General features: G+C 39.6%; 8 protein-coding genes, 1 long non-coding RNA gene, 1 other non-coding gene and 2 pseudogenes across 12 annotated transcripts; 3 read left to right on the top strand and 9 right to left on the bottom strand.

Annotated features, from left to right (window-relative positions):
• Positions 1–29,646: 29,646 nt before the first annotated feature.
• Positions 29,647–32,026, bottom strand: mid1ip1l (MID1 interacting protein 1, like). Its single transcript, XM_088344513.1, has 2 exons — positions 31,794–32,026; positions 29,647–30,700 (listed from the first exon to the last, which is right to left on the bottom strand). The coding sequence occupies exon 2, from the start codon at positions 30,639–30,641 to the stop codon at positions 30,129–30,131; it is 513 nt and encodes a 170-aa protein (XP_088200639.1). The 5' UTR covers positions 30,642–30,700; positions 31,794–32,026; the 3' UTR covers positions 29,647–30,128.
• A 6,330-nt stretch (positions 32,027–38,356) lies between these two features.
• Positions 38,357–51,560, bottom strand: tspan6 (tetraspanin 6). Its single transcript, XM_088344512.1, has 8 exons — positions 51,337–51,560; positions 46,357–46,545; positions 46,204–46,278; positions 46,024–46,119; positions 42,799–42,954; positions 40,765–40,848; positions 40,073–40,162; positions 38,357–38,875 (listed from the first exon to the last, which is right to left on the bottom strand). The coding sequence occupies exons 1-7, from the start codon at positions 51,421–51,423 to the stop codon at positions 40,094–40,096; spliced, it is 756 nt and encodes a 251-aa protein (XP_088200638.1). The 5' UTR covers positions 51,424–51,560; the 3' UTR covers positions 38,357–38,875; positions 40,073–40,093.
• A 375-nt stretch (positions 51,561–51,935) lies between these two features.
• srpx2 (sushi-repeat containing protein X-linked 2) lies at positions 51,936–71,956 on the top strand. Its single transcript, XM_088344511.1, has 11 exons — positions 51,936–51,995; positions 52,491–52,934; positions 55,755–55,835; positions 59,652–59,843; positions 60,743–60,919; positions 61,713–61,836; positions 61,911–62,032; positions 66,741–66,920; positions 70,214–70,347; positions 70,433–70,542; positions 71,738–71,956. The coding sequence occupies exons 2-11, from the start codon at positions 52,883–52,885 to the stop codon at positions 71,931–71,933; spliced, it is 1,368 nt and encodes a 455-aa protein (XP_088200637.1). The 5' UTR covers positions 51,936–51,995; positions 52,491–52,882; the 3' UTR covers positions 71,934–71,956.
• On the bottom strand, positions 54,358–54,517 carry LOC148359304 (U2 spliceosomal RNA; annotated as a pseudogene).
• Positions 71,957–72,967: 1,011 nt separating the features above from the next.
• Positions 72,968–94,482, bottom strand: LOC148359301 (uncharacterized). Its single transcript, XM_088344510.1, has 35 exons — positions 94,184–94,482; positions 90,644–90,833; positions 88,719–88,934; positions 88,511–88,620; positions 88,255–88,360; positions 87,682–87,939; positions 87,469–87,571; positions 87,298–87,388; positions 87,132–87,229; positions 85,070–85,292; positions 84,889–84,986; positions 83,586–83,676; positions 83,403–83,500; positions 83,122–83,212; positions 82,944–83,041; positions 82,335–82,425; positions 82,164–82,258; positions 81,502–81,592; positions 81,339–81,433; positions 80,239–80,329; positions 80,075–80,172; positions 79,809–79,896; positions 79,635–79,732; positions 79,194–79,281; positions 79,031–79,128; positions 78,408–78,498; positions 78,251–78,336; positions 78,104–78,181; positions 76,999–77,171; positions 76,678–76,780; positions 74,572–74,733; positions 74,398–74,503; positions 74,209–74,320; positions 73,663–73,871; positions 72,968–73,463 (listed from the first exon to the last, which is right to left on the bottom strand). Exons 2-35 carry the CDS (start codon positions 90,760–90,762, stop codon positions 73,315–73,317), a joined length of 4,002 nt encoding a protein of 1,333 aa, XP_088200636.1. The 5' UTR covers positions 90,763–90,833; positions 94,184–94,482; the 3' UTR covers positions 72,968–73,314.
• LOC148359302 (uncharacterized) lies at positions 74,598–77,172 on the top strand. The gene is made up of 2 exons (XR_015851399.1): positions 74,598–74,867; positions 76,862–77,172. It is a non-coding gene; the product is annotated as an uncharacterized LOC148359302 (long non-coding RNA).
• A 3,872-nt stretch (positions 94,483–98,354) lies between the features above and the next one.
• tyw2 (tRNA wybutosine-synthesizing protein 2) lies at positions 98,355–106,547 on the bottom strand. Of its 2 annotated transcripts, none has more exons than XM_088343986.1 (7): positions 106,384–106,547; positions 106,107–106,248; positions 105,022–105,217; positions 104,785–104,935; positions 101,611–101,720; positions 101,298–101,455; positions 98,355–98,756 (listed from the first exon to the last, which is right to left on the bottom strand). In XM_088343986.1, exons 1-7 carry the CDS (start codon positions 106,434–106,436, stop codon positions 98,367–98,369), a joined length of 1,200 nt encoding a protein of 399 aa, XP_088200112.1. In that variant the 5' UTR covers positions 106,437–106,547; the 3' UTR covers positions 98,355–98,366. The 2 variants fall into 2 exon arrangements, with proteins under 2 accessions (XP_088200112.1, XP_088200113.1); XM_088343987.1 differs by having other exon boundaries at positions 98,586–98,756; positions 101,396–101,455.
• A 7,402-nt stretch (positions 106,548–113,949) lies between these two features.
• On the top strand, positions 113,950–163,143 carry zdhhc9 (zDHHC palmitoyltransferase 9). Its single transcript, XM_088344509.1, has 9 exons — positions 113,950–114,637; positions 131,623–131,783; positions 135,756–135,914; positions 140,495–140,632; positions 142,634–142,682; positions 145,429–145,531; positions 152,933–153,036; positions 155,186–155,300; positions 159,150–163,143. The coding sequence occupies exons 1-9, from the start codon at positions 114,474–114,476 to the stop codon at positions 159,330–159,332; spliced, it is 1,176 nt and encodes a 391-aa protein (XP_088200635.1). The 5' UTR covers positions 113,950–114,473; the 3' UTR covers positions 159,333–163,143.
• A 3,753-nt stretch (positions 163,144–166,896) lies between these two features.
• sash3 (SAM and SH3 domain containing 3) lies at positions 166,897–183,489 on the bottom strand. 2 transcript variants are annotated; one of them, XM_088343995.1, is made up of 8 exons: positions 183,338–183,489; positions 180,806–180,901; positions 179,442–179,570; positions 178,116–178,239; positions 177,899–178,056; positions 175,507–175,719; positions 175,244–175,388; positions 166,898–167,227 (listed from the first exon to the last, which is right to left on the bottom strand). In XM_088343995.1, the coding sequence occupies exons 1-8, from the start codon at positions 183,392–183,394 to the stop codon at positions 166,980–166,982; spliced, it is 1,170 nt and encodes a 389-aa protein (XP_088200121.1). In that variant the 5' UTR covers positions 183,395–183,489; the 3' UTR covers positions 166,898–166,979. The 2 variants fall into 2 exon arrangements, with proteins under 2 accessions (XP_088200122.1, XP_088200121.1); XM_088343996.1 differs by lacking the exons at positions 180,806–180,901; positions 183,338–183,489 and adding an exon at positions 180,005–180,127 and having other exon boundaries at positions 166,897–167,227.
• A 6,462-nt stretch (positions 183,490–189,951) lies between these two features.
• Positions 189,952–211,751, bottom strand: xpnpep2 (X-prolyl aminopeptidase (aminopeptidase P) 2, membrane-bound). Its single transcript, XM_088343984.1, has 21 exons — positions 211,619–211,751; positions 211,290–211,351; positions 209,934–210,044; positions 209,790–209,853; positions 209,366–209,470; positions 206,120–206,206; positions 205,903–206,046; positions 204,450–204,551; positions 204,298–204,379; positions 202,493–202,697; positions 201,000–201,089; positions 200,708–200,817; positions 197,809–197,886; positions 197,571–197,642; positions 197,443–197,503; positions 195,160–195,229; positions 194,968–195,072; positions 192,855–192,914; positions 192,693–192,769; positions 192,519–192,608; positions 189,952–190,539 (listed from the first exon to the last, which is right to left on the bottom strand). Exons 1-21 carry the CDS (start codon positions 211,656–211,658, stop codon positions 190,336–190,338), a joined length of 2,019 nt encoding a protein of 672 aa, XP_088200110.1. The 5' UTR covers positions 211,659–211,751; the 3' UTR covers positions 189,952–190,335.
• A 16,911-nt stretch (positions 211,752–228,662) lies between these two features.
• trnat-agu (transfer RNA threonine (anticodon AGU)) lies at positions 228,663–228,735 on the bottom strand. Its single transcript has one exon. It is a non-coding gene; the product is annotated as a tRNA-Thr (tRNA).
• Positions 228,736–240,095: 11,360 nt separating this feature from the next.
• Positions 240,096–241,185, bottom strand: LOC148359295 (cyclin-G1 pseudogene; annotated as a pseudogene).
• Positions 241,186–266,787: the final 25,602 nt, after the last annotated feature.

The raw sequence follows: 266,787 nt of genomic DNA, 5'->3' as shown, positions 1-266,787 counted from the left end.
AATGTCTGACAATCACTTTAATACTAGGAAGGAAAGTCAGAACAAAACCTAGGTAAATACGAAACATTTTAATGGAAAATTCCTCTGCATATCGGCTTTTTGTCTAAAATAGTTAATACTAGGGCTGATATGGTGTTTTAACTCTATAAACAAGACAACACTGGAATAGTGGGGAAAAGCTGAATACAAAAATGATAATAATTAGATGAATAGATATGTCAAATAGTGAAATAATGATAACTGAATTCAGAATACATACATATAAATGACTGAAATAATAAAGATGTTATGAACGAAAAAAAAATCATGACTATTCTAGATGCATTATCGGCAGAAAAAAATCCAATTAAACAATATTTTTCCTTGTGAGCCGGCCCTCTGCCAAAAATTTAAACCCAATGCGGTCCCTCAATCAAAACTTTTGCCTACCTCTGCTGTATAGACACATTACAACAATATTGTTATAAATCCTTTACCATTAGAATTTTCAAATCCCACGAGAAACCGAAAAGGGTGAAAGGTGATGTGACAGAGTGATGTTCCCATACTCCAGTTCTCAACAACTCAGCATTCTGAGAAAAAAAAACACAAAAACAAGACGAAGCATAAACACTATGGAGAATGGTTGTCACTAGTGTGTAGGCTCCGGCAGATAAGCTCTTCCGTCAGAGTTGTAAATCCTTGTTCCTTCAGCAGAATTAGCGTCACGTCTTTATTCAGAAACTGATAAAGATAGAAGCTTACAGAAAAGGGTGCGGGGATGTCGTCCATGACGTCAAAGCAACCTCCGACCTATCATGTATGACATAAACAAACCTGTACAGGTCAGAATGTGTCTGCATGCGGCTCCATCAAATTCACTCAAATCGCATTACAGCCCATTGAGACACAATTTGACCTGATATTATCTGGTCTGGGCAGCACGACGGCGCAGTGGCTAGCGCGTGTGCGGCACAGTTCTAAGGTCTTGGGAACCTCCTGTGTGGATTCAAATCCAGCTAGGGGACTTACTGTGCGAAGTGTGTATGTTCTCCCCGTGCTTGCGTGGGTTTCCTCCGTGCACTCCGGTTTCCTCCCACATTCCAAAGACATGCATTTCAGGTGGATTGGCCGGTCCAAATTGTCCCTAGGTGTGAATGAGCAAGCGAGGTGTCTGTCCCTGTGTGCCCTGCGATTGGCTGGCAACCAGTTTGGGGTGTCCCCTGCCCACTGCCCGATGATTGCTGGGATGGGCTCCAGCACCCCCGTGACCCTACTGAGGATAAGCGGTGCAGCTGATGAGATGAGATTATCTGGTCTAACGCCTCACCTCAAAGAGATATTAACGCTGTATTTTCACGACTACGAGGCGCATCGGGTTATAAGGTGCCCCCCCAAAACATTTTTATGTCCTATATTTCCCATACATAAGGCGCACCGGACTATAAGGCACTACATTGGGAACGTCAACAAAATAGCCAGATAGTTCACTCAAACTTATTAACCCCTTAATATTCTCAGACATGTACGGAAACGGTGTCTGTACAATGTCACCAATCACTCAAATGCGTCATTCCACATATCGTTAGGAAAGTTAAACTCTTGGGATTCAAGAAATGCCAACCATTTCTTAGTTTCTATTTTTTTTCGCTGGCAACTGTGTGAAGGCGCACTGTATTATAAGGCGCATGGTCAGCTTTTGAAAGTTAAACTCTTGGGATTCAAGAAATGCCAACCATTTCTTAGTTTCTATTGTTTTTCGCTGGCAACTGTGTGAAGGCGCACTGTATTATAAGGCGCATGGTCAGCTTTTGAAAAAGATAAAGGCTTTTAGGTGCGCCTTATACTCGTGAAAATACGGTAGTTGGATGAGAATTTCCGGGAGGATTTGGCCAAAATGACTCCTTACCAAAAACGCAAGCGACGTCGTGTTTTGCCCCAATCACAGTTCAGTGAGAATTTCTTGCGCTTCCACAAGCAATCCTTTTTGATCATTTTGTTCACAAACCCGTTGCTGAGCTTCACTGTGAGTTTGTTTTCCAAGAGATTGTTTTTGTGCCATGAGACCTTGTCTAGTGGGCCGGATCAGTAAAAAATTCTCAATGCCGAATATTTATCTTTGTTTTTCAGTACTATGCTCTAACACCCAGCCTTCATTTGTTGTCCACCCTGCAAAAGATAATCCCAGATGATAAGGGATCTTTTCTAAGCGCAACACATTTATTCAGAAACAAATAGTAAAAAATGATTTTCACTTTGGCATTGAATGTATTTAAAATCTGTTGATTTTAACATTTGAGTAAATTTTGCTTTTTGCTCATCTGAACCATCTTGCCACAAACATAAACGGCTATGAATAGGAGCTATGACTACAAATATGCTTGCTTAAACTGTCATACTGCTTTGAAATAAATACAGAAATACAAAATAAGAGTTTTAGCAGAAAATGGGAAATAACATCAGATCAAACTACTTGGTTGGGCTGTAGCTGAGAAAATAATATATGCAAAATATAGTCTTTAATGGGACTGTGTCATATTTGGTTCCTCCTAGCGGTACCAAAAAAACCTTCATTCACTAAAAAATGATTTGGATAATAGGCAAAAATACATATACATCATACCAATGTGATTTTTCATATATATTTATAGGTCGAGAATTTTTTATTTATTTCACATCCCTACCTAGTGGTCGTTGCCATGTTTAGCCATTAGTCTGTGCTCAGTTGTCGATGGACTACGTTCGCATTAGTAAATACAGTGCCATCTAGTGGTCAAATATCACACATTGTATACACGCTCCCCTACTGTCAACCATACGCAAAACGGCAGATACGAAAAAAATTTCGGGATGACGAAAAATATCTGGACATTGCTGTAAGTTAGATTTTGTATTGTGTGCACCTTTTTCCGAGTACAGGACATTACTGTCGTGCTTCTTTCCGCCGCTACTTGCGTGTGGCGCTGTGAGAGCTCACCAAGCATCCACCCCAAAGAAGAAATGCAGCTTCTACTTCCTAGTTTGTGTGTAAACATACTGTACTGAATCATGAGCGCGCTAAGAACTTTGAAGTTTTTATTGTTCAATATCTCGTGCATCCATTCAATATGGTGTAAAGTGTAAAGACGAGGCGAGCCGTTTCTTTTTAAATTAAAGTAGAATAAGGAAGATTGATGCAGTTAAGAGAATGGTTGGATCGCTTTTTTTTGGCCTCTCTCTACCTCTCGACCTCTTGAAACTCATCTTCCAAAAGTAAGTTGAACTCAACTTTATCTTTTTAGAACATATTATTTTAGGAAAACATTATTACAATACCGATTACTTATACAAGCCTTAAACATATTCATATAAACCTTAAACATATAAAATATAGCACTGAAGCAACTTACGAACAAATTCAACTTACGAATGATTGTTCGGAACCTATCTTGTTTGTACGTAGGGCAGCGTCCGTATCTCCAACATGACATTGAACTGGTTGGCAGCTCATTTACACCTTTGCGGCGGGAAGATTGCATTTTTTTTAATCCTTACTTTTGATAGAAATGAGCTGGAGACCTGCTTTTTTTGACATACTCTGAAATTTTAGCAGGCCTAAGTCATCCAATGGGCCAAATCCAGCCCACAGCCTGTATGTTTGAAATTCTTAAGCTATCAGAATAGGCGTGGCCGTTACGTCAGAGGTTAAATATTATCCGAATAATGCCTATAGTTAGCTGGAAACGAGTTTACGATCGAAAGATAATCTAAAAACGAATTCAACAACAAATATTTGCCCTAACACAAAATCTGGGATGTGGTATTATGTCATGTTTTAAATGCTTATCTAAGAAAAGCGTACCCCAAATATCAGACTTTCCTTCTTAGTGGAATTGAAATGCAATCTATGTTTGAGCAGCAAACTCCAAATGGGTGTGCTTCATTCAACAATTCCTCTGACAAAACAGGCTTTGGCATTCATGCACATGCCTGCTCAAACACACGCGCACGAACAAAGTCGTTCTATTGTTTCCTTGTTTTAGCGGAGATTAGATTAAAGTACGCAGCTGCCACGGAGAGGAAGAAGCCATTGTTCGTTCGTGAACTTTGTCATCTTCCTCATATGATAACCATAAACGCAATACAATCCAAACCGCATACGTGCGTGAGTGAGTGAGTGTATTATCCAAAAACTTCCCCGCAAATCCGACCCCCTTCCAGGGGGACACAACGCCTTACATAAGCATATACATTCTTTCTTCAATGGAACTAAATGCCTTGTACGGTTCGTATCACCGCTGTGCCACTTGATGCTAACAACGAATGCAAACAAGCCTGAGGCTGCCTTGAATTTTCAGCGCATTCTGAGAGAGGGGCTTATTAGCGACCCGGACGGACAGATTTGGTTTATCCTGACAGAAAAACTGAACGGACGATCCATCCGATGTGTCTGAATAGGAGCAAGAGGGGCGGTGTGGTTGGGATTTGCTGGTATGGGGGAGAACACAATGTTCCAGCATTCTCCAGCTGCTGTGAGATGTGCACTCACAATATGTTATTCTGGGCAAAGTAAGGACAATTACACAGCATTCAACGCTTTTCTTTTAGAAGGGTCAAAATGTATGGCTTTAAAAAAGATAACGATGTTGAATTTGTGGTGCAGATTTATTCCGGTTTACTTTCTGCCCGTGTGTCTATTTCCATCAGGGCACTCAATTGAGTTGGGGGCCGCTGAAGCTAAACCAAAATAGGGTTTTCCACAAAAACAGCGCCAAAGAAAATGTTCTGCTGTTCTTAAAGCGACAGTGTTTTGTATTTGTGCTGCTGAAAGAAAAATTAGTCCAAGGAAGAATGCAAACTATGGAGACTGAAAGTAAGCATAAAGCATCCTTTTTCTTAACATTTTTACCCAGCATTTCACAGAAAAAACACAAAAAGGAAGGAAAACGATTCTTAAAATAAAAGGAATAAAAAGTACGAAGGACAAAATAAGAAAAACAGGAACACAAGGAAAATGGAAATAAAAAAGGAAAGTATGGTAAAAGAAAGAAAAAGAGGAAAGAAAGGAATTAAAGAGGAAAAAAACGGGGAAAATGCAATTTTCTCTCTTTTTATTTTCATTTTTTTCTTTTATTTTTTCACTTTTCTTAATTTTCTTCTTGAGTTTTAATTTGTGTTGTATTTCTCCTTTTTTCCTTTTCACCTTTCTTTTTTTCTTCTTTTTTTGTCCTTTCCTTTGTACTGTTATTTTTTTCCTTTTTCCTTTTCATTTTTTTCTCAAGTGTTACCTTTTGTATTATTTATTTTCATTTTCACAGAGTAAAATGACATCTAGGGGGAAAATAAAACACACTGTCCCTTCAACTTTCACAATAGGGATCTATCATCATGGGGGCCGCAATTGGCTCCCCGGCTGTGAGTTTGGGACCCCTGTTTACCAAAGACTATTCAAGCTAATATGGGTCAGTATCATTTTAATGTTCCATTGGCATGCTTATCAGCCATTTGTCTATTATCATCACCACTTACCCTCAAACACCATGGTAAATAAGGAGCTTATACAGTATAATATCTTATCATATCTCTATCATGTTCATGCTGCTGCCAATATTTCTGGCGTGTCCACGTCCAGTCTTTGGAGCACCAGGCTTATTTCTTGTTCAGGTACTTTGTTTCGCGCATACATTTGTTTTAGTATTTGAATGACAGCTGTTTTTTTGTTTAGCTACTTTGTTCTTATCATACATTTGTTCCTACCTGCCTACCTACCTACCAACCTACCTACCTACCTACTGTACCTACCAACCAAGATACCTACCTACTGTACCTACCTACCTACCTACCGAACTACCCACCCACCCGAAACAGTCACTGCCTTCCTGCGTTCCTGACTACCTACCCACCTACCTATCTTTCTACCTACCCACCTACCAATCTATCTACCTAATGTACCTACCTACCTACCTACCTACCTACCTACCTAACTACCTACCCACCTAAAACCGAGTCTGCCTGCCTTCCTGACTACCTACCCACCTACCCACCTACCTACCTACCTACCTACCTACCTACCTACCTACCTACCTACCTACCCACCCAAAAACTGACTCTGCCTGCCTGCCTTCCTACCCACCTACTTACCTATCTTTCTACCTACGTACCTACCTACCTAGCTACCTACCTAGCTAGCTACCTACCTACCTACCTACCTACCTACCTACCTACCTACCTACCTACCTAAATAAACACCCCGCCTGCCTGCCCACCTACTTATCCATCTATCTATCTAGCTATCTACAGTGCATCCGGAAAGTATTCACACGCTTCACTTTTTCCACATTTTGTTATGTTACAGCCTCATTCCAAATTGTATTATTTTAATCTCTTATCTCAAAATTCTACACAAAATATTCCATTATGACAATGTGAAAACGTTTTTGTTTTTTTTACTTTTTTTGAATTTATAAAAAAACAAAACTAAGAAATCAAATTTACATAAGTATTCACAGCCTTTGCTTAATACTTTGTTGATCCACCTTTGGCAGCAAATACAGCCTCAAGTCTTTTTGAATATGATCCCACAAGTTTAGCACACCTATCTTTAGGCAGTTTTGCCCATTCTTCTTTGCAATAACTCAATCAGGTTGGATGGGAGACGTTTGTGCACAGCCATTTTCAGATCTCTCCAGAGATGTTCGATCGGATTCAAGTCTGGACTCTGGCTGGGCCACTCCAGGACATTCACGGAGTGGTTCTGAAGCCAATCTTTTGAGATCTTGCCTGTGTGCTTTGGGTCGTTGTCCTGCTGAAAAATGAACCTTCGCCCCAGCCTGAGGTCAAGAGCGCTCTGGAACAGGTTTTCATCCAGGATATCTCTATATATTGCTGCATTCATTTTTCCTTCTATCCTGACTAGTCTGCCAGTTCCTGCTACTGAAAAACATTCCCACAGGATGATGCTGCCACCACCATGCTTCACTGTAGGGATGGTATTGGCCTGGTGATGAGCAGTGCCTGGTTTCCTCCAAACATGGCGCCTGGCATTCACACCAAAGAGTTCAATCTTTGTCTCATCATCTCTTTTTGGCAAATTCCAGACGGGCTTCCATGTTCCTTTTACTATGGAATGGCTTTCGTCTGGCCACTCTACCATACAGGCCTGATTGGTGGAATGCTGCAGAGATGGTTGTCCTTCTGGAAGGCTCACCTCTCTCCACAGAGGAACGCTGGAGCTCTGACAGAGTGACCATCGGGTTCTTGGTCACCTCCCTGACTAAGGCCCTTCTTCCCCGATCGCTCAGTTTAGAAGGCCGGCCAGCTCTAGGAAGAGTCCTGGTGGTTCCAAATGTCTTCCATTTACAAATAATGGAGGCCACTGTGCTCATTGGGACCTTCAAAGCAGCAGAAATTTTTCTGTATCCTTCCCCAGATTTGTGCCTCAAGACAATCCTGTCTCGCAGGTCTACAGACAGTTCTTTTGACTTCATGCTCGGTGTTTGTGCTCGGACATGCACACTCAACTGTGGGACCTTATATAGACAGGTGTGTGCCTTTCCAAATCATGTCCAATCAACTGAATTTACTGCAGGCGGACTCCAATTAAGCTGTAGAAAGATCTCAAGGATGATCAGTGGAAAAAAGATGCACCTGAGCTCAAGTTTGAGCTTCATGGCAAAAGCTGTGAATACTTACGTAAATTTGATTTCTTAGTTTTCTATTTTTAATCAATTCAAAAAAAGTAAAAAAACAAAAAAAAACTTTTTCACATTGTCATAATGTATTTTGTGTAGAATTTTGAAATAAGAGATTAAATTAATACAATTTGGAATGAGGCTGTAACATAACAAAATGTGGAAAAAGTGAAGGGCTGTGAATACTTTCCGGATGCACTGTATCTACCTATCCGTCTGTCTGTCTGTCCGTCCGTCCGTCCGTCCGTCCGTCCGTCCGTCCGTCCGTCCGTCCGTCCGTCCGTCCGTCCGTCCGTCCGTCCGTCCGTCCGTCCGTCCGTCTGTCTGTCTGTCTGTCTGTCTACCCACCTACCCAAAATATTGATAAACGCGTACCTTGTCTATTGCTGAAGTTGAGTTATAGGGTATAAAATCAATTTACGCTGCCATAATGCATAACAAAATAGTAGCATGTGTTTAGAGTAGGGAGAGTCAGCAGGCTAATGGTTGACTGATGCAACATCAGCTGTGGTGAGCATCAGGCTGAGTGTGAATACAGTATACGGTATTTTGTGTGTGCATGCATGCACGTGTTTCGTTACTTGTGTTCAATACACTGACCGCATGCCACCGGCTATGCCTATCCTTGACGAAGGGTAGAAAAATTCGATTGATGACATTTCCTTTCCATCAGTCTGCTGTGGAACTTGTAGTTTAGATTACCACACGAAATGTTTCAAATACAAATAAGTAAAATAACACTTAAAATGGGCTGAATGATCTGCCGTCGGTTTTATCAGACACATGTGTGTCATTTTTTGTGGCGCTATTATTTTGAACATGATCTGCTCAACTGGTACGACAAGTAAACAATTTCCATAATTGATATTTTTTAAAAGATGAGGATGAAGTTTGAACTTATACGTCGATATCGATGCAAAAATAAATACATCTATAAATCATTCAATTAATGAATAATGTTCCATTGGTAAATAATATGAAAGAATGAATCAATGAACGAACCAACGAACGAACGAATGAATGAATGTACTATTCCCGAAGTCCAAAATCAAGAGCCTGCAGCTGGTACAAAATGCTGCAGTGAGGTTTTTAATTAAGACGAGAAAGTTTGATAACAATACCCTGATTTTAGCTAACCTGCATCAGCTCCCTGTTAGCTTAAGATGTGATTTTGAGGTTCTGTCGGTATTATACAAAATCATGCATGGATTTGCTCACTCACATCTTTCAGATTGAATTCCCTCCTATGTTTCAGTCCGGAGCCTTCGCTCTGAAAATGCTGGTCTGCGAGAGATCCCAAGAGCCAAGAAGAGATCCGCAGGTTCGAGAGCGTTCTCCATTTGTGCTCTGGTGCTGTGGAATGCTCTGCCCCCAGATAATTGATCGGCAACCTCAGTGGAACTGTTTAAATCTCGTCTTAAAATGCAATTCTATTCTATAGCTTATGAATGACCTATATTTCACGTTGACAAGATCTGTTTATTATTTGTTATTGCAATATCCGTGGCAGGCTGGTCTTCATAGTGTTGGGGAAATTGCAGGTTCGATAATCGAGAGAAAAGTCTTCTCATATGTGGATAAGGAAAATGGACAGAAGCCAGCTTCGTAGGAGGGAGATACAACTTTATTGATGCGTCAATGAAGGTCTCAGAGAGCTCGGGACATGACAATGTTTTTAAAGCTTCAATTGAGTACAACCCAAAAGGCGGCCCTAGTCCACAGTAACAACAGGAAGATGCTGTCGTATCCTTATTAGGACATGTTGTTCGCCTCAGTTTGCTCAGAGGGACCTTGCATAGCGAGACCTTGCAGGTCCCATGCCCTTTTAGGGAAACTCAACTGTCTTGTCAAGGATCTTCTCGAATGATGTCAACATTCCCTCACTACTGTAAGCAATGTAAGCAAGTCTTTCTACATTTCTAAATGTATGCAACTCTATTCTACAAATGCAAGTCTATTTTCCACAACAATAGAAGAGGGATTAGCTCATGTGCGGTCACTTCTCAAGGTTCCTTCATTTACCTTATGTTGAGGTTTTGAGTTTTTCTTTGCCCTCATGTAGGTTTTAGATCAGGGGATAGTGTAATGTGTAGTGTCAGTCTGTGGTTTACGATCATCTGCGGTCTGTGCAGCCCTTTGAGACTCCTTGTGATTAAGGGCTATACAAATAAACATGACTTGACTTGAATGAATGAATGGCCTTTATTGGGCTGTGGTAGCTGGACTTGAACCCTGAATTGTGCGCTAACCCCCCAGCCGCCGTGCCGCCGATATAAGCGATGCAGATAATGGATATTGGATGGATATTTCAATGTATTGATATTGATTTAATTTGATACGTTCAAAATATATATTTAAAAACATTATAAGGGCACTGTGCCTCAAGATTCATTCAATGGAAAAAATGTACTTTGGCTCAAAATATCGAATTGAATATGAATAAATATAATAAAAATAAATAAACAAAAACAACAGCAACAACAGTGATGTAAATAATTAAATTACTCTTGCTTTTGTGCAGTGCAATCAAGAACCAGATCAAGAATTGGAACTTTCACATGAGACTTCCATAATCTTAAAGGGACATTGAGTATTGTTTATCACTTCCTATTGGTAAAAAAACATAATTTAGTAAAAAAAACAACAACATTGATTTAAATGATAAAATACATGAACTATCATATAAACTCAAATTTTCTTTTAAATACTCGTAGGGGCTAAAGTTTGTATTTATTTTGATTAACATTAGGCTCACATGACGTGATTGTCTGACATCTTGCTACTAAAACCAAAGACCTTGTGATAGGCTGGGCGAAAAAAATGAGAATGAAAATGCTACAATTGGGTCACTTTGAGTCTCTGTAATTTATATTCTTCCTTTTTCTTTTTAGCACTTGCTTCAGGTGTACCACACAATACAGCAACATCTAGTGTTCGAATATTAAACAGTGACCCCTTACCAAGTAAGACTCCAACTGTTACGATTCGGCAGAAGTCGACCCTGAGGAAAATGTTTTGACACACAGACGTCATTTGATTGCGTGTGGAATTAAATATGCGCAAGAAGCTCGTAGGTTCTTCGAAATATTCGATTCGGGTGTATTTTCTACTTGACTGTGGAGTTGCGTGATAAGTTGTGTGTGGTTGCATAGCGGTTGTTAACGATATCAGTGCTGGTCTTCATTAGGTCTTTGGCACAAGGCGGCGCATTGTGAGGCTCGGGGCGTGTACAACAACGCGTTCTTCATCTCCACTATGAGACCATTCGGGGCCTGGCCTGAGAGATACACATTTAAGTCCACTTATGGTCAGAATGTGAGCTACTGTTGGTTTAACTGGAAATCGGTTCAACTAGGGGTGTCCCGATCCAATATTGATATCAGATATTGGTGATATTGGAATTCAGCCCAAAAAACAGTATCATATTTTACCAAAGTTCATCTCGAATCGCAGATTTTTGCTTTAATGTACTGTACAATCAGTTCATTCCATTACTGTTCATACTAGCTGCATTTGGATGTAGCACGCAAAGGATAAGTGACTGTTTTGTCTGAAGCAGTTACCTTATTTATTCCTTTATAATTAACTTTTTTTTAAACTAAAATTGGTATAAAATGTTGTTTCACTTTTTTATTTATTGACAAATGTTAATGTACTTTATTCATACAGCCCTTTACAACAACCCTTTCAGTGTACCAAAGTGCTTTAGAGTGATAACAGAGAAACAATTAGCAAAAACCAAACAAAATAGGTAAATAAACAAAAACAAAAACAATACAATAAATACAACAGTATCAAATAAGATAAACGAAAATAAAAGTGTACTCGAACTACTGAGTATTAAAATCCACCCTGAAGAAGTGCAGTTTTAGCCTGCAGTTAAATAGGCATGGTTCAGAAATAAGACGCAACTGGACAGGGAGCTGATTCCAGAGCCTGGGTGCGGCAACAGAAGAGGCTCGGTCACCCAAACGTTTATATTTGGATCTGGGTACTTCCAGCACAGCTTGGTCCATGGACCTTAAAACTGTTCTAGGATTGCGAATAGTTAAAAGCTCAGTGAAATAACAAAAAACATTAAAAGTTTCAAATCAACTCTAAAATGGACGTAAAGCCAATGAAGGGATTTAGGAATAGGAGAGCTATGACTGCCGGTTTTGGTTAAAAGACGGGAAGCGGCATTCTGCACGAGTTGAAGGCAACCGACAGACGAATCAGAGACGCCAAAATAAAGTGCACAACTATGAACGACTATGAACACATTCATGACATCAAATTTAAAATCTATTTATTTGATGTCCTTCAAAGTCCGATTCATCATCACACACACACCAAAGAGTTGTTTCCCTTGTTGTGATTTGTTTAGTTTTTTAAAAAATCTTTCAGGACAGCTTTCTGTTTTCTCCATTCTCTAACACTAGTCTCTGATACGTGAACAAAAATAGTGTGATAATGAGATAAAATTGAATGCCTTTTCATGTGTGATCTATATCACTGGTGGTCTAGTGGTTAGGATTTAGCACTGTCACTGCTGTGACCTAAGTTCAACACTCCAAAGTTTTACGTTTGTGGTAAGCGCCATTTTTCGACCGACCAATCATTGCACAAAAACGGTAATACAGACGCTCCCCTACTTACGACCATTCAACTTACGAAAAACGGTAGATACGAACATTCTTTTCGGGATGTTGAAAAACATCCGGACATTGCTGTAGGTTAGATTTTGTATTGTGTGCACCTTTATCCGAGTACAGGACGTTACTGTAGTGCTTCTTTTCGCCGCTACCGGCGTGTGGTGCTGTGAGAGGTCACCCACCATCCACCTCGAAGAAAAATAATTTGCTTCCTCTACCTGTGTAAACATTCTATACTGTATCTCCAGCGTGCTAGGAACTTTGACGTTTTTATTGTTTAAAATTATGTGCATCCATTCAAGGTTGGTGTAAAGAAGAGGCGAGCTGTTTATTTTTTTTTTAGATGAAAGTGGGATAAGAAAACTTGATGCGGTTAAGAAAAAGTTGGATAACTTTTTTTTTGGCCACTCTTTAACACGGAGGAGGAGGGCCTCTTGAAGCCCATCTTCCAAAAGTAAGTTAAACTTAACCTTATTTTTATTTATAGAGCATATTATTTTATGAAATCTTTATTTTTTTAGTACAAAACAATACAGGTTACTTAGACAACCCTTAAACATACTTATATAAACCTTAAACATACAAAATATAGCACTGAAGCAACTTACGAACAAAAAAAAAAAGCGCGTTATACACAAATAAATAGCTTTTTTCTTGGGCGAGGTTAATGAAATTAAGATTACCTTAGCTAACCTGAATCAACAAAAGGAACAACAGATGTCCAAATTCAAATCGAGTAGTGCCCCATTCTGTCATGTGGTGTGTCTTGGTCAAGAACCGCCTGTACCCTCTCCAAGAACTTTTCTGCAGACAAAAATTGTAGAGGTATGGTCACGTCACTAGATCATTGGGACTGGCCAAGATCATTCTCCTGGGAACTGTCCAAGGGGGCAGAAGGAGAGGAAGCCATAAAATGAACTGGGCCAACAACCTAATGGGATGGACTGGTGCCAACTAATGCCCGGAACCGCGAGTAGTGGTGTGGCCTGTCCAGAGTTGCGTCCTCTGTGGTGGCTTGCCGACCCAGGCATTAAAAGGTCCTTGAATCATGAAGAGCCCAATTTAGACAAAAAAAAAACACGCACTTCAGACAACCGAATATTACATTTCTGCTGGTGTCAAATCTGTAAACACTAGTACTGGACAATACTCTAGGCTGAAATATTGGCATCGTATCAGGACTCCCCCCGTCAGAACACGTTTTTGGTTGTTGTTTACTCAAGAAGCAGAGCTTTTTGGAGAAGACGAGTCTGATAAATAGTAAAAGATAGAATGACCGCTGCCTGAACCCGGACTGCTCCCAAGCCATTGATCTGTTTTTGCACGTGCAACAGGTTAAACTGACCTTAGTCATAAAGATAGCATGTCTGGATCAGTCTAGAATGCTATCACGTTGATACCAATGACATTTGACGGTGGGGACTTTGATCTTGAAATTACTTTCTGCAGTCAAGATTGGACAAGATCACTTTCGGGGACTATAATTAATGTGAATGTTCTATCTATCTATCTATCTATCTATCTATCTATCTATCTATCTATCCATCTATCTAATTATGACTCACAAAATGCAACAGAAACAAAATGAAAATAAATCCAAACAGCTTGCCAACATCATTTTTGCTGTTCCGTGTATTCCGTTACTCCCCAAGCCTGCACAAAATTTAGGAATTTTATTCATATTTACTTTATTTTGTCTTTTATTAGCATATTTGGTATTGGAGTAATCCAAAAGTAATTGAAAGTCATCAAGTTAAAGTAACCCTAACCAACCCTGACCAGAACTATTTGTTTTATGTCGGGGAGCAAACCCATACCAATAAAATGGCCTGCAAAGAGAAAGGCACCACCAGGTTTTACTTGCCCCAGACATACCACAGGAAGTGGTTCCCAGACAACCCAGGTTGTTAAGGGATTTGTGAACCGTGAATCAAACACTTTAAAAATTGAAAATGTGTTCAGCCATTTAGACTAGGTGAATTGCTACAATCCCTGGATCTGCCCCAATTGTATTTACAGCCAAGTTAAGCAAAGGGTTTTGCGTTTTTGTAGTTTGCTATCTCATTTGTTAACTCGAAACCTTTAAAAAAGACTTTTAAAAAAGCCCCCTGACAGTCTGGAAAGGGGCACCAGACAGTCAAATCGCTTGCCAAGTGTGCAATCATGCAGAATTATGCAGGACACGGGCAACATTTAACCCAAAAACATTGCAACAGGACCATTATGGTTTCATATGAGTATAGCTACAGAGACATTATGAAACAAGTCTTCTTTACCAGATCTGGCTGTTGATGATTGCTTTCAGTTTCTCAAAAGATGACAACCGTTTTGTTCGGGCATGCTAGATCATAAATGTGCATTCTCAGGAAATGAGAGAGGTGTTTTGACAAGTCAAATAACGGTGATGGGCAAACAACAGTACAAATCTATATGAAATCATCTGAATCACATATATCAATGGGTTTAACAATTGTTAAACTCACCGCCAAATTCCAGGGCCAGCTGTCTTCAGACGGGTTGACCCACTTAACCCCAACAAGGGGGCTTGACTGGCGCGGCCATTTTGCCAAGCTGCAATTTCTGCAGTAGGGAAAAAAAGTAGTGCTAGCTCACTATAATGAAGCAATCGCAGGTCAAAAAGGGAGCACACATATTCGTCTTGCCATACTTCTTGGATGTCCTTCAACAGATTGCCGTCATTTAGGAGGGGGTAAAGGACCTCTGGGCGATGGGATTGGCTCTTGGGGTGAAGCTGTTGCTAAGGGATGCAGTAGGCCTGTGCAGTGTTTGGACTAACATGTTACAACTGAAAGCCTTCCTGGAACACAATTACTTTCCTCTGTAACGAGTACTGTTATGTTTTATGAATAAAATGTAATTCTACTGCCGTTACAAGATGGTGCGTTACAGTATTGTGTTCTTCCGCAATTCATTATTTGCAAATTATGTATTTAGAATGTCCTCTCACAGCTGATCTCGCCCGCATCACTCACATTGTCTCATATAGTACAACCTCGATGCAACAGCAAAATTGAAAAAAGGTGGGCTGTTTATACTTAGATACAAAATATAAGTGAAAACAGTTGCGGTGGCGCCGTGTCAAGCACTAAATATGAGAGATCTGAATTTCTTCTCATGGAGATATTCTACCTACCGTATATACTTGCATCCATTCCAAATTTACAAACATCAATTAAAATACTCAAATCAGTGGGTCAGCTTATATGCGCATATTTGGTTCTGTGTTACCAGTAGAAAACGGTAGGCAGCGCGTGGGAGAGAGGCCGCGTGTTGTACAGAAACAACAGGTAATCAAGGGGGCAAACTTAAGCACTGAATTTATGTGAAAAGTGTGATGATATTTTGTGTTTTTATTTGAAAAATTATTTTTGCAATATGCTTTGCTTTTATAAAACAAAGAACACATTTTTGACTGTACCCAGAATACGATAAAACATTTTTTTTGAGTGATTTGAAGCCCAGCGACAAAATAGATATGGAGTGTCTTGGCTAAGTGTTCATTTGCAAGCTCTCAAGATTGCACAAGCCAAGAAATATGACTGCTTCGATAAATTGGCGTTCTCATTTTTTATCTTGCTAGTTTTAGGAGGTCTCTTCTATGCGAGTTCATACGGTGATTTGGAACTAGACAATTACTTTCAGGGTAACAGATTAACTAGTAACTGTAACTGTTTACTATTTTTCAGGTTTGCACCCAACGCTGCGCCTGTGATAGGAATTTTGGCACCGTCCCATTTCATCAATTTAACTTGTCATGTTTTATGAAATGGTGGGTGGAGGTTTTTATGCTTATGCTGATAAAGTTACAGACCTTAGTGATTCAAAACTACCAAATGTCACGTCACCCTTAACCGGTATTAAAGGTCGAGTTTATGCTTTCACATGCGTACCATTTGTAAATTAACTTCACTGTCAATTTAAAGATTAATATGTGCGCCAAAATTAAAACCTTAACAGTTCTGATGTGTGGGTGCATTCAGTCTCCATGACAAGCTTGTTGGATCAAGGCAGGGGAAAAAGTGAGAAACGGATATTTGACATAGTGCTTAGAAATGTGTTCTGTTTCAATGGATCAATAACCCTGGGGTGAATGTACTGACATGACAGCATCAATTCCTTCATGGTAATAGTAGTACAAACCTATATATTACATAAAGTATGTATGCGTTTTTCTTTTTGCATAGTTTGCTCATTTAATATTTCAGGAAGATCATCAAACAAATGTATGTGTAGAGTATATGAGAAATTCCAAGTACTTTAAATATCAAGTTAGTTTTGTGTTTATGTGATGAGTAGAATAGTAGATAAGTGAAAATACCTACTTCAGATAATGAATGCATTGTCGGAGAAAATAAGATCAGATTTGTGGACCTCAGTGCCTTCCTTGTTAACACATAAGTAAGGACATTTCTCGACAAGCAATGTTCATAGTCATTGACCAAACCCCCAAACAATTACTAAACAAAATCTAATGATGGATGTCCGGAGGGGGTTCCAAAGAAATTCTAAAATGCTTCCTTTGAAATAAATCAATTCCCCAACTCTTTATTTTAAAAAGAATAAGATGTATAATCGTACATAAATTTCTCCCCCAAAAAGTTTGTTCTCCATTGGATTTAATTTTTAATTGTTTTAGGTATCTCGGAGACAGTTTCTTCCCCAGGGCCATCACCACCCTAAACAAGTGCACAGGACTGTGAAATAATTGTATATCTAGCCTATCTATAGAAAAATTAGTATTATTTCTTAATTCTCTACTAGTTTCTAAATTATTTTGCTGCTCAACATCATTGCACTATTTTCTGATTTCAAGGTTGTTCTGATCCACGTACAACCAGTCTCCAAGCACTACCTATTTTTGCTCATTCACCCAGACATTCTTTTTATTTTATTTTTTTTCTATTGTCTTTAACACATGTTTATCCTCGAGTGCCGGGTCTAATCTTGTTGTAAACAATGAGCACTACGTTGTTATCAATGACAGGAAAGCCAATTCTAATACTAGTCCTATTCTCATTTTACTTGTAATGTTTTTTTTGGAAAAGAAAAGATAAAATCTTACTTAAAACAAGAAGGGAGGAAAATTTTGTAATAAGCTGTACACTGTTTTTATGAGTAGAAAATACATTTTTTACTGTATGTTGTGTGCTAAAAATAAATCTTCTGGCCACAGACAGCCTTCATATCTTTTTTGGATAGCCCTGTCCTAAATGTGTGTTTGCATATTTATCCTGTGCTGCAATTTGTGGGGTACGCTCTTTTTTCTTTACGCATATACTTGTCGTCAAAAAAAAAAAACAACAAAGTACAATATATGTTCAATTATAATTGTATGCATCCTGTTGTAATTTTAAAAAAGTCCTTTTTGATATATTTTCCATTCACAGTATATAATGTGCACAGGACAATAAGGTGCATCAAAGAAAACTACTGTGATGGCAGAATTTGTTTTATAAAATAATAAAAAGGTATTTTATAGAACATAAACTATTTATATAAAATCTTGTTTGAGCACGAAAAAAGATTAAATTCATAAATGATTACTGTGTTAAGTAGCAATTCACTGAATTTCCAATTTTCAATTTTACATCTGGTATGTTCTAGCCTAAAAGCCCCACTGGATTATAAGGCGCTCGTGTGCATTTCTGGTGACTTTTCTGGTATTTAGGTGCGTCATAAAGTCTGGAAAGATCCAGGATTCTCAAATGTAAACAATCAACTGATCTTCAAATGTGACCGGCTTTGAAGATGAGCTCAAATAGGTCTGATGAATAAGAAAGTAGCAAAATCCTGCACTACCAAAGGGCCTATTGAGTTGTGTTAAATCCCCATGCTAATTTAAGAGGCGTCCTTTTCCTGTCTATAAAGCTCCGGTAAATCCTAGATGAACGTCACGCAAAGCTGCTATACCTGCCCTATATAACACGGTTTGTGAGCGCTTTACACAACTAGTTAAGTTGTCTAAAGCTGTGGTTTGCAAACTTCAACAACACTATCGACACACAATGTCTCTTTATATGAACTCATTTACTGCCAGTGAAAGTTAAATACAACAATGCTACATTATTTGTAACTGTGCTAGCTGCTAATGGGTTGAACACTTAGTCATGTTCTTCCTACTGAGCCTGAATGTGCATTAATTACTTTTACATACCTTATACTGATAACAGGCCTTGATTTTACTCACACTGTCTCTAATTTCAATAATATATTAGGACTGTTGTTTTTTGATTGAGTACTCTTATATAGAATGTCCTAACATGTTGTTCTGATTCTTCAATTTATTTAAACCCTCCAGGACTGTTCTAGTTTGTAACTGTATATTTTGTTTTAGGATTTTATAGAAAACACACCATAATTGAGGTATTAATGCATTATGAGGTTTTGTAAACCAGTTAAGATTAAGGAGTCAACCTAAAAGAGTCACATAGAGTTTCAGATTCAGATTCAGATTCAGATCTACTTTATTGTCATTCTAGTACACGTGTATACAGAACGAAATGTCGATACATCTGACCCGCACAGTTTCCTAGAATGTACAGATATAAATAAAATGTTGTATTGAGTTGTAGTATTGAGTGCTAATAATATACTAAATAATTATGGCTATGTATAGTATTTTACAGTAGCACAAATAGTGCAAGAGGAGTAGCCAACCAGATGTGCAAAATGGGCAGTCAGGTAAACAAGTCAGGTAAACAGAACAATAACACTGTAACAATAACGCTGTAAGTACAATAGTGCAGAGAAACAGATGTGTGTAGCGACCCTCGTTCATGCACGACACAAGGTTTCACAATCTCTGGTTTATTGCCTGCATTCAATAAACAAAACAATACAAAAGTCAGGGGCTTCTGTTCACGACTGCAATTATCTTCAACGCTTACAAACTTATTTAAGCAACGGCAAGCAGACAACATGCGAGCACATTAATAATGAAACTTCGATAATAACAATGAACATAACTTTCACACGTACCTGCATTCAATAAACAAAACAATACAAAAGTCAGGGGCTTCTGTTCACGACTGCAATTATCTAAAATATTAAAGATACAAAAGAACGGGTCATCACTCAACAGGCCGCACCTCGTGGCGTGTTTGCATCAAAACACGTTGCATCTTCATTTCAAGCTGTATTGCTTAACCTCTTATTTAGTGCTTTTTTAATATACATCATTTAGAACAACTTATATATCTTTATATACAAAAATAATTTCGAAAGCAGCTCAAATGTCTAGCAAAATATGCATTTTTTTTTTATCCAACTGATATTGGGCACATCTTACCTTCAACGCTTACAAACTTATTTAAGCTACGGCAAGCGCTGAAGCCCATAAAGTGCCAAACGAAAAGAACAGTCGCAGACGCCCATGACTTAACAACTGAATGAGGTACCGGAATATTAACAGTAATACAACAAAAACACAGATTTTGTGAGAATTCAAAAAAACATTCAAAACAATCAAATTTCAACTCTGTTACACCCACCCCCACAGAATTCTGGACAAAATCTGACACTTGGTTATAAAATCAAAATCAATATATAACAGTAGTCATTGGGTCACACATATTAGGACCGACTTGAGAAGTATCCTTTAAGGATGCAGTGGACAGAGAAAATTCTCTGAACCAGCCACCGGCTATAGAATGCCTTACACATTCCACATTCACCCAAGACATATACAGTATAAGACATAAATGAGCACAAAACATTATCTCCAAAACCAAGTTATTTCAGAAGAATTTTAAAGGGAAAAAATGTCATGCCCCAAGAGCTCGAACTACTGTGTTACGCATAGTCTAAACATTACACTGTAGGTGTCTGGTGACATCTTGTCTAGCCATAGTGTGAAGAAGCCTGTTGACTGGTCGTATAACACGACCCAGGCGTGTAGTGCGGTGTGGTGCAGACTCTGGTTGATCAGTGTGGCTAACGTTACCTCCAGAGACAGCAGCCACTACAGATTGAACATGATCATGCTCACTAAGAGTCGAAATGTCATCCCTAACAGCAGTGTCGTGAGTATGAGTGGTCAAGGAATGACCAGAGTGATCAGAACTTTCAGAGTTCAGCCCATGCACCCACTCTCTGGTTCTCTCCCCAGACGCAGGCGTGAGATCTGTGTAGTTGTCAGGGCCTGAGATGCTTACAAGACTCTGCGCATCATCTGCCGTACATCCAGACCGGTTTAGCTGAGCAGGCACTCGAGCGTGAGATTCTTCGGAGACAGTGGGACTGGTCATTGAAGAACAAACAGAGGCAGATGATTGTGCAGAGGACAAAGACAAATCAGACTGGAGAGAGGGCTGGTCTTGAACTGGGAGAAAGTTAACCAACATCAGCAGGTTACGGTGAACAACCTTCTCATTCCCTGTGATGGTGTCTTGAATTTTGAATGTGTGTGTTTGAGGGTTCATCTCAATAACAGTGTAGATGGTAGACTCCCACCTATCAGCCAATTTTCGCTTGCCCCTCTCATTTTTGTTCGCCACAAGGACTCTATCTCCAACTCCAATTGACGGCCCTTTTGCTGCCCTGTTATAGAGTCGAGTCTGTCTGCCCTGTTCCTTTTTTGCATGTTCCTGAGCAATTGACATAGCCTCCCTCAGGTCTTCAGACAGTTTTGCAACATATCTGCCGTAGGTGGTAATGTCAGGGTCAGACAAAATGTTCCCAAACAGAGTGTCGACTGGGAGGCGAGGAACTCTCCCAAACATCAAGTAAAATGGTGCATATCCAGTAGTTTCATGAGCAGTGCAATTGTACATGAATGTGAGTGTTTGTAAACGTCTTGGCCAGTCCTGCTTTGATTCAGGGGGCAGAGCTCTGATCATATTGCCCAAAGTACGATTAAAACGCTCAACACTTCCATTTCCCATCGGATGGTACGGGGTAGTATGTGACTTACGCACCCCAGACAATTGTAAAAGTTCTGCGACCAAATTGCTCTCAAAGCTTGGGCCTTGATCACTGTGGATCCTCTCCGGAAAGCCATAAACACAAAAATACTTTTCCCATAGAACTTTAGCTACTTGCCTGGCTGACTGGTCTCTACATGGAAAAGCTTGTGCCAATCTGGTGAAATGGTCTGTTATCACTAATACGTCAACAGATTTGTTGTGTGAATCTTCAGCGGACCAGAAATCAATACAAACAAGTTGCAATGGGCGGGAAGTGGCAATGCTTTCCAGAGGGGCCCTCCCTGCAGGCTCAGTGACTTTGCTGACTATGCAACGCTGACATTGACGAACATGCATCCTCACATCTCTGTCCATATGCAACCAAAAGAATCTCTGTCTGGCGATGCTCAGGGTTCTTGACTGGCCTTGATGGCCCGCACTGTCATGCACCCCTTTTAAAACTTCGGCCTTCAGGCAATCAGGGACCACTAACTGATGGCGTTTTGCATTTGAAATCTGATTACGGGATACTCTGTACAAAACATCATCACTCAGAACAAACTTCTCCCAGTGCTTCAGGAGGCCCAGAACTTGACTTGTCTCGTGTGCCCTTTCACGTCTAGACGGTCTTCGAGACCGTTCCACATAAAACCGAAGACGAGACAAAACTCTGTCCCTGGACTGAGCCTCTCGCAGGTCATCCATAGAGAAGGCAGGCAGACTGGGTAGTGTATCTGGAATAAGGTGGGGCATGTGGCTTATCAGTTGAGCTGCACGAGTTCTCGCACCGGAGGCCCATTCAGTGTGTGACTGGACAACAGCAGCAACTTCTTGATTGGATACAGTCTGGGCCGACACGAGTAATGACTGGACATTTGTAGCTATAGAATGGGACAGCTTCTCTGCCATGACAGGCTGATCTGTAGAGTCTCTGAGAGTCTGTTGGACGGCTGTATCAGACAAAACCGCAGCTTCCGCAGTGAGATCATGAAGAGGTTCACTGACTAGTCTGTGGCCAACATTCTGACAAAAAGGGACACGGCTGAGAGCGTCAGCAACCGTGTTTTTGGGACCAGGCACATATTTGATTTCAAAATTGTAACTGGCCAGCTTTGACACCCATCTTTGCTCACAACAGTCCAATTTGGGTTTAGTCATAATGTGTGTAAGTGGATTATTGTCAGTCCAGACGGTAAACTCATGGCCTTTCAACCAATGGCTAAACTTCTCACACACAGCCCACTTCAGTGCAAGAAATTCCAAACGGTGAGCTGGGTAGTTCTTCTGTGACCGGGTCAAAGACTTGCTAGCGAACGCAATTGGCCTAGCCACTGTGTCACCTTCACGTACCTGGGACAAAACGGCTCCAAGGCCATCCAGTGAGGCGTCAGTCGACAGCAAAAATGGACGACTAAAGTCTGGATGAGCCAAAACCACAGAATGGATAAGGGCCTTTTTGAGGTCTGTAAATGCCTGGTCGTGGTCAGCAGTCCAGTCACCTGATTTCAGTTTGCGGCCCACTACAGTGCATTTGGGCTTTCTGCCTGTCTTCCGTTTCTGGCCAGCCAGCAGATAAAACAAGGGCTTTGCGAGTGTTGAATACCCCGGAATGAAGTGTTGATAAAAATTTAACATGCCCAAGAAAGACCGTACACGTTTCTCAGAAGGTGTCGCTCCATCCGACTCCATCAAGTCCGCCACAGTCATTTTGCTTATACTTTCAACTTTTTCTGGATCGGTTGACACTCCATGTTCATCAATAATGTGGCCCAAGAATTTTACAGATTTCCTTAAAAAGTGACATTTCCTGGGGGCCAGTTTCAGATTGTGGGCACGGAGTCTGCTGAACACCATTTCAAGACGTCTGAGTGCAGAACTTTCATCAGGGGCAAAAACTAAAATGTCGTCCAAGTAGCACAACAGACTTAAATAGTTTTGGTCCCCGAAAATGGAAGTCATCATCCTCATGAAACTCCCTGGGCTATTACAGAGCCCTTGTGGCAACCTGTTGTACTCATAAAGCCCCATAGGCGTAGTGAACGCTGAGTACTTCCTATCATCTTCGTGTAAAGGCATGTTGTAAAACCCAGACGTCAAGTCCATCGTACTGAAGAAGGAGTTGCCACCAAGTGCTGCTAAGCAATCAGCCTGATGTGGCAGAGGATGAGCGTCTTTCAGAGTCCTCTTGTTCAACCACCTAAAGTCAGTGCACACACGCATATCACCATTCTTCTTCCAGATGAGAACTAAAGGTGAAGCATATTCACTTGTTGACTTTCGAATGATCTCTTTCTCTTCCATTTCATTCAAAACTTGGCGTAATTTTTGATACTGACTCGGTGGCACACGTCTAAAAGGGAGTCTGAACGGCTTTTGGTCAACCAGATGGATTCTGTGAACAAAGTCCTTCGCCTTTCCGCAGTCAAGGTGATTACGCGAGAAGATGTCTTGGTAGTGAATGATCAGCTCTGATAACTTGTCTTTACACTCAGACGATGCATCACAACAGCCAACATCTAGTTCACCCAGGCCAATAGACTGTAGCTTCTCCTCAGCATTACTTACATCAGAGCAGACAGGGGGCAATTGCACAACGGAAGTACTCTGATGGCCACTGACCAGGTCTAGATCCTCCAAAGCAACACAAGGCACCAAGTCAGCCAGCTTTGCATTGCGTCTCAAAAACAGCGGATATTCTGTGACATTCATGACTTTCAGTGGAACCCATCCATCTGCCCACAGAGGTGTGACGATTCTGGCGACCATTAGACCCTTGGGGGCAGATCGTGCCGACGTAGGTTCTGTCATCGCTGCGCTCCCAGGAGATACTCGTGCAGTTTTTGACAGCTTCCCCCACAAGAGGTACTCACGGCCAGGCTCAAGGCATGTGGCTGAATTGCAGAGCACTGTGCCTATCTTCTCGGGCATTTCACCACCACTCCATCTATGCAAGCCAGCTAGCAATGAAAGAAATTGCTCAGTTTCAGCATTAGTGGATGATGGAGCAGAGATTGCTGTCCAGTACGCACCAAACTTCTTTGACTCATGCAATATGTTTCTGATAACATTAGTTCCAATGATTAGGTCATCAGGTTGCCCCTCAACAACAATTGTTGGCACAATCATTTTACAATTATTGATTTCCATTTCGATGTTGAAAGCTGACTTTGGGCACACTCGTCGACCCCCAACACCAATGAGTGTCACGTTGGTGGAAAATTCGTCTTCTGTACGTACTGCTCCAACAGAGAGCATCTTACGCAGAGCAGTCTCACTCACGGTACAGGCCATGGAGCCACTATCCAACATCCCCCCCAAAGTCATACTGCTCCCCACTCTAACTGGTACATAAAACAAACTATCGCGGCCCCCTACAGTATGTGTGTTTTGATAAACAATATTAGGCAACTGAGATTGTGTGAACGTGTCAGAATTAAAAACTGAATTGAAATTGAGATCAAATGGGTGGGAGAACTCATTTTGACCTGTACGGCCTCCCTCTGAATACAGGTCAGCTAGTTTCCCGAAACTGAACTGATTTGGGGAGAAACTTTGTCGGGGCAATGCTGCTTAGAGTGACCAGGGGCTAGGCACTTGAAACACAGATTATTCAATTTGCAATGATATAAAGTGGAGTGATCAGCGCCACCACACACCTTACATGGAGGAGAGTTGAAAGGACTTAGGCGCCTCTGAATACGCTCAGGATTCCGTGGCTCCACTCTAGACAAAACTCTCTCTAGCATGCTCATCATTCGGCCAAGGACATCACTGTCATCTTTCTGAGCAGGCTGTGGGACATGCTGTGGTAGGACATGCTGTGGTGGGACATGCTGTGGTGGGACACGGACAGGCGGTGAGACATGCTGTGGGCGCTGGGCATGCTGTCGAACACACGAAAAATCTGTATATGGATCGGGGTTAACATGGTGGGGACAAATGGACTGGAGACCCGTCTCTATAGAGCCAGAGTAGGAACAACAAGAAGATTCACTGTCAAGCACTGCAGTCGGGTAATTCTTCAGTGGAGGGACACTGCAAGACCTAGTTGACGCCCCTGATTCCCTTTGATACTCATCTATCCTGAGTTGAACGTCCTTAGAGGTCCACTCATTAACAGGCTTGCATCTGAAAATGTTCGATAGCTGTGGATCAGGACAGTACTTTGCAAACATTTGTGCCACTTCCCCACCAAGGTTTTCCATTTTTCTGCCCAAGCGACGCAAACCCTCATCAGCTGTGTCTGCTGCTTTGTTTAGTCTGATCCAGTAGTCAACTGGATTTTCCTTTGGCGTGGGTAGCGTGGTGTAAAAATCTTGCAACGGGAGAGTTGACGAGGAATGACTAAAGTATCGTATTAGAATGTCATAAATGATATCTGGGTCTTGCCTCACATCAAGTGCCTCATCACTCCTGAGAGCTACTCTGACAACGTCTCTTGCCCTCCCTAAAAGCCTGCTTAGTATCTCATCTGCTTTTTCAGCTGTTGTATAAGACTGTTTCCGAAGCTGGGCTTTAGTCATGGTGATCCATTCTTGAATTGAAAACTTGTCAGAACCATTTCCCCTGAAAGTCACAATTTCACGTTCAGTCTTGACATGGACAATTACCGGTGTAGTGTTTACCTGCGTTGTGTTATGTGGTCTGGGGTCGTCTTTAGTCATAGCAGTCGCTGCTTTGCCAGTCATTGGTGTGTCATGTGCATGTGTGCGATCAATGAAACCAGAAGAGAGCAGACTAGCCAATACTGAGTTGCCTATCTGCTCTCCAATTCGGCCTACCATGTCAGTCAGGTGTTGCAGGGCAATGTTATCACTCATTGGGATTGAAGTCTGTGCACTCTCCCTCAAGAACTGTTCACTTGGAGACCAGTTTGGGCTCATACCACGCCCCCTGTCCCTCCCATCACTAACATGTTCTTGGAGACCACCTACACCTTCACTTCCATACCCACTAGTAAGTATGTTTGCATTCAAACCATTAAAATGGACACCCCTGCCCCTGCCAATAGAAAAGCCCTGAAAATCGTCATTTTGACTACTATATCCTTCAGCCATTATACTTTCAGTAGTACAAAGAATAGAAAATAAAACAGGAAAAAAATAAAAACCAGAAATTAACGAATAATTTACGTATTGATAGCAAATGCACAGTGGCACAAATACATAAGACGAAATCAACGCGCCAATGCAGTGCAACAGTACCCTCTAGTGGACACAAGAAGAATATGCAGCAACGCCGGGATCTGCTCAGAGGCTGATCAAAGTGATCCAGTCGTGTAGTCACGGCACCAGTGTAGCGACCCTCGTTCATGCACGACACAAGGTTTCACAATCTCTGGTTTATTGCCTGCATTCAATAAACAAAACAATACAAAAGTCAGGGGCTTCTGTTCACGACTGCAATTATCTTCAACGCTTACAAACTTATTTAAGCAACGGCAAGCAGACAACATGCGAGCACATTAATAATGAAACTTCGATAATAACAATGAACATAACTTTCACACGTACCTGCATTCAATAAACAAAACAATACAAAAGTCAGGGGCTTCTGTTCACGACTGCAATTATCTAAAATATTAAAGATACAAAAGAACGGGTCATCACTCAACAGGCCGCACCTCGTGGCGTGTTTGCATCAAAACACGTTGCATCTTCATTTCAAGCTGTATTGCTTAACCTCTTATTTAGTGCTTTTTTAATATACATCATTTAGAACAACTTATATATCTTTATATACAAAAATAATTTCGAAAGCAGCTCAAATGTCTAGCAAAATATGCATTTTTTTTTTATCCAACTGATATTGGGCACATCTTACCTTCAACGCTTACAAACTTATTTAAGCTACGGCAAGCGCTGAAGCCCATAAAGTGCCAAACGAAAAGAACAGTCGCAGACGCCCATGACTTAACAACTGAATGAGGTACCGGAATATTAACAGTAATACAACAAAAACACAGATTTTGTGAGAATTCAAAAAAACATTCAAAACAATCAAATTTCAACTCTGTTACATGTGCAAGGAGTGGCTAGCTATAAAGAACTGCCAGTAGTGCAAAAAGTCAAACAGAACCCACAGATGTACAGATTAGCAGCAGTTTAGATTTACTATGTGTTTGATTGACCATTTAACAGTCTAATGGCCAGGGGGACAAGACTATTGTGGAACCTGGTGGTCCTGCACCGCACACTGCAGTACCTCTTCCCAGAGGCTAGCAGAGTGAACAGTCCATGATGGGGGTGAGAGGGATCCCTGATAATGTTCTTAGCTTGGGATAGGCAGCGCTTCTGGCCAATGTCCTGAATGGAGGGAAGAGAAGTCCCGATGATTTTCTCTGCTGTCCTCGTCACCCTCCTCACACTACCCCAGTCGGTAGCGCTGCAGCCTCCACACCACACAGAGATACAGCTGGTCAGGATACTCTCTATGGTGCCCCTGTAGAATGTGATGAGGGAGGGTGGGGGCAGGCGGGCTCTCCTCATCCTCCGCAGGAAGTACAGGCGCTGCTGTGCCCTCTTAACCAGTGATGCAGTGTTCACGGACCAGGTGAGTTTGTTTGTGATGTGCACCCCTAGATACTTGATGCTGCTGACAACCTCCACAGCCTTGTTGTTGATGAAAAGTGGGGCATGGTTGGGCTGGTTTTTTCTGAAGTCGACAATGATTTCTTTAGTTTTGTCAACATTCAGGACCAGGCTGTTGTCCCTGCACCAGCCCACCAACTGCTCCACCTCCTCTCTCTAGGCCAGGTCGTTGTTGTCCCTGATGAGGCCCACCACTGTTGTGTCGTCCGCAAACTTCACGATGTGGTTTGTGGCGGACCTAGGGACGCAGTCGTGTGTCATCAGGGTGAACAGCAAGGGGCTCAGGACACAGCCTTGGGGGGAGCCCGTGCTGAGGTTGATGACATCGGAGATGTTCTGACCAATCCGCACTGACTGGGGTCTGTCAGTGAGGAAGTCCAGCAGCCAGTTCCGCAGGGGGGTGTTGAAACCCAGGAGTCTCATTTTGTCTACCAGGTGTTGTGGGATGATGGTGTTGAATACTGAACTGAAGTCCAGGAACAGCATCTGCACATGGGTGTTCTTCTCCTCTAGGTGTGTCAGGCTCAGGTGAAGTTTAATATATGGTCTAATCTTCTAAGCAATATATTACCGTAGACATAATGTACCAGTATTTAACCATCATAAGGGATGCCCATTTTGCTATACAGTACACTTAAAGTATATTGAATTTGCCAGGATTTCGATTTTAAGCCCCCCAAAATGTGCCTGTTTTCTGGAGCACAGCAGTAATTGGTTGTTTACAAGGTCCTATGATGGAATCTTTGCTGAACAGAAGCTTGTTAAAAGGCCAGCCCATGATTGGACAAAACAAGATCATTTTGTTGATTCATTCTCATTTCAGAAATAAGATAATTATTATAGAACATTAGGATGAGGTCTAAACTGTAATTTCAAGGACACTGTGTAACATTTGAACACTACATGTTGCTGTATCATGTAGTGAAATAAAAAACGAGTGCTACAATGCTCAAGGAAGATTACAAACTATGCAGACTAAAAGTGAACAAACCACACCACTTTTCTTCTCATTATTTGCTGAGCCTTTTACAAGGTTTTTGATTTATCTGGCTAGCTGTAGCAGCAAGATGGCGGACAATAGAGTCAGGTCATTTTTGGTGAGCCTCATGTTGTGTAGAATAAAAAATTCTGGCCTACCGCTGCCAGTCAATGCCCAAGTCTCGCTCATCTCTGAAGAGTGGGATGACGATTTACACAGGAAAACAACAGGATCCTCCTGCTTCTGGTAACAACTGAAACCAGTCCTATGTTTCGTGTGGGGGAGAACACGCTCTACCCAAGATAACAGCCTGGAGAGGGATAAGATGTGCTTGCGTGGGTTTCCTCTGAGATCTCCAGTTTTCTCCCACATTCGGAAAACATGCACGTCAGGTTAATTGTCTGGTCCAAATTGTGCCTAGGTGTAAATGAGCCAGTGAGTTGTCTGTCCCCATGTGCCCTGCCACTAGCTATCAACCAGGCCCAGGTGTCCCCTGTCCACTGCCCGAACATGGCAGGGAAGGTCTCCAGCACTCCCACGACCCTACTGAGGATAAGCAAGGAAGGTCTCCGGTTGATTACAGAGTGGAAACATATGTTGGCCTGGAGACTGATGGGCATCACGAGGCTTTACTTTCCCAAGACACACCACAGGAATTGGTGCCTGTGCGATACTATGCATACATTATTTTCCTCTCGTGTGGTACAGAAGTATCCGAATAAAGATTATGGACAGATAGCTACTCATTTGTTTACCCTGCCCCTTTAGCCAAAAGTCTTTACCCAATTTAGCTCTTAAGTCAAATTGTTTTCCCAACCCGGCACTAAGTTATATACAACCCCCCTTTATATTTCATTAATAGAAGTAAAACAGGTTTCAATTATTTATTCAATTAGACAATACAAAACACACTTGAGATGAGCCATACGACTTTGAAGCATTTGAGCAACAGGATACAAATGAACAGGGCCAAAAGAGTCAAGGCACACAAAGTTACAGTAGAACTCTTGAGCTCAGCATTAAAACAACATTTTAAGTTAAAAAGAAAAAAAATGGAAAGTGGGAAGGAGGGACAGAATAACCAGCATTCCAATTTCTCCTACAGCCGAGCTTTTTATTGACACCAAACAATTCACGAGCTGCTGTGCTTTCATCAGGACCACAAAACCTCCACCGAGCATTCAAAACATTGGGAATCCTGCTCAAGCAGGCCAAAAACGTGCCTTCGGCATCACTGGTCTACGTCAAGAGGGTAGGGAGGACGTGGAGTGCAAGATGGCCCCGCTCCATTGCCAAGAGGATCCCTGTCGAGCAGTACCAAGGAAGAAGAGTGAGGAAGAAAAGTTATTTTTTTATCTCATGAAGTTTCCCCCTCCGATCTCCCGCTTGTATCGGTTGGTGAGATGGTCTGCCTGCATGGTGAGCTTTGACAGAACCCCAAAGAGTCCGCGGAGGTGAAAGTGAAACTGCCGCTCTAAGTCGGGGTTGTCTTCCATGGGGATCTCACCGGTGATGCTGGCCTTCTGCTGCTCTTCCTGCTTGACGGCAATCTCCAGGAAGCTAGCTCCACTGCTCATCTCCCGCTTTAGCAGACCCCATTCCATGTCGTTCTTGATCGATTTGAGGAGCAGGTAGTGCTCGTACATGTCCCTTTGCTGCTTGTTGGGACACTCGTCACTGCAGAGGTGATTGTTGTTTGCCTCCATCTGCGTGGCGGCTTGCTCCTCCAGTGGCATGTCTCTTAAAAGGCTAGGCACCATGATGGTCTCGTCCATGTTGTTGGTGGCCGCGATGAAGCGATGCATGACGTTGATGAGGGAATGCTTGTTGCTGGCAGAGTCACTGCTGCTGATTTGCATCATCATGGCTTCAGGTTTTCAAGGCTTTGTTACGGTGAAACTGGCAGGTGGCTTTAAGGCTTGAGCTGCAAAGAGAACAAGAAGGATCAGACTGTGTGCGCGCCCGTTTAACTGCTTTAATCCATACCGGTCAACCTCAGCCCATTGCTCCCCTTATTTAAGATTGTAGTTGCACTTGTTAAGCGATAATAATCCTTACAAAACGCGGTACCTACTTATTCACAAAGACAGACTATGTAGAATAAAAAGAAACAGTATTTTCTAGACTAAAAGGCACACCTAAAAACCCCAAATAAGTCAGAGATTTTAATCTACTACTTATAACGGGGTACGCCTTGAATACGGTGGACATGATTGGAAATGCATAAAGTCATTATAGGCGTGCGTTCACAAGGTTTAAAGGTAAACTACCGCATTGTGCTATCATGGAGAGGGATGGTCACCATCAGGATGTACTTTCCTAAGATACACCATAGGAAATATGGCCCCTACGACCCTAGTGGTTGAGGGATTCAACGCAACCCAACCAAACAAGTTTGTGCAACGTCGCTGACCAAAATCGCAAAACATATTCAACAGGATTTGAATCTGTGTTGTTGCTGTGACACTTTACCACTCTGGGAAAGTAATCTGATAAGGAGAAAATCAAATGCCTTTTCGTAGGTCATCTATATCACTGTTGATTTAATGACTTTTGTGTTTGCGCGCTCACCGCCACAACCCGGGTTAAATTACAATTTTTGGGTGTGAACGTTAAAATTCGGTGCGCCTTATACAGTACAGATATTAGGACAATTTGTGAAAACGTCAAGAATTATTTTTCTAGTGCACCTTGGCATTATTATTAAACTACGATGGCGTTGTCGCCTGCAACAGTGACCGATACCATCCGAATTAGACACACAATGTAAAAGACGAGGCCGGGTCTCACAGATTTTTTAATACAACAACAAAAAATCATGACTTAAATGTTTTCCCGTACATAAACTGTTATACGGCGTACACAATTTGATATAATATGTAAAAAAAAAAACTATAACATAAGGGGAAAACGTATATATTATCAGGTATGCTTCTATCTCCTTTCAGTATTTAGCTGTAGCATGACCTTGACTTCCTGCATCAAACCAACACGATAGATATCAAAATGGAACTTACCTAAATTACGAGGTAGATCAATGAAATGTTTATGTTGGGGTGCCAAGGGGATAATTTCCCTTTCTTTTTGGGGGAGTGGGGGGGATCTCCGGTGTCCACCGGCCGTGAGGGAAACGTCCAAATTTCCTTGTTTGACAAACGGATGAATCCCGTTTATATACCGCTCAGCCGGCGGCTGGTTGTGATGGCAGCCAAATCCTGCCCTACTGTCCTTTCCTCGTGATTTCATTGGTTGTAAGACCACAAAAGGCGGGACTTGAGAGCGTATGATCTTATTTGAGCCAATTGCGGGTCACCGGTACGGGCGTCAATCGAAATGTCTTTAATACGCACAAAATGCCGTCAGAATCTATTAACATTGAACAACAAAGCCAACAACTGTTTTTGCTTCAATTATAGTATTTCGTATTGTATAAAACGCTGCCTTTGTTACAAAGTGTTTCAAAAAAGTCACCGGGAATGGCTTTCATCCATGGACTCATCATGGCTACTTTTTAGCCTGCTAGCGCCACCCTGTGTTTATTTAGTCAATTATCATTTTAACGTTTCGTAGCGCAGTCTGCCCACGTTAAACTTGTATTTCCCCAGATAAGTAATTAATAATGTACAATGAAATTGTGTGTTTAATTGCTGTTAAAAATGTCGGAAATATAACGAAATTGTGAATATGCTTAATTGCTGTTAAGATTGTCGAGAAAAAATGTTCAAACCTCACATTATTTATTTGCTGTTAATAGTGTCAATAAAAGTGTTCAAACCAAAAAAAATCTTACCACCAAATGGTACCGTTTTCTTCAAGTATAAAGTGCATTTCAGCCGTTGTCGCTGGCAAAACTGACAACTATATCTCCCGATGGAGGAATCTGCCACACTAAACTGTGCAAATTTGGAGGCCTGCCTCACTGAGATAAAAGAGTGGATGTCACTCAATTTCTTGCATCTTAACTCTGAAAAGATTTGTCCTTTCAAACACATGTGAAGAAAATTACTAGAACCGCTTTCTTCCATCTTCGTAACATTGCTAAAATTCGTCCTATTCTGTCTCAGTCGGATGCGGAGATTATAATTCACGCGTTTGTTACCTCCCGTCTTGATTACTGTAATGCGCTACTCTCCGGTCTTCCGATGACCAGACTCAAGAGTCTTCAGCTGGTACAAAATGCCGCAGCGAGGCTTTTATCTAGGACAAAAAAGTCAGATCACATCACATCACCCCAATTTTGGCTAACCTGCATTGGCTCCCTGTTAGCCTAAGATGTGATTTCAAGGTTCTCTTATTATTATACAAAATCATACATGGACTTTCCCCCTCATATCTTTCAGATCTGATCTCCCCCTATGTTCCGGTGTTGTGCCGGCCCGAAGCCTTAGCTCTGAGAGCGCCGGTCTTCTGGGGATCCCAAGAGCCAAGAAGTGTTCCGCTGGTTCGAGAGCGTTCTCCATCCGGGCACCGGTGTTGTGGAATGCTCTTCCCCCTGAGATCCGATCTGCAACCTCAGTGGAAACGTTTAAATCTAAGCTTAAAACTCACTTCTACTCTATAGCATATGAATAACCCAAACTGCTCATGTGTAATAACCTGTGAAGCCCTTTGAGACTCTTTGTGATTAAGGGCTATACAAATAAAAATTACTTGACTTGACTTGACTGACTTTCAAACGTGACGGTGGATAATGACGTCATTCAAAAGTAGTTGGACTAACAATAGTAAAAATCATTTCAAAGTAATAGTAATAATAGTAATAATATAAATAAAAACGATATTCAATTACAGACATACATTGAGTATGTACTGTTTAGCATGATGCAAAACCTTTCAAACAAGTTCCCCAATGGTCTGCAATAGTTTTTTTACTGCATGTAAATTACTTATGTAATGTATAATTGAAATCAAAATATATTCTATTTGCTGACGACAACACAGTAATAGGTTTTGGTACAAATTCACAGGAAATAAAGGCACAGAAAATAACATAAGAAATATAATAATAGTAATGATAATAACAGTAATAATGTTTGATGACAGCCAAATATAAAATTATAACTATTTAGCATGACGCTAAACTCTGGCATCATCAGGATCAATCAGTAATTAAAGTACAATTAAAAGCAGCTATTGTAACGGTCAAAAATGAAAAAGCCTTATTGGATTCAGTTAGCGGCTCAAGTTGCGGTCCATGCCATGTGATACTAAAAATCAGGAAGTTGGGATATTAAATTACACTGATTACTTTATCTCATAGCTTGAAAAGCGCAATTGAAATGAAGTCATCAGAAACTTTATATGGCAACAGTGTAAAGGTTGTATTCAAATATTTTTTTCCTGTACAGAGATCAACTAATTATCATATTTCATTGGTATTCATGAACATGTAACTGTGTTGAGATTAAACATTTCAATTGACGCAGTGTTTTTATTGGAAGTCATTCTATTTTCCTGTACATTTAATTACCAAAGGGAGTGTATTTTTAGTATAGCATTCAAATCCAGCTCCAGACTTCCTGTGCGGAGTTTGTATGTTCTCCCCGTGCTTGCGTGGGTTTCCTCCGGGCACTCCGGTTTCCTCCCACATTCCAAAAACATGCATTTCAGGTGAATTGGCCGGTCCAAATTGTCCCTAGGTGTGAATGACCGAGTGAGTTGTCTGTCCCCGTGTGCCCTGCGATTGGCTGGCAACCAGTTTAGGGTGTCCCCCGCCCACTGCCCGATGATTGCTGGGATGGGCTCCAGCACCCCCGCGACCCTACTGAGGATAGGCGGTGCAGCTAATGAGATGAGATTATTTAGCGCCTCCTGGTGGTAAAAAAAAACATTCAAGCGTAAACAACACTGATCTAAGCAATAAGCAAAAATAAATTAACTATCATATGAAAGTGATTTGTTTTTCAAAATACTCATGGGTTGAGAATTTAGAATTTACTTTACATACCAGACTTTCTGTGCGGAGTTTGTATGTTCTCCCCGTGCTTGCGTAGGTTTCCTCCGGGCACTCCGGTTTCCTCCCACATTCCAAAGACATGCATTTCAGGTGAATTGGCCGGTCCAAATTGTCCCTAGGTGTGAATGAGCGAATGAGTTGTCTGTCCCTGTGTGCCCTGCGATTGGCTGGCAACCAGTTCAGGGTGTCCCCTGCCAACTGCCCGATGATTGCTGGGATGGGCTACAGCCCCCCCGCGACCCTACTGAGGATAAGCAGTACGGCTAATGAGATGAGATGAGACCTTGAGCCTAACCTAGAGAAAGCCAACATCATTGTCTGTCATCTTGCTGCTACAGGTACACAAAAACCTCCAAAAGGCACGGCAAGTACAGGTGCATTCCGACATGCATTTCAGGTGGATTGGCCGGTCCAAATTGCCCATAGGTGTGAATGAGCGAGTGAGTTGTCTGTCCCTGTGTGCCCTGCGACTGGCTGGCAACCAGTTCAGGGTGTCCCCTGCCCACTGCCCGAATATAGCTGGGATGGGCTCCAGCACCCCCGCGACCCTACTGAGGATAAGCTGTGCAGCTAATGAGATGAGATGGGTGCATTTTGAACACTAAAGGGTCTCCGTAGTTTTTATTTTTCCTTGTGCTTTGTAGCACTTGTTTTTAGTTGCACCATAACATATTCAAAATCAAGTCGTCAATTAATATGCACCGTCCCTTTAACATACCCCTTATCTTAGCAATAGAAGTTTACCACTGAACATTGCGATTTAACCAAGTAGAAAATAGTGTTAACTGGTTACTGTACCACAGGGGTCTTTAACATTGTGCTTGCTGACAAGGGAACCTTTTTCTTAGTAGCCCAAGGACTGGTTTTGATAAGCCATAGTCAAGTCAAATTTATTTGTATAGCCCTTAATCCCAAGGAGCCTCAAAGGGCTGCACAGACCACAGATTATTGCAAACCACAGACTATTATGACACCATCCCCTGATCTAAAACCGACATGAGGGCAAGGAAAAACTCAAAAACCACAACATGAGGAAAATGAAGAAATGTCACACCAAAAGTTAACAAAACCCCATTTTTACTTTAAATGTACATCACAGGTTGCTGACATGGTTGTTATAATTAATATATTAATGTGAGGGCCTAGACTCATTGAGACAACAGCAGGTTTTTGATGTTTGCTGTGATGACAGGCGTCACAGCAGCCTCGCGAGTCAAAGACGTGAGAAGACGCGTCCATAGTGATTTTTTTTCTTTAGGACATTCGATTTCTAACTGCCATGAGAATTATTTGACAAGATCAGTGTCTTCAATGTTTAAGTGGTCAACTGTGCCGATTTTAACCCTACTTCTATTACACCCTTGTAAAAACATTAAATTGTGACAACATAGTACCGTACTTCCGCACTATAAGGCGCACCTAAAATCTTTTTTTTTTTTTTTTTAAAAGCTGACCATGCGCCTTATAATCCGGTGCCTTATATATGGATCAATATTGAGCCGCGACAGGTCTCGCAACTTACGGTAAGCAGCCACAGACTCCATTTTTAGTGTAGAAGAAGTGCGCTGTGCATACTGGGAAATATTAAACAACGATTCTCTTTTATTTGTGCGTTTGTATAAAGACCCTGAAATGGCTCCTATTGAGAGACACGCTTATAACGCAGAGTTTACACTCAAGGCGATCAGTCAAGCAGTAGAACACGGAAATAGAGCAGCAGCAATTCGAACACTGCAGAAGAAGAATTCGAGGGATTCGTAGATGAGGAGCTGATAGAGTGAGCTTTATGTTTTTCTTTTGTGTGTTTATGTTTGACATTTTACAGTTATTATGTTATTGATTTATTGTTATTGTTTTGCACTTGTTATTGTTTTTGCACATTACGAGTGTCACTATATTGTGATTGCAGTAACGTTTAATTTACCATAACAGTATCAGACGTTTTTTTGCGTGTTGACTAAATGGAGGAAAAGTAAAATGTTAAGCCTTGCTGTTATTCAAAGATGTTAAAGATGTGTCACGAAAATGCTTTACCGCAGGGAAAATAATAAAACAGCTGTTTATTCATTTTGGGAGTGAATGGAGTTGTGGAAAGCTTGTTTGTTATCTATTAATAAAGTTTGACTGGCCTATCTGACTGTTTTATTGACATTCCCTTTAGCGCGGCACCATCTATTGGTTGCATAACGTAACTACAGCCTCTACTGTAGCGCCTTATAATGCAGTGCGCCTTATGGAAAAAGTTTTAAAATATATCATTCATTGAAGGTGCGCCTTATAACACGGTGCGCCGTATAGTGCGGAAAATACGGTAATTAGTTGCTTATTTAGAAATTCATTTAAACTGGTACTACTCTTCTCGTCGGCTGAAAAATAGTCTGTGTAATATAGTGTAATAATCTGTGAAGCCCTTTGAGACTCTTCGTGATTTAGGGTTATACAAATAAAAATGACTTGACTTGGTAGCCCTCGCATTGTTCAGTAACAAAGAACTAGCTCTCGGGTTAAAAGGGTTGGCGAACCCTGCTCTATCATAAACACAATTTCCAAAATTTGTATTCTATTCATTGATAAAAATGGTTAAATCATTTTACTGTAAGTAATTTGCCTATCAGCGGCACAGTAGAGGGTGGTTAGCGTGCAGCCCCACACTGCGTAGGTCCAGGGTTCAATACCAGATATAGCATTCTCCCGGTGCCTGCGTGGGTTTTCTCCTTGCAATCCGGTTTCTTCCCACATTCCAAAAATATGCATATCAGTTTAATTCGACGGTCCAAATTGTCCCTAGGTGTGAATGAGCAAGTAAGTTGTCTGGCTCTGTGTGACCTGCAAATGGATGCCAACCAGTTCAGGGTGTCCCCTGCCCACTGCCCGAGGACAGCTGGGATGGGACTTAGATAGATAGATAGATACTTTATTCATCCCCGAAGGGAAATTCACATTTCCAGCAGCATCCCTGAGCTGAGAACAATCGAAAATAACACGGGAGCTGCTGGAGTGGCTGCCATTCGTGACGGCACCGGAAGAAACGATTCAATTTGAATCATGTACAAACAAACAAACAAACTCGCGACCCTACTGAGAATAAGTGGGTGCATAGCCTGAATTCAAAGTCCACACACCCTATGTTGAAATCCCATTTTATGGGTGCCCTCGAGGACCAGAATCTGCGACCTACATCTTCAGGCTCATGCATCTTGTGAAGAAAAGTTAACAAAAAGACAATAAAGGGCTGTTAGGTTAACAAATACATGCAGCCTGGTAATCTCTGAAGGGGGAATTATCTCATGTGTGGCTTTTTTCTCTCATTCTGAAGTTTCTGAGTTTTCCTTGCCTTCATGGAGGTTTCAGATCATGGGATGTTGTAATTATGGTCTGTGCAGCCCTTTCAGACTTTTTATGAATGAGGGCTATTCCAATAAACATGACTTGACTAGGTGGGGAATTTCAAGCAAAGTTAAAAATTAATTATAATAAAAAAACTATAGGTAAATACAGCTGCAAAAACTATTGGTGATGCTTCAGAAGCAGCAACATACATTTCTCAAAATATATGTGTTATGAGTACGCAAGGTCAGTTTTTTAAGACAATCTTATCAAAAATGTAGAGGGCAAACACGTTGAGTGAATTAACCTTTTATTTTTTTTTATCCCTTTTAATATTTCACATGCATCACATACAGATGAAAATCAATTAAATACTGATATAAAAATGTGAGTCATTGAACTTGGCACTTAACACACAGTACGCCACGCCCATCAAAAATAACCTCATGCACAATCCCTTGTCAGTTTGTCATTCTACTTGTACACATTTCAGCAAAATTACAAAATAGGCAGCAAAACTATTTAAAAACTGAAAGCCTGGACACAATGACGTGTACTTAAACACAAAAGAAAACAAATAACGTCAACGAAATGACCTCTAGCCTAAACATCAATTCCCTTTTTTTCCTAGTATAACAAGTTGAAACAACTGGATCAAAGTACACTTTCAAAGTCCCTTTGAAATGTTCCCTTCCGTTTATCTATCATGCCATCTTATAAAAAAATACAGAGTCAAATTTGGGCTCTCACTTGATAAAATTTTTAAAAATCAAATTAGCTTCAGTCATTCAGATCAGGAGAGGCACTCAACATCACCTGGAAACACATGATAAGAAAGCGCTTAAACATTTTAGGCTATACAGTGGCTTGCGAAACTATTTCCACCCTTGAACTTTGTGACCTTTTGCCACATTTCAGACTTCAAACATCAAGATATTAAACTGTAATTTTTTTGTGAATCATCAACAATAAGTGGGACAAAATCATGAACTGGAACACACTTTATTGGATATTTGAAACTTTTTTTAACAAATAAAAAAATGAAAAATTGGGTGTGCAAAATGATTCAACCCATTTTTAGTGCAGCAAACTGTCCAGAAGTTCAGTCAGGATCTCTAAATGATTCAATGTTGATCTAAATGACTAACGACGATAAATGGAATCCACCTGTGTGTAATCAAGTCTCTGTATAAATGCACCTGGAATGTGATAGTCTCAGAGGTCTGTTTGAAGCACAGAGAGCATCATGAAGAACGGGGAACACACCAGGCAGGTCCGAGATACTGTTGTGGAGAAGATTAAAGCTTGATTTGGATACAAAAAGATTTCCCAAGCTTTAAACATCCCAAAGAGCATGTGGAAGCAATAATATTGAAACGGAAGGAGTATCAGACCACTGCAAATCGACCAAGATCGGGCCATTCCCCTAAACTTTCAGCTCATACAAGGATAACATTGATCAGCCAAGAGGCCCATGATCACTCTGGATGAACTGCAGAGGTCTACAGCTGAGGTGGGAGAATCTGTCCATTGGACAACAATCAGTTGTATACTGCACAAATTTGGCCTTTATGGAAGAGTGGTAAGATGGAAGCCATTTCTTAAAAGATGTCCATAAAAAGTTTAAAGTTTGCCACAATCCACCTGGGAGACACACCAAACATGTGGAAAAAAATATCAGTTTCTCGATGTGCAAAACTGATAAAGACATACCCCAAGCGACTTGCAGCTGTAATCGCAGCAAAAGGTGGCGCTACAAAGTATTAACTCAATGGGGCTGAATTGTTTTGCAACCCACTTTTTCGTTTTTTATTTGTTGAAAAAGTTTAAAATATCCAATAAAGTGTGTTCCACTTCATGATTGTGTCCTACTTATTGTTGATTCTTCGATACAGTTTTAGATCTTTGTTTGAAGTCTGAAATTTTGCAAAAGATCACAAAGTTGAAGGGGGCCAAATAGTTTTGCAAGCCACTGTATCTGCTTAACATGAATGCAACCGAGTTTTGTTTTACCTTGGTGAAGGAGAGGCACTTTTACACCATCTCGTATTGGTTGTTGGTAATGTATCGAGACAAGCAGCAGGCCAGGAATATCCCAATGAGCTGAGTAAAATGGTAGAAATTAACAAGCAGATTAAGTAAGAGCGTTTGTCTTTTGATGTTTTTTTTAGCATGTTCCTTTGCAAACATTATTCAATGATATCTTGGATTACAAGTAATTGAAATACTATTTAACAGTACCTTCCTGACTGCTCCACATTATTCTTTTGACAGGTGGTACACGTTTAGCTTCCATTTAAGGAAAATAAGATCCCAGTGAGCAACATATGAAGATAAAAGCATAAAAACAAATACAATTTGTAGGCCGGCAAACTTTTAAGTTAAGGCAGTGTTTACCAAGCTTTTTTTGGAGTCAGTTCACAATTATTTATTTGAAAAATATCAAGGCATGCATTCCATCAAAAATGTTTTAAAAGTTCATTCCTGGCACCGGATCATGTTTTTTTCAAGCTTAAACAATTCCTAAATTGATAATGTAATTTTTGTCGCATTTGTGGTCACAGTGGCTCAGGAGGTTATAGAATTTATTAATTCTGGTTGTATTTTTTTATTTGACAATATTTTAAACCTATTTTTCAAGTTTTGCTATATTAATATTATATTTTTTATAATGGGGATCACTATGACATATCATGTGCAAGTACCTGGAAGAAGGCAATTCCGAAGGAGATTCCAGCAATGATACCCAGGTTGGACTCCATCACGTTAGTCACCAATGAGAAGCAACCCTGCAGGCAAGACAAAGGAATCCTGGTTGTGATCAACTTTCTAATTATCCAATGCTGTCAATAAATTATCATTATTATTATTATTTATAATATGTGTATCAAGTGTTTTGAAACTGCATCAAAATTTGTTTTGATGTAAGTCAATATGACAAAATAAAATCTGTGAATGTCTAAGAATGTCATGGATTAATTGTAGGATTATCACAGTGGATATCCAGAAACCTATTCAAGAAGATTTGGGCTGAGAAGTAGAGGAAGTAAAAGACTGGATGGAGACAAGCTAGCATTTGTGTTCACATTCAGCCCAATAAACTACAAGAGTTTCATAAATATTTTTGGAATGTAGAAGAAAGCCTAAGTTCTTTGAAGACAATACACGGGAGCATTGAGAGATATTAAAAACTACCCAGGAAGATCTAAGTGGATATTTAACACTAATTATAAGAAATTCGCGGTGGAGAAGCGAATTCACTAGCTCATAACACCAGTAGAGGTAAGTAAAGGACCATGCTTGATAGAATGTGGGACCCTACATCTTTTAAGAGGATTCTCAAGACCCACTTTTCGAACAGTTCATTTTTATTTAGCATTGATTTGTTCAACTTCTAATGCTTTACTGTCTTATACTTATTTTTACTTCACAGCTTTAGGTTTTGTCCTGCAGTTGTTTTTATTTATACTTTTATATTACAATGTTTCCTTACTTTGGACGCCCACACTGGTATGGTGTTGTTAAATTGCTGAAATCCCGAGGCCACCTGCTGCCATTCCTATCAGTGTAAGTAACCCTCCCTTTCAGGTCAATTTCCTTACACGGTTAAATTGTGCCTTGTCATAATCACATTTTAAATCCTATTACTGTTTATTTGGTTTGTATTGTATGTTAACCATTGAATATGTCTGTGTTACGTGTTTCAGGTTTTTGCACTGGGATAATGGATAGGATTTTATTTTCTTATTGTACACTGCATGTTTCATACAGCACTTTGAATGGCAATTTATTGCCTGAAAAATGCTTCACAAATTAATTAGATTTGAAATAAGTTTTCCAATGTCGATATTCTTTTACCTGTATTAATCTTTTCCCTTGAGTGGGCCAGTCTAAGATATGGCTTTCTCTCACTGACTTAAAAGAGAGCATCTTGGAGTCGCCTCTTCATTGTAGACGTTGACAACTGTGTTTTGCAGGTACTTTTTAACCAAGCTGTGAGCTAAAGACATGTATGGCGCCTATTTCTAGAACTAGAAACTCTAACTTTGTCTTGCCACTTCTTTTTCCACTGGGGTTAGAGCCTGTTTGCACTGTTCTCTGAAAGGAGGAGTAACCAATCTTGTAGATTTTTAGTTTCTTGGTAGTTTCTCGCATGTAGTAACCTTAATTTTTTAAAACAAGAATAGACGGTCGAGTTTCTCATGAAAGTGCTCTTTTTCTGGCCATTATGAACCTTTATTCACACCCACAAATGTGATGCTCCAGATACCCAAGTAGCTGAAAGGAAAGTCAGTTTTATAGCTTCTCTAACCAGCTAAACTGTTTACTGCTGTGCTAAGATTTTTGCACAAAGGTTTTCTAATCACCTGTTAGCCTTCTAATGCAATTAGCAAACACAATGTGCTATAAGAACCCTGGAGTCCTGGTTGTTGGAATTTGGCCTCTGTAAACCTATGTAGATATTGCATTAAAACCAGAAATTTGCATCTAAAATAGTTATTTGCCACGTAAAAATGTATGGGGTGTATTTCTGATTAGTTTAATGTTATTTCCATTGAAAAACAGTGACTTACCTTCAAAAATAAGGACATCTCTAAGTGACCCCATACCTTTGTATAATAGTGTACAAAAATTAAATGATAAAAAAAAAATCTGCATTGGCTGCGTCGGAAAACATTACCCCGCAACTTCGGTGTGTTTTCTCAGTGCTATGTAACCTCACGGAATTTTGAACTCACAGTGTTGTACACTTCACTCTGAGCCTTGTCCATGTCTTTCAGGGTCTCTGGAGAGCAATTGGTGTTGACTTTGCAGCAACTAGAGGGGATGCCTTCCTCTTTAAAATAGTCAGTTTCGGCCCAGTCCGTGTAGTTTTTCACGCCGCAGCACTGCAACTACAAGTAAACAAGAAGACACCTTTGCTTGCAGGTTGAAAGGCACAATGATGGCCGTGAAGCAAAATCAGAAAGCATGTTTGTTAACCAGCAAATCAATTAAATGTGATTCGCTTTTTATAAAAATGTACTCAATTTCCAAACCACTTAAAACATCCATTTATTCTATAGAAAGTGATGAAAAAGAAGTAAAAATCACTTTGCAAAAAAAAAAAAAAAACCTCTATATATCCTCTGTTAGTTATTTTTATTGGTTATTCATGTTGTCAAATGTATGTGAAAAGAGCAGCAAAAATAAACAGCGAGTTGAACATTGAACCAAAAAAAAAGTGCTTGTCTGAATTGACTCAAGCAATTTTTCTCAACCAGAGTGCTGTGAACCCATCTCCAGGGTATACATCGCCCAATTTCATCTATTCAGTGAAAATATAATGCAAATATTTGCAAAAAGTTTTGAAATGCAAAATATTTGTGGATTCCCAGTGATCAGCAGAGTAACTATGGTAATATTCTTCCAAAACAGTAATTGGCATCAGAGTGCTCTTATTTTATACTTATCTATTCAGAAAGCAGTACAGGTAAATTGTCATTGTAACAAATTGTTGGGGGAGATGACAATTGTACGTACATTTCAAATATAAAAATAATGTCTCACTGGAAATTACTTTTGCAAATTTTAAGCATTGTCGTTCTCATTTTGAAAAGAAACAGTTTAAATGAATGAACATCTGCAACCTCAGTGGAAATGTGTAAATCTAAGCTTAAAACACATTTCTATTCTATACCATATGAATAACCTATAATTTACGTTGACAATATAACGGGATAGTGTCATAATAGTCTGTAGTTTGCATAAGTCTTTGATCTGTGCAGCCCTTTAAGACTCTTTGTGATTAAGGGCTATACAAATAAACATGACTTGACTTGTGTTTAATATTCTGTGTATATATTCTATAGTTTCCTTTCAAACTTGCAAGTATTTTTTCTATTTTCAGGTGTATTCTTTCTCTTTGAATTTTAAACATGTATCTAAACAACAATAATTATTTAAATGCGTAGATAATAAAGAGTACCATATTTTCCGCACTATAGGGCGCACCGGGTTATAGGGCGCACCCCCCAAAAATAGTTTTTGGTCCTATATCTTCCATAGATAAGGCGCACCGGATTATAAGGTGCTACAATGGGAACGTCGACAAAAAAGTCAGATGATTCAGTCAAACTTATTACAAATACAGAATAGTAAAAAAATGCTTTCTGTGTGCCGTCAAACCACGTGCTATACGCATTCATCTTTTTCGGCCAAATGCAGGCTTTGTTTTGCCGCTTTAGCCAATGCCAGCCTGTAAATAATAAAAAGGATCGGCCCCTTGACCTCCGAATAACTTTAGCCAATAGTGATCGATTCAACTGATGATTGACACATCTTTTTCGGCCAATTGCAGGCTTTGTTTTACAGTTTAAGCCAATGCCAGCCAGTAAATGATAAAAAGGATCCGCCCCTTGACCTCCGAATAACTTTAGCCAATAGTGATCGATTCAACTGATGATTGACACATCTTTTTCGGCCAAATGCAGGCTTTGTTTTACAGTTTAAGCCAATGCCAGCCTGAAAATGATAAAAAAGATCCGCCCCTTGACCTCCGAATAACTTAGTGATCGATTCAAATGATGATTGACACATTGGTTAGCCAATGAAACGCCGGTAAATAAATCCCAGCATACACTGCGGACTACTTGGCGTCCGGAGGAAAATCTAGTCGGCGGCTGCAAGTTATGTTGAAGACTTTGCGATTTAATATTGATCCATAAATAAGGCGCACTGTATTATAAGGCGCATGGTCAGCTTTTGAAAAAAATTAAGACTTTTAGGTGCGCCTTATAGTGCGGAAAATACGGTAATACAGTAATCCCTGGGCAGCACGGTGCCGCAGTGGTTAGCGCGTGTGCGGCACAGTTCTAAGGTCTTGGGAACCTCCTGTGTGGGTACCGGACTTACTGTGCGGAGTTTGTATGTTCTCCCCGCGCTTGCGTGGGTTTCCTCCGGGCACTCCGGTTTCCTCCCACATTCCAAAGACATGCATTTCAGGTGGATTGGCCGGTCCAAATTGTCCCTAGGTGTGAATGAGCGAGCGAGTTGTCTGTCCCTGTGTGCCCTGCGATTGGCTGGCAACCAGTTCAGGGTGTCCCCTGCCCACTGCCCGATGATTGCTGGGATGGACTCAAGCACCCCTGCGACCCTACTGAGGATAAGCGGTGCAGCTAATGAGATGAGACAATAATCCCTCTGTTAACGCGGTTAATGGGGACCAAAACCACCCGCGAAAAGTGAAAATCCGCGAAGTAGCAACGCCCCTTCAAAAATGCTAAAAAAAAAACATTAAAAAAATAGATATATATTTCATTTTATTATTATTTTTTAGACCTGTGAAGCTCTGAACCCGCGAACGTGGAACCGCGAAGTAGCAAGGTCCCACTGTACACTCAAAATCAAGAGAAAAAATAAATTTTAAACAAACGATGGAGCGGACTCACACATTATTTTCCTATTTTGTAATCATTTTTCTTGTCATTGTTTTCCATCCCCTTATCACAAACCTTTTTGGGACTCACTGTTATAGGCAAAAAAGCAATAAAACACACTAAATCACAATAAAATGAAATGTTGTTCCTCCCAAACAGAATCGGACAGAACTGATTGACTGAATTGGAGAAAGAAGAGGGGCATGAGGACATGACAGTTGCAGGCCATTGTGGATACAAGACGGAGGCTGAAATAAGGAGGCCAAAGGATGCAAAATATAGTCTGACTTACAAGGACTGGCTCGATGGAGCCAAAACGACAAAAGAGTTCCTGACTTGATTGTCTCTACCTGTATCACGGCCCTTGTGCTCATTTTGTTTTACGCGCATGAGCCAAACCCCTGATTTCAGTACGGTATTTTAGTTCTAAAATTGGCTTCTATGTGAGTATACATATATGGCAGTTACCCAAGTGATTTAGTCATACTGTGCGTTGGATCCCAAAAAGTTAAGAAATATGTACTCGCAAGTGGCAGTCCAACTTACAGTCCTCTGAATGGCGTCCACTGCATTTCTGCTGCTTTCTGTGCTGTTGTAGGACTTGACAGCATTTTTGTATGCCAAGCCTAATTTTGCTTTTATCTGCGTGGGGAAAAAAAACAAAAACAAAACAATAAGAATCATGTCTTAGACATCACACTGAACTTTTGATCTCTAACAACTCGCCTCGTGCCTAAAGATGAAGCCAGATATTCCGGCCACCAGCTCAGCAAGGAAAACCACAGTCAAAAACATGGCGTACTGTACGAAGAGAAAAACATATCAAAAGTTGTGTGGGGCTCTTGTTTGGAATTAGAGGGAAGCAACTTCTCTCCTGACCAGTTTGAGCATCCATGGGCTGCCGCGGCATGTGGCGAAGCAGCCGAAAAGACCGAATATGATGATGGCTGCGCCAGTGCCGATGAGGACGTACGGTGCGTTTGTGGTCTCGTCGGACGCCAACGCGATGTACGCCTCCAGGTTTACTTTTCCCCATACGCCCACCGCCAGCAGGATCATGCCTGTGAACTAAGCAGCCAATCAGCATCGCCGTATCATCAAGTACATGATTATGATGAATTGACAGTACTTTTCAACAAGTACTTACAATTGGCCGACAAAAAACATGGTATCTTAGTAGTAGTAGGGGTGCAAGGATTAGAGGACAAAAATCGATTAAAAAAAAAAATTAGTTGACTATGAATTCCATTGTCGACTACTGTCATCAGACTCGTTTTTTTCGACAGTGTGAAGCATCATCCATGATTAGAATCTCTGCTCGGAGTCAAAAACATGTACCTAAACTTCCAAAATTTGGGTAAAGTTTAGCCTGGATACGGCGAATAAAAAGACTAATTGCAATTTTGCAAAGCAGACCTTTCCTATCAAGGCAGTACCTCTGTGATGCACGAACATTTAAGGACAAAGCACGTGGGACAATTCCAAAAATGGGAGTTTGACTTGCCTCGATGACATTTAAGTAACATTCAAGCAAAAAGGTTTTGATGACATGCATTGCACATTTCTACGTGTATATTTTGCTATAAAAAGAGCTAAAGCAATATGCCAGACTGAGCCTGGCAAACAATTAAAATAAATGCATCCAGTTTGAAGAATAAATGGCAGTTGTTAAAATTTTGTTACAGAGTTTGCAGTTAACAACTGAATGTAATTCACAAAATGCAAATAAAATTTGTTTTAATCAAGTATTATCAGATTATTTGACTAAATGTTTCGAATGCTCATGACAAGTAGACAATTGAAATAGTTGTTAGTTGCAGCCCTAATCAGCATTTTACAGAGGGACAGACAGAAATAAAAAAAAAAAACATTTCTGCAGAACTGCAACTGCGTTGGACATTTGACCAGATTCCACTGGTTAAAAGGTACACATCTAAAACACCAGCAAGTGTACATTTTAAATGACTTTTTTGAAGGTTTATTAAGAAAAATCTTTTGTTGAGCAAAAACAGCATATGGTAGAGTTGTCTTGAGCCCACTTGTTTTTTCTATTCAATACTGAAACAGATCTGATGACATCGATCCCATTTAATTTTTCCTCAACTGAAAAGTTAATAGTCAAATGTGGATGTAATGTGCTCGTTTTGGACAGTATTTTTTAGTAGTTTAAATTTAACCAAGGTAATCTACCGTATTGTTTGTGTGTAGATGCATGTCGTTTCTTAACATGATTAGAAAATTGAAAGTTCAAAGAAAATATATTGCAAATTGCAACCCCACCTCAATTGGATCAGAATCAACTTTTTTTTCTGACACAATCGATGCAAATGGGTGGTCCCTACCAAATACTCCTAATACGTATCTGTACAAGACCTCATTTTGAGATACATACTGTATGGGTACCGACAATCCTCCTCTATAATGAATTTAATTTAATTGTTTCTTCTTGAGTAATAATTGTGGCCATTATACAATCAGGAAGTAAAAATTAAATTAATAAGGAATTAGTCTTGATTTCATCATCCCATGATGGGGTGTAAATTGAGGTTATATTTAAAAAAAACAAAAAAAAACTAACAATATTCAAACCTACATGATTTCAGATTGATACTAATACTAAGCTCTTAAGTATTCTTCCAAACAGATACCAGGTACCAATACCATTAGTATATGGAATTATCTTGACTGTATTCAGTAAAAAAGTGACATTTTTAGCCTTAACTACTAGTATAATATTCCCTTTAATATTATTTCCTAATGGCAAAAATCCATGGCAACACATAATGGTCTAGGCAACTGTCATGAGCATTGATACCTTAAAAATGCCTGCTATTGACATAAATACCTGCTATTTTTGCTCAAACATCCTTATTTTAAATACAATATGATTTTGTTAGAATGCAATTAGTTTTGTAAATCCAGAAGCATTGATATCTACTCTGAATTTAAGTAGAGGCACAAATAAGTGTTTGAAAAGATGTATGGAAACCTACGAGTCAAAATAGATTTATAATGAGTTAAGAAAAGCTGTTTGTACAATTTTAGTCATGTTTTCATCAGTTTCTATATATCAAGTGTGTGGTGGCACTGTTACAATTATACACTTTTACTGGTGTCTGTAGCTCGGAAATATTGTTCTGAAGCATACCCCTTGCAGCAAAAAGAGTATTTGTATGGAAACACATTTCCAGAGTGATTCAATTTTGACTATTATTCCCTTTGAAACTCAGTTTGGGACTGCGGTGACATGGTTTACTTGTCCATATCGCCTGAAGTGGGGGGCAGGGTGACATGCTATTGGCTCCAGAAGCTATAAAGGCAACCGATAAAAGCATTAGTGTGAACTTTGTGTTGGTTGCAGATGGCCGTTTACAGCATGTACTCATCGTTATCTTTGGTGGGATTGTGTGCAAAGCGGTTGAGAGGAGCGCTGATTATTATATACAGTTATTTACGGTTAACTTTGTTTTTTGTTCTTTTACATTTTAGTATCATCAGAAAGAGTACCATGCCACTTTCAATTCCTGTTTATTGTTCTGCTAGTATTGTAAAGATTTTGCCTTTTCGATTTTGGACATATAGTTTAGGCATTAGAACAAATAAGTCATTTGTTGTACTATCTTGGTTTGTAAAAATTGTTAATAAAGGGCCAGAGAAAATATACACACAAGTTATTTTTTATTTCAATGTCAACGTAAATGATGAAATGAAATCACTGCACAAGTTTAAACAAACAGATATGCATGACGCATTGGTAGTGCTTTATCTTCAAATTGTATGTCCCCACCTATGACGATAATGAGGTAACTGCCCTGGCGACATTGACACAGATTGTTTTCCTGATTAAAGGTGGCTATGAACAAACAGCACTAAACTAATGTATGCATGAATAAGATTATATATACTTTAAGTTATTTACTGTATTTCCTGCACTATATGGTGCAGTGGATTAGAAGGCGTACACCCCAAAATTAGTATTTTTTCATATATTAATTGATGGAATTAAGACAAAATTAACAGCTATTGTTGCACTTTATACACTTACGGTATATAGTAGTGCAGTCAATTTCTGCTGACCACAATCGCAAAACATTGTATGCAACGGGAATTAACCCCTGGTTGAGGCAGTGAGAGTGAGGAAACCTGACCGTTAGTGAAACAAATGACATACGAAAAGGCATTAGATGTAATCTAATTTTCACATGAACAGTATACTATGAAAAAAACGGAAAGCCATCCGAAAAGATATAAATAAAGGCTAAAAAGCATGACGAAGGAAACAACTTGTGTATCTGATGATGAATCGGACGTTACGTTCATTTATATCAAGACGACTTTCTTTTTTTCTCCATTCTTCAACATCTGTTTCTTGCATAGAGCAAAAATGGTCCGATGATGAGAGAAAATATAATGCCTTCTCATATGCCATACGAGTAGTCTAGTGGTTTTATCGGCAATTTCACTGCACTGACCCGGATTTGATTCCCATTACATATATATTGTAAATTTGGTCAGCGATTTTTTTGATTGATGGGCAGCACAGTGGCGCAGTGGTTAATGCGCGTGCAGCACAGTTCTGAGGTCATGAGATTGAACTTCCTGTGTGGAGTTTGCATGTTCTCCCCGTGCTTGCGTGGGTTTCCTCCCACATTCCAAAAATATGCATGTTAGGCTAATTGACCGGTCCAAATTGTCCCTAGGTGGGAATAAGCGAGTGAGTTGTCTGTCCCTGTGTGCCCTGCGACTAGCTGGCAACCACTTCAGGGTGTCCCCTGCCCACTGCCCAAATATAGCTGGGATGGGCTCCAGCATCCCTGTGACCCTACTGAGGATAAGCGGTCCAGATAATGGATGGATGGATGTTTTTGATTGATCAAGCATTGCATAGATAAGGTAGCATACCGTAAAACCGTGTGTAGTACCGCACACAAATAACTTCTGTATGCAGTTCCAATCTTTTTCACTGTAATTTGTGGTATGTAAGGCCCAACTGGTTATAAGGGACGCTTGCAAATTTCTAGCCAATTTGGAGTCTTCAAACACGCCTTATAGTCCAGAAAATACGGTAATTGCATAGGCTAAATGTGTAACAATCAATTGTCATATTAGTTTCCAACTGATTTTGCATAACAATTTACCAAATCCACAGAATTTGAGCTCCCAAACAAAACATATTTACTATTTTTTTTAATCAAAATAAAACTTTTCAACAAAATTGGAAAGCAACTTCATTGGTCACGATTTATTGATTTCCTCCACCTAAAGGCTCTATAATTGGTTAGGTAGGTGGTTGTTATTTTTACAAATTATCAGGCAATCATAAGAGTGAAAACCTAATGATATTACAGCACAAAATAGTATTTTCAAATATAAGTGAACTGTTTGGGGGCTAGACTTGTTCAACCTGACAGTGCTTTTATTTTGGAAGGACAATTTTCTATACTGTATTTTATGACATATTCGCTAAAGACTTTGGTTTTTGGAGCTTGTCTAAAATATAGTTCTGCATATGAATAATATTTGTAAAATTACTCAAACGTCAAGAAAATACTTTGTTGCAATCCTAATAGCGTTTGAAATATATTAAATAAAATACCCCCCCAAAACACTATCCAAAGTACTTTAAAGGGTGACGTCATCACAACTTAAATCCAACAATTAAACGCCGCCAGCTGTCGACGACGAGGTTTATGGACATTTTTTTCCTGGGAAAACTTGATTTTATATCATCATAACTTTACTCCTTTAGTTTAATTTATATTGGCTGGCCAGTTAGTAGCCAATTGTTGCTCTTAGCTTGTTGTCCTAAAGCAGTCCACCCCCTCCCCCTTCCTCCACATCGACATGGTCGCAACTCACCCAGAAAATGAGACTGTAAGAGATGAGGAACGTCTTCAAACAGGTGATGACGGGCTTCGTCTGGAGCCGACGTGAAGGTGGCGACATGCTTGACTTTTGTTGTTTGTAAATAGAAAGAAAGAAAACAAAAGCTCCGTTCGAAGCAGCCCCCAGAGAAGAAAAGTTGGTGAGGGGTTATGTCCTTAGCAAACTGAAGGGGAAGTGACGTCATTCGCCACTGCGACCTTACTTTTCCCAAGGAAAAAAGTGGAGTAATAAAAAGTCAAGTTACCTGTCTTATTGTAAGAAGTTCCTCCTCAGCATTGCCTCCAAAACAAAGGAAAAATGCTAAACATTGAAATTCTGATTCACTTAAATGTAGTTTACTATAAGGATCTAAACAGCCATTTGGTATTTTATCTAGAGATAAAAGTGAGAAAATTTAAATGAACTTAGACAAGGGAGTGGGTATGGTCTTGGCATTGTTGGGGACCAGTGCATTTAAAAAAAAGAAATACTAAATTTTGTGCAGGCTTGGGGAGTAACGGAATACATGGAACGGCAAAAGTGATGTTGGCAAGCTGTTTGGATTTATTTTCCTTTTTTTTCTGTCGCACTTTATGTTAGTTTTGCCGGAGATCAAAGAGATCAAAGCCAGGAGAGAAACCTTACCACGTGTTGTGAGTCATAATTGTATTCATATTTAGTTTCTTTTGTCTTTTATTAGCATATTTGGTATTGGAGTAATCCAAAAGTAATTGAAAGTAAACAAGTTAAAGTAACCCTACCCAACCCTGCCTTCATGTTTGCTAAAACTACGCTCTTGAACTTAGTTACATATTCACTTGTTTAGTTTTATGCCAAAGGTGCAAATAAATCTGTTTAGTAGTAAGACATATTTTACTTTAGGAGTGACAAGTAAGCTGTAGTCTTTTGACATGTTTATCTGTTGCTGTCAAAATAAATATATTTACCTGAATTGCGCCTTAATTGCACGCTTGTTATATTCGTGTGTTGTATGTAATATGTTGAATAGTTATTTAAAATCTTCGTATTATCTTTTTAATTCAGACAATGAAAAAACACAGGACAGCCTTTTTACTAATAATTTATTTTGAAAGATAAGTACTACCTTTTCAGTGTGCTCTTCTTTCCGTGCTTCTTCACACTTTCAGGTCCTCCATGGACAAAGACGCTCAATAATTATGCTGACTACCACTGAATATGCATGAATAAAGTTAAAGTTAAAACCTCAAAAAATTGTGTTAGAGTGTTAAAATATAAATTTTCACACAAGTTTATAGTTAAGTGAACAGCGCCCTCCAGTGGATTTTTACTTGCCACTGAAGCAAAGAGGATCTTTTGGATTGAGCGGCGCTCCTGCACACAAAACAAAAAAAGCTCTTCTTTTTCGAAGGCAAAGTGGTGGACATTTTAAAAACTAGATTTAGTGTTATTTGTTAAAGTTTAGAGCAAGTTGACTTAGTTGGAGGTCCGATTTGGAGAGGCAAGAAACTGCGCAAGACTTTTCCTTCGAGAAGTGTCATCCTTTTTTCTCGAACAGACGATGACCTTGAGCCGTATCCTAGTGCTCTTTTCGTTCCTGTTGTATTTCACAGGTGAGTCAGTAAACTTCTTATCTTATTTACGTTTTTGTTTGTGAATATGGTCGTTCTCATTTAAGTCAGTCAAATAACTTGGCATTCTTCCCTTGAGTAGTAACATCTGCATTAGATACAGATGTGGTGCATATTTTTATAGTCACTACCACTCAAAGAAAACAGCATTTAGGATTTGTCAGCATGTTACAGAGAGTAATAACTAACAGATGACAATTATTTTAGTTTGTTTCTTTAATTAGCAGCACTTCTTAGCTTAGTGGCTATTGATTAACATGAAACTCTGCTGTACTTTGATAGACACTCGAGAAGTTGCTGAAAATGGGGTTATTATACACCTCATTAGTACTAAATTTTTTTGAAAACGCTGATTTTGTTAATTATTTGCAATAACGCGTAGACGTGGTTGGCAACCACCGGGCGGCCGTGGGTCGTTTAGTACCAGGCTTCTCAGAAACAGAGAGTAAAACTACCTTATTTTTTGTCAATAGTCAGGTCAAGTCAAGTCATGTTTATTTGTATAGCCCTTGATCACAAAGAGTGTCAAAGGGCTGCACTGACCACAGATTATTGCAAACCACAGACTATTATTACACCATCCCCTTATCTAAAACCTACATGAGGGCAAGGAAAAACTCAAAAACCTCAACTTGAGGAAAATGAAGAAACCTTGAGAAGGGACCGCACATGAGGTAATCCCCCTTCTAGGATGACCAGACTGCAACGGACATTGCAATAACAAATAATATACCGATATTGTCAACATGAAATATAGGTCATTCATAAACTATAGAAAAGAAGTATGTTTTAAGCTTAGATTTAAACAGTTCCACTGAGGTTGCAGATTGAATCTCAGTGGGCAGAGCATTCCACAGCATCTGGGACCGAATGGAGAACGCTCTCAAACCTGTGGATCTCTTATTGGCTCTTGGGATCACCAGTAGATCACCAAAAGAACCTTAAAATCTCATCTTAAGCTAACAGCTAGCCAATGCAGGTTAGCTAAGCTAAAATCAGGGTAATGTGATCAAACTTTCTTGTCTTAGCTAAAAGCCTCGCTGCAGTATTTTGTATCAGCTGCAGGCTCTTGATTTTGGACTTTGTGAGACTGGAGAGTAGTACAGTGTCCACATGCAGTTATTTTCACCCCCTAAAAACCTCAAAAGTTTGGTTGCGTGCGATATACCAAGGTTTTACGGTGCTACATCACTGTAATCAAGTATCCCTGATCTCCTTTGCTCGCATTACTGTAGTTTAATCAGGAGGGGGGTTTTTAAGGGTTATTGATCTATCTTCGTTATTCATTATCCATTATCCGTTATCGGTCAGTTCATAATACGCTACAAAGCCTAGGAGCCGGGACACTTACTCTCAGCCAAAAGGCCAAGCTAAGGTCCTAGCCCTAAAGCCTTGCTGCGATCATTGCGAATGCACCGTTCCCGGAGGTACTGCAATACCGGGCCGATGCGTGGAGTGGACAGAGCAAGCTCATATTTCATCTCCGAAATGCAAAAATCAAAGAGGCCAAGCTAAGGACCTAGCATCAAAAGGCCAAGCAAGGCCAAGAAGGCCAAGCTAAGGACCTAGCATCAAGGCCAAGCTAAGGACTTGGCATTATACCAGCACATGTTGACACTTTTAAAAGCTCAACCAGATTGCGAGTTACTAAGATTGTAGTTGTCAAAGGAAAAGGCATTAGATTTTATCGCCTCATCACACTATTTTTAATCACGGTGCTACGTTTTACAATGTTGTAATTGAGCATAATTGGAAATAGTTCAGCCTTAGTCATAGCTGGTCTAATGATTTCACAGTTGGTTTTGATTTTTTTTTTCTATTATTGTTACTGTAATTGCTGGTATTGGTTGGTTGGTTGGTTGGATCCCCTTTAACCACACAGGTCATATGGGCACCATTTCCTGTGGTGTGTCTTGGGCAAGTACATCCTGTTAGCGCCAATCCCTCCCCAAGCCAACATCCACACCATGATGTTCTTGTGGTTCGAGTACATGGGCCAGACATGCTGGTATTAATAATACTATTTTCAGGCCGGGCCGTGAGAATATTGTCAGATATCAAACTGGTCCATCCATCCATTAATTATCTGCACCAATTATCCTCAGCAGGGTCGCGGGGGTGCTGGAGCCCATCCCAGCTATCTACGGGCAGTGGGCAGGGGACACCCTGAACTGGTTTCCAGCCAATCACAGGGCACACAGGGACAGACAATTCGCTCGCTCATTCACACCTAGGGACAATTTGGACCGGCCAATTAACCTAACATGCATGTTTTTGGAATGTGGGAGGAAACCGGAGTGCCCAGAGGAAACCCACGCAAGCACGGGGAGAACATGCAAACTCCACACAGGAGGTTTGATCTCATGACCTCAGAACTGTGCCGCACACACGCTAACCACTGCGTCGCCGTGCTGCCCCATCAAACCGGTCCTAAAGGTCATAAAATCCCTGGGAAATTACAATGTTGCATTATTGGGCGTTACTTTTAGAAGAGATGATTGAAGTGTCCCTTCTTTCGGATATTCATCAAAGCGACACTGTAATATTTGACCACTAGATGTCGCTGTATTGTATAATGCAACTGAAACCGAGTGCTACAACGCACTTGGAAAAAAAAATATTACAAGCTACGTAGACCACACCATTTTACCTTTTTTCAAGATTGTGCTTTCTGAATAAACCAAGTTTTTAGTAACCACTAGGAGGCACCAAATAACACAAACTGTCCTCTGAACATTGTTCCATGGACATTTTGCCCACTCCAATAGGAGTTTCCAATGTCTTCCTTTCACCATATTTCAGCTGTGTGCGGAACCACAGAAGATCACGCAGCCTACGAGGATGTTACCCATGAAGAAGAGGACCTGTACTTGGACTACACCAGTAAGTATGCAAATAATACTTGGATACGCATGCAAGGACCACAAAAGCACACAAACATAAACATTAATCTCTGATGATTGTGATTATGATAAACAAAAGTCCTAACTAAGTTTTTGTGTGTTCAAATAATTTGCTGTTTTTAATCAGCATACTTTGAGCAATTCAAATAAGAAAATCATTGCAACACAAAGGAGAATCTAAAATAGTTTGGTTTTATCTAAAAAACTAAATCAAATATTTCCCATGACTGTCCAAGGGGCCGGAGCAGCTTTGATGTTGCTGTACACATTTTCCAGTGTTTTATTTACCCTGGTTACCCGTGTTGGGCACGTTACTTTAAAAAAGTAATTAGTTATGGTTACCCAATTCTTCCAAAAAGTAACTGAGTTAGGAACTGAATTATTCTACAGTCAAAGTAACTTGTTTCCAGGAAAAGTAGCTATTTCTATTTCCTTAAAAGTAAGTTGATTTATGTGAAAGAATTTGAACATTTTCTGAGCAGTAGTTGTGTTATAGAACCTTGTAATATTTATCGCACCTCCCCAGCAACAGATCTATCCTACACTTGAAGTGCAACAAAAATAAACTGGAAACATTATTTTAAAACAACAATCAGCAGTAAACAATCTAAAGTGAGTTTGATAAATTAAATCTAACTCTCTCAACCTGAGACAACTGGTCAAGTAGACATATGCTGCTGTACTTCAAGCATTTTGTTCACAACAAAAAAAGTGAGTTTCACAAGCTCTTGTCAGACAACTGCTCAAGTAAACATATGCCGCTGCACATCAAGTATTTTCACACAACAAAAGTAAACAGTTCAACTATATAAAGTGCGTTTAATTCTGCAGTGCACAGTAAATAAATCAAACTCTCACATCCTGAAACACTGGTCAATTAGAAATAGGCGACTGCTCTTCAAATATTTTGTTCACAACAAACGTAAACAGTAAAACAATAATAAGTGATTGTCCAATCCCTCTCTCTATGTGATTGTATTTGCTTGATAAAATAAGAGGTGAATATCCCATAATGTTACATTGTTACTGAGCATGTCTCCTAATGTTTACAGTTGTATGTTATGGTTAACTTGCGAGTGACACGAAAGTAAACACGTGTCCACGCCAAGATGCCTTTTCTCAATTTATTTAAAGTAACGCACAGCTTTTGGAGGTCAGTGACAGTAACGGCGTTGTAACAGAGGAAAAAGATAATTAGTTACTTTTTGAATTACTAGTTATTAGTTACTTATTTAGTTAATTACAGAAAACAAAACGCTTTTACATAACGGGGTTATTAATAACTGCGCTATTCCCACTACTACTAGTTACAGTTAGGGTTTAGGGTATGCCAATGGAAAAAGACAATTTGACTTTGAAAGATGATTATTTCAGATTTATTTAAACTAGATTTGCACGGAATTTTCTAACTGGACTTTTGGAGGTTTTTAATGCCAAAACGTAATTCATTCCTTGGGCCTTACCTGTAATAGTTAATCAATGCTACAAAATCATTGCATTATGTTTGAAGAATTCAAATTCATCCATCCATCAATTATCTGCATCGCTTATCCTCAGTAGGGTAGCGGGGGTGCTGGAGCCCATCCCAGCTATCTCCAGGCAGTGGCCAGGGGACACCCTGAACTGGTTGCCAGCCATTCGCGGGGCACACAGAGACAGACGACTCACTCGCTCATTCACACCTAGGGACAATTTGGACCGGCCAATTAACCTGACATGCATGTATTTGGAATGTGGGAGGAAACCGGAGTTCTCAGAGAAAACCCACACAAGCACGGGGAGAACATGCAAACTCCAGACAGGAAGGTTTGATCCCATGACCTCAGAACCGTGCCGCACCCGCGCTAACCACTGCGCCGCCGTGCTGCAAAAAGACAATTGAAAGAAAAGACAATTTAGAGCTGACAGACGAAACGTCTCTATGAGCCGGCTCTTGGAAGTAAATGAAGGGAGGCGGCTTCTCACCAATCAACAGCTAGTTTCTTCCGAGACACCTTTTTTCTATTGTGATTGATAAATATAGCCTAGATGGTAGGGCACCCGCTCCGAGACTGGGAGGTCGCTGGTTCAAGCCTCGGCCGAGTCATACCTAAGACTTACAACATTGGTACTCCCTGCTTGGCGCTCGGCAATAAGGGTTGGAATTGGGGGGTTTGGTCACCTACACAGCAGTTGGTGCCCTGTTTGGCTGCGGCATCCGCTCGCTACAGTTTAAACTGTACGGGTCAGGTGTATCGACATTTCGTTCTATGTGCATGGTTACAAAGAATGACAATAAAAGTAATCTCTATTCTATTCTTCTATCCTAATATGCATTATTTGGGGCTTCTGTGTTGTTGACTTTTAATTTGTTGTGCATGAAAAGGTTATGATTGTTTTGTATTTTATATTTTTTGTTGTTGTAAATTTATGAATAGTTTGTAATATTTTCTGGGTTTTTCAGTGTTAATGTGTTTCAATAAAAATGTACAGTTTATTCTAGCTCAGTAGCCTAGATGGTAGTGTGCCCGCTTTGAGGCTGGGAGGTCGCTGGTTCGCGCCTCGGCCGAGTCATACCTAATTGGTAAAATGGCGGCGCCCTCTGTTGGCTGCGGCTGCATCGGCTCGCTACAACGGGTCAGGTGTATCGACATTTCGTTCAGTGTACATTGTTACAAAGAATGACAATACAAAGGAAATTATTATTATTATTATTTTTCTTTTTACTTTTGTTATTGTGTTTTTCCTTTTGTTTCTTTTTTTCTTTATTTTTTCCCCTTTTTAGGTATTCTGTGCAGAAGGTGACACATTATGTGGTAATAAAGGGATTAAAACATCAAAAACAGCTCAAGAGCCATTTGGGACCTAAAAACACCTGGCTCTTTATGGTGAGCCGAGCCCAAAAAGCCTGTTCTCTTAAAATAGTCGGAATTCCCATCTCTACAAGTAAACGCGGTGTTTCATATTTGCTCAAAAAATGTCAAATCCTTTGACATTTAACTTCTTTTAAAAGCTCCGAAAATAGTTACTGTGCCTCGTTGTCATGAACCGGAACAGGATCAGGACCCAAATGCGTGACGTTTCTCACACAAGCTTCTATTTTACGGGAAATGGGGAGTCGTGCATGTTAGTTAGCGGTCTGGCGTGGAAAGACAGGAAGCCAGAGACCAACAAGATCGATACCAATCGCCCGAGCAGATATCGGACAGACAAGATTAATATTGAAACAGGATATCGAAATTAAACAGGACAAACTAGACGGGAACAAAAACTGGAAACCGATATTAAACAGGACAAAATAAACGGGAACAATACCGGACCGAAAATACCAACAGGAAACAGGACCGAGTCAGAAACCACATCTTGCGGGGCAGAGGTTCGTTGACGGACTGACAAAGGGAGAGTGAGGGCACAGCGCTTAAATAGAAGGAAAGCCTATCCGCCAACGAGCCTCAACTGGCGCCACACAACCGTGACACTCAAAACTAGTTACTTTAGCTATAGGGTAATTCAGTTACTAGCTCAGTTACTTTTTGGGAGAAGTAGTGAATAACTATAACTAATTCTTTTTTTTTTAAAGTAACGTGCCTAACACTGCTATTGGTAACCTCTGGGACTGCATGTGAACTGGGTTTTCCTTCGATTTTTGTTACCAAAAAAGTATTGAAATACTCATGATGTGTATAGATAGGTGCTTGTTTCCAGAAATTCCACTGTACAATCGGTCCGTCAATGAAAATGAGAAAAACTGAGATTTCTTTTCCTTCAAATGACAGTGCCGATTTCCACCTTACAAATGTCTTCCCTCGCTCTTCAGAACTTCACTGGTGTCACTCTCCACGGCTTGCTAATGGCGAGCTGACCTGCCACTCCCCCCGCGGTCGAGCGTACAGGACCACCCAAGGCACCCGCTGCAGCCTGAGATGCGACAGAGGCTACCGCCTTGTTGGCCGTAGCTCCATCCAATGCCTGGACAACCGCCGCTGGTCGGGAACCGCCATCTGCCGCAGTGAGCGCTAGTTGCTGTTGATGATTAGAAAACTCGGGGGCAAACATGCGGCTCGCAGGCCGGATCGGGCCCACCGACAGATTGAATCCCGACAACTCTGAGAGAAGCAGATGAGGAAAATGGGATGCAGTTTCAAATAGGTCCACCTGATGTTGCCAAAACCAGGAAACACTCACAAGAACACTGTGACAGTATTTCTTTTGCTATCCCTCTCGCTCTTTCTCTATTTTTTTGCTATCTCGCTTTTTCTTTCTTTCTCTCTTCTTTTTCCCTCTCTCTCACTCTTACTCTCTCCCTTTCTCAATACCTCTCATGTTAGTATATTTCTCTATCCCCTTTTTCTACTCTTTCCCTTTTCTCTTTTGTTCTCTCTTTATTCTTCCTCTCTCTGTCTCCTTTCCATTTTGTATCTCCTTCTCCCTCTCTTTGGGTCTATGTCCCTTTATCTTACTCTTTTTCAGTTTCTCTCTGCTTTGCTCTATCCTTTTCTCTCTTTCATCTGTGTCTTTCTCTTCTCTCATACTCTTTTTTTCTCTCTCTTTTATTATCGACCTTTCTTTCTACCTTTCTGTCTCTATTTATTTCTGCGTCTGTCATTCATTCTCTTTTTCTCGTATCTCTTTATTTTTTCGCTCTCGCTGTTTTTCTCACTCCCTCTATCTCTTTTTCTATTTCTTATTTTCTCCCTCCTTCTTGCTCTTTTCTTTCTCTAATTCTTTCTCCCTCTTTCCCTCTCTATTTTTTTGTTTCTCTCTCAATTTCTCCCGCCTCTTTCTCCCCCCGCAGCTCCTTAATCTAATAGTCCAGCTCCTGTGAGATTTTGTTTCTACCATTTGGCCCACGTTCTCAAATGAGTTCTGCAGCCTTAATGCAATTATTCTATTTCCCGTTTTCCGCAGAGATCCGGTGTGGTGTGTTGCCTCTCATCCCGCACGGCAAATACACCTGCACTCAGGGATTCGTGGTGGACTCCAGGTGCGATTTTACCTGTGCTCCAGGCTATCGCATTGAGGGGGAGCACTCACGCACGTGTCAGCACGGGGGGAAATGGAGCGGGGCGCAGCCTATTTGTTCAGGTATTCTCTATAACCCAGATTTTCGCACCTCAGTATAGTATAAAGTTGTACTTTAAATTATACATTCATTCATTTTTTTCATCTGCTTACCCTCACTAGGGTCACTGGGGTGCCTGAGCCCACTATAGGCAATGGGCAGGGGACACCTCGTGCTGTTTTCAACACAGAGACAGACAACCATTCACTCACACACTCAATCCTCCTGACAAATCATTCCATTTAATCGCTCAAGTCTGCAGCTGTAAAATGGAGCTAAACTCCGTACATCTGTTTTGCTGACTTGTGTTTTTCCCTCTTTTTCCCCTCCGGGGGCTCCCTTGCACCAAAGTAAACATCTTTTATTCACTGCTCCTAATGGAATCCAAAGCTGCACTGACTCAGTCTTTATGTTTCCTTGAAACTGGGGCCCTTATTGTTCCAACTAAATAAAGAACTAATAAAGTTCCTCTTTTTTATTCATATGTAAACTGTATCCTTGCTAGATTTCGTATAATTTTCCCCTACAAGTTTCCCATCAAATATATTTGAACGCGGGGCGGCAGTGGCTCAGGAGGTAGAACGCTCCTCTTGGGATCAAGAGATCGCAGTTCGAATCCCGGCTCCTCCGTGTTACATGTCGAAGTGTCCTTGGGTAAGACACTGAACCCCTAATACCCCCAATAAGCAGGTTAGCGCCTTATATGGCTGCACGGCCGCTATTGGGAAATGTGAAGCACACTGTGAAGCGCTCTGGGAAGTCTTGACTTGAAAAGCGCTATAGAAATGCAGATAATTTCATTTCAACTGATTTCAGATATGGAACCTCCAAAAATCAGGTGCCCACTCTCCAGAGTCAAGGTGGCAGAACCCGGAAAACTGACTGCTAAAGTGACCTGGGATACACCAGTTGCCACGGACACAGCTGATAAAATACTCGAGTAATCCCTGTTCAGCTTAAGAGTCATTTCCTGTATCCAATTGCAGCACAAGTTTACCCTTGTTGTCTTTGCAGCGTGATCCTGGTGGGCCAAGGGCCCGGAACTGACTTCAAGGAGGGAGCAAACGTTGTTCGCTATAAAGTGTATGATCAAGCCAGAAACAGAGCCGCTTGCAAATTTGTAGTCCGTGTTGAAGGTGAGCACGTACATTTTAGCTGTCCAGGTGAACAGTTGAATTCAATACAACTCAAGCTATTCAGTCATTTTTTTCTTGTTGCGTTATTTTTTCATGATGGAGGATGCTTTCATCTAAAAGGATCAAAGCACAGACCTCATTTATGAGTTGTGCATTTTTCTCTATGCTACAGTTTATATACTGCTTTCTTAGTCATGTTTATCTGTGTAGCCCTTAATCACAAGAACTCTCAAAGTGTGTACAGACTACATACGTTTCAGGAGTTAAGTAGAAATTTTAAACCCTTTTGTCAGAACCTAGAACACAGGACCCAATCGCGTGACGTTCTCACACAAGCCTTTTATTTTACGGGAAATGAGGAGTCCTCTACGTTAGGAAACCGGTCTGGCGTGGAAGGACAGGTTTCCAAAGACCGACGAGACCGATTTCAATTGCCCGAGTTGATATCGGACAGATGGGTCGATATTGGACAGGAAGTGACAGACAGGATAGATAACGGATCAGGATATGGAAAATTAACAGGAGAAACTAAACGGGAACGAAAACTGGATAAAAAATAATAAACAGGACAAAAACATACGGAAACTAAACTGGAACCCGAAATTAAACAGGACAACAATAAACAGGAACAATACCAGATTGGAGATATCACAGGAAAACAGGACCAAGTCAGGGCCCACGTCATGTGGGGCAGAAGTTCGTTTGACGGGCTGACTCTCAAGCAAGAGAGCGCTGAGTTTGATATAAACAAAAAGTCAATCTCTTAACGAGCCGCAGCTGGCACCACACGGGCGGGGCTTATTGGGCACCATGGCAACCGTGACACACACAGGCGGGGACAACTGGGCACCACGGCAACCATTGACACACACGGGCGCGGGCAATTGGGCGCCATGGCAACCACGACACCTTTACAATGTTCCGTCGCTTTCAGGGGTGTCAGTCAATTGCACAGAGGGCCAAAACTCAAACCACACATTTGGTCCCAGGCTGAAAAGGATAAATATTCATTGAATTAATTAAAACATTTTTTTAAACAAATATGAATTTAACACAGACAGGATCATTTTTCCAGAATAAACAAACTTAAACAATAAACAACTTCAAAATATCTCCTGTCAAAGTTAGTCCACAGCAACAGAAACGTCACCCTGCTTTTCTCCATTTAGCCTTCCGTTACATCGTGATAGATAGAAGTTTTTCGCCGCTTCATGACTCTAGGACCCACAGTTAATGCACTTGTCAGTCTTGTTTTTCAAGTGGCTGGTTGTTTGTAAGTAGATGGTTTTAAAAGTGGCTGCGCTCATCAGGCTACAGCTAACTCGATTGATGCGGGAACATTTCCAGGAGGTCTTGTGGCGGCAGCAGAAGCTCTGCATTTTTGGTTCTGTAGTTTGAGAGTTATCAGCCTTTCATAGACCAAGGCCATTATAGTAGATGTATATCAAATGAATTCACAGGCCGGATACAATGGTACGCCGGGCCGGATGTGGCCAGCGGGTTGAGAGTTTGACACCGAAGCTTTGCATGGTTTACGATCTTAAATTTGAGTCTTTACCGCTTAGCAGACTTGCAGAAATTCAGGTGGTAGCTTGCTTCTTTCAGCCATGTTGACTAGCTCCAAAGGTAAAAGACCTGCAGGTTTCCTGGGTTGTTTTACTTGGTCTGGCAATGTTAGGATGTAAGTTAATTTATTTGTAAATTTGACTGCCTCATCAGACACAAATCTTAACAATTTCACATATCTTTTTACCCGTTAAGGTATTGTCATTTAGCGGCTGCGCCGCGCAGCCCCACGGTGCAGAGGTTCAGGCTTCAAGTCCAGCTACCGTGTGGAGTTTGCATGTACTCCCGTGCTTGCTTGAATTTCCTCCGGGCAACTCCGGTTTCCTCCCACATTCCAAAAACATGCATGTTAGGGTAATTGGCCGGTGCAAATTGTCCCTAAGTGTGAATGTGCAAGTGAGTTGTCTGTCTTTGTGCTCTGCGATTGGCTGGCGACCACCTCAGGGTGTCCCTTGCCCACTGCCCAAAGATGGCTGGGATGTGCCCCAGCATCCCAACGACCCTACTAAGGATAAGATAATGGATGGATGAATATTTTAAAATGACAATATCCATCCATGTATTTAGAATATATTCCTCAACAATTATAAACATTCTGAAAAAATGTAAAAATTGATAAAAAAAAACAGAAAAAAACATTACTAAAGACAAACTAATAACACAATAGAAATTCTTTTAAAATATCTCAAAAAACAATGTCGCCCGGAAAAAGGTACAGACGCTGCCGTATTTACGATCGTTCATAAGTTGACTTTGTTCGTAAGTTGCTTCAGTGCTATATTTTGTATGTTTATGATTTATATAAGAATGTTTAGGGCTTGTATAAGTAACCTGTATTGTTTTGTCCTAAAAAAACACACATTTCATAAAATAATATGCTCTATAAAGATAAATAAAGTTGAAGTTTTCTCAACCGCATCAAGCTTTCTTATTCCACTTTAATTTCAAAAGAAACAGCTCGCCTCTTCTTTACATTTTACACCAACCATGTCGAATGGATGCACGAGATATTAAACATTAAAATTGTCAAAGTTCTTAGCGCACTGGAGATACAGTATAGAATGTTTACACACAAACTAGGAAGAGGAAGCGGATTTCTTCTTCGGGGTGGATGCTGGGTGAGCTCTCACAGCGCCACATGCCGGTAGCGGCGGAAAGAAACACTACAGTACTGCCCTATACCTGTACTTGCCGTCACGAATGGCAGCCACTCCAGCAGCTCCCGTGTTATTTTCGATTGTTCTCGATTGTTCTCAGCTCAGGGATGCTGCTGGAAATGTGAATTTCCCTTCGGGGATGAACAAAGTATCTATCTATCTATCTATCTATCTATCTATCTATCTATCTATCTATCTATCTATCTACTTGGAAAAAGGTGCACAATACAAAATCCAACTTACTGCAATGATATTTTTTGACATCCCGAAAAAAGTGTATGTATCTACAGTTTTTCGTAAGTTGAATGGTCGTAAGTAGGGGAGCGTCTCTATTCAGGAAAATAAGGAGTGTTTTATTTCCAAGTGAATGCAATACACCTATGATACTCTGCTTAGATGTATGAGTAGAAACTTCAACAACAAATGCTGTAGTTTTGCAGATGATTCAATGGTTCAATTGATAAAACGTGTGAATTAATCATGTATAATTATTAAACATGGTGACTTTCAAGCTAATCATAAAACATAGAGTCTTACCTGTGAAAGCAACCAGATATAGTGTAGTGTAGTAGTGTTGTTATGCAGCCGATGTTGTACTATTTTAAGGTATTGTATCAGCGAGTAAACCGACCAAATCCCCAATATTAGTTACAATACCCATATCAGGGATTCGGTAAATTACAGTATCAAAAGGTGGTGTCCGTAACTTCAAGATATTGTCCTTGCTGACGCCATCTTCTGGCTGTAATCATCATTGCAACCTCTGTAAAGCTTCTTCCACAGTGTTGCACGAGCGTTTCTTATATGTACTCAAAAAAAAAAAAAAATCATCTTTTTGGAGGTTTGGGTTGGCATTTGGACTGTATTTGAAACAGTCTTTTTCTTACTTTCAACATTTTCATTCTACTATTAAAGAAAACCTCGAGCACGCGCACTGAATCAATCATCCCCCCGCCTCCATCCACCAGCCTAATGCACTCCAGGACTGGAACGCACATGATAAAAGTAAGCTAAGAGCCGATGGGCGTGGTGGGAAAAAATATATAAAGGCTCTTAAAACTCAGTTGGGTATTGTTAACTCATACTTAATTGACAAAATATGTAATTTCAAACTTTTTAAGGACCCCTCAAACTACGCATCCCACCTTTTAGTATCAGTACTATTGCTTTTGTGATTGCTACTATGACAGGATGTCGGTTCTTCTTCAAAGGTTTACAGGTTATTGTAATGCGCAACTTATGGGGTACACTTAGGGCCCGTGTCTATCAAAAGCGTTTTCCTACTCTGAAAGAATTTTTCTGCATCCTAGCAATGGCAGCCCTACATTTTACGCACTGTTCTAAATGCTGGCAATGCAGGTTTTTTGCGCAGAATCCTGTGGGCGAGACTTTTTTTATGGTTGCTGAGAGTGAAACATTTTCAACTTGAGGAAAACCTGACCCTTGTCAATGTCACATTTTACACAGTTATCCAATCATAGTGCAGGCAGGCAGGGACAAAAATCGCAAAAACAAAAAGAGTGTGCACTTCAGCACGATAGGACGGGGTGAGTGACCAACATTACTTCTTACTAAAAGAGATATGTAGCACAAATAAACAACTTGACGTTTTTGATCAGTTATATGATGAGAAATCGCAGCCTGGTCATCCTGGAAGGGGGATTACCTCATGTGCGGTCCCTTCTCAAGGTTTATTTATTTTCCTCATGTTGAGGTTTTTGAATTTTACCTTGCCCTCATGTGGGTTTAAGATCAGGGGATGGTGTCATAATAGTCTGTGGTTTGCAATAATCTGTGGTCTGTGCAGCCCTTTGAGAGTCTTTGTGATTAAGGGCTATACAGATAAACATGATTTGATTTTGATAACGTCGCAATTGTCTATATTTAAAAATGATATGTTTTTCAATAAGGCCCTGGCAGGCTTGCCAGAATCTTCTTATCTATGAGAAACACGGGAATCATTGTCTTGTTTGCTTCCCATCAAGTGATGAGATGCCCTGCCCTGTCCCCACCCATGCACGGCTCCCTCACATGCTCTTCTGACGTCACAAACTACGGCGCCACGTGCGATTATCACTGCGATGGTGGATATAAGCGCAGCGGCGTGGCCAGTCGGGTTTGCCAGTTTGACCGGAACTGGAGTGACGGGCCTGCGGAGTGCATTCGTGAGTACCAAATACACATTATTACGTTCATACATATTGTGCTGTTATTGTTTACATTAGGATTCTGGGTCGGATGGCGTCGATTTCAGATGTTTTATGGGCTGCATTGCATACCTGTCAACCTCCACGGCTCCATACCATTACAAACTGTCGTATTTTTCCTTACAAAATACAAAAAATCTTACACCATATTTTTTTTTCAAACGTGTTCATTTATGTAGTTTAACATGTTATATTGTACATGTGTTTCGTTGTATCATTCTGTACATATTCTTAATAATTAAAAAAATAAAATACATTAAAAAAAAAAAAAAAGGAACAATTGTTATCAGCATAACTAAAATATCCATTAATAACAACTTTAAATTCAAATTTGTAAATAAAGATATTTTTGGGAAGAAAAAATTATTTGGCATTTCTATTTCAATATCAACCATTGATGCTTGTATTTTAAATTTCAAACAGACTAATAACAGGGACAGAAAATACAACCCTTTGCAGCCTTGTGAATGTGACTGTGAAGTGATCGGCAACTGTTGGAGGTATGGTGTACTCTGCGATGAAATGGCAAAACGTCACTTCTGCAGCTGCTGAGGAGTCTTCAGGTGTAGTGCCTAATTTCGACTCCTCTGCAAAAATCCTCCCCCCCTCGCGTGAACACGCATTCTGCTGCGCTTCCGACATTAGGCACTACAGCGGCAGACGCATGCGCACAGTAGCATCAAACGCTCGCTTCGTTTGCAACGAAAAAAAGGGTACCGGGATAGAGGCTACCGCGGCGAACTCGTTTAACTTGATTGATTTGCCATTTTGTTATAGTCGGTGTACACCGGATGGTACCCATCATTGAGAAATTTGCGTTTTTCCGTACAGATTTTCTTGTAAGTCGTACACTTCTTAAAATGCATAATAAACTTACTTTGTACAGCAAAAACGTACAGGTTGACAAGTATGGCATTGCCTATGCTGTAATACAATTTTTTCAGGTTAAACAATAGGATAATCACATTGTCTTGTAAATGAACCATTTAAACATATGTTATAGCCTAGTAGACACTTAAAATAAGGAGAAAATATATCAACGAATTTTGAGATTTTAAGTAAAACAGAAGGACTGTACAAACCCCTCAAGATGCAAAAATTACAAACCCTTTTAAACGACCTCCAATGGATGTTACAATAACAAACAAAAATGAAAGACAAAATAGTTTTTTAAAAAAAATAAATATTTTCTGTCTTTTTTCCACCGGTATCTAACTTTGCAAATTTCAAGCAGTAACTGATTTAGTTAATAAAGCTACAAAAAGGTAAAAATATAGTGAAATACAAAATTGCAAATTAATAAGTTGAGAAATGTATAATCGTACTTCTTTATATTTTCATCTTGACGTCAACTTAAGCAACATTATAGGCTGTCCTAATGATTTGAACACAAGAAATTGAAACTAGGTATGGAAATGACATTTTCTTTACAATTTTAACAGGCGATATTTGATGAAAGTATACCTTCCACAAAAAAATTATAAATTACTGCAAAGCCCAAAAGCGAGTGCTACTAACCTATGTCTGCCTTTTAGTGGGAAGTGATAGAATTACAACAGAGGTGTTTTTAAATATCTTTTTATTTTTAATCCATATTGACCTTTTATGCACATGTGACCTAACCACGTGACGACACCATGACGAAAGGTAGTAAACCGTAGTAAGCAGTGGACAAGGCCTATAAACAGTTACAACAACAACAAAAACAGCTTTACTATTCAATACTATTGGCTATGACTAGTGAAACAGATATTGTGCAGCTGTCGGATGAGATGGCTCACCTTGTCGGAAAAAATAAAGGGGGCTATTTAGAGAAACTTAGGATAGCATTAGCAATGCTAGCAACCGACCCATAGTTTTCCTCCTGACATTTTCACACATTGGACCAAATCTTCCAGTCTGTCTGATCTGTACCACTATATTTTAAATGAAGTATCCTCACACTCAGGTGCTAATTCTAAAAGCTTATAAAAGCCTAGATGCTTACCAGTTCTTCGGAGCTAGTACGAGTTGCTGGGCTTTGTTGTGCCAAAAATTTGGTGTGATATCTCCCCTTGTGCAAACTTTACTGAAATGACATCTAAATTTTGGAGGATTTTAATAGAACTGTAAAGCACAGGCACCTTGTATGGTAATCGCTTTTGAGCATGTTAAAATATTTACTTTGGCAAAATGAAGTTTTATCTTCTGAACATTCATCTCCTGTTTTATCCGTTGATACTTTGGCAGTTCATTTATGCGTAAATTATTTTTATGGTAGAGTGCATAACAGTTATCAATACATGTGCCATTCGGGAGATTACCGTTTTGAATCGCTGGTTGATTGCAATAACAGCTGGTTTACGTCGTAAGAAATTGCAATGGTGAGTCACTAACGTTAGTTTGTTAATAGATAACTTATTGTATTGAGCGTCTTTAACGAGACTTGTATCCATCCATCCATCCATTATCTGCACTGCTTATCCTCGGTAGGGTCGCAGGGGTGCTAGAGCCCATCCCAGCCCTTTTTGGGCAGTTGGCAGGCGACACCCTGAACTGGTTGCCAGCCAGTTGCAGGGCACACTGAGACAGACAACGACTTGTACCTACTTAACATAAATTTGCTATGAATTACAAAAATAAAATGTAAAAATGGTAGATGCAAATCTTGGAATAATTTGAGGGCTGCGAGTACCTCAATCTGATTAGCAGAAAAAAATCTCCGTCTTTTGTCTTCATCAAAAGAGATACGATCAAATTCCAAATCAGGCTCAGAACCTTGATGGCCGGCACAGCAATAAATCATCCTAGTGAAAAGTCGTGGTTATATTCTTCTGTCGTGGTAATTGCTATTTTTTTCCAACTCAAATGCTAATTGCCGCCAGTCATGGCTCTCATTTTGCCAGGGAAGGCAATGTGACCATCGCTCCTGCCTCTGTGCTATTCTTCGCCTCACCGCGCACCCTGAAGGATTTTACACAAATTTGTGTCTATGATGTGTGATGGAAAAGTCAAGGTACATTCAATGGTTGCTTCCATCTCGTGGGTAATGCCAAGGGTGTAGGACAATTGAGAAGCTAGGGCACTGCGGACCAGACTTGGTGAAATGGAGGTTATGTCGCTAACTCTTCCACTTTGTTATACACTTTTCTGGAGGTTGGAACTTTGCCTCTTCATTAACATACTTTGCTAGAGTAAGTAGTGAAATTAAGGGGGTTAATAATGCGATTGGTATAAATTAGGAAAGTAAATTTAGGCATCTTGTGTTTCAGCCATGGAAATAGAGTCCGATGTGAAAACGGCATCCGCTCTGCTTCGTCAGTTTTTCCAGAAAAGGCGACTCCTCATCCTTTCAGCACCCGACATGGCCGACCCAGAGTACCAGCTGCAGAACATCATGATACAAGTGAGCGCAAGCTTGTACGAACTGTAACTCCCAAGCCCTTTGCAACGACACGTACCCATTTCCCGGCTTTCTTGCCGCCCCACAGAAAGCAGATTGTGGGTTACAACTGCGGCACGTGACGCTTATTGAGCTGCTGGAGGAGAGGGGACGCATCAAGGAGAACAACTTGACCTCGCTGGTCGTTGATGAACTGAGGTCAATTCCAAATGACGTTCATGGAGAAACTGCGCTCATAAAATCTTATACATGTGATTGCTCTCGAACATTATCCCACTCGCTTTCATACAATCTTAAACCAACATATGTATTTGTATAAATCAACTGACTCTAAGATCAAGTCACATTTATCTGTATAACCCTTTAGCAAGTGCTGCACAGACCACCAGGGTTGGGGAGGGTTACTTTACCTTGATTACTTTCAATTACTTTTGGATTACTCCAATACCAAATATGCTAATAAAAGACAAAAGAAACTAAAGATGAATAAAATTCCTAAATTTTGTGCAGGCTTGGGGAGTAACGGAAAACATGGAACGGCAAAAATGATGTTGGCAAGCTGTTTGGATTTATTTTCATTTTGTTTCTGTCGCATTTTATGTTATCTTTGATCTCCGGCAAAACTATCAAAGCCAGGAGAGAAAGCTTCCCACGTGTTGTGAGTCATAATTTTATTCATATTTAGTTTATTTTGTCTTTTATTAGCATGTTTGGTATTGGAGTAATCCAAAAGTAATTGAAAGTAATCAAGTTAAAGTAACCCTACCCAACCCTGCAAACCACCATTACAAAATTCCCTTGATCTGAAACCTACCTGTGGGTGAGGAAAAATGCATTTAAATTTTCTGTGAAGCAGCTCCAAGCAGGAACCAAGGGCACAATCAAATCCCATAGATACCAGGGGCCAGGTTCATGCAAATGCTTGTATGCTGCCCACCTTAAAATCACATCTTAAATCAACAAAGGGCCAGAGCAAGTCAGCTAAAATCGTGGTAAGATGAAAAAAAATTTGATTACGTCATGCATAATACTTTCTCAACCTCACAAATGAAAACCGACTCAGTCTCAGGCATGCTAATATTCCAAATGTGCTCATACTCATACCCCAACTTTCAGACAATGATTCCGTCTGACACTCAAACTTCACTGATAAGATCACACACATATATATGTAGTCAAGTATTAAAAGTTAAACGAAAGACACCAATTCATCCAAATAGGCAGTATATAAAGCAGATTTTCCACCGAGTAGTCCCAATTTGTGCCGACTTTGCTCAATTTCCTAGACTGGAAAATGCTTAGATTCCCCTTCATGACACACACGTCCCTCGTCTGACTCTGCATACTGGCACCTAATAAAAGACTAACTGGGTTTTCACGATTTTCCCCACAGGCTCACATTCAGAATCTCCAAGCAATACTTTAGCATGGTGCTGGTGGACAAGGACGGGATGGATCGAGAGCGCTTCGTCACCCCAGTAGCATCGGAGGAGCTTTTCTCTTACATTGATAGCTTTGTGCTGGACGAAGAGGAGAGGGAGAAGCTGGAGCTCCACAGGGATTTTTGCACTTCAGAACATGAAAAATAAATAAAGCGGAAGAGTGACATGTTCATAGGGTCATCTAATTTTGCTGATGGACAACAAATGGACTTTGTACTAAATTTACTCGTCAAAACTTTGCATACCAAGTTCTGTTGTATATAACCAAGTAGACGCGTACAAAACCCGTCTCTACTTTTTTGGGCACAAAAGAAATGGTTGCTTGCACATTTACATTAAGATTTTTGGCCATGAATTATAATTTTCAGATTAGGTTTGAGGCAACCAAAAAAATGCTATAAATAGCTCAACACACGTTTGTTATTCCATCAGCATATTTTATATTAAGTTATATTATCGGAAAATCTGCACCTTTGTCATTTTGAGACAACAAACATTTTTTGTTGTGTTGCAAGTAATATAGAGATGGTTTACACTTGTAATATGAACCACAAGGTACAAGGAATATTAAGATGTGGAAAGAAGATTCTTAAAATTAAAAAAAAAACAACAATACGTTTTCGTACATCACAACAATGACAAAGAATACACTTGGCCTAGTTGTCTTATGATTTATTAGCTAAAAGGTGCAAAGCATCATGGTAAATGTGATTCACACTGTTGTATTTGGATGAAGCAGGTGAATTTATATTTGCTGGTACGACTGATTTATGAGAATCATAAGTGCCTGAGTGACCAAAACATGCTTAGTTAGAATCAAAGTGCATGCTATAAAAAAAGGCTGCTGGAGCTACGAAATCGGAATAGGCCGAGTGACAGATTTTAGCAACTTCCCAAATCACTATGATAATAATGTATAGTGGCATATTGGGTATTACAATATAGCAAACATTTTAGTTTTAATAGTTATTTTAAAAACACTTCTGAGTAACAATATCCATTTTGAGGTAGCTGTCCTTATAAAAGTGAATGTTTTTCAGTCAATGACACAGATAGAAAACCACTGCATTGAAAGAAACTGAGGTACTACAATACAAAACAATATGTAATGTTAGGTCAATATTTATTGGCTGAACAATACAGTCAAGGGTACGTTTTTAAAAACTCAACTGAACTCAATAAGCCTTTTACAGATATGTTTAATGAGAGAGTGAAGACAATCAATAGTAATTCAAAACATTCAAAAGCGCAATTCGTTGTGCAATTTGTTTTACATAATTTGTGTGCCATGTAGCTGTAGTTAAAAACAATACAAGTGTGAGTGTCACCAAAAACAGATGGTTCATTGGTATTCATGAAAAGACGTCTGAACTTGAACCCAGAAATTGGATAAAAGGGAATGTATTTTCCCAAAGGGCAAGTTTTTTTTGGGAGGGGGAGTGGGTAAGGGTGTGTGGTTGAGACTACAATGCCCACAAAATTGTTTCCGACACGTTATTGCTTCCGAGCCAAACTGAGCATGACGTCCTCATTTTCCCTTCTTCTTCTTCATGGTGGTGCGCAACGGAAGAGTGCCCTCTGCCCAAGAGTCTGGGTACTGCATCATCTTCTGCCACAGACTGACCTCTTCTCCAACGGAATCCATTTCTACTTCCTCATTTCCAATTTTGACTGTCCCTAAGAGAGAGAATGTGTAAAGCATTTTAAAATATGAAATCTTACTGAGTTTAACAACAAATACCAGTAATCGCGTCTGTAACATGTGCACAAAAACAAACCATTGGTATCTCGTAAAACCTGAAGGGCCAGTCTCTCCTATCCCACAGAAACATTCTCAATACTCCAGCAATCCAATCAGAAGCTTTCAGCCTCTTACCTTCCCCAGAGCTGAGGCGTACTCCTCCAAGGAATTCATTGCTCAACATAGGCTCTTTGTCCCAAACAGTCAGTTCCAGACACATGGTCCTCAGTTGCGCCAAGGCCACCTCCTTGTACACAAATGTGTGGCCATAATGAGGGTTCAGGTTCTTCTTAACAACGGGCGTCTTTCTCTTGGTGGTCTTGGACTTAGACGGGAACAAGTAGCTGTGACAAAAACGGGGGGAAAAAAGGGTTCTCAACGTTTTCCAATGGTTAACAAGTTGCCAGATATACATTTGTGATAGTCTTGTGTGCTCGTTTAGGGTGGCGATGGTAGTTTAATTGTTTAATGGTAGACCGCAAATGGAGTAACAGCGGGTGCAATGCGAGTGGCACCTGGCTTTGGTAACATCCAGTGGATATATTTGAAACTGAAAGACATTGTTCGACACGATACAGTTCATTTTTCTCTTGTTCTTCTCTCAGTATTGTCTAACGGGCCACATTTAGCCCCCGGTTCATTAGTTTGACACATGTCCTTAGGGATTTGTTTCATTCTTACCCTTTCACAAAGCTATCTGAAGAGCCTCCTACTCCTTTCATGGCCATCAAATTCTTTGCTTCCTTGATCAAAACGTGGAGCTCCCCACTTTCAACCTCCACTACTTTTTTGCCTGAGAAGACACAATTCGGAGATTAGGGGCACCGAAGCGTGGCAATTAATCAGCTTTTCTCATGGAATAGCCTTTACCTTTGAACTTCATTAATGGAGGACGTTTAGGTGGGACAAACTTCAAGGAGATCACCAGTTCGCCTTTGAACTGAGTGAAGGCCGACGCTGGTATGCAGCACGGAGCCTTGAAAGAACATCACGCATCATGCACATTTCATTACAACAAGGAGGCAACTTTTACAAACTGTCTACTTTTGTCATGAGGGCCATGCATTCCTCCTGCGCGGAGTCCAGGTCGTAGCAGTCTAGAGCGATCTCTACCTCTCCGAGAAACGGGTTGTTGCCCAGGTGGCCGTGATGCCACACAGATATCAGCATGCTTCGAGTTAACAGCTGGTTGCGGCGAATGGAGTACTAGTAGTGGAGGACACAAAAAATGAGGGGTACTGAAGGGTAATGAAACTAGTTACTAAATGGGATATATGGTTTCAAGTTAACTTTGAAAAAACTGATCAGCCACAATCGTCTTGCTATGTCAAAAGAGAAAGGTAAGCAGAACTTGAACCATGATTTTGTAAAATAATGATTGCAATATAACGTGCATGGAGGAAAAAAAGGTCTGTTCTTTACTGCGGACTTCAAACTTAAAGTGAAGAAGGTGGAACAAGCAACCTGGAAGCAGCAAGAATGTTTGGTGTTGATAAAAATGTCAGACGATGGAAAACGGATACTTGTAGGCTTAAATGAGAGTATACACGGTACTTGGTTTATTTGGGGCAGAGTGTATATGTGCTTGGTGACACGTGCTAAAATACAAGAATGACAACAAAGCTGATGCCTGAGTCCGTGAAAACATTTGACTCAACAGTTCTTGAATAGTCCACACGCATCATGGACAAAAAAATTGTTTGTTTTTTTTGCTACTTATTTCAAAAAATGAAAGTTGTAAGTGACACTTAACACAAAAATTAAAAACAAACAAATGAGTGATTATTTTTTTAAAGGGACAGTGTGTACCATTTGACCACTCTATGTCCCTGTATTGTGTAACCAAAAATGAGTGGTGACAAGGACAAATAAGAGTACAAATTACCGAGACTCAAAGTAACCCAAACGCACCATTTTATGTTTCTTTTTTTTTTTTAAGGTATAGCCTTTCTAAGATGTTTGGGTACCCATGAAGGCAAGAACTATGTCGGTTCCCTTCAAGTGAGGCTGTTGTGTAAAATAAATGCCAATTTCAAGACCTACAAATATTTAAAAAATGCATGTTCATATGATAAGTCTTGTATTCTGGTTCAGTATTTAAAATATATATTTTTTCATGAATGAAGTATTTTTTAATCACTAAGAGGCGTTAAATAATACACTGTGCCCCTTCAATAAAGACGAATCAAAACTGTTGTTCAGCAATTTCCTGTCAACGGTAATAATTTAAGAAATTTTACAATTTTAAACATTTAATAGATAACATATATGGACTAGATTAGGGTATATTAAAGCATGTATAGACAATTTAAACATTAACCCCAAAGGCAGATACAAGATATTCTATGTCATGTGTAGTCAAGTCATACTTATTTGCATAGCCCTTTATCACAAAAGGTCTCAAAGGGCTGCACAGAGCACAACAACTAGTAAAATATAACATCAGATATATAAAATATTTTTGTGGGAACAGGAATATTTTAAGCTAAATATGAAAAAAGTAAATATGTAATTTAGTTTACATAGAATCAAAATGCCAAATGCGATTAATACAATGATAATAATATTGTAAAGTTCATACTCAGGTAAAAAAACCTATAAGGGAGCCAGACCAAAACTAGATGGCGAGCTAGAAAGGAGGCCACAATTTAGCTTTATGACTAGCAGAAAAAAAGAAAATATTAGCTCGATTGCTTGCAAAACAACGTAAAAAGATAGGTACCTTGCTAAACAGCAAAAAATGTAGGATGATAGCTAGCTCCAAGGCTAAAAAAGTAGCCAGATAGCCAACTAAAACACTTTTTGCACATTCACTTTAGTGTACCTAAAGAGTTTTTTCAACGAAATACCAGTTTGTTTCTTGGACCATAAAAAAGGTTAAAAACCCGAATAAACATATGCAAAATCAAACTACAAAGTAAAAAACATACATCTGCATAAAGTATAATTTTCCAACATTAACCACAGATCTTATTCCTCAAAAACACTGCATTAGAAGATTAGAAGATCAGGCAGTGTCTTTAACAGCTCGGGTTTAATCACCTAATCTTGAGTGTACACTGCAAGTAAGAGCAAACATTGACACGCGCTACTGAAAATCAATATTCATCCTGAAAGCTTCAGTGAACCAAGTGTTTGTCTCGAGAATACCTTGAAAGTTTCCTGGTAGACTGGGTCACAGGTGTGCCTTTTGACGGTGCTTTTCCTTTTGCTTTGACGAGATTTGTCAGGGAGGAGGTAACATTTCACGTAACTGGAAAAAAGGGACAACAACCGTTTTTTCGCTGGCAATGCTGTTTTGCAAACGTTTGTTGACATTGAATTTCCTGTGCAGGACACCTCGTGGACTCAACAACCGGAAAGCAAACACGACGAGCAGCCAGTCATCTCCGCCGAATGTGCATGAAGGCAAATGTTGTGCATTCGGCAGCCGCGACAAACATTGGGAATGAATGAGAATGTCATATTTACGGATTGGAATACTGTCGTAGGTTATCGCCAAAGGCCAGCTTGCGGCATTCTTTAATTAAAACTTGCAGGCTCTGGCTGGGCTCGTCGTAGAACATGGAGAAGACCACCTCCCCTCTTATGTCCACACTGTAACTGTCCCCATAGTCGCTGTAAATGCTCGTCATGCTCACACTCTGAGGAGAGAAATATTTCATTAGGCGGCTCCTGTTCCCACAAATACTACTGGCAACGTTCTGTCGCATCCAGTGTTCGGACTAACATGTTCCTGGAATGCAGTTACTTTTCTCGGTTACGCGTACTGTGACACGTTATTAATAAAGTTTTGTAACTTTACTGTCGTTACTTCATGGTCCATTACTGTGTTATTTCTACACTTATTACATTCAGATCTTGTTAATATGTCCTCAGATTGCTGAAGCCCCAGCATCACTTAAGTTGTCATGTACCTCCCTCAAAACAAGGGTGGGTGGTTGGGTTTAGATTTAATTACAAAATAATACTGAATACAGTTATGGCCATCTCAAGCACGAATCATAAGAACGCGGGGAAGCAGTATTTGCTTATACAGGAATAATAAACCAATGGGAAACAAATAGGGCAAGCGTGAGCACAGAATTTATGATACCATTTTGCTGGGTTTTGGTTTTATCTGGATAATATTTTTTTTCAATACAAAATACAAAGAGTACCCAGAAATGGAGAAGGAGGTATTTGAGTGCTTTGAAGCCCAGAGACAAAATTGATAATGGAGTGTCTTGGCTAAGTGTTTGTATGTAAACTCTCAAAATTGCACAAGCCAAGAAATATGAAAGGTTCACTGCTTCCACAGGTTTGTGTAAACGTTTTCTTCATTTTCTTAATTATGTGGCAAAGGTTGTTTTAGGGGGTCGAGTTTTATGCGAGTATAAATGGTAATTTGTAACTGGATAGTTAGTTGGTGTCATTAATCCGGGGCAAGTGAGTTACTTTTCAAATAAATCAACTAAAAATGATAACTATTACTCTTTCTCAGTAACACTCCCAGCACTGCATAAGCACAAAAATTAAAAATGTATGTTAATTGGACTGACCGGAAACAGTTTGGATTAAGATATAAAAAAATTACCAAAGAACTTGCAGAACTGGCCATTGAATTTCTATGGGAGTTAACCAAATGGTCGATGTCCTCCTCTTCATCATCCTGCTAAAGTACAGTCAAACACTAATCTTTGACATTTACATTTGAACTTTGATGTGAAATGACAATACTCACTTGCATGTCTAAATCTGGTACTGATTGGCTCCTGTTTCCCATTGGCACTGTCAATGTATCACGCAGATCTTGCGTTGACTGGTGTTCTGTTGGGAACGTGCAATAATAATATGATTAGAATGAGAAGGGAATGGGGTGGGTTTAATAGAACACTTACCGGGAGGATTTTGAGTACGATTGACACTCTTTTTAAAAAGTTTCTGAACGTCCAACTCAGAGCTGGGAGACACTTGCTTTTCTTCTGGGACCTAAAGCAGGGCAGATACGATAAAGCAAGGTTCCAGTGCGTATGAACAACATCAGAGTGTGTATCGAGGGTCACCAATGTCATGCACCAGGTAGCCCACGAAGGAAATACTTGAAAGGCCACAAACCGGTACTAAATATAATGTAGCTCACCAGTCATTGCCTTTTTCTGTAAAATTTAAAAATGTAACCAACAAAATATTTATAGAATATGTAAGAGTAGTATCTGTTTTTTTTAAAGATATTTATATACATGATCAATTCTTAACTTTAAATACATCTTTAGAATTATCCTATAAATTACATATGCAATGACCAAGTGGGTATAAAATAACAGTTTCACTTCTTACCAACTAACAACAAAGAAGTGTCTCTTTCAATTAAAACGGTTGGGGACCCCTGGTGTATACATTGCAATATTTACAGAAATATTTTTTGAGCTTTTTTACGACATGTTTTGTCATTAAAACAAACTGGGAACCATTTTGAATCGTGAACAGGCGCATAAAAAAGGTTTCCTGCTGTGCGACTTACTTGTGTTTCCAATATTTCCACGGACGGGATGTTTACGCCCATTATGTCCTCAAAGGTGTTCAGTTGATCAGAAACATTCGACACATATTTAATGCCTTCTGAAATAAACTTCTTAATTAGGGCCACGTTGCCTCAGCTTTTAGAGAAAAATATCCGGACATACCAGGAAGATTTTCATTTTTGATGCTGTGCTTGACAAGTTTATCACCATCAAACTCTGGGCTGGAACTTGCCTGCTTCACATCAGGGACCTAATCACAAAGTAAACGGCTAATCATGTTCCGGAAAAAGCAAATACAGAAATGAACCAACCTCTATGTGACAGCAACTTTTGTAGGACCTTAAATATCAAAAGACTCAGGGGCAGGAAACTTTGCAAGCTAAACAAAATGAAATGAATCCAACTGTTGCAATAAAACCAGCATTTCGAGCTCAAACACTTGTTGAAAGGATGACAACAACAAATAATCCATGTAGCATTAATTCAGCACACTTAAAAGCCTGACATGAAAACAGCAGCAAGTAGCACATGCTTTTAAGATCTTCTTGGTCCATGAAGGGAATGTAACAACAAATATGCACAGTACATTGCCAATGTACTTACTTGCTTGTCCAAAGCATGTACAAATTGTCTGGGGGCAGGCACTGGGTTGGCTAAAGTGTCTGGTTGATTAGACACATCTGGTTCATGTTTGACACATTCTGTCATGAATATGAGGTACAATTAAATTCTCTTTGCTATTTCGGGAAAATAAGTTCAGAACATTGGTGGTCTTACCAGGATTCACAAAAGTTTTTACAATCTCCTTGAAGAGGTTCTCAACATCAAAGTCTGAGTTTGAACTGACCTGCTTGGTTTCTATGACCTATAAAGGACACAATTCCAGTTATTTCAAAGAGGAATGACTGGGAAAACTATGCTAGTTGCAGGATGGAAATGCAACAGTTTAAAAAGCCTCTAATAGTCATCATCATAATAACAATAAAGCCTATAATTCAGTGAATATACTAAGAGAACATGGTCCTGGAACAAATACGACTCACTTCTGTGACAAAACTTGGCACACAAGAACTCTTGACTAGCTCCAGTTTCTCACTTTTGTACGCTTCATCACCAACATCAAGCGCACAACTGACACGATCTGCAATTAATACAACAAGTTAAAACAAAATGAAGGAAAAACAACAGAATGGATAAAGGGACTAACCAGGTATATCGTCTATATTCTTGATGCTCTCCTTGACAAGATCATCAGCAACAAATTCAGGACTTGGAATGGGCCGCATTAGTTCTGGGACCTTTAGTGTAACGATAAAAGGAAAGTCGGGCTCAAAGAGAAGTAGATGGGAAAAGCTAAGGCCCAAAAAGATTAAATCTAAAATTAGCTCCCTATGAACAAAATAGTGGCAGAGACCAATATTTTCACCCATGTTGTCAAAGAACAAATGACATGGCTCACATGATGGGTAAAATGGGCTCTGGGAGGTTTTTATCTGCAAAAACATGTCTCTGAATATGTTGTCATAAAATCCTAATTGTTTTCTGTTGTTAATTCCTACAGGTATATAACAAAAGTTGTGACCTTTTTACCTTACTGCCACAACTTGTCAAATCATAGCTACAGCCCTCGACTGAAGGTCATGGTACACGTGCAGTGCATAAATAGTAAACAGCTCTTTTCATTTGCGCTACAGTAGAGCCAATTGTAGGTATTCAGACGCTTTAAATATTCACCTTTTATTAAAGGCTTGTACTATGTTCAAACTCTGTTTTTGCCGCCATCCGTCAAATTCCATACCACATTTTTTGCTTGGATAAAGTCTCCCGTTTTCAGTTTCCTTTGATTCTGTATTAAGTTTGTCCTGTGCTTTAAGCATATTGTTCTTTTTAGAGGAAATTGGAAGTAAGGTAGCGGCTCATGTGTGTCGAACAAAGTGAAGCATTCCATTACATCACCGTCCACAACTCGACCCAAGTTTATCTAGAGTGGTTGCCTAAAATGCTCTGAACTCAAGGGAAAACCCATGGTCGTAGGCACAGTTGCAGTCAAAAAGACAGTTGGGAATGATATTGAAAAATCTTAAACATGAACATTTTAAAGCTAGCAATGCAACTGACTGAGAACAGCAAGAAAAGGAGAGGAGCAAAGCTCTCATTTAGACCATCCAAATGAGCACAAAAAGAAGCACAACATGATAATACAGCAGAGGTAAGAAGGAACACATCAAATCACCTTTTACCTAAAAAATAGCTTTAAGAGCAAGTAAAGCTCCCACATCCTTCCCCATAAAAATAAGTCTTACTTACATCAAGGGTAAAACCTTGCACATATTGTCTGTCATACTCTTCCAGGCTCTCATATGTGTGAGATTCACTTTGAACACCCGTCCCAAAATTTGGTTCTGCAATTCATTTAATTATTTTTTTTACCATTTTAACACTTTGAGAGAAAACAAAGACAAGAACTAACCAGGAGTGTCCTCTCTGCTTTTGACACTATTTTTGTAGAGATTGTCAACATCAAACACTGGACTGGCAAGGACCTGCTTTACTTCTGGGACCTTTGGTATGAAGATTAAAAGGCCGGTCATTTTTGAGGAATGGACAGGGAAAGGCCAAAAGAAACTCAAGACTGCATAGCACCACCTTTGCATTTTAAGCTCCGGAAGAGCAAGAGTGTGATAGACAAAACATTTTCCAACTCTACCATCAACACACAAACACAGCAGTGTGACTTCCTCAAGAGAAAAAAAAGTCTCAGTTCTTTGCAAAGACATGAAGGAATAGTCCAGTATAAGGATGTCCTGAACATTTCAAGAAGAGACCCAAGAACAGCAATAGTTGGACAACAACAGTACAGTGGACACCTGCTCAATCACCCAAATGCTAGCAGTGAATAATCCCTGAAAAAAACGAGAACACTGACCAGAACCAAGAAAGCACCTTATGACGTCGACTGACACCACCGAAAAGGCATTAATAGCAAGGAGAGCTATCAATCTAATACGGTAGGTCTGAAAGAACAAATCACGTGAGTTTTTGCCAATGGAAAAGTTTTAAGTACAGCTCCCAAAACTTCACACAATGACCACTTGCACAACATTTTGTCCCATTAAAACAAGTCTTACTTACTTCCATGGCAAAACTTTCCAAATATTGTCTCTCAATGTCGTCCAGGCTCTCATATGTGTGACATTCACCATAAAGATTCATCTCAAAATTGGTTTCTGGAATCATTTAATGAGTTAAAAAGAACTTGCCTCTTCATTAGCAGAAAACAAAGACAGGTCAGAGGGAACAAACCACAAATATTCTCTAGGTTCTTGGCACTCCTCCTGAAGAGAGCTTCAACATCAAACTCTGGGTTTAGAAGCCTCTGCTTCATTTCTGAGACCTTTAGTATGATAAGGATAGTCATGTTCAAAGGGAAACATGGAAAACTAAAAGAAATGGCGACCCTGCTAACCAAATGAATAAAATACATTATTCCCACTTCAAAAGGATCGCATTGCATAAAATTGACATTTCCGTTGACTAAAACCGTCTAGGCTAATTTTGAGCTTCAAAAGGAAAACCTGAAAAAAAAACATTACAAACACACAAGGGTTTTCTTCAATTGCGATAACATTCAAGGAAACTTTGGGCAGCAAGGAAATGGGAGCAACAATGTAGGTACTTTTTAGATAAGCCAAATGCTACTTGGTCAGCAATTCTGGAAGTACCACAGACCAGAGCACCTTATAGAATCTACTCTTACCTCTTTGAAAAGCATTCACATGGAGTGCAAATCAACACATAGTAGTTTTACCAAATAGTTATTATAAGTCAAAGAGAATCTGCTTTCACAGTATACTAATGACAATATTTTATCACTGCAAATTAAGCAACAGATTACATTACCAAGCTACTTACTTGCCCGTCCAAATTTTGTACAAATTGCCTCTTGGCAGGTATTGGGATGTCATTTGAGATAGGCGGATCAAAAACCTCCAGCCCACGTTTGATGAATTCTGTCATTAATAAAGGGTTATATATAGATTCTTTCCGAGTTTTAGGGGTCGTTGCATCAAATCCATAACGTGGGGCTTACCGGGAGGATTCTCAATGACTTCTACACTCTTCTTTGAGAGGTCCTGAGCATCAAACATTGGATTTGAACTGGCTTGATTTTTTGGGGGGACCTATCATGTTTAAAGAAAAGTAAATGTTAAAGGGAGAGTGAAGTGATCCCTTTACTTTATTCAGGTGGACACGGATTTCTTTCCACATTTTGCTCAATTCAAGATAAAATAAATGAGCTTAGCAGCTGCAAAGGAATTATTGTGGTTGTAGAGAAAAAAGATCAGACTAAAACAGAGCTTGCTTACTTACTTGTACATCCAAACCATCAAAAAAATGGCTTCTGACTTTCACTGGGACGTCATATAAATTGGGTTGATCACTAAAATTCAGCCCACTTTTTTCATGTTCTGTAACCAAGATGAATTACAACCAAACTTGTCCTGCATTGCAGGAATAAGAAGCATAGCTAATGAATGAAAAAAATAAACATACCAGGGGGATTTTCAACATTTTTTACACTCTTCTTGAAATGTTTCTCAACATGAAACTCTGGGCTTGGAATGGATTGCTTTAGTTCTGTTACCTACAAAGACAAACAGCTAATATGGCTTATAGAGGTAAAGATGGAGTGTATGAACTGCTGCTCAATAAAAATACTTTTGATTGCCATAGGCTCTTTATGATAAACAAATAATAATACAACCTCGAGCAAAAAGTATGGAATCATTAGTCTTGGACAAGTACTCACTCTGACATCTTATTCTGTAGAACAAACTCAGATAAAAAGCATGGAAAAATAAAGTTATTAAAAGTGCAACTCCTTGGCATTCAGAAACACTAAAATAAATGAATAAAAAAACTTTTTGGTGGTCAGTAAATGCTATTTCTATAGACGAAGCACAGGGAAAACTATGGAATCACTCCGTTCTGAGGAAAAACAAATGGAATCATGAAAAACAGACTAAGAAATAAAACTCAAATGACTAGTATTTAGTTGCACCACCTTTGGCTTTTATGACAGCTTGCAGTCTCTGAGGCATATACTTGATGAGTGACAAACAGTATTTTTCATCAATTTGGTGCCAACTCTCTTTGATTGCAGTTGCCAGATCATCTTTGCAGGTCGGAGCCTTGCTCAGGACAATTTTTTTCAATTTCCACCATAGCTTTACAATTGGGTTGAGATCTGGGATATTTCCAGGTCATGCCATTGACTGGGTGCGTCTTTCTCCAAGGAATGCTTTCACAGTATTTGCTCTTTGGCATGATTGTAATTGTGGAAAAATCTCACATTCAGCGGACTGTGAACAGCCCACATCTTTGGCAACCATACGAATAATTACCTACTTCAAGAAGTTTGACTACCCGGCGTTCTGTCTCAAGAGACTTTCCTCTTGTTGAAGCCATGATTCTTGCCAATCCACTTAGTCCAAGAGCCGTCCAAGGTGTGATAACAGCACTGTTTTAACTGCTGACTAATGAGCAGGTGCCCAATTAACAGACAGAAATTGACTGGGTGTGTCCTCAAAATGCGGTGATTCCAAATTTTATTCCCTCAAAATTGAGTTATTCCATATTGATTTCCTTGAACTTGCTCTATAAAGTAACATTTACTGACTGTTGTAATGATTTTTCTTAATCTCTCTTAGTGTTTCTGAATGCCAATATGTTTCACTTTGGAATGACCTTAGGATTGTTTCATGTTTGTAAACTGAGTTTTTTTCTACAGAATAAAATGGTGATTCCATACTTTTTTCTAGGGGTTGTAGGACATGCCTCTAAAAGTGAAACTTACTTGCACATCCAAATCTTGAACAAATTGTTTTTTGGAGTCCACAGAGTTCTTATATGGATGAGACTGATTACAAACATCCAGCCTATTATTGATGCTATCTGCAAGGAACATCACGAGGTTAAACCTGAACAAATGATCTCTGCTTTAAAGGAAAACAAGTATAACATAATAAGAAACTAACCAGGAGTATTCTCAACATTTTTGATGCCTTTCTTGAAGACTTCGTCCACACCATCAATTGAAAACCCATCAACATCAAACTCCGGATTTGATATGTCGGTCTTTAATTCAGGAAGACTTTCAATGTTTTTGACGCTTTTTTTGAAAAGATCATCACCATCAAACTGTGGGCTTGGAATGGCCATCTTTACTTCAGGAAGGTTCTCAATGTTTTTGATGCTCTTCTTGGAAAAAACATCAACATTAAACTCCGGATTTGAAATGTCGGTCTTTAGTTCAGGAAGATTTTCAATGTTTTTGGCGCTTTTTTTTAAAAGATCATCACCATCAAACTGTGGGCTTGGAATGAACATCTTTACTTCAGAAGGGTTCTCAATATTTTTGATGCTCTTCTTGGAAAAAACATCAACATTAAACTCCGGATTTGAAATGTCGGTCTTTAGTTCAGGAAGATTTTCAATGTTTTTGGTGCTTTTTTTGAAAAGATCATCCCCATCAAACTGTGGGCTTGGAATGGCCATCTGTTTTTCAGGGAGGTTCTCAATGTTTTCCATCCTATTCTTGAAGAAATAGTCAACATCAAATTCTGGGTTTGGGATGGGCTGCTTTATTTCTTGGACCTATACAGTATAAGATAAAGAAAATGCTGCCCATGTTTCAAAAAGTATAGAAAGACAATTGAGGCATAATTGAGAGTTTAACTATTTAAGGCAAATGCGAGCAGAAAGCATAATTTAAAACGCTATAGTCAATAGAAAAACAACATTGACTAAACCTTGCACTTCTACCAATTAACCCTGGCTGCTCTGCTGTTTTTCTGTTTATTCACCAGATGTTCTACTTCAAAATAGCATCAGGAAAAACTTAAAACCAGGAAATCTTTTTGCATTCACTTCTCAATGAGACTTTAGTAAAAGCATAAAACGGACCACAGCAGCCAATGAACCCACATTATATCAGGACAGAACGACTAGAAGAGCCCTCACTGACTAAGTGTTAAATAAAATATCTCAAAATATCTTTTGCAAGTGGATGGATCAAGAGAGACAGATCTAATGTTTCCATACTATGGTACATACAGAGTATGTGTCATCAACGGCATTCTTTTAAATTTCAGATTTTTTTTTTAGCATTCATTAAACAATGAAAAAATACAATAATTTAGGTATTTTTCTACATAAATCTCTGGGTTTTTAAAAATGGCTTGGGAAACATTGGCAATGAAGAGACACTTCTGCCTGTTTAATAGGTTTCCCTTATCAGCTGATTTGATGAATAGAATCATTATTAGATCTCTACAGCGGTTGCTGATGATCTGTGGCTGGGATGGAAAAAGTTTCAGACTGCCCATATTTATTGCTATGAGCTAAGGGCAAATAGCTTATGAGGTGCTACTTACATCGGGAAGTATTTGAAGGTGCTTCGAATTACTTTTACGCATAGTAATTTTAACAGAAGCAGGACTAATCAATGATCCAGCAGTATATGATGAGCAATGAGCCTCTTTTACAAAATACCAAGGCCACACGGTTAGGCCAACGACGGCACGAGACAGCCCACTTTGTATTTTCCAGCACACATTGGGCCTCTGAGCAGGATTGTTTTTAAATTTTGTTTTTGGTTTACAACAATTTCATCACATTAGTGATAACAGGAGAATTAAGGGCAACAAAGGTTAAAAACAACAACTACTTTTGTCGGCTAATCATGTGTTGGCGCCGCTTGACAAGAGACAGAGGGATAGAACCTTGGAGGTGATTCCATTGGGTGTGTCTGCTAAACCCCTTTAGTGCAAAAAGGGGAATAGAAAAGACTATATCGGTCGTGGAATGGACGCCAGTGCACAGACTGCTATTGTGAAAAAGGGGCTATAAGCCTCATCGTAGCATTTGAATGGAAGGCACAAGCAAGCACCTAAAATGGGGAGGTTTGGACTACTACAATTCCCGATATTAAAAAAAAATAAAAAGGAATGTTATGGTTCCCAGGTGTTTTAATGACAAGTTTTAAAACAAAAAAAAAATGCCTTCTCAGTGCTTAAGTTGAAAAATGAGATTACTTACTTGAGGGTCCAAATGCTGTACCAATTGACTGTTAACTTTGCCAGGGACAGCATACACGTGAGGTCTCTTTGCAGCATCCAATCCATCATTGACACCGTCTGCAAATAAATATTGTCCCCTTAACTAAACTGTGGCATAGGAAACAAACAAAAAAAAACTGACTCACCAGCAGGATACTGAACATGTTTGATGCTCTTCTTAAAGAGTTTGTCAATATCGTACTCAGTGTTGTGAACGACGTGCTTTTCTTCTGGAATCTGTCCAGATAGAACACGAAAAGTCAAAGGGCTAATAAGTGAGAAAGCTGAGAGAAATATAACCTTGATAACAGACTTACAGCTTCAGGGTCTGAGCTATAACTATGAATGCTGACATCATCTGGTAATAGAGTCACAGTGGAAACACTGGACTGACTTTGGTTAGCTGGGAGAATTGCTCTTCTATACAACAAAAGAAGTCCATATCAGTTTGTAATGAATCAAAACAATACCCACAACATATAATCCCGGACTTAATTTGATCCTACAATCAGTCAAAGTACTTAATAAACCTGGGCACGGTAGGCAGATCTGGAGTTACACGACCAGAATCATTGCCGGTTTTGCTGTTGATGACACTGGGCAGTTCTGAAGACTCTGTGTCACTCTGCAAATGCTTTACCAGGCCATCGATCCCTTTCCTTTCAGAAGATGCCGATGAAGCCACAGACCCTGAATACTCACTGGGGGGACCACTGGAATAAAATCCGTCCTCTTTCATTTCAAAAGACGTCCTTGAAGTAACTGAGCCAGAGTTCTCACTGGATGAACTAGAAGAGAAACATTGAAATACAATTTTAAACGATATTGCCAAGTTGTTTGGTGGTTGACATGTTAACATTTCATCCTTTTTCATAATAATTTTACACATTTAAAAATAAAACATCAGAAAACAAGCAAGGACTTCTAGGTGAAATATTTTTATATGCAGGGGTTAATGCCCTATTCATGGTTTAAATGTTAGAAAAAAGTAAGTTAACATCCATAGGTAAATAAGATTGATGCTGAAATAAATATTTTAGCCTTGAACTCGATATCTTTGATTTGTGTGTGCGGTGTGTATAAAAATGAATATGTTTTTGCACCACTTGCTGTTGGCGTTGCCTTTATTTCTGCGTGCAGGAACTGGTGGACCATGGCCTGGTTCCGTAGTTTTCAGTAGGACATCTCCCATTGTCACATACTTTTTCACTTAAAAACAGAGAGTAAAAAAAGGTTGAGCCATTTACGTGTTGGCTTTGATGGGCCGAATATTCAGATTACTCTTGGAATACTGGGCTTGGCAAACTGTTTGCATTCCTTGTCTAACAGTTGAAACCATCCTCCGTTTCCTGCACTTACCCGCAGGCCTCTCCCTTAAGCTGCTTCTCACAATCTCATGCCCAGGCAGGCTAGAGAATCGGTTGACCCTCAGATTGTAAAACCAGTCACCCGTGCTTTTCCTTAGGTCCCTTGAAGAAATGAATGGATTACCAGTCTATCTTATTTTCCAGTTAACTATGAGACAAATCAATTTTGACCAGTGAGGTAGTTAAAAATAATCCCTTACGTCTCTTTGGCACACACGTTGCAAAGCCAGGATCCATCTGGGAAGCTGGTCCTGCATTTGTTGCATACGAGGTGATGGCAGTGCTGACAGTTGTTTGACGTAAATACCAACAAACTTAGAGAGCCATGGCATCGGGCGCAACTCCGCTGACTATATCTCCTGCTACCACGTTTGGCTCCTTTCCTTTTAATTTCCAGCAACTCTGCCTTCAGCTTCCTGCAAAACAGTAGGACAAACAAGCAATTAGGCTCAAAACAAGCACAGAGTACGAAGTGCTGTTAGAAAAGAAAACGGGTGGTTTAGGGTTAGGGTCATGTTTTTTGCAAAATGTCTGACTCTTGCAATATAAACAGCATAAAACATAGATATGCATCTATTCTTCCCCAAAAAACAAGATACACACACAAATACAACAAAGCCAGGCACTTAACAGTTGACATTCTGTGTGTGGTATGCTGCTCCAATAGATAACACATGTCAAAGATCATGTCAAAGATGCATCTTGGCTGTATACCAAAATATGACACCGGACTTCAAATAAAAATGGTTAATTTCTAAGTATAGCCATTATGTACTTGGTAATCACTCAGCAAATTCCCAACACTGACACAGCACTCCTTGTATGTAAATACCAATAGGCCTTTATTTTGGTCCTAGTGTGGGCAAGGTGCACAAAAACATGAACTTCAGAATTGGCAGTGATTTTGATGGATGAATAAGAATGCAAGAAAAATACCCTTATTTCATTCCAGTTCAATTATGTAATTATTTTATATTCTATGCGTGTTAACGAATACGACTCACTTTTTGATAATAAAAAACACCAATTTCCTAGATCATTGCTCAAAGCTTTATTGAAATGTTATGTGGGCCCGAAACAGATTAACAGCATCTCCATCTTTTTCAAATGTATAAGATTCTCGAGGTGAGGAGAAAATATTAGGGCTTGACTTATTATACAACTGCAATACATTAATACAATAACAGCTTTAAAATGTAATTAAATATACAAATACATTGAATAAAACACAACTTTTAGTCTTTGTTATTAAAGGCTATACATGTAAAAATGACTTACTTACTCGTTGACTTACCTGTTGAACCCTTTCTGTTTAATTTCTGAGCAAATATATAATGGATTAGGACATACACTAGAATTTGGTGTTTGCCAAAACTTTGACTTGAAGCTACATAGCTTAAACCTGAGAGTTTCAGTTATAAATCAATCATCACTAAAATTAAACAAGATGCCAAAATGCTTTTCTTTTAGTTCTTTTATGAAGTAACACTTGCTGCTGAGCTCTTTTTAGAATAAAACCCAGCTTTTAGGCCACACTGGCACATACTTAAGTTTAAATTTATCTCATTTTTAACAAGACCGATATTACGCTTTAAACCGCATTCCCTCCATTTCACCAGTCCTACTATAGCATAGTAACTATACTGTACACTAGACTAAGAAAATGGAGGCATTCAATTTCAAAGAGTAGCTCTTTTACAGTATTCATATCTGCAAGCAGTACTGTCCATCATATTGTGTGGCTTCTAGGTCTTCGTCATTACATGTGAGAGACCGTAGTAAATTGTCAAACAAGTTATCCAGCAAGGCCTAAGTATTTTAGTTACATGAAAGGTCATTTGAAAACTAACGAACTTAAGGAATCTGTGTCATAAATGTCAAGGAGCAGTTTATCCCAAGTTCCTCTTGGAAGGAGTAGGGTTACTAATGTGTGCAATAAAGCCAAAATCTATGGTATATTATAAAAACTGAATCCGTGTGATTTTAAAAAGTACGGTTACGAAACTGGTGGAACAGATCCAACAGACATTTTGCCAATCTGCTGTCATTGTCCCAAAGTTGGGAAGCTAGAACTCAACGGTAGGTGAAAAAGGGCACAAAACTAACATGCAAAAAAAGTCCTCACCGAATGCGCTGCTCTTCAGCCTGCCTGAGTTCCTCGTCCCTCCGCAACACCTCTAGGATCAAATCCCGCTCATTGTCAGAGAGGAAGGTCAGATCGATGTTGTGGAGTAGCTGAGCCATAATGGCTGTGATGTTAACAACACAGTGTCTGTTGAAGGCTCAACCAAAATTAAGGATGTAACAGAGTCAGCCTGAAGTTAGAGAGAAAAAAAGGGAAATATAAAACAAAATGCATCATGTACACAGGATCAATACGGAAAATGAATTACCAGGATTATTTTTCTAACTGGTGTTTTGCGGTGTTCACAGCCACAAAACCAATTTCTATTGACACACCTAAACACTGATCTACATTTAGAAGCTGAAAGACAGCATTCGTTCCACAAAAGGTTACTATAGTATACTGATTTCATTCCAGTCAGTGTTTTCTTTCTGGTTTGCAACGTTTCTTTTGGCTGCATTGCTTCCTGTAATTCTTTTGTAGATAAATCAACCCCTAAATTCGATTTTAGACACAGACATTATATAGCTCTTATCTACTAGGGGAATTTTGAATGAGACGTGCCGACCAATATAACATTACTATTTTGTGTGGTTATCAATACTTTGTTTTATACATCAGATTGCAAATTCATCCTTACAAACCTAGAATGCTGGCCTTTCATGAGAAAAAGCATTTTTGGCCTTCACCATGGCATTTGCCATGCATTAAAAAAAAATTCAGAAACATGTTATTTTTTTGTGAAATATGTTTCCGAAATGGTCCATATTTTATATATGGCACACTTGTATGCTGCGACATGGCATTTTTGTATCATACTTAATATTCTCCAATTTGGATGAGACAGTAGTATTAAGAGAAAAAAAGTCAAGACCACCCCACTACTAATTAGGGGCCGCTTCTCAATGTAGACAGCACATCTCTTCTCTCTCACTTGGCGCCTTCAGCAACTCTCTTGGTTCTTGTCTGAGTATATGACTGACGAGCACACTTTTGAGAAACTATCCCTACCTGGCATATTCCTACATCCCGTTTGCCAGGGCCAAATCGATTTGCCGACCCATGCGAGAAGCTAAAGATTACATAGAAAATAGAATGTGTAACCAGGTGTGGACTTTTTTTTTCTCCAACTACAGAAAAGGACAACACCAGGTGTAAATTGTGGCGAAAGTGGTTTGCTAGTGTGGCAACACCACCTAAGCACATGAAAAAAAGGACCCATTCTGCATAGAGCAACGAGCTTTACCCAAAAATATAAACATGCTGCAGTTTGAGCAAAAACCTGATTTTGACCCTTTTTCTTTATACATATTGGTTTCAAAACCAGATGCAAGCAGTAATTTTGTAAAAACGTCACAACATTCTGCAAACAGGGAGCCTGATGTGCTTACCTTTGGCGTAGACGGCGTAGGGCGAGAGATGGGAGGGAATGCTTGCACTTTTTGTATAGTTCCACTCATTTCTTTTTGGTGTGACACCTTGACTGTAAATTGTAGTGAAAAACGTGCCCTATATATTTTGCGAAGTACTGCTCAAATATTCAGTTTGGTTTGGCTTTGCGTGTATCTGAACAGCATTAATAGCTCATGTTATGAACGAGATGGAGAAAATTTGCATGCAATAAAATTTGTCTCTGAGCCACAGGTAACTCATAGAAAGAGACATATATGGCTCGCGAGCCATAGGTTCCCGGCCCCTGGTATAGATCATTACTGTACGACCATGTATATACTTGGAATGGAGCGATACCAGAATTCCCAGTCTCTCCCACATATACAGCTAATAGAAATTTGGACAAAGTGCAAAGAAGTCCATGAAGCTGGATTAGTGCATCAATTCATCAAAGACTTACTACTCAAAATTAATCAAAATGTATTTGTATAGTATTAATCAGGCAACAAATTGCCCACTCAAAGTGCTGCATAAAAAAAATCAATGTACAACAAGAAAATAGAATATATTTTACCTCCCACCCAACATTCCAGAATGTCAAATACAAAAATACACACAAAGATTAAAATAAAAACCCGATAAATATTTTTTTAAGAATCTGATGCTCTGTAAGAAAGGGCTCCATGGCAGAACTACTGTCCAAAAGACATGCATACTATGATGTGACTTGAGATGGTCAAATGAAGTAGCTGGTGTATGCATGGGAGGAGACAGTAATGGCGAATTACAGATGAAACTGCCTAGAGGGATTGTTATTATTGGGGACTTTAGCTCAGGAGGTAGAGTGCTCATCTTGGGATCAAGAGATCGCAGGTTGGATTCCCGGCTCCTCCGTGTTATATGTCGAAGTGTCCTTGGGCACTGAATCCTTAGTGCCCCCAATAAGCAGGTCGGCGCCTTGCATGGCCGCTATTGGTGTGTGTGAATGGGTAAGTGTGAAGCACATTGTAAAGCGCTTTGGGAGGTTCTCATTGACTTGATAAGCGCTATATAAATGCAGACCAAATACAATTTATCATTTGCCATTATCCTTGCTTAAATCTTTTTTACATTAGTCCCAGTTGTTAATTGTTTATAGCCAAGCAACTTTGTATTTCTTGATAATTCCAATGTTTGTTTTCATGGTTTTTATATTCTTGCTTCTACCATTATGATTGTTGACCTTGGGACCAAAAGCCAATACATGTACAGTGGGGGAAAAGCAGTGCACTTGACAGTCACACCCAATTAATTCTAACAATCACAAGCTAGACACATCCAACCACACGTCTACTGTGTGTCATATGACCAGGATACAGGATGCACTAGCACAGCATTTTGGTTTGACTAGCTTTACTTAAAATGACAGAAGATTAAATCGTCAGTAGACAATGATTTAATATATGGAGGCTTCTGCCCTGATGAATGGTTGTTTGTGTTAAGGCAGCCAAAAGTAACATTAACTTAGTTCACAGGCCGTTCCCACCCACTAAAAATACTGAGGCCAGCAGCCATTAAAAACAAACATCTTTCAGTTAAAAAACAACAACATTTTAATTGCTCCAAAATTGCAAAATGCAAAGGTAAAGTTGTTTGCAGGAAAATGCCCAATGTCTATGAGGTAGAAAAAAATACCTGCAGGGCAACTTTTCAACCTAAAACGGAGTGGAGGAGCTGCACATGCGCAGTTGCGTATTTTTCAAGATATCTCATGCAATGAATAATCTTAGAGATTCCTTTAAATACACCTTAAATTTGGACCATTGTAGTTCGCAAAACAATTAAAAGACCATACGATGAGGAAACGTGACAACTGTTTGACTTTTCCGATCATTAAGCAAAAAAGTTTTTCAAAAGGTGAGACGCTTCAGCTCAGATTCCGCAATTATGAAGACGGAAGCCTTTCGTTGTGAAACCTTTAAGATTAACAAGAAAAAGACAAGATTTTTTTTTAAAAGTAAGAAACAGCAGCAAAACTGGTTCTCCATCTGTTTAATCACATACACCTGTTGCCCAAGTCTCGCTTACGTCACCGGTGTAGAAATGTGCAGGATTGCTCTCATCGAAATACATTTGAAAAAGGAAAAAGAACAAAATAGTCAAAATTACCTTGTTTGAGTTTTCAAAGCTTTTGGCTCTTCTGACTAGCGTGGTTCCATTGTAGTTTTCACTTTTCCCAACCTCCAGTGAGAAGAACTGCGGAGCAAGCGCTCTGCCTAGCAAGTGAACAAACAGGAAGATTGAACTACTCGGCAAGTGTTTTTCATTCCAATGGCAACAGGAAGCACTGTGACTTCATGATATAACAGCGAGCTTTCTCAAATATTTCACGCAAACCACTAAATCAAAAGTCATTGTAATAAAACGTAAAAATAATAAATATTTTTAAAAATAACAATTCAAAAGTGACAGTGATCTGTAGTGAGATTTATATCCGGCAAGGCACTGTCAGATTAAATAATGAATTAGCCGACTTCTTAGTCATTAGTTGATTGGCAGAACAAGAAGGGAAGGCCATACTGAATACAGAAAATATATTCTATTGTGTGACATTAAATTATCAATCAAGTCTTCGGGCTGCTCCTTTTAAAAATAAAAACACTTTTTAAATAACTTTCTTCAATTTGTTTGGATCCCTTAAACACTAGGGCACCATTTCCCGTGGTGTGTCTTGGGCAAATACAGCCTCGTGGCACCCATCCCTCTCCAGCATCCAGTCTTGAACCAGCATATTTTTGTGTGCGAGACAAAAGTGCTAAAGACTGCACTACAGAAACACAACTTAAAAATACGATCACTAATTCTATTATTTGGGGCATGAGTTGTACTTTAAATCCAAACCATTGGTCTTTCTATTGCCCCCCTGCAATGAAGCAATAGGATCGCTTGCCTTACTCGGCATCTGCTCAGCACAGTTATATGTTAAGTACTGTTATTCCTAAGTCTAAAGTTTAGTAGACACTCAAAATAAGGAGAGAAGACATGAATGGATTTTGAACTCGCCAGGAGAAACGAGAAGAGAAGCCTTTAGATAAGTGAATTCTATTCCCCGTTATGTCACCCACCCCTTTATTAAATCTTCAAAGTTAGAAAAAAACAGATTAGCCCTCAGGTGTGTGGAAATAAAAAAAACAGCAACATGACGTTAGAGACAATATTGTAACGGTCAAAACAGTGCATAATAATAGTCAAAATAAGGAACCATCCAATTAAATCTCCTCTGCATTTGTCCAAAATTAAAAAGAATAAACTCATACATTTTCCTTTTCAAAAAACAAAAACAAAACAACAATAGACATGTAATACTATATGATGACAAAAACGTCCTGACCTGTTATCACTTTGACCAATTATTTTGTTTTGGGTTAAGGTGTGTGGCACATCAGAATCTTTGGTCTCACTATTGCCCTCTTTCGTGAGGCAGGATAATTGCGTGCTTTACTCTGCATCTGCAGACGCTAAGCACTGAAATACATTACACACCAAGTGTATTAATAATATTCATATTAAAATATGAACATTGAGCAATTTCAAAACTAAAAATCAAAAATTGTGAAGTTAAATGAGAAAGAACATAAACACTGAAGAAATATAACCCTTTAATGTATTTTTAATTTTATGTTTGTCTTATGACAGTTAAGGCAAAGCCTCACCTACCTCATCTGACTGCACATCACTGAAAAGTGACAATAACAATTCAAAAATTGGCAGGTTTATTAAAACAGTAACAGTATATATATATATATATATATATATATATATATATATATATATATATATATATATATATATATATATATATATTATGGGCAGCACGGCGGCACAGTGGTTAGCGCTTGTGCGGCACAGTTCATGTCATGGGAACCTGTCGTGGGTTCAAATCCAGCTCCAGACTTCCTGTGCGGAGTTTGTATGTTCTCCCCGTGCTTGCGTGGGTTTCCTCCGGGCACTCCGGTTTCCTCCCACATTCCAAAAACATGCATTTCAGGTGACCTGGCCGTTCCAAATTGTCCCTAGGTGCGAATGAGCGAGTGAGTTGTCTGTCCCCGTGTGCCCTGCGATTGGCTGGCAACCAGTTCAGGGTGTCCCCTGCCCACTGCCCGATGATTGCTGGGATCGGCTCCAGCACCCCCGCGACCCTACTGAGGATAAGCGGTTGCAGCTAATGAGATGAGATATACAGGACTGTCTCAGAAAATTAGAATATTGTGATAATGTTCTTTATTTTCTGTAATGCAATTAAAAAAACAAAAATGTCATACATTCTGGATTCATTACACATCAACTGAACTATTTCAAGCCTTTTATTATTTTAATATTGCTGAATTTGGCTTACAGCTTAAGAAAACTCAAATATCCTATCTCAAAATATTAGAATATCATGAAAAAGTATACAAGTAGGCTATTCAATTAATCACCTGAATCATCTAACTCGAAACACCTTGCGAGGGTTTCCTGAGCCTTAAAAACACTCAGCTTGGTTCAGTAAACTAAATCACAAGTATGGGGAAGACTGCTGATCTGACTGCTGTCCAGAGGACGATCATTGATACCCTCCATCAGGAGGGTAAGACACAAAAAGAAATTTCTCAAAGAGCAGGCTGTTCACAGAGTGCAGTTTCAAAGCATATCCACAAAAAGTCTGTTGGAAGGGAAAAATGTGGCCGGAAACGCTGCACAACCAAGAGAGATGACCGCAGCCTTAACAAAATTGTGAAGAAGAGCCGCTTCCAGAATTTGGGGGAGCTTCAAAGACAGTGGGCTGAAGCTGGAGTCCAGGTATCAAAAGCCACAGTTCACAGACGTGTCCGGGAAATGGGCTACAATAGCCGTATTCCCATGGTCAAGCCACTTCTGAACTCAAGACAACGGAAGAAGCGTCTGACTTGGGCTATGGAGAAGAAGCACTGGACAGTTGCAGAGTGGTCCAAAGTCCTCTTTTCAGACGAAAGCAAGTTTTGCATTTCATTTGGAAGTCAAGGCGCCAGAGTCTGGAGAAAGGCTGGAGACGAGCAAAATCCAAGTTGCTTGTAATCCAGTGTGAAGTTCCCACAGTCAGCAATGGTTTGGGGAGCCATGTCAGCTGCTGGTGTTGGTCCACTGTGTTTCATCAAGTCCAGAGTAAATGCAACTGTGTACCAAGATATTTTAGAGCACTACATGCTTCCATCTGCTGAAAAGCTCTATGGAGATGAGGATTTCATTTTCCAGCATGATCTGGCACCTGCCCACAGCGCCAAACCCACCAGTAACTGGTGCACTGACCATGGCATCACTGTCCTTGATTGGCCTGCTAATTCCCCTGACCTGAACCCCATCGAGAATTTGTGGGGTATAGTTAAGAAGAAGATGAAAGACACCAGACCTACAAATGCAAATGAGCTAAAGGCCGCTATCGAAGCATCCTGGGCATCAATAACACCTCAGCAATGCCACAGGCTGATTGCCTCCATGCCACGCCGGATTGATGCAGTAATCCGTGCAAAAGGATTCCCAACCAAGTACTGAGTGCATCAATGGACATTTTCAAATGTTTGATTTAGTTTTGCTGTTATAAAATTATTTTTTTACTTGGTCTGAGGAAGTATTCTAATATTTTGAGATAGGATTTTTGAGTTTTTTTCAGCTGTAAGCCAAATTCAGCAATATTAAAATAATAAAAGGCTTGAAATAGTTCAGTTGGTGTGTAATGAATCCAGAATGTATGACATTTTTGTTTTTTTAATTGCATTACAGAAAATAAAGAACTTTATCACAATATTCTATTTTTCTGAGACAGTCCTGTATATATTATATAAAATAAAATAAATGTCTCTTGTCATAAACTCAAATTCCTTTGACTGTCTACCAGTCAAACCTTTTCCAATGCCCCTGTAAGATTTTCAATATTTTTCATCTGAATTCAAAACAAGAGTTGTTCTCCCTGTGTTTCTTCTTCGACATTCCAACAAAATGCATGCTTAGGTATTGAAAACTGATGACATACAATGGTAACTGTAAACACGAGAGCCTCAACTCTCCCAGCAGTGTCAGTTCATATTTGCCAGAAGCAAGGTCAGCAGTAAAATCACAAATTGGTCATAAATCCCATTTGTATATGAACTAACCTTTCTCATTTGACTTCACCGCCACAATTTGTGTTCTCATCTTTATGTATTTCCTAAGTGCACTAGTCAACATAACCTTATATTTTTAGATCCCTTTTCTCCCTGGGGAAAAATAACCCTGATATTTTCACCCATGCCTGTTGAATGTTGCAAAATCAACACAAGTAGCGGGATTCAGTGCCTCTTCATTTAATCATGTCAATTAATGCTGGTCTGCACTCCAAATCCAGGACAAGATGATGCACATGGGGTGCATATGACTTTACATGCTCGATATGCTGAATGTTTGTTCGCCACGTTTTAGCAGTGAGTTTCTTTAAAAGATAGGCAATGTGGTTTGCAGTGGCATCAGCCCAGGCCTGCCACGCTTCTTTCTCGACTCTCTTTCGGGATAAGTTGCAGTCCATATCTTCTGCCGCAATTGAGGGCATGTCTTTCACTGATGTAACGTTTTGATGGATGTGCAAAACACCGCCAGTTTTTTTCTTCAATAGGCGACAAGCGACTAGCCAACCCTCCTCAGAGCTTGGAATGAGGCCCAGGTTCACCCGGTCTGCAACATCATGGAGCTGTATCTGAAAGAAAAATACCATTAGATTAAAATAATAATGTATCTTGTCAACAATATCAGTCAATTTTATTTCACCTCTGTACCTGTTTGGTTGTCTCATGAAAGTATTCTTATAATTTATAAAGAATATGTGAGGGGTGAACTCACTTTTGTGAGATCTAAGAGACAAACATTACAAGTTTAAATTGTCAATGGTATAAATACTTTGAAAAGAGTAACAGTATCAAGCTTAAAGGCCATATTTGAATAACATTCTATTTTGTCGTGGCATTGTTATTAAGTGGAGCCAGCACGCTCTAAATACAGAGAAAACAAATAACTACTGTATTTTCTGCACTATAAAGGTGCACCGGGTTATAAGACGAAAAATAGTACGGACTCCAAGTCACCAATAGCTCATATGCGTCATTCCACATATAATTAGGAAGATTAAACTCTTTGGATTCAAGAAATGCCAACCATTTCTTAGTTTCTGTTTTCCTTTTTCATGGCAACTGTGTGGACAGCAAAGTAAGAATTTCATTGTGCAGGGAAACGTGGTTCTTTACTGTGCATACGACAATAAACACTTTGAATTGAATTAGATTAAAAAATAGACTCATCACAGAAACATCAAGATCAGTCTGAAACAAGATACTGGGAAAATATAAAGCCAGGGTAGCTCACCAAAGTCATCTTGCAGTCATCACATTCAATAATAATACGCAACCATGGTCCTCTTACATCCGTGAGTGTGGTAAATCCAACCGTGTAAAATATTTACACACTCCAAAACACGACAAACAAAAGAAAAAAATCCGCAGAGAAGCATCTGCATCGATGGACGTTGCTAGTTGCTCCATAATTCCTGTTTACAAATACAGACTAGTGAAAAATGTTTTCTACAGAATGTAGAGCAACCTAACTTGTGATTCACGTATTTTTTGACCAACTGCAGGCTTTGTTTTACGCCCTTTTGGCACGAGCCTGCAAAAGCTAAAAAGGACCCGCCTCCTTTAGCCAATAGTGACCGATTCAAATGACGATTGACACATTCGTTAGGAAATGAAACGCTGGTATACTGTATATATCCCAGCATACACTGCGGACTATTTCTCCTACGGGGGAAAATCTAGTCGCCGGCTGCTGGCTGGCCTTAGTTGCGAGACCTTGCGACTCAATATTGATCCATATTATTAGGCGCACTGTATTGTAAGGCGCATGGTCAGCTTTTGAAAAAGATAAAGGCTTTTAGGTGCGCCTTATAGTGTGGAAAATATGGTACATAAAAACAAAAATGAACAAACAAGTAATAACAGGACAGTTCATTTCATTTCATTTCATTCACTTTCATAGGAAATACTAAGATTGAAGTCCACAGTGTGTATGAATGATATTAGAAGGATGAGTAGCAATACCATGTTTGGGTATAAGTGCAAAGACCAGCCATTTTAGGGTATTGGTGCTTGTGATGGTAGCAGATACCAGTAATGTATTGGCAGCCCTTGAGTGGCTGTTTCTCAACCAAGAACTAGAAATGGGAGGAATGATAAATTGCAAGTCCTTAAATGCCGTTTTAAAGGAAACTATTCTGTTTTGATTTAAGAATTTTCTTCAAAATATCAACCTTTTTGGTCATAAGAAAGGGATTTTATCTATTAGTGGTATCAATGACTGCTAAAGAGTTGAGAATTTTTAACAGTATCGTTATGAAAACATGTAGTATCCCTAATAAATAATTAATATGGTTTTCTTTTAGAAAATAAGCTCTTAAGACTTAATGCTAGGGGCAGCACGGCGCCGCAGTGGTTAGCGCGTGTGCGGCACAGTTCAGAGGTCGTGAGATCAAACCACCTGTGTGGAGTTTGCATGTTCTCCCCGTGCTTGCTTGGGTTTCCTCCCACATTCCAAAAACATGCATGTCAGGTTAATTGGCCGGTTCAAATTGTCCCTAGGTGTGAGTTGTCTGTCCCTGCGTGCCCTGCGATTGGCTGGCAACCAGTTTAGGGTGTCCCCTGCTCACTGCCCGAAGATAGCTGGGATGGGCTCCAGCACCCCCGCGACCCTACTGAGGATAAGCGGTGCAGATAATGGATGGATGTACTTAATGCTAATACGTAAAAAGTTATCCAAATTACAAATATTCACACACAAATACCAAACTTTTATTGTTCTCATTTTGAATACAATATTTGTAAGAGCCTCAATACTCCTTCTACAGGGGAAAAACACACAAGAACACCAAGGGTTGTTTTCAATGTCGTGTTTTTGATTAATTATCTGTTTCATTTTAATTGACTGATTTAATCCCATTATTTTATTGTTTAATGTTCGTTTGTCTTTAAAATGTACCATCTGTCTTTATGCCAATTTGTCTTTCTTATCCTTCCTTTATAAAAATGGTATTGCATTTGTTCCATTTCAATAGGAATATTTATTGAGTTCAAATTTTCATAATTATGACATCCGTTTAGTGTGAGAAGACCAATAGAAACATTAGAACAATTACAGGGTAAACATGCTCCACTAAGCTATGATTTGAAGGAGTGCATAAATAGTACATTACTTGTCGATTGTCCCCTTGGTGAACTGTGCAGCGATCATAAACTCTGTTGGTCATGAGGTTTTTACGCAGAGCCTCAACAGCATGTGGGTTCCACTCACAAGCATGGACATGTGCTGCACCCGCATGGACCAGAAATGGAAGTGTAAAATATCCAATACCTAGCAACACAAAAGAAACAAGTAATTTAAACAATCTAACAATGTTTTCTTGCCATTTCACTGTGGTAGGCTGGTTGCAATAAAGCTGACAAGCCAGTCAAGATGTACAGTGTGACCTGGTATGTTATTTCAAAAGTACAATAAATTTCTCTCACCTGCGTATAAATCAACCACAGTCTCGCCACTGCAGTTGAATCCAGCAACCCGTAGCTTTTCTGTTATATTTCCGGCAGAAAACATGCATTTGGTGACGTCAAAGTTATACCTGTAATCAAAACAATAGACATTTTGGGTCTCCCATCTGACTAATTGACAAAGGGTGTGCAGCCCGCTTTTCTGGCTTCAATAATTCACTGGTCTCACCAGTCATTTATGCCAGTGATTTTCAACCACTGTGCCACAACACACTCGTGTGCCGTGAGAGATTGTCAGGTGTGCCGTAAGAAATTCTCCAATGTCACTTTTTAAAATTCAAAATTTAATAAAATATTTATGAATCATTTTCAGCAAATATTATGTTGTTGTCAAGTGTCTGTGCTGTAAAAACTGGGGGGATTACAAATTGTATTGTAATTAAACATACTGTTCAGAGTCACTTTATAACATTTTTGATTTGTGGTGTGCGGCAAAATTTATCCGATATAAAAAACATGCCCTGGCTCAAAAAAGTGAAAAAGTGCTAAAAGGCAGACTGCAAGCAGCAAGGGGGATCAGAGGTGTACCTTTTATAAATTAAAAAACACCTCTGTTTTTCAACTTTTTAGAGTAGATGAAGGCCACCTTCACTGGAATTACAACAAACCGGGTCAATAAGAGGTCAAGAATGCACAGAGTATTTATAATATCACAGGTAAAATCTAGTTATCTGCCAAAAAGGACAGCTGATGTGCTCGCAGACTCTTTCTGAAAACAGCTCACCAGTGCCTAGTTACCGTAAATTCCGGACTATAAGCCGCTACTTTTTTCCCAAACGTTCAACCCTGCGGCTTATTCAGTGATGCGGCCAATTTATGTAATTTTTCTAACAGCCGCCAGCGGCGCTCGAGTACAAAAGGTAAGATTTAGACCGGTGGAATATATGCGCCGAGGAAGACTGCAACTTCTTAGCTTGTGAACAGAGCTACTGCACGTAAACGTTACTTTGCGAGCGTGTTGCTGGCGTGTTTTTGAATAAAGGAGCGTGGGACGACGTCTATATGACAAAGTCTCTTCCCCATACTGAAGGAAGACGACTTTGATGGCGTCAGTTATAAGGGGGAAGATGAGGACGGTTTACCGTGATTTCAACATATACGATATGTTTTTTTTAACAGATCCGTTTACTGTGTTGCGAGCGTGTTGCTAGTAGCGTTTTGCTACCCTTCACAGGCACGGTTTGGGATGAAAGTTATAATATTATTATTAAAGCTTTGAAAACTCTCTCGGTGTACCGTCTTTCTTTGTAAATATGAGTAACCATGTATAATATGTATTTGCAACTGTATATTTTTGTAATGTATTTATTTTAGAGACTTATTCTGATATGTTTTCCTCGGGCGAATCAAAAAGAAGGGGCAAAAACAACGGGGGCAGGCGGGAAGTGGAGTAAAGGTGAGACGTGTTTGTGGACGCAGCGGACAATAGTGGATATACATTTTTCCCACCCTTACCTTTGGAAATATAATTTTTTTTCCTTGGATTATTTTCAACGGGACCCGGACTCTGCAGGTCTGCATCATACCTTAAGTACCAGTATCATTTTCCTTTTATATTGCCGGCTGTGGTTTTTGAACTGTGTACTTTATATTCAGTTAAAATCGCGGGACTCAAAGTCGGGTTTGGGTTAATTTTGTGATTGTGTTACATGTTTTAATGTGGGCGCATGCGGCTTATATACAGGTGCGGCTTGTGTAAGTACAAAAGCGGTTATCCTCTTAAAATGTGGTGGGTGCGGCTTATAATCAGGTGCGCTCTATAGTCTGGAATTTACGGTAATGTGATTTTCTAGTAAAATTATTCTTTCACTGGTTGACTGATGCTATTCAACTTTACTTTCAGTAATTAACCTGGTAATAACATAGTAACAACTTGATAATACAGTGGAACGTCGGTTTTTGAACGCCTCTCAATTCAAACAATTCGGTTCTCGACCAAAAATTTCGAGAAATTCTTGCTTCGCTTTTCGTTCAAAAAATCGGAGTTCGAATGCCGATACGCTAGGGTGCGATGCTGAGCGGCGTACGGGTGTAGATCGTGTAGATTGACCCCACCCCTCGTGAAGAACTGTTATGACGTGCGCGCACACTTCTTTTCGCTTTCGCTTTTAATATCGGTGAACGGAGTGTTTTAGCCCCTAATTATGCCTCAGAAGAAGGTCGGTGCAAGCAGCAAAGTTGCTACAGGTGAAAAAAGAAGAGTAGTGCGTACAACTATTAATAATAACAAAATGAAGAAGGTGTGCGAGTTTCCCTTCTTTCGAGGGAATAGAGCATGGCTTCTGCAGACCACCACAAAGGTAAGAAATCCTATTCATAATTATTTTCTTTATCCTTTAACCGCTCACCACTTTTTGTGGAGACCCGGGTGCTAAATGACGTATAAACGACCTGATTTTTTTATTTTTACACGTTCATGTTAGCGTAATCTTTCATACGGAACGCATTGGTGGGGCGTAATCTTTCGTACAGAAGATTACGCTAACGCGAACCTACGATTAGCCTGGGTTAGCTTCATGTTTACGTTCATGGTAGACATTCAGGGTGTTGGAATGGATTAAAACGATTTAACTTTACTTTTAATGGGAAAAACGATTTTCGGTGATCGAACAAATCGGTTTTCGAACAGGGTTCTGGAACGGATTATGGTCGAGAACCGAGGTTCCACTGTATGTTATTTTTCAAATGCATATAACACTGGGTTCCTTTTGCACAAATAAGTAACAAAAGTAGCTCTCAGCTTGAAAAGGGTAGGAGAACCCTGGCATACAGCTACAGTACCTTGAGACTAAAACACATGCTTGTACCCTAATATGTGATATTACTCAAAATAACACGTTCTACATCATTTTTCTCAATTAAAATTAAATAATGATATCTCAAATATTTGTTGCCAAATGTTTTCCAACATTCTATGTTATCAAAGTAATGCAACTTTGAATGAAGAACTCCACGTTGCTGTTAATTTCCTATTTATCCGACATGCGAAACCCTATAATTAATAATACCATAGGCCTGTATAAATTGTGATTACATTAGGGCATATGCATAATGGTCTGGGGAGCCTGCGTATAATCCATGAATATGCGACAAGAGAAAAACAGTTTATCCTGTTGGAGTGGTAATGAAACTCACGTAATTCCATTGTCTACATGTTTGACCCAGCCCTGCTCTCCCAGAAGCATTGTCACTTGAGGAGATCGGAAACCATCCCTAGATATTCGACTCATCTTCACCAGGCGTTGAGCTCCCAGGCTTTTGGCTACGGCGTGCCACAACTGTTGATCTAAAAATAAAACACCAGGGGGAAAGACCTAATAATTTTTTTTGTTTTCTTAAACCTATAAACACACTCGAATTTGGCAATATTACCAATTTTTGTCCACAGAGCCAGAGCGAAACAGTTAGGTCCCAACACGACTAAATCTCCATGGCGCTGGAAGCTGCGAGGCAGATCATCGCTCACTTCCTTCGTCCAACTTTCTCCTTGAGATTCCACAAGCTCCTGGAGGACATCTGCTAGTTTATCACTCCTTCTCCTGCCTCTCTCCCTAGACAGCACAGAAGGCTGAGGAAGATGTTAGGCCAAATTGGAATATAGTTTAAATTCAATTCATTTACAGTGGCTTGCGCAACTATTTGGCCTCCTTGAACTTTGTGACCTTTTGCCACATTTCAGACTTCAAACAACAAGATATAAAACTGTAATTTCTTTTGAAGCATCAACAATAAGTAGGACACAATCATGAAGTGGAACACACTTTATTGGATATTTTAAACATTTTTTAACAAATATAAAATGAAAAAGTGGGTGTGCAAAATCATTCAGCCCCTTTACTTTTAGTGCAGCAAACTATGTTTAGAAGTTCAGTGAGGTTCTCTGAATGATTCAATGTTTATCTAAATGACTAACGATGAGAAATGGAATGCATCTGTGTCTAATCAGGTCTCTTTACAAATGCACCTGCACTGTGATAGTCTCAGAGGTTTGTTTAAAGCGCAGAGAGCATCATGAAGAACGAGGAACACACCAGGCAAGTCTGAGATACTGTTGTTGATACGTTTAAAGTTGGATTTGGATACAAAAAGATTTCCCAAGCTTTAAATATCCCAAGGAGCACTGTGCAAGCAATAATATTGAAATAGAAGAAGTATCACACCACTCCAAATCTAACAAGATCGGGCCATCCCCCTAAACTTTCAGCTCATACAAGGAGAAAACTGATCAGAGATGCAGCCAAGAGGCCCATGATCACCCTGGATGAACTGCAGAAGTCTAAAGCTGAGGTGGGAGAATCTGTCCATAGGACAACAATCAGTCGTATACGGCACAAATCTGGCCTTTATGGAAGAGTGGCAAGAAGGAAGCTATTTCTTATAGATGTGGCAAAAGGTCACAAAGTTCAAAGGGGGCAAATAGTTTCGCAAGCCACTATAGGTAAGCTGTTGCTATTTACCTGACACCAAACAACTTTCACATCTTTGGTTTGTTCAAGTTGTAGTAGACATGAAGGTAAAACAGGCACAAGGACAGTCCCATTTGGCTCTTTTACGATGCGTAAACTTCTGTCCAGGAAATCACGCGACTGGAGGTGTTCTCTGTGTCAAGAAAGAAGGAAATACAGGTAAAGTTTTAGCAGTATGTCATTCCAGTAAGAAAAAAAAAACCCTTGGCCGCCCTTATCCTCGCTAGCAATGCTAACTAATCCAAACTGGTTCTTCGCAGTATATTACCTTAATTTCTGTGCGCGGCAGTAAGACACTTGGAGGCAAGGTACACCGTCCATTTACAAGGATAAAACAAAATATATTTTTGAGGCCACAAAAATGGCGACATGGGAAATGTAAACAAAACAAACACAGACAGAGAAGATACAACGTCTTGTTTCCAGGGGGACGTTAATGAATGACGGACTAGTGTGAACCGTGCACTCAAACATGATTACAGTACTCGGTTAATTTTACACATTTAACAAAAATATAATTTCGGTCAATGTTTAATTCATATAAACCAAATACCAAATAAATACAAATAAAATATGGGGGGGTTTGGAACACAAACTATGAATTGAATTATAGGGTACTTGGGCAGGGGTGCCAATAGATGACGCCAAACTGCCAATTTACATTAAACTACGTTTTACACAGTACTAAACACACACATGTAATATTAAGAAGTGGAGTGATACGCTTATTTCCACTTGCTAATAATTTAACTTTGCAATTAGTTTTATGTATGTATTTAATGTAATTGTTATTATTGTAATCTAGGAATCCAAACATCCACATAAAGTTGTATTGTTTGAATTTTTGTGTCGCTTTCCTGGTGACTAAAATGTGCAAAAGTCAAGCTCTTCACAATGTACTATCATCTGCAGCCGGTAGATATATATATATTTTTTCCTTCATTAGGGTGTGCAAGTAGTAACAATGTGTGCTTATAATTCTAAGATGCAGGTTTTGAAATGTGACTTTATCCTATTCTTAACTGTGTTTTGGCATATTGTTACTCTGCTCCCATTTTGTCCTGGTAGGAGACGTTTATTTAGGGAAAGTTAATCTATTTTTTTTCTTGATGATTTATCATTTGCCCTTGTAGTCATACCCGATATCTGACTTATTATTATTTGTTATTTGTTAAATATTATTACAATGGGCTTTCCCCCCTCCTATGTTATTATTAATTTATTGGGGCAGCAATTTCATTTTATATAATTTCCCATTGGCGGACATTTGGCGACCACAGCAAAAGACAACAAAGTTAATGCACACACTGCGTTCCAATTTGTAAATTTGAGTTTTGTGACTGCAAAACATCTAAAAAGAAAACAGCCGAGTCTAAGAGTGTAGATTTCGTCTTGGCATTGGTGGGGACATAGCACATTTTTTATAAAGTGATCAAATAACACTGGTGGTGTCACGAGGGAGGAGCGGACCAGTACGGAGGCAGGAGGCAGGAAGGGAGAACTCAATTGCGTTTACAATCATAACTTTTATTTAACAAATAAAAGTCGTCCAAAACTCCGGGACAAAACAGAACCAAAAAAATCTTACACTCAGAATGGGCAAGTACAGGTTTCCTCTGACTCAAACTAAACAGGACAGGGCATAACAGAACGGAAAATGTGTAATGAGCCAACACCCGCAATACCCACAACCCACCCTTAAGTAGCACACACGCAATTAGCTGATCTGCTTCAGCTGGTGCCCAGGGGGCGGGGCAGACCGGTCGCCACGGCGACCATGCTGGCCATGACAGGTGGGGACAAAACACTGATTTTTGGTCATTGGTGGGAACACGTCCCCCCAGTCCTAGCCAAAACAACGCCCTTGGCCGATTCACTAAATTAAAACAGAAAATTATGGTCCAAAATTTGCTTATTTGATTTAATTTTTCATGACTTAAGAGTGGCAACATCTTGGGTAGACATGCACCTATAGGTCAAAGCATAATTGAGGAGATCATAACAACATCCATCCATCCATTATCTGCTCCGCTTATCCTCAGTAGGGTTGTGGGGGTGCTGGAGCCCATCCCAGCTATCTTCGGCAGTGGGCAGGGGACACCCTGAACTGGTTGCCAGCCAGTCGCAGGGCACACAGGGACAGACAATTCGCTTGCTCATTCACACCTAGGGACAATTTAGACCGGCCAATTGACCTAACATGCATGTTTTTGGAATGTGGGAGGAAACCGGAGTCCCCAGAGGAAACCCACTCAAGCACGGGGAGAACATGCAAACTCCAAACAGGAGGTTCGATCTCATGACCTTAGAACTGTGCCGCACACGCGCTCACCACTGCCCCCCCGTGCTGCCCATATCATAACAACATATTCATCAAAATTTTGATCTTGTAACTAACTTCATTCAACTATCCATGATTTGTACAGAAAATAATTGCCAAACAATATTTTTTTTGTTTTTTATGGAATGCCAAACAATATACTGTATGCATTTGCAAAAGTGAGATTTGCGGGAAGTTTTATTATGTTCTGAGAAACCCAACGATAACTACCAAGATCAGATATCTGTGTTGTTTACATTCCCCTGAAACTTTTTTTGGTCATAACTGGTGGGACCAACGTGAAATGACTTACTCCCTATTTTAATGGAATGCAACCTTAACCTGCCAACATGACTTGAACAAACCACCTAAACAGGTGAGCTGATTTACCTGAGTCCCTAGGCCTTCTATTTACTATAGTATAGTATAGTATAGTATAGTATAGTATAGTATAGTTTGTTGTCAAATGTACAGTATTTGCTCTGCCATTAAATAAATATACAAAATCTTCTCCCTGAATTTTATTTATTTTAATTCATGTTTTTTCCAAATTAAATCGGTTTAAAGTGTTTTCCCAGGAAACTAGTAAAATTAATATTGAAATTAGGAAAAAGTGGTCTTATTTAGTGGATTGTAGCTCATATTCATTTTTTTCTTTTTCTGATTTTTGTAAAAAATATTTCTTAGAACGATCAGATCTATTGTCTGCTTAATAGGTCGTATTTTCCAGAGGTGTTTTTTATTCTATATAGGAAAAACATATTGAAAGTCAGAAAAAAATACTTAAAATGAGCACTGTTTTTTTTTGCAAATTAGATTATTTTAGTTGTGTGGGTTCAAGGCAAAATTGTTGCACCCTGAGATAGATAAGATGCAAAAAAACTCAGCTTAATTATTTTAATACATTTTGATATCTCATGTTAAATGCAGTGATATCAAATTTGACTTTTCCTTAGCCTTTAATTTACTCAAGTAGTATAGTACTTGTTACTTAAATTTTGGTTTTTTAATCTAGGGAGAAAAACATCTAAATATAAATGAATTAATGAAAGGTTGGATGCTCCCATTTTATTTGCTCATGTTGTTAATGATCAGTCTGGGTGTTGTCTTTGCCTATTTTTAGAACAGATGCATTTTTTTCTCGCTATTGATGAAATTGCTTGGTGTGACATCATTAGAAATCTATTTATTCTTAAAACTGTACAATTTGACTAGGAAAACAGCACTGAAGAGATGCACAGTTTTCCTTTACGTATGGAACACACTCTGGGTCGTTTTAGGTATTACGCATTCTGCAAAAAAACATTATTGCACTTCTGATTTGTGTGAATGAGCAGCGCAAATATTGAATTTTCATTGGCTCACAATTAAAGTCACTCCGTGGCTGTTGCAATAAATAATGCAGCCTTCACAGGCACGGCAAATGACACATTACAATACAGTAAACACACATTCTTTTAAATACAACTGCTTGTAGATAAGCTGGAATCTGCAGTTTTAAGAAATAATTGAAAATTCTAGTATTACATGATCTCCATCCAATGTGCTGCGGTAAAAAAACATTATAATATTACTTATTGAGTATAATAAATATCATGTTTAGCATATGCCCTCAAACAGGCATTTTAGTGGACTGCAGTATAACGTGAAATTTTATAGACAAAAAAAAGCCATTTTACTTATATCATTATTTGTTGGTAAAATAAACCTTTTACTCTGAAGGGTACACAATTAAGTAAAAAAAATAACCCAATTTGAGTCAAGCGTGGACCCATCCACTCTATGAGTTAATCTGTCTGAAAAATATTCATTGTATAGCAAATTACATCCGAAAATGAGTTATTTTATATCAAATAACAACAAATAAACCACCCTCCAAAAAGTAAGTTTTGTCTTGAGCCCCAAATTTTGTGACACATGTTCAATACAATCTCCCCAAAAACTGTTGTTTTGTTTTAAATCCTTGATATTTTATTATCTCTTTTAAACAGCCCCCAAGTAAAAATATGCTTAAATACATTGTGTTGTGGTTTACAAAAAAAAAACCCCACAAACATTTGCATCAACTCAAGAAAGTTAGATAGTCTTCTATGTACTGAGTCCATGATTGACCAAATTAGTGCTATGTTTTTTTACCTAATTGTTTTTTCTTGTTTTCAATCCGGGCAGCATGGCGGCGCATTGGCTAGCGCATGTGCGACACAGTTCTGAGGTCATGAGATGGAACCTCCTGTGTGGAGTTTGCATCTTTCCCCCGTGCTTGCGTGGGTTTCCAAGATAGCTGAAGATAGCTGGGATGGGCTCCAGCACCCCCCGTGAGCCTGCTGAGTATAAGTGGTACAGATAATGGATGGATGTTTTCAATCCATAAGCTACAATGTTTATTAATGTTACTTGGAGCAAAAAATATTTTGGCGTGGTTATATTAAAATGAATAATAACTACTAATGTATAGTATTTCTTAGTGTTATGCTCAATGCATCCAGTTAAAGGGTCAGTTTGTATTTATTTGCGCCTTCTCGTGGTAAAAAAAAACTTCATTCATAATATATAATATATATATCACTTAAGATCGAGGTTATGTTATGCAGTATTTCCTACTTAAACCCCCTTTTAAAAATGTAAAAATAGGTCATCGTACCATCACAATCCTTCTCTTATTTCTTTTTAAAGGCACATGGTGTCACGATTCTAATTGCCCTAACCTGTGCTTACTCTTTCAGCCCCACCTGCCAGTTGTTTCTAAATTATCACTCTCCCTATTCAAGCACTGCATTCTCGGTCACTCTTTGTCAGTCCGTCAGCGCACAAGCAAGGCAAGCCCTTTTTGACTCTGGCTACCGTTTTGATTCCCACCTGCATCCTGCCTGATTCCGTCCCCTGTTTACTGTATCGCTCCCCCGTTCCTGGCTTCCCGATCACCTCTGGTTACCTGACTTGCTTCTGATCCCCGACCACGCTTCGTTCCCCTGTCCCAGCTACCCGACTTGCTTCCGATCCACGACTATGCTTCTTTCTCCTGTCCCGGTTACCCGACTTGCCATGATTGCTGGAATGGGCTCCAGCACCCTCGCGACCCTACTGAGGATAAGCGGTGCAGCTAATGAGATGAGATGAGATGAGATGCTAAACAAGCTCATTCAATAAGGCAGCGTTTTTCAAACAGTATGCCGTGAGACTTTGCCCAATTTTATTTAAAAAAAAGCATGCCTTTATTTACTATACAGTAATGGCTTTCTTCTAGTTATCAGCCGAAGAAATGCAACATTCATCCATATCAGTAGAGGACGGATTACTATACCAATATATGTATATATTTTTTAAATATTAATTATCAGTTCATTAAAAGCTGTGCAGGGAAATGTATTAAATAATTTATTTTTTTGATTGAGCAGTTTAAATTTGCACTGCAAAAAAGAATTAAATCAATAGAATAAAGAAAAAACCATGCCTATGACATTGCTGATTTTAATTATTTTCTTTTTCCACAAAAAGAAACACTGTAAGGTAGGAAACATTTTTCTACTGGCTGAAACTTCTCCCAATTTAAGTATTTTTGTTATTCTTCTAAAAAAAAAGGGAAGAACCTATCGTAATACTATTAAGATTAGATAAAGGCAGTAAAATTATACAGTACATTTCAAAATTACAGCAAAATCATTACCCAAAATGATTAACCAGGTTTACCTCCTGAGCCATTGTGACTACAAATGATAAGAAAAATGTTATACTGTCAATTAAGGCTACAGGATATAAGCTTTAAAAAAACAAACATGAACCTTTTTCAAATTTACTGTGTAACTCGAGATTTATTTACAAAGAGGTGTGTCTTCAATCAAAAAAGTACGAGAAACACAATTCTAAACATGTTAAGTCATGTTTATTTGTATAGCCCTTAATCACAAAAAGTCTCAAAGGGCTGCACAGACGACCATTACTACATCTCCTGATCTGAAACCTACATACAGTAAGGGCAAGGAAAAACTCAAAAACCTCAGGATGAGTAAAATGAAGAAACCCTGAGAAGGGGCTGCACATGAGGTTATCCTCGTTTCAGAATGACCGGAATGCAATGGATGTTGATTGGGCATCAACAGACAAAACACATTACTCATACATTATCAACATTAATTATAGGTGATAAAATAATTTATAGATGACAGCTCTCTGCGCTAAGATGTTGACCGATGCAGCAGGTTCTAGATAATGGGGTACATTATGTAAAAGTGCGGTAAAGTTTTCAAAATGCATGCACAATATACAATAAGCGTGTCTTAAGCCTAGATATTAACACTTCCACTGAGGTTGCATTTTGTATCTCAAAGCATTTCACCGCGTCTGAGCCAGAGAAGAGAATGCTCACCTACCTGTTAATTTCTTCTTGGCTTTTGCAATCACAGGTAGATCAGCATTTTCCAAGCGAAGGCTGGAAACATATAGCTGGAACATATAAGAACATATAAGAGAAATAAATCAGAAAAATATAAGGAGGCAATTCGACGCTCAAAGTTGTATGTTACCAATCTATTCCACCCTGGTCATCCTGGAAGGGGGATTATCACTTGTGAGGCCCCTTCTCAGGTTTTTTTTTACTCACGATGAGGTTTCGAGTTTTTCCTTGCCCACATGTCAAGATTTGGCTTAAGATAAGGAGATGGTGTAAATGTAATCCTGTCCTTTGAGGCATTTTGTGATGATAGGCTATACAAATAAATGTGACTTGACTTGACTTGACCAACAAAACCTTAAAATTACATCTTAACTGACAGGAAGCCAGTGCAGGTCAGTTAAAATCAGGGTAATGTGATCAAACTTTCTTGTCCGAGGACATAGCTGCAGCATTTTGCACGAGCTGAAAACTTTTGATGTTAGACATTATTACAGTAATTGAGACAAAGAGTAACAAATGCATGCATTATAATCAGCATCTGATTTTGACAGTGTCAGGCGAACCCTTGCCATATTGCGAAATTGGAAAAAAAGCTATTCTAGTAATATTTTTTTATATGTAACTGAAATGACAGATTAGGATCAAATACAACCCAAATATCTTTGACCGACCAACCCTGAGTATTATTACATTTGTCAAGGTTCTGAGCAATGTTTGAGAACAAGTCACAAATACCAAAATCATAAAAAACAAGTACCGGATTGGGATTTACGAGGTTTTACTCTAACAAATGAAACATTTAAATTAATTGCTTATCCAGTAGGAGAAATTTCATTGAGAACATTTCTGGATCATTTTAACTCCATGTATGATTACATTGTATTCACGATAACTACAATTAACACAAAATGACATTCCTTTACTGGTGGAAACATAAATCCTTGTTAGGGTCTTAAACGTAGCTTTTTCTGCCTACTTATTGTCAACAGAGTATGAAAAACTGCAATAAATGAATGCAAGGTTAGATCAATGGATACAAGTGTCCCTAATCGAGTGTCCCTGCAAGTGTCCTTTGTTCCACGTTACTGTACCTGTGCTGGCCCTTTAAGAGGAGCCACTTGAATCTAGGCGTGTTTTCTGCTGCCATTGACTCGAACTGCGAATCTGGCACCCTGCGGGTGGGCAAACCGACTATCAGCAGCCGTTTTCCGCTTCCACATAGAATAAATCAACCCACAGTTCTCTGATGATTTATTCATGATACATGTTTTTATCAATTGGAAGGTGTTTGCCTGCCCAAGCGTGAATCAGTCAACAGGATCAAGGTTCGCTCTTTCACGAGTGGATTTATTATTCGTGGAGAGAGGAGGGGAAACATCTGCAGCGAACGCCCGTGGAAAATCGTCTGTCTTCCTACAAGGGCGTTAAAGAACCGATCTCGTTCTTTGCTTCGTCGTTTGGAATGAGCTATCGAAGAATGCAACGTGGAAATCAACACTGCTGATGACAATGTGACCGCAAGCCCTTCTTACCTCTCTTTTTGTTTTGTTTTTCACCAGAAAACATGCAGAAATGTGTCACGTTGCTCACTGAGTAACGTCTTCGTTTAAAAACATACATAAACTGAACTGTGATCGTCGAAAGCGCCATGTCGGCTGTGATGATAAGCAGGAAGGTGCGGAAATGGGAGAAACTGCCGGGAAAGAACACTTTCTGCTGCGATGGGCGAGTGATGATGGCCCGGCAGAAGGGAGTCTTCTACCTGACCCTCTTCCTCATCATCGGGACTTGCGCCCTCTTTTTCGGCTTCGAGTAAGTAGTTAATTCAATCGCCTTACTGCACTTATCGGCTGTAACAAAATCCACAATGCTTCTCTTAATGCAGCACTGAAATAAATTCAAAGTTAACCAGCCTGAGAAACAGATTTACCTGGCTCCGGATTCAATGGGATTATTAATCACTTTCTGGACTTTGCTTAATAAACCTACTGTAAAATAATTTTACACAAAGTACCCCCAAACCAGCAGTGTCAAACATAGGGCCATTTGGATGATTTAATCCGACCTGCCATAAATTCTTGAGTGTGTCAAATCAAGAAGGGAGTCTCTAGTTAATATATTCTATTTTCTATCAAAACTAATTAATTTCTTAAGTACAGTAAACGCAAACCAAATGCTCTTTCTGGCCACTAAAGGGCAGTGAAGGATATACTCTCACCTTTAGTAGGCCCGGCCAAGTAGTTTAATGATGTGGTCTAATCTTTTGGCCCATACACTCCTAAAACTTAATTATGTATTTGTTTGTTATTCATTTCAAACCAGTCTAGCATACATTTTTTTATAGCTCTCATTTGAGTTTGTATAGAGTGATGAGTTGGTTCAGTTTCAAAACTGCATTAAATCAACTGTTCAGATAAACCTGTCAACACATTTACTGCCAAACATTAAAATCATTTTTCCCATTGTTTGTGAATGAATGTGTCATGCTTATAAAAGATCCTTTGTCATCTATTATTATAATATTTCTTGTTTTTAGGCTACTAAAGTAGACTGAATGATCAAGCATAATACTAGAATACTACGGTAAACTAACAATTTTAAGTTTACATTCTATTACTGATCTGGCTCACCTGAGAACAGAAGGTCTGGATCTGACCCCAGACCCAAACTGCGTTTGACATCCCTGCCCTAAGAAAAGGGTGTAGTTAGGGAATGGACGAGCATTCATTATTTTGATAAATACTTTCCAAAAATTAGGGGTTAATGGTAACTCAAATTAGGTCAAAAAAATGGACTGATACACAGCTTCAATCAATTTGAACTACCTTCCTTGGTCAATTTGTTCTGAATGACCAAATCTATTAGGTTGTTTTAAATGAAGTGATGCTCCTTGATAAATTATTGGTTGTTTGGATGAGCAAATCAGTTGAATATATCTTGTATCACACAACAGTAAGGTTTGATGGTTTCCGATCATGGATAACCTGTTTTAAATCACTCCCCAGATTTTGAATAATACTCTGGCCTGGGGACTGATATGGTCATTCAAGAACATCTTTCAGTAAATCTTATAAACTTAATTTCACTTCTCAAATATCCATTCGACAACCACTTCTGTTTAGTTTCAAAGAGTTTAGAATCGGATAAAAACAAGGATTTAAGTGATTTGTTGAGATAAACAAGCAATTAAATGATTCGATTAGATAGGAAACATCTGTGTTCACTGTACACCCAAAATTAATATTTTTGCACATATTCTTGTCTGAAAATGCTTCTAAACATGATAAACACACATACAGAAGACTTTATTATGAAGACTGTATTGTTACATTGGGTTTACATTCCCCCTACCACAGTTGTTTGAAAAAACAGCCCTCCCAAGAAATATAAATGGTACTTCTCTTTAAAATGGTTTGAATACGTCTCTGGAATAGTATTTTGTGGTGTTTATCTTCAATTTCCGTCTAGGGTGTTAATTTCCCTGGTTTAACCTGGTCATTTTTGGGAACGTTTTATTCTGTGCAATTGATCATGTGTTGTGAAATGACCTTAGCACCATTATAAATGCCCTGTGGCAAGTTTCAGTTTTTTTCTCATGCAAAATAGATCAAAAACAAAATGATCTACGTTGTTTTTAGCCTATCCTAAAGGTGGGATGCTTATTTGGGTGTTAGAATCAATTTCTTACAACCAAACCATCTTCTCAGTATATCGTTATTGTTGAAAGCCGTTAGTGTTGAACATGATCAAATATGACCGTAAAATATTATTCTAGCTGATATATTTTTCTGTGAAATGGTTTATGACCAAGGTATTTTTTATTTCATTTTTTAATTTTTGTATCGTAATATTATTGGAACAGTTGTTGTATCTATTGAATATAAAACCTTTGCTTAGTCACCACCATTTGGTTTTTCTTTAGGTTGGTTCTGGCCCATTGCTAGCACGTTTAAAAAAATCTGTTGAAATATTCTACATTTTATATTTTAGATTCCTTACTTAAAGTGGCATGGTTGTGTGTGTGCACCAAATTCAGTCTCTTCCTTAGTTTGTATTTAAGCATGACCACTCTCTTTGAAATGTTAAGTATTTTTTTGCTTTCCTCTGAGATGGAATGTTGACACTTATTTCAATATTCTCCTTTATTCCAAACAAGTACACTGATACATTCCTAAAGCACAGCAAAACAGATGCTACCATGTGATTTTTTAAATATGGGTGTGTTTCAACTGGATGCTTGGAATCTCTTTCCCTATTACCCCAAAAAGTAGATTCAATTTATACGTTTTTTTTTAACAGAAATTATGTTGTTTCTTAGTATTTTTACATGAAAAAAATGTATAGCAAATATCTATTTTAAAATATCAATGTTTGCCCAAGTTGTCTTTTTATATTTCACCAACAAATCTTCAACCAGTCCAGAGGTATTGGAAAACAAGTGCTGTTTTTTTTTTTTTTTTTTTTTTTTTAGATTCCGCAAACATCTAGAATAGATCAGTTGAGGTGGAGTCTGTGGATACACACACCTAACTGGATTCTTATTGAATTATAAATACTTTTTTAACAGTATTTTTGAAATTAAGTCATGGATTGCAGTACATTTTGTATTTTGTAACATTTTAAATGAGTGGTCAATGAGGCGGGCAGCACGGCGGTGCAGTGGTTAGCACATGTGCGGCACAGTTCTGAGGTCATGAGCTCAAACCTCCTGTGTGGAGTTTGCATGTTCTTCCCGTGCTTGCGTGGGTTTCCTCCGGGCACTCCGGTTTCCTCCCACATTCCAAATTCATGTATGTCAGGTTAATTGGCCGGTCCAAATTGTCCCTAGGTGTGAATGAGCGAGTGTGATGCCCTGCGACCGGCTGGCAACCACTTCAGGGTGTCCCCTGCCCACTGCCCGAAGACAGCTGGGATGGGCTCCAGCACCCCCGCGACCCTACTGAGGATAAGTGGTGCTGATAACGGATGGATGGATGGTCAATGAGACAAGGGTGGGAAAATGACTTAAGAAACTAAAAAAATTTGTTGTTCTTTATAATCAGGGCCTAATTTTATTCGACAATTTAAGAATGTAACCAAGCTAGCTTTTTATTCTTCTTTCTGAATTACGCTAACGTGGTGTTTTCTTTGCATGCTCTTATTGCCTGTCCTTTAGATCGTTGCAATGCCCTAAAAACATCCATTTATCCTCAGTAGGGTCGCGGGGGTGCTGGAGCCCATCCCAGCTATCTTTGGGCAGTGGGCAGGGGAAACCCTGAACAGGTTGCCACCCAGTCGCAGGGCACTCAGGGGACAGACGATTGGCTCGCGTATTCACACCCAGGGACAATTTGGACGGGCCAATTAACCTAACATGCATGTTTTTGGAATGTGGGAGAAGAGTCCGGAGGAAACCCATGCAAGCACGCGGAGAATATGCAAACTCTACACAGAAGGTTCGATCTCATGACCTCAGAACTGTGCTGCACACGCGCTAACCACTGCGCTGCCGTGCTGCCCCCCTAAAAAGATTCTCCAATCTAAATATATTGCAGTACCTGACAGTTTATGTGCTAACAAAGACCAGAATCGATCCTCAAGGTTCTTTGCCCTTTTTAAATGTCTCACAGGCCTTGGCCCTTCATATTTATATTTGCCTTGCTTTTGTTGTAACAATCTTTGCAGCCCCTGAGGTATTCTGGCGCAGGCCTTTTTCATTGTTTCCAGGGCTACCACAAAATCTGGCTTCATTCAACCTCTGCAATGTTTTACCAAAAGGCAGCAGATACTCTTGACATTTTTAAAGAGCACACTCAAGACTCATTTATTGAGTTTTAATGTTTGATTGATTTAGATCACTTTTGTTCTGTTCACTATATTTTTTAAATGTGTCCCTTTTTCTTGCTCTGTCACATGTGGACTCACTTTGCTGAATGATAATTTATTTATATTTGTCCCTGTTATTATCAATTATTTTTCCATCTTGAGTTATTATAAGCACAGTCTATTTCTGGGAGAGGCAATGCTGATTCTCGAAAGCAATAGTCGCACTCTGTTTCTTAGTCCCCTTATGCCAACACAGCTGATTTCATAAGCTGGATCATTATCACATTTCTAAGGAGCTTTCTGAAAAACTGCAGCTGTGTTGAATGATGGAGACATGGAAAATAGGCATGACCATGGCTTTTGATAACAAGTGCTTCCTACCCCCGATCTATACTTTACTGATATTTTGATTGACTAGCTTGGCTGTTAAGAGATGGAATGCCGTCAATTTGCACTAATTTTGAATTGGCAACATGGTTAAAAAACATCAGGTTAGCTTTATAAACATTATTATCTTGGTTTTAGATAATGGACATTATATTACAGTGTATTAAGTTGAACTCAAAGAAGAGCATTGTCACCAGATGGTTCATAGGCGGGTGCAGAATATATACAGGTACCTTTGTCAGATTTAGATAAAGAGTTACTGTATCGTTACATTTCAATAGTTTTTCTGGTTGGTTTTTAGAATAACCTAACAATCCTCGTAGTAATAGCTGCTTTGATAGTTTGGGACTATTCTGTCTTGTTCTTTAGTGTTAGACAATGTTTTTATTTGGTTTGTATATCAGAATCTTTTGTGTGGATGGAAGTGAGAATGAGGCTGTCGGCTCCCACTCAAACTGATCAAGGTTCTTTATGGCTTGAGAGTTGTTAGCGTGCCATATTCATTTTCAGGCCAGCATCATGATCTCTGATGAAAGGAAATATTTTAAGGATGAGACTAGAGTGGGTGTAACTTCAAAAGTCAGCAAAAACGTTCCAAATCTTAACATGTCAGCAAAACACTGGTGCTACCTCGATGTACGAGTTTAGCTGGTCATGATGAAAGGTATTGCTTTATGATTAAAAAAAAGTAAAGCACTAACATAATTGAGTAGAATTAGGAATGCTTCCACATTGCATTAACTGACTTGCCATTGTGCTGCTGGCCATGTTGAAATACTGTACATGGATTTATATATTTGGTTGATACAGTATAGGCACTCTATTAAATTTATAGTATGAAATCATTGAAGTTGTTATCCTTGACCAAGACAATTCTTATACTGTGCTGAGATGTCTTACAATGTGAAATCACCATATTGTGTTCAAAGTGGAGCGACCGGGTCACGGACCACTGAGGAGAACAGAGCAGAAAGTGTCCAGCCTGGCTTTGATCTATGTGCAGTGGAGCCGTTTTATTAAGCAGCTATGGTCGGTTTTATTTTAGTTTTAAATTGTGACAACAAAACTAAATTGAACTATTTGCTATGGATAAACTGAACAAGAGGTGCACCCAGGTTGTTTTTTGCTTCCTGGAAGGAATTGATTTCTTTGTAGCTCTTACAGGTATAGATTCCTAGTTTTGTGCTACGTGGTTCATATTGATCCAATTGTTGGAAAATAACTGATGCCCGTCTCCTACAAACAGGGACAGTCTCAATTTTGGGAATACTGACTCACAAAAATTGAGCTTACTGGTGATACAGCTGCAAATATCGACTGAAGGTACATCATTATCACGGTTTATGGATACCTTCACCACGTTGGTCGTAGTGACCCCACTTACTGTGGTGTGTCTTGGGCTAGTGCAGCCTGGGTTCCATCCTTCTCCAGGCTTTTTTAGGAGGGTAAGGGTTTGCTCCCTCTCATTAATGAATAGTACTGGTTTCCATGGGTACCAGTAGCAGGAGAATCCCCCTGATCTGACTCGGATACAGCACTTTCATCATCTGGCGACCGTTCTTTTTAAAGTACAGTATCATGATGATTTTCAGTGATGAGCTGGACCTCAGCAATGACTGAAAGATAGCTGAAATTGCATTTTTTATATATTTCATGTTTAATTCTCTTGCTACAGAGCTGGCTGTATTACAAGCAACAAGCGTCACGAGAGTAAACCATTACATGTATAGTGACTTCATTTTTACTTTTCATTTTATATGTGTCCGGACAACTGATATATCTTCTGGATTTAAAAGCACATTGTTTAAAGGAGCTTTGCAGAATTTGTAACTTTGTGACTCTCTTTTGCCACCTCCTGGCTTATGTCATCATTGCAGCCTCTGTCAGCTTATAAATTATTCACTTGCAAGTAAGAGCATTTCTTAGTAACACCCGAATAACCTTCTTTTTTTTTCATCTTTCTTAAGGATTGGATTGGCATTTCGACTGAATTTGAAACAGTCCTTTTCTGACTTTTTCCATTTTCATCCTTGAATAAATGAAATCAACCAGCAAGTTTCCTTACCGTTTTTACTAACCTTCTTGGGACCCATTATAATGGCCAGGAAAATGAAACAAAACAAACAATATAACAATAAAATGAGATGCGGTCCCTGTCAAACAAGGTGAGACGGCGCCGATTGATTGAAGAGGAAGAATAGATTAAGCAGGTCATTGGCGCCATCTACTGTTAAGGAGTGTAATTTACCCTCCGTTTTTCTTCTTAGCATTAATTTGCCAAGGGAAAAGACTTTTGGGTCCTAACCACCCCGGTGGAGAAACGCTGGTATGGATCATGTGGTTTTGTGTAAATTCAACTTTGAATGAAGGTCACACCTTATCTTGAAAATGATTTTATGTGTATTTTTTTTTTAACACACAGATGGTCCAATTTACTATAGTTACATCTTGGATTGGGATTTTAGGCAAATTTGACAGTAAGGGTAAACAATATTCATATAGCGTTACTGGCACTCTGTTTGGCAAACGAGAGATTTTAACGCAAGTGTCTCTTGATGGGCATGGTCATCTCTGATTGTGCAATTTTAAAATATGTTGGTGACTACGTCAGTACTTGGCATAAGAATAAAGGAATTTAAGCATGACGACTGCGGGGTGTGAGATCATATGCGAGAAATATGTGTGCATGTCGCAGGCGGAAGTTCCCGGTGTGTTTGGCTGTCCTCTTGGGCGTGTTGCATGAAGAAAAGGAGGAAGAGGAAGAGGCATTCGAGGCAGAGCACTGCATATCTTGTAACAGAGACAGAAGCTGTTTCAGCATCCAGCCCCACCTTTTCTACCGGTTAACACATAATAGTAAAGTGGCAGCTGGGCTTGGCTGGTTTAGCTCTCACTTGATTTTTGCCACTTTGCAGTTCATGCTCCAGTTCACTGACATACAACTGACATATACTACTCTCTGGGTTCGTGAGATTTTGCGCAGTGTTTGAGGCAGTGTGTTTGAATTTTTTTCTGTCATCCTTTATAAAAAAAAAACAACTTTCTTCTCTTTTAACAACAGAGCAGATAAATGGAAATTGGACTTATGCATACTCTATGCTTATCCTTGTCAAATACTTCATTGATACATACTCTGCAAATGTTTGTGTCACTTGTTAGGATCTCAAAAACAGCCATAGTATATATATTCATCAAAGCTCTGAAGGCTATTTGACAAGCATTCTTATTGGCATAGCAATAAAACATATTGCCAGAAAGCATATTTACTACATGAATGGGTATAAAATGACTATTGCAATTTTTTAGTCAACAGTGTCTATGCAAACGACATTGCCTATATGCAAAATAATAATGTTGAATCATTAAAATATTAATGTACTTCTTGCTACCAATTTTCTGTACTTTTCACATGTGGTTTGTGGCAATAATGTTCAATTGTTAAAAGAAAACATAAAAACAACACTTAAACCCCTAAGCTCACTCATTTTTGACCCCCCCCAACAAAAAAAATCACTCAAGGTACGGAAATGAAAAAGTGGTTAAGGTTATAAACTAATCCTGACCCCAACCATTCACTTAAAATGATCTTTTTCACAAAATAAAATTGGACAAATCATAGAAAACTGCCATGAATTAAAAAAATCAGAGAAAATGAAATAAAAAACAGAACCTCTACAAATGAGGTTGAATAAGAATAAATAATTGGTCCTATTTTTGGCTTTTGATCCCTCCACATTGCCCTTGTAATAATAGCTTTGTTTTAGAGACAGAACGTCCTCAAAAAAATGCTTGGCTTCGCTCTGGACAAGTATTATTGGCATTTAACCCTGAAATTGTGGCGAGTGATGACATTACTCTAGTTTGCATACAATTCTGCGTTCAATTGTGCCACTAAAAATTGCCATCTGTTCCACTCACGCACAACAACAGCTCAGAAAGATGTTCAAAACCAAAACATGGTTCCGTTTGTTCTTCCTGTGATTCTGTGCTCGGAAATACCGGCTCTGATTGGTATCATTTCCGGTACTTCATTCCGACATGTGTGTATTTGTGTGTGTGTGCGTGTGGTCTCAATAAAAAAGAATCACCAAAAACTTAAATAAATAGCAACTTAGCGACTGAAGGTAGAAAGGCAATAAACTGTATTAGACACAGTATAAACAAATGGTAGTTGCAATAACACAGGAAACTTACTTAAACATACCGTAGCATTAAGAGATCGTAACATCATGAGTCCTCCAAAGAAGTTTTATCTAAATGGGTCGATTAAATAGAACTGCGTCACGAATGAGCGAGCAGAGTCAACAAAGTAAACACATTATTTTTTTTTTTCACGAGGTGGCAGTAAATCAAGCTTGAGTTCTCATGGATGCACATTGGCTTGGATTAAAAATACATTTTTTGGGAGTGGGACAGAGTTAGTGTTCTTATGTGAGTACAGAACCTCTGCAAAATTACAATTGGGAAGACGTACGCTAGCAAACAGAGTTCTGATCAGCTGTTGCAAGTAAGGCAGCTTGTGATTGGCTGAGAGTTGCAGGGCAGCTGAAAATAACCTGGAAAACCTTAAATAACTCGCTAATATTCTAGAACAACATAATAAACATAAAAACTAAACGCATTTGTCGTGTTCTGTGTTTTCATTTGTATTTTTGATGAGCTTTTTTCAACCAGGTAGGGATATCATTATGTAACCGCGGTGTACGTGTCCCACCAAAGATCCATATTCACGCTGGACTGGATGATGAGGTTTTTATTACAGTTACTGCAAATGGATGAGTCACAACATTAGCTTTTCTGTTGGCTTTGATCTCATTGCAGTTCTCTCTGATAAGACTGCCAACAAACCCCGCCTCCCGGTCACATGTCAGAAGCCAAAACCAAACCCCACCCCATACCAGCAGATAGCACTGTTGGACTCATCATTGCAGGACATTTACCAAAAACTATACACATATTTCAGCAGGAATTTCAATAAAACAAAAGTTATTATTACACCCGTTACAATTATATATAATATATATGATCACAGTTCACGGCTCTCCTAACCGCATGGATCTTCGGGGCACCAATGAGGACCCAGCTCGGGACAGCCTTCTCCAGTGTAGACGGTGCCCTAAATCGATCAATGCCAGTTTTCATACTTGAAGGATAACTATCGTATTTTTTTTTTTAAATTGTGGATCATACAAAGTGGTCAATATTTTTATGATGCAACCACTCTAATCCCATATTTAATCCTAGAAAAACGCCTATGGCCCCGCCCTGCATCTTTTATCTCAATCCTGTGGTTTTTAAAGGTTACATAACCGATCAAGACGGGCAGCTTTTAACTGGGAGAACAGATTGTATCCTCTTTACCATTAGTCTACCAGCTTTATTATACTCAGTATTACATTTGAAAAGACTTGGAGAGCTTCTTCGTGTTAAGGAAGTTCCTAGTTTGAAGTCACAGCATAGATACGTTCATTGCATGAGCTGCTTATATACTTGTCTCAAAATAGAAATCTTGAAATAAGTATCAGTTTTTACCCCAATTGCTTTAAGTATTGTCTTTACACTTAGGAGGTTGGTGTGCTGGTTTGTTGTTGCAAACATTAAACATTGTGTTGGGAACCTTTTTGACTAAAGAGCCATAAAAGCAAAAATATTTGGATTTTTTTTCGAGAGAGCCACAACATATATTTAAGAGACAGAATTGAACAAAACTGTCAAACTTGCTTACCAGCCAAAAGCTAAATATTTAGCACATTTTATTTCTCTGTGTGATGTATGATGATTTGATAAATTATATAAAATTACAATAATGCCACTGCATGTGTCCTATATCAATATACTGTAAATATACCACTCAAAATGTGTCTCCCTCCTGTAGTTACTTAAGAGTGTTAAGGCTCATTGTGACTGCCATTTTTGCCCTTAAGCAATGTTTTTAAAACAAGGTGCAAGCAAAGCTCTTTTGCACAAATATCACAAAATACTGCAAACTAAGATACCAATGTATTTACCGTTAGCGCTGCGCTGGATGAGGACAAAGTGTCTGCTGTATAGTCCCGCCCATTCCTACCACTCACCCAATCAAATTACTTTTGGTGCTTTGCTACAGCTTTTGGGTTAAATTTTGTTCTGTAGTCTTTCATCTTAAAATGTCTGAAAAAGGAACAAAAATAATTTAATGAACTTCCATATAAATGATTATTTAGCATTTCATGGCCACAACGGCGTCTGTTGGCGTGCCACCTTGACTGTAAACTGTAGTTAAAGTTGTGTCCTATACTGGGCCAAACCCTTTACATATCTGTATTGTCTCAGCTTTGTATGTGTGATTCGGCCTTAAATATCACTTTGTATAATAATTGCTCAAGTTCTATTTAATATCCGAGCCACATGTACTCATGAAAAGAGCCATATATGGCACGCAGGCCATTGGTTCCCGACCCGTGTTAGGGAAATATTAGCCAATCATCAGTTTGTGGAGACTTATTCAGGCAAAATGTTTCTACAGTCCCAGGTAACATTGCCAATACAATGCACCCGTTTTTTTAAAAAACTACAAGGTTGCTAGATTTGATCCAAGCAAATTTTTGAGGTTTTTTTTCTGCTGAAAATATGAAAAGCTCCACCCTCATAGCATATTTACCAAGGTGCATTTCTGAAGAGACATTTTTCATTCCGGCCTCTGCCCTAGAAAAGAGGCAGGATGTCAGAGTGTAAAAATCTTTATATCACACCCTTGAGTCGAACCATCATCATGGTAGTCCTGGCAGAGACGGTTGCATTATGTATCACGTTGTATGACTCAGGCAAGGCAGCCTAAAGCTTGCAATGATGAAAGTGATAAAGGTTTACGAGTGACTGCGGTATTACAATGTTTTACAAAGCTCGGTTCGGTGAATGGGTTTAATCTATTATAATGAACCTTATTTGATGGATTTTAATTTTGTATTTACAAGGGTTGTCCCTGTGATCAAAGTCCATGGATGATACATGATAACCAAACACGTGCAAGAAGAATGTTGTATCCATTATGGATTAAATGGCTGCAATAAAAAAACAGCTGATTAGAGTTTGCAGCAAAGTGGCATCTATTACCTAACCTTATAATATTGCTCAAGGTACTATTAACTGTAGATGTATCAGTTTCTATGTGTCATCTATATTCATGCCTGAGTATATTTTGAGATATTGATATTCATGACAGTGCTAAACTCGAATATCCCTGCCCTATTCTGCCAGATTTGGAACTAAAAATTAGAACCAACAATTTGTCATAAATGTAAATTAATGAAACTAAGTTAAAATTTATATTGGTATATACTTTCTACATTTTTCCAAGTCAGTCTGGATGATTACAAATGTAAAAGAAATTTAACAATAAACCCCTCCTGAAAAACATTTAACTGGTATTGATCAAACAAATACATCCTGTGCAAAATATTCAGGCAAGAAACTTGAAAATGTTTGAGCAGATAGATGTTGTTGTGTGTTTTTTGTTATTTTTTCAAATCTAAGTAATATGTTGACAGTTGGTTGAAATACCTGCTACTTGATCAAAACTGATTTTTATTATTCTTTCCTCTAGCATTACACACTCTCTAGATGATTTCACTTGACAGCGATTCTAATACCGTTAAAAGTGATTTTTTTTTTGGGTGAGATGACAAGTTTTAACCTTTCGTTTTAAAATGACCCATCGCAAATCATTTTCAGTTTTCATCTGCCACTCAGCATCCAAAATCTACCTAAGTGAATCAGTGGTGGGCCATGCATTTCACACCTCGGCCTTCAGTAGTGCTATGTCTGAATTAAATCCAACTCTTAATAACTGTTTTATGGCTACACAAATTTCAATGCAGCTACAGCTGAGACGCATATTCAAAAGCATCAACAATAACCTTATAAAATTGCACTATTATTTCTGAATACAATTTACTGACCAAGATCTGTGCAGCCCTGTGAGACTTTGTGATTAAGGGCTATACAAATAAACATGACTTGACTTGACTTAACCAAAAATGCTTTTTATTCGTGCACAAAACTTATTTTCCTCCCGTTCCTGCAAAATATTTCAATTACTCTTTCGTACATATTACGTGCATTTCAGTTCCACCAAGATGCTATTTTCTCTTGCCATCGAAGCTAATGCTGAAAGTGTAGCCTGTCCTACGTTTTTTATTTGATTTGTGGCTGAAAAAGTCCTTTTAACGGAAGCAACTTTTCACTTTTTGTTGTGAAACCTTTCAGCCAGTTATAGTTTGTCAAACCACTAAAATTTCCTTACGCCAGCTTGAAGGCCCTAGCTCTGCCAACTTGAAATCTGATTGGCTAAACCAACAGCTTTAGTGACACAACGTTATGCCTTGGGGCCTGCAGAACTGATTATGATGGCCCTCAGGTAAGGTTTTTTTACACTGGTAACAAGAAATGGCTGAATTGTGAATTTTATTTTTTAATTTTATTTTTTAAATCGGGTCTGCAACATGCAGCTCTGGCAGTCCTGAGTAGCTCCCCGGCACTTTTTCACAAATGTTTGATAATGAAAAATGCTATGGTTTCTGTAGGTGGATATACATGACACAAAAATTCTCAATATTTTACAATTGATATATACAGTTTATATGTATGCACAGGGGGCAGCATGGCGCATGTGCAGTGGTTAGCGCATGTGCGGCACAGTTCTGAGGTCATGAGATCGAACCTCTTGTGTGGAGTTTGCATGTTCTCCCCGTGCTTGCGTGGGTTTCCTCCTGGCACTCCAGTTTCCTCCCACATTTTAAAAACATGCATGTCAGGTTAATTGGCCGGTCCAAATTGTCCCTAGGTGTGAATGAGCGAGCGAGTTGTCTGTCTCTGTGTGCCCTGCGACTGGCTGGCAACCAGTTCAGGGTGTCTCCTGCCCACTGCCCGAAGATAGCTGGGATGGGCTCCAGCACCCCCGCGACCCTACTGAGGATAAGCAGTGCAGATAATGGATGGATGGATGTATACACAGTATGTGTAGCCTTCCTTTTAAGCTATATATAAAAGTGTTGATTTTTTGAAGCTCCAAACGTATGCTTTTAGAATTTTTTTATTCCAAATGTCTCTTTTCAACATTTTGGGTTGCCAACCCCCTGAGTCAGCGCAACCTGGCGAAAAGCTATGAAAGGCCGCCAACAGACAATTTGGAATTAAGTATTCGTGGACAGAATATAATCAACATCACATGGTTCCGATATTTTTATGCCAGCAGAGATGGCCTTGCTGGCCCTGATGGCCCACCACTGAGTAAAATACATCCGACTCGTCGCAAGAGGCCCAAACCGAGCATTTACAAGACAAGTGAGGAAGAAGCTTCACCGGCGATCAGATCAATAAGCCTGGCAGATGAAATCATCCCCCCTCAGGAATCGAGCGAGTGATTAAATTGAAGCTTTTTTCCCCTGCTCGCTCAACGATTGATGACCTCACAGTGTCATTGTAGCATCATTAGCTTGCTCAGGACGCGTCTACGTTCAGGCAGGAAGCTGGCCTCTGATGGGAATGAATGATTGTGCATGACTCTAATGGTCACCTGTCAACGATGGGAATTACGCTTCATCATTTGGCTGGTTTTTTTTACCCATAAGGCACTTAACTGATCGCTCAAGAGAAAATTAATTGCAACTAGCTTGAACTCTGGTGCTTGTTTCATATTGCGGGAAAGAGAAAACGGTCTAACAAGTCAAGCAGGTGTTTGTGCTGTTTTGATGTGGCTTATTTGCATAAACTAGAAAATCTTTGATTTTTTTTTTTTGGGGGTTGTGGTCTGTAGAGTGTTGGTCTCTTTTGATGACATCTGAATCAACCTTTGTCTATTCCTGGGAATACATTCCAGGGCCCAATCCTAATACAGTATGTTAAAAAAAAATACTGGATTACATTGTCCCCCCATTAATAATGTGATTTGTAACTGGATAAACTCCCTAAGAATATATTTATTTATTGGGCGGTTGAGCAAGTTTAAAAACAATCAAAAAAAAAAAAAGAAACAACACCGCTCTAATGCAGTGGTGCTCACACTTTTTCAGCATGCGGGGTTATTACACAATGACCGTCAAAATGATCGACTTACCAACAAAAAGCAAAACATTCCTTTTTTTATTGCAGAACTTCATTTTGTTTCTTAATATACACAAAAAAAAATCTGAGTTTTGAAATTATTTTTTTTAGTGTCTGTTTTAGGTTTAGCGTAAGTTAAAATAAGGTTACTTTATATTGCAGACTACGACAAGCAATTTAGTCAATGGCAGCCCCTGACCCCACCACTGACAAGGCAAAAAAAACCCATTGTGTTTCTGTTTGCAAGTTTAAGAAAGTAAGCAACGTTACCTAATTGTTTGCAAATCTTTAATTGTTTCAGCTGTTGTGTCAGTTTAGTAGGTATTCTTTCACCAGCATGACCTCGCTGACCGACCGGCAATAAACAATCGACAAAATGAGCACATATGCACTAGTATGCACTGTGGTTTTTTTAGGCACTTGATAAACCCCACAAAAGATAAACCAATGCCTAGCTTCTTGATAATCCTCCACAAAGTAGCACAAACTAGTTTAAACTAAATGTTAGGTAACGGAAAATTGATCCCAGATACATTTGTGACAATGGCTGCACTGCAGCTGCTGATTTTGACATATGAGAATCAAGCACTCACCCAGTAAACGGATACAGGCAATACTTGTAAATTTATAGTAGTAGTTTTGATGGAAAAGCTTTTCGTCAGCTCTCTAAAAAGATGCTTAAGGTATAAAGCAAAATAACACTTATTTTCAATTTCATACATATGGGGGCAAATGTCCTCTGCAAGCCTCACCAAATACTTAACCAAGAATAGAATAAAGAAGGGCTGATGCTGTTAAAATTGATCATTTCCCACCACTGTACTGATTTATGTTTTTTTTATTTTTTATTTGTTTTCTGATGCTAAAGTTATGTAAGTGGTCTTACGAGTACTGTATATTGAAATCAATGGGTCTTTATTTACATGAGACAATTTAACATGCATTTTTCTTCACAACCTAATTAGACTCCAAGTATAGGAGTGGGTCATGTCGAGGCAATCTGTTAAATTTTTCAAGAAACTGTAAAGACAACTTGTCTTTACAAAAAAGACATCTCTTGTCTTTACAACTTATTGCACATTTATTTGATACTGCTGTATTTAACGGTAAAGCAATGCCCAAATTTCTATTTATATTTGTGAATATATATGTCAATTGCTATTACTCCGTGATGACTAAACCAATAGTTTGACAATCAGTTCATCCGGTTTTGTCACAGCGAGTTTCCAGACGTATTAAATGTTGTCGTATGTCTACTTTTTAAAGTTTTCTGCAACTAGTAAAGTCATGTTTATTTGTATAGCCCCCAATCACTAGGAATCTCAAACGGCTGCACAGACCAGACTATTAGCAAGGAAAAGCCCCGCTTTTGTTTCCGATCCCTACGCCGAGAGCCCATAACCCTTTGTATTTCTTGTGGGATATCAAAAGTGGCATAAAAAATACCCAAAAAGTCATAATTTAGACTCAGACCCCATTTTATAAGTTCATCGCGACCATAAGTATTATTGGCCAAGCATGTGTCCAGAAAAGAACGCAAAATAGACAAAAGAACAGTAGAAAATAGAAAATTTGTTGAGACAAAATAAATGAATACACATCTCTGTATTTACAGTTGTTTCAAACTTATCTGGGTTAAAATGCCCAAATTGCACTAGTCCATTTTTGTATGAATTGTTGCTGATTGATGCGGCCTTGATGTTACCTTGTAGTTCTTGCACAGCACTCGTGTTACTCGTGTTATTTTCCCGATATTCGTCCTCTTTAAAATTGCACTGAATCTTCACACTGCCAAACTGGTTATGTAATGACTGGGCAAGATCATATAAATTAGCCAATTTTCAAATACAATATTACCAATGGCCTTATTATATGCAATTTTAAAGAGTTTAAAGGAGCTGTCCGGAATTTGAAAGTTTGTTACTCTCTGCTGCCATCTTTTGGCTTAAGGCATCATTGCAGCCTCAATCAACTCATAATGTGCAGGCAAGGGATGAGCATGACGTCACTCTCCAGCACTCTGCCAAGCCCCATTCTACGTACCTAATGTGTTCTTCCCTGAACAGCTATGCTAAAAGTGAGATAACGGCAGATAGGCGTAGTGGAACATAAAGCGCAGCGGCTCTTTGATTTCCGATTGCATTAACACATACTTAATGGAAAAAGTATCTAACTTCCAGTTTTTAAAGGACACCTCAAACGACTCACCCCACCTTTAATCATTTCACACTAGAATAGCATTAAATAATTTTAAAATACATTTTAAAGTGTGCCACCAACTTGCAGAAAGGAAAATGTGGTTCCCCTGCCAGCTGATACATGCAAAATTGTCCTCAGTCCTCCAGATTGTGTGTTATTAGGTTATTAATGTCAGGCCCTGACTTTACACTGTCACAGTTTATGACCTCATGTCCGGAACTGTACGCATAGTTTCGGGTGTCCTCCTGCTGCCCTTTTTTATGGACAATATTTACAGCCAGTGGGAAAAATCTCAAACGCAGCATCTCCTCATTTTCTCTTCACAGGTGTCCGTACCTGGCCGTCCACTTGTCCGCCTCCATCCCTGTCTTTGCTGCTGTGCTCTTCCTCTTTGTCATGGCCATGCTCCTGAGGACCAGCTTCAGTGACCCAGGGGTCCTGCCTCGGGCGCTACCTGAGGAGGCCACATTCATCGAATTGGAGATCGGTGAGTTTGTTTTCATTTTAGCGGTGTGCTGATTCTAACAAATTGGTAATGTTCACATGTCAAACCATTTATTTTCCATTTATATGAATGGAAATGTCATTAATCTGTTTCATTATTATTTGATTATCACCTGGGAACATTAGGCCTATCCATTTTCGGCAAAAGAGAAGCAACCTTGCCTCCAAACACAAAAGAAATTGCCAATTAATTATAAAAAAATATTGCAACATGGTCGCAATATTGTCTGAACAAGAATGAATGTGAATTTGAAGAGATTCCTCGTTGTTTGGGTTGATGGATTGGGTCATTTTTTTGGGGGTGATGCACCTAATAGCAATCCCGTGGATTGGGTTGAGGCAATGCACTGAAATCCAGGCGTATTGCTCCTTCTTCTAAATGCTTTTCATGATAATGGAAGTACTACACAATAGATTATTCCTGCAGCACCCTTTAAATGGCTTCCTCCACTGCTGCCCTGCACGTGAGGTTGCTCAGTCTTTGTTCGTGTTTAAGATTTTCAGCATCGTCCCTCAGCATTCGTCTCGGTGCAGAGTAGCCGTCTCGTGTGGACACTTGTGATAAGGGATGGGCTGTTAAAGGCAACGCTGAGGCCACATGCTCCTCTGAGAAGGGACAGCTGGCGAGCAACGTCGCCTCTTTGGCCGGCACAGTGACTCATTCCGCTCGCCGCATGACCAAAAAAATAAAAAAGGTATATTCTCATTATGAGCTTCTGTAGGTGCAGCCACTTTATGAAATAAAGCTGAATATTGTGTCGTTAATGTCAACTATTGAAAAAGACCAATTATGATAATATCTCATATGAAATATGGCTGCAACTAATGACTACCGGTATTTTAATATTTCACTTGGCACAGACGATTAAAACAATTAATCGAATAATCGGGTACATTTTTTTTCTTAAATCTAGTAATAAATCTGATGTATCTATGTGGTGAATAATAATAAACGTTACAAAAAATGGAATTTAATTGTCAGTTAGTAAAAGATTGTATGCAATGAGATTAGAAATGGCACAATACATTTTTTTGGGGGGTTTGAAGTGTTCAAAAATGAAAACAAATGCACATTCTAAAACCATTTTGACACTGCTTGGTAAATGGAGACATACATCAATAAATCTCTTCCCACTTTTTAGGGAAGGACAAATGAATAAATAATTAAAATCAAGTAAATTTTTTATCCCTGTAAACGAAGAATAGCCGGAGTAGTAGAACAGTAAATAAAACTAATATGTTGTCCATTTTGTGAGGTACATCCAGTGATCAACCGCAAAATTTGTAACAAAGGGACGTAAATATTGTCAACAGTTCAAAAATCAAATGGTTTTCAAAACTTTTGTTTGTCGTTTTTATCATTTTAGCTACTGACATTTGTTCTTCACACTGCATGCATTTAATTTCAAACTTGAATTATACCGAGGCGAGTCAGACTCTGCTTTGTTCAACTGTCAGACGTGCTATTTAAATGTTCATGCATCCCCAATTGACAGCCATGATACATAAGGTCTAGTTTGCAGTCTTCTGATTGTCCGTATCCAGGCTAAAATGCTCCCAAAGTGTTTGTATGAGTAGTGACATTTTTAATTCATTTTACTGTAGCGCTTTGTCCTATTATAATAATTTGTCCTATTATTATGATTTACATATCGGATGTGTTTGGATTTATGGTACTGTAGATATTGAGGATTTTAGGTCGTCATTTATAAAGTTATTCCACTAAGTCCAGAGAGTCGCTGGGTGAATATGTCTTCCTTCCACATCTATTTATTAAGACATTTATTTATCTATATAGATATTTATTTATGTATTTTTTTTCGAATGAAATAATTTGATTGAATTATTTATTTATTTTTGAAGGAACCAATTCATTTTTTAATTATTCTACTAATTTACTTATTTAATTACATAAATAATTTGACAAGACACACCACAGGCAGTGGTGTCCCTACAACCCTGGTGGTTAACCATGAAGCTGATGTTGACTCTGCCATTTCTGTATGTTTATGGTACTGCTTGAAACAGAGACACTATTGCGCATGCTTAGGAGAGATTATTATTTTCTGGGGATGTCTCTCTCTCTCTCTCTGTTGGAAAAACATCTAGCAACAATAATTAACAATGGGATTTATTGTCCACTATTTCAACAATCACTTTTCGTCAAGAACATTGACTAATCGTTGCACCCACCCCTAGTGATCATAGTGGCTCTTTTTGTTTTACTCGTTAATAACTATTAGTATCTTATATTAAATATTATGGTCATGTAGCTAGAAATCATACATCAGGTTTGGAACTCTGACTAACAAGGAAATACATGAGATAAAAGACAAGAAAAACATCTGAAAAGCAATTTGTTCTTGACCTTATGGAATCTTAATGGAAGGTATAATTAATGCAGGCCTGTGTCTGCCTTGTTTTTTACTGGCTAATGTGAATAAGATGATTAAAATGGTGAACTGCTCCTCATATTGTCCATGGGAAAAGTGTTCCTCAGCCACCACACCCTTTTCAACCCTCTAACATATTTGATACTCAGCAACACCAAAAATAGCTTCCCGTCTTCTTCGCCCTGTGGAGTGTTTCCCTTAAAGGGAAAAGACTCCCAAGTATTCAAATGGACCTATGTAAATTCACAATATGCTGTCCAAAATGACTTCTAAATCTGCAGCTTTGGCGCTTTGTCGGTGTGATAGTACACCGGCTCCCCCGGGGCAGGGCTAATATGGAGCACGTTGGTAGCATCATCTCGCAATATGCAATGAGCAGGCAGAGCTCTGCTGGCTTTGGGAGTGGCACATTTCCTCTCTCTCATTATGTATTCTCTATCGGTTTTCCTTTGTCCTATTGCATATGTGCTGGTATAACATACTCAAGCCTGGGAGCAGGGCCGTAAGAATGATGATAAGATGGGCAGTATAGGGAGAAAAAACTGGCACAATGTCCATATTACTTACATAGGTTGTGCAATAAGCACTGTCCCAAAAAAAACAAACAACCTATTTTATCATTTTTTGTGCCTGCCACATAAACTCCTGAGTGAATGTTACCTGGCAAGATGTTAAGATCCATAAATATATTCGCAAATTATTCAAGATCTAAAAATCTCATGTCTTGATAAATGCAAACACACCTCATGGTGGGACCTACCGACTAGTGTTAAGATTTTAAAGGAAGTTTTTAATCGATTAAACCTAATTGGGGATTATAGTTTCACAGTTGATGGATCCCCTAACCACCAGGGCCGTTGGGACACTACTTCCTGCGGTATGTCTTGGGCAAGCAAAGACTAACCCAATCCTCTCCAGGGCATTTATTTTGGGCTTGGGGTATGCTCCCCCACTTGAAACAGAGAGAACTGGTTTTCATGGTTACCATTTGAAGGGAAAAGCCTTCTGATCTGACTCATATACAGCACCTTTGTCATCTGGTTACCGTTGTTTTTCCGGTGTAAATCGAGGCCCACTCTTCAGAGATGAGCCGGTGGTGTGTGACAATACCAGATCCTAAATCACTGGGGACTATTTTGTTTCCAAAATTTCGAAAATCACATCGTGCCATATACATTGCCAGCCAGCTGAAACTAGCAAGCAGGTTCACAAGTTCACATTGGAAATCAACAACATGATACAATGACGAGTGACTGGAGAGAGTTTATGCATCGTGACATCACCCAAAGCGGGCATGACGTCAGTCGAGGAATCAGAGAAGCGAACACTTATCCGTGGGAGCGGCCATCGTATCGTCGATCAATCGCTCCCCGATTATGTTTTTTTGAGTACATTTCTCAACACAAATGCCAGTCATGTCATCTTACATGAAATTGAATGCTTGAATTATAATAAGGCGTATACATAATGTAGCTTCCCTTGAGGAATATGAAGCTGACGCTCATGGAGGTTTGCTTTGTATTATAAACTAGTCTTAAATGAACCCTTTTTTTTACCCGCAGAGGCCGCCAATGGCAACGTCCCTAGCGGTCAGCGGCCCCCTCCTCGAATCCGCAACGTGGAGATCAACAACCAAATCGTCAAGCTGAAGTACTGCTATACGTGCAAGATTTTCCGGCCGCCACGAGCATCCCACTGCAGCATCTGCGATAACTGCGTTGGTAGGTATCAGCCAATCCTGATGCCGTGCAATGTGCGGGTCTAATATGTGGCAAAGAATTATGGCGGACCAATCCTACTATATGTAGAAATACATGTAGAAACAAATAAATACCTTACATATGCAATATAAATAAATGAATTGAATTGAATTGTCTTTATTGTCATTGATACGAACCTTGTGAAACTTTGTGTGCAACAAGGTTAGACATGGCACTCCAGGATGAACATGTAAAGGACCCTACAGAGAGAAAAAAGATAAGACTATATGGATAAAATGGCAAAACCAATGTACAATGTTGTGTCAATTTGTCTAAATTATAATGATAATACAACAAAAAAGACTGGTGCGTCGTAACAATAGTGCAAAGACAAGTAGTGCAGCAACAAAACTCCCAAAAAGTCACAGTATATATTTTTTACAGTATCGTGCAATAGTATATATTTTCACAGTTTCATTTTGCAGCAACAAAACGAAAAAAATGTATGTTTTCAGTTTTGTGTGCTCATGAGTGCTTAGGGTAGTGATGGCCCTGGGGAAGAAGCTTTCTCCGAGCCTGTTTGTCCTAGTTTTGAGGAAACTGTTGCGCCTACCAGAGGGCAACAAGTCTAAAATATGTGGAGGGCGGGATGAGAATAATCTTTTATAATGTTAATGGGCAGGCTATGGTATCGCAAGCCGGCAATGTCCGTCAGACTACTCTCTATATGTTTTTCCTGTCCGTTGCCATGCCCCCAGCATACGACAGGGTGATGCCGTGAGCTAGTATGCTTCCACTGTGGCTTTGTAGAAGGACACGACTTCAAATCATGTAACACCTAAATATTAGTGCAATCTATTCGTTTATTTATGTGTTTTGAAACTTTTTTTTTCATTTCGTTATTTTTAATTTATTTTTCCATGTATTCTGTTGTGCATTTTATTTGTCTAATGAGGTGAAGTCAAACTGGCTGAGTTTTTCAACTTCTGGTGGTAAAGGCATTGCAGCTGATCGGCGCACTCGTCGATCAACCAATATGTTAAAGCTCAACCAGTTTGATTTCCCCCCCTCATCTGAATAACAATTTATACACAACAAAATGCAAAACTGAATAAATACTGAAATATATAAACCACATAATTAATGACAAAATGCATGTATATATGAGTTAATTGTATATATACCATGTATTATGTGATTTATTTATATGGCATATATTTTAGGGTATTTAATTAATCACATATTTATTTCTTGATAGTTTCAGATTGGTCCTCTATAGATAACGGTGAGTGGTGAAATCCAACATCTGTTGCTTCCCCAACGGTGACTTCAAAAGACAGCTTTTTAACTTAATAGATTTACAAAACATTCTAACTGACCGTATGCACTGCATACAATTGCTGGAGAATCATACTTGTCATTAATTCTTGAATCATGACGGTCTTTTGCAAACACGCACATACCGAGCCGACAAAGGCGGCTTTTGTACTTAGGCCAAACCGATCACTATTTTCATATCATGTTTATAGTGTTTAGTGTTTTAATGGCTGTTCATATATAGTTTTATACATTCTTTTTGTCAGATTGACAGTTTAACAAGCAATTAGTTACAATATTAATTCATTCTTCTTAAAAAAAAAAATCTGTCCACAAAAAATCCAGCGTATGACCATTGAATTGTTCTCTGTTTAAAGTTTTTACAAATTCTAGCTGATTCTATTGAAGTTAATGCTCATTGCAACAAAAATGATTTATACTTAAAATAGGACTTTGAATAAATAATGAAAAGGATCTCTTTGTTCAAACTGTCACAATCAATGTTTTTTACTGTGCAGGTCCTGTTTTAACATATTCATCTGATGTTAAAGCATTATCCACTACAACCAATGAAAATGGTAAAACATTATCAAGTGAATACATTACAACTTTTTTAGTTGGTGAGGCTCAATTTGGGAAAGGTTTAACTTTTGCATTTTTTTTTTTTTGCATGATTTAAACTATACTTTATACTTTTTTTATTGGGTCTGCCTGAGACAGCAGGTCCATTCAGTTGAAAATTTTGTTCCGGCTACGTTTTATATTTAAGAAGTGAAGTCAGGCCGGACGAATTAACAACAAATTTCAAATCAATTCGAACAGACTTTCTTCACTGACCCTTTATATTTGGATACATGACAAAGGCTTCTAAAGAATATATGACCAAAGCTGCTACTGGGCAAAACTTGATTTATTACAAATTTCACAAACATAAAAGCAAATTTATCCTGAAAATAGTCATTTTGGTTGCATATATTCAGTTATACTGTACTTCTACATGCATAACAATATCAAAAACATGTTGCATTCACGGCTTCCAAAATTATAGGAATTGCCACTATGTGTTGCCCTCTAGTTTATGAATTATAGTTTGAATAATTTTTAAAATCAGCTTATTATCTTGTTTCATTAATTTCTTTTTGAGTTGTATATATTTTATGGATTTCCTTTTATTAATAAATGCAAATTCTAAAGAAAATATAATTAAATCATATGCTTTTTAACTGCCAAGATATTTTTACACAAGTCTGATGATGAAGGTATTATAAAAACAAAAGGAAAATCAAGAATTTCTCATGAGATTAATTTTTGCATGCAAGTTTAGAGGTCCTGACTATTATGTTGATCTCAACTCAAAGCTGAGGGCTGAAAATTTCGACAAGTCTAATAATGACAATACTTTTAATTATTATTCCTCTTCAAAATAATGAGCTTTGCCCCTTTTGTGGCGCCCCCCTTTTCATTTTAGTGAGCCTGGTAGTGCCGTTGCTATAAAAGTCTTCTTGGCTGAATAATCAAAGGCTCCTTACCCTTCGTTCAAAAGTCATCTTGGATTTCAACAACCTTCTGAAACCCGAGCGTCTGTAAACGTAGCTTATCTCCAGCAAACCTCGCTACACTGATTTTGCCTCATACCTTAGGTGCACCGTTTGTCTCCTGTATTTGCGATCAATTGTTTTGCGAGCCTTTTCCAAAAGGAATGTTTTACTAATGAAAAACAGAGGTTTTAGGATTTTGAACTTGATAAAAGATGAAACATCAAGATATGATAATTTCAGATTACAAATCTCTCTTAGATGATTTGTATACTTTGATTTGTTCGCAAACATTTGCTGCAGTAAACAAGTGCTGTTGAATGGCAGTGAAAGGCCCCAAATGTTTATGTTGCAACGACTTTAAATTACTAGTTAAAGTTAGTTAATTCACAAATCTCAACTCATAGGCCATAACACCCTTTCTCCTTTTGTGTTAAAAAAGTTGGTGCAAATGGTACACAGTAAGCCATTAATTACTACAATTACAATGTAACTGCATTTGTATATTCATTTTTTAATACCATGATTGGATATACAGTAGTTATACAGTTGATGTTGTAATGTATCCAAACAAGAACCATACAATGCAATTATTTAGTATATCTTATCATCCCAAACCGTGCCTGTGAAAGGTACCAACGCGTTACTAATAGCACGCTCGCAACGCATTATGCGTATCTGTTAAAAAAGCCTTACTGCAATTGTGAAACTCACCCTGCTCCTGGAACGGTGCATTCGCAATGATCGCAGCAAGGCTTTAAGGCAAGGACCTTAGCTTGGCCTTTTGGCTGAGAGTAAGTGTCCCCGCTCCTAGGCTTTGTAGCGTATTATGAACTGACCGATAATGGATAATGAATAAAGAAGATAGAACAATAACCCTTAAAAATTTACGGTACATGTTTTTTCCTTAAAAAAACGAAGAAAAACAACAGCTTGAAACTAGAAAAGCAAGCATTGAGAGAAGAGAAAAAAAACATACGTGTGAATAAATTGTAGCTACAGTACATCAAACAAATAAAAGTTGTTGCTTTATCATCATTATATTTTCATGAAACGATGATATTCGAATGTGCCTGTAACTACAGTATGTAATAACATTTAAAAGTAAACGTTATATATATATAAATTTAACAAACCTAATTATATTTTAACATGTCTTAGACATTACAATGTTCTAGAATGACAATATGAATTGTATTAATTTTTCAGATATACATTTAATAAAGAAAAATAGTTCAGTAATCCCTTATTTATCGTGGGGTTTAGGTTCCAAAATGAACCCGTGATAGGCAAAATCCGTAAAGTGAAAGCCTTTATTTTTTACAATTATTTTACAATCCATTCAGATCAAAGAACAACAACATTTTACAGACCCAAGCATTCGTTTCATAAATAATAGTACCTTATATTGTAATATTTATTTATTTATGACCAATAGCTACTATCTTCTGAACTGTTTAGCCGATCAGACTGCAGAACACAGTGCAAAACCATAAAAAGTAAACTGTGTTAAAGCAAGGGATCACTGTACTCGATAACCTTTGAATGACATTTTCTATTTCCCTTCGTGCCTAACCATAGAAGTGTAGAGGAAAAGGGAAATAAGTACTAAATATAGTTTTTCACAGTGCAATGCTGTCTTTGAAAGAATGCCTGATTTGGATATATTTTTAGCTACCTTTGATTGGCCCAAAAACTGTTAAGTTGACTTCCTTAGTTTCACCATTGTTTTGCTGTTTGTTTCCTCAGACCGTTTCGACCACCACTGTCCTTGGGTGGGCAACTGCGTGGGCAAGAGGAACTACCGCTACTTCTACTTGTTCACGCTTTCACTCTCCTTGCTCACCATTTACATCTTCACTTTTGACATCGTCCACGTGGTCATGCGTGAGTATCTTGCCGCCGAGGGGAAAGGGAACGAGGCGTCTCACACAAAGAAGGAATGTGACAAGACGAGATGGACCAGTTTTAGCGATAAACACATGCGCTATGACCCAAATAAGTCCATCAGCCGGGCCTTAAGCCATAACATGATGTGCATGTGACAGGTTTTTACACAAGTAACATTTATTTTTAACTCTGCGTGGATGATACGTGAGGACAAACTTGTTTTTTCCCCATTCTTGTTGTTTTACATGTGTGAACAAAATTAAGTCAAGTCATGTTCATTTGTAAAGCACAATCATATTAAACTCGGTTGGGCTCGGGGGCCGGATTCAGACTTTATGTTCTAAGGTGGGCCGGATAAATAAGAAAAACGTCAACGCCGAATATTTATTCTTTTCCAAGCACAAAATACAGGGTTCGTACTTGTGTTTGAAATCCTTGAAAAGGCTTGAAGTTTATTGTCTTGTTTTCAATAATGAAAAGTGCCTGTTAATGGAATTGTTGCCATGTTCCTCAACAATTCAGTTTAAAAATGACACCGACACTGGAGGCTTCGCATTGCCATTGCATTTCTTCGCCCGTGATTAACAGCAGCTGGCATTAGTTTGGCGTTGTCTTAGGAAGCGTCATGGCCCCTCACAGGTTTCGTCCAAGATGAGAGGTGCATACTCCACCTAAACATGGTACTATGAAATGTGTATTAGTGAAAGGATTACATATCAATTATTATGATCCATGCAAAAAATAAGGCAGCGTTTCCCAGTGGTAAATTTAAAAACTACATATTGCTCTCATTTTACCCAAATCATTCTTGGGGAGAGATTTGTCCTAAAATGTTCACACACATCCCCGCGACCCTACAGAGGATAAGCGGTGTAGCTGATAAGATGAGATGAGATGAGATGTTTACACACATATTGTTCTGATCCACAATTTGCAATTGACTTAACATCTAAAAATCATGTGTATTGACAAATGCACATGCAAGATTGAATATTGCATATGTAAATCACAGATATATTTTGTGCAGCTGCAAAATACACGATTAACACCAGATTTCTTCTTTGAATGGTAATGGCAAAATTGAAAAAAAATGGTTTTAAATTCCTTAGAGTCCTTGAATTCGGCCATGAAAAGGTGTATAAACCCTGAATGCATTTATTCACAACGTATTGAATGTGTTAACAATTTGTTTGCTTTAACAGTTGCGTAAATACAGTTTTACATCTGAACCAACTCACCAGAAACATCTCAAACGTAAACAAAGTCAAGTGGAAGCTATGAATAAAAATATCCTTCCTCGATTGTCATGACTTTGAAATAAGTACATTTTGGCAGCGACTGGGCAATAAAGTCAGACCAAATTATTAGGTAGGGTCTACTGAAGCTGAGAAAATACTGAAAATGTTATATTTAACAAGAAACCAGACTGGACTTCAGCTCTTTTCCACTTTTACTGCCCTCTAGCGGAGGAAAGTAGCCTTCGGTTTATATTAATTAGAAAAAAACATAACCTCTGATAGAAATGAGCTAGAGACTTGCTTTGTTTTACATATTGTAATGGACCGGATCCAGCCTATGGTATGTTTGACATACCAGGTTTAGCCATTGTGGACCACAGCATACAACTAAATTGGCTAATGAAATGTATTGGTACCTCAGGAACTGTCTTCTTATGGTTTAGATCCTACCTGTCAGATAGGACACATTGTGTTACATTCGGCGGTATGACCTCTGATCCCTTTGGTGTTACCAGTTGTGGTCCACAGGGCTCAGTACTTGGCCCCCTCCTTTTTGGCATTTTCATGCTTCCGCTTTAGGATATTATTTACAAGTATAAAATTTGTTTTCATTGCAGAGGACACTATGCTTTATCTGCTAATGGAGGAAACTACTCCATTAATTTTGGGGAATCTGGAGGCCTGCCTCAGAGAAATAAAAAGGAAGATGTCACTTAAGCATGGAAAAAAGTTTGACTTGTTTGTGTTGCTCTGTTTGCAGGTTCGGTGGATGATGGCTTTTTGAGTGCTTTGAAGGAAACACCCGGAACATATCCTTTTTTTTTCCCTTTACCACTGCATCAAAAACTGCAGAGAAGACATGTCATTAAAAGAATAGAAAGACATGCAGACAGATTCAGAATTGGTTTATTGTTCACAAAAACGTTTGATTTGGGGATGAAAAATTGTCAAAGAGCATGGTACACTTGGGACGTTTTTTTTAATTTCTGTCGGTTCGGAGACAGATTTAATTTGACAACACACTTTCTATACCAGATCCTACATATTCATACAGGTGAAAATGAAAAGGTTAAAGCAGGGGTCGGGAACCTTTTTGACCCAAAGGGCTATTATAGAAAAATATTTGGATTTTGTCTTTTTTGACAGAGAGAGAGAGCCACACCGTATGTTTTATGGCAAATTCCAGCAAAATCGCCTAACTTGCTCTGCAGACCAAATTAATTTTCTGCGCATTTTATTCCACTGTATGACATTAGATATATTTAACAAAATTTATGAAAAAAGACTAATGCTAGAGCTTGTGTCCCAGATGAACAAATATACCCTTTTAAACCTGTCTCCCTCCTGCAATTACTTAAGGTCATTGAAGCTCATTTTGACCTTCATTTTTTCCCCAAAAAATATTGTTTTAAAAAAAAAAAGGCACAATCTGAGTTATTTTGTAAAAATATCACAAAATACTGCAAACAAGGGTACTGACGTATTCATTTACCTTCGGTGCAGACAGCGCTGGGCAGTAAGACAGTTAGATTCGGAATGCTACAGTTGAGATTTGCATGAAGATAATTGTATTTTGGAGCCACATGTACTCATCAAAAGAGCCAAACATGAATAGAATAGAATAGAATATGCCTTTGTTATCATTGTTACAAAATGGGTTGAACATATTGTGACAACGAAATTGGACGTGGCACTCTAGTATCACATTTTACTGAGAGAATAAAAAAAAACAAAAAGATGGGCATGTAGAGGCAGAAGATATTGACATTGGGTGTTTACTTACAGTTTTGGGTTCGTATAAGTGCAATATGCGGTAGTGCTAAATAGGCAACATTGTGCAAAGTAAGCATAGGCATGAATACAATTTTACATCTGTATGAGGTAGTGTGTTTGCAAGTTTCAGTTTCATATGGCTCACAAGACAACGGTTCCCGTCCCCACGGTTAAAGAATCACTGTGTAATATTTGACCACTACATGTTACTGTGTTGTAGCGCAACTGAAACTGAGTGCTAAAAAGCACAAGAAAGAATGCAAACCACGTTAACTCAAAGTGAACATACCACATCATTTTTCTTCCTATTATTTTGCCCAGCCTTTTTCAGGTTTTTGTGTACCCGTAGCAGCAAGATGGCAAACAATCATGTCGGCTAAATACAAATTTCTTGACCAACGACTATCTAAAACAAATGAACGTTTATATGATAGTTCATGTGTTTTTGCTTCTTTGAATAATCACTAGTTTGTTTTGTTTTTTGATTAATGAAATTTTTTTTACCACTAGGAGGCCGTATAAAATCCACAATATCCCTTTGGAAAAAAAATGCTGGTATATATATATATATATATATTTTTTTTTTTACAACCAAAAGTTTTTTTTTTTAATAAAATGTTAATACATTTTTAAAGCCTATAGAAAAATTCCACAACACTAACCAAAAAGACATTTGTATTTAATTATGTTATTACGGATTTTCAGAAAAATTTACTCAAAACTAATGAGGTACTACATTTTTCCATATTATTTAAAATCAGTTTTCTGCTAAATAGGCTTCCTTGTTTTATTAATGTTATGTTTGTTATTTTATCAAAATAAACATTTAAAATTTATTGTGAACAGTATTTCTCTTATGAATTTTTACTATAAAGGAGTGACGTATAACAATGATATATTTTAGTTTGTTTGAAAATTTGTTTTTTGTTCGCCAAATAAACACAACATTCAAAATTATTAAATTATCCATTGTTGGAGACATTTTTACTGTTAAAATAATGTTTCCAATTGTTTATTTTTGTCTTGTTAATATTTTGTAAATGGTTTAAGTGCAACCAAGCCGTGACTTCCATCTACAGGCAGATGGTTATGTTACAACTAAATATTCAGCGCACCCCTGCATACTCAGTTGGCACTTCCGGATCCACAAAGTAAAGTACATGATGTACATGCATCACCGTTTCCTTTATAGTTTTAATATTTGTAACATACATAAATTGATGTAATTTAGCCCACAAAAAAAAACCGCGTGTTTGGAGCTGCAAAAATTAAAAGCTTTGTATAAGCCTTATAAGGAAGAAAACACATCCTTCATATATATATATATATATATATATATATATATATATATATATATAATGTACCGTATTAATCTATATTCATTGGAATATGTTAAGAATATTTCTCAGGTTTGTCCTCTTGAAATGCCATTTCATTTTCCATTATCAAACATTGTTGATTAGGCACTAGGGAGCGCCAAAAAGCCACATGCTTCTGGTCATCCAAACAGACATATTTCCTCTTCTTAGTGTAAATGGTGAATAAGAATTGGGGACAGTCTATGCTTCGGTTTGCCTTAATCTGTTTTTTTGAGTAATGAAGTTTTATTTTAATTAAAGTAGTCATTCAATAGCCTGTAGTCCTGCAGTCTTTTGTTCCTGCTGTTTTTCTGTAAGGCCCTTCCCGTTATCGTGGTACCTTGTCTCGCTTAACTGGTTTTGTTGACCAAAGTTTTTTATGGATCAAAAATATCTGTTACATTTTCTTTGACTCCCATCTCACTGTGCTGGAGGTACTAGTGTGTTTCTTCACGCTATGGTCTGTGGTGGGCCTGACTGGATTCCACACCTACCTGATCTCACTCAACCAGACCACCAATGAGGACGTAAGTCTCTTAAAGTCACGCCACTACTGTTCTGACCGAGCACTTTTGATTAAACATTTACAGTGGAACTATGCACTTTGCACCTTTGTTTGTTGTGCATAAAAATCGTGCTTTTGGTATGTTTTTCTAGCATGCCTGACATATTTCAAGATCCCTTAACCAGATATGAACTTAAACTTTAAACTTCAAATACAATACTGCACTCCTTTTTGTCATTCCCTCTCCGAATTTGGAGTGGAATTTTTACCCCAACCGTTCCAATTGAAAGGTCTCTCTGACAATGGTGGAAAGAATCCCATTCTCAAAGTTCAATTACATCATATTCAATGTATGGGCCACAGTATTTGACCCAAACTGAAATGTGATTACACAAAACAAAATGGTAAGTTAATGGCAATCTAATAATACGTTCCAATTCTATTTAGGTGGCTCTTAATGGCGCCTGATTTGCCAATTGCAATGCAGATAAATAACTAAATATATTACTTTTGTAGTTTTTAAACTGTCAAAGGGACGGGGACCAAGATGAGCTTCGGCTTTTTCCCGACAGCCTTTTTTTTCCTTCGGTTTTGTCACGTTGTTGATTCTGAATTCATCATAACCTTGTATTTGACCCACAGTGGGGAAAAAACAAAAATGGCCAAAAAAAGTAAATGATGATTTTGGTATTTGTAATCATATTCCAATTAATAATCGGGAAACTAAAGAGAAGCAATTATGTCCGATAAGGCAGATAGTAGCTGATTTGAATGTTTGTTGGTAAAAATGCATCATAGAATGCAATTAATTTCATTCTTAGGAATAATTTGTTATTTAAAAAAAAATAGGTACAGGTTAGTAGGTAATGTACTTTTGTATTTATGGATATTTTTTTTAATTTTAACTGACTAGATGAATGGATGGTCCAAACGAAGTTTCGTTGTTCTTTGACTATGAAATACATTTTCTAAACTCTGGCAAAGCTTTTTTTTTTTTTTTTTTTTTTTACTAAAACAATTATTTAAAGGAAATGTAAAATAAGAAATATATTTTGATGTAGTTTAATTTTGCATATATATATATAATTTTTTTTTTTAATTTGTAAGCAATGAGAATACAATTATGCAAGCATATTTTAACATTTGACAGTTTATTTTAAAGATTGCATTTATCATCATTATAATTATCTGCCAGCTACCTTTGAGCATGTTTAGGTATAATATCACGTATCGTACAGATGTTTTGTTGCTAATATCGCTGTTTCCCTTTTTTAATTTGTGATTATTTTTTTTTGTGCTGTGCCTAAATAAAAAGCCACAAAGACGAATAGAAATAGGTTGTTGTTGTTGTTATTGTTATTGTTGTTGTTTAGTAATATAGAAAAATGACAATCCAATTTAGCTATGGATTTCTTTGACAACCAAGCAAGATTTTTTCTAAAGACGTTACAAATTTACACCTCAAATTTTAAGCAATTAAGAGACAACTTTTTCATAGGGCGCAATATTTATGTGTGTGTGTTCTTTTTTTTCCTTTTTGTTTTTCTGTCTTTCTTTGCAATTTATTCAAGGAACAAATGCAGTGCGTGTGGCTTCAAATGCCTGGAAGGATAAACAGTGACGAGACATGAAAACAGTCGTTTGTAAAGCCCTCTGTGCTTGTTACCATGACAACTGCACAGCCTCACTCACAAGTGAACGACAAAGCTTGTTCATCCTCAATTCATATCCTAAAACAATGAAAGGAAAACTCGAACAGTATCTTAGCTGGCACCAATGTTGGGCACATTCCTGGGAAAAATTGTAATTTGTTACTCTTACTAGTTACCTACCAAACTAAGGACACCCAAAAAAAACACGTTACACTGAAAGTAACTATCTAGTTACAAATCACCATATATACTCTCATTGAGGCCAACCCTATAATACCCTTTAACCACATACAAAAAAAAGTGGAAGAAAACGTGTACACCAACCTGTGAAAGGCGTAAACCATTCATATTTTAGGGGGTACGTAATCTTGAAAAGCTTGCAAACAAACTCTTAGCTGAGACACTCCATATCCAATTTGTCTCTGCTGTTCAAACAACTCTAAGCATTGCTGAGTACTGCCCAAGACATTTTAATTTGTTCCAGGCATGGTATATTGCAAAAATAATTTTACAAACAAAAATGCCAACATTCGGCACTCTTCTAACATAGATTCTGTGCTCATGTTTTTCCCCAATAATTTAGTGGTCTTATACAAGCCAAGCCCCATACCCACACCCTGCTTACCATTCGCTACTGATGAGACACAAGCAAATATGTGCATATAAACTGACGCCTGATTTCAATATTTTATTTTAGAGTTATAGATAAGGCTTGGATGTGAGTATTTACAGTAGGGAGGAATTCTTGCGCTTTGTGTTTAACACTGTGCCACTGTAACCATATTGAATTGTCCTTTGTAAACACGTGAGCAAAAACTACACTTTGATGATGTGATCAGCAGTGTGTTGCTGGCGGACTAAGGGTTAAATAATACTTTCTGTGTAAAGGAGGAACAGTAACCAATTAGGAGACATTTAAATTCATTAACTGTTTTTAATAAGTAGTAGAGTAAAGCACCATGTTGTAGCGATGTTTGAATAAAAAAAAAATTATTAACAGTATTTGTTACTGGGAAAAGTACAGGGTTTGTACGGGGGCTTGAAATCCTTGCCTCAGAAAGTGTAACAATGGCTTCCAGCCCAGCTGTTTACCGCAAATAAATTCTCCCCAAAATTGATTCATTAATACCTGCAGGCGACGGGATGCCTGCCAAAATATCTACTGTGTCAGAGTGATGCAGTGGAGCAAAGTCTTGGTAGTTGTGATAGGTACAGGGTTTGGACAGGTCGTGAAATCCTTGAAGGTGCTTGCATTCTAATGTTGTGTTTTCAAGGATTGAAAACTCCTTGAATTTTGGGCGAAGTCCTTGTAACTGCTTGAATTTGTTGTCATGTTTCCCAACAAATCTGCTTAAAATTGATTCTGAAATTATACTTTGTCATTGCATTTATTCTTCCTTCGTGAGAAACTGCAGCTGGCATTTGTTTGTACAGCATTTTCCTATAAGGTGGCGTTGCCCCCTATTGGTCACACCCAAGAGAACAGGTCTATGCTACACCTAAACAGGGCACTTTGAAATGAGTATTAGTGCATGGAAAAAACATCACTTATGGACAATAATTATGGGTTATGCAAAAAATTAAGGTTGCATTTCCTGGTAGTAAAATGTAATGGGAAGAACTTCCTGCAACCAAAAATGTAAGTTACCTATTACCGTCATTTTACCCAACACCTAAACAAATATATTCTCAATTTATTCAAGATCTGAAAATCATGTCTTGAATGCACATGCAAAATTAAAAAATGACTTATGTAAATCGCAGATATAATTGCGGATCTGCAAAATACATGATTCATACCGGATTTTTTTATTTTAATAGTGCACTGATCAGCACTATTCAGTGCAGGGTTCTTAAATTAGAACCCATCATGTTTGGATTTTCTAATCTCAGATAATTTAAAAGTGGTGTCTGTCACTACAAAATAAAATACTTGGTGTCACCTTCTTCTGGCTGAAGCCACCATTGCAACCTCTGTCAAGCTGCTTGTGTTGCTCCTGCAAGTACCTTACTTTCTCAAATGTGCTCAAATTGACTCTTCTATTTTCATCTTTTGGGGGGTTGGGTTTGGCATTTCACCATTTTCATCCTAGAATAAAAGGAAACCTCAAACACACGCATGAAATCACTATCCGCTACCCCACCTCCTTTGATCCATCCGAATATACGCCTGGACCAGAACACTGATGATAAAAGTAAGATAAAAGCAGATAGGTGCGGTAAAAATAAAGGGTCTTTGAACTCAGTTGGAAATTATAAACAGATACCTAATAGATCAATTATTTAATTTTAAACTTTTTAAGGACACTTCAAACCTTTAATAAAGAAATAAAGTATGTTTTTACAAGCCCTTTTAATTTTTATCTGTCCTTCCCTGACTATTTAATCCGCGAAGAGACCATGAACGCCTTTACTGGAGAGATTGCCAGCGGAGCAGCTGAGTCATGTGGCAAATTGGCTGCAAACCACTTTGAAAGCTAAAAAGAGCACGAAAGTAGCAGGCCAGGCACGGTCCAGCCAAATAAACATTAGCGGGGAAAGCGTCTTTTCTTCTTGCTGACGTGCAACCGAGCTGACGGGACAACTAAACACACGCCCGTCTGGTGTAGGTCCTTTGGAAGACAGAAAATGTGGAGACGTATTGATTTAATCTAGAATGGGTGGGACAAAGGATCAATACAGCTAAGTGCGTTTTAGCTGTTGCTATACATTATTGATGGACTGCGGTGCAATATTCTGAAAAATTTGATTTTGTTTTAATGGCTCATTACATTATGGATTCTTGAGCTCGTTTTGTTCCAATAAAATAGAATAATCATAAAAATTCTCATCTGACCTGTTGAAGGCCATACCACCCTGAGAACGTCTGATCTCAGGAAGCTAAGCAGGGTGGAGACAGCCTGGGAATTCCAGGTCATTCTGCGCGCGTGACTGCAATGATTGTATGGAATGGCAGGTATTATTACCGTAAATTCCGGACTATAGAGCGCACCTGATTATAAGCCGCACCCACCACATTTTAAGAGGACAACCGACTTTGTACTTACACAAGCCGCACCTGTATATAAGCGGCATGCGCCCACATTAAAACATGTAACATAATCACAAAATTAACACAAACCCTACTTTGAGTCCCGCGATTTTAACTGAACATAAAGTACACAGTTCAAAAACCACAGCCGGCAAAATAACGGAAAATGATACTGGTAGTTAAGATTTAATGCAGACCTGCAGAGTCCGGGTCCCGTTAAAAGTAATCCAAGGAAAAAAAGTGTATATTTCCAAAGGTAAGGGTGGGAAAAATATATATCCACTATTGTCTGCCGTGTCCACAAACACTCACCTTTACCAATCCCCACTTCTCGTCATCCCCCGCGTCGGTTACGCCCCTTCTTTTTAATTGGTCAGTGCAAGACTTATCAGAATAAGTGTCCAAAATAAATACAAAGAAACTCATTACAAAAATATACAGTTGCAAATACATATTACACATGGTTACATATATTTACAAAGAAAGACGGTACACCGAGAGAGTTTTCAAAGCTTTAATAATAATATTATAACTTTCATCCCAAACCGTGCCTGTGAAGGGCAGCAAAACGCTACTAGCAACACACTCGCAGCACAGTGAACCGGTATGTTAATAAAAACACACCATACTTGCAGAAACCACGGTAAACCGTCCTCATCTTCTTCTTTATAACTGACGTCATCAAAGTTGTCTTCCTCAGTATGGGCAAGAGACATTGTCATATAGACGACGTCCCACGCTCCCTTATTCAAAAACATGCTAGCAACACGCTCGCAAGGTAAAGTTTGCGTGCAGTAGTTCTGTTTCCTTCTTTATCGGACTGCTCGATTGCATTTAGCCTGTAAGCTGCGTCATGTGCCTTGAACTCGAGCGCCGCTGGCGGCTGTTAGAAAAATTACACAGATCGGCCGCATCACTGAATAAGCCGCAGGGTTGAAAGTTTGGGGAAAAAGTAGAGGCTTATAGTCCGGAATTTACGGTAGATAAGAAATTCCTATTTTAGGCATTATTTTTCTTACGTTACCATACAGTATGTGTATAATATATATACATATTGATATTTTTATACTTGACCTTTTCCAAGTTAATATTTATTTAATTGTTTTACCATATTTTACGTTTTTCTCCCATCTCCCTAGCTAATTTGTTTTTCTATAGTTGTGCAACATTTTATTGTGGTTTTCTCAATTTTTATGTTTAAAATTCCTAAAGGCCAAAGGATGCATTGATACCTTTCTTTTCTGATTTGATGAATCAATTTTCTGTGTACGCTGGCCTGTTTTTGTTTCTCCACAAGTAAATGAGTAACTTAAATTTACACAGTAGTGTTGCCTCAGAAGGTGTAACAATGGTTTCCAGGCCAACTGTTTTCTGTAAATGAGTTCTCCCCAAATTAGATTCATTTAGCTGAACTTCAAAAAGTGTTAAATTTGACACAGTAAAAACAATTATGTCAAATCAAAGCTGAAACTAGTAGTTGATCATTTGCTTACAAAAGCCTTTTCACTTGTTTTATTTTGTGTGTAAGTCACTCTTCTTTAGGTAGGTAGTTCCTGCAATCTACATTCCAGATCAACTTATACTAATCAAATCAAGTTTATATTTATGTATGTACTGTAAGTATGTGTATTTGTACGGCGTTTTCAAACAGTATTGACGGTGTTTTACCTTTTCCACATTTTGTTATGTTACAGCATTATTCCCAAGTTGATTCAATTGGATTTCATTTTCCCAAATTCTCTACTCCACACCACATGATAACAATGTGAGAAAGTGTTTCTTTACATATATTTCCTTTTAGTTTATATATTTTTTAAAATGTCCACTGATCATACTTGAGATGTTTCTTCAGCTTAATTGGAGTAGACCCATGGTAAATCACCGTCACCGCAACTTACTGCGAAAATTGAAAATCTTGTTTTTAATGTGTGATGATTGCTTTCTATTTCTTCCATGTGCCTAAAGCATATACCACTGAAATGCAGTTGGGATAAAATACTTCACTACTCTCCTAATGATAAGTAGTAAAACCAAAAACTGGCATCTAATGAGAAATTGTACAATAACTCCGAAAATGAACATTATGTTTCTCAATTAATTATTGAGTCGGCTTCCTCATGTTTTTTTTGCAGTTGTAGAATTAAAACAGGAGCCATTAAATCCTCGACGAGGTCCGTTTTAGTGGGTCAAAGCCTGCCTCTGGGAAGAACATCTAAAAATAGAGCAGCTGTGCTTTTGAATAAGGTATAAGCTCGGGGGAAACTGTTTGGAAACGGGCCGCTGAGCCTCGCGACGTGTTTAAATTTTTGTCAGGGAATGTATTTGTTGAATTTCTATTTTTTCGCTCATAGTGAACTCCTTTTCATTTGTCAAGTCAAATTAAATTTATTATTATAGGCCTTAATCAAACAAAGTCTCAGTTTTTATTGTTACTTATCTTCGTTGCATAGTTTGATTGATTTTACTGTGAAAGTACTTTTTTTCCCCGGTATTTTCAGTCTAAATGTGTTATGCTGTTTGATGCGTTTTCATTCCAAAATCGGCTCAAGGGTCAATCCTATCTTACAAATTCTTACATCATTCCATTTTATTTCTCTGTAAACTATTATTACTTTAAAAGGAAGTTCACGAATATTGTTTATTTCTGCAATGTGAAGTATAATACTCTGTATGCTAACCACAATACAGTTTAAGAGAGACTAACGCAGTATAAATTATATTTGTTGCTTTTTTCTGACAGATCAAAGGATCCTGGTCAGGGAAGAACCGAGTGCAGAACCCCTACAGTCATAAAAACATCTTTAAAAACTGCTGTGAGGTCCTGTGTGGGCCTGCATATCCAAGGTAAAATACTTTTGGTGATTATTTATTCTTCTGGTAAAGTGGAAATATTGTCAGAACCCGAACAGACGGTGGACCCGGACGCGTAACGCTTTCACACAAGCTTTATTTTACGGGAACGGGGCAGTCATGCGCGGGAACACAAACGGCAGCGATTTGGTGGGCAGAAGAGATCGAAACCTAACAGGACAGACGGGATCGATACTGGATACACGAGCAAGATACCGGACAGTAAGATCAGATGGGATTAATACGGATACTGGAGCAAGATACCGGGCAGAACGAGACAGCCGGGATTAATACCGGATACCGGACAGGACGAGACAGACGGGATCGATACCGGATACTGGGTACTGGAGCAAGATACCGGACAGGATGAGACAGACGGGATAGATACCGGATACTGGAGCAAGATACCAGACAGGACAAGACAGGCGGGATCGATACCGGATACCTGAGATTGGAGTAGGATACCGGACAGGATGAGACTGACGGGATTAATACCGGATACTGGAGCAAGAAACTGGACAGGACGAGACAGGCGGGATCGATGCCGTATACTGGAGACTGTTGCAAGATACCGGACAGGATCAGACCGACGGGATTAATACCGTATACTGGAGCAAGAAACTGGGCAGGACGAGACAGGCGGGATCGATACTGGAGACTGGAGCAAGATACCGGACAGTACGAGACAGGCGGGATCGATACCGGATACCGGAGACTGCAGCAAGATACCGGACAGGACGAGACGGGCGGGATTGATACTGGACAGAGTCAAAATACAAGTCTTGCAAGTGCAGAGGTTCGTTGATGGACTGACAAGGATTGAATGAGAGCACTGAGTTTAAATAGGAGTGTAGCCAATCAGGCAACGAGCAGCAGCTGGCCCCAAGTGAGGGCAATGGGCAATCGTGATAAATATACCTGGCTGTATTGAAGTGACTCATGAGTTGACATGTCCTACAACTTAATATTTGAAACTTTTTGTCCACATGCCTCCTTCCCGTTTAAAAAGGAGAAAAAAGTACATAAAATGAAATAAACTTCCCTAAGTCATTTTTTTCCTACCACAACATTATTACAAGAATTAAGTTAAGTCATGTTTATTGGTATAGCCCTTTCACAAGAAGTCTAAAAGGGCTGAACAGACCACTGACTATTAGAGACTACAGACTATTACTACACCATACCCTGAAATTTTGATTCCTTTTCACTTTGCTTTTCCACAACGTTTTGGGGGAATCTATAAATCTCTAAGATCTGAATGACCAACGTACTTAAAAATTGAAGCAACATGAGTATTCCTGGTTGTTAAGTTCAAAACATAAAAAAGAAAAAGCAGACGAGATATTTATGCAATTAGGAAAGAAAAAAATTATGTTATTTAGAAACAAAGTTATAATACAAGTAGTATTTAACCATTTTTAGAATAAATTCTCTCATTTCACTATATTCTCAACTCGTTTTCCTTTAGCAATAAATCATCAGACTTGAAATAGGCAACAATTCCAACTATAGCAAATGGCAGACAGTTAAAGTATTTTCTAATTTTGTTCAATAGTAATTTAAAAAAATGGAATATAATTTCAACAAATGGGGTTTTCAAAGTAAGACTTCACTCTTCTTCTGTCGTCCCTTTTATAAATCTTGCCTTGGTCCCCCTCATTATACAGTCATTTATTAGTGTTTACATAAATAGTGTTTAACAAGAAAATATGCAACACTTCTAATATTAGTATAGCATTGACTTTTGTTGTATGATTACTTTTTCATTCATTATACTCTTTTAATCCATTAGAGAGAAGGAAGAGTTGCACTCTGCCGTATTTTATTGCGTAAAGTAGTTTTAAATAAACAATGCATGAGGAGTACTCAGATTTCAAGTCTCCCCTTGCAGATCAAAGCAAATGACTCATATCTCACTTTTTTTCAATATCACGGATCCCTTAACCGCCAGGGTTTAGGGGCACCACTTCCTGTGGTGCTTCTTGGGCAAGTACAGCCTGACGGGACCCCATCGCTCTTCAAACCCTTTTTGGTTGTGGTTTGCTCCCCCACATAACTGACAAACAATTCTGACCAGGGGTTAGGAAAGTCTTGTGTCGACAGTAGATGGCTTTCTTGTACTGATTTTTGCATGTTTCTACAGCGTCTTGGACAGGAGAGGCCTGATGCACGAAGAATCGCCCATCGCTGCATCGTCTGCTGCGCCATCTTCCTCCTTATCTTTGTCCAACAGCAGCAAGCCAGCTGCACCAACCACTGTGAGCACAAAGCACTCATGTTTACCCTCCCCCATTTACACATCCACACTCGTTAAGTGCCTCAAATGGGAATGCAACTTGAAACAGAATCTTAAGCAGAGGCCAGGAACCTACGGCTATTTTCGTGAGTACATCTGGCTCGGAGATAAAATTTGACTTAAGCAAACTTCTCTATTACATGCAAAGCCAATGCATCTCTATATCATTTCTAATAGCTCAGTGAAGTGTATGAATACAGCGTTTCAACTAGTTTACAGTCAAGGTGTCACACCAACAGATCCCGTTTTGACCGAACGTCACTGAAGAATCGTTTATATGGAAGCTCATTAAACAATATATGTTGACTGTTACAATACTTTATGATGAAAACCCACAGAACAAACTGTAAACATCCAAAACCGCCAGCAAAGCCCCCAGAAAATTTTGATACAGCACACGCACCCCCTTCTCTCAGCCCAGCGCCCTCTGCGCCCAAGGCAAATGTGTTTGTATTCTTCCTTTTGCAGTATTTTATCATTTTTACATGAGAACTTTAATTACACCTTATTTTGAAACCGTTATTTACGTCAAAATGACCCTCAACATTAAGCAACTACTGGAGCAAGACACATTTTAAGTGGTATATTTGTATCGATATGGGACAAAGGCTCTGGCATTATTATTTTATAAATGTTATCAAATCATTAAATGTCAAATAGTGAAATAAAATGCGCTGAAGGATTATCTTTTGCCTGGAGAGCTGGTTTCACGGTTTTGTTAATTTTTTTTCTTAAAATATATGGTGTGGCTCTTTCAAAAAAATCGAAATAGTAGAATAGCAGGAACATATAGTGGCGGGGCGGAACAAAAACAACTAAATGTGCGCTGTTAGCACTTTCCTGATAGCTTTGGCACGACCTGCTAAAGTAATCAATTTCAGAGCTTTAGGATTTGCAGCCATTTTGTAACCTGTAAATTTGGTTATATAATGTGTATCTCGCTGTATTGGGTTTAACTCGCTAACATCTAAGTTGACGTAAAAGGTGCATAGAAGTCAAGTCATGGTTATCTCTCCTTATTCCTCTATTTTTTTCTGTTTCTATTTCTTTCTCTTTATTTTCTCCTTGTTTTTCACCTTTTCCCTCTTTCTCTCTAATCTTTTCTCTCTTTCTTTCTCTTTTCCCTCTTTTTTTCTGCCATTCTCAGTTTTGCTTCTCTTTTGCTCTTTCACGCTTTCCTTCTCTCCTTTTATTCAAACCCCCGTTTTTAATAGTGTCACCTATTCCAATGGATTTTACAATACAGTAATCCCTTGTTTATAGCGGGGGTTAGGTTCCAAAACGAAACCGTGAAAGGCGAAATCTGTGAAAAGAAACCTTTATTTTATCTTACTATTATTATACAATGAAATCCATTAATACCAAAACAGACAAAAAAACAAATCTGTTAGGTAGCGAAACACCACCTTAGAGAACCTTTTAGCAGTTTTATTTAAAAACATGCGACTGGCAATGTTAAGTGGGGCTTTTTTCTTGTAGCCTGAATGCTTAAACATTTTGTTACCCCGTAATGGCAGGGTAATATTAACCCCAACCGAAAGTGCCAATCAGAGATTATGTACCACCAATATTATTAACAATAAAAAAAACAGAAGGAATCTGAAACAATCCAATCATTCTACTATGGAATGGTATTGTGCGTTTATTGAGGTGGATATGAAAGTGTATTTTTTGTTTTATAATTGGAAATTGACAGCCCTACATTTTGTGTAACAGATAAAATAATCGAATAATGGTGATAAATGGTGAGTTAACATAATTTTTAAGAGGAGCACGGTATAATATTTATTACCATCTAGTGGTGATATTAAACAAGGCAATGATTTTTAAATGTGTATTGAGATTCTGAAAAAGACCTGCTAGTGGGAGAAGCTAGCTCTAACTAGGTAAGCAAAGAGAAACCATTGACATGCACCAGAATTAAGTTGCACCCAAATGACCATCATTGGCAACATGGTCGACAGTCATTTAAGTTCTTGTCCTCGGCCTCATTTAAAGCGTGGCGCGATTTATAAAATGAGAGATGACTATAATAACACGGTTATGCACAATGATGTTTTAATATTCTTTTGCATATTCATTTTATCAACAACTTCATTGCCACTTTTGGCCATTGGAAAAAAAAATCGTCATTCCCGCGCGTTTGTGTTGTCCTTCTCTGGAGGAAATTTGTCTTTCTCCTCTGTGAATCCCTCATCTGCTTCCGTGTTGGTAAAAATGCTGACACTCAGAGTAGTTCTGTTCAGGTATTTTTATTACAATTAAAGTAACAACAAATAAAACAACTTAAACCTTGGATGCATGACCTACCAATACATACACTTCCATGAGTGGGGTTGAAAATTAGTGGGAGGGAAAAGAAAAATACTGATGGCATCACGTTCTAAACATGTTTTTTGAGGGATACCTGGAATATGACAATATTACAACTTTTTTTTATTTTGAAGATTTTGAAAATCAACCCCTTGAGTCATTTTTGACCCCACTTATGCATCCAAGGGTTAGTACTATAGAGTGCTTCGAGGTCCTAAGATTTACCCACAATGCATTGCTGGCGGCCGTTTTGGAAGTCCACAAAGCTTTTCACGTCATTGTTATTGTTTAGCGAACCAGTTAGATTCTACATTGTAATGCCGAATACGTGCGTTATTGTTGGCTGTTGTAGCCGAGGGGAAAAGGGTGGGAAGGGCTTCTTTAGACTTCCCAAGTGTGTTTACAATCAGGGGATTGAAGCTCAGGAGAAAAGTGAACGGCGAAGACGAATGTGGCTGGCAGCTATCAACCGGTCGAATTTGCCAAAGCTTGACTGTGTTCGTGTTTGTTCTGACCACTTTCTGACAGGTAAATTGAATTATTTATGATGTAGAAATACATTTTAAAAAGGTTATGGGACATGTGTACTTCATGTACATCTGTCGACACCATTCAAGTATGGCTAGGTTAAATACTGTGTGCACAGACACATCCCGAACCCAACCAGACACAAATCTGTCGTAGGCTTCCATACTTTTGTAATTTTGAAAATCCTTCAGTTCACAAAAGGGACTTGGGCGGAAAATAAGATAGCTAACAAGTTCGATGTAAGTCACACACGGCAACAAATCGGGATCAGACTTCCAGTCCTTGTTTTTAATTTTGTAGGGATCCAATTTTCCAATAAAATGCAACTTCGCAGCGTACCGCTCGCGTGCTTGCTTGTCTAAACTCTCCACGTAGTTTTCCATAGTGTTGATGGACAAAATCCGTACACAAACGAAGCTAGTTGAGTAAATAAATAGACAAACTGAGTAAATATTTGCTCCTCTCGCTATCACCGCTTGTAATCGACAGACTTCCAAGATGGCGGCACGAAGCCGTGTTACTATTTTTAGCACAAAGCGCGGAGCCCTCTATTGTTATGCTTTAAACATAAGTAAACTGCACCCTCTTCTTGGGAGTTTATTTTTTTGGTTGCTGTTTGCTCACATGTGGGTGAGTGGCTTGCAACCTGCAAACTTTGTCTCGCCTTTATTGGCTAGTGCTGGTAAAACTTACCTCTGATTGGCCGGCGCTGTTGAAACCCGAACTGTGGCATTTGTGCTTGGCCAACCGCTCTATCACTCCAATAACAAAGGGGAAGTATGCATCCTTGAAAACAACACTGTGCTTTGCGATCACACCATTGCACTACATCACATCACAATATCAATTCGATTTGGGTTAATCGTGCAGCCTAAGTAGACGTCAAAGATTAATGCGACCTAAGCTTGTCGTAAATGACTTGATAGTGGGCTTTTTAAAGAGAGATTACATAAAGCCTTTTTTTCTGCAGAAAACGACTGCTCCACTCATCCCAAATGAGCACACGCCCGATGACGCCAAGCTGAGCCTCGGCGCCCCGGCAGTCCAGAATCGCTCCCCGGAGGATGCTCTTCCACCAACTTCCTTCCTTCCCCCTTTGGCGTCGCCTGAAACCGACGCAGAGGCCTCACTCGCCAAAGACAAAAAACACTAGTATCAGGAACTCTCACAGGAGCGCCTGTGGCTCCATTCTTCTCCGTCCCACTTCTGCGAGTGACGCATCCCTCTCGGGAGGAGGAGTGATTTCATGGACCGTCACCATCTTCCTGTCTCACACCAAGGAGAAAAAGGCGTGTGCATGAAAAAGGGATGACTTTTCTTCTAAACCTTATAGGACTTTAAACATGAGTGGCCAATATACTCTGAGCAAGCGTCCGGCAAACGTTAAGAAAGGCTGTTTGAAAAGTAAATGATACTTGCTCTCACATATAACAGCATACGCTCACACATGCCCAACTATATTCTCATATAGACGCAGTTATACCATGCACATACACTACTATACTTTCTTACACCTACCACTATACTCTGATTTATTCTACAATACTCTTTTACTCTCTACTATACTTTTTCGGACAAACAACTATATTCTCATGCACACACTACTATACTCTCACACATATGACTATACTCTTATACATACATTACTATACGGTCTCACATATACTACTATACTGGGAGCAACTGCAGTTTGACGTTGAACTGTACAGGATATAAAGAAGGATGAGTGTGAATTGTTAACAAAAGTACCCAAAGTAAAACCACTCTGAGAGGTGAGGTGATTATTACAGTCGTCATAGAAAAACCCTATAGTAAAAGCAATTTTAACGGTGTGTGAGAAAAGAATAGTAGTGTGTGTGTGACAGTAGCGTGCGAAAGCATAGTATCGTCTGTATTAGAGTATGTATAGTATAGTAGTGTGTGTATGAGAGTATAATACTATGTGTGTGGGAGTATAATAGTGTTGTGTGTGAGAGTACAGTTGTATGTGAGAGAAAGGGTAAAGTAGTGTTAGTGCACGGATATGACTGAATAATAGTATAGTTGTGTTTGTGAGAGAATATAATCTTAAATGTGAGGTCAAGTATGCTTAACTTCTCGTACGGCCTTTCATAAAAAGACATGATTGCTTCCCTCCTCGTGTCCATTGTCACCTTTTCTGCTCACATGACTTTGCTCTATGCAAATCGTGACGGGCGGCCGAGCAGTGTTTGTGTGTAGCTGACGTATCCTTAAGGCGAGTTCAACATTTTGTTCAACTGCTGCATTCACTACTGTTACTATAGCAATTGAAATACCTGTCTTAACTTTCTTCCTCCTTTTTTTGTAAATGTTTAGTATTCCGTGACAAGTCGCTCTATGCACACGGATGATCTTCTCTCGGATGTTTGTGCGTTCTTCGACACCGGTAGCAATTGTGCCTTAAAACGGACGCAACAGACCGACAAAGTCACACCAATGTTCTATGTGCTACTCTACTTGTCATATATAAGGGATGTGTTGGTGCCTTGAGACAAGAGCGACCTGCTAATCAAGTTTTTTGAGTTACACACCATTAGATAGATGTTCCTTTAAATGTGCTGCAGACCGTTTTGAGAAATAAGTGCTGTGCAGTTGAAAATGGCTTAAGAGTAACCTGCCGCCCGAGTTTTAAGTTACCAGACGTCATTTGGTTGTTTTTTCTTTATTAGTCTTTCCGACAGTTTTAAAATTTGAGTGATTTTGCAAAATTGCTTAATACTAACATATAATGAATATGACCGTTGGTTTATGGCCTCCATATTAGACACCAACAATTAAACACAAAAGGTGCAGCAACAAAATGTGTGTAGACTAATAATTTAAACAAATTGCTTTCATGTAATTCTATTGTCTATTAAAAGTGATTAATTAAAAATTTTGCTTAGTCATTTAATGTCAAAATAGAAGTAGAAGGGTCATTGCAAAAAAAGTCCTACATTATTATTTAGCTAATTTTAAGCAATTTCCTTACCTTAACCATACATTTGTACTTTGCTTGTAAAGTGGAAAAATAATCAAATGGGAAAAAAATAATTGTTCAAGTAAAAGAAATAAAATGATTATCAGTATTTTCAGTAAAAATGAGACAATTTTTTCCCTGCTGTAACAGTTTTGGTTCTTTTTTCTTACTTTGCAAGGAAATAAAGTCATAAACACAGTATACGCAATTTTACACAAGGAGCAACATAATGGAATTAAGTGCCGCGTTGCTGTCCAAATAAGTCTTGATGTGTGTTTTAATTGTGTAACTTTTGTCGTAATAAAGTACATTCTCATAGACTACATTTTATCAGATAAATTGCCGTTTTCATTCTTTTGAAAAGGTTAAATATATTCATAAGTTCATGAACATCATCAATAATTAAACTCTTATCTCAGGGCACCACCATGTTAAATTATTGGGTGAAATTTTTGGGTGAAAATAAATTTCTTACGTCCTCACTTCAAAAATATAAGTGAGTGAAAATGTGAACGGACTAACATCACACAAATTATTTTCTTGGTTAAGAAAAACAAAATATACTGTAGGTTGACCCTGAAATTCCACCCAAATTTAAACGTCCCACAATACGAGTAGATCGATGTAAGGTTTAATATTTTTTGTATTTTATTTATTGGGAAGAGTCTCATGAAGATACAGAAATAATCCATCTTTAGTAGACGAAACAGGATGAAAGTTGTGTCAAATTCTTGTTCAGCGAACATTTAGCTGCATATGATAAACTGTTAATTTCAACTAGAGGTAAGATCGGGCCCAAAATAAAAATCTAGCCCGCGGGTATTAAAGCCCGACCCAGCCCGAGCCAGACCAATTAACTTGATTTGATAGACCGAGCCTGAAGCAAACCTCAAATTGTACATTTTATTTGTGAGGACCTTGGAGGACTAAGTGATTTGGGCTGACTACTGCTCCTAACGCAGCACACCTGCCTCTCTGGGTCTGACGCCACCGCCATTCTCCTCAGAGTAAAAGAAACAAAGAACAATGACTGGTCGATAATTAAGAATAAATAAATTAATAAATTCAGGTCGGGTTTGGGCTCAAGATCTAACTTCTTAACCTACAGTAAGTGAGTAAGAAGCAAAAAAAAACATTGTTGACTTGTACATATATTCAAAATTGTGAATGTTGTGAATGGTAAAAAGCAGTGTTACTGAGCGCCACCAAAACTCATATATTCCACTGGAGCCAAACCTTTTCCTCTGCCGTCCTCTGAGAAAAAATAAAGAGGCAGCTCATAACTTTTTTTTTAATCATTGTAGTGGAAGTCAACACAAATCGGTCAGGAAATCAAAACTGATGTTGGCGAGAGACGAAGCCTCTAAATTTGAAATCCAGCTAAGCTTTGATGTTGAAAAGCGATGTTGTGTGTAGTTTGGTATGCAAGCAAGACGAGTGTGATGTAACTAGACGTGCGTAAAAATGACTGGTAGGGGTTGGCTGCCGGCATATGTGGTCAAAAACTTAGCATTTCTTATGTATTATTCACGCCGTTTGATATTTTTCTTTTGCCAAAATGGAGCAAAAATTGCAAGTTCAGGAGTTTTGGTTATTTGGCAGCTGTTTTTATGTGTGTGACATGATCATGTGTAATGGTAAAGTGACGAGGACAGATAAAGGAGCATTTTTTTTCCATAGATCCGAAATGTTTCTTTTCATTATATGATGTAAAAAACGAAGATGTGTTGAGAAACGCTGAATGTATGCAAATTAGGTTTAGAACTGATTATTTCCTTAAATGTATGTGGGATTTTTTTTTTTTTTCATTAAATTTGCCACCATCAGATCTGAATGCTCTGATTATATACATATATATAAGACATGTATACACAACTCTTTTTGTTCACTTGGTTTAGTGTTGACACTGTGATTTTCTGTATTGCAGTTATTTTCCTTTTTACATGACCAATATGTCTGGTAAATAAAGCATATTGTATTAATATGTTCTTTGTGTTTTACAATGGACAATTTGAAACTCTATCTTGGATTTAAACAGATTTTCACATTTACTGATGCAAAATATGTCCTAAATAATTTGCCGCGTGAATTAATTTTATCAGCTAAATGAGATGTATACGTCTAAAAGTTGGCCAAATGCTCACGATTTGTTATAAAGTGACTAGCTGTCGAAGATGATGCCTGCAATATTGTACTACATGTTTAATGGAAGCATATTGCGGACAGTGTTTCCATGAAATTACTACAAATCAAAATATAAAGCGTCATTAATTTTAAAATATCTTTACAAGGATCGGGAGTATGGGGTACCGCACAGTCTTATCCGGACTGTGTGGTCCCTGTATGCCCGGTGCCGGAGTCTTTTCCGCATTGCCGGCAGTAAGTCGGATTCGTTCCCAGTGAGGGTTGGACTCCGCCATGGCTGCCCTTCTTCACCGATTCTGTTCATAACTTTTATGGACAGAATTTCTAGGCGCAGCCTTTATGAGGATTAAGTCCGGTTTGGGGGCCTAAGCCTTGCGTCACTGCTTTTTGCAGATGACGTGGTGCTGTTGGCTTCCTCAGGCCGTGATCTTCAGCTCTCGCTGGAGCAATTCACAGCCGAGTGTGAAGCAGATGAGGATCAGCACCTCCAAGTCCGAGACCATGGTACTCAGTCGGAAAAGGGTGGCCTGCTCCCTCTGGGTTGGGGATGAGAACTTGCCCCAAGTGGAGGAGTTCAAGTATCTTGGGGTCTTGTTCACGAGTGAGGGTAGGATGAAACGAGAGATCAACAAACGGGTCGCTGAAGCGTCTGCCGTCATGGTGAAGAGGGAGCTGAGCCGAAAGGCAAAGCTCTCGATCTAACGGTCGATCTACGTTCCTACCCTCACCTATGGTCATGAACTTTGGGTTATGACTGAAAGAACAATCCCGGATACAAGTGGCCGAAATGAGTTTCCTCCGTAGGGTGTCTGGGTTTTCCCTTAGAGATGAGGTGAGAAGGTCAGTCATCCGGGAGGGACTCTGTGTAGAGCCACTGCTCCTCCGCATTGAGAGGAGCCAGTTGAGGTGGCTCGAGCATCTGATAAGGATCCCTCCTGGACGCCTCCCTCGGGAGGTGTTCCGGGCATGTCCCACCGTTAGGAGGCCCCGGGGTGACCCAGGACATGCTGGAGAGACTATGTGTCTCGGCTGGCTTGGAAACGCCTCGGGATCCCGTCGGATGAGCTGGAGGAGGTGGCTGGGGATAGGGACGTCTGGGCTTCCCTTTTAAGGCTGCTGCCCCCGTGACCCGACCCCGGATAAGCGGAAGATAATGGATGGATGGACAATGATCAATGCAAACTGATTTAACCATCAAAATATAATGAGTCAAGTCATGTTTATTTGTATAGCCCTTAATCTCTTGGAGTCTCAAAGGGCTGCGTAGACTATTGCAAACTCCAGACTATTATTACACCATCCCCTGATCTAAAACCTACATGATTGCATAGAAAAACCCCTAAACCTCAGCATGAGGAAAATGAAGAAACCTTGAGAAGGGACCACACTTCAGGCAAAAGTAAATTACCAGACCTATTCAATGGAATTCTAATGAGCTGTTAATAGCAAACAATTGCCCAAATGCTATCAGCTAGCTAGCTGTTGAAGCCAACTACAGTGGGACCTCGGTTATTGCGGTTAATGGGGACCAAAACCACCCACGATAAGTGAAAATCCGCGAAGTAGCGGCGCACCTTCCAAAAAAAAAAAAAAAAAAATCATCTCATCTCATTATTTGCACCGCTTATCCTTATAAGGGTCGCGGGGGGGGGGGCTGGAGCCCATCCCAGCCATCTCCGGGCAGTAGGCAGGGGACACCCTGAACTGGTTGCCAGCCAATCGCAGCTGCAAATCACATTAGTTATCGCAGCTAGCTGTGTTTTTCATCGACGCACGAGCCGAGTGATCCACCGCTAAGAGTCGTACAGTTGGGCGATTTTACGTCCGCCTGGGACAATCGGACACAAATTCACGACAGGGTTTATACTTGCGCCGCACCGCGGGTACCCTTCGGTCGCTTCCGCGAGCGTGCCCCTAACCCGCGGCGCAGGTACTTTCGGGCGCGATACGCACGGCACCACGACAAGCCGAGTGGGTTGGGCGCTAGGCGCGGAGGCCGGCGCCCGGCGTCTCCCGCCCGGGCCGCGATGGCTCTACATGGAGCTACACGGCCCTCGATGGCTCCGGCCGGCGGACGGGCGGCCGTGCGGGAAAGGGGTAGCTGGGGGGACCTTCGGGGTTGGGGGGGCGGTGAAGCTAAAGCCGCACCGAAACCGCGTGCCGGGAAACGAGAACGGCGCGCCGTGCTAGGGTCGTCGGCCGAGGGGGATTCCTGCAAAAAACCATTACAGACCGCGAAGCTCTGAAGCTGCGAACCGCGAAGTAGCGAGGTCCCACTGTACTGCCTGTTTAAGGAATAATTTCCTCATATTTTTAACATGCAGGCAAATGAAGTTTCCGTTTGCTTTAAACATATTTTTTCAAAGTTTACACATTAAAAAAGTATTTTAAATTATGTATAATTCTAATTCGGCAGCACGGCAGCGCAGTGGTTAGCGCTTGTGCGGCACAGTTCATGTCATGGGAACCTCCTGCGTGGGCTCAAATCCAGCTCCAGACTTCCTGTGCGGAGTTTGTATGTTCTCCCCGTGCTTGCGTGGGTTTCCTCCGGGCACTCCAGTTTCCTCCCACGTTCCAAAAACATGCATTTCAGGTGAATTGGCCGGTCCAAATTGTCCCTAGGTGTGAATGAGCGAATGAGTTGTCTGTCCCTGTGTGCCCTGCGATTGGCTGGCAACCAGTTCGGGGTGTGCCCTGCCCACTGCCCGGAGATGGCTGGGATTGGCTCCAGCCCCCCCGCGACCCTAATGAGGATAAGCGGTACGGCTAATGAGATGAGATGAGATAATTCTAATGCGCTAAATTATTGCAATGCATTGCATTTAGATTATTAATGTTTTTTTAATATTGGGTAAAAAAAATGCTCTGTGACTATCACTTTCGAAGCTAATTCCTTCAGTCTTGTCTTGTGAAATAACTCGATATTTTTTGTCGTTTACAAAACTGGGGTCAACTTATACATAGAAAATATTAAAAATGTTTTTCATTTAAAGGAGACACTTGAAGTAGTGTTATTATTGAACAATTTCAGTATTATTCACCAACACGACTGTTTAATGCGTGACACTACCGCTTTTCTCGTCTAAAAACGCCTAGTGATTTCTTTTTTTTCTTTTTTTTTTTTTTTTTTTTTCAAATTTGAAAACAATCTTGATCCAAAAGTAGTACTTTATTTTGAAGTGGGCCTCCAGAAAAATGGCAAGTCGGGTTTTCCAACCTACAACCTGGAGAAAAGATATGAACCCGACTTCGCAACTAGGACCTCCCTCTTTGAGTGTACCGGTAATTCCAATAATATATTTTTGGGAAAACCCGACATCCCACTTTTCTGGTAGGATTTGAGTGGGATAATTCCGACTTCCCAATATTCTGGAATGAAGCATAAGTCTTTGTAAATGAATAAATTGCTCGAATTAGATTTAGGTTTTGGTAAAAGATTGGCACTTTGTTTTTTTGTTTCTAACATTCTGGAAGGTTGGCTTGAATGGAAGAAATTGTAGGAAATCATCACATTTTAATCATTAACTATTAAAGCAAAAACAAAGTAATTCATCACTCAAAAAATTAAAATACATTTTACAATCCATTTTCTACTGAGGAATGCAAACAGTTTTCAGTAAGGATTTGCTAGGCCCCAGGACCGAATCAAAATATGTTTAATTCTATGTGGAACCTTCAACAGACGTCCTTCACGGTCAGTTCTTGTAGATGTTGTTGGACATCATCAATCATAATTTGTTTAGTTTCTTTGCTGCTTTTCAGGTTCTGCCCCTGAAGCGCTTGGTCCGGTTTCACCTCCTCAGGCCTCACGTCAAATTGCTCTGAGCTCTCAAAACAACCCGAGTCTCTCGGTTCAAGAGTTTCCCTCTTGGGTCCATCCTCTGCTGGTTGTTCTTCCTCACGAGCACTGGATTCATCTTCAGCTGCAAGTTTACGTATACAAGTTTACATACAGTATGTCAAAAAAAGTGAGTACACCCAACACATTTCTACAGAGATTTTATCACAAATTTCAATTGAACAACACTAAAGAATCATCACTTTGACACAATGAAAGGTAGCCAGTGTAAGTTTATATTGGATAGTGTAAAGGTATTTTTCACCACAAAAAACTCAAAATATAGCCATTAGTAGCTAAATTCCTGCTAATAAAAGTGAGTACACCCCTAAGTAAGAGTTCCTGAAGTTCAATATTTTGTGTGGCCACCATGATTTTGCAGAATCACTTTAATTCTCATGGTTAAGGATTTCACCAGAGCCTCACAAATTGCCACTGGGATGCTTTTCCACTGACTGGGCTGCGGGATGTTGTTGTGCTTCTCCAACTTCCACTTGAGGATGCCCCAAAGAAGTTCTATCAGATTGAAATCTGGAGACATGCTTCTCCTATCCATCCCTCTTACCTTTAGTCCCCTTAGAAAAGTCTTGGCCATCTTAGAAGTGTATTTGGAGTCATGGTCATGCTAAAACATTGTCCTGCGACTCAGTTTCTGGAGGGAAGGGATAATTCTCTACTAGTATTTCACAGTTCATACTTGAGTTTGTTTCCCTTGACGAAATGCAACTCCCCAATTCCAGTTGCACTCATGCAGCCCCAAACAATGATATTCCCAACGCTTGACTTTAGGCACGACACAAACATTTTTGTCCTCCTCACCTGATTGCACATACTTCACACCATCTGAGGCAAATAAATGAATTCAAAAAAGAATATTCACTTGATTAAGAAGCAAATGTATATGAACTCTCATACAAAATGTACATCTTTTAAAATACTCGTAGGTTGAGTAATTTGTATTTTTTTAACATAACATGATGCTCAACTTAGGGCAGCACAGCGGCGCAGTGGTTAGCGCGTGTGTGGCACAGTTCTAAGGTCTTGGGAACTTCCTGTGTGGGTTCAAATCCAGCTACCGGACTTCCTGTGCGGAGTTTGTATGTTCTCCCCGTGCTTGCGTGGGTTTCCTCCGGGCACTCCGGTTTCCTCCCACATTCCAAAAACATTTCAGGTGAATTGGCCGGTCCAAATTGTCCCTAGGTGTGAATGAGCGAGCGAGTTGTCTGTCCCTGTGTGCCTTGCGATTGGCTGACAACCAGTTCAGGGTGTCCCCTGCCCACTGCCCAATGATTGCTGGGATGGGCTGTAGCACCCCCGCGACCCTACTGAGGATAAGCGGTGCAGCTACTGAGATGAGATGAGATGTGCAGGAAAAAGATGTTGTGTTTATTTTTGAAAATATTCTTTAACTGTGGGAAAATATTCATTTGAACTGTTCCTTTTTTCCCCTCCAAAACATATTTAGATTAAAATGAAACACATAATTTTACAAACACAATATTATTTAAAATGGTGTGTTCAGATGAGTGGGATCCCATTAAACATTTTAGGGAATCCCTTAAGGTGACCTCTGCTCAGAGTGTAGTTTAATTATCCAACAACACACGCTGCCTTTTTGTTTTTAATTTTAATATCATTCAATTTCTTAGAAAATGTTTCAAGGGGTTACTCCAGTTCAATTCATTTCCCAGCCAGTGAGGACAAAATAAAAAATAAAAATGATATATGATATATGAAGCGCCTTTCAAGAGACCGAGCAGTGACCAATAAAAAGCTTTTAAATTTGTCTGTGACGCACAAAAGCATGACAGCAGCATAAAAGAGTCCCCAAAGACCAACTACTCCTGTCGTTGGGAAATACAAGATGACTTTCTGACTGACGGTGCAACTTCTTTAACAATTTTATATAAAAAAAGTCTACGTTTTCTACTTCTGAAGTTATGCTCTAACTTTTTGAATTTGTTCATGTGTGGGGTGTGTTCAAAATCAAATATTTTCTCAATTAAGTATGTGTTAACAATGCCCAACTGAGTTAATAGAGCCTTTGGTTTTTATTTCCTTTCTGCCTTTCTGCTTTTGATATTGCCCTCACCTGCGCTCACTTGTTCAGCCCCAGGTGCCACTCGTTCCCTGATTAGTTCTCCTTTTTAAACACGTAATTCTTGTTCGCTCCTGGTCAGTCCGTCAGCGAACCTCAGCGCATGCAAGGCAAGCACTTTTGACTCTGGCTCCCGTTTTGATCCTAACCTGTTTCCTGTATCGAGCCCCAATCCAAACTCCGTTCTCCTGTCCCGACTACCCGTATCCTGATTCTGTTTTCTGTATCAATCCCCAATCCAAGCTCCATTCTCCTGTCCCAGCTACCCATATCCTGTTTCTGTCTCCTGTATCGATCCCCGATCCCTGACTTCCCACTCGTCCCGGCTACCCGACTTGTTCCGATCTCCAATTACGCTCCGTCTCCCGTACCGGCTGCCCGACTTGACCTGATATCCGACCACGCTTCGTTCGCGAGGACTTCCCGCTCCTACTGACCAGTGAGCACCAAATCGCTGTCTTTTTCCTACCGCCCTGACTTCCCCGATCCCTAAGTAAAGCATTGTGTGAAAAGTTACGCATTTGGGTCCCCTGCTTGGACCGGTCGTGACAGCTCTTATCTTACTTTTATCATTGGTGTACCGGCCACGAAACGCATTACGCTGGATTTTATTTGCGCACATCTAAGAACTTCACATACTTGCACACGCAACAAAGGAGCTGCAGAAATGATTCCAGCCAGAAAGACGTCAGCCAGTACAATATTTTAAAGTTACGGACGCCACCTTTAAGATTGTGCAAATATACATTCTGTAAACTTATAGTACAGGCAGTATAGTCCAGGGTTTTTCATTGATGTTGATTCAATTTTTCCAGAGTGATACTCAACTCTTAATTAGTTATCAATACTTATTCCAATGGCAATATTATATACAGTAAAATTCTATTCTCTTTGTCAATAATACCTGACAAATGTAAAGAAACAGCCCTAAATGCTAGCAATAATTTTGCTAAAAAGGCAAAAAATTAGGGCTTCCCGGTAATTAAAGGAATACTAATATTTGACGATTATTGTTCATTGCGTAGTGCAACCGAAGACGAGTGCTACAAGGTAGATTACAAAAAACAATGACCAAACCTCACCATTTGACTTTTCATTTTTTTGCCCAGTCTTTCACAAAATTTTGGGGTTTTGGGGGCACACTTATCAGCAATATTTTCTAAATAACATATATTCAGATTCAGATTCAGATCTACTTTATTGTCATTCTAGTACACGTGTATACAGAACGAAATGTCGATACATCTGACCCGCACAGTTTCCTTGAATGTACAGATATAAATAAAATGTTGTATTGAGTTGGAGTATTGAGTACTAATAATATACTAAATAATTATGGCTATGTATAGTATTTTACAGTAGTGCAAAGAGTAGTGCAAAGAGTAGTGCAAAGAGTGCAAGAGGAGCAGCTAACCAGATGTGCAAAATGGGCAGTCAGGTAAACAAGTCAGGTAAACAGTAACAATAACACTGTAACAATAACACTGTAACAATAACACTGTAAGTACAATAGTGCAGAGAAACAGATGTGTAAGGAGTGGCTAGCTATAAAGAACTGCCAGTAGTGCAAAAAGTCAAACAAAACCAACAGATGTACAGATTAGCAGCAGTTTAGATTTACTATGTGTTTGATTGACCATTTAACAGTCTAATGGCCAGGGGGACAAGACTATTGTGGAACCTGGTGGTCCTGCACCGCACACTGCAGTACCTCTTCCCAGAGGCTAGCAGAGTGAACAGTCCATGATGGGGGTGAGAGGGGTCCCTGATAATGTTCTTAGCTTGGGATAGGCAGCGATCTGGCCAATGTCCTGAATGGAGGGGAGAGAAGTCCCGATGATTTTCTCTGCTGTCCTCGTCACCCTCCTCACACTACCCCAGTCGGAAGCGCTGCAGCCTCCACACCACACAGAGATACAGCTGGTCAGGATACTCTCTATGGTGCCCCTGTAGAATGTGATGAGGGAGGGTGGGGGCAGGTGGGCTCTCCTCATCCTCCGCAGGAAGTACAGGCGCTGCTGTGCCCTCTTCACCAGTGATGCAGTGTTCACGGACCACGTGAGTTTGTTTGTGATGTGCAACCCTAGGAACTTGATGCTGCTGACAACCTCCACAGCCTTGTTGTTGAAGAGAAGTGGGGCATGGTTGGGCTGGTTTTTCCTGAAGTCGATAATGATCTCTTTAGTTTTGTCAACATTCAGGACCAGGCTGTTGTCCCTGCACCAGCCCACCAACTGCTCCACCTCCTCTCTGTAGGCCAGGTCGTTGTCGTCCCTGATGAGGCCCACCACTGTTGTGTCGTCCGCAAACTTCACTATGTGGTTTGTGGCTGACCTAGGGACGCAGTCGTGTGTCATCAGGGTGAACAGCAAGGGGCTCAGGACACAGCCTTGGGGGGAGCCCGTGCTGAGGGTGATGAAATCGGAGATGTTCTGACCAATCCGCACTGACTGGGGTCTGTCAGTGAGGAAGTCCAGCAGCCAGTTCCGCAGGGGGGTGTTGAAACCCAGGAGTCTCATTTTGTCTACCAGGTGTTGTGGGATGATGGTGTTGAATGCTGAACTGAAGTCCAGGAACAGCATCCGCACATGGGTGTTCTTCTCCTCTAGGTGTGTCAGGCTCAGGTGAAGCGCAGAGGAGATGGCATTCCCGGTGGAGCGGTTTGTCCGGTAGGCAAACTGAAAGGGGTCGAGTGAGGAGGGGAGACTGGAGGTGATGTGCTCTTTAACCAGTCTCTCAAAGCACTTCATTATGATGGGAGTCAGTGCAACGGGCCGGTAATCGTTGAATGATAAGATCTGGGGGTTCTTTGGCACTGGGATGATGGTGGCAATCTTGAAGCATGATGGTACCGTGGCTTGGTCTAGCGAGGTGTTGAAAATGTCTGTTAGTACACAAGCCAGCTGATCGGCGCACTCCCTAAGGACCCGCCCTGGAATGTTGTCCGGGCCTGGAGCCTTCCGTGTGTTGACCCTTCTCAGGGTCTTCCTCACATCAGTTGAGTCCAGGAGGAGTGCTCTTTCGTCCTGAAGTGGAACCGCTTTCGCTGCAGGGGTGCCATTTTGTGCCTCGAACCTCCCAAAGAAGTTGTTGAGGTCATTCAGAAAGTCCATGCTAGTGTCCTGCACTGGGGCGGTGGTTGGCTTGTATCTGGTGATGGCCTGAATGCCTTTCCACATATCCCTGGTGTTGGTTGTGCTGAGGAAATGGTCCTGGATTTTTAGACTGTGTGATCGCTTTGCTAGTCTGATAGCCCGGTTCAGGTTAGCCCTCGCTGATCTCAGCGCCTCCTCGTCACCAGATTTAAAGGCAAGGTTCCGTACCTTTAGCAGTTTGCGTATCTCAGCAGTCATCCAGGGCTTCTGATTGGCACGGGTGCAGATGGTTTTGGTATTGCTGACGTCTTCTGCGCATTTACTGATGTAGGCTGACACAGACATGGCGTACACATCTATATTTATTTTGTTGTTGTAAGTGGCAGCCGATTTAAACATGTCCCAATCTGTGCATTCAAAGCAGTCCTGTAGTGCCTCCATTGCCCCCACAGTCCACACCCTCACCTGCTTCACTGTAGGTTTTCCTCTGGTCAGCAGGGGCTTGTATGCAGGAATTAGCATAACAGAAAGGTGATCTGATGAGCCAAGGTGGGGGCGGGGGGCTGCTCTGTATGCTCCTCTGATATTTGTGTAGGCCAAGTCTAATGTGTTCCTACCTCTTGTAGCAAAGTCGACATGCTGGTGGAAATGCGGGAGAACTGTTTTCATGTTGGCCTGGTTAAAGTCCCCCGCCGCAATAAAAATGCACTCGGTGTAAGCATGCTGCAGTTCACTCACAGTTTGGTAGAGAACGTCCATTGCCTCCTTAGTATTAGCGCTGGGGGGCACGTACACGGCAGTAATGATGGTAGCACTAAACTCCCTCGGTAGGTAGAAGGGTCTGCAGATCACCGTCAAAAGTTCAATGTCTCGTGAGCAGTGATTCGAGATTATCTTAGCATTTCTACACCAGTTGTTGTTGGTATAAATGCATAGTCCGCCACCCCTGCTCTTACCGGTGAGCTCGCCGCTTCTATCAGCGCGGAAAGCAGTTAGCCCCTCAATGCTAACAGCGTCATCCGGGAGATGAGTTTAGCCATGTCTCCGTCAGAATTAAAGCGCAACAGTTCATCATCTCGCGGTTCGATTTAAGTTCCACTTGTAAATGGTCCAGTTTGTTGTTCATAGTTTAATTTGTTTAAAGGGTGACCAATCCATTTTAAATCAACAGATATTGTTGTAATGTGTAGTGCAACCAAAAAGGAGTGCCAAAAGCACAAAGAAGAATACAAACTATGGAGACTCAGTGACCAAACCAGGCTATTTTTCTTTTTGTTTTATTGCCCAGCCTCTCTCAAGGTTTTGGGTTTTAGGGATACCTTTAGCAGCAAGATGGCAGACAATCATATCAGCTCCCTGTAGGTAAACTACATGTGATATAAAATACATGTATTGACCTACGAGTGCGCATTTATATGGTAGTTTATTTATTTTTTGCCCATTATTCAAATATGGTGGCAGTTCTCCACTAAATTACTCCATGGGCTCCCCTATTTCGTGATTAATGCTGACAACAGCAAGGCCACTCACCTCGCAATCAATTTTGTGTCATTTTTTTTATCACATATTTTTCGCACAATTCAGAAAAATGCGCAACAGTTATGAGCTAGTCAGAGGTGAGTGCCTAACACCAACACTGTTCAAATGATTTTTTTTTTTTTTAAATAAATAAAGTTAGTTTACCACTAATGTCCCTGTAATATTTATCTAATTTTGAGTAAAACAGCCAATTGAGGACAGCCTTTACTGTACTTGTATGCCCACCATCATGAGTAGCCGAGCTGACCCAAGACATAAGTGAGCTAAGTGGGTGCTTAAGGCCCTACAACCACTAGGGGGGCCCCAAGAGTGATTAACTTTTTTGGTGCCAACATTTTCACTTTGTGTGTCCACACAAAATACTTACAAATACAACAAAAATACCACACAATAACTACAAAACTGAATACCAAATATAGTGCTTGAAAAGAGGGACCTCATATATAATTTTGTTTTCATTCTGAAAATAAAAAATAGTATAGAATTACTGCAAACATACTAGGACAGTAATACTATATTACGACATACTACTACAGAACTATTTACTCCAAAAATACTACAAAAGACTATAGTAATATTACAAAAATGTTAAAGAAATACAACAAAAATCCTACTCTGGAAATACTAAAAAAATCTACAAAAATACTGCTTTGGAAATACATAAATTATACTCCTACTGAAATAATAAAAAAATACCATTACATCATACTACAACAACAACAAAAAAACTAGAGAAATATTACTACAAAATACCCCTAAAAGAGGTTTACAAGAGAAATACTGCAAATTACACATAATGCTATAGTACAAAAATACAAAACAATAATAATACTACACTAAAACAACAACAAAAAATACTATTATGATAATACTACATAACAATTATTTCAGAAATACTACAAAAAGTATGAAAGTAAAACTACGGTAATATTACAAAAAACTACCAAACTTAAAAGAAACTCAGACTTCAGAAAACTAAAAACCCGTAAAAACTACAGTAATACTTACTCAACTAAATAACAAATAAAGTGCTTCAAACAGGGACCTGATATACTATTTTTCTCCAATTACGTTTATTTCAAAACCAATTTGATGAAACTAATCTATCTAAAAATAGGTATAACATGTCACATGCGGCCCCTGACTCCAAATAGTTGCACAACCCTGAAATAGAACATGGAATGAGTTCTAGTAGGTATAGAAGAGATCACAAAATAGGGGGCCTCAAATCTAATTTTGCGTAGGGCACCATGAGTCCTGATGAGAAGCATATTTAAAACAATGCTGGTATCGAGACCTATTGTTGGTGTTACTCTCTTATCCCTTGAGTTTAGTATCGGGCACATTTTTAAAGGGTCGCTACACTTACAGTCTCGGAGTAGGTCAGCAGCGCTCAGAATTTTGGTGCGTTGATCCGGGTCGGTGATGTTTAGCTCGTTGAGGTGAGACTCGGTCAGGCTCGCAAAGTCCTCCAGGTTCTGAAATCCGTGCATGAACAACAAGGACGACATCTCCTGGGGAATGATTGAGATCTTTTGTCAGTGTTACAAAAAACAACAACACTATTTTGGCTTTGACCACCTAGCTCATGGCTAAAGATTATAATCTAATAATAAGAGATGGAAGTCCTACTATCAGCCCAATGGAGTCCAGCACATCCTCCAGCCTGGAGTGTTTGGACTGGCATCCATTGGTTTTGCTGTCACAGCGTCTCCTTCTGGCAGGAGGGCTCTCATCGGGTAGAGGGTTGACGTAAATAAACTTAAAGGAGCCCACTTTGTGCTTGAGCTTTCCCGTCCAGGTGCCGACAGGAGGTTTCTCGATTATGTGGATGATGTCTCCCTTCTGGAGGCGCAAAGAACATTGAACAACTGTGAGTCAAGTCAAGTCAAGTCATATTTATTTGTATAGCCCTTAATCACAAAGAGTCTCAAAGGGCTGCACAGACCACCACAGATTATTGCAAACCACAGACTATTATTACACCATCCACTGATCAAAAACCTACATGAGGGCAAGGAAAAACTCAAAAACCTCAACATGAGGAAAAACTTGCGAATAATATCACCTAATGGAAGCATGTAAATGCTGAAAAGAAGGGGGCCAAGTACTGAACCCTGCGGAACACCACAGGTAACACTAAATGGCTCAGATGTCAATTCGCCATATTTAACGCAGTGTGTCCTATCTGAGAGGTAGGATCTGAACCATAAGAGGACGGTTCCTGAGAGACCAATCCATTTTTCCAACCGTTCTAGTCAGACATTATGGACTACAATGTCAAAGGCAGCACTAAGGTCCAGCAGCAGCAAGATTGATGAAGCGAGTAACCTAAAGAAAATGTTTTTTATAATAGTTCGGTTAAAAATACCTGTAACTCAATTTGGGTCCAAGGAGCAGGGCTGCAGTGATAAGTCGACATTGACAAAAATCGATAATAGAAATACTTGTCAATAAATTCAATTTTTCGACTATTGTCACCAGACACATTTCTTTCCTACAGAGTGAGGCATCTTACATGATTCTATTCTCTGCAGAGTCACTCGTACCAAATTAAGATTAAGAATAAAGTAACATTTAAGCGATACGATTTTGATCACATGCATTATACACTTTCACTCGTATATTTCGCTATAATAGAGAACTTGAGCGTTATGCCAGACTGTGCCTGATACATTTATTTAGAATTAAATTTATTCAATCCAAAGACCAGACTATAGTTGTTAAAACCGGTTGATTTCAAACTTTGAGAACCGTTAAGTGCTGTCATGTCTGCTACTTTGGTTCCTGTTGTCTGTGTTCACGCATGGTCCCTTTAAGAAAGGACGTGATGCGAGGAAGGAGGGAGGCGACGGATGCGGTGTGTGTTATGACCGACAATATATCTAGTGAGATTGTTGATACCGCCTGTTATTTTGTTATTAAGTTGGCGATGAGACTTGGTCACAATGAGGGCCATAACAGTATTTGCTTTCCACTAAAGTTAATTAACCGCGAGAAAACTATGCAGATAGGAATGTGAGAAGAATAGCATACAAACACAAATTGAAATTATTGTTTTAATGAGTTAAAAGTCTTTCTGCTTTTTATTTTATAATTAAAATATTTACCTAAATACTGGAACTTTCCTGTTTTCATATCTAATCTGCATAGACACACAGTTTTAAATTTTCATATTGCCTTAAACAACCTTTCCATGACTTTTGTTTCAAATATTTTAAGTAAGATAACAATGGGACCGGTTTGCTCAATGTTCTTGTTGTCATTGACGCGATGCGGCTCATTTTTCTCTTGTGCTCAGGATTGTCTTGAATACATGGGCAAGAGTCTGACACTTTTGCCATAGAGGTTGCGTGGTTAAGGATTTTATACATTTGACTATAAAGGATTTTATATGATTGAATACAAGTTGCATTTATTGAGTTTAATGCAAGATATTTACTGACTGGACTGGAGTTCAATGACAGGTCACGCTGTTCCAAATGCAGAATATTTTGACTAGGAAATTTTGATAACAGGACTATGACGGAGGACGGCAGGTGATGTTTTGAGAACAAGGCCCTGATGACGTAGAAACGCTTGGTGTTGTTTTGAGTTTTCCAGACATCGTGACGCCCAGTAGGGGCTTCCTTGGCACGCCCATGGGAGGAGTCAAGACACCATCTTGCAGGCAGACGTGGGCCAAGAAGAGAGAAAAAGGACTTGAGAGAAGGCTTCCCAGAGACTCCAACGACACTAATTCGGCCATTTTCGATGGAGTACACTTAGTTAAATGATTAATGAAATTAATTCTGCCCCCATGTGAAAATGTCGGCTCTCTTGTTCATTTTTTCCATCAAGAAACGAGTTCGCATAAATTGTTGGGTGAATGTAGGTTGTGTTTGGTTAATGGAGTCAGATAACTAATTCGAACAATTTGGTAAACGGTACATTTTGATATTTAATTCCCAACAATATGTACCCATTTTGGGTTATTTCGGACACAAACGTCTTATAAGTGCATGTTGTCATCTGTCGGACTGGCCTGTAGTTTCAAAGACTCATCATCGTAGGGACTGGGAGTGAAGTCAGTGTGGACCACTGCACGGCCACAGAAAGGTCCGTTGTAGGACGTCTCATTATCCTCCAGTTGCACGCTGTCCCACTTAGAGTAACCGCTGTCCAGGCTTTGTCTATCACAGTCTAGACAGAAAGCACACATTTGGACCAGGCTGCTTGATGATATAGCGAGGACGTCTTACTCGTAGAATATGGGCTGGTCACGGGACTGGCCGCTATTTCTTCAGATTCTGTGGAGCATGTGGATGTCCTCGGGCCTCCCCAGTTGAGGGACAGGGGGGACACAGGTTCCTCACTGCTCTCCCCCTGAACAACGAAATATTGAATAGGCTCCTTTCACATCACATAAAGAACCAAATGCAACTGCCCATCTACAAACATGTTAATATGAGAGGCAGTTTGAGAAGTAAATCGTACTTGCTCCCACATATAACATCATGCTCTCAAACATGGACAACTATACCCTTATACCGACAGTCATACCAACCAACCAACCAACCAACCAACCAACCAACCAACCAACCAACCAACAAACAACTAGAACAAACTATTATCTACGAAAAGTCTGCTTTTTATGGGGGGAAAATAGTTAAAACAGGGAATAAGAGTGCCACTAAAACAACAACACAGTTTTATTAGTACTACTTTATTATAAATGCGGTATGTGCCGTATTTTGCCCATCCCCGTTTAAGGTACAGCTACTCGCAACAGTGCCCTCTTGTGGCCACTTCACACTCCGGATCAAGACATAAAAATTGGATGATGTGTGTTTCTTAAAATATTGAAGTCTTGTTTTTGGCAAGGATATGTAATAGTTGACTATAGGTAGGTACATGCCTAAAAAATATCAAACATCCAGAATTTTAAGTGCTATTTTAAAATAAGAAGATAATCTTTATTTAAGATAAAGAAAACGTTTCATTGAAAAATACTCTTAACATGAATAAAATGATCAGCGATCTGCAATAAGATATTTTTGTTTTCCTTCCTATTTCCGCCCCTTGCTGAACTATTGAAATTAAATTATATGCTGCAAAATGAATTCTCACCCTATTTGCAGAAATAAAATTCCATTTTTTTTCGCATTTTATTTTATTTTATAATGTTTATCCCCCCCAAAAAAGGACAAGAATCATTTAATGCAACCAACACTAGAAAACAAAATAACAAACGAACAAAGTTAAAGTAGTCGAAAATCCCCTGTATTGGGATTATTTATAATTATTATTGTGTGTGTGTGTGAACACTAAACGATACACACTTCCTAGTCCTTGTACGTTATACGTATCAAAGAATAATAATTAATATGTTATTAGTAATAATAACTCATTAGATACAGTAGATAAATACAGTAACACATACAGTGCTCTGCTATTGTCTTGCAGTACATCAATTTCACCGCTAAGCAAAGAAATTTCTCAAACAGCAAGTTTTTCCTTCAAAACATTTTAGTGAGACCCACAGGATAAAAATCAAAAATATATCCAGTGTTAGAACTGAGACTTACTCCATCCTCAGACCGAACTTTCTGCACCATCTTGGAGGTTTTGCGGGTCATTGTACGAGAAATTACAGTGCGCCAATTCTTGCTCAGCTTTCCACTGCTTTTTCCTCCATCCTCCAGGCTCCCTTTCGCCTGATTGAGAAAGAAATGTATGCAAAAATGTTTCTTCAAGACCAGGTTTTCTATGGATGAACCCATGGTATGAAGTATCATTGTGTATATGTGCTCATACCAACTTAATTTTGTAGTATTGGTATTATAACATTAGCATTGTGTGCTAACGCTAGAGTGATTACAATGCAAAACTTCTGCTTGTGTATCTTTCATTTAAGAAAAATTAAGCTAGGAACCGTGACTTTCTCCATGTTAAATGCTCATCATAAACTCACATTTTATTTCATGAATATAATCATGATATCAGAACTGAAAATTTACAGGCACCAAGGGCATAAAGAAACTGAGTCCTCTGTACACTTTGGAAGATGTATTTGCTCTGACGACACAGCGAGTATGTGTGCTTATCAGGAAAAACAAAGTATGTGGACCGTTTGTCTGTAAATTCTCACCCGCCACGCAACAGACTTCCTGTCTGCACTTTATGCTTATTGCCTTGGCTCCGTCAAAATTGACTTGCAATAAAGCTAACCTGAATGAAAGGAAGTTTTGCACTTCTGCAACACGCATGCTTGTTCATGTTCCGCAACGTGTGATGTGTTTAAAGAAACACCGAAAGTTCCTGTTTTTGACGATAGCCGTGATTATAAATAGATGCGGCATTTGGACGTTGGGTTTTGGGCCAAACCTGGTCTACAGAAGTGTTTCTCAAATTTTGGCTCTGGCCTAGATATTATTGCTTTGCTGCCAGATTTTCTGTGTACCGAAGCCTGACCAAATAAGGGACCACCTTTGTTTGTTCCTATCTGTGTTTCTACATTGTGCTTCCCCACCACCCCAAATGGGTTCTAGCCATTTTTGCAATCATATAATTGGAAAGCTTCCTGTTGGAGACTAGGCAAGTTCTCCGGGCTAACTAATGTGCCCCTACATACTGGTTGAAAACACCGCTCTAGATAATAAGTCCAAAAATCCTAAAAATTGGGTCATGTGTCACTCATAACACGTGGATCAAAGTTAGTCTGAAAGTAGTCCTTCTTGTCTTTAACTCATCTAATGTGGTCCAAATTTAGCCCACCAAAAGGCTGTGTTTTCACTGTCTTAAAAATGTGTTTTCAACTTTCAATTTTAAATCAAATTAAGGTGTCTTATGGGAAGAATCTTAGCATTTTTTAAATGACACTTTTCAATGTCTTTTCGATCAGCTTTTTGCTGGCTGGCAAAAGTAAAGCGGGTATTTCTAATCGACTCACAGTGTCATGGGGGACAAACTCCTTGTCGGGTGAGATGGGGGAGGTGACGTTTGTCTTCATGAAGTCCTTGAAGCTGCTCGACCTCTGCAGTGTCAGCTGCACACAAAATGTTTTACGTTTCACACACACACACACACACACACACACACACACACACACACACACACACACACACACACACACACACACACACACACACACACACACACACACACACACACACACATTCTCCTTTCAATGATATCCACAAATGTGTGAAGGTTTTTCGAAAATATCATGACTTGAATATGGTTTCTGCAAGTCCTCAAAAGAACTTCACGTGCCACTGACTGATTATTTTGTTTATAGGTGCTGTCCGGAATTTGAAAATGTTCTATTTGCTGATGCCATCTTCTGGCTTAAGTCGTTATTGTAGTCTCTGTCAAGCTGCTTGTGTGGCGTGTACAAGTATATTCATTTCTTCGAAGCGCTCGAATAAACTCTTCATTAATCATCTTTTCTGGGGTTTGGATTGTTGTTTGCTTGATACCCCAATAGAAAAACAGCAAGCACAAGCATGAAATCGCTCCCCATCCCCCTTTTCTGCTTCCTCGTGTGTGGTGAGTCCCAAACAGCTCTGATAAAAATAAAATAAAAGCAGATAGGCGCGGTGAAAAAAAAAGTATAAAGGCTCTTTAATCTCAGCTAGGCATTGTTAACACATACTCAATAGAGAATATATTCAATTTCAAACTTTATTTCTTATTGGATTACTTGCGGCACAGTTCATGTCATGGGAACCTGTCGTGGGTTCAAATCCAGCTCCAGACTTTCTGTGCGGAGTTTGTATGTTCTCCCCGTGCTTGCGTGGGTTTCCTCCGGGCACTCCGGTTTCCTCCCACATTCCAAAGACATGCATTTCAGGTGAATTGACCGGTCCAAATTGTCCCTAGGTGTGAATGAGCGAATGAGTTGTCTGTCCTTGTGTGCCCTGCGATTGGCTGGCAGCCAGTTCAGGGTGTACCCTGCCCACTGCCCGTTGATTGCTGGGTTGGGCTCCAGCCCCCCGCGACCCTACTGAGGATAAGCGGTACGGCTAATGAGATGAGATGAGATGGGAGATGGATTACTTTTTAAAATTTCTTTAAGCAAAAGTGTGTATAACTGGACCACTACATGTCACTGTAGTGATGTAACTGCACAGACGTCCTGTCTGGGAAGTTTTGAATGAAATAAATTGTGCTTTGATTAAAAATATATTATTTTGCTAATTCAATACACAAATATATTTCTTATATAACGTAATGTCAGACTGAATGTAATCAGAGCGGAACTCTTTCTTTTTTTCCCAAGCAAGTGTGCAAATGTTAGAGGAAACCTTTGTGGTTAAGCTGGTTGAACCAATGCTCACCTTATGTGTTGTTAACGTATGAAAAAAAACCTTTACTCCCTAGATTTTGTAAGAATGATTTATTGGTGGAAACATAATTAGCATAACAAAATAGAAAATAGAATTCAGATGACAGGGGTTGGATTAGTACATCCAATTTAATTATATTACAGTTTTTTTCCAATATTTATATTTAAGTTTTGACTTTTTTTTTGGGACAAAGTTATGCTTCTTTTTAAAGGTACAGTGTTTATTATTTGATGTCACTGTATGGTATAGTGCAACCGAAAACAAGTGCTCAAAAGCACAAGTAAGAAGACAGACTACAGTGACTGAAAGTGACCAGAACGCAACTTTTTCCTTCTTTTTTTGTCCAGACATTTTGAGGGTTTTGGGTACCTGTGACAGCAAGATGGCGGACAATTATGTCAGCTCCCTTTAGGTGAGCTAATATAAGTGAAACAAATGCTGATTTCTTAACCTACGAATTTATTTATGTTTATATGACAGTTTATTTATTTTTGCTGATTATCTAAATCAATAATGATTTTTTAATGATAATTGTTTTTTTCTTACCACTAGGGGCTCAAAATAAAATAAAATACATACGATCCTTTAACTGTTTAAATTATCATGTTACCTTCATTATGATATGGTATAACAATTTTGCTGCAATTTTGAATTTTACCTGATTTTTTTTAGCTGTTTTTCAAGTTTTACTTTATTATCTAGAAAAAAAAATCTTAAAATGAGCAAAACATTTCTGCCACTGGGGGAATTGTTTTTTTTTTAATATGAAATTAATCATTGAAATCTGCAAAATTATGCAAGACGTTTACTTTTTAGATTTTTACCTTCCAATTTTGAACAGCAGGCATCAAATAAAATGAGCTATTAAAAGATTCCTAGTACTACCGTATGAGCAGATAATAAGTATATAAAAGAAAAACTAGTCATCTGCTGCCACCCACCGGTATGAGTGACGGTTAAAGTTACTTAGCTGATTACTCGAAGAAAGTAACAATACTGAAAAAATGGCATGGATAAAATTGGGTCTCTCTTGCGACACACAACACAAGGTCTCACGGCACACTATCAAGCCCCGATACACTGGTTGAAAACACTATCTGAGACATTTAAAAATTTCCAAATATTTGCCTCACCTTCTTTTTCTGCACCTGCTCCTTCTCCGAGGCGTTGGAAGGCTTTCGCCTCAGCATTTTGTTGTCGCTAGCGTTCGGCAGACTTAGATAAATGGGGTGTTTTCTGTCACAGTGTTTGTGTTTAGAGGACAGATGCAAAAGAGTTGAGACAACCGAACTGAACTCCCCCGCTGCTGAAAGCAGCACTTGCTAAGGGGAAGTCACATGCATGGGTAGCAACAAAGCCACCACTTCACACTTCCACCTGCTTTGAGCTTTTGGCTGTTAAAGCATTTGAAATACAATAATCCAATTTTCTTTATAATTGGAGGATTCCATTTTGAGTTATTACATACACACTTATGTTTATTTTTCTCTATGAATGTACCTTTGCATCCATCCCTTATCTGCACTGCTTATCCTAAGTAGGTTCCCGGGGGTGCTGGAGCCCATCCCTGCCATCTTCGGGCAGTGGGCAGGGGACACCCTGAACTGGTTGCCAGCCAGTCGCAAAAACAGACAACTCACTTGCTCATTCACACCTAGGTACAATTTGGACCGGCCAATTAACCTGATGTGCATGTTTTTGGAATGTGGGAGGAAATCGGAGTGCTCGGAGGAAACCCATGCAAGCACGGGGAGAACATGCAAACTCCACACAAGAAGGTTCGATCTCATGACCTCAGAACTGTGCCGCAGACGCGCAAACCACTCAGCAGCTGTGCTGTCCGAATGTTACTTTATATTCCAAAAATTGGTCTAAAAAAGAGTAAATCATTCTCACTTTATTTTTAATTTGAGGATAAGATTATTGATATGGAGGATTGATCCTGCCATGTGTAGATATTAATGTATGAATACCTACAAATATATGCCGTATAAATAAATAAGCACATGAATAAATGACGTTATAGCCGAACATATGACATACATGCCAATCAATTATTTATGTATGCATTTTCTTGTGTGTCTTTTTATTGATTTTGGTATCATGTAATGAAATGAAATGATCTGCATTTATATAGCGCTTTTCAAGTCAATGATTTCCCAAAGCGCTTTACATTGTGCTTCACTTCTCCCAATAGCGGCCGTGATCTGTGCAGCCATGTAAGGCGCTAACCTGCTTATTGGGGGTATTGGGGGTTCAGTGTCTTACCCAAGGACACTTCGACATGTCAAACGGACAAGCCGGGATTCGAACTGGGATCCCTTAATCCTAAAATGATCGCTCTACCTCCTGAGCTACTGCTGTATTTTTCGGTGTAAACAAAATGTTAATCAAATGAGGAGGCGGGGCAGTTGCCTATGTTTTTTACCTATTGGTTCATCAGCCCTGAACGAATCGGCTCAGCAAGTTTGATAAAATAAATACAAAGTAAATACAAAACAATTCACTAAAGGCATAGATATATGACTAAATTGCATTTATGTCAGATATTTAGATCCATCCATCCATCCACCCATTATCTGCACCGCTTATCCTCAGCAGGGTCGCGGGGGCAAGGGAGCCCATCCCAGCTGTCTTCGGGCAGTGGACAGGGGACACCCTGAACAGGTTGCCAGACAGTCGCAGGGCAGACATAGACATACAACATACTTCACACCTACGGACAATTTGGACCAGCCATTTTACCTGACATGCATGTTTTTGGGAATGTGTGAGGAAGCCGGAGTGCCCGGAGGAAACCCACGCAGGCACGTGGAGAACATCCAAATTTCACACAGGAAGGCTGCAGTTGCTGGACATGAATCCTGAACCTCCGCACCGTGGGGCTGCGCGGTAACAACCCAGCCGCCGTGCCGCCCCAGATTTTCAGATATTGCGCGATTTATTGATCCTGTATGTTCATTTATTTATATTGCATACATTTTTAAAATCTATTTTTTAACGTACATTTATTCCTACATTAGACAGGATTGGTGTTATAATAAGGTAGAGAGGATCCAAGTGCAGATACACGTGTCAGATTGACAGTTATTAATGGGTAGGAGGTAACAACAAAAGGCGCTCCGTAGAGAAAGGGAGTAGAAAACAATAAAGAAAATCACAGTCCATACAAAAGGCAAGGCTGGAATAAATATGGCTTACTAGAATGCACAAAGTGTAAAGGGATTTTCTTGAACGTTGCAGACAGGTGTGACATTAGACGATCCAAAAGGGTTTATCACACCTCCAAAGGGCCAACATTTTCAACTGTTTTTAATTTTGTGATACAACTTTAAAGATGTATTTATTTTTCAGTGCTCTGTGCTGCCACATTTGTTTTCTCCTTTAGAACGGCGTGGATCATTTTGCTCGTCGTTCCATTTTTACTCATCATTCCACATTTCCCCTTTTCAGCACAATAGCTCTGACTATTTGTCAGCATGTCCCAAAGGAGGGCCATCAGAAACAAGAGTGGAGTAACAAAAACAAATTATATTTTTCTTAGACCATTAAAAATCTAAGGTCATCAAACATTAGTTTAAGAATCTTAAAGCAAAATTACAATTACAGGTTTGTTAATTATCATAAAAACTTGAAACAAAAAATACTGTTTATGTTGAATTCATCCACATCAGAGAAAAGCCATTTTTTGATATCACCATTTGTCACTAAAAGTGAAATTGTGAAGTACAGTTTTTAGCAACTTCTAATTGTTAAAAAAACTCTTTATACCTTAAAGAAAAAAAAACGATATTAGTTTGAAAAATAAGCAGAACTATTGAGTTGAGAAATTTGCATTTATTTAACATGACATGAGGCTCCCCTGGAGGGAGCTGACATAATTGTACACTAGCTTGCTGCTAAAGGTACCACCCTAAACACAAAAGTTCTGATAGCCTCGGCTAAAAAAAAAGAAAAACGACACGTTTTGGTCACTTTAAATCTAGTTTGTATTTGTAGTTTTATTCTTCCTTTTGGTTGCACTAACTGCACAATGCATGACATCTAGTGGTCGAATATAACACAGTGTCCCTTTAAACAAATATAACATTTCTTATCTGTTGTTTAAAAAAACACAACATATTTAAAGTCAATTTACCTGTAGAATGGATTGCTAGTGGTCAAATATTGCACAGAGTCGCTTTAAAGATCATGGCACATCTGTTTTTTGAAGATTGAAAAAAATGTGATAATGGTAAAATGAAAAAAAGCAACTAGTTTGGCACTAACTTCTGAAATTTAAAAAGCACCCGAATGTGAGAAGTAAATATCCAAAAGTTTAATATCTTTTTGACAGACACACCATATACAATTTTAATAAAAGCAAAGCGAGGGAAGTTAAGCCAAACATGTTTGTTATTTTGGCATGCTTACAAATAACATGAAAAGATAATGCCCCATTTCAGCTTCCTCTTCTGCCACTTCACTTCACAACTTTGCACATTGCTAGCACGTCACGGAAACACATCAACCAAACCTATTGTCGGGGGCGATTCTAGGTTGAGAGCTTTGGGGGTGCTGAGCACCTGTCTCGCTGGTTAGAAACATTTGTTTTCAGTTCACTTTAAGTGATATAACATTTAAAATTCAATCATGATAATGTTTTAATTAAAGTACTTTTTATTTTGAAAGACCGTTTTTATCAATTGAATGTTCCTTTTAAGGCAGTTTTTATTGCTTAAATGTTCCTCTTTGGCACTCTTGTGTCATGATTACCGATGTGAATCACCTGTGCCAGCTCATATGGTGCCAACCGCTGCGGGCTCTGATTGGCTCCCTGTCCCTATTTAAACCCATTTCTGTCAATCTCCTGTTGTTGGTCCATCTGCGAACCTTTGTTTATACAAGACAAGCCTTTTTCGACCCTGACTCCCGCCTGTTCCGTTTTTGCTCCCGTTTGTCTATAGCTACGACCTGTTTTGATCCCGACCATGTCTGTTCTTCCGTTCCGGCTTACGACCCATTTTTGATCACGACTACGTCTACTCTCGCGTCCTGGCTTACGACTCGTTTGCGACCCCGAACACGTTTTTCTCTCCCTGTCCCCGCTACTGACCTGTTTTTCCGTCCCTGACACCCCATCGCTCGCTACGGGAGATCCACTTCCATACTCGGATCACAATCCGAGTGCGAGAGCGACTTGCTTCCCGCGTCCAGTGAACACCGGATAGTGGGCGCAGCCCTTCCTCTTTCTTTCAATATAACTTGGTAAACCTTATGCAATTGGGTCCTCATTCTGTTCTGGACCTGACATCTTGGGCTTCCATAATAACATACTTTAACAGTAATACACCAGAGCCTCCACAGACGCCGCTGCTATGCCGCAAGTGACACCAGCCAAGCAGAGGAAGAGCAAGAGCGGTGCGAGGAATCAAATGGAATAAATCATTTCAAAGTGGTGGAGTACTGTACTTGTACGTGTTCGCATTTCTGTTTCGTTCTATTTCTTTTTTTTATTTAAGCTAGAGTTATTCAATAAATTTAAGCCTATTGTGTCCCTTATAAAGTAAAAGAGAGTTTTAAAAAAAAATTATTATTAGGGTACTTGGCTTGAATTTGAACAGTCTGGTTATGCCCATGCATTTTGCACATTTTCTGGTTTACAATAATAGTGCTAATGTTTGATTAGTCGATGACAATATGTAGACATTATTTTTTCAGTTCTGGTTGTAGTTTGCATTGCATTACGTTGTAGTGAAAGATAGGCCCTGGTACTGAACATTTGTGTATTACTAAGTGATAAGCATGTATTGTTTTCATCCACAGGGGGCCCAGCTTCATGTTTGCATGACTCAAGTATCATTGTAAATCCAATAGTAAGGGAAAGAAAAATCTTGAAAAGTAGAAACACTCCGTTAAGGAACAAATAATATCATCCGGTAATCATCCATCCATCCATTATCTGCACCACTTATCCTCAGTAGGGTCACGGGGGTAAGAAGCCCATGCCAGCCATCTTCAGGCAGTGGGCAGGGGACACCCTGAACTGGTTGCCAGCCAGTCGCAGTGCACACAGAGACGGAAAACTTACTCGCTCATTCACACCTAGGGTACAATTTGGACCATCCAATTGGCCCGACGTGCAAGTTTTTAGAATGTGGGAGGAAACCCACGCAAGCACGGGGGAGAACATGCAAACTCCACACAGGAAGGTTTGATCCCATAACCTCAGAACTGTACCGTGGACCAACCACTCAGCCGCCGAGCTGCCCATATGGTGCTTAACGGGACAAAATAAAATTACCAATAAAATGCTGCATTTTAGTCAGAAAATATAGAAATGGACAAATAAAGGCTTGTGAAGTACTTGTGGCATTTTATCACCACTTGATGGCACTTTGCTTACCATAATTTCTATTTACAGGGACACTCTATCAGATTTGGCCACTAGATGTCGCTGTATTGTTTAGTGAAACTGAAAACAGGTGCTCATTTTTTTGCCCAGCCTTTCACAAAGTTTTTGTTTATTGGAGGTACCCGTAGCAGTAAGATGGTGGAAAATCAGGTCAGCTCCTTCCAGTTGAGCCACATGTTATGTAAAATAAATAAGCTATTTTTGACCTACAAGTGTGGGCAGCACGGCGGCGCAGTGGTTAGCGCTTGTGCGGCACAGTTCATGTCATGGGAACCTGTCGTGGGTTCAAATCCAGCTCCAGACTTCCTGTGCGGAGTTTGTATGTTCTCCCCGTGGGTTTTCCTCCGGGCACTCCAGTTCAGGGTGTCCCCTGCCCACTGCCCGATGATTGCTGGGATGGGCTCCAGCACCCCCGCGACCCTAATGAGGATAAGCGGTACGGCTGATGAGAGAGATGACCTACAAGTATTTGAAAGTGGTGTCCGTCACTTCAAAATATTGTACTGGCTGCTGCCATTTTCGGGTTGAAATTGTCATGATTAATCATTACACTCACCTGTGCCCGCTCGTTTGGCACAAGCTGCTGCTCGTTACCTGACTGGTTCCCCGTCCTACTTAAACTCAGTCCTTTCACTCACCTGTGGTCAGTCCGTCAGCGAACCTCTGTTTTCACAAGGCAAGCATTTCCGACTCTGACTCCCGTCGGTCCCGTTTTGTCACCCGTTTTCCACTCATCCTGGTTTCCCCATTAGTTTCCTGATACGACCCGTTTTTTTTGACCCCGACCACGTTTTGATCTACCGTCCCGGCTAATGACCCAATATTTGACCCTGACCACATTTCGATCTTTCGTCCCGGCTAATGACCTGTTTTTCAGTCTAATAACGCTACGGTCTCCCGCTCCAGAAGATCAACTTCCGTTCCGATCCCGTGAGCGGCTTGCTTCCCACGTCCAGTGAGCACCGGATTGCTGGCGCTGCTTTTCCTTTATATTTCAATGAACTTGTGATTAACGTTACGCATCTGGGTCCTACTTCTGTTCTGGTCGTGACAGAAATCATCATTGCTGCTCCTTTTTGTTGCGCTCAATAGACTCTTCTTTCATCTTTTTGGGGGTTTGGGTTGGCATTTGGGCTGTATTTGAAGCAGTTCTTTTCTTACTTTTACCATTTTCAGCGTAGATAAAAGAAAACCACCAGCACGCACTTAAAGTCACACTTCTCCCACCAACCCTCTCCTCCTTTACTCCAAAGTAATGCGCTCCATGGCTGGAACACCAAGGGTAAGAATAAAAAAAAAGCAGATAGGCGAGGTGCGGAAAAAACTATAAAAAGGCTGTTCGAACTCAGTTGGGCATTGTTAACACATACTTTATAGAGAATATATGTAATTTCAAACTTTTTAAGGACACCTCAAACGACACACCCCACCAATAACTAAATGCAACCTTGTATGATCAAAATTGTTGTTTTATCAATAAATTAAGTTTTTTTACCACTAGGAGGTGCTAAAGAATACACAGTGTCCTTTTAATCTAAAACCACAACCTAGAAGCGTAACAAAATATTACAAGTGCTTCTTGGAACTTAATATTCCCAATCACTAACCAAACAACTTTTGAAATGTACAGTACAGTAAGTTACAAGGTATGATTAGATAGTTGAAAAGTCTTAAAAATTACAGTGTTTTTCTCCCTCTGACAAACAGTAACGGTATACTTAATAATTAGCCTTCACTTTAGAGCCCAGCATTGTATAAGAAAGCCACAGCCAGAGTGATGAGAGTGGGTGAAGAAGAGCGCACATATGACGAAGATCCCGACTCCAGCAAAGGTTCTGTGTTTCTCAACATCCAGCTCTTCTCCTCACGGAGGCCCTGACGCTCCAGCTCGGGGCCCATCAGCTTCCGGATGCTCTCATAGTGATTGTTCAACCATTGCAGCTGTAGCAAGAGAGTTAAAATTTGCATTCTTATATTAAAGAGAACACAACAGCCAAAATGCTATCTGCTTTCCACAATATTGCTCACAAGAAAGTATTTTTGCTCCATGTGAGTATTTATTTATAGTACTGTGGCCCCTCTACATATGAGATTAATTTGTTTCCAGACTGGGCTCGTATCTCGAAATTTTTGGACCTCGAACGAATTTTTACCATAAGTAATCAGTTCCAGGGCCTCTTTAAATGATCTTCCTGACTAATAAAACACATTCAAATAGTATTTGAACATCAAAATATAGTAATAAGAAAAGGAACATGATAAGATAATCCTTTGCTATAAAGTGGTTTAGGTTTTGCATGAAGTTTTGGGCTGAAAAAGTTTTTTGGGGTGCCATCAGTTTAACTAACTGAACAAGCTTTCAGACTACGACGCAAGATGTCAGTGAAGAAGAAGCCAAGGCTAGATTTTTATGCAGAAGATAATGTAAGTTTTTGTTACGGTTGCCCATTGCCCTCACTTGGGCTTGCCCATTTGGCGCCAGCTGCAGCTCGTTGCCTGATTGGCTTACCTCCTATTTAAACTCAGTGCTCTCATTCACTCCTTGTCAGTCCGTCAACAAACCTCTGCACTTGCAAGACTTATATTTTGACTCTGTCCTGTATCCTGCTCATGTCTCCAGTATCTGGTATCGATCCAGCCTGTCTCGTCCGGTCGGGTATCTTGTTCCAGTCTCCAGTATCCGGTATTGACCCCGTCTGTCTCGTCCTGTCCGGTATCTTGCTCGTGTATCCAGTATCCGGCATTGATTCTGTCTGTCCTGCCTTGTATGGTATCTTGCTCCAGTATTTGGTATCGATCCCGTCTGTCCTGTCCGGTATCTTGCTCCAGTATCCAGAATCGATCCCATATGTCCCGTCCTGTCCGGTATCTTGCTCGTGGATCCAGTATCAGGTATCGATCTTGTCTGTTCCGTCCTATCCGGTATCTGCTCGTGTATCCTGTATCTGGTATCGATCCCGTCTGTCCTGTCTGGTTTTGATCTCGTCTGCTTCTGGCTTCCTGTCTTCTGTCTCACTTCTTCCGCATCACTGGCGTTCGTGTTCACGCGCATGACTGCCCCGTTCCCGTAAAATAAAGCTTGTTTGAAAACGCATTTGGGTCCTTCGTCTGTGCAGGTTCTGACTGTACGGACTGACCAGAAATTTACCAAGCAAACACTCATACAAGCGCAGATTGGGGAGAGCTGGAAACTCCCTCCGCCCTGCAGCAGTTGCGCCGGACTGAGGACGAGGTCCGGCGACAGTAAAGTTTGTGTGAAAACGTTACGTGTCTGGGTACTCGGTCTGTTCGGGTTCTGACAGTTTTAGGAGAAGATGACAATGCACGTTTTCAGGGTAGAATAAGAAAACACTTGTTTGGTAACTAAGCTTATTGATATGAAGGTTTGGCCCAACTGATTTTGGATTAGAATATCCCTTCTGTAAAGAGTGCTGCATTCATAGTGTCAAACAATGTAGGGATTTCCAAAGATTTGCCAACTTAGATGGCCTTTCACATCCTTTGAAAGCAGTTAATTAAAAGGGATCAAATAACATAACTAAAGAATTGGGACTGATAGATCCATGGAGAGATAAGAACCTCCAAACTAAAGACTATACTTTCTATTCAAACCCTCATGGCAGCTATTCAAGGATTGATTTCTTTTACATTTCGAGACAACATATGCATACTGTTGTGGAGTGTGGTATAGAGAATATTACTATAAGTGAGCGTATTAATCGGTTTTCACTTATTTCTTATTTGCAAAATTCGTTCGAGATATGAAAAATGTTAAGTAAGAGATTCTTCCGTGGATGAATAATCATATTATGCAGAGGGGCTGCTGTAACTGATGACCTTTTTTTTTTCTTTCAAAAACTTGTCATGTTAAAATTCTAAACACTAAAAGTCATTGTTTGTTGTTATAATCGTTATACTACCTGAACTGTGCTCAGAAGGGAAGTGTCAATCAACTTGCGGTCATACGGAACCAAAGACACGATGTCAAAGGTCAAGTAGTTGTGGCCATACTAAAAAAGAGGGACAGGACAAAGTATTAAGTTACCCATATATAATAAAATACATAATGACCAATAACGTCTCAGCCTAATGACCTTTGTATGAGCGGGCACAACCACCGCAATTTCTTCAATGCGAATCCCAAAGTCGTTATCTTTGTAATATCCGGGTTCTGTAAACAAAATCAGGTTTACGCCCCATCTCAAACGTGAAATAGAATTCAAAACATGTGAATGATGAACACTAAAACGTCTCACCTATCGACGTAAACATGCCTTCTCTAAAGGGAATGTTGTTACTCTGAAAACCTACAGGCCCTAAACAAAAATGGAATACACAGTTTTATTTATGTGGTTCATCACATTATTATTGACATGTGGCAAAAAGAGAAACAGGTGGCTTGCTAAAAATCCAGAAGATAAAAAAACAAACAGATGAAAAACAAAAATAACATTCAAATTTGGTTCAATATAGTAGTATTATGTAAAGTGCTTGTGGTTAAATATTTCTGTCATTATGACTGATCAGTATCACCTATGCTGCTCGTTTGGCACCAGCCGCTGGTGACTACATGATTGGTTCCCCATCTTTTTTAAGCCCAGTCCTTTTACTCGCCTGTTGTCAGTCCGTCGGCAAAACTCTGTTTTTACAAGGAAGCACTTTGACTCTGACTCCCGTTGGTACCGCTTTTTGCACCCATTTTTCGTCCCGTCCAATCCTGATTTCCCCGTTTGTCTCTGGTTACGACCTGTTTTTTGACCCCGACCACGTTTAGTCTCCCGTCCCTGCTTTCGACCCATTTCTGATCCCGACCATGTTTTTGCTCTCCTTTCCCGGCTATCGACCTGTTTTTTCCGTCTTCGGCACCACCATCTACTGCTCCGGAAGATCCACTTCCGCATATGGAACACGATCCGATTCTGTGAGCAGCTTGGTTCCCGCGTCCAGCAAGCACTGGATCGCAGGCGCTGCCCTTCCTCTTTCTCTCAATAAACTTTACTAAACGTTACGCATCTGGGTCCTGATCCTGTTCTGGTCATGACAAATTCATCCTGTTTTTTCTCCAATGAGCTCGTGTTGCTCCAAACCTTACTGTGTGGAGGTTGCATGTCCTCCCTGGGCTTGTGCGGGTTTCCTCCCACATTCCAAAAACATGCATGTCAGGTTAATCGACCAGTTCAAAGTGTGAATGAGCGAGTTAGTTGTCTTTCTCTGTGTGCCCTGCGACTGACTGGCAACCAGTTAGGGTGTCTCCTGCCCACTGCCCGAAGATAGCTGGGATTGTCTCCAGCACCCCCGCGACCCTACTGAGGATAAGCGGTCAGCCTAGACCATTCTCTTAGCATAATTGTTTCCTCCTTGGGGGGTTTGTTTGTGTATGTATCTGTGATAAAACGGGGGAAAGTTTAAGAAAGCACCAAAAGAAGCAATGAAATTGAAAAAAAAAGATGAAACTATCCCTCAGTAATTAAGCGCGATGTTTATATAAGAAAACATCCACCCAACGATCTATTATCTGCACAGCTTAGCCTCACCAAGTCGCGGCGCATAGGAAAACAGAATAGGTAAAAAAAAACAACACAAAACAAAAGAAACCCACAAATTTGGGAGAAAATAAAATACAAGTCTCAATCTTTTAGTGCGTTGTTTATGAAATAAAACAAAAAATGTAAATATACAACCCACCCCAAAACACAAAACCCACAAAATTGGTTGAAAATATCATCATAATAGTACAGTACTCAATAAGTATTATAATTTCAACATGATTGTATGTTAGAAATCCTAAAAAAATAGAAAAATATGTATACGAACAAAATAATAGTATAACAATACGAATATCTAAAGCTGAGTGCTTAAAATCTTTAGTTAAAACATTATAGCTTTCTAGATTGGAATTAAGGTTTGATATTTTTGCGCTTTAACAAAGGATTAAAGGTATAACCTTTGTCATTACTAAATTATAATATTTCTTTTGTGTATTTACGAAAAACAAAATGCAGAATAAACCTGTAAATAGTACTATATTAAAAAAGGAATGAAAAAAACATGCAATTGAAAGAAAATAACAGAAAAAAAACAATACCTAGATAAAAATAAATATTCGAATTAACCATTTACTCAGTGATTCTTCTGAAACGCCTCAAAATAGCTTTCTATTTAGCTCTGTAGTACTGGACATTTAGTGCATTTTCTTTAATGTTTTGAAACATTTAAATTTTATTCTTTAAACTCATTATATTTGATACCTTGTTGAATTCGGTTATTTTTCTACCTTCCCTCGCGGCAAAAATGTCACAAATATAGAAAATGTGTAGATATAGAAAATGTGTGTGTGCGTGTAAGTGCAAGAGAAATTAGGCTGCGTACATTCGTGAACACCAAAATAATTCCCGACCCCGTGTCCTGTGCCGTGGCCGTAGTTGAGGCCCACTTCCCACAATGCTTTGCGTCCCAGCATCTCTATGTTGGCACCTGAAGATGCAGAACGAGCATACACAGAAATTGTCAAATATTGCCATCTAGTGGCCAATGCTTTTGTGTGAATCAGCATATCCTTACCTCTGGTCCCTGATGGAAATACTGTGCGAGATATTTCGATATTGCCCATTAATACTCTGGTGTAGGCCTCCTTGTTGAAGACAAAAATAAGTCAATCTTACTTGATTTAATAGTAAAAATGTCAAAACACTGGCTTATTTCCTCAACATTGGAGCCTTAAGATACAACAGCTAATAAACATAGACCTGTCACGGTTGCCATTGGCCCCGCCCGCGTGGCGCCAGCTGCGGCTCATTAACAGATTGGCTTTCCGTCTTTTTAAGCTCAGTGCACTCTCTCTTACTTTGTCAGCCCGTCAACGGACTTCTGCCCCGCAAGACGTTGGTTTCGACTCCTGTCCTGTTGGTATTTCCTGTACAGTATTGTTCCCGTTTATTTTGTCATGTTTAATATCAGTTTTCAGTTTAGTTTCCGTCCATTTTTGTCCTGTTTATTTTCGATATCCTGATTCATTATCTATCCTGTCTGTCCCGTCCTGTCCGGTATCGCCCCCATCTGTCCGATATCAACTCAGGCAATTGGAATCGATCTCGTTGGTCTCTGGCTTCCTGTCTTTCCACGCCAGACCGCTGCCTAACGTGCATGACTCCCCATTTCCTATAAGATAAAAAGCTTGTGTGAGAACGTCACGCGTTTGGGTCCTGATCATGTTCTGTTTCTTGACCTAATGGTCTTCTCCATTTTTTTTTTGGACCTGAGTTTCGATTTACAAGCAAGATTACAAAATGTTAACGGGATAGTGTGTAATATTTAGTGCCACCTAGTGGTATAAACAAAACTTTCATTCAGTAAAAAAAGGATATGAATACTAGGCAGAAATACCTGAACTGACGTTAATATTTTATAAAAAAATCATAGGTCGTTAAATTTGTATTTTGCCATGTTGGTCTGGGATTATGCTGCGACAATGTGCTCCGTGGCACTGGTTTTTGTTTGCATTTAGACAACAATACCACCTAGTGATTAAATATTAAGCATTGGTTGTTTAACCACAGGGTTGGGGAGTAGCGGAATACATGTAACAGTGTTGCATAAACAATACACCCCCAAAAAATGTATTGTATGTTGTTAGGGTTACAGAAAAAGGTTACAGGTACATTTAGTGAGAATAAGAATTACTTTGCAGGATTACAATTTGTAATACAAAATGTTGTTGAATGTATGGACAAATGGTTGAAATGTACTTTCCAAAAATTACAGAGACGGTGTCTTCTTAGAGACATAACTGTGTGCTCGAGACAGCTCACCACCACCATCAGCTCTTTCCAGTTAGCATGTGCATTTCAACCCTAAACACAACTCCTATAGAGGGTGGCGTGATTATATGGACCTAGAAAATACAACAAGCATAGAGTAGGAGGGCGCTAAACTTCTCACTACTCAGATTCTGATATTCTCCCTACCATATATACACGCAAACAAGTAGGAAAAACAAGCCAACGGAAAATAAATGGGGCAAAACTTGAGCATAGAATCTATGGTAAAAGACAGCTGAAATTCAATCTTTTTATCTTTAGAATTATTTTTGCTATTCACCATGCCTGGGGAAAAAAATAGAGAAGCAAATCTTCAAGTGGTTTGAAGCTCATAGACAGAATGAATATGGAGTGTCTCAACTATGTTAGTTTGCAAGCTCTCAAGATATTAAGGGTTTACTACTTCCACAGGTTTGTGTACATTTTTTTTTCCCATATCTTTTATTATGTGGCTATTTTTAAGCCATTTTAGGAGGTCGGCTTCAATGTGAGTATATATGGTAATCAGGGTTGGGTAGGGTTACTTTAACTGGATTACTTTCAATTACTTTTGGATTACTCCAATACCAAATATGCTAATAAAAGACAAAATAAACTAAATATGAATAAAATATGACTCACAACACGTGGTAAGCTTTCTCTCCTGGCATTGATCTCTTTGATCTCCGGCAAAACTAACATAAAATGCGACAGAAACAAAATTAAAATAAATCCAAACAGCTTGCCAACATCATTTTTGCCGTTCCATGTATTCCAAGCTTGCACAAAATTTAGTAATTTTATTCATATTTAGTTTCCTTTGTCTTTTATTAGCATATTTGGCATTTTACTAATCCAAAAGTAATTGAGAGTAATCCAGTTAAAGTAACCCTACCCAACCCTGATGGTAATTCATAACTCGATAGATACTTTCTGATTAACACCCCTCGTAATCTGGGGAGTACGCAGTTACTATTTGATTGAAGCAGCTAGTAACTTTTTTTCCGATAACACGCCCAATACCGCAATTCCCTATGCTATGTATTACCTTCTGCATAGCTGTGGGAGTACCCCAATGCACTGTCCTTGTAATGTCTGTGGTCCCGTCCCTGACAGTGAGGAAAGAGTCCTGACACGGAAGTATCCAAAAAAGACTTGTATTGTTTTGTTACATACAAATACTGGCCACCAGAGTCCACCAGGTACATCTCGTCCACCGTCAACTTCCTGTTGCTTTCTGCTGTTGGACTGCAGCCAAAAGGAACAATTATAAGCAACGCCTTTCTGAAAGATTCTAATGGTTAGCCATTGCTTATAGCATTTCCCATTATATGTTAGCATCAGGCTAAAACAGTTGTTTGGAATTCGCAACACTGAGCAAATGAATCACATAGGCACACATGTTGACATTTACCTGTAATGCGCCAGGGCAGCATTAGGTCCACTTGCTGAAATGGTCTCAAAGCTTGGGCCCCTGTTGTCTTTCTGCTTGCTAACAAAATATAGATGTTTTTTTTATTTCACGAGTAAATGTTAACACAAATAATTTCCAAATTTTATTTACAGTGCATCCGGAAAGTATTCACAGCGCTTCACTTTTCCCACATTTTGTTATGTTACAGCCTCATTCCAAATTGTATTAATTTAATCTCTTATCTCAAAATTCTACACAAAATACTCCATGATGACAATGTGAAAAAGTTTTTTTTTTTTTTTATTTTTTTTTTATTTTTAAATTTATTAAAAATAGAAAACTAAGAAATCACATTTACATAAGTATTCACAGCCTTTGCTTAATATTTTGTTGATCCACCTTTGGCAGCAAATACAGCCTCAAGTCTTTTTGAATATGATCCCACAAGTTTAGCACACCTATCTTTAGGCAGTTTTGCCAATTCTTCTTTGCAATAAGTCTCAAGCTCAATCAGGTTGGATGGGAGACGTTTGTGCACAGCCATTTTCAGACCTCTCCAGATATGTTCGATCGGATTCAAGTCTGGACTCTGGCTGGGCCAATCCAGGACATTCACGGAGTGGTTCTGAAGCTAATTTTTTTAGATCTTGGCTGTGTGCTTTGGGTTGTTGTCCTGCTGAAAAATGTGAACCTTCGCCACAGCCTGAGGTCAAGAGCGCTCAGGAGCATGTTTTCATCCAGGATAACTCTATATATTGCTGCATTCATTTTTCCTTCTATCCTGACTAGTCTGCCAGTTCCTGTTGCTGAAAAACATCCCCACAGCATGATGCTGCCACCACCATGCTTCACTGTAGGGATGGTATTGGCCTGGTGATGAGCGGTGCCTGGTTTCCTCCAAACATGGCGCCTGGCATTCACACCAAAGAGTTTAATCTTTGTCTTATCAGACCAGAGAATTTTGTTTCTCATGGTCTGAGAGTCATTCAGGTGCTTTTTGGCAAATTTCAGACGGGCTTCCATGTTCCTTTTACTGGCCACTCTACCATACAGGCCTGATTGGTGGATTGCTGCAGAGATGGTTGTCCTTCTGGAAGGCTCTCCTCTCTCCACAGAGGAACGCTGGAGCTCTGACAGAGTGACCATCGGGTTCTTGGTCACCTCCCTGACTAAGGCCCTTCTTCCCCGATTGCTCAGTTTAGAAGGCCGGCCAGTTCTAGGAAGAGTCCTGGTGGTTCCAAATGTCGTCCATTTACGAATAATGGAGGCCACTGTGCTCATTGGGACCTTCAAAGCAGCAGAAATGTTTCTGTATCCTTCCCCAGATTTGTGCCTCAAGACAATCCTGTCTCGCAGGTCTACAGACAGTTCTTTTGACTTCATGCTTGGTGTTTGTGCTCTGACATGCACACTCAACTGTGGGACCTTATATAGACAGGTGTGTGCCTTTCCAAATCACGTCCAATCAACTGAATTTACTGCAGGTGGACTCCAATTAAGCTATAGAAAGATCTCAAGGATGATCAGTGGAAAAAAGATGCACCTGAGCTCAATTTTGAGCTTCATGGCAAAGGCTGTGAATATTTATGTAAATGAGATTTCTTATTTTTCTATTTTTAATAAATTCAAAAAAGGTAAAAAAAAACTTTTTCACATTGTCATAATGGAGTATTTTGTGTAGAATTTTGAGATTAATTAATACAATTTGGAATGAGGCTGTAACATAACAAAATGTGGAAAAAGTGAAGCTCTGTGAATACTTTCCGGATGCACTGTAGGTTTCGCGAGCTTAGTAGTCCAAAGACGGGCATTTGTGATTGTTAAATTTGAGTTAAGAAGCAATATTTACCTGTTTTAATCAGTAACATGCAATCAGATGCCTCAATTGTCATGATGGAAATATAAGATAATTACATATAAAATACATTATTATATAGATTATTTTATTATTACATTATTATATACAATACATTATTACGTATCATATTTAATTTAATATATTATATTATAATATACCCCGCGACCCTACTGAGGATAAGCGGTGCAGCTAATGAGATGAGATAATATAATATATTGTTCAGTGTTTAAGTTGTTCCTCATTTAGCTTAACAATTCTGTAATTTTCTTTTTCCAAATTGCAGACTTTTTATATTATATTGTGAGTATTATTAATACAATTAGTATGTTAAGTATTATTATTGCTGGGGGTCTGCAGTTGCAGAGTGAGGCACGCAATTCTTTTGCGGCATGAGAGCGGGCGATAGTGAGACCAAAGATTCACACTTGACATACACCTCAGCCCCAAATAATAGAATTAAAGATGGTATTAGCAAGCTAACAGCAAGTCAAGTCATGTAGATTTTTTTCTTGTTGTGTAGACTTTCCAGACTGGAGCATCTATCGATGATTCTATTCAATGGGATCAACTCATAAACTTTATTGATAGGTTGAGGTAAAACAATAGAATGTTTTTTTTGTATATTACAGGTTATAAATTGCGTTCTTGCTCTCCCAATTAAATGATGAAATAGATGTAGGTTCATTGATTTGTAAATCAGACCGTGCTTCATCAGACACGAACCTCACTGCAAGTCACTGGTGAGATCCAATTCTCATTGCGGCCAATCGTGGCTCTGCTTCAGAAAGAAAGAAAGCTAAGATTGGTGGGCAGCTGAAACCTAAGCGTTTGTGATGTACCCAACCCGAGGCACCTACTCTCAAAATGGTCACCCCCAGAGATGAATAAAAAAAGGCATTTTTGCTTTTAAACTCATGCCTTGTGTTTGGATCATCACAGGCCCATAAAGAGTTCTAACAAATGTGTGTTGATTGTTTTGCCTCAATAGATTAGAAAGTTTTAAGTTGATGTGTGATTTGGAGATTAGGTTTGGAGCCTGACCTGCGGCAGTGATTGACATATGCAGAGGCGCTCAGCTCCGTCTCCTTTCCTGCCGGCACCGTCTTCTCCAACCACATTAGAAGCTGCATGACGGCCACCGCATCTCTTACCTAGAACGCCGACACAACCACAACTAGAGCTGGAGTATCTTCACAATGAGTTTATAATTAAAAGGAAAAAAAGTACATATTCCTATCTGAAGCGAACTGTATTCAATTTTAACAATCCAAGACCACTGCTAATAATAATAACAATAGTAAATTTCTCATGCATTTGTGTGAGGTTGACGTACGTGAGCGTCCCGCAATATGCGCTGCTCGGTTTCATCTTTCACAGCTTTGGTGGTTAGCACAGGAGAATAGGAAGTGCTCATTAGTTTGTCCTGAAGGATGAACATCAAGAAAACATGTAATAAACGTGTTGCAAGTGTTTTTTAGGTTACTTGATTGCAGACATTTATTTGAGTAAGATTTGGGAAATTGTGTACAGTGGAACCTCGGTTTTCGAACGCCTCTCAGTTCGAACAAATCGGTTCTCGACCCAAAATTTAGAGAAATTCTTGCTTCGCTGTTCAGTCAAATAATCGGAGTTCGAACACCGGTACGCTAGGGTGCGATGCTGAGCGGCGTACGGGTATAGATTGCCCCCACCCCTCGTGAAGAACTGTTATCACGTGTGGACGTGTTTCGTTTTGCTTTCGCTTTTAAAATAGGTGTAGGAAGTGTTTTAGCCCCTAATTATGCCTCCGAAGAAGGTCGGTGCAAGCAGAAATGTTGCTACTGGTGAAAAAAGAAGAGTAGTGCGTACAAGTATTGCATTTAAGAAAGAAATAGTAGCAAAATATGAAGAAAGTCTGCGAGTTATCGATCTTGCTATACATACAGCATGGCTTCTGCTGAGCACCACAAAGGTAAGAAATCCTATTCATAATTCTTTTCTTTACCCTTTGTTTATTTTTACGCGTTCATGTTAGCGTAATCTTTCGTACAGAAGATTACGATAACGCGAACGTACGATTAGCCTGGGTTAGCTTTGTTTAGGTAAAACATTCAGGGTGTTGGAACGGTTAAAAATGATCTACATTACTTTTAATGGGAAAAAACGATTTCGGTGATTGAACAAATCGGTTTTCGAACAGGGTTCTGGAACGGATTATGGTCGAGAACCGAGGTTCCACTGTATTTCTATGAGTGTTTTTAGTTTCCTATACCTTTACTTTTACTTGAGTAAATTTGTGAAGAAAAAACTGTAATTTTACTCAGCTATGTTAGGCAACAAATCCCCCCACGTAAGTACGCAGCTGTCTGTCTCCGCTAAGGCACATTTATTTTGACGCAGAACTCAGCCCAGCTCTACCATATTTAACCAATCAAACGTAGCAGCCTCGTCAACTGACCATATTCAACTTCAGTGGGTGAAAAGTTGTTTACAGATGAAACAGATCAAAAAACGTTGTTCTGAGACAATGTCAGAAACTGGACATCAAAGCTGTTGTTTCTGCAAAAATCTAGCAGGTGACACTAAGGCATCATAAATAAGCAAGGAACAATCAACATTGTCAATACAAAAATGAACGCTGTTTAATCATTGTTTTGTAGACTTTTTTGTTTTTTTTTTATATAAAAATGCATATTTTGTAATTTGGTATAAAGTGGCAAAGTTAAATAAGGGAGATTTGTAATATTTGGTAGCACTGTTAAGGTGTCTTCACCCAAAATGTTTTCCCAGGTCACCCACATTTTTGTCTCTTAAGTACGCATCAATCGTCCAAACGAGGTTCCGTACCTGTGCTTTGATGACCTCGTAAAGTGCGTAGTTGGTGTACTCCGTGCCGATCCACACTTTGGCCTCCGGTCGGCTGTTCACATACTCCTTCAGGTGACCCAAGATGGCGTCGTAGCTTCGAAGTTGCACGCAGAGTGGACCGCTGCATGAGGCGTTCAAGTACACCCTCAGCTCTTCCGTCACCCGTTCGGTGTGCAAAAAGAGCCTGGCAGACATGGTTGGGGATCAAGATGCAGATCAAATCATCACATAAAAAAGTGCTATTGCAGGAATAACTCTCACACGTACACTACTGAATGCAAGTAAAATGTTTTTACTCTGTTCTCACTGACATACATGACTTAAAACATTTACCCACCACTATAACATTTTCTCTCAGACTATAAGTACATTCATTCAAGCACACACACACACACACACACACACACACACACACACACACACACACACACACACACACACACACACACACACACACACACACACACACACACACACACAAAACTGAAAAAACATTACGTTGCTAGAACTTTACCGTGCACAAACTGAAAATATACTACAGAAATCAATGAAATACTTAAATGCCACTAAAATGTTTTGTGTTTTAGCAGTTGCTCGAGAGGTAGCATGCTTGTCTTGGGACCAAGAGGTCAAAAGTCCGATTCCCTGTTCTTCCGAATTAAAACATCGAAGTATCCTTGGGCAAGACACTGAAACCATAGTACCCCTAGTGCTTTGCATGGCTGATGATGCTATCGGTGTGTGATTGTCTGTGTGTGTTAATGGGTCAGTGTGAAATACATTGTAAAGTGCGGTGGGAGGTCTTGTATGACTTTAAAAGTGCTGTATAAATGCAGTCCATTCACTATTTACTTATTAACATTACTGGCACACTCTCTTGATAAAAAATCCCTCTACACACTGTTTACATCATTATTTCTATCGGCCAATCATTTTACTGTTCTGTGATCAAGACACCTTTAAGCCTGGAGCTGCTTTTGTAACCTGGGGGATTTGATAAAAAATAAAAGGTTCAGAGGATGGCATTAAGATTTACTTAATTAAAACACTGGCACGTGCTACTGAAAGCTCACCTCCCTACTGTGACACTATATCACACAGTACTAAAACCCTCAAGCTTACACGCAAACAACTAAAACGTTGCAGAAACTGTGTCGCACACAAAAATAAAAAAAACTACACCTCCTAAACTAGTGACATTTTGTCACAAAGAGACCAATGAAACACTGTCAAACCCAAGTGACACATATTCTACTTTGTAGTTATCCCTAATCTATTGTGGAGGTTACGTTCCAAGAAGAACACGTGATGGACAAAATCTGTAAAGTAGAAGCCATTTTGTTTTTTGTTGTATACAATAAAACCAAAGAGCAAACCCCTTTAAACAGGCTCAAGCATGTGTTTAACAAATAAAAGTTCTGTTTATTCATGTTTTTTAATACAAAAAACTAGATATACTGTCAAATAATAATAACTGGGGAGACTCTTTATCCAATCAGAATGCAGAACTCAATGCATGATGCGTAACCGTGAGAAGCAAACTGTTATATGCACACATTCAGACGAAGCAATTTGACTTTATAACCCCTAAAAATTGGTGTGAGAGAGACATATTTTGGGTGACGGATGTTGAATTATGGCAGACGCACTACTGAAAATGATACTTATATACCACAAACATGTTGTTACATAACAGTAAGATGTGTGAGTATTTAAATGGTATGTGTCAGAAGCAATTCTTGATCATTGATGGCCTCAAATTAGAATTAAAAAAATATATGTACCAGATCTCATCCATGGTCAGAAGTGTGTAAGAGTAGAAGAAAGGGTTGTATGGAACGTCATTGCCGCGCATATTGAATAGCCCTTGAGAGTGAAAAAAATACATGTTATGAGATTTGTATAAATTTATTTTTCTGATCTGGAAGTCACTTACATGCTGTTTCATCGAGTGCAGAGAGCAGAAGAGCAGTGGGCTCGTAAGGATTCTCTCTCATCTGATTTCGGATCTGGTCCACTTTCATCTGCCAGGACCTTTCTGTGGATGTTACTATCTGACATTAGTCACTTACTAGGTTCTACAAACCGTTTTAAGATAAGTACGACTTATTAGTAATTACTAAGTACTACCAATTTGGCTGTCCGATGTTTTAAAAATCAAAATCCATAACGTACGTGAAGGCATATGATGCTAATGATTTCTTAAAACAGAAATGAAATTAATGCTTCTGCAAGTCTTTTGACCTTATATTACAATTTAAAATTTTGTGAAAATCATATATTTTTCGTACTCTTATGCAAGTATCGCGTTGGTGCCAAACTGGTATGGTTATGATAATTATATTTTTAATATTTTTTTATTTTTCTTTTCTTTGTTTTTGTGAATGTGTTTGTCTTGCTGTCGGTTATGACCAGGGTAGATAGATAGATAGAAATATTGGACACATGCAAAGGAGAGTGCATAGTATGCCAGTTTGTTATTTAGACTATTATACCTCACTGTTGTCCGTTGTTTTGACGTTAATGCACTGTCTACAACATTGTCACTATCAGCCAATCTTGTTGCTGTTCTTTATTTTCCACACTCTTGAGTGCCGATCTTCTTTAAGTAACCTGGGAGATCTAATAAAACGAAAGGGACAGCTTTTAGAGCAGGTTGGAATATCTTATCTGAGGTAAGGGTTTCTCTCCTGTTTTCCCTGCAAGTTCAAAAGCCATTGATGTCTTTTCTCCTTATTTTGCAGAAAGAGAGAGAGAGACGGGGGGGGGGGGGGGATAGAGAGATAGAGAGAGAGAGAGAGAGAAAGAGAGAGACATTTACTTAAAACTAATTTGATTTTTCTTCTCGCACACTGTATTTATTCAAGTCTTATGTTACCTTTACATTTTTTTTACTTATTACTGATTTTTTAATTTCCTTACTAATTCAAATTATAATACTTATCTTTAGATCTTATTTTATGTAGAAAACAAAGAAGTTTTTTTTTATGTTTCCCAGTGTCCCCCCCTTTTTTTTACCTAAACCCTAACTCCAGCAAAGCAAACAGAGAAACAACAGAGAAGATCCCCCACACATCTGCTAACTAAGAATATCTATTTGCAGCAAACCATTATGTGCCTTTTATATGTTTTGTAAATTTGCACAGGGATTAAAATCTCAGCAATGTAGTTAAACATTTGGTTTAAGTCTCCTTATCTAGATTTGCAGTCAAAATTCGGCAAGCATAAGATTTACGATGCTCTCCATTTGTTGCATTTGCTACTGTGTGACTCATCGGCTAAGAGGCTGATGGACACCGGAAGAACTCCTGACAAGCGTAAAAATATCAACCGGCTGTTTCCGACCTAGCAGCATTATTTCAGGTATTTATCAGGGTAAGCAAACACACGTATGACCCTGTCAGGCAGGCGGATGAGGTCATCGGGCGGGACAGGTGGTCGCTCCGACCAGACCCGGTCCACCAGGTTGCCGGGCATCGACTTGAGAATGCGTTTGCTGGACTCCAGAGTGACTGCATAGCTTTCCTGCGTTTCTAAATGGGAAAGGGAAGCCGATGAAACCCCATGAAATAGTCAAACAACAGAGTTAAACTGGCGGCGACTGACTGAGCGAAAAGAGAAAAGGGTCAAATCCGATCTGGCCGCCGGACGGTACTTCAGAGATGAGCCATTCTGCAATTCTGCTTATGGACACTGAAGTGACACAAATTACACAGAGTCATGAGTTCTGTGTCTTGACCAGGGTCGGGTAGGGTTACTTTAACTTGATTACTTTCAATTACTTTTGGATGACTCCAATACCAAATATGCTAATAAAAGACAAAAGAAACTAAATATGAATAAAATTACTAAATCTTGTGCAGGCTTGGAATACATGGAACGGCAAAAATGGTGCTGGCAAGCTGTTTGGATTTATTTTCATTTTGTTTCTGTCGCATTTTATGTTAGTTTTGCCAGAGATCAAAGAGATCAATGCCAGGAGAGAAAGCTTACCACGTGTTGTGAGTCATATTTTATTTATATTTATTTTATATTGTCTTTTATTAGCATATTTGGTATTGGAGTAATCCAAAAGTAATTGAAAGTAATCAAGTTAAAGTAACCCTACCCAACCCTGGTCTTGACATATACACTTGAACAAGATCGATAGCAAAGTTCTATTTCACACTCCTAACGGATAATCAATTTATAACACAACCTAAATCTGCTTTTCTTTTAAAAGTCCAATATTTGTGCAATGTTTAAACACTAGAGGTCACTGTATTGTGAAGAACAACCAAAAACGAATACAAACAATACAAAATACAGGGACTCAAGGTGACCAAACCGCTTAGTTTAAATAACCCAAATTGGGTTCAAAATAGGGCAGCACGGCGGCGCAGTGGTTGGCGCGTGTGTGGCACAGTTCTGAGGTCATGAGATCGAACCTCCTTGTGGAGTTTGCATGTTCTCCCCGTGATTGCGTGGGCTTCCTCCGGGCACTACGGTTTCTTCCCACATTCCAAAAACATCCATGTCAGGTTAATTGGCCGGTCCAAATTGTCCCTAGGTGCGAATGAGCGAGTGAGTTGTCTGTCCCTGTGTGCCCTGCAACTGGCTGGCAACCAGTTCAGGGTGTCCCATGCCCACTGCCCGAGGATGGCTTGGATGGGCTCCAGCACCCTCGCGAGCCTACTGAGGATAAGCGGTGCAGATAATGGATGGATGGGTTCAATATAGGCTCAACCACTACGTGAACAAAACGGAAACGAGTTGAGTAGCCGGGACGGGGGGATCGGAGCGTAGTCGATGGTCACAAACAAGTTGAGTAGGCGGAATGGGAGATCAGAGTGTGGCCGGTGGGCAAAGACGGGTCAAGTAGCCGGGGCGAGAGATTGGAGCGTGGTCGAAGGAAGGAAGGAAAAATTCATGAAGCCGGAGACGATCGGGAAGCCACGGGACACGAGCAGGATACAGGTAAAGACGGGACAGACGGGAGCCAGATTCAAATAGTGCTTGCCTTGCATGTGCGGAGGTTCGCTGACGGACTGACAAGGAGTGAATGGAAGCGTTGAGTTCAAATAGGAGGGGAACCAATTAGACAGCGAGCAGCAGCTGGTGCCAAACAAGCAGGCCCAGGTGAGGGTAATGGGCAATCATGACACACAATGCTCTTTGTTGCGGTGTTAAAAACAAAACAACCCATTTCTTAATGGCTGTTTTCGACAAGCCTATATATTTTTACGTGCGCTAAAACCCCAAACGACACATTTGGAGAGTTGTTTTAAACAAAATGATCAAATACTGGGGAAATTATTTTTAACCAAAAATAATCCTCTTTTTGCATTGTTAAAAACACAATAACCAATTTTGAGGAGTAGTTTATTTTTACATATTACTTTTAACAACATTTTTATTTTCGGGGGTGAATGATTTTAACAAAACAATCCTCTTTGTGGGGTAATAAGAAATAAAATGACTGTTCTAAACAAAACATTCAGACCTTTGCTGCCTGTTAACGAAAAAGATCAATTTGCATTTTAATGTTTTATTTAAAAACAAAATTATTACAAATTTTAGCGATATTAATTTGAACACAGTGAAAATATGTATATATTTAATTTCATACCAAATGGGGAAGGCATGTACAGTGATTATCAGTGAAAAATTTTGGTTATCCATACAAAAGGTTTGGTCAGATAAACCCAAATAGTGGATTACTCAGCCCCAATGTTCCCTCTAATTTTCCACGGGTCTGAGCGTTCACACAAAGTCGGTGAGCAATACTTGAAACAACAGTGAGCAACAGCAATCCCAAGTGCGGCAACTAAGCCATTATCAAACATGTCCAAAACTTGACATCAAGTTACATTTTGCTGAGTTTCCGGCAATGCAAAAAAATGTTTCACTTTTGAATGAATTGACTGATGTATTATTGCAAAGGTTGTACGGCCTACAAAAGTCATTTGTTTTCACAACAATTCTTTCACAAGATTTCTATTTCTTTTTTTTCCTGGTATCTTTTGTCGCATAATACTAACATTTTTGGGGGCTTATTTAGTTGGTTCCACAATACAGAATTGTATTTAATCACATTTTTTAGTGGAAGTACAATGTTGGCAACAAGATTGACTTGGTATAATTGGAAATTATTTGAATGTAACACAAACTTTTTCTTCTTTTTCCCTGTTTTTTTTTCTATTTTTTTCAATTCCTTTAAAAAAAATCTCATTGTGTTTATTTTTTCCTAGCTGTTACTTTTTTCTTTTTGTTCTCTATTTCCTCTTTTTTCCTTTGTTTCTTTCTTTTCTTTTTTTCTGGCTTTTTTTCTGAATTTTTCGTTCTTTTTCTCTTCCTTTCGTTTCTTTTTTCTCAGCTTTTCACTACTTTTTCATTTTGGTATTTTTTTTCTTTTTTGTTCTATTTGCCCCCCTTCCTTTAAGGCATTTTGTGCACAATTTTACATAATATTTGGTCGTGCAGGGATTAAAGAAACAAAAACAACCTGAAGAGCCGTTTGGGACCCGGAAGAGCCGGTTCTTTCTAGTGAGCCAAGCCGAAGAAGCCAGTTCTCGAAAAACTCTACTGACTTTACTCAACTTCGTTCTACTTCGACATTGACATCAAAATACTGCATTTAGAACACAGCGTCAGGGAACCCCGTGTATTTTTACCTTCATGCACTGTAACTTTGACTTAATTACTTTTGATTTTGAGCCCTGATTTTTGTGAGCTGGCTAGGTTTTCTTGTGCGCGTAAAAGCTCGGGGTAGTGCGCAAATTGCGCACACACGCAGCTTAGAGGTAATATTGCTCAGCGCTTTACCCAAATTGGGTTATTTCTGACCCACTTTTCCCCCAGAGTGACTCCCACCATCTTTTTGCAGCTCCCAGTTGCAGTCCATCTGTCTCTCCGCTTGGACCCAGTAGCGGCTGTCAGTCCACAGTGCCGCTTTCCCCGGCGTCACCACGGCCGTCCCTGCAGACGGGGATTCTTAGTCACAGATGCCAATGAACGCACTGCGGTCCGGCTAATCTCGAATAATATATGCAGGACGGGACACTGGGAGATTGAAGGAATTTAATAACAGCGAACCAATACACTCGCCATCTTTCATCTCATTATTCCACATGGAAGGATCAAGTGAGTGGGATCATTAATCGCGAATAAATCATCATTTTCAGATTTAGTGAGGGGGATGCTGTCAGTAGGAGGATAAAAGCAGCTAAAATGTGGGATGGTGAGTCATTGGAAGGACGAAGACAAGGACGACGAGGAAGAAGAGGGATAACTGTACCTGCAGAGCCCGTAAAGCCGGTCATGAAGGCCATTCTGGCGTCACGTGCTCCAATATATTCGCTCTGAGGCACAACATTGCTGTTAATCATCACACAAGCAGAAAGCAGAAATGCTCTTTTATGATGACTGACAAATGCCTTACCAAGTGGGCGTCCGTGCCTGGGATTATATAGGCCGAGATGTTGGAGGACATCATTTGTTCTCGAAGATCCTGCAACCGGACGCTGCTGTTCACAGCTGTGCTTGGGAGGTACTGAAATACACACGCAGACATAAAAACAAATGAAAGACAGATTCATTTAAAATATAAAAAACTGCTGATTCGGCTATCTCTGTATCTTTCCTTGTAATCATTAACTGTGCGTAGGCATCAAAGCGTTTGAAGCACCTGCACAACAACAACAATCTGACTCATTTAGACTTTGTTATCATACATGACAACTTTTTGACGATAAAAAGGGATAGATATTAGGGCGCACTTTCTTTTCCGCCCGTAACACAATCCATCTCAAGGATATTAAAACAAACAAACAACATATGTTTACTAAAAACCGGAAGTGGCATACTTTTACTAAAACAGAAATCTAATGCGATCTTCGGGGTGGTTTATTCACGCACAAAACTTCAAAATAAAACAGCCAAGCAGCCGTAAACTCAAATACTAACTTGAGTCTACATTTTATTTGGTTGTTTAAATTTGAAAAAGCGCTATTTAAAAAAACAACAACGCGATAAGTGTTTTGAAGGTGCAAAAAGTGGTAGTCTAACGCGCAAAGAGGTAGTGTTAGCAGGTAGGAGTGATAGAAAAAAGTATGACAATTTTAGAAACATTTAATTTAAACTCACAAATTTTCACAAAGGAAGACTGCGGCCAGGATTTGAATGCACAACCTCTAAATTGTGTGCTGGAGGTTCCAATCACTCACCACTGTGCGGCCAGTTTAGTAAATAAACGAATGAATAGACAATTAACTAAATAACTTATTTAAAAATGAAAAACAAAACAGTCAAATTATACAGAAACATCTTTCAAAGACAAAATTGCTCTTTTTGAAATACACTGTGTAGTATCTGACCACCATTGTCATTCTACCGTGTCGTGCAACTGAAAACGAGTGCTACAAAGCACAAAGAAGGATACAGAGACTCAAAGTAACATATTGCATGGATTTTCTTCTCATTTTTCCCCAAGCTTTTCACAAGGTTTTTGTTTTTGGCAGCAAGACAGCAGGCAATAACGTCAACATTTCTCACAAGTATTTAAAAAACCAACAACACGTTTGTATGATAGTTCATGTATTCTAGCTTATTATTTAACTCAATATTGTAATTTTGAAATAAATTAGGTTTTTACCACTAAATAATAAACAATGTCCCTTTAAAATAACAAAAAAAGTATACATGCAATATGTGTAAATCATAAAATAGTTTGGCAAAAAGCAATTTTATTTTAATTTGAATTTGAAATAAAAAGATACCAACAGTACTCAAAGCTTACCGGTGGGGACACAGTGCAGTTTCTTTCAGTCAGCTCATACAAAGCGCCTCCATTGACATTTCCTGAAATGAGAACCTTGAAAAGTGACCCAAAGCCAATTTCTCAGCACTTTTCCTCAAGCGCCAAGTTGGTTCTTCTACAGAGGGCTACGCCTGCACTATTTCTCGAACTATTGTGATATGATAAAACACAACACATCTCATTTAATGAACGAAGATGGAAAATTGCAATTTTCACGATGAAAGGGAAACTATATGAACTCACAAACCTTATTATTATTGTAAAATGCATGTAAACATAGGCATGAAGTTTAAGATAGCCAAGCTTACCTGTCAAGACCATGGAAAGAAGTGCCAACGTGAGAAGCATCGTGCGAGTGGAGAAAATACACAAGTGCAGGGGACCAAAGAGTGTTTGGCCTTACTGGAGCAGGTGCAGTGTTGAGCGTTTACTCAATGTGAGTTTGCGGCATGAAGCGGATGTACTGTAGGAGGATACCCTCCCACCCTCTCTCTCTCTCCCTCTCTCTCTCCCTCTCTCTCTCCCTCTCTCTCTCTATCTCTCTCACTCTCACTCTCTCTTGCTCTCTCTCTCCCTCTCTCACTCATTCTCCCTCTTCGTTTCTAACTCACCTTATCATAGACACTTCCCTTCCTACTCGTTTTCCTTCTCCTACCTCAACTCACTTGTCCTCTGACGGCAATCACATGATTTGTCAGTTTTTATTTTTTACATTTCTGTTCTCCATTCTCATATTCGTAATTGCAATGTTGCTGGGCCCTTTTAAGTGTCACTAATGCAGTTTCCGTTGTGCCCCAGACTGGCATGTAGTAAAGCCAGGTAGCAGGATTTTAAATCACTCTTTGCCTGCAGTTTGGTATTTGGCATTGTAGAAAAAACTTAAAGGTATCATCAAATTCTCAAAGGTAGGCTGCGCAGTTTGAGGTGTCTTTAAAAATGTATAAATATATTTGAAATTATATATTTTCTCTATGATGTATGTGCAAACAATGCCCAAAAGAGTTTAAGGAGCCTTTACATATATATAAATATTTATTTCACTTATCAGCCTTTTATCTTACTTTTAACTTTGGTATTCTGACCACAGATTGCATTACACAGGGGAGATGTTTTTGTTTTTTAAATTATAGGATGAAAATGGTAAAAGTAAGAAAAGGACTGTTTCAAATACAGTCCAAATGACAACCCAAACCCTCAAGTTGAGAAAGGAAAAGTTTATCTAAAAATTTCATATTCTTGTACGCGCAACGAAAGGTGCTTGACAGATGCTGGAATGATGAGTTAACCCAGTATGTGGCTTCGAATATTTTAACATTAAGGACTCCATATTTTAACATGCAATACGTGCCCAACCAGGACATATGAGCGAAAGGGGCCACAGCCTTGGCGCAAAACGCGAGGCTGGCCAACACAAGCAGTGAGCAGCCAGGCTAATCGGGCACCAATAATGATAGCGGGAACGTATATGGCAACAAACGCAAAGCTGGGAGCACACAGATCTACAGCAGCTCTGACGCTAGCGGGAAGCTACCCAGACAAAATTATACTAATCACAACACACGTGGCAAAAAACTCACAAACGAAAAGTCACAATCTCCTACCTAAATAGAGATAAAAGCAAAAAGGAATGCATGCTGTGTCAGCAGCTTTTAGAGGTCGATGCACACAACTCTGGAAAAGCAGTCACCAGGTCCAAAATTACAGGGTAAGCAAAATCCTAATTCCTACAAGCAGATATAAGCGGTGTCCAATCGCTCTTCGCTAAAATCACTGTCGGTTTCCAAGCTTGCCTCATATGTTGTGTTAATGGAATTTGTCATCTTTAAAGTGTTGCGTTCCTTCAATGACGTTGCAGCTCTATCAAATTAAATGATCTGCATTTATATAGCGCTTTTCAAGTCAATGAAGACTTTCTAAAGCGCTCTACAATGTGCTTCACATTTTCCCATTCACACGCACACTCACACTAATAACGGCCTTGCAGCCATGCAAGGCGCCAACCTGCTTATTGGGGGCATTAGGGGTTCAGTGTCTTACTCAAGGACACAAGAAGCCAGATGGGTCAACTTTGAAACTTCGAGTCCCCCTACGGCAGCATGTTCAATATTTTGTATCATATTTGTATAATCGTGAGGAGGACCCAACACCTTCAGTGCCAAATTGAAAATACATTTGTTTGTGAATACCTTTATGTGTGATACTTAAATTGGCCCCTCTACAAATGAGCTACACAATATATGAGAAATTCAAAATAAAAGATGACCTTTGAACAAAAACATACAAGAAATAATCCAAGTTACGAGAATTTCCAGATGCTACCACAAGAGACCATTCAAGACGACTTACTGCTAGCACCCTGATCATGCGCACTTGTGTTGTGCTTTTTTATCACATGGAATCTACCTTTTGTGGCGTCTTTGTGACCCTAGCCATGAGTTTTGGTAAAGGAAAAGGCAAGGTGTTTTCTGAGAAAACAAAGAGCATGATGTGATTTTGAAATGAAGCAGGAAATAATAGAAAAACATGAGCGTGGTGTTCGTGTGAGCGATCTGGTGAAGTAGTAGGGTCATCATCTATGATGTATGATACTGTTACAGAAAAACACCATCAAAGTTAAACCGACCAAGAGATTGACTATACCATCAAATTTCACAAACAATCTTCATTCAGGACAAGATGGAGAGACTTCTGTTGTTGTGGATAGGTGACAAGGAGTTGGCGGGAGTTACCGTGACAGAGAGCATCATCTCTGAGAAGGTGCATTTCATTTTCATTATTTAATCTTATTTAAAATATTGCAGTATTTTCAAGTTAAGTTTCTATAGGTAGGTGTTTTTTTAGTGACCAGGAATAAAAGGGTTGGGGTTTGAAAGATGGGAACGGACTATTGGTTTCCAGTTATTTATTTAGGGGAAAATTCATCCGAGATACTCGACATGGGAACAAATTAATCTTTTATGTGGAGGACCCAATGTATTTTGGAAAGTAAACCCAGGGACAGTATGGTTGGTATCAATAAATGAACTTTGTTATTAATATAACTATTTTTATTATCAATATTACCCATAGTATTGGTTTTATTTAAGGTTGATGAGTCACCATGTTGATACGTTTCTATTAATGTTCTACCACTGAGGATGCGACTGTGTAATGAAATGAAATGATCTGCATTTATTTAGCGCTTTTCAAGTCAAAGACTTCCCAAAGCGCTTTACAATGTGCTCCACATTTCCCAATAGCAGCCTTGCAGCCATGTAAGGCGCTAACCTGCTTATTGGGGGTATTAGGGGTTCAGTGTCCTACCCAAGGACACTTCGACATGTAACACGGACGAGCCGGGATTCGAACTGGGATCCCTTGATCCCAAGACGAGCGCTCTACCTCCTGAGCTACTGCCGCCCCACCTCTGTCCACTTAAGCTGTCCATTCCTGACCATTTTTGGCATTAGTTTGGGTCATGGGAAGATTGGCATCTATCCATTCTGTGATATTGTCAGCCCAGTTCTTATTCCGTCTAATTCTCCGTCTACTCCATTTGACTCAACCCTGGAGAATAATCTTGGCCAGTCCTGATAATCTTGTGACGTGAATATACCCCAACAATTTTTGCCTGCGTACAGTTGACAACAGTTATTCATATAGGGTCCAATGTGCACTCTGATGGTGTTGCGGAATGTTTCATTTGTCACATGCTCTTTGTAGCAGATGGCTAGAAGTTTCTGCAGCACCGAATCTCTATGGCCTGGATTTCCAGCTTTGCCATCAGTGTCCATGACTTGTAAGTGTAGAGCAGTAGTTCTCGAATAGTGGGGTGTGGGGCTCTGTCAAGGTGCAAAGTGTAACTGCACTGTGTTCTGAAAAAATTACATCAGGAACATTTTTTTTGCCGTTGCACCTTCACTATGCTAGGTGGCAGAGGCGTTCTCCTTGCCAAAGTATGCGCATGGAGCAATGTTATTTTTTTGCACTGAACATGCGGGCTTCCACATAACAGGACTGGACACTTCAGGTGATACCATGGAATTTAAAAAAAAAAGGGATTAAAAGACAGGCTGAGAGAGACGAAGATATAAATGAAAGAAAAAAAAAGTATCCCCCATCTCATCTCGGTCACTGGTAGCAGATGACAACGTCATCGTAGATTAATATTATTGTCGTGGCACAGTAGCAAATGTTATCCTAAATCAAAATGATATTTTTTTCTGGGGATTTTGGCACTTCTATGAACAATAAGTATTCCCAAATTTACTGCTAGTGGAGAAACAACTAAGCAATATACCAAAGAAATTGTGTTGGTTATTCAGTAAATGAAATAAACTTGCTTACATGAATTATCTTTGTTTTTATTTTACATAGTCCATCTTGTTGTGAGAAAATAGGTGCCGCGTTATGTTTGTAAGTTCTATTATCGCTTAATGGTAATCATGAATAAGGGGAGGAGTTGTCTTAGATTGACCAGAATGTCAGTGCAAAAAAAACAAGAAACACAATAGTTAATGGTCAAATACTGCTTGCCGCATTAGACATGGTCTCTGTCATGCTGAATGAGGCAAGTCCTACAAAAATAAAAACTGTCTGTCATTATGACTGATGAATTTCACCTGTGCCCGCTCGTTTGGCGACAGCCGCTGCTGGCTTCCTGATTGGTTCCCCGTGCTACTTAAGCTCAGTCCTTTCACTCGCCTGTTATCAGTCCGACACCTGTTTTCCACACGTCCGTTCCTGATTTGTCTCCGGCTATGACCTGTTTTTTGACCCCGACCGCGTTTTGATCACCCGTCCCGGCTTACAACTCGTTTTTTGATCCCGACCACGTTTTGCTCTCCTGTTCCGGCTATCAACCTGTTCTTCCGTCTACGACACTACAATCTTCCGCTCCAGAAGATCCACTCCCGCATTCGGAGCACGTTTCTTCACGATTCTGTGAGCAGCTTGCTTCCCGCGTCCAGCGAGCACCGGATCGCGGGCGCTGCCTTTTCTCTTTATCTCAATAAACTTGTGGCTAACGTTACGCATCTGGGTTCCAATTCCGGTTTGGTCGTGACACTGTCCCTCTGTCCATTGACAGGGTTGCGAGACATATAAATTATGTTTCATTTGTTATTGTGCTCCAGAGTTAATGTTGTTGAGTTTATGGTTAGTCAAAAATAATTACAGATTAAGGATTTAATTTTGTTTGAAATTCAGAAAATAATTGAGAAGCACTGGTGTAAAGGAAGCTGGAAGTAACCAGCACTTGCATGAGTCTGAATTTTTATTTCTCTGCAACGTTATTTACTCTCCAAATGGGTTTAAGTCTGGAAAGTGTGGCTGTGGTTTGAGCAATTCTGGCCGCCATTTCTTGTCCTCTGCTGATGAGTTCCATGATACTTGAAATTGGTCACACGTTCGTGGTGCTTGATGTTGAGGTTTGTGGTGATACCTTGAGGGTTCGTAGTATCTTGGATAAAAATGTATTATATATTACCTGTTTGTCAACGACACTCCAATGAGGCTCTGATGCCTTGAGACAGATGTCATATTTAAACGCCATATTGTGCATATTGCATTTGAAACTTTCTGTCACTGGCAAAAATGAACGGGTGCCTCACAGTTGTTGGAATTTACAGAGAGGGCTTAAATTGACCAGTCAGGATCATACCATAAATCATAACAGGAAGCAAACGCAGCTGTGCCCGCTATAACACATGAGCAAAAGGAGATAGTCCACACATTTGTACCATGAAATCATCCCACACTTGTGACCACCAAAATCCCAACTTCCTGTTGGAATATGACAATTTTATGACCGAACACTATTTATGATCAAATAGACGGACATTTATATGACATAACCGGGATGATTATTTGCACCATTAATGGCGACTGAGCAATCACATTAGCAGATAAAGGATGCCTGTGATCACGCAATTGACCAATGAGATCATATTACTATGTGTGTTTCCTACGTAAAGCCGTTGCTTTTATCTCAGAAGAGAGATAACATGCATTTTGCCATCCTGTCATGCATTTAGTCTAGTGAGCACAATTCATGGATAATACAATGTAAAAGGAACTGATTTTTTTAACTTTATGGTGCAATGAAATATTTGACTACTGTTACAGTGATTATCTAACCTTGATCTAACTACAGTCGTCTAAAAAAGTTTGGACACTTGGAAAATATTCAAAATTAAAACTTTTTCAAACGACGGTATTGTCACACTCCTGAACCTTTAAATTAAATGTGATTTTTGGTTTTCTTTACACAACACATTACTCAAGCACATGTGCCAAACTCATGGCCTGTAAGCCAAATGTGGCCTGCCTCATAATTTTGTGTGGCTCCCGAGAGCTTAAAATAGCTGAGCATCTAAAAAAAATCCGGGCTGTGAAATGCGGACTTAACCCCACTACAGAGTAGTAATAATATACAGTAAATGCCAATGAGTGAAATTGAGAAATGATACAAAATACGTCCAAGGAGACTTACAGTAGTGTGTATGTAAATGACCTAATTTTGAATTTATCATAATTATTATTGTTACTTGCTTGAAAACCTTTTCATACGACTGTATTGTCATACTGATTGACCTTTAAATTGCATGTATTTTTTGGTTTTCTTAATACAACATATTATTTAAGCACATCTGTCCCAGCAGGAAACCAACAGGCACGGGGAGAACATGCAAACTCCCCACGGGGAGGCTGGAATTGAACACTGGACCTCTGGCCCATGGTGCTGCGCACTAGCCAGCATGCCTCCCTGTCTCCTTCTGAGAAGGTTCAACACTTGGGTTGACAGCCGGTGTTGTGCAGAAAAAAGGCCCTCGTGTAGGAAATGTCCTCCATCACGCAAATGTCACTAGAACGACTTTGTATCCCATTTTTTGGGGAATGTAATATATATATTTCTGTGCTTTACTGTTCTATTGAAGTCCCACAAAAACTGTGGTGACATTGATTATTTTTAAAGGTATTCTATACTGTATTGCTGCTAGAGAGTACACAGAGAAGGATAATGGGAAAAAAGTTTCTTATCGGGATGCACAAAAAACATTAAGTTCCATTTTTCTTTAACCTATTGTTGTTTTACTGACACTGCTATGTTTCAGACTGAACTTGATCCGGGGCTTTTAGGTGGTACAATTGAATTAAAATCAGGGAGGCTGTAGGGTGTTATACCCACTCTGTGTGGCAAAAAGGCAACTACATCTAGCTAGAATGATTGCAAACAAACATGCCTTTATAGAACAACTTCTGGCGATGAAGTTGGAGGAAGCATGACATCCTTAAGTCAAGAACACGACAGAGACCACATAACAGCAAGAATCCTTTGGTTACTTTGTATGACATTTTGTGGTAAATGTTACTAATAGCACACCCACCTTACAGTTCAAAGGTCTTGAGTTAAATTCCAGCTTTTGGCCTCCATTTGTGAATCTTGCATGTTCTCCCCATGCCCTCGGTTACAGCGGCTTCCTCCCACTTTCCAAAAACCTGGCTGGGATGGGCCCACCATCCACGCTACCCTTGTTAGGATAAGCAGTTCAGAAAATTAAATGTCATTTTGGGATGATCTAAATGTTTCCAATGACTACACAGTGTATCTAATCTCATTATTATTATCCATGTTGTCATTTTTATTGTTATAATTGTTGTTACTATTATTGCTATTTTTATTGGAATGCTATTGTTAATGTTTTCTTTTCAATCAAGTTGTAACAGAAGTCACATAACAAAATGAACACATCACCTGAAAATAAAAAAGGGACAAGAGGTTGAAGCCAAAAGGTGTCACGAGTGCCCATTGCCCTCACCTGGGACCACTTGTTTGGCGCCAGCTGCAGCTCGATGCCTGATTGGCTCCCCTCCTATTTAAACTCTGTGCTCTCATTCACTCCTTGTCAGTCCGTCAACAAACCCCTGCACTTGCAAGACTTGTATTTTGACTCTGTCCGGTATCCTGCTCGTGTATCCAGTATCAGGTATAGATCCCATCTGTTACGTCCTGTCCGGTATCTGCTCGTGAATCGTGTATCTGGTATCGATCCCGTCTGTCCCGTCCTGTACGGTATCTGCTCGTGTATCCTGTCTGTCCTGTCCGGTTTCGATCTCGTCTGCCTCTGTCTTCCTGTTATCCCGCGCCTGACTTCTCTGTCTACTTCTTCCGTCCAGCGATCGCCGAATCACTGGCGTGTTCACGCGCATGACTGCCCCATTTCCGTAAAATAAAGCTTGTGTGAAAACGTTACGCATCTGGGTCCACTGTCTGTTTGGGTTCTGACAAAAGGCCTATAAGAGACCGGTCCCCAGAGAAACTTTGCTTCTTCTATCAATCATATAAACAAATGATCATATCTTACATCATTACAACAATCATCTGTTAGTCAATTTAGAAATGATCGCATTGTTTGAATCGCAATATATAATTTTCGGGTTCTGAGACGTTTTTCTTTTCCAAACCTTCTCCTCTTTACAACAATATAACGTGTAATATTTTCTGAAGCTCATGTCGTCGGCTTTCCTTGCCTTGGACATTCTCTGTTTTCAGTTTAAGTATTTTGGAAAAAGGAAAAACAAAACAAAAACTGTAATCGTAACGAAAACAAAGTCTTTTCTATTTCTATCCATCTTAACCTATGCCGCTTATTCTCAGTAGGCTCGCAGGGGTGCTGGACCTCATCACAGCCATCTTCGGACGATGGGCAGAGGACACCTGGTTGCCAGCCAGTCGCAGGGCACACAGAGACAGATAACTCACTCGCTCATTCACACCTAGGAACAATTTGGACGGGCCTGACATGCAGGTTTTTTAAAAAGTTGGATACTTATTACATCGGATTTAATTTTGAGGTCATAGGTTCAAATCCGGCTACCAGCCTTCCTGTGCAGAATTTGCATGTTCTCCCCGTGCTTTGGTGTATTTGCATTTCCAGTCCAAATTGTCCCTGGGTGTTAATGAGTGCGTGTGTTGCCGTGACCCTACCGAGGATAGCAGCGCAGATAATGGATGGATGTACTTTGATGATTTAAAGATCTGATTGAATGGTTGTTTAAAAAAAAACAACAAATAAGACGTTGCTAAAGTTATTCAGTACTTAAATAATACTTTTACTCAAGTAATTATTTGGACGACTACTTTTACTTGATTAATACTATTCTCTAGTAAGGTACTTTAATTTGAGTGACATTTTTGGCTGCTCTACCCACCTCTGTAGGACCCCACATTACCACAAGAGTTCACTGTTGCCAAGGCAATCCCACGTCCAAGCGCCACTAAATCACGTGAAGCAAAAACAAACCTTCCAATCAGTTGAACTCTGATTCGTTCGCGCGTTTGTGTGTAAGTGCGTATATTTGCATGTGTGCGCTTGTGCGTGTCTGTATTGAATATGTGAGGCAGTGTCACACACGCAGTGCAACTGGGTGATGAGGCATCAAGTTGGAAATCAATATTAATAAACGGTAACCGTGGCAACCGGGTGGCAGAGTGCATGAGTCACAGCTCAGTAAGAGAAAGCAAAGCGCTGAGCTACCCACCTTTGAAGAGAAAGGAGGCAGATCAGAAGATTTGCTGTTTTTTCATCTGTGAGTGCTCACCCCACCAACAATGGCAAAAGTTCATAAATGTGAGTTAAGAGTTAACAAAAAGCAGATGGACATTGGTATCAAACCCGCGGTGACCTTCCTAGATAGCGCACGGCTGAGTAAACAGTGAGGGGTCGCTCACTTGCAAACATCAGCGCATGCTTTGGAACTTGCAGGTAGTATTGTCAATAAGTCTTCTTGTGATGTGTTACATGCAGTGTTGGGTGCGTTACTGAAAAATAGTAATTAGTTACAGTTACAAGTGACTTCATTTAAATGTGATTGTCTTACCCCTTACTGACACCTAAAAATAACGCATTCATCTGAAAGTATCTAGATACAAATTACATTATATACACTTATGGAAGCTGACCCCTCCAAACTGCTTAAATATTTTTTTTTTTGAAAAAAAATAAATAAATAAAAAATACAAGATATTCTGTACACCAGGGGTCTCAAATTCAAACGTATTGAGGTGGAGCCAAATCAAGTTTTCCAAAAGAAAAACTGATAAAAACATTCAAGCGTCTTTTTCGTCTAATAAATAAAACAATAATTCAGCAAATATGAATTTGAGTACAATTTCTTCACAAAATAAGATTTTAAGAAATAAGGACGAGTCAATCAACAAATCGATCTTATTTTAAAATTTCATATTAAGGTGGGGTCCCTAAACACAAGCCAGATACCCCTGGTGTACACCAACCTGAGCAATCTTGAGACACTCCATATCCATCTTTTTTTCTCTGGGCTTCAAACCACCAAAGATCTCTTTCTCAATGTCTGGGTACAGACCAAGACATTTTCTTTTTTTCTCCAAGCATTGTGTATTGCAATAAATGTTTACAGGCAAAATGATACAAATTTAGCACAATTTTGTCATAGATTTTGTTCCTACATTTGCCCCATTGATTGTTTTTATTTGTTCCTGTACAAGCCACACACCCTTCCTCGTGGGCTGTCTACCATTTGCTAATGGTGACACACAAAATACACGCATAAAAGCGGACCCCCTGACCTGAGTGTTTCATTTTAGTATAGAATAACATGCACAATGACTGCCAACCAAATGGTGAAATAACACTTAAAACATAGAACGCCACAGTTGAAAATGTTAAGTTAAAGGTACTTGAATAAAAATAAGTCATATTGAATGAATAACAAAAATAAATAGATAAAGAACCGAATCAACCCTTCTTATTATTGCACATTCCCTGAGCATGGTAACCAGTGTTTCATTCATTTTGCATTATTGAGGCGGATTATTGGTTTCAGTTTTTAACGGTATCCACATTCTTACTATGAGATTTTCATGGGTCCATTTGAGCCCAACTGATGTTTAGGGAGTCATTAGGTGACCAAATCCCCCAATTCCAACCCTTGCAGCCAAGCAGCAAGCAGGGAGGCAACGATATAAGTCTTAGGCGGGACCCAGCTGAGGCTCGAACATGCAACTTCCCAGTTTCAGGGCGGGCGCCCTACCCACAAGGCCACCGAGCTGGTTTAGGGCAGAGCTATCTTTCAATCTATTAGTTTTAGGCTTGATGCTCCGTTCTAGGTTTGAGGGTACTCGCATTCAAGCCAAATTATCCTCCTCCCATGGATCTTCCTCCTGCTATTGGTAAGAAGAACATTTGCATGAGGAGAAAAAAAATCAGGATTTTTCAGCAGTCAAAAAATATCACAATTCCTGATCTGCATTTAATGAGTAACACAGTAATGCTCAATGTAGGAAAGTTGAATTACTTAGTTTTGTTCATACGTTACAGTATTTGTTATCGAGAAAAGCAATTGCTTAACGCCCTAGTCCCAACAAAAGACACATTACTGTGAATTGTGGGCAATTAAAATGATGTGAGATTCATTTAAATAAGATTTAAGTTTTAATTTGAACTCTCGTCACACTCCAATTCCTGCACAAGATCTCTCCTTGATTATATTTTTCCCATTCGAGGAGAATAAATGAGGTCCGACGTGATTCAGCTAGGAGTGTGTGGGACATAATCAACTTGAAAGCGAGAATGTGGCCAGCGTTGATTGTGGCCAGTAGCTGATGATGGAGTCTGGAGTGTGACCGGCGAGGACGGATGAGTGAGGGAGGTGGGCCGCTTTGATGCGGGTGGCAGGTCACGCATGTGTGGGATGATGGCGACAAAGATTACTTGGAGGTCGGGAATCGTCGGTGAAGATTTATGCACATGCCGATTGCTGGGTGGGTGGGAGTCTTGTGGAGGTCTTGCAAAGCAGCACACAGCCATTTGCACTCAATGCCTTATTTTTGTTGACAGGAGCCTGATGTAAAAACGGCCTGGAGAGGGATGGCGCCGCCAGGCTCCATTTGTCCCAAGACACACCACAGGAAGTTGTGCCCCTGGCTGGCGGTGAAGGGATTCGTGAACCGTGAACTTTATGAAAGCTTAATTTTTACAAACAATTACTGATAATTTAAAAAATAATCTGGCTGCCTCTATTGCGTTAAGGGGCGGAAAAGATTTAAGGAGACTACGTTTTTACTTCACATACTTCGTTGCCATCATGTGAATGTTATCGAAAACTGGATTTACCTTCCTTTAGGCAGGGATCACCAACCAAAATTGTGAAAGAGGTATATTGGACAAAAAAATTAAAGCCCTTTAATAAGCCATACAAAGAAGGAAACATTTATATGTTCATTCATTGGAAAGTCTTAAGAAAATGTCTGGTTTGCCCTCCTGTAAAAAACAAAATTTTTTCCACTATCACACATTTTTGAAAAAGCACCAGGCAGCCCCTAGGAAGCGCCAGAGAGCCGAATGCAGCTCCAAAGAAAGTTTAATGAAATGAAATGATCTGCATTTATATAGCGCTTTTCAAGTCAATGACTTCCCAAAGCGCTTTACATTGTGCTTCACATTTCCCAATAGCGGCCGTGATCTGTGCAGCCATGTAAGGCGCTAACCTGCTTATTGGGGGTATTGGGGGTTCAGTGTCTTACCCAAGGACACTTCGACAAGTAACACGGACAAGCCGGGATTCGAACTGGGATCCCTTAATCCTAAAACGATCGCTCTACCTCCTGAGCTACTGCCGCCCCCAAGTTGAGAAGTCCATGTTTGGTGATAGAAACCATATTCTTATGCCATTTGTGCCCAGCTGCAGGTGCTTTGGTTGGTCCAGAGCATTTACTTGAAGTGATGGTTATTAGAGAAACTTGAAATTGAAAAAGATACGCTGGCGCATTATGTAGGATTGTCTAGCTGTTTTCAGTATGTGTACAACGTAAACTCCAACGTTGTTGATGCACGGGCAGAAAAGCTGTATAGCGACTGTTTTGCCAATCAGAATGCATTACTGTCCGATAGGTGCCTTATTTTGGTAGACTGGTTGATGTCAAGATGGGAGACAATGCACACTGAGTTTAGGCAGTTGTCATGTCCAGCATGGTCGCCGTGGCGACCGGCTGGCCCCGCCCCCTTGGCACCGGCTGTAGCAGATTTTCTAATTTGTGTGTGTGCTTCTTAAAAGCGGGTTTTGGGGATTGCCGGTTGCGGGTTCATTGCATTACTTTGCATTATTCTGTTCTGTTTGACTTGAGGAAACTTGTACTTGCCCGTTCTGAGTAAAAGCCTGTTTTGTGAGTATTCCTAGTTTGAGGTTCCTGTTTGCCTGTAAGCCTGTTTTTGTTTTCGTCCCTGAGTGTTGGACGACTTTTTTAATAAAAGTAACTGATCGTTAAGGCGAATGAGTTAACCCTTCCTGCCTCCTGCCTCCGATCTGGTCCGGTCTCGTGACAGCAGTGTTTGAAATAACGTCTGCCCGGTGCATCTTTTACGTAGGGCGTACAACTTTCATAACATCTCTGCCTGAGTAGGTCAAGAGAAAAAAAAAAGCAAAAGATTTCTTTTCAAATCAAACGTTTGCTGTATTCCGATTTCAAAATCTACGTTCGGTTTGGAATTTTTGGAATTTTGGTTCGTTTAGCAATTTGCACACTCGGCAGCCGAACAGAAGACATCGAATAACTTCGTGCTTCCGGACTTTCCCGAGCGTTATAAGGTCGCGCATTTGCATATAATTTTCCAAAGTTGTTTAGGATATGTCAGATTGTGCAGTTTCCTTATACGTGAGAAGATAAGCAGGACATTATGGTCCAGCCTTTAAGCATATTTATTCCTCACAGCAAGCAAAACATGAACATGGCTCCATTCAATACAACATGTCACTCAACAATAGCAAAACAAAATGACGTCACACAATGGAAAAAGTCTTACCGCAATATCATGAGTAAAAGAGCTATTAAATTGACAAACCTTAACAAAAGTAGACGCAGAGTGAACACAAGAAAAATGGATAAGAGGTTAGGAATCAAGCCAAAACCTCAGCCCCAGAATAAATATTCAAAGGAAGCAAAATTTATGACGCTTCAAAACGCAAACGTACATTAAAAGCATCGTGGAAAGAGGAGTTCACGTGTCTTGTAGCAAACATTGCATGAATGAAGATGAGTAAACACAGGTACATACTGATGGCAGATGGAAAACAGCGATGTCCCATACATTGCAATGAATGTTATGAGTAGAGTTGTCTGTCCTTTTGTCCGGTAACTTTTTGTCACGAGTTTCAGACACTGGTTTAGGGTATTATTTTTTCCGGTGTCATACTCCAGAGCAACATATTTAGGGTGTAGTTTTGGTATGGACGTAGGGCACATGTCACCCATCGTATTATGTAAAATGATTAGCTAGAACTTGCATGTCCAAATCTTACATTAGACTGCTCTTTCTCCCCCAAAATATGGCTGTCACAATAGCAAAAATTTAAACCAGAAGACCCTGGGTACACTATTTGACACAGAACCTGGTATAAAACATCAATGTATATGGTCTCAAACATGGGTCACCAACCCTTTTAGTAGAAGAATAGAAGACTAGCATTTACTTTTTTTGTCATTCTTTGTAACCATGCACACAGAACAAAATGTTGATACACCTGACCCGTACAGTTAAACTGTAGCGAACTGATGCAGCCGCAGCCAAACAGGGCACAGCCATTTTAGTCATTAGGTGACCAAACTCCTCCAATTCCAACCCCTAATGCCGAGCGCCAAGCAGGGAGGTAATGAGTACCAATGTTGTAAGTCTTAGGTATGACTCGGCCAAGGCTTGAACCAGCGACCTCCCAGTCTCGGAGCGGGCGCCCTAACATCTAGGCTAAAGCTGAGAGCTACCTATTGTTGCTGTTGGACCCAAATGGCTACCAGTTTGATGTGAGTTTCTAATATAATGTTCGTGGTTGTAACGATAAGAAGTAGAGTTAAAACAGAATTAGTTAACCACTACAACACCACGCTGGTTGGAAATCCTAGGAAATTGCACCTGCTGACAGACCTCATGTGTTCTTATAGACACCCTGTTGTAGAGCTTTCTTTGCTCAAATTGACAAATACTGATAATCTACTCCAGCATCTGCGCAGAAAGGCCTTGATGGGATTTGAACTCATGACTCCTGGTTTACGAGACCAGTGCTCTTACGACTGAGCAACAAGACCTTTGAATCCCAAACAATCGACTTTTAAAATATATTAGAGTGCTTCTGTTCCACTTTAGCAAAAAGTTACAACGGGTGACCCTGGGTACAACATTAATTTATCTTAAAAGGCCTCAGTGAAAATTGATGTCACAGACCCTGGTTCAAGAGACCAATGTCCTTTCCACTAAGTGAAATGGTTTAAAGCATGGGTCTCCAACGTGATACCGAAGTAGCCTGCAAAGAACACATATAGTAGCCTGCAAACATGTTCTGAAAATAGCTCACTGGTCTGAGATTTTCTCGTAAATATGATTTCTGACATTATGTCTTTTTGAGTGAATGAACTTCCAATAATTACCACCTTGTAATGATATAGTAACAAACATGTAATAACGTAAATTGTTATTTTAGAAATGTATAACAAAATGGTAGTCGTTTGCGGCAATCAGTAACCAAAAATAGCACTCAGCTTCAAAAAATATTGGTGACCCTTGTGTTTTGATATGGTCTTCACATATCACAATAGTAAAAATTTACATCAGAGACACTGGTTACATCATTTGACACAGACCCTGTTTTAAGAAACCAATGTTCTGACAACTAAGTGGGATTGTCTGAAGCGAGGGTCACCGATCTTTTTTTTTTGTAACTGATGGACCCAAAGGACTACCAGTTTGATCTGAATTTCCCAACAAACTTTTCACTTCATTATTGAGTTGTTGCTAAGTTAATACCAGTTTATAATTATTCAAAGTAGATTTAAAGAGTGTTTTTTTTTCTTCTACAATTATAGTTTTGTGACTGCACTGCTTATCCTCAGTAGGGTCTTGGGGGTGCTGGAGCCCATCCCAGCCATCCTCGGGCACTGGGCAGGGGACACCCTGAACTGGTTGCCAGCCAGTCGCAGGGCACACAGGGACAGACAATTCACTTGCTCATTCACACCTAGGGACAATTTGGACCGGCCAATTAACCTGACATGCATGTCTTTGGAATGTGGGAGGAAACCGGAGTGCCCGGAGGAAACCCACGCAAGCACGGGGAGAACATGCAAACTCCACACAGGAGGTTCAATCTCATGAACTCAGAACTGTGCCGCAGACGCGCTAACCACTGCGCCGCCATGCTGCCCTAGCTTATTCATATGGTATAGAATAGAAATGTGTATTAAGCTTAGATTTAAACATTTCCACTGAGGTTGCAGATCGAATCTCAGGGGGAAGAGCATTCCACAGCATCAGGGATCGAATGGAGAACGCTCTCGAACCTGCGGATCTCTTCTTGGCTCTTGGGATCACTAGTAAGTAGACCAGCATTTTCAGAGCGAACATAGGGGGAAATTTAATCTGAAAGATATGAGGGAGCAAGTCCATGCATGATTTTGTGTCCTACCAACAGAACCTTAAAATCACATTTTAAGCTAACAAGGAGCCAATGCAGGTTAGCTAAAATCAGGGTAATGTGATCAAACTCTCTGTCTTACAAAACCTCCAATTAGGTAGATGGATGGATAGATACTTTATTCATCCCCGTAGGGAAATTCCCATTTCCAGCAGTATCCTCGTGTTAAAAAATAAAATCGGAGATATAGAATACTAAAATACCCAATATAATGTGTAGAATAAAAAGCATTTAAATAATGTTCAAAAACCAGACACTGTAATAAAAATAGGTTAAAATATGCAAATGTTGTGTGGGCTTTTACCCCCCCCGGGTGGAGTTAAAGAGCCTCACCAGTCTGTCGCTGAAGCTGCTCTTCTGTCTGGAGATGATGCTGTGTAGTGGATGTAGTGAATTGTCCATGATTGACAGCAGCTTGTTCAATTAGCCTCCGTCCCGCAAAGTATCATCATGACACAATAGCAAAAACATCGAGACACCGTGGATACGTCATTTGACATGTTCTTGAAAGTCTACAAAGAAAATCAATGTCACAGACCCTGGTTTAATAGACCAGTGTTTTACCACTAAGTAAAATGTCTTCCAATCATGACTTTTAAAATGGCAATTAAGATGATTTCGGTTTTATTAGCTTGACTGCGCATTTGTGAGCCAATATTTCTCAGATAACCTACATCTTGGTTTTACAAAACCTATACTATACACATCATCAGAATGGACGCAAGAAAAGTGTAACTCTCTGTGACTACTATTGATACTTTCAATAATACAAATTAATGTCACCCTGAAGGTTTTCACAATGCAAAGTACAAACGTTTGAGAAAAGAGCTTTGTCTTTGTTTTGTTATTCTTATATCTATATGTGGCATGTACAGGCCTTGACGAGAATTGAACTCATGACTCCTGGTTTACTAGACCAGTGCTCTTACCACTGAGCTACAAGGCCTATATTATGTAATAGTTTGATTGACAAAACGTCTAACCATACTGCTTTTGTTCCTAAAAAATATATAACCATAATGGTAACAATAGAATAAATTAACTTCGGGAGACCCTAGGTAAATCAATTGACGTGTTTTTGAAAGACCATTGTGAAACATGATGTTACAGACCCTGTCTTAAGAGATCAATGCTTTTACTACTAAGTGAAATGGACTAAAGCAGTGGTCTTCAGGGGGGGGGGGCCGCAGGCACCTGGTTGCCCCCCAAAGGTCAGCTGAGGTGCCCGCGGACCTGTTTGGAAAATAGCTTGTTCTCTTAGTTCTTTCCTGTTATTTGCTGTTGTTGTGCGTATCTTGGGTTGATTTGTTTTATGTTATACTGTTACTTTGTATTAGTGTTTTGTTTGTATCCCAGGTGACCAAAAATCAAATAAAAGATAGCTTGGGGATGGGCTCCGACAACCCTGCTACCCTACTCAGCAGAAGCAGTGCAGATAATGGATGGGTTTTTGCATTCGCAAACAGTGTCAATCGCAGCAGCTTATTGCAATCGTAACTCATAGCTCTGAAAAACTAATTGATTCTAATTTTTATCAAATAGCTGAGGTAGTGTACATTAGTGTCTTAATCAGAAGTGACAAAAAATTAAAAACATGATGTATTTAATTGATTTGTCCTTGGTAAAAATGCAGGTCATCAAGTTCTTTACTAAAAAAAGCTGCTTTTTACTACTTTACTATAAAAAGGAGCTTCATATTTTTCACTTAAAAACCAACATTTTCCTGTTTGCTGGAGTCTAGGGTAGAATGTGTACAAAGTTACTGGCAACATTAATTTTTCTACTACAAAAACCGCTGTAGCTTCTTTTTCTACTCCAAAAATGTCTGTCGAAAACTAGCATAATATTCTTCTACAACGAAAACTGAGGTAGATTATTCCTCTATGACACAAACTATCATATTCTAATGTCCAGAGAGCGTCTTCTTTTATAGCAAAAACTAGCGTCGTTTCTATGACGAAAACTCTTATTGCCATCTTCATGCTTAAAACCAAAATTGCTGCTTTCTGTGCTGAAAGGTCTCATAGTTTTTAAAACCCTCCAAGTCCCAGCGTTACCATATAGCAAAGTAATAACTACCACCCTCCAAACATCTCTGAATGTTTTTTCTAAAGACTACGTAGCCTAGATGGTAGTGTGCCCGCTTTGAGACTGGGAGATCGCTGGTTCGCGCCTCGACCGAGACATACCTAATTGGTATAATGGCGGCGCCCTCTGGCTGCGGCTGCATCGACTCGCTACAACGGGTCAGGTGTATCGACATTTCGTTCTGTGTACATTGTTACAAAGAATGACAATACAAAGGAAATTATTATTATTATTATTTATATTTTCAATGGATCCTTGTAACTGCCTAGATTGTCATTGGACAGTGGTTGTGTTTATAAGCAAAGCACTCCGGCCCTTAAATCACAAACCCGATATGAATTTTTCAGGTGGTGAAGATGTATGCGATTGTTGGAATGTGGGGTGTGCAGTTAGCATTTGTACATTGGTATGTTAATTTATGTTTTACTGCTTCAGTTTCAAACTGCCACTAGCAGAGAGAAGTAATCGACTCAGTGTGCAGGATGTGATTTCTTCCATCCAAGATGGTGACAGTGACTTTAGGATAGGGATGGACGCTGATGAGAGTGATGTGAATGCATTTTTGTTTGTAGTATTTCTCTATATTTGTTGGTTTGAAACATTTTAACTTTTATCTTTATTTATGTTTGTATGTTAATAATTGAATCTGTTCTAGTGAGGTGAACATTACAAAGAGAGGAAGGGAGTGGGACGCAATCCAAGAAGCCACGTGAACGACCTAACAAGTCATGTGGATACCCTCTTTTTGGTTCTTCTAAGACTAAAATTAGCATTGCCTTGTACTGTGCAGAAAGCATCATCCTTTTCGCTGAAAATAGATCTTAGTCCACATAGAAAAATAGCGTTTTTTTTTTTTCTGCATGAAAAGCTTGGTAATCGTATTTATGGCGTTTTCTTCTTTTGTAACAGTGTAGTAAATGTAACTTATTATCAAGTGTGATTTTTTTTTCTACCTGATTATGCACTTTTGGCCAACCACGACTTACAGTCTAGAGCGACCTTATAGCTCCCAAAATTCATTTTTTGTCTGCGACAATTCACAACTTGTGATATTAGTCTTGCTCAAAACTGGTCCAAGTTGTGGCCCAGGGGGTTGTAATGCGATTGGTTAGAGGACAGATTTGGAACTATACACAAGGGTTCATGCTGGCTTATTTGATTCATAAAACTGACAATTGTTGGGGATTTTTTTCAAGAACTAAGAAAGATGCTGAAATAATTATTTGTTTGGTTGTTAAATAAACTTCTTTTACATATTTTTCAAAGATAAATTTCCCATTATCCCCCCAAAATACCCCTAATAGTCCCCCCCCCGCCCCGATCTGTGCAGCCTTAAATGTAAATAAACGATCCATAACAAGCAATAATTCCCCTAATTTAGTCTCGCCACTGCGTACGCTCTTTGCACATTAAAACAGATGCGTGCACAAACTGCATCAGCATGCGTTCACACACTCCAACACAAATTGCTTACTGGGCCTCTCTCCAATCAGCAGGATTAATGCAACCATATCACATTTTACTGTAAAACACCGGCGTGAAGATCCCTTGGGCACAAATGAGTCGGAGTCTGCAATCCCTCAAAGCTTAACTCCAATAATTGAATCTACATTTGAGGTCACCAGATAACACGCTTGAAGTAATTTGCAAAACTTCAGAGTATTGTAAACATTACACTCTTGAACATAATCTAAACGAAAAGAAATTGGGATGGGAATTCCATCTCTTTTTAGAGAATCGACTCTTTTGGCTCGGCTCACTAAAAAGAATCGTGTGTTTGGGCCATAAAATGGCTTTTCAGATGTATTTTGTTCCTTTTATCATAGTAGTACCAATAATGATGTAACATTATGCACAAATTGAATGAATAATTCAAAATGTATTATACTACTCTATTTCAATAGCCTTTGTCCTTTGTCTTCTACAGTGAACTTTTTGCTTTTTTTTAAATACATCTATTTTAAAGTCCAGCAACACAGAATCCCTGAAATTTACACAAAAAAACAAATTTTACATATAAATATTTAGTTTTTAGTGGCATAACAAATCATAAACAAAATAAAAAAAACATTCAAATAGGATTGCAACTAACCATCATTTTTTCGGTTTTATTGGTGGATTCTTTTTCCTGATTAATCTATTAATCAGATAAAAAAAAAAAAAAACCAACACATTTTTAATTTCCTCTCTTCAAATATTAAAATTTTGGACTGAGAGAAAAAAGTGCACAAAACAACAGAATTTTTTTATAATACAAAACAATAAAAAAAAATCCAAGTATTTGTCAAATAGCTTAGCATTAAACATGAATACATACAAATGTATCCTATGCCCCTGCAGATATGTAAGATAAAGTGCAAAAATAGCGCGGCAACATCGGAGGAGAATGCTAGTGCTTTGTCGGCTCAGGAGGACCTCGAGCATGAAGGCACCCCCTGCGGGACACAAAAATGCTACTACAAGTTCAAAACTGTATCAAGAGTTTGTCATGCAACAAAATATGATCTCACGTCTCAAATTCAACCCACAGAAACGACAAAAGGCACCAATTACAAAATATTTAATCCAGTCCAGAAAAATGGTTTGAAATTCTTCTGTGTTCTCTGCTGTATCTAATTAACTCAAATGTACTGGACTGTCTCAGAAAATTAGAATATTGTGATAAAGTTCTTTATTTTCTGTAATGCAATTAAAAAAACAAAAATGTCATACATTCTGGATTCATTACACATCAACTGAACTATTTCAAGCCTTTTATTATTTTAATATTGCTGAATTTGGCTTACAGCTTAAGAAAACTCAAAAATCCTATCTCAAAATATTAGAATATCATGAAAAAGTATACAAGTAGGCTATTCAACTAATCACCTGAATCATCTAATTAACTCGAAACACCTTACGAGGGTTTCCTGAGCCTTAAAAACACTCAGCTTGGTTCAGTAAACTAAATCACTGCTGATCTGAGTGCTGTCCAGAGGACCATCATTGATACCCTCCATCAGGAGGGTAAGACACAAAAACAAATTTCTCAAAGAGCAGGCTGTTCACAGCGTGCAGTTTCAAAGCATATCCACAAAAAGTCTGTTGGAAGGGAAAAATGTGGCCGGAAACGCTGCACAACCAAGAGAGATGACCGCAGCCTTAACAAAATTGTGAAGAAGAGCCGCTTCCAGAATTTGAGGGAGCTTCAAAGACAGTGGGCTGAAGCTGGAGTTCAGGTATCAAAAGCCACAGTTCACAGACGTGTCCGGGAAATGGGCTACAATAGCCGTATTCCCATGGTCAAGCCACTTCTGAACTCAAGACAACGGAAGAAGCGTCTGACTTGGGCTATGGAGAAGAAGCACTGGACAGTTGCAGAGTGGTCCAAAGTCCTCTTTTCAGACGAAAGCAAGTTTTGCATTTCATTTGGAAGTCAAGGCGCCAGAGTCTGGAGAAAGGCTGGAGAAGAGCAAAATCCAAGTTGCTTGAAATCCAGTGTGAAGTTCCCACAGTCAGCAATGGTTTGGGGAGCCATGTCAGCTGCTGGTGTTGGTCCACTGTGTTTCATCAAGTCCAGAGTAAATGCAACTGTGTACCAAGAGATTTTAGAGCACTACATGCTTCCATCTGCTGAAAAGCTCTATGGAGATGAGGATTTCATTTTCCAGCATGATCTGGCACCTGCCCACAGTGCCAAAACCACCAGTAACTGGTGCACTGACCATGGCATCACTGTCCTTGATTGGCCTGCTAATTCCCCTGACCTGAACCCCATCGAGAATTTGTGGGGTATAGTTAAGAAGAAGATGAAAGACACCAGACCTACAAATGCAAATGAGCTGAAGGCCGCTATGGAAGCATCCTGGGCATCAATAACACCTCAGCAATGCCACAGGCTGATTGCCTCCATGCCACGCCGGATTGATGCAGTAATCCGTGCAAAAGGATTTCCAACCAAGTACTGAGTGCATCAATGGACATTTTCAAATGTTTGATTTAGTTTTGCTGTTATAAAATTATTTTTTTACTTGGTCTGAGGAAGTATTCTAATATTTTGAGATAGGATTTTTGAGTTTTTTTCAGCTGTAAGCCAAAATCAGCAATATTCAAATAATAAAAGGCTTGAAATAGTTCAGTTGATGTGTAATGAATCCAGAATCTATGACATTTTTGTTTTTTTAATTGCATTACAGAAAATAAAGAACTTTATCACAATATTCTAATTTTCTGAGACAGTCCAGTATAGTGTAAGGGTGAGCAATCGTGGTAATTTTGGTATAGATCTGATCCAATTGAATACAGGATAATACTAATACTAATACTGTTTTTTTTGGACTTGCTCCCTCTTATCTTTCAGGTCTGATTTCCCCCTATGTCCCAGTCCGATCTGAGAGTGCCGGTCTTCTGGTGATCCCAAGAGCAAAGAAGTGTTCTGCTGGTTCGAGAGCGTTCTCCATCCGGGCACCGGTGCTGTGGAATGCTCTTCCCCCTGAGATCCGATCTGCAACCTCAGTGGAAATGTTTAAATCTAAGCTTAAAACTCACTTCTACTCTATAGCATATGAATAACCTACTCTTCTCGTCGGCTCCAGAGCAGAGGAATGTATAATAATATTCTGAAAAATAGTCTGTGTAATATAGTGTAATAATCTGTGAAGCCCTTTGAGACTCTTCGTGATTTAGGGCTATACAAATAAAAATGACTTGACTTGACTTGACTAGGAAATCTCATGATCATTGAATAATTGAACTCCTCCACATTGAGTTACTTCATAATAACGATTAAAAAAATAACCTTGAATGTTTTTTTAATTGAATAACTACAATGCAAACTTTAACAGTATAAAAGTATAAAACTATTTGTATTATAAATGTTTAGGGATGAAATTCAAAAAGTCGAATGGAAAAAAACAAAGTAACTACAAATATAAACGGGTCAAAATGATGATCATACCTTAATGTCACAATTTTTTGAAAATAAAGTCAAAGTCCAAAATGTGTTAACAATACGATGTACAAAATTTGAATAGTATAAAAACAAAATACTTTAATGACAACAATTGTTTTAGAACATAAATCAAAAGAGTCTAACCAAAAAGCAGCAGTGAAACAAAAATACAGAGTACTGTAAAACAATATCAACAAGACAACTACAATACAGTATTCTTCAGACTTTAAGGTGCACCCAAACACTCAAATTTGCCAGAGATTAGAAAGTGCGCATTATAACCTAGTGCGCCTTTATAGAGCTTGAAATACGGTAAATGCATTCAGAAATGCATAGCTACAACGAGATGCGTTCACATACGGGGACCATTTATTAATTAATCGATTTATTTTTGTAGTGAAATTAGATTCCCTAATATTTATGTTCTATTTAATGTGTTTTTTTATTTTCTGTTTTAATCGTAAGTGCCTTATATTTCGATGCGTCTTACATGTGAAAACATTCTTTCACGAGGCCTCTTTTTAGAGGTGCGTCTTATAATACAGTACATTTCATTGCACAATATCTTAAAAATGAAATCAGTAGTGCAAATAAAGTGAAACAATTATTGGATGGAATCAGGGGCTACTCGCTTAGTATGAATAAAATCGATATTTGGACCGTTCTGCCTGCTCTTGGTATAGGGCAGATGGTACTTTTGTCAGGTTTCTTAGTAAAATAAAGCACCAAGTCATACAATTTACAAATGCTCTCCTTAAAATTTGGATTATTTGGCAGACATAGTTATTGTACATGTGAATAAAATGTATTGTGAGGTGTTCCAGTTATTCCAGTAGATGTTGGTGATAATGCTCACCATGACTCCGAGCTGTGAGATAACACTCTTGTTTTGACACAGTGGCGTTCGGGACGCTTACCATGCAGAGTGACTTGTCGCAGTCCTTTTGGATTCCAAACGGCAGAGGGAATCTTACCGCTCGACGTATCAGCAGAGAACATAGTAGGGGATGGCGTCTGAAGGCTTGATAAATTCTGGAGTGAGTGCAAGTTAAAAGTCAGCAGATCCTTTCTGCACAACATGCACTAATCTTCTGCTATCAACTTATCAAAGTGTTTGTCTCGGGTTGGCATGAAAGCAGCTTTGTGATTACGTGAGCAGAAACAGATGCTGATTATGTTTCGTGTGTGATTTCGAGGTCTTCAATTTTTTTTGTGCCTGATAACAAGGACAAAACTGATAATACAAAGGTGTGACAGTGCCACCAAAATAATGAATATTAAAAATTGTCTTTGGCAAGGGCGTAGGTTTCATTTTGGCATTAGCGGGGCGATTTTTTTAAGTGATCACATAATATTGGTGGGGTCGGGTTCCGTCCACACTCTCCTTCACCCATGGCAAAACTACGCCCTTGGTCTCCTGCGAACTTAGCATGCAACAGGGAAGCAAAATTAGCAAATGCTTAGAAACTTTTGTTAACTCGAATATCTTCTTCTATGAATCTCAACATATTTTCATGTGACCATAGGGCACACCGCACTAAAATGAGCAGTCGAGGTTTCAGGTGCCATTTCTGTATTTAACACACACATAAGGCATATCTGATAATAGGGTCGGAGTTTTAACTTATACAATTTGCGCACCCACATTTCACACTTATTCGCATGTTGTCCTCTGTTATGGGGGCGGCAGTAGCTCAGGAGGTAGAGCGATCGTCTTAAGGATTAAGGGATCCCAGTTCGAATCCCGGCTCGTCCGTGTTACATTTCGAAGTGTCCTTGGGTAAGACATTGAACCCCCAATTACCCCCAATAAGCAGGTTAGCGCCTTACATGGCTGCACAGATCACGGTCGCTATTGGGAAATGAGAAGCACAATGTAAAGCGCTTTGGGAAGTCATTGACTTAAAAAGCGCTATATAAATGCAGATCATTTCATTTCATTTCACGTTATGTCTGGCTTACAACAACACAAATGTACACAAGCAAGTGTTCATTTGTACACATTGAAAAACTGTGTTTGGTAGTGCTCCATATAAAGTTGGGTCTGTCATTTGACGTGCCCTTAAAAAGTTAAAAGTTAAATGTAACGCATAAGGTAGAAGGAAAGGGGAGTACAGAGGAAGGGCTTTATGTTCTTCATTGCATGTTTTTGTTTGTGAAGCATGAAAATGCTAAAAATAAGAACAAGCCTGTTTCAAATACAGCCCAAAAGCCATCTTGAATATGAAGTAAGTATAGTTTATTTGCACTTTTAAGAAATCCATGTACTTGATGAATAAGCTGACTGAGGCTCCAAGCATGACTTTAAGCCAGGGGATGACAGCCGAGAGTAACAAAGTTTAAAATTCCGGACATCACCTTTAAGTATTGATGACAAAGTACTTATATTTTTTTCAATCAATCACCAATAGGTGTAGTTGCTGATCGTCATCAATCCAACCCATCCATTTCTGAATCCAAACGCTGGGCTAAATGTCCATCAAATATGCCAGGTTCACTGTCTTCACTTTCAAAGTCACTTTACATACTGATAAACAGAATTGATGTCGGCTTTTGCTGTAGCTTGAATGATAGTGCAAGCAGACACGTTACTCCTAGCATCCGCCTGGAATTCTGGCAAGATTAGAGTTCATTATCATCAGACGAGGCGGCATTAGCAAGACACCATTGGCGATCAGCGCCTTGGGCGTACACCTGATGCCATTATTAGAGATGCTTCAAGTTGTGTTAATTACTTTGTTTGGGATCAAATTGGCGACATTGGTTACGTAGCGTATTTCCATCATCTTATGGCATTATTAAAAGTTTTCTGTGGAGATACAGAAAAGTCCAATGTATATGAAAAGTAATGCATGTTGAAAGAAAACAGCTCGCTGATGCGAAAGACACAGTGGAAAAATACTGTCCGGTTGCATTGGAACTAGCACCAAAAGCAAAATGCTGATTGTCAGTGGTGACACTCATGGAGGTCGTCAGCTGTGTGCAAGCCTATAGTCACAGTTCAAAAGCAAGGGTGGCGCGTAGAAAAAAACATAATGCACTGCATAACATTAAAACCCGTCCTTTTAAATACAATCAACACCCACATTTTTCCATTAGACATTCTCATGGTTTCCACTACAATGCCCGCCTTACAACAGCAAGTACACACAAGACACATTGCACCACAGGGCGTGAAGCACAGTTTGAAGAAAATCAAATTAAGCTAACCCAAAATATACTAGATTTTTTGGATGCACCTTAAAAATAGTTGGGGTAAAAGATATAACAATTTATGTTAAGGTTAGATGAGCCACTACTTGGGTTGATTTGATCCAACTTTTGGGGATGTTTTTAGGACAAAGAAACTCAAAAAAGAGTTGATATTTATATAACTTGTTTTTGAATGCACCGCAAGTCCAGCACAAAGTGTTACTGGTTGCTTTGACCAGGTAAGGCATGGTTTTTGCCAACTGAGCCTTACTTCTGAGTAAGAATCGTCTGCATCGAAAACACCAAAGCAACACCCATCCATCCATCCATTGTCTTCCGCTTATCCGAGATTGGGTCACGGGGGGGAAAAAGGTTACACTATTGCGATAAAGGTAATCATTTTTGCAAACAATTAATGCCTAGTTTCAGGGAATGGGGCTTAATAAAAATAATAGAATATACACTGTATGTCCTTTACATAAATCATAATAATTTGTGTGAAGTCTTTAAAAATGTAATTATAGGAAAAAAGGTCAGTATTACCTCTATTTTGTTTAAAAAAACAACCAAATTATTGTGTAATTTCAGACGAAACATAGAAATAACAAAAGCTTTTCACAGTCAAACATTCAGTTCTAGATAACAGTAAATGCAAGAGGATGGTGTAATAATAGTCTGTAGTTTGCCATAGTCTGTGGTCTGTGTAGCCCCTTAAGACTCCTTGTGATTAAGGACTATACAAATAAACATGACTTGACTTAAATTAATATCATCACTGTCGAAATAAAAATGCTTATTTGCTGCAGACTCATCGACAATCGATCACTTGAAATTTCAGATCATCAGTGTAGCAAATTCACCAACTTTTAGGCGTTGTTAAAATATGGCCTAGCGTCATCCACAAAAACAATCCCTGCAATTAAAAATCATACGAAACCATTGAGAACCGGATCGTTTGTGTAAATAAGGGTCAATATACTTGAGCGGAGTACAAAAATAGACAAGACTAAACTAAGCTCAGCTTCCAAACAATGTGATGTCCAGCGGTTACCCCTGAGTTCCCTTAATGGTCTGTTGTGCAGGAAGTTGTTGACTGGAGGGACTTGAAGAAAACACCCAAATAAAGACGGCAATAAACAGGAAAGGCACCTGGTTCATGAGTGTAATGCCTTCGGTATCTGACACACACCCAAGGACTCATACTTTTGTTCCTTCGGGTTTCCTCATTGACGGATATCCCCTATATATGTTCCTGTGTGTACACTGATATATCTGGAATTGGTATTGTTATTTTTCCTCTGAAGAAATTTAGCCATTAGAAAAAGGAAACACGTCAGAGTGCATGTTGGTTTAAGATCAGGTAATGGTGTAATTGTAATCCTGTGCAGTCCTATGAGACATTTTTGTGATTAAGGGCTGAATAAATAAATGTGACTTGACTTGACTTGACTATACAAATACTGTGGTCTCACAGAACACAAGAAATATTGTGATAAAAATATTTGTTTTCTGCAATGCAATTAAATAACCAAAAATAATTCATAGGTAGTATACTTAAATCTGTGGCTTATTTTTTGAAATACACACCTTTCTTTTTGTCTTCGAACTGAGAACAAGGGGATGGGAAGGAAATAGGAGTACTGGAAATTGAACCAGTGTGTACACCTATAAGAATAGAATTACGCAGCTCTAATAAAACAATCTACAAGAACCATTCCCTTTATTATAGCGCTAGAAAGTTTTGCAAGTTCCTTTTGGAAAAATTTACTCGTAGTTCAATAATAAACATTGTAGAAGTTAAAGAGGCAACTCCGGTTGAAGTTTACAGAGCCAACTTTACACGTATGTGTCGAGATCACCGACTTTTCCAACAGGGCCACTTGCGGGAATTTTTACGATAACGATCAGAGTTCCTGTTCAATGGGTCGACCCTGCTAAAATACTTAGGTACGGATTCAAACAAGAACATACTCGCACGCGCACACCCTCAGAAGTCAAATTGAAGAAGGGTCCTTGACAATTTTCTACTTCCTGTTACCGTCTGGAAATAAATTACTTTCATTTAAAGAGCGCCATCTCACAGATGAGGATCTTTAAGTAAAAAATGAATAACTTGACGCAAGTCCACTGACAAATTAAGCCAATTAAAAAGGAAGATATTTGAGTCAGGTGACAACAAGATGACGGAGATTTTAACAAGCCGACTCGGGGATGGTGGGAAGGTGAGTGATTTTGTAGTAGCTGTGCTTGAGTTGGCGGGCGGTTCTTCCGGAAATGGTCCAGCAAAGTCGCTGACTGTTGGGTCTGGAGCACTTGGAGGTGGCGTATTCAGCCAGGCATTTGCCGACTAATTCACGCACACGCACCAGATCGCCCTCTCTAATAGTAAGAAGGTTCCGCAGACTTTCCAGTGTCCCTGAGAGTTGGTCCCTTTCCTCGGGGTCATGGTGATCGTCCAACTCAAGACACAGCAGAGCCATAGCAAGAAGAGATGGCTTTATTTTGGAGAAGACAAAGGAGCAGTGGCATGCTTTTAACTGAGCTTCCAGTCTCTCCAGGCTCAAGATTTTTCCACTCTCTGCTCCTAGCTGCTCCTGGACATAGCTGTGAAAAACCCGGATGAAGCGGAGGGCAGTGGGGGCCTTCACCTTCCAGTTAAGTTTCTCCATAATGATCTTCTCCATGCGCATCATGTCAGAAACAGTGAAACGGTTTTGACTTATACGGATCAGGTCATTGGCAAGGGGGATGTTCTTGTTCTCTTCGGAGGACTTCACAGCAATGTAGAAGCAGCAGAGGCCCACACAGGACAGATGCTTTGGTTGAATCTTCATGACCGAGAGGAAGCGATCGAGCAGGCTGATGGCCAGGGAGAACGTCTCTGAGCTGAAACCGAAGAACCTGCAGAGCGTGAGCAGGTCCTTCACCTCCAGCTCCCTCAGTCTGGTTGTCATCCTCAGCCCGTTGTCTGAAGTGCTCTCAATGTTCCGCAAGCCACTGAGTTTCTGCTGATAGCGGCCTTCCAGATCTGTTAAGGCCTTCAGCTGGGCTGCCAAAGTTGGCGCTCCAGGTCCCGTCACTGTGTCGATCATCTTGGCTAAAGTTAGTACTGTAGGGGGTAACTCCGGAGTAAAAGCGGGTGAATTCGGTGTAAAACACCCAAAATAAAAGTATGGACTTTCTTTTAAGAAATGTGCTTAGTTTTCACGTCGTATGTATAAAAAGAGTCTCACCCTTTGTCATCACGTGGTTTGACTACGTTTCATTTATTGACTTTTCCCCAACATTATCTCTTATAATCCCATATATATATATTTTCCACTAGCTGTTAGTTTTCAAATTATTAATCTACTTGATGTCAAATAATCCATATAGAGATTTTACGAAAATGTAAAAAAAGAAAAACTGCAAAGACGGCGGCGGAGAGTAACACAGCTTCAAATTCTGCACAGCTTCTTCAAAGAGAAAATAAGAAAAAAGACTGTCAGGATAAATTGGCAAAAATATTTACTAAGTTGTGCTTAGAAAATGGCTAAAGAATGATGCATCATCACAGTAGTGCAATAACAAGACATTTCTATTTTATTGCTCATAAACATCAAGTATTGAAATACAAGTTGTAATCATTGCTAACATTTTTTACATTTAGATTAAATAACAACAGTAATGATTAGATCTACTTGCCTCCTTTAAAGACAATCAGTATTATTGAAGCATACAGGGGAATTCATTTTTAGTTTACATAAATCAAACTGAATCAAAACGCACTTGTCATTTAATAATTAGTAAATTTATTCCACTTTTTGTGGCACTTCATTGCTTAATCTACACCCAAGCTCCACAGAGTCAGATTTTAACTCCATCCGTTCAACTTTCCCCAAGTGTAAGTCCCATTCCTCAAAACCATTGAACCTGGCCTCTTATGCCAAAGTTCAAGTCCTGCTCCGTGCTCGGACAAAAAGTTGCTACCTCTGAGTCTTCGGTTGGATAGACACAGTCAAGAACTAAAATGATAACGAGGGTTTCCCATTTGGTGGGGCTGAATCTTTTGAGCAAATATTCAGAAGTCAGTAAGGAGCTTGAGAGAGGGGATTAGTGCCTAACTTGACCTTCCGGGCTTTCAAAACAAACCAGTGCTAAAGCTTCCAGTGGGAAGGGAGTCATCTCAGGCTTGCTGAAGCAAATTCCTCTTCCCCTCTGACACTTGTAAAGCGCTCACCTCACGACAAAAGGAGCAGTGCATGTCAAGAGGCGACCAGGCTACTCGGGCGGTTAGTACTTGCCGGTCAGGGGGAGGTTAAGCCAAAAGCCGGAAAAGAGTGAAACCGAGCCCCAAGCGCTTGTCAGACACAACGTTAAACCCATGAGCTACTTTGACGACTAGGATGTGGATGTTGCTTTGAAAAACGGCAGTTACTCCAGGAGTCAGTGGCGCCGCCTCAGATTTCTGCTACTGCTACCGACAGCAAATTGTAGACACGAACAATTTGAAAATATGTCTCAGTGATGAGAGCGATGACGTTTGTGTGTAAACAGTTACAAATAAATAAGCCTACACATCATTCATTATTAGGTTGGTGGAGCCATTTCCAACTATCTTCAGGCAGTGAGCAGGGGACACCCCAAACTGGTTGCCAGCCCGTCGCAGGGTACAGAGACAGACAACCCACTCGCTCATTCACACCGAGGAACATTTCAGACCGGCCAATTAACCTGCCATGCATGTTTTGGAATGTGGGAGGATACCGGAGTGCCCGGAGGAAACCCACGCAAGCACAAGGAGACATGCAAACGCTGCGCAAGAAGGCTGGTAACTGGATTTAAATAATCTGAGAACTGTTCCGTGGACACGCTAGCCAATCAGCTGCAATGCCACACGTTGGCAGAGCAATAAAGCAATATTTAAACTGTAGCCTTGAAAAACAGTTTTATTGTCTTACCTTAAAGGAGCTGTCCAGAATTTGAAAATGTTCTACTTGCTATAGCTATATCCTGGCTTAAATCATCTTTTAAGCCTCTGTCAGGCTGCTTTCGTGACAAGTGCTAGTATGCACCTTTCTCACATGTGCTCGAATAAACTCATTTTTCATCTTCTTTGGGATTTGGGTAGGCGTTTGGACGGTATTTGAAACCATTAAGCTCTAGGAAATAAGCCCTAGGACAACCTACATGAAAACAGCCTGATTTTGGTCCGGCCAATGTGTCGCATGAGCCTGTCACATGCATTTTTTCTCATGTAGTGTGACACGCACAATGATTTGTCCGCTCACGTCTCACCACCTCTGAGAAAAAAATCTGGGATGTCTGAATTTTGGGTTGCCTTGTCAAATTATGACAAGCACTACATGTCATGGGCCCCCTCGGGGTGGTGCGGAAGCATAATGCAGAGGCAAGGATGAAACCAACAATAGGTCGTTTATTCGGTCCAGGTTTGGTACACAAATGAGACAGAAGAAAATATAGAGAAAACAGTATCTTGATCACCAGAGGTAGTTGTCGAGGTCCGGTAAACTCACATTGGCGAAAGCAACAGCCCAAATTTTCGACAGGCAGAATTTTGTGGTTGGGAAAGGAAAGGCAAGACTTTGGTACACTGTACCAGAAGACAAGAGTGTCAACGATCTGGCAAACGTTCCCAAAAATGGCAGTGCGTAAATAGTGAGCAGGAAAGGTGATTAAGGTACAATCCGAGAAAGTAACACCAAGTGTGATTGGAAATTAGAGCCAAGGAGGAAGTGACCAAAAAAGGAAAGCGAGAGGGGGAGAGTGAGAGAACCAAACCTGACAGCCAAACTGTGACACTACGACAACCTTCGATAGTTTTCTCAGTGTTGACCAACAGCTAGAACTTTTGGTATGCTTAAATTAAAAAAAAAGAATAAAACTCATTGCGAAATAACACAGACGGCTGATCTCCGGTGAAATTTGGACATGGAAAACAAGTTTGTTGAGAAGTGGCAGCACTATCCCTGTCTCTTTGATGTTTGCTAAAAGTTCATTTGATCGTTCCAATAAAAAGTCTGTATTTTGTATTAATTCCTGCAACCACACAAAAAATAAAGAGAGAATCCGTGGGATCGGCTAAAGCAGCTTAAGTTTTTTAAAGTTAAATCTGATAAACATCTCTGATTGAAAAATAGTATGAAATGAACAATGTATTCAGCTATCTGAATGTTGGAGACACTGTGTCATGATTGCCAAAATGAATACACCTGTGGCAATCGTTTGGCGCGCAGGAGCGCGCTCTCTGATTGGCTGGCACTCTCCTCTTAAGCTGACAGCGGCCAGAGGAGGGTGTCAGACCGTACTTGTGTCTCTCTGTGTGTTTCCCCAGATTACCAGTACCAAAGGCTTCTCCTGCTTGATTCCTGCCTGCCTTCGGTGTTGACCTGTTTCTGCCCCATGCTTACGACCTGCTCTCCTTCCCTGGCAATCGACCTGCCCGCTAAGACGTATCGATTCTGTCTACCTGTCACGGAACTGCCATTCCGTCCAAAGCTGCTAGCGATCGACAATCCTCGGCTTCCTAAGCAAGCTCTGTCAGCTCAATCCAATAAAGATTCCTTTAAAACGAATGCAATTGGGTCCGAGATTCCGTCCTGGTTCTTGACAGAACGGTCTGATCACAACATGGCCCCAGCGAATTTTTCTCTCCCCACCGGAGAATGCGGAAATGCTGATCAGCCCTCTGCGTTTCAGCGCCTACTCCTGACCGAAGGTGCGGTACAGCAAATCGCCAATGACGTCACCACCCTGGTTCAACAAGTGCAACAACACCAGCACTTGTTCGAGCAACAACAGCAGCGTTTGGAGAGTTTATCCGAAATGCTTCAGCTGCATGCATCCGTCCCGGTAATTCTCTGCCTGCCGCGCCGCCGCAAGCTACGCCCCTACCGCTCGTGAATCTTCTAGACCCACCAGAGGCTATGGAGGTGGATCGCACGTCGCTGTCCGTCGAGGAGCGTCAGCGTCGACTCTCTACCGGCCTCTGTCTATACTGTGGAGGGCAAGGACACCAGGCACCAACCTGCCCGTCAAAGGGGGAACTCACCAGACGGTTGGAGTCGTCCGGTTGGGTTCAGTCCACACCCTGATCTCCCCGACCGGAAGGCCAAGGCTCCAAGTGGACCTTCGAAGTTCCGGGTCAACCCAGTCCCTGTCCGCCCTTGTGGACTCGGGCACGGAGATCAATATCCTGGACGCGGCCTTCGCCCGGAGTATGGGGTTAAGAGGCGTGCCCCTTCCAACCTCAGTTCCTGCCCAAGCTATGGATGGGCATCTATTGGGCACGGCAACACAAATTACAGAGCCAGTGGAGATGAGACTGTCTAGTAACCGCCGCGAGTGGATATGTTTCTACCTGCTTCCTTCCCCTGGTCAACCGCTCGTCGTGGGACAACCGTGGCTGGTTAAGCACAACCCTCGCTTGGACTGGCGGACAGGGGCGGTCCTGGAGTAGGGGGGTTGAATGTCAACGAACCTGTTTTCACACAACCTCTCATCCTATCGTTTCCAGGTCTCCTCCCGCAACGCCTGACCTATCTGAGGTTCCCATCAGCTTGCCAGTTCGCAAGTCCCGCCCGCCTGCTCACCAGCCCGGCCCGTCTGCTCGCCAGCCCGGCCCATCTGCTCGCCAGCCCGGCCCGTGTGCTCGTCAGCCCGGCCCGCCTGCTTGCCAGCCCGGCCCCTCCATTCGCCTGTCTCGACATCAGTCTGTCCGCCTGCCCGACCCTCCGTCCGCCTGCCTACCTGACGCGCCGTCCGTCGGGGTGCCTGGACCGCTGATCCGTCCACCCGGTTCGCCTCCCTGCATACCAGCCCACCGGTCTCAACGTCCATCCGCCAGCCTGTCCCGACATCCGTCTTCCTGCCTTCCCACCGGTCTCGACGTCTGTCGGCGTGTCTCGAGACCGGTCTGACATGAAGCCTGCCTGCCAGTCTGTCTATCGCCCGAATCTGGACCAACCAGTTCCGCGCCGAGGTCATTCCCGAGGTTCCGGCTCATTGGACCCACCACCTGCCGCCCTTTCGGGTGCTGGCGAGGGGGTCTCCATCCACTCAGAAGAGTTCTGAGGACTGCCTGTGACGCACCTTGGGATTATCTGTGACGTATTTTGGGATTTACTTGTGGATTACCTGTGTTTTTCCTGTGACTTTTTCTTGGTTTGCCTGTGATGACCTGTGACCTACCCTTGGATTAATTTTTTTGTTTTGGGACTTCTGGAGCCGTCCCTTGAGGGGGGGCTCTGTCATGATTGCCAAAATGAAGACACCTGTGGCAATCGTTTGGCGCGCAGTAGCGCGCTCTCTGATTGGCTGGCACTCTCCTCTTAAGCTGTCAGCGGCCAGAGGAGGGTGTCAGACCGTACTTGTGTCTCTCTGTGTGTTTCGACAAATTACCAGTACCAAAGACTTCTCCTGCTTGATTCCTGCCTGACTTCGGTGTCGACCTGTTTCTGCCCCACGCTTACGACCTGCTCTCCTGCCCTGGCAATCGACCCGCCCGCTAAGACGTATTGATTCTGCCTACCTGTCACAGAACTGCCGTTCCGTCCAACGCTGCTAGCGAACGACAACCATCGGCTTCCAAAGCAAGCTCTGTCAGATGAATCCGATAAAGATACCTTTAAAACAAACGCAATTGGGTCCGAGATTCCGTCCTGGTTCTTGACACACTGGGGACAAGAGTGGTACCAAATTATAGCATTTTTATTAGAAGTACTTCTGTTTGCTGTTTTATGCATATTATCATTATCATTTTAACATTTTTGTTTAACGGGCTGGATTGAAAAGACTGATGCGCCACTTGTGGCCCGTGGGGCATACTTTGCCCACACTTGGGCTAAAGTCTTTTTGGTTTAAGATTTCTAGTTTGACTACATGGAGGGTCAGAAAAACAGTTGTGTAAACTGACAGCGCATTAGTCATGAAATACCCCAAGAATTGCTGCGTGTGTTCAAGGCATAAGCCTATCTTTAGAGCAAATACAGTACTCAGTACAGGAAAATTTTACTGTAAATTGTAATCTCCAGTCACTTATTTTTTTGTAATGGCTCGACTGTTTTTCACTGCTTGGCTCTTTGCCTTTTAGAGGCTAATATTATGCTAAGTTTTGTTCTGTGCCATTATTTACACATGAACCCTGCTTCAAACAAAACTATGTTGAACTACACGCCACTCAGCCATCAAAGGGAGTGTGTGTATTATTTAGCGCCTCATAGTGGTAAAAAAACGAATTTATTAAAAAAAGAAAATGTGTTCTTAAATTGTTTCAAAGTTAAATATTTTATGTATTATATATTTGAGTATGAATTAAATATGTTTTAAAAATGTCCAACTGAGTTTAAAGAGGCATTATGCTATATTTTCCTTTGCGCTTCTCTGCTTTCATTTTACTTTTATCAAGTCTGTCAAGGGCAGAACAAATCCCCGAAAATATTTAAAAAAGGGTTTATTCGAGCGCGTCTAAGAAATGCACTTAAATCATTTGCTACTCTTTCGACATATTCTGTCTTGAAGTCATGAATGCAGCCTAAGTTTTCAAATGGTGCACCTCACCGTTAAATAATAACAAAAACACATGAAATATCAGAGGAAAGTAGATTTTTCATATACTTGATGCATTTCTATTTATTTGACTTAACATGAGCCTCTCTTAGAGATAGTTGTAATAATTGAGAGCCTTACGGGTGGCCGCAATAATAATGAAAAAAGCCTGGGCAAAAAAAAACTTTGCTGCACAGTGCTGCCGGTAAAAAGAATAACATTTTCAAATACCGTTTTTTCCAGAAAACTATATTTAATCCTAGCTTACAGTGTCTTGTAGTGAGTTCAGCAAAATGTCAGTTTTATAAGGTAGTCATTGAACCAGAAATAGTTTTCTTTAGTTTCCATTACTCCCTTTTATCTTCAAATAAAACACACATATACTGTATTGCCGATATTATATAACGACGCTGGAGAGAGCGTATTAAATGGTAAATCAATTCACTTTAAACTGGTGTTTTACAGTAAATTCCGCTCATATAAGACTGAAGACATCCTCCAGGAGGACCAGGAGAACCAAAGCTCGGGGTTCTTCCAAGTCTCGTCACATCGTCTAGTATGCCTGTTAGCAACACATTCTTTTTTGTTATTGCGCTTTTCCTGTACATTAAGGCAGTGTTATCCTACGCTAGCGTCTACCTTTCAATGTGCCCTTATCTTCCATTTCAAATGATTTAAGCGGCCCACATCTGCGGACTGCTGACAGGTTAAGACTACGATTGGGTGGAAACAAAGAAAGGAATGGTTTGCTTCACGATATGTTGAAATAATGCTGGACCGGCATTTAAACGTGTTTGGAATTAAAAGGAACTGATTTGTTGGCCGAATACAGAAACGTTGCAGACGTTATCCATATGCATTTCTCAGTCGAAGTCATGGTAAAACAATTTCCATTTGCATTCAAGAAAAGCACACTATCTTTTATTTTTTTCTATCATGACATTGTGCAGACTTACGCATAGGAGATCAGAGTAGGGAATTCCAATGGGAAAAATAATTCATATAATATTATTAAAACAAGTTTAGAGTAACTTTTGGGTTTAATGTAGAACATCAACTGAGGATCGGGTTCTATTCCAAACTTGGTTCATTACCTGTTTTATATGTTTAAAGTTTAGTAGAAACTCTCAATAAGGATAGAAGACATCCATGGATTTTGTACTTGCAAGGAGAACAGGGAGAGAGAGCCCAAACCTCAGTTAAGAAATTCCAACCTTTTTTAAAGCTCTGAGTCCTTTCTTTTAATTAAATATACTACAAAATTAGACCCGCCCTCAAGGGTGTGGAATTCAAAGAACTGTAACATTATTGGCTGATAGTAACAACGATTTAAACAGTTCATAAAAGTATAAATAACGAACTGACATCCTACGTGTGCATTTTGTTTTTATTCCTTTTGGATTGATAATTTTTTAGCAAAATTCATTAACTGTAACTAAAATAATAGTTAAATTAATGAAGTGAGTTTTTGTCAGATTACGAGACTGATCAAATAATACTTCATGCTGAATTGCTTCCCCCCCGTTTGTAAATTTGGCAACTACTTCGAGTAATGAATGATTCTTTCCAAAGCTGGATATATTAAAACAAAGCAAACCTTCTTACAATTATAACTCATGGATTGTCTTTGGAGTCAGGGTGGCATTGTCTGAAAACGTTTTTTAAATTATTTTTGCTTAAAGTTTTATGAAAAATAGTTAATTTTATATTGAAAAAGGAAAAATTTCCCTAAAGTAGCATTTAACGAAAAACCAGTTAATAATAAGGAAGGATGAGTAATTTAGTGAATACATAAAACTTCCAAATGATCTGACAGTGGATAAGAATTTTCATTTTCAGTGCAGAGGCAGGGAAAACGAGTATTGCGAATATACTGTATGTTGGATTACCCGCACTTACTTTCTCGGAAGGTGAAGCAAAAAAAGAAAAGTTGGTTGAACCAGCGGGAAAGTGACGAGGCCCTGAGATGCTGCAGGTCATGACAGGGAATTTCTGGCTTGTATACGTAACCTTTAGGCAACCTGCATATGTTATGACAACATGAGCTTGAATGTGATGGAAGCAAAGCACTTCGGATTTGCACTTAAACCACTGATTCAAGGAGACTGAGAGCTTCATTTCAATGGCCGAAGATCTCATGGATGGGCTTTGTAACTGGGGACATGCTTTTAAATACACTGGATCAAGAGTCTACAGTTCGAACACAGTGGCAATATTTGACATGCGCGGATAACTTTCATAGTATACCAATAAACCCTTGCATTTGTTTGTAAACTAATGACGTATCCGATGGACGGGGCTTAGCCTGGAAGCAAAAGCTAGGGCGAAAGGACATGTCAACAAGTTTGTGCACTAAAAGTTTAGCATTGTATCATCAAAATGGATAGCGTTGACGTCAGTTTTAATATGACGTCACAGCATATAGTGGCGGGAAATCTAGACAGCGCGCTGGTCCAGAGACTGAGTAAACCAAGCAGTCATTTCTACTTAGTTGGTTGTTAAAATGTTGTCATGTTGTGTGTTTGTGCGCTAGAATCAGAAAACAAAACCTTAGTGATCTTAAGGTGAACATTTTCAGGATCCTAGAAGACACTCATGATCAAAGAAAACGAAGAGAGTTGTGGTTAAATGCATTTAAGTGAAAAGATTGGACCAGGGTACTCATCAAAAATGCTCTAGTTTGCAGTGCTTAATATCAGGTAAGAGAAAATAAAGGTTTATGAATTGTTACTATCAAGTCAATTTTACCTATTATGTCAGTAAAATATGTTTTTTGCTTAGCTTTAGCAGCAACTTCCTGTCTAGGTTGTTCCTCCTAAATATTCTTAGGAAGTAAAGACGGTGTTGGACCTTTTGTCAAGTCAAGTCAAGTCAAGTCAAGTCATTTTTATTTGTATAGCCCTTAATCACAATAAGTCTCTAAGGGCTTCACAGATTAGTACACTATGTTACACAGACTATTTTTCAGACGACAAGAAGAGTAGGTTATTATTCATATGCAATGGAGTAGAAGTGAGTTTTAAGTTTAGATTTAAACATTTCCACTGAGGTTGCAGATCGGATCTCAGGGGGAAGAGCATTCCACAGCACCGGTGCCCGGATGGAGAACGCTCTCGAACCAGCAGAACACTTCTTTGCTCTCGGAATCACCAGAAGACCGGCACTCTCAGATCGTAGGCTTCGGACCGGGACATAGGGGCAGATCAGATCTGAAAGATAAGAGGGAGCAAGTCCATGTATGATTTTGTACAATACTAAGAGAACCTTGAAGTCACATCTTTGGCTAACTGGGAGCCAGTGCAAGTTAGCCAAAATCGGTGTTATGTGCTCGTACTTTTTTGTCCTAGTTAAAAGCCTCGCTGCGGCATTTTGTACTAGCTGAAGAGACTTGATTCTGGACTTGGGAGACCGGAGAGTAGTGCATTACAGTAATCGAGACGGGAGGTAACAAATGCATGAATTATAGTTTCCGCATCAGACTGAGACAGTATTGAACGGATTTTGGCAATGTTACGAAGATGGAAGAAAGCGGTTCTAGTAATTTTCTTTACATGCATCTCAAAGGTTAGATCAGGGTCAAATATGACACCTAAATTTTTAACTGAGTCACTCTGTGTGATGTGACATTTGTCAATGTTCACAGCAGTTTTTGAGAATAAGTCACGGCATTTAGATGGACCAATGACTAACATTTCGGTCTTTTCAGAGTTAAGACGCAAGAAATTGAGTGACATCCACTCTTTTATCTCAGTGAGGCAGGCCTCCAAATTTCCACAGTTTAGTGTGGAAGATTCCTCCAACGGAAGATAGAGTTGAGTGTCGTCTGCGTAGCAGTGGAAGCTGATATTGTACTTGCGAATAATGTCACCTAATGGAAGCATGTAAATGTTGAAAAGAAGGGGGCCAAGCACTGAACCCTGCGGAACACCGCAGGTAACATTAAAGGGCTCAGATATCATTTCACCATATTTAACACAGTGCGTCCTATCTGAGAGGTAGGATCTGAACCACGAGAGGACGGTTCCTGAGAGACCAATCCATTTTTCCAACCGTTCTAGTAGGATATTGTGGTGCACTGTGTCAAAAGCAGCACTAAGATCCAGCAGCAGCAGAAGTGATGAAGCGCCAGAATCCATTGACATTAGGAGATCATTTGTTACCTTGATCAGAACTGTCTCAGTAGAGTGGTTAGCCCTGAATCCTGATTGCATGGATTCAAAAAGGTTATTCTCGGATATGAAAGCATTCAGCTGCTGTGGCGGCGCATGGATACATGCTTGCGGCTCGTTGCTCTCCAGCTAATCTTCTATTTATTGCCGTTCTCTTGTCTTTTTTGCTTTCACTTTTGGACACATGTGTGGCCAAAAATACTTACAGTAGGGACGAACTTATTCGGTTGGGTGGGCGTCTAAATTTCGACTTTTCGGGCACTTTTTATACCGCCTATGATATACCGAGCGAACTTCAAAGAGACCCGGCATCCTTGTGGACGGCTATTCCGCTTAAGAAACGACGGCAACGGCGCCGTAAGGACAGAAAACAGAAGCGTGGTTGCCGTGCAGGTAGATGTGTGAAGCGTGCGAAGTCTAAGCAGCAAGATGGACGCGAGGAAGGACGCGAGGATGTAACTAATTCCACCACTCATCCCTCGCTGGACAACCCACACGAAAAGCCACAAGAGCGGCAGCTTTTGAAGATTTCGACAAAGACTACAAAGAGTTCAGCTAAGTCAAATGATTCAGCAAAGCTGAAATTTGGTCTGTTAAATATTAGATCGCTTGCTCCAAAAGTTTGTATTACGACTTGCGTGTTTGCTGTCCAGGAGAGGTCACTGGAGATTAGGACCCCCAGGAACCGGAATGTGATGACCCTTTCCACACACTCACTGTTGATGTAGGTAGGGGGGCGGGTCACACCTGTTCTTCCTGAAGCCCACAGTGATCTCCTTCAATTTTTGTGTGTTCATGACCAGGTTGTTTTCAGAGAAGCAGGTTGTCAGCCCTAGATAAATTTTCCTCAATTTTTTGAATAGCCAAACTTTTGCCCCTACCACCCATCAACACAAAGAAGCATCCAAACTGCAGGTGTGAAGTACAACATACAGCCGAAAAAGTGAAACAATAGCCGCATTCTTAGCTGCTCCAATAGACGTAAACGTGCCGCTACCATTCCCAGCCGTTTCCTCGACGCATGCCACACGACCTTCAAGGCCACGCGCCTTGCATAGTTTACAGGCGGCACATCCGACTTCGACGTCGTGCAGACAGAGCATACGACATTTTTGCTGGCCGCAGGTGCGAGTCATGGGTTGTGACGGACTTTCCAAGGATGTCAAGTCAATGGAAGACATGTGAACGTTCCCCCACACATGCATCCAAACAAAAGCCATGGAATGCAGGATGACTGTTGTCCACATCGGAGATGAAGCAGATATGTTTGTCTGAATAGGAACCAGAGTGGCCTTTTTACAGTACTACCAATCAATCAACACAATTGCGAGCCGCTGAAAGAGAAACTCTCGAAAGGATTTGAGAGAATGACGCTGAAGATATCGAAGTCATCTGCTCGTAACAGTTTTCCAATTGGACAATAAAGTCGACCAAATCTTCAATCAAGTCAGAGAAAAGGAAAGCTGGGAAGAAATTGGTGGATTCTCCAGAATACGTGGGGCTGTTATCACAAAAGGAAATCACACAGCAAGTGCTAAGCACATTTAAAATATTGTCATGGTGATTTGGGGGAGATGGGTTGGAGAACTCAAATAGCACATAATTGCTACGTTTGAGCCTTGGTGACTGCGAACCGCCAGGCTCATTAAAAAAAAAACAGGATGAGACATTTGAGCATACATATAATTTGTAAAATGTGAAGAAAAAAATATGTTATCTACTAAATTAGTTATGGTTTGTTCATTACCTAATTAATCCCTGAATGGTTTACAAAATAATTATATAGAGGGACATTTTGTGTATTATTTTGGGGATTAGAGTGGTAAAAAAAGTCTATTTATGAAAAACCGACAAAAAACCACATTGATTAGAATATATATATATATATATATATATTGATTAGAATATATATATATATATATATATATATATATATATATATATTTACCGCAGCCATATCCCCCTAGTGGGAGGTGGCTAGAGTCATTTCTGGCTCTTTTTGGGAGATTGATTCAGAGGAGGGGATTCCCAGCCTCCTCGCTCAACCCAACTGAGGTGTTGGGAGTCATTAGGTCACCAATTCCCCCAATTCCAACCCCTAATGCTGAACGCCAAGCAGGGAGGCAACGGGTACCAATGTTTAAGTCGGCCGAGGCTTGAACCACAACCTCCCGGTCTCTCGGGGCGGACGCCATACCCCAAGGCCACCGAGCTGGTATTATACATTGATTAGAATAATAGGCAAAAATACACAAAAATATTAATGAAGTGCATTGTTCAATATTTGTAGGCGGAGAAAATTCCTTCTTTTTTGAGGGGTCACTTTGAGTCTCCATAGTTGTTCCGAGCCCTTTTTAGCAATTGTTTCGGTTGCACTGACTCTACACCACACAGCAACATTCAATAGTCAAATAATACACACTGTCTGTGAAAAAAATAAAAATAAAATTAAATATATATATATATATATATATATATATATATATATATATATATATATATATATATATATATATATACAGTGCATCCGGAAAGTATTCACAGCGCTTCACTTTTTCCACATTTTGTTATGTTACAGCCTCATTCCAAATTGTATTAATTTAATCTCTTATCTCAAAATTCTAAACAAAATACTCCATTATGACAATGTGAAAACGTTTTTTTTTTACTTTTTTTGAATTTATTAAAAATAGAAAACTAAAAAAAAACACATTTACATAAGTATTCACAGCCTTTGCCATTAAGCTCAAAATTGAGCTCAGGTGCAACTTTTTTCCACTGATCATCCTTGAGATCTTTCTACAGCTTAATTGGAGTCCACCTGCAGTAAATTCAGTTAATTGGACATGATTTGGAAAGGCACACACCCGTCTATATGAGGTCCCACAGTTGAGTGTGCATGTCAGAGCACAAACACCAAGCATGAAGTCAAAAGAACTGTCTGTAGACCTGCGAGACAGGATTGTCTTGAGGCAATAATCTGGGGAAGGATACAGAAAAAAATCTGCTGCTTTGAAGGTCCCAATGAGCACAGTGGCCTACATTATTCGTCAATGGAAGACATTTGGAACCACCAGGACTCTTCCTAGAGCTGGCCGGCCTTCTAAACTGAGCGATCGGGGAAGAAAGGCCTTAGTCAGGGAGGTGACCAAGAACCCGATGGTTACTCTGTCAGAGCTCCAGCGTTCCTCTGTAGAGAGAGGAGAGCCTTCCAGAAGGACAACCATCTCTGCAGCAATCCACCAATCAGGCCTGTATGGTAGAGTGGCCAGACGAAGGCCACTCCTTAGTAAAAGGAACATGGAAGCCCGTCTGGAAGTTGCCAAAAAGCACCTGAATGACTCTCAGACCATGAGAAACAAAATTCTCTGGTCTGATGAGACAAAGATTGAACTCTTTGGTGTGAATGCCAGGCGCCATGTTTGGAGGAAACCAGGCACCGCTCATCACCAGGCCAATACCATCCCTACAGTGAAGCATGGTGGTGGCAGCATCATGCTGTGGGAATGTTTTTCAGCAGCAGGAACTGGCAGACTAGTCAGGATAGAAGGAAAAATGAATGCAGCAATATATAGAGATATTCTGGATGAGCTCCAGAGCGCTCTTGACCCCAGGCCCGGGCGAAGGTTCATTTTTCAGCAGGACAACGACCCAAAGCACACAGCCAAGATCTCAAAAGATTGGCTTCAGAACCACTCCGTGAATGTCCTGGGGTGGCCCAGCCAGAGTCCAGACTTGAATCCGATCGAACATCTCTGGAGAGATCTGAAAATGGCTGTGCACAAACGTCTCCCATCCAACCTGGTTGAGCTTGAGATTTATTGCAAAGAAGAATGGGCAAAACTGCCTAAAGATAAGTGTGCTAAACTTGTGGGATCATATTCAAAAAGACGTGAGGCTGTATTTGCTGCCAAAGGTGGATCAACAAAGTATTAAGCAAAGGCTGTGAATACTTATGTAAATGTGATTTCTTAGTTTTCTATTTTTAATAAATTCAAAAAAAGTAAAAAAAAAAAACTTTTTCACATTGTCATGATGGAGTATTTTGTGTAGAATTTTGAGATACGAGATTAAATTAATACAATTTGGAATGAGGCTGTAAAATAACAAAATGTGAAAAAAGTGAAGCGCTGTGAATACTTTCCGGATGCACTGTACATTCAGTTCAGTATGTGTTGCCTTTCTTATAAGGCTTATGGAAAGCTTTTAATTTTTGCAGCTCCAAACATGTATTTTAGGGGCTCTTTCAACATTTTGGTATGTCAACCGCTAATATAGGAACTACGTGTCTAGGAGACTACTCTATAGCAGAGCAAACTGAAAAGAATAATGTAAGTATATTCAAACATTTTTTTAAAGTGACAAAGAAACTATATTCATGGATAAAAAAACAAATGTTTTGGATCCATTTCAATTTTCTGTGTGCAGTCTATGATACATTAATCTGTTTTTATTAAATGATTGAAGTCAGGACTGGATTTGAAAACATCTGGAATTTCATTCCCTCAGTCTACAACTTTATGGGAAAGAAGGTTGAGAGAGTATAGAATGCACAGCAGATACATTAGCCAGGGGATACTCCTGTCTGTACATAGCATTGACACAATGATGATCCTGTCATCATTCATATTTTCAGTCATTTTTCATGCCTGTCAATTACTACTGCCACACCGCTGATTAGTTTTATTGTCGTAACTTGATTTTGAGCATACCTTATTGTCGGTGACGCGCAGTGATGTTCATGTCTGGTGAGGCAGTCATATTTACAAATAAATTAACCCCCATCTCATTCATCATTTGATTGGCAAAGTAAGAAAGCAGTAAAAACTGTACCATGGAGAAAATCGTTTTATTGTCTCACTTTAACTTAGAAATGAAGTCTATGCGCTGCTCTGAATAAAAGTAGCAATAGATAATAGGTAGAATAGATAATACTCCATTATGGAAACAAGTCCATGCAATGAGACAACAGTTACTAGATATATTAACTTTCTATTAGCTTGCTAATGCTATCGCTAATTCTATTGTTTGGGGCTGAGATGTAAGCCGAATTAGATACCTCGATCTCACTGTCGCCCTCTGCCATGAGCAAAAATAATTACTCACCTCTAATCTACAGACGCTCAGCATAGTAATACATTACTTAATTGCGTTAATAATAATCATAATATCCTTTGAAAAAAACGGCAATTTTGAAATTAATATAACAATTTCATTTGATTTAACCGCCTCACCTCTTCTGACTGCTCATTGAAACTGAACGATTTGCTTCACTTAATAGATTTTTGGGCTTGAAGAATGTGATCTGAATTTTAATAGAACATGTCATCCATGAAGTATTTAAGAGCAAACTTGCTTTGGATTCGTGCTTCTTAAACTCAAAAAGAATTATAGATGCTATAGATTAAAAGCCTTTTTTGTGTTATTATGCAAAAATGAAAGAAACAAACTTAAACATATGAGTTATTAGAGACACTTTATGTAGTCGCAGACAGTGTTGAGACTGAAATGCAATTATTTTTTCAGTCAGAGTACTGTAACATGCTACAAACACATTTTTGTAACTCTACTGTAGGTGCTACTTTACTTTGCTACTTTATAAATGCGAATGATGAATTATAGTGTCCTCTGATTGAGCTGTCTGAATCACAGAATATATGGGGACTGAATTTCTCCCGATGTGGATAATCTCCTTACCATGTATACTTGCATCTAAACCACATTTACCACAATGAAATAAAATACTAACAACGGGGAGTGAGCTGGAGCCTATGGATGGTTTAGTCCAGCTTAACATAATTTTTGAGTATTTTTAAAAAAGAAGCCAGTTTCTGAGGCATTTCTATCAAAAGTACTGATTTTTTTAAAATAAATGCAAACCAAATGCTCTCTCCAGGCGTTTGGGGGCAGTGTTGAGTTTGTAGCTCAGTAAGTTTGTGAATCTGTGAAATGGCTCAGGTGCAAATTTGCATTCACTCAACTGTTAAAAAAAACAAATTACACCATTCAATGCTAAACATGATATTTTTTGCCATTTAGCTCAATACTAAAAACAAAGATATACATGTGGAGTTGACATTCTTTTACTGATCCTGCCCTCCTCAGAACAGTCTGACTTTGGCCCCGAAGCCTTATTTAGTTTGATATCCCTGAAATAAAGCATTTTATAACAAGATAGTATCTTTCAGAGTCAGCACTTTTTGGTGTCAGTAATTTGAGGGGTAATTTACTTTTTAAATGAAGTAATTAGTGATTACAACCAATTAATTGTTTCAGTCACACGCCCAATACTGGTGGCAGATGGATTAAGATTTCATTTATTGGTCCTCTAGGGAAAATCATTTCCACCGAATGAGGGTGGGCATATTAAATGGGTTAGCGGGGCCTGTTGTTTAGGACGGTGATGGCAGCTGGAATCAGGCTTTTCCAAAGGCAGGCCCTCCTGAATCTTATTGTTCTGTGTCAGCGCCCTGATGGTAGGGGGTTGAAGTGGGTAAGTGATAACCTAGACTATTGTGTTTGTCAGTCGGATGAAGTTGAGAGGTTGGGTGTGGGTAACCCAATAGTTTTAGTTGCTCTGTGAGTGATATTTGTGAGTTTGATCCAGTTTGTGACAGAGTGAAAAAGCATGTAGAGCAGTACAGGAGTACAGGAGTATGGGATTAACGATGCTACAGTACAGAAGTAACAAGAAATGAAGTGCAACATATAGTACTTTGAGTTTATGGATGACTGACAGTCTTTGTTGACTCTATGTTTGAATGTCTATGGTATGTCGATCCAAAATGAGTTCGTGGTCCACGGTTATTCCCCAACTTCAATTTAAGTTGAGATAAAACAGATTTATAGTCAGTTCAGAATTTACTGACTTTAGCAACCATATCAGTTCCATTCCCTCTTGGAAATGCTTGACTGTCTTTAGATATTGTAAATCATGTAAAACAGCATTTAGAAAGGAGTGTTTAGACCTATTATACTAAATAAAAATATATTTGTGGAGCCCTCCTACCTGGGGACAGAAGAGAAAACATCAACCTGCTGACTGGTCGCCATGGCCACTGCAGCAGCCTCAGCTGTCTTGTCAAAGTGTCTTAATATGGCCTGTTGATGGATGACTCCATTATTGTGTCGCACCGCATGCTGCGTCACCCACCAGCTGTACGTGACGCTGCCACACTTAGCCAACTACCGCCAGGAAGCAGTGTTGCTGTGAGGAAATGAAAGCCTTTTAATACAAAGTCACAAACAAACGTGCATGGGATATCTCGTGCCCAAGGACTTCCTGATGATGATAAGCGCTTGATTGCAGCCCGCCGCAGATAGATGAATTTGGCTGCAAGGGTGACAAACACGCTTCCTGTAAGAAGCCTTGTTGTCAGTCCATCACTGGGGGTCGGTGGAAAACCTTTATGCTTAAAGCACACTTACTGCATTTTCCGTACTGTAAGGTGCACTTATAAACACCAAATTATCATAAAGTTGTGTCTTATAGATGGTTTTATATGATGAAGGTGGAGGCATACAAATATTTGTGGTGGTCCGAAGACTGAGGAAAAGAATGCTATTGTTGTTGCTAGTTGTCGTCATTGTTGTGTGTTTGGGTGCCAAAATCTGAGTAGAAAACTTTAGTGATCGTAAATTAAAGTTTTACAGGATCCCAGCAGACACCCTTGATCAAAAAAGAAGAGAATTGTGGTTAAATGCAATAAAGCCAACATTTTGGACTAAGGCACTCATCAAAAATGCTTGGTTTTGCGCTGCACACTTCATATCAGGTTAATTAAACGTTTGTGATTGTTGCTTTCAAATGCATGCATCCATCCATTATTAGCACTGCCTATTCTCAGTGGTGCTGGAGCACATTCCAGGAATCTTTGGGCAATAGGCAGCCCGTCGCAGGGTACACAAAGACAGGCAACACATTACAATTTGGACTGGCCAATTAACATGACATGCATGTCTTTGGAATGTGTGAGGAAACTCGAGTGTAGTGAGGAAACCCCACACAAGCACGGGGAGAACTTGAAAACTTCGCACAGGAAGGCTGGTAGCTGGATTGGAACCCATGACCTCAGAACTGTGCTGCGAACGCACTAACCACTCAGCTGCCGTGCCACGTTATCTAGTCCATATCACTTATGATATTGCAACGTACCTTGTTATGCCATCAAGATATGCTTCTCCTATAATAATAATATAAATGTTCCAGTTTTCAAAATGTTTTAAAATAAAAAGACTGATCACAAAATGCAAGTTTCCTCAACGGTATTAATTGTTTTATGTTCTTTTTTCAAATGCTGTCATAAATAAGTTATAAGTAAAAAATGCAGTAGATCAAAAACACATGATAATGAGCAGATAACAGAATTTTTAGACAAGCATAAACTCATACTCATGACTATCCTTACTCGCCAATATTTTCTTTGTTCTCTCTTTCCCCCCTCATGTTCTACATAAGAAAACGCTGGCAGGCTCGTGACTCAAGGGTAAAAGGGAGAGGTCAAGACGGTAAATTGTCATTGCAACTTTGCAGTTCTTCTCTGAAAGAAGAAGAAATGCGCTATATGGGAAATATGTTGCCATGTTTGCCTAATGGGAAGCTATGCCTCTAAATATCGGTAGTGAAAAAATTATCACACCTTATTAAATCTGTCACAGCCAAAAACTGAGCGCAAGTTCGCAAAAAACAAAACAAAGTAAAACATCTCTTAGAACTGATTCAAAGCTGGCTAGTCCATCATTTTACTTTTGAGACAATGAAAATAGAACATGAGCTGAACTTCCTGAGCACATCGGCAGTTGAGTGAAAAATGAAGCGCTAAACAACGAATGTGGGTCAGGAGAGCCATGCATCACACCTCGCTGCGTCGCTCGTGCGCCTAAATCAACACTTTTAATCCATTCTTTTACGCTTATTTAGCAAGACAAACATGTAAATTATGCTGCTAATGGCTTTTGAGTAAGTTAAAAGGGCAACCCAACATTTTCGGAGCATTTTTCGTATGTCGGATGTGATTAACAAAGCAAAATCCACCTGTTTTGTGCATCTCTGGTGGCATTCATTTTTTTGCCACTTTGTGGATAGGCTGAAATGTGTCAGTTTATTTTAGTAACATAATTTATGAACATCAGCCATTCTTTGCAATTTGTGGCTCACATAGTTATCCAGTAAAATTGTTGAACCAAAAAAGCTCACTTTGATTGCAGAAGAAGACAACAATGAATTTCGGTATAGGAAAATACACTTTTGTCAAAAAAGATTACTATAGTGCAAAAAAAAAAATCTTCGGCAATATTTATTCACATTTTTTTCCCTGGCAAAAATTAAACATACAGTGTCATAAAAAAGTAATGGCCCCTTCCTGATTTTGGTGTTTGTTGCATATTTATCACTCACAAAAGATTCAGATCATCAAACCAATTATAATACCAGACAAAAACAACCCAAGTAAAAACAAAATTCCATTTTAAAATGTATATTCCATGTTCTGCTGCATGAGTTTGAGGGCACAGACTGATGGTTGGACATTCTCCTTCAGGATCTTGTTGTTAACACCATAATTCATTATTTCGTCATTATTATTTTTCCTGGTCCTGAGGCAGCAAAGCAGCCCCAGACCATCACACTGCCACTGCGATGCTTTGCTGTTGGCATCATATCCTTTTTGTCAAAGGCTGTGCCCTTTTTACGCTAAATGTGACCGGTTTCTTGACAAAAATGCATTACTCTGGATTTTATTTGCGCACGTCTAAGAACTTCACATACTTGCACGTGCAACATAAGGAGCAGCAGAAATGATTTTAGCTAGAAAGATGTCAGCCAGTTCAATTTATTGAAGTAACGGACTCCTCCTTTAAGATTGTGCAAATATGAATTTTGTTAACTTATAGTACAGGCCCTACACGTTAGGGGTTTGCAGTGATGTTGATACAATTTTTTTCCAGAGTGATACTCAACTTTTAAATAGCTATCAATACTTATTCCATGAGCAATATTATATACAATAAAAATCCATTCTCCTTGTCAATAATGACTGACAAATTTAAAGAAACAGCCCTAAATGTTGAGGTTTTGAGTTTTTCCTAGCCCTCATGTAGGTTTTAAATCAGGGGATGGTGTCATAAGAGTCTGTGGTTTGCGATAATCTGTGGTCTGTGCAGCCCCTTGAGACTCCTTGTGATAAAGGGCTATTCAAATAAACATGACTTGATGTGCTTTTCCACCTTCCGCTTGAGGATGCCCCAAAGATGATCTGGAGACATGCTTGGCCAGTCATCCCCTTTACTGTTAGCCCTTTTAGAAAAGCCTTGGTCATCTTACAAGTGTATTTGGGGTCATTGTCAGGCTGGCAAATTGCCCTGCGACCCAGTTTCTGGAGAGAGGGATCTGTTTTCTGCTCCAGTTTTTTCACAGTCCATCCTTGAGTTTGTGTTTCCCTCATCAAAAACTCCCCAATTTCAGTTGCACCCATGCAGCCCCAAACCATGACATTCCCAACACCATGCTTGACTTTATGCACGACACAATAATGTTTGTAATCCTCACCTGGTTGCCACCACACATGCTTCACACCATCTGAGCCAAATAGATTCATCTTTGTCTCATCAGACCAGAGGATCTCTTTCCAGTAAGCCATGGCCTTTGTTGACATACTTGTTTTAATTGTGTTCTTCAGTGATGTTGAATAGAACATTATAATTAGAAATCGGCAGAAATTTGAGGAGTGTACATACTTTTGTGACATACTGTAGCTATTTAGGGTTAACTATGATGATTTGGGGGGCCAGGAACATATTAATTAGTTTTCAGTTATTTCTAATGGGGAAAATCCCTTTGATATTTGAGAAATTCTATATATGAGCTAAATCCAGAGGAAAAAAATTTATCTCGTATGTAAAGGGCTCGCTGTAGTTAGTTTACTGCCAAATAGGAAACATGTGTTTATTTGAAAGCCTCAAAAGAGAGAAGTCACTTAACCTCATTCACACACAAGTGGATTTGTGGGGGGCAAGGAAAGGAAATGCACATTTCTACAATCCGCTTAAGTTTCACAGCCATGGAATGTGTCACGTTTACGCTCAGTTGCACGCCAGCGTGCATATGTTTCAGTCGCTGAGTAAAAGACATGAGAAATTCCGTAGAGTTGCTGGGCACCTGTTTTGCTCTTTGCGCTTTTAAGCTCGCAACATTTTGAGATTGGATTTGTGACAGATCCAAAGACTTTAGAGTATTCTTTAACTGTGAGGAGTCTGGTGACAAAGACGGGAACCTTTGCGGACCTTTGATGGCTTCCATATGTCACCCGACCATTGAGAGTGTTTGCAGTTATTCGCATGTTTTTCTTTCAATCTCTCATCTCTCGCTCTGTTTAGTTTTTCAAACAGCTCCGAGCTGGATAGGAGGGGTGGGTGAGGTTGGCGCGGGTCAAACATGATGGCGATTAATTGTAGAAAAAAAAACCCTGTCCCGTCTGATGGTTACACCTTTACTCTGAATGATTGTTAGGAGGTTAAAGACGGGCCACGTTTTACTAGCAAAAGGATGACAGGGGATAATTTGTAAGTTTAGTAGCGCCCTCTGTGTTTACTAGTGTCTTAAAATTGAAGCCATGCTGATATAACTCCTTTTTGACGATTGTATTCTTAAGTGACATTTAAGAACGACAACCAAAACATCTATTATTATTTAAAATATATGTAAATTTGAACTGAAATACCACATTTTCCAGACTAAAAGGCGGTGTATCTTGGATAAGGTAGAATACGGTGGATACGATTGGAAATGCACACAGTAGGTGTGTGTTACTACAAGTGGTTTTACAGTGTACTTGCATATTTGAGTTCAAATTTTAATACATTGTAAGCAACGGGATTCTGACCTGGGTCGTGGCATAGAGGGTGCCACTAGTGGTACAGATGACATACGAAAAGGCATGAGAGCTTAGGTCATTATTTACAATATTTTTACTCACGTTGCCAGAAACACTGATTTGCATTGTTCATTCTGATAGGTGAAACAGTCTCCCCACTTCTTCACCTGTGCGTCAATAACGTTGTAACGCTGAGTATAAGGAGTCCACGAATAAACTTGGTGGCTCTTACTTTAGTCTCGATTGAATGCGACTTATAATCCGGTGCACCTTATGTATGAAAAATATATGACAACATATGTTTGGGGGATGCGCCTTTTAATTTGGTGCACCTTTTAGTGTGGAAAATACGGTGCACGCAATATCAATGCCTCTAGAAGCTGTAAACTGAGCCCAAAAAAAAGAAGATCACAAACATATGTAGTGAAATTTAGGGTTGTCCGGTTTAAGCCCCTCATTTTTTTCAAAACAACGTAAAAGCTGGTACCCAATGATACGACTCAGGTTGAACCACTTTGAAGTTAGGAATTATCATTTTGAAACAGCAAGTTTGACCCGTCTTGAGTGACAGACTGGAGCGCTAATATTCCCTGTCTGATTATAATCCCTGCGGTGGAGCTCATTAGCCAGGCATCCATGTTGAACCTTGGCTGAGCCGAGATTGGGACCTCGGCTGTCAGTCAACACCTCCTTTCTTTAAACCAAAGGGCATCAGGGAGAAATAATCCTGCTCGCTTTTTTCTTCTCCCCCTCCATTTTTTCTGGAGTTGACAAGCTCTCCATTTTTTTTAAAGGTTCTTGCAGACATATACATAAATTCATATGCACACTATGTCCGAAGGTTGACCATAAATGAGGCATTAATAAAAATAGGAGGAAATACATTCGTTTAATAGTGCGTTGCAGACTTGAATAAATCCATATTGAAGATTTTTGTACATCATGCTTGCTTCATCATTGCTCAGATAAATGCAAAGAGCAAGGAGAAGTCTAACACTCCAATATGTCTTTGAGAGTGGAGTGATGCCATGCACAAGCCTCTAAAAAAGTTGTGATTTCGGCCAGCAGTGGCACAGCTGAGGAAAATACACGAACAGCAAAAAATACTTCCGGAATGCATTTTTGACTCAATCCACAACAGCCCAGTTAAAAGTAATCCTGGACATCTATAGCTGTTAATGGCATTGAAATATCGTAATTGGATTTCTTATGGTAATCTCAACTCAGTACATTTTTAGCTCAAATCCTTTTGTTACAAACTTGTCAATTTATACGTTTATTTTATGGAGTTTTGATCATTTCAAATCGTGTACAACGTATAACAATTTTTTATGGGTAATATAAAAGAAATAGAGGCAGCACGGCGGCGCAGTGGTTAGCGCGTGTGCGGCACAGTTCTAAGGTCTCGGGAACCTCCTGTGTGGGTTCAAATCCAGCTACCGGACTTCCTGTGCGGAGTTTGTATGTTCTCCCCGTGTTTGCGTGGGTTTCCTCCGGGCACTCCGGTTTCCTCCCACATTCCAAAGACATGCATTTCAGGTGGATTGACCGGTCCAAATTGTCCCGAGGTGAAAAATGAGCGAGCGAGTTGTCTGTCCCTGTGTGCCCTGCGACTGGCTGGCAACCAGTTCAGGGTGTCCCCTGCCCACTGCTCGATGATTGCTGGGATGGGCTCCAGCACCCCCGCGACCCTACTGAGGATAAGCGGTGCAGCTAATGAGATGAGATAAGATAAAATAAATAGTTTTTTGGGGGGGTAGACTGATCTCGTCTTGCTCATTTCAGTTCTTATCCAGATCATCTCGGTCAATGGTAGCACTCGACAACGTCATCGTAGATCGTTATTATTGTCCTGGTATTCTACATAGTCTGTCTCGCTGTGAGTAAATAGGTGTAGTGTTGTGTTCTAGAATTTATTATCGCTTAATAAGGGGATTTGTAATCAATAATATGTGAAGCAATTGCCTGAGGTTTTTCTGGTATGTAGCTGCCTCCGTAAAATGCCCTGTAAAGCATTTTAGGATTCAGAGCTTTATAACACCGTAAAATGTAACTAAATGGTGGGGTTTGTAGTTTGTGGTGTCCTTAAAAAGTTTAAAATTAAATATTTTGGTTGTGTTAATGAAGCCGTAATGAATTGAAAAAAGCCTTTATATTTTTTTTTCATTGCGCACATCTGCTTTTATCATCGTGTTCTAGCTACAAAGCGCATCAGGCTGGAGAAAAGCAAAAGAACAGGTAGGGAAGTTTGGGTTCACACGCATGCTAGTTTTCGAGGATGAAAATAGTAAAAGTAAGAAAAGTACTGTTTCAAGTACAGTCCAAATATCAACACACACCCCAAAAATATGAAAAAAGTACAGTTCTTTTGAGCAAGACACGTACATGCACGTGCAACAAAAGGAGTTTGTAAAAGGCTGCAATGATTGCAGCCAGAAGATGGTGTCAGCAAGTTAATATTTTGAATTCAAGGACACAGGGAAGTTCAAGATAAACAGTAATGATTTATTCAAAGGTTCTGATCAAGAAGTCAACTATTCAATTAGTTGTGTCATGGCCCCCTTGGATCGCTAGCTGACTGAAAGAATGGATGTTGAATTGAGTCGATCATATATTACAAAAATAAAAAACAATTAAAATTTAGTTTTAAATCAAACAATATATGTAAGTATTTTAATCCAAAAGGCTTTACAGAGTGCCACGTCTTGATATTATAGAATTCAAGATTAAGCGTCAACAAACATTTGATTACAGTGTAAGTATAACTAGTCATACTTTAGAGAGGATAAGGAATATACTGTAGACAGAAACTATTTGCTGTGTGCTTTATGAATTGTCATAGGGTTTGTGTTTATCTTAAATGGCAAATTTGGTGCTCTTAAGCATCAGCATGATGAAAGTTAAAACAGCAAGAAGATTTAACCTTGTTCAACAAAATTCCTAAAATAGAACCCGGAGGGTACCCACATGTTCAAAGAATTTTAAAGAAACCACAAATCTTTAATTATAATGCATGCGTTTCACTCCAAAAAATACTTGGGTAAAAAGTGACACCAGCCATATACCAGGACCAATTTTATACTTTTTTTTCTGGGTCCTTTTACACACACACACAAAAGAAATGTTTGAGTTGTTTAAAATAATTGGACCCAAACATATTTGTGTAAAATAAAACAATTTTGTATGGTTTATTGTAAACAAAA

This window comes from Urocampus carinirostris, chromosome 9 (assembly GCF_059441175.1).
Source record: "Urocampus carinirostris isolate Australia breed hairy pipefish chromosome 9, RoL_Ucar_1.0, whole genome shotgun sequence".
NCBI classification, from domain to species: Eukaryota; Metazoa; Chordata; class Actinopteri; order Syngnathiformes; family Syngnathidae; genus Urocampus; species Urocampus carinirostris.
This window is presented reverse-complemented; position numbering and strand designations above follow the sequence as displayed.

Excerpts from the sequence above, each read along its gene's own strand:
- mid1ip1l (XM_088344513.1), bottom strand. The coding sequence starts at position 30,641 with ATGATGATGCAAATCAGCAGCAGTGACTCTGCCAGCAACAAGCATTCC.
- tspan6 (XM_088344512.1), bottom strand. The coding sequence starts at position 51,423 with ATGTCGCCACCTTCACGTCGGCTCCAGACGAAGCCCGTCATCACCTGT. Across the intron at positions 42,955-46,023 it reads TGGACGCCATTCAGAGGACT|TTGCAGTGCTGCGGCGTGAA; the intron begins GTAAGTTGGACT and ends GTTTACTTGTAG. Across the intron at positions 40,163-40,764 it reads TCGGAATTGCCTTCTTCCAG|CTCATTGGGATATTCCTGGC; the intron begins GTACTTGCACAT and ends CATTTTACTCAG.
- srpx2 (XM_088344511.1), top strand. The coding sequence starts at position 52,883 with ATGACCTTGAGCCGTATCCTAGTGCTCTTTTCGTTCCTGTTGTATTTC. Across the intron at positions 52,935-55,754 it reads GTTCCTGTTGTATTTCACAG|CTGTGTGCGGAACCACAGAA; the intron begins GTGAGTCAGTAA and ends ACCATATTTCAG. Across the intron at positions 59,844-60,742 it reads GGGAACCGCCATCTGCCGCA|AGATCCGGTGTGGTGTGTTG; the intron begins GTGAGCGCTAGT and ends CGTTTTCCGCAG.
- LOC148359301 (XM_088344510.1), bottom strand. The coding sequence starts at position 90,762 with ATGGCTCAGCTACTCCACAACATCGATCTGACCTTCCTCTCTGACAAT. Across the intron at positions 81,593-82,163 it reads TGGAAAGTTTTGCCATGGAA|GTCCCAGAAGTAAAGCAGGT; the intron begins GTAAGTAAGACT and ends TTCATACCAAAG. Across the intron at positions 79,897-80,074 it reads TGCCAAGTTTTGTCACAGAA|GTCATAGAAACCAAGCAGGT; the intron begins GTGAGTCGTATT and ends TGTCCTTTATAG.
- tyw2 (XM_088343986.1), bottom strand. The coding sequence starts at position 106,436 with ATGGACGGTGTACCTTGCCTCCAAGTGTCTTACTGCCGCGCACAGAAA. Across the intron at positions 106,249-106,383 it reads TGCCGCGCACAGAAATTAAG|AGAACACCTCCAGTCGCGTG; the intron begins GTAATATACTGC and ends TTCTTGACACAG. Across the intron at positions 101,456-101,610 it reads TGTGGTTGATTTATACGCAG|GTATTGGATATTTTACACTT; the intron begins GTGAGAGAAATT and ends TTGTGTTGCTAG.
- zdhhc9 (XM_088344509.1), top strand. The coding sequence starts at position 114,474 with ATGTCGGCTGTGATGATAAGCAGGAAGGTGCGGAAATGGGAGAAACTG. Across the intron at positions 135,915-140,494 it reads CATCTGCGATAACTGCGTTG|ACCGTTTCGACCACCACTGT; the intron begins GTAGGTATCAGC and ends TTGTTTCCTCAG. Across the intron at positions 142,683-145,428 it reads TTGAAGGAAACACCCGGAAC|TGTGCTGGAGGTACTAGTGT; the intron begins ATATCCTTTTTT and ends CTCCCATCTCAC.
- sash3 (XM_088343995.1), bottom strand. The coding sequence starts at position 183,394 with ATGCTGAGGCGAAAGCCTTCCAACGCCTCGGAGAAGGAGCAGGTGCAG. Across the intron at positions 175,720-177,898 it reads ATGAGTCTTTGAAACTACAG|AAGGGAGACATCATCCACAT; the intron begins GCCAGTCCGACA and ends TTGCGCCTCCAG. Across the intron at positions 167,228-175,243 it reads TGCTGACCTACTCCGAGACT|CTGAAGATGAATCCAGTGCT; the intron begins GTAAGTGTAGCG and ends GTAAACTTGCAG.
- xpnpep2 (XM_088343984.1), bottom strand. The coding sequence starts at position 211,658 with ATGCTTCTCACGTTGGCACTTCTTTCCATGGTCTTGACAG. Across the intron at positions 210,045-211,289 it reads ACTGCACTGTGTCCCCACCG|TACCTCCCAAGCACAGCTGT; the intron begins GTAAGCTTTGAG and ends TGTGTATTTCAG. Across the intron at positions 192,770-192,854 it reads AGGCATGTTTACGTCGATAG|AACCCGGATATTACAAAGAT; the intron begins GTGAGACGTTTT and ends TTTTGTTTACAG.